Source organism: Diadema setosum, chromosome 1 (genome assembly GCF_964275005.1).
Source record: "Diadema setosum chromosome 1, eeDiaSeto1, whole genome shotgun sequence".
Lineage (NCBI taxonomy): Eukaryota > Metazoa > Echinodermata > Echinoidea > Diadematoida > Diadematidae > Diadema > Diadema setosum.
In genome coordinates, this window is record NC_092685.1 from 11,275,073 (window position 1) to 11,529,412 (window position 254,340).

Here is a 254,340-nt window from a genome sequence, read left to right on the forward strand (position 1 = left end):
TGCGAGTTTAAGGCTGGAAAAACTATAAAGACAGCAACATTCAAACTGTCAGGACTTCCCATTCAAGACACTGACCCTGGTGATTAACGAGAAGGTGGTACAAACTTTACCGATATCTTTTACTCATTTCGCAAACTATGAAGAAAAAATAAAACACAGACATCGATTCCCCCTAGTGGATAACAATCAAACAACTCGCTACAAATATTGACAAAGCATCCAGACCGCAATATCATAAAACATTGTAAACAACTGAGTTTGTTTCATTGTTGCTCGATACGCGGTGAGACCGGACGAGCACTCCTGGATTTGAGTAAAACAACTTTACCATAAGATAAGGTACAAATTACAGCGGGTCCGGATTGTTCAACCAACATTGGACAACACACTGTCTGCAACGCATAACGTCAGTAATTGCTGTTTGCGCCTTTACATTGTGATATCAAGCCAATGTAGACAATAGAACACAAATCTTTAATGTTTCGCATCCTTAAATTGATAACAAGGCGCTTCTTGAATGTTGATGTTGTTTTGTTTTTTTAATCAAACAGATGTTTAAAAACCGAAATGACAAGGCACATGACTAATGACCTTAAAACCTTCTAAGAGAAAAGCAAATCTGTTTAACAACCACCAACTTGTTCAAACAACTGGCTACTAAACGCACATTGAGCAGCCTTTAGTCGTAACTCAGTCGCCTTCTGTTGAGCAACTATTGTGAATCATACACGTCTGTAACACTCATTGAATTTGCATGTACAAATATCAACCAGAAGTAGATGTTTTGAAATTCATCTTCTCTTTTTCTTCAAATACTAATCAGCACTTTTTAAATAGAGATTTAGGTTGGAAAATTTATATTTCATTTTATATAGCCGCTATCGTTGCAAAATACATTGTAAACACGGTACAGTTACAAAAATACAATTTTACATTCTACGCTTCTCAAAATATGCTGAAGGCATTCCATCCATGGAAAAGCAAAGGCAGAGAGAAATGGTGTCAATTATGCGAACGAGTGAAGTAAAAATAGATTGTCTTGCAGAGTAATCATATATCACACAGTGTGCCTTTTGGAAATATCAGAAATTTGTGAGCATATTACACCAGAGACAGAGAATTTTGTGAAAACTGAATGGTTTTGCACAAAAGAAGGCTGAAATTATCAACTATGTCTAATTATACTGGCCAAACCTCGTGGCTAAAATAGGCACGGTGAATGCATAAGGACTTATATCAGGAGTGTATCGACTACACTATAGACACGAGTGTTTTGGTGCGAAATCGATACAACCGAGATAGTCGCAATTTGCGGTTAATCCCAAGGCTACGGTGGCTTTAAAGAATAAACTAATAACGACAAGAGAACAACTCGAATAGTCTTAAATGGAATGTAAACACTTAATACTGACAATAAGTTACTCTGCAGTGCATTGAATATACATAGTGAGAGACATTAAGAACGAAGTTGAACACTGAAGTCACAGAGAATGACTGATTAACATGAGATAGTAAATCAAACACGCCGTGAGAAGACAACCTCTCTCCACAACTGAACATGTCCATGTGACCTATTTTCGGCTCAAAACAAAACTATCTCCATCCTACACCGCTTTCGAAATAAATAATTCGCACATGATCAGCTAGTCCTTCATAGAAAATGACAAGCAAATTGCATTAAGTTGCACTATTTGACATTCACATTGCATGTGGAAAAGATGACAAATTAAGCCAAATGTTATTAATCAGAAGGAAGCAAAGAAAAACAAGAAAGATTCCAGACGGGAAAGAGAGGGATGAAGAAAAACGATCTCGGAAAAGGATAAAGACGGAAGACAGTGAAGACAGAAAGGTTGTTTGTATGACTGTGAGCCAAGGAAAGAGAAAGAGAAGATGATGGAATAAAAGGAGGAATACCTGTGCCGAATGGGATGTGTTTTAGTTCGCCATAACAATAAGACACAAATATTACAAATTATCACACCAGTCTCTTCACTGTAACAAAGGCAATTTTTGGCGGACCAAACTGACTGTCCTAGTCAACCCCATCTCGGAGAGGCGCGCACTCTCTCCGCCTAATCCAACGGTCTCTTTGTTTGCGTCAGCTCGCGTTCCCGTTAACAAGCCAATGTACCAGCAGCTTTCGCTCTCTCCCAATTTTTGTGTCCGGTAGAGCTGGCGGCGGTGAAAGCTGGCCAGACAAAGGAGGCATACCTACGCATTTTTTTTTTTTCTTCCCTGCAGTCGAAACTCGAGTGTCGAGGCATTTTTTTTTCCTACACTTCCCGGGAGGCGTAAATATAAGCTTGACCATTTGATTAAGAAAAGCTTCGTTTTGTTTCTCTTTGTTCTGTTTCGTTTTGCTCTCTTTTTCTTTCAGGGTTGGGTGAGAATAATTGGCAAGGTTTGCAGCCGTTTGAAATGTCTCTGTTGGACACGTTTAGATTCGGATACTAATTCACATTCAATATCATTGCACGTAAGAATGATCACTGAACAAGGTGACTCAGCGTTCATGCACGTCTACGCATGGACAAGAAAGGTATATACTTCACGTTTTATACTATTAAACGGAACTTAATACACTGATCGTCAATTTGTTAATAATCATAGGTAATAATGATTGCACTGCGATTACACATTCAAGAAAATAAATATACGCAAACACGTTACCTGTTACAGATCATACACAGTTATAATCTAGCCATTGCGCCGCTCCAGTCATAGATTTGATACAGTATAATGATGGCAGTTTTATAATAGATGCCTGTCATTTCCAGTCACGCGTTAGCATTTATACTTTTTGATAATAATGGTTAAAGATAGTGGCAGGTATTTAATAATATTTGGGAGTAAACATTGCATGAGACTCTATATTGTCACTTGGAGAATGAGCCCTGTTCGACAAAATAGTTTAATGGTCATTGGCCATAATTTGTGTACGTTAGTATTAATGAAGAGAAGAGTCAGCTAACAAGAGATGCAGCCGTCCACACAACGAGCGCATTTTCCAGCAAAAAAAAAAAAAAAAAAAAAAAATTAAGCACAAAGTAAATCAGAAATACAAAGAACTGCCTCCGGCAGTATGGAATGTCAAAAATTATATTGGCAAGACGCAGTACATCCGTGAAACATGAATGTAGTCAGCAAATAAATACATATATATTAACAATCTAATACCTTTGAACAAAGTACATTACAGTTATGTCTTCGAAATGAGAAATTATTCAAGTCGACATAATGATAATCAAGAAAATAATGTCATCAGTCATCGCTAAACGGCAGACACCTTTCTGTTTTTAGATAAGTATAAACATTGAATCATATGACATTATTCGACATAATATTTATTATATACGAGAATAGTTCGGTCATTACTGACACTGACTGAAGAAGTAATTATCGAAGCATTTAACGCACGTCGAGCTTGTTAACAATAACCAAAGGGACCTTCGATTCCGTTTTTAACGAATGTAACACAGTCTAACTGGCCAAGATAACACAATACCTATGTTAAGTGAAAGTCCCATGTCGGTGTGCCGTCTACTAGCGAGAGATGACACAGAGAAGCTATAGGCAGGACAGTGAATGTACATGAGACGAAGGCATCATAGGCACTATTTAGGAAGATGCAGAGTCCCAACTATGCATCGTCCTTGTTATTGACTCTTTTTCAAAATGAGCCGCCTATAGTCACAGTGTGGATGCACCCCTCCTCTCTTTCTTGCTTACTCTCATTTAATAGACAATCTTAGCTATTGTGGTATGCGGGTGTTTATACTTTATATTCAGACTCCAAGGAATCTTATCAACAACAGCTGAGTCCCTTCCCTGATGAAGATTTTTTTAGCAACTCTGAAAACTGGCAAAGTCACTGGCCATAGAAAACAAACCTTAGGTACGAATTGGGGGCATCTGGAGCAAGATTACCTGCCTGTTTTCCGACGGGTGTCTCTTGTTGATGTGGCGGGTAAGACCAGGAGATGTTGGGAAGATGCTGGAGCAGTATTTGCAGTGATACATCTCACCTGGATTGCTGTGCTGCAACTTCTCATGCCGCTCCAGGGCCACCCGGCTGTGGAAGTTGCCACCACATATGCCACAGGAGTAGTCTCTATTTGCCTCGGGATCCATGTTGTCGGTGCCGACGGCGTGAGTGAGGACGTGTGTAGCCCTGCTGGTGAGGCTACTGAACACCTGGCCGCAATACTGGCATGGGAACGTCTCCTCTGTCTCGCTGTGTTGCTGCATGTGGCGGCGGAGGTTGGCCGGTCGCCGGAACTTGCGGCCACACTGGTCACAATTGTAGAGCATGTCCTCCTTGCTTGTCTTGTTGACATCGATGTTGTTATTTTGAGGGTAGCTCGGGCTGGGTGTACTGCGGGGTGTGTCCATGGGCGTGGGCAACAGGTGGTGGAGGGGGCTCGGTGTGCTTCCTCTGCTGATACTCCCCTCACTTCCACTGTCTACCTTCCTGGTAGCGTCCGGAATGTTGAGCACTGTTGTCGGGTTAAACTGCTTCAGAGCGTCTTTAGCTGCTCCAGCAGGGAGGATGCGGGGAGAGTTTGTGGAGGGAGTGCGATTGCTCGAACTGTTGTTGTTATTGTTAGTATTATTATTGTTGTTGTTGTTTGGCTTTGGTTTGTGCCAACGGCGATGAGATGCGAGATTGGCGGGACAGTTGAAAACTTTATCGCACTCGGGGCAACGATACTCGACGTGCACGATGCAAGAGCACTTGTGTTGCGCGAGTGAAAGGGGGTCGGGATAGCTTTCCTTACACAGCTTGCACATGAAGTCTCCACCAAGTTTGCTCCCATTGGGGTCACCCATTTTATGCGAGCCGTTCATTTTGCTGGCTGCATCGACATCCTCTCTGATGATGGTGCCGTGAACCGGGGAACGATTATCTTCTTCAAATGTGAGTTTCCTGGCTGCTTTGGGCTTTTTCGCTCGATGCGACTTGTGGTGGTCCGAGTCCGCATTTGGCCGTTTGGTGCCGAGGGCAGGCGGGGCGCTCAATGTAAGCTTCGTGTTCGGTGTCACGGGAGACTTCGTGATCGAGGTGAAATCACTAGTGAAGCAAGGTGTAAGAGTTTGATGAGGTACGGGGCCACATGCCTGCAGGTGGTTCGGGGAGCCGACCATCACATCGCGGTCGAAATGGAATGCAAACGAAGACTCCTTGTGGTTCACAGGGGCGACGGGGCTCTGACTGTACCCCGAGTCGGGTGAGTTAAACGGCCTGATGTACGAGTCAGTCAAATCACCGTCAACGAAACCGAGATCGTCAAATTCGTCATCGGAATTTCGCTGCCTGTACGTCACGCTGCATGTCCTTTTCGTCCTTTTCACGAGAAAATTACGAGGCATATTGCCAGGGAAGCAGTCGGAGTAAAACAAAACAAAAATGAATAAATAGAATAAAGTAATAAAACAAAAAGCGGGAAAAGGACAGATGCCTTTCTCACCAACAATGCACAGGAATATGTCAATTTCTCAAGCACACAATGAAGAAGCAAATGTTTTCCTTTGCTGGATCAACGGCAGGAGAGATGGATGGAAAATTATTTTTCAGTGGAGCAACAGTGATTGTCTTGTGCCGAGAAGATGATGGAAAGAGAATGGATCATGCGAGCGCTCTCCGATTCCCGTGAAGCCAGTGAGGAAAGTGAGAAGAGATAAGATGTATCGCTGTTAAATATCCGCTTGATGAGTGAACACAGCGCGAGACCGGGCATTGTGATCGAGTATTCTGATTGGTCGAACAAAGTTCGGGCGCTCGGTATTCATGATTCGGTCGTGTGTCTGGCGCGAGAGACTTCGGGCTGCTGCTGGGAGACTGCGTCTGTGTGCCTCGCGTAGGTTCACTCGAGTCAACAGGCTATAACGCAGGTTGTTGCAACAACAAAGCTCTCGAATTAGAAGTCCTCCTTGACCAGTTCTGTCAATGGCAGTGCATGTCCAGCTGCGCGTGCGCCTCTCAGCGAGTTTACTCTGACTTTGGCACATTACATGTTTAACAAAGACATTATATCATCAGTGGTTTCATGAGATTGTCCTGCTCTTCCTTAGTATTTACCTTCGCTCGTCGCTACGCATTTCTCAGTGTTCTTTTTTTTTTTCTCCGCGTTCCCCAGAGTGGCCCACAAGAAACAAGCGAATGAGATGAATATTCATGAGGGCTGAGTGTTGCTTGTCGGAGTCCATTCTGTGGCACCGATCTAACAATGCGACTTTATTACCTAGCCGGCACGTGCCCTTCATTGTTTTCTTCTCCCCGACTCGGATTGTTTCGTCATCAGCTGCCTCAGCTCTCGGCGAATGAGCGACGAAAACTAATTACCTCGTTCCAGTGGTTGTAATGGCATTCACTCACTTAAATCCCCTCCGTCCCCCTCCATCTTTCTTCGTGTCTCTCCTTATCTCATCACTTCTCTCAGTCGGGTCGGCGGGGGATGATGCGGCTTTGTTGTTGTGCGATCACAGTCGGCACTTTAGCCCGTCTGCTTTATAGCTTTACCCTGCTCAACTCTTGCGGCCCACATTGCAGCAGGCCAAGAAAGCAAAGGGCGTGATTAGTTTCTCAGCAGTGGATGCTGAGTGATTTCATCGGCGTTTCAGCGATTTGAATCCAGAAAGCAACATTCACAAAACAGAGAGAGAGAGAGGGGGATGGAGGGAGGGGAAGGATGCATGAAAGGCATATGTTACTTTATTTCTATTTTGCTGTAAATTGATTTCCTATGATTTTAATATAAAATCTTTTCACAACTCCCCTCGTGTTTTTTTTTCTTTCCCTCACTCTACACGCACACCATCATCTCTCCTACGCACATTCTTTGAGCTTCATCGGGCTTCTTCCCCCTTTCTATATCATTTGAATCTTTGTTTTCACCATTAGTGTGTTGTGCTCATTTTGTTGGAGCCCCGCTCTCTGCGACAAAGCCAAACTTGTCGCGTGGCACGCACACAGTGCCGGGTGAGTCAGTGGAAATCAGTGGGGGCAGTGATTGGCTCTTTGTTGTGCGTCTCACCTTGCTAGCGGGGTAAGCCCCGCCACTGGAATGTCTGTCGGATTCGGGCTTAGCGCACCGGTTCTCAATGCTTGGCCGCACATCAGATATTGAGCCCCGCACGCGACCGGCACGCGCAGCCCTTCTTGGCTTCTACCGGGGCCAAATAGCACCAAAACAGAGTCGCGATCTCGACGCTGCAGCAAATCCGGTCTCGACGCCGGCAAAACGTGTCCGCCCTTCTAAACAATGTCCGTCAGTGAAAGTGCGGGGGAAAATGAACAAAACAACAGAACTAATGCATGTTTTCTGAAATATTTAAATCTACATCGGAATCGCGTTTGTGCAATGCGTGTCCTCGAACAATCTAATTGGGTGTGAATATCTCATACCTCAACAGAAAAAAATATATAAATGCATGTCTTGAGCTCATCTCATTGAGTGAACAAAGAGTTAGGGAAGCAGTGATGAGCATCATAAGCCAAGAATAGATACAGATAGTTTAGATAGATTATGAATGATCGAATAATTTGATAGTTCCAGCTCATGTTTCAAGGTATATAGCAAAATTCTCCTCGCGATGGTATCAAATCGAAACTGATTGCTCCTCCAACACAACACCTGGCATGTAAGAGGACAGCGATATCAGCTATGGTATGTAGAAATATTACGCAATGTGGAGCTGTGCAATAGAGTGATGACTTAGGACGTTCTTATTAATTCTGAAAGGTCAATCATAAATATTGACTACGGCTGCAACTTTTGCTTCGCAACTACTTTGTACAACCTGATAACACCAGCTAAATTTTGACTTTAGCAAAGAAGCACTCACCAAGGATGTATACTAAGGGGGTTCGTCTACTCTCACTTCCCTGCATGCTCAAGCTGCAGAACTGCATGCTATGAAACGAAAGTCAATGGACAGTCAATATTTTGGGCAGACATAATTCCCGTCTGCAATAACCACTAAGCTTGACAATCTGATGAATATACGCGCAAACCGCTGAAACATTCCGATTTTTTTTCTTCTTCCCCTCTCACACTCCCTCACTCCCCCTTTCTCCCTTTCTCGTCTCTTCTCTGTCTTCCTCCTCCCCCCTCTCTCCTCCCCTCTCCCCCCTCTCTGATCTGCCTCCTTTCTCTTCAACTTCTCCCTCTCTCTCTTTTTTCTCGGTTACCACTACCGAGCCACCCACACACCACCCTATTCACAGGCTCGCGAAACAACGAGCTTCGGCTGAGCTTTCGCAGATCCCTGGCCCTCGAGGGTTGGCAGCTGCAGTCGACATTATCCCTGGTACAGCTTGTCAAGGTCCTAGCCGAGGATTCATTATTCCGTTATGTCTTCTCATTATGGTTATTTTCTCTCCTATATCTAGTAATATGGTTCGCCACCTTGTTTTGTGGGGGGAAAAGACCTTTCCCCGGTTTTGGCAAATGAGAGATGGATTACCTATCAATAACTCTCCCCCTTTTTTAGTGAATACCTCGGGCAAAGAAAAATATGTAAAATGTTAAGTCTCCTTTTCATCTCTCCCATATTTCTTAGAAAGAGATGTATAGATACCTACATGGATAGATAAATATATAGATAGATAAATAGGTAGGTAGATAGATAAATAGATAGATAGATAGATAGATAGTAGATAGACAGATAGATAGACAGATAGATAGACAGGCAGATAGATTAATAGATAGATAAATAGATAGATAGTAGATAGATAGATAGATAATAGATAGATAAATAGACAGATATATAGATAGATAAATAGATAGATAGATAGATAGATAGTAGATAGATAGATAGAAAGATAGACAGATAGACAGATAAATAGATAGATAGATGAATAGATAGATAGATGAATAGATAGTTGGATAGATAAATAGATAGATAGATAGATAGATAGATAGATAGATAGATAGTTAGATAGATAGATAGATAGATAGATAGATAATATATATAGAGGTGTGGAGGGAAGGAGATAGAAAAGAATAGGTAATAAAAAAAGTCTCGACCAGGCCTGATTTTAAATACATCGCTAAAAGTCATATCCTGTATACATATGATTTTGATGGTTGTATTTGAGGAATTTATGGATTGCACTGATCGTTCCATGCGTATTTTATCAAGGGGGAAGAATGACCACATTGATTTGTCTCATTTTAACTTTGTCATCTTTATAGAGGAGCAGGTGTATGGGGCGCCATCATAGATCAGCATAATATTTTCCCTTCGGCATTGTTCGATGAAGGCATCGAAATATTTTTTAGATCGCACATTATTTGTTTGTTTTCCGACTAATGAAAGATAACCATACCGTTTACAAAACTCCAACTGAAGATGAACATTAACGATAATGATAATGGTAATATTGTGCTGTGATTAAATAACGACTTGTTTCAATGTCTACAAAGTATGAAGAAATTCTCTGCTAATCCCATTCAAAAGAATCAGTGGAAGTCTTCATATCTTACCCCATTTCTTAAATAAATTCTCTTGAGTTGTGTTTGTCAAGGAAGATTATGAATAATTGCCCTTTGTCAAACAAAGGAAGCTGCCTTTAATTAGTAAGACTATAATTGCACTTATGCAGATCGGTAAACAAGTTGCGCTATACTACCTTACACAATCATAGGTAAAAGGTCAGGGGTCATGGCTTAATGTGCTTAGACATATCCCTATAGCTATTATCTGTCCTGTAATTTGGTCAAGCCAGAGACGACACGCAGTCCGCCTTCTCATATTTCTTTTGCGATTTCTAGCTTCAACGTTCTATATTTTGTTTTGTCAAAATGTAAACTTTTCATCAAGAGATTTATGTGACCTTAAGGTCGACATACATGTAAAATCACGTCATTACGAAGAATTGGACTAGTATGACAAAAAAACAAACAAACAAACAAAAATGATTCGTCAACCTCGTGTACACCCAAATGAAATCCTAATTCTTTGTGTCTCCATTTTGATCCAAAACTGTTCAGCTGTGCTGAATACACTTTGGCGAAATGCGTGGTATCAATTTGTAAGATAACATGAATATAATCACTCAAATAATTTTCATCAATTAGAAAAATTAGTTCTATGACGAACTCTTAGCAAAGAACATTAGGTCAGACGGCAGGGGACTTGAAGATGAATGGAGTTGTAATCTTGAGATATTTCGGGTAGCATTTTTTTATAACATGTGGCCGTTCGACTGGTGCAAAGTGTGCCTCCGTGTTGAAATTAAACAATTGAAAAATTGGATAGTTATGATAAAATAATGCTTCATCATTGCATCACAAACAGACGTTGCCTATAGCAGTGAAGTGAGCTCGTAAATATCCTCCGTCTATTAACAGTCAAATTTTGGCACTGGAATGCCAGAATGCGATTAGTAGGACTGCGTACAGCACTCAGTTCTGTACAAAACATAGATATCTCTGCAGAGTATCTGCGAAATAAAAATGAACATTTTGATTCAATGCGTTATGCACATCCTCCATAATAGTTTATAAGAGTTCGTCTTAAGTAAATACATCTGCACACACACACACACACACACACACACACACACACACTCACACACACACACACACACACACTCAACACATACACACACAGACAGAGAAATACACACTTTGTGCTTTATAGGATTTGGCAAAGACATTCACCTTTTGAGGTCAGGTCAAACAATTTGCAATATAATATGAGTATTTTTTTCAATCCGCAAATTCTAAGGACAAATTTCAGTACTTGCCATGTCTTCGTCATGCGTGGCGTACTTAGCGCTCCCCCGGTAGACACCCAACCGAACCCTATAAAACCCCTTCCCTAATTAAAGCCGTAAATTAAGTACGGCTCTTGTGCCTTCTTGCCATTACTAATTTATGGTGGTACCGGGATTACATTTCGGCAATCATTACAAAAGGCGCGTGTTGATGACTTTCGGCATGTCGGCCAGGCGCTGCTCCATGTCGCTCCAACAGCGGAATGCCATGCTTACCGCCAACTCTGGCCAAAATTTATACAGCAGATTGCCACACTTGAAAGGTTGAGTTACACTCAAGTAATCTTCGTTCAAGATGCAGTTTTCCTCGAATTTCACTTTGATTAATCGCAAGGGAGGCATAGGGAAGTAATCGTTATTTTGCATGCACTATGACGCCACTTGAAGCATGAGCTCAGAGGAAAATTGCTCCACGGATATAAAGCCATTTTCAAACAGGCGGTGATGATAACGGAGCACCTTTATGGTGAGACAGAAGATCGGAAAAAATGGGTAAATTTGGACAACTGTTGAAACTGTATTGATCATCTTATCATTAATATGTCATCCAACCTGGTGACTGACGTGCATGTAAATAATTGTAGTAAAGTCACCTGATTCGAACGTCATCTGTGCTGGATTTCTTATTCACTTCTGGAAGAACGGACCATAACTTCATGACTCACTTGGAAAAAAAATATTTTCTCCGTGGCTGCTACGCTCAAAATAATGGCTTTATACTCCCATGAAGAAAGAAACAAGTTAGTTTCTTTTCGCCTTTTACATAATACGTGTGATATACGATATGAATTTGAACTGCTGTAGAGTAGATGAACATTTCAAGAGGACAAACATTCCCGTTGATTCTTTAACAAAACTTCGATACATAAAGACGTTATAACAACTAATATATAGAGTAATTTGTGAATAGAACCGGTTCTTAAACTGTGTCATGCTAAAGATTAGGAGCTATTTACGACGAGCGACTGTTGAGGAAACTTTATTGTTTGAGAGATACTTCGAAGAGAGAAGTCGAAACAGCACGTTTAAAAGCTTCCATGAGTGTGGACGTAAAGATGCTGTGACTCTTTGTGTGTGTGTGTGTGTGTGTGTGTGTGTGTGTGTGTGTGTGTGAGAGAAAGAGAGAGGGAGAGTATGCGTGTGTAAGTGTGCGTATTTTTCTTCCTTTGTAATCGATTTTTTTTTCAATCTCTCTGACTTTCTCTTCCTTTACCACTCTATCTCTTTCTCTGTTTCTTTGTTTCTTTGTTCAAAAAATGTACAAAGGATTGATGCCACGCCAATTCCTTTACACAGTAAATGCCTCCCCCCCCCCCCCATCCGTTCGTTTCTTCCTGATATCAAGGTTTTCTAGGATAAACATGCCATTATGAGGATATTGATTGGGTCAAGACCACAGAGTCGGCAATATTTGGGGGGTTTTGTGTGTGTTGTTGTTTTGTTTTTGCTTTGTTTTGTTTTTTGTTTTTGTTTGTTTGTTTGTTTGTTTGTTTGTTTGTTTGTTTGTTTTTGTTTTGTTTTGTTTTGTTTTTGTTTTGTTTTTGTTTGTTTTGTTTTGTTTTGTGTGTTTTTTTTTTTTTTTGGAGGGGGGGGTAAAAGCCGGACGAAGGCTTACCTACCAAGTATATATCATTAGCCGGGTTCACACGTACATCAATTAGCGGGATACAAATCTCGAGATTTGCATCGCGATCGTCATCCCGAGTTTTTTGCACGTGTGGACAGAAAAAACCCGAAAATTAGCGGGATAAGCATCGCGATGCTAATCCCAAGAAATCTTGCGCTGGTTCGCCAATTAGCGGGATAATTGGCCCCGCGCTGGTACGTGTGAACGGTCGGGATTAGAATCTCGAGTTTTTACATCCCATCATGCAATGCGCACATCACAACAGCGAGGCCTCTGCGAGGAGGTCCTTCACCTCTTTGGAGAACAATAACAACAGCGCGCGAACCACACCAATGACGCGTAAAAGACAATGGACAAAGGTGTAAGTGCGCATAGGTGGTGATAGAGAAGGGCGCTGTGTGACCCAGTTTGCAGGCTTTGCTGTGAGCTCTATCGGCAATTAGCGGGATAATTCGGTACGTGTGGACGCTCGCCAAATTAGCGGGATACCGATCGCGATCGCTATCCCGCTAATTTGGTACGTGTGGACGCTCGCAAAAAAACTCGGGATGAGCATCGCGATCGTCATCCCGCTAATTTGTACGTGTGAACCCGGCTATTGTTACAGCCTGAGGCATAGACTCCCGACTCTCGATCGGAGGACCCGAGTTCGATTCCCGCCCGGTGCTTACGTCCTTGGATAAGATGTTTTTATCCACCATATCCCTCTCGACCAATGGGTACCTGGCAACGCTCGGGTAATAATAATGGCAGGACCCCTGGTTAATAGCGCAGTGGCAATACTGAAGAGGCTACCCTGTGTAAATAAGACCTTATTATAACCACTTCGTTGGACAAGATAAAAAAAGGTAATAGTGTTCAATACACAACACTGTGACCCTTTTGTTTCATTGAGCCCTGCCTCCAAATAATACCGTTCTTCGTTCAAAGATTCGTTGGACAATTGGATGTAGCCGAGCAGTCACACAAGACCTTTACTGACCATTTCATATGTCAAGAAAAAGTAAATTTGAATTAAGGTAACTTAATGAGTGCATTCTGAGTGTAATTCCACTGGGATAATCAACGATATTCTCTTCATGCTTATAACTATTCATGAGTCCCCTGTTTTCCTTGTTATTGTTGTTGACGATGTTGATCTTCCTCTCCTTCCATTTTTTTTCTGTCTATCTCTCCCTTTCTCTCTCTCTCTCTTCCTCCCTTTCGTTTTTCTTTTTTTTTATTCATACTGTAGATATGAAAACAATAACCATGCAAATGATGACACATAAAAAGATATTAATAGGCCTATTTATACAATTTATAATATTCCTAGATTGCACTCAAAATGGGTTCGTCGTCTGGAGTAGATGTGGACTAAATGCACAGATTGATCGATTAGATTTGATTTGATATGATTATATTAGATTTGGTTTGATTTAATTAGATTTCTGCATTCCTTTCTGCATCAACAGGATACAAGATGCAGGGAGAACCGGATGGGGTACCGTACATGGGCGGAAATTTTAATCAGAATGAAGTAATAAGCCAGAAGACACAGCAAAGGCGATAGAAGCATCATTCGATCAGCTCAGGGCAAGGAAACTGCGGAGGGATAAATATGTATCAAAGCGCCGCCATATCTTTTTGTTCTGTAGAGTTGGATGGTAATCAGAATGGCGGTGAAAAAATAATGCATGGTTCAAAGACCGAGAAGTAGTATAGAATGCGCACGTGTAATCTGAAAATTGCTGATGGAGTTAGCAAAAATTTCTATGTCATCGTGATTTATGGTGTCTCGAAGCTAACCACTTGCACTGGCAATCTTGTCATTACTTTGCGTTTAGTTAGGGAAAGAGAGAGAGCATGAATATTTCATTGTTTTAATTTTCGCCTTTCGGTTACATCTTTACCGCCAGAATGATTGATAGGTTATGAGGTCTCAAAGGCAGGATGTGGTATCCGTCAATTCCTTTACACTCTGAAGAGGTGATTCCGGACTGGAATTCATTGGTCACCTCGCATTTTTTTTGTCCTTTTCTTGTGATAAAATGTGAGTAAACGATAACACGCTTCGTCTTTGTCGGTAAACTAAAGTTTGATACTCAGACTGCTTCCCAGAATAATGCAAATTTCCTGTCACTAAAATCGAGGCAACTACTCAAATGGTAAATCCTTGCAATGTGTACTGGGGTGCCTCGTTAAGATAAAGCTGAAAGGGGAACGCTGGGACAATAGACCGGATCGCGGGCGTTAAATTGTTCTACAGTTGGCCCCTCGCATCTTGAGCTGATGTAGAACGGGACGCGGTGGAGCTATAGGGGATGGTATCTTCTATTGAAGCTGTCCCTTCAATAATTATATCTTCCAAGGCGACATGTTTTGAATTCTAAACTTAAATACGTAACTGCTTAAATCATTTTTTTTTGACCATCTAATAACCAGGAAAATGATGCAATTCCAGCAATTCAAAAAAAAAAAATATTGCGACTTTCCCCATGACGTCACTTCGGTTAATTCCCGATTAGCTCTTTCGTTCCAAATTACGAAATAACTGACGAATCCAAGTAACTCATGTAGAAAGTTATCTCTCAGCGCCCTTTGGTATTTTGCAGAATACTTGAATTGCGAAGGTGTGAGGATCTTGTGAAATAAAAGAGCAACATTTGTACCTAACATTGATGAATCAAACAGTCGAGGCTTTACACTCCAGGCGACAATCGCTAATGCTGATCGATAATATTCATGTGAGCACTTTGGAGAGAAAATGAATAAACCGAATAAATCGAATAAACATGAAACAGGATAAAACGAGAAGAATACCGATAAAGTCGTGCGTGTGTGTTTGTGTGTTTTTGTGCGTGATTCTGTGTGTGTGCGCGCGCGTGCATACTTCTGTAAATTTGACTTAATCTTTGTACAACGTTTGTGCATATAATGTTGTTTGTCTTTGTATAATTTTTTTGTGTGTGTGAATGTGAATTCTGTGTGACACTTAACGAAATTCTAATAAAGAATTTAAAAAAAAAGTGCTTGCATGTTTGTGTGTGTGTGTGTTTGTATGTGTGTATGTAATCTTTAAGTGGGGAGTGAATCTATCAAGAGAAAAAGACGTCCAAGAAAGTCGATGGAGAACGAGACACGATGCAGGAGTATAGCAACCATGTCTCTCCGAGAAGACCGAGGTAGACAAAAGGATAGACGAACGAGGACTACTATCACCAGTTTCCCACGATGTTTGAAAGATGAGCATAGTCTTTGGGGGAATGTTAAACAGAAATGTGGCTGAGGAACATTGTCCGTTCTTGCCTTGGGCAAAGAGGCCTCCTTGTGTTGTCTTGTGCGGAACAAAAGACCAAGCACTGGCACGCGCCCGGTCCGATAATCCGACCGCTCTCCGAGGGATTTCTTCCCCGGACAATCGGAGCAGCTGCGGAGAGGAAGACGCATGGCAAACAATCCGCGAGCCAGGGAGATTTGAAGTTCAAAATAATTGGTCCCGGATAGAGTCGGTTAATTCAGATGAATGTACCAAAGATTTTCGATCCAATTAGCGCTCTCTCAGGAGGTACATGTCTTCATAAATCATTCACACGAGACAGAGTAGGGCCTATTGTCTTGTTTTATCTATATTCAAAGCATATAGATATACGTGAGGGAATCTTTAGACCAGCATACAATGCAATAGGCTAGGCTATTCGGACGAAACAATATCAACAGATTGGTGAAAATTTGAACAAATTTGGAAATTAAAAAAAAAAAAATACCGGACCAGTTGAATGTCAGCAAGCCATCTGTGCGATGGCATACTCATAGGGAACTCGATGATATACTCGAGAAATTGATCATTCCATCAGTGAGCCACCACTCCTTGTCTGGTATATTGATTTGTTCTGAGATAGACTATACATTTAATAAGTTTTCCCTCACATGAACAGTACAGACTCTCCGTCGCTCTGTTCAAGATAAAAACAAGGACGTCGTGTCCATTATGCATCCTTCAAGATAAGTTTTGTAATAGTTCATTATTATATTTCATATTTTGTATGCATTTGATGAACAAAAACGAAATGGTAAAACCATGTATACAAGTGTCGTTACAGTTATGAACAATGATGTATAGAATAGTATGACCCATGATTTATATACTATTTGTTGAGCCTTCTCTTACTTGTCTTATACAAACTCCAATGTTCACAGAGTTTCTTTTTTTTTTAAGCAATATTGTCTTCATTTTAAGTTAAGCCAAACCAGAAGCCCAGCTCGTACGACAAAGACATGCTTGTATTTAGAGTGGGAATGTTGAAGTTCAAAACAAATGAAAACAGGTGTAAGAAAAGCAGAGAAAACCAATAACAGGAGTATGGGTATATATATATATATATATATATATATATATATATATATATATATATATATATATATATATATATATTCCAACAAAGACGTACAGCTGCGATGTTGAGTTGCAATCCCTTTTATTAAGATTTTTGGCTAATTGCCCTTCGTCAGAATCTATAAGACGATGTGTAACAACAACATTCGGTGTAAAATCAAACTGAACTCAGCTCACCTTATTAAATTACACAAATTCTATGAATTCAAAAATATACTTAAACATAACAACAACTTCAGAAACATATACAGTAATATCATACAACATAATATGTTTGACAGATACGAAATAGCAAACATAATATTACTAAATACAATTACAAGACGGAACTTACTCTGTTGCTGGTGAGTGCGATCGTATGTGCTGTCCATGTAAGAATTATAACCGGTAATAACCTTTTTTTTTTTTTTCTTAATGACGCAAAAAAAAATTTCTTTAAATTAATTTTGAGAGAACTTAGAATTAAACTTATACAAAAACATAGGGTGTTTTGTAGTAGTTTTATCATTTTTCAGCATCAAACCAATGTATCAGGTTGTAGTACGCAGACACAACTGAAAACTCAATCTGATATACATTGCAGTTATCAAAGGCAAGTTTTTCAGACAATCAACACACACGAATTATGGCTTCATCGCTATGGTTATGCAATGACCAAATTACTTGAAAATATATGAAGCATGCGCTGCATCAAAATATTGGCGTTTTACGTCATTAAGAAAACAAAAAGGAAAAAGCTGCTGCGATTAATCGATGAAGTTATTCTTTCCATATTTCCACAAACGTTTTTTTTTGTCTTGTAAGCACTTACGATTGACTCGCTCCTCTGTTAAGAAGAGTAGCTGCTATATATAGGCAATCTACGTGCTTGAGGTAAACCCATAAAAATGTTAATCACCATCACGGCAAACTGAGCTGTTCAAGAACCATCCGGAAAGATATCAATTTGATGAATACTGATGTCTGCGAAACTTTAATTGTAACCAACTTCGTGTTAAGGAAACAACAACAACAACAATAACAAACAGTGCTTACTGACAGAACTGCAAGTTAAAGGGATGATATAGTTTTGCTTGAGGTGGGGATTTAGGTTTTACCTTTTTGCGAGATAATTAAAAACCACTTATATGAAAATATCAAAGATCATACACGTCTAAGAGGGATTAAAAATTTATTTGATGAAAACTGGTTTTGAAATGGCTGAGTTATCCAAAAGCAATTGGATATCTCGGTCATTTCAAAACCGATTTTCATCAAATACACTTTTGATGGATATCTCAGCCATTTCAAACCAATTTTCATCATATAAAACTTTGAATCCCTCTTAGAATTGTATGGCCTTTAATATTTCTTGCAAGTGGTTTCTAATTATCTCGCAAAAGGGTCAAACCTGAATCGCCATCTTAACCAAAACTATAGCATCCCTTTAATGAGATCAAAGTTGAGAGCCATCCGTGAGATTCAATGTCAAATGGTAGCAAACATCCTCACGTTAATGATTATTGTCTAATCAAATTTCAAGTCGAATTGTCAAGTCTCGCTGCACCTATGATGTATACTCGGGCGAGATTGCTATGCACAAAATAACAGCAAGTACCTATGAGACTGTTGTGAGAAAATGTCGGCTAAGTTTTTGCCTGAGACGGCCATCATTGAGAAGCAATTATCAATCCAGCCTGTTGATTGTGGAGTCACGCAGAGATGACAGTCATGCAGACACCACTATTGCTGTAAGAGGTATGGAATCCGGGAAAATTCACCTGGAGTTGATAGCCATCGATTGCCTGTCCTCATCCATTGTTCTAGGGTTGGTTCCTCGTGCCGGACCTTGTGAGGCTTCGCTCCGACCAGGGAGGTGAGACAAAACCTCGCAGCACTGTGTGCATTGACTGATTCGTGTGCTCCACAACAAACCGAGCAGCTCGGCCGTTTGGCATCTACAAAATAGCCTAGCAAACTTGCCCCCCCCCCCCCCCTCCAAAGAAATAAAAATGATTGATACTAGCCGAGAAATAGTGATGATTTTGAGTATTTACTATGATAACAGCTGGGCAGATATTCCGTATAGTGAAGATGAAAAGGGAAAGATTATTAAGGTTAAAAAACCTAAAAGAAAAAAAGCCGGAACAGAAAATGTGAGAAAACAGAAATAAATTTTCAAGGGGGTGATATGGATATAAATTAATGACATTTCTTTGTACAGCTTGCAGATCACATAAAGAAGAACAATAATAACGATGACAAATACAGCACAATATAACATAAAAAGGATTTGATATGACATAGATTACCATAATATAATATAACATGATATAATGTGATACGATATGATATGATATAATATAATATAATATAATATAATATAATATAATGTAATGTAATGTAATGTCATATACTATACTATACTATACTATAATATAATATGATATAATATAATATAATATAATATAATATAATATAATATAATATAATATAATATAATATAATATAATATAATATAATATAATATAATATAATACAATACAATATAATATAATATAATGTAATATAATATAATATAAATCATTTTATTACTCATAACACACTTAGTATAATAAATGGCCTTCCAAACTCTTCTTTGTCACAAGGATCTAGGTGCTTAATGGAATTCGAACTCGGGACCTCAGATTGAGTGTCACACAATTCTCTCATATCCACTATGCCACAGTGCCGCCACCAGCAGTGAAACTCTGTAAACATGGTAGAGCTGTACAAGGAAAAGATATTGTGTGTTGTAAAAGGTTTCCTCGAGTCAATCAGAAATATAGCCGACAATCAAAGCGAGATCAAATCGATGTAGAAATGCTACATAATGTCAAAAGTGTAATGACGTTATGATGTCAGCGCCGTTTTATCCTTTAATTGCGTTGCGTCTGCTCCGAAGACGGGTTATAGTCAGTTCATTGGGGATGACTTTAAAGAATAGATTATTGGATACAAACTCTCCACAGAGTTCGTGCACAGATGAGAAGCTCGTCTCTGAGAAAGAAGCATTGAACGGGCTCCAGTCATTCCTCTCCTAACAAGAACTCTTAATCACTCCCCAAGAGAGAGCGGGAGAGAGCGGGAGGATATGAAAGTGAGAAAGAGAGGAAGTTAGTGTGTATGTGTATGTGTGTATTCGTGTGTGTGGATGCGTAGTGAGGAGGGGGAGGGGGAAAAAAGAGAGGAGCACGGGGAGACCATTTGATTTATGTTACATAATCACGATTCAGGAATTATCGAGGGTTTGATGCTCATTAACGCAGTAATACAAAGGCATTCATATTCAAATTTACACCAATAATCGTCAGAAGAACCCTCAACGATTATGCAACTGGTGCCTGGGTTCATCGATATTGAAGTCAGTTTCAAGACCCGTCGTTACCATGGCTACAGGATCGTTAGTGATACCTCGATGATTAGCCTGCATCTGTTTGAGGGTATGCATCTTGGCTCCAGTGGCTTTGCTTGCCTCCATAATGAGTTTTGAAGGATACAGAAATTGGTTAACACAAGATCTTAGTACTATGAGAGGTTGAATAGTACATTCTAGGAAAATTCACCTGGGTCCAGCTAATGCCAGATAATTATCAAAATAACACATTCCACCATTCCTGCTGGGATCTACCAATAGTACATGTACCTTTTTTTAACTTGTTTAATATCTGAGTGTGTAGAGTATTGCAATTATATTTCTCTATGCAAAGATCAAGAATGATGGAGAAATAAAGCGAATCTATACGAAGAAATAGAGAACCAGAGATTAGTGTATGAAACTTTCATCTCACACACACTTAAAATTTCTGACACACACACCACGCACACACACGCAAACACATACAAATGTACTTTTATACAAGCTGGATTTCATCTTTTTGATTGTATTCTTGATCAGGATGTCATTTAATAATACTTTTATTATTATGGTATCACAATTAGAAAAAAAAAAAGCTAGAACCTAGGCTTGTTAACCATGACTCATTATCGTAGTAATCATAACTGTGTCTGTTTGAAGTTCATCTTATGGCGAATACAAGCTAAAGCTGTTCAGTTCAGTTCACAGTTTTACACACCATCATTTCAGCAGTATACAGTAAAAAGACACAAAAAGATACACAATTTATCATAATACAAAGTAAACTTCAAGCAAAATAAAAACCATTGAACTTGATGGTGGGAACCCCAGGAGAAGCAGTGTCTATGGATAGGGGCCCAAAAAACTTTGATATTGATATAATATGATATACACGTAAAAGAAAAAGAAAAAAATCAATACACATTTTGTCTGGACGCAGGTTAGGTGGGAAAGAAAACAATATATATATATATATATATATATATATATATATATATATATATATATATATATATATATATATATATATATATATGTATACATATATATATATATATATATATATATATATATATATATATATATATATATATATGTATATATATATATATATATATATATATATATATATATATATATATATATATATATATATATATATATGTATACAACAGTTTACAGGAAATCCGGGAGAGATGAGAGGAGAATAGAAAACAGGGTGAGTAAGAAAATGCGAGAGTATACGCTAGAGTTGGACTTGAGACAGCCTGTATCCTGCTCGCAAGCAATTATGATATTCATTCTGTTAGAGAAGGCTACATCAGTTCTATTGCAGAGAATATCCCTAGAAATATAGATCTATATAATACGCACAGTTAATGGCTATTAACAGCTATTATGTATTGTGTATTGTTCCGAAATGAAAAACAAAGGGGCAAAATAAACTGTTGCGACCAGGCAGTAATACCTTAAGCAGAGTGCATATCTGTCATCTTGCTCCGTGCGTTTAGAACGTCATTTTATCGGTCTGCTTTGATATACTGTGTATGACATCCAATTTGATTTGATATCACATTGTACGCGTTTTGAAGCAGGAACATCTGCCGTTTATCTCTCGAACGGACATTTACCCGTATGCCCTTGTTCTTTTAATGAAGGGTAAACCCAGGAGATTAAAAGTTAGTAGCTTTTTTTTTTTTTTTTCATTGAGGCACGTTCTGAGAGCTTTGCAATTGTTGCGTTGTCCTTTCGGCCAGCTGACAAAGATTTTCGCCATTCAGCATGCCAGTCACATATCAACTGTCAGTGTACTTTCTATAGCCTAATGGGCTTCATGCTCAATTGTCAATGATAAATGTCTCTGTTCTCAGCTCATGCGTGAAATTTGCTCCGCCATTCTTGTTGCGAGCGAACAACACGGCCGAGTTGCTGCTACTTGCATGGTTGCTCACGTAGATATTATTGCCGCAATTGTGTGCGTAATTTTTCACATCGGGGGTTTCGAACAATCAAATCTGTAACCTCACACATGCTCAAGCTCGCTAAGCCGATCTTCCATACCCATGTCCAAGTTCGTGAGGGAGAGAGAGAGAGGAAGAGAGGAGGGGACGGAGCGAGAGAGCGAGATAACAAGATTTTCGCATCATTTTTTTTTTTCATTCCAGGTTACGAAAATACAACTGAAAAATTAAGGTATACTACGGCAACTTCATGGTGATCAGAATATCGTTTGAAAAGGTGAGATATTGAGAAACTGATGAGGGAAAACACGACTGTCGGACGACTTATCCATTTCCTTTCTTAGATCGTGGAGCTGCAACACAGCTCTATATTTAGATGTTGATTCAATCATTTCTCTTTTTACTCTCAAGTAATTTGCTTGCAATGTGCCAATGGCATTTGTTTTGTTTGTTTGTTTGTTTGTGTGTGTGTTTTTTTTTTGTTTGTTTGTTTGTTTGTTTGTTTGTTTGTTTGGTGTATTACGTGGATTGATTCTGATTTGATCCTGATTCTGAAGTGACTGCGATTTTCTTGTCGGGCCGGAGGGTTGGATTGATTATAAGAAACTGTCATGACATTACCGGAATAAAAGGTTCTTTCATTTAGGCAACAGGTATATACAACTTCTTACTTTGGTATTTTTTTTTCTTCTAATTTTAAGATCTGTATATCTGCAGATTTGGTTCGTGTACTACATAGCTCTTCTTTATCGTAAAGTGTGAAAATGTCAGGGGTCAAAATGCCACAGGTAAAGAAGGTGAGAATTAATGACGCCGGAGGTGAAAAGTCAGATGTACTAAAATGTAGAGCTAAAACTTAGTGCATGCAGGGGAATGAAAATGTACGATAATTCATCGTGACATTCAGCGAGAATATTTGAACTGTTATTGCGTTGTTTCTCTTTTTTTTTTTTTACCGCTAACATTTTTACATCTGAGATTTGGGATACCTCTGGCATTTTTACCTCTGACATTTCTATCCGGCAACTTTGATTTCTGTTCAACCAAGAAGGAATAATGTTAAGTGATAGCACATAACACGGCTTGTCCCAAATTGATGTACTTGAGGTTAATAGTGTTTTGTTGTTGCTGTTGCGGTTGTTGTTGTTGTTGTTGTGGTGGTGGTGGTGGTGGTGGTGGCGGTGGTGGTGCTGAAAATCATATGGGTTACAGGTATTCAGGATCTTCGTTCAAGTATATCTATGTATGTTGAGCAATGTATTAAAATGATATTGATGCCTCACAAGGGGATATTATTTTGCTCAAGCCGGATGTTAAGAGATGGATAGCGGAGACTGGCATTCTGTGTACAGTAACTATACGATATAATTAATGAGTGAGCAGTGAATAGTCAATTTGACTCTGAAAAAGAGTCGCCGGACATCTTTCAAAACAGGACGCGTCGTCACGAGAGAACGACGGTATAATAAATGGAATGGAATTATATTGACTAAAACAAAAAGAAATGAATGAATATAGATAGAATGTGAAAGTGATGAAAAAGAAAACCCGAAAAAGATAGTAAATGAGATCAGGAAATCAACATAAAGATTAACAATAAAAGCTCTGATGATTGTCAGATGTTATACACAATATTGACACATAATTTAGAAACTCCAGTAATAGACATTTTGCTGATCCATTCTATTTACTTTTCTTCTTTACCTATGTTTGCTTTTAATAATCCTGTCTATTTAAGGCCTCTCTCCCCCCCCCCTCTCTCTCTCTCTCTCACTCTCTCTGTCTGTTTCTGTCCGTTTGTCGTTTATGTGTGTGTGTGTGTGTGTGTGTGTGTGTGTGCGTGTGTGTGTGTGTGTGTGTGTGTGTGTGTGTGTGTGTGTGTGTGTGTGTGTGTCTCCCCTGCCCCTCTTTCTCTCTCCCTTTCTGTTTCCGGATAGCAATCTTTCATTTATATATATAAAAAAAGGTAAAATAAAAGAGTTAATGAAAATTCTTTGAGCTGATTAATGAAGGCAGACCGATCATTGTTCTGGACCAAACACGCCACTGGGATGTCAGTTGCGGAATCCTCGGCCGATGCGCCCCGGGCCTTCGAAGCGCTCCAGCTCGCTTCTAGTCGGAAAAAAAAAAAATTCTTTCTTGCTCACTTAGGGCTCAGCTGTCGAAATGGCAAGATCGCAATTTCCCCCTCCCTCTCTCTTTTCCCAGATAATATTCGGGGCTTTTAAGGAATTTATTTCCCGTTGCCCCCACCTTTGTGCATCCAATATATTGTGATGTATTAATAATTGACATTCCTGCTAAAGCACTCGAATGACAAGAGAACATGTCGATGTTCTCATTCTGAACGAAGCGGGGATCGGTGCGGCAGAGCAAACAAAGAAAAGTGTATACCAACGCACCATTAATTTTCATGCAATTAGAATACAACGACAAATTCCTATGTTTCACATCAAAATGACGAGAAAGTGTATCTATAAAAGCATTTTTTTTTTTGCTTTTGCTTTTGAATATTTTGACCTAATGTGTATAATGTAAACGCGTTTGTGTGTTGATGGAGCTGTGTGTGCACTTATAGAATGTGCATGAGGGTGTGTGCGTTTTGCAGGGGATGTGGGTAAATATGCACCCAGTTCTACCATGGCGTTCCCTATGGGCAACAAAGGACATGAACTGATTTTTCCATGCGTCTCTTCCAACATTAGGAGGCAAAGTCCGGCTTTGTCCCGGGCTCATGAACACATCGAGACATCCGCCACTTGAGTCATCTGCAGCTCTGTTGTTTGCGGTGAAGGTCAAAGTACTGTTTGCATTTCGGTGAAGATTATTTTGCTATACCTTGTCCTCCCGCCCTTCTCCCAATATCCAATTTCTTCCTGTCGTCCACTTTTCCTCCAGTTTTGTCCTTCCTTCACATATTTCTCTTTGCATATCATTTGACGCACTTAATAATTCTCATCTTCTTTTCCCTTTTGTTTTCTCTTATGCTAAACCGATGATCACATTAATGTTTTCAATTTACCGTAATTTTTATTATCAATGTATAACTTATAATTATTGTTATAAGATGATTATGTATCACAATGTTTTTCGTTGTCACTTTTTTTTTATTTCGATTATTATTTCTCTTTCGTTATCTTTCCATTTTCGTCTTATTTTTTTGTTAGTTTTTCTTTGTTCTTCTGTATTTGTTTCTTTGTTCTTTGGCAGAACATCTGAGTAATTTCATAGAAGGATGGCGCTCATTTTTTCTTTTTTCTTCTTAATTGCTATTGCGATAAAAAAAAATGCTGAATTTGTTTGTTTGATGTTTACAAACAGAGCGCACAAGAGTTTCTAAATAGGATCTCCATGTCATCTTCTTTCATTGGTCGGAGAAATTTGTTCAATGTTTTTTGTTTTTGTTTCAAAGGGAGCACTTATTCTGTAATATCTATCATTTTTCTTTCTAAATCTGCATTATTCAATAGTGGTTTGATAACGAAATATGCAATTAATGCACACACTCAATATGTTCCTTACCAACAACAACGAAAAAATCATAAAGAATAACAATTTGCATTAAAAAAATATGTAAGATATTACACTTTTTATGACTCTCAGGGGGAATATACTTAATGACGCGTTAAACCCAACCTAAAGGATGACCTGACTCTCATTAGCATATTACTTGTAGTTTGTCATCACTGTATAATGCTTAATGTCTCCCAAGACACACTTTAACCATTAACGTTTTAATCCGGCGTACATAGGCGGCACCGACATAACAGAGCGACGCCAATGATGAGAGAGAGAGAGAGGAAGAGATGGAAGGGGAAAAAAGTCTGCGTGCGAACAGGCTGAATGGGCGTGTGCTAGGACACGGGTGTGATACGGGCTACACGGACAGCTTCGGTCCCTAGAAGGAGATGCGGTATACACGCCTTACTCACTTTTTCCACTCATCAGCGTATTATTTTAGTTACTCTGAGGGAAGCTGTGGCTCATTTGCATACAGCTGTTTTAGGGAATTTTACGCCAGTGTGTAACGCGATGGGATCCGGGTGCAACTAGTGGCAGCAGCTAGGATTCACAAATTCACAGATTCGAGAGTTTGACTTTCTGCAGTCTATGATACAATGGCAAAAGGTGGAGGAGTAGACATTGTTGAAACAAAACAGATGATAAAACACAAAAACGCAAAAACACGGATGCGATCGAATTACCAGAATATAAAACTTATATCTAAAGAAGGCCATGGCAAGTAAAAAGAGAAAGTGGAACGTAACCTAACATAATATATAACCTCCCAAAAATACCTGAACATAACTGATAAGAAACATAAACAAATGAGTAAAACAGATGTACGAAGAAGACAATGACTATGACTATGACTTAATTGTTCTGGAACCGGAAAGGCGAACAGAACGTTATATTAGTGAATATCACCATTAACTAACTAACTAACTAACTTGAGGAGGAAGAAGTATTTTCAACACAACGTTTTACTGGAAACCAATTTCGTTCATCTCTTCATGATGTATAGACAAAAGGTTGAGACAGCGTTCATTTTGTGTTTTAATATCATAAATTATATGAGTGATCCGCCCGCAGTTCTCACCAGTTGAAGAATGGCAGAGTAATCAGAATTCACATTCTCAGAAACTATTGTATGACCACATTAAGTTTATCCATTGATATCTTGTCTTTGTTAATAGCTTAATAGTGCATCTTGCATACAGTGAGTTATACTATGATGAGGTTGCTTCTTGTTTCTTACGTGCAAAGAGCGACAGCAGAACGATGTGTTATCCTAATCGCATAAGATTTATTTCCTGGCTTTTGCGGCGCAGAAACATCCAGAACAAAGTAAACTACGCAGAGAAACAAACTGCATAAACGGCCACCATGAAATCAGCTCAATCCAATATGGACTCAGGTGACTTCGCATTCAATTAGACTTCATTCATTGCATTAGTTTGTTGTGCTATGTCTGCTAGGGGTAAAACTCTCGAAGCACCGCGGGCGCACGTGTCGCTATTATGGTTCCTGGCACCAGACTCTGCCAACGAATTGCTGTTTGCTCCGCGTAAACGAGCACACACGCGCACGCCCCGTTTCTGATGGAGATTTTCCACGATTTTAACCGCCGGTTTGGTGCTCAAGCGTGGGAGACCGTGGGAATAATCATAGTCCTCTCAAAAGAGAGTTGTAAATATGCATTTTCCTCTGTCATCTGAAAGAAAGAATAAAAAGAGCACAAAAAGGAGAAGAGTTGGGAAAAGGCAGAGAAACAGTGAGAGAACGTTCTTTTGTTGACTGAATGACGTTACAAAGACGAGTGATCATTGTTAGAGAGATTTCTCACGATCAAACGCATTGGTTTGTTACAATTTCTGGTCATCAGCTGCTCTTTGATTTAAAAAAAAATCAAAGCCATTGTTTCGTGTGTTTGGTTTTTTTTTTTGTTCAATTGTAGGAATATATTCTTGATTAGAAACAAACACTAGAGGAATTTCGGGATGTCGGCAAGCTAGATAGTGTCGACTTAATGTATCGGCGCAGTAGCGTGCAGTTGCCTTTATGGCTGCTCGCTGAATGGAAACACATAGGAAGCTCGTTCAATAGAAAAGAGTTACTGTACAAATTCACACATCGTGTCGTCCTCCGAAGCAAAACACTTAGATCAGCTGTTATCTTTTCATCGGCACGAATTAGATTTACTTTGTGTGCATACAGCAGTAACACTGAAATAAAGCGTAATGTCTATGATGACCTGGTCCAGTATACTGCAGTATCCAGGTCCAGTCAACATTTCGTGTTCTGCTCTTCGGACAAGCGCAGCAATTAAAAATGTTGGGTGTGGAGCGTGGCTGATTCAAGAGCAATAACTGCCCCTTCAAATCATGAGATTAACCTCGAAGCATCATCAAGTTACACTAGACGTCTGCCCATCCTCAATGTTTCTCATATTAATTCCCCCCCCCCCCTTTTGGCGCTCTCGAGGGGAAATGCAATCACCACTACCAATACATGAAACATTATGAACATAATAATATGCTCCATTGCTCGTTTGAGAGTCTCACTAATTAAAAATGTCGTCAATAAAGGGTTTTGTTTTCCCCTCACAAAATGTTGTGATGCATTGAGTCAGACGATCCGTATGGTTTCAAAGAGCCTTCCGGCGCGTAAAATTATTAAAGATGCGAGTGAATTTGGAGGGGACAAGATTTTAACATGTTTAAGTTGTACATCCTAGAGGTATATATTCATTCAGTCATCCAAACTGTACATTTTACACTTCGTTCATTTATTCATCTTTACCAATTGAAATGCTTAATAAACATTGGTTTTCTCACACTGCATCAATCTGTGCTCAATGTGTTACTTGAAGGCCAGAGATGAAAGAGAGAAAGAGAAAGGGGAGTGGTGTCAATGGAGAGGGGCGGCGGAAGGGAGAGAGAGGAAGATTGAGGAAGAAGTACACTGTCTATAAGTGTGCGCGGAAGTATATGCATAGTGTGTGTGTGTGTGTGTGTGTGTGTGTGTGTGTGTGTGTGTGTGTGTGTGTGTGTGTGTGTGTGTGTGTGTGTGCGTGTGTGTGTGCGTGTGTGTGTATGTGTGTGTGTGTGTGTGTGTGCTGCAAGGGACCTGCAAACTGACTGAATGTAAGAAAAGAATTGTGACTTGATGACTTATCATTCCAATGAATAACAAAACAGGTTAAGAGGCGCTATGCCTTTGTGTTTATTTCGAGCGGCAATAGATGGCAGGTGAAAAAAAATCATTTATCGAGTAAAAGGGAAAAATGCCTACATATAAGTTCTGACAGAGATCATAACTGAATGTTAAAGGGACTGTACAGTACTGGTTGAGGTGAGGAATCAGCTTGTAACGTTTTACGTTTTTTGCAAAGATAGAACAATGTTAAGGAGCATATACAATACTAAGGGGAATCAAAAGTTTATTTTTATGAAAATTGGTTTTGAAATGACTGAGATATCCAAAAAAAAGTAAAACAAAGAGATCCTAATAAAAGTCGGGGCCTGTCAATTTTATTAGGATCGCTTTTTTTTTATATCTCAGCCATTTCAAGACCAATTTTTATCAAATAAACGTTCAATCCTTCTTGGAATTACATATTACACTCTTTCATTCTTCATAAGAGGTTTCTCATTATCTCACACACACACACACACACACACACACACGCACACACACACAAAAAATGTTATAAACCTGATGTTAGGTCTCAACCCAAACTATACGATCCCTCTAAACTTTGATAATGGAGGCAGGAATTATGTACATTAACCACCTTTTTCATAGTTTTTCAACATCCTCAGGTCGAGAAATCACGTCAGGGATACAGCAATTCCATCATACAGATAACGAATATCACTCTTTAACTGTGGTCAAAATTCTTACAGAGAATAGTCAAACAAAAAAGTCTTAACCCGTTGAGGACGAAGTGATTTTGCACACACTTCCATAGACACCTGCTCGAGTATTCTCAAGACTCGTCCTTAATGGATGAGAATCTGTGAGAATTAAGCCATATGATCTACTCTATTGTGTGAAGAGTTCTATACTCACACGAAGAACAAATATTAGTTAAAGGGGAGAGTGGAAATTTGATTGATCAAAATCAGATTAAAGGTAAAGAAGTTATGAAAACTCAAAGATTCTCGAATCGATGTGAATGATAATGTAGATGAGTGAGCTGATGATGTCATCACCTCACAATTGGCCATTGATCGTGTACAAAAAAAAAAGGGGGGGGGAAGAAATTTCAACTTTCTGGTCTAAATGTATAAAATGTCATGTTATTTCTGGTTGAATAACTTCAAAATAATGATTACTCAGATACATCAGGATTTGATTCTGGGGCGTAATTGCGTTTGATCAACAAACTGGAAATTGAATGATTTTTTTAATAAATTATGTACACACTGTATGGAAAATTGCGAGGGGGTGACATTATCGATTCACTATTAATTTGCATATTTATATTGACTTTACAAAAACTGTTTCTTGGAAATTAGTGAAACTTCACAATTTCATAGCTTCCTTACTAAGTTCATCCGATTGTGTTCACACTTTCACTGCTGTGCTTGGTAAGACTTTACTCGTTCGTTTTAGATTAACTTTATTTGTCTTGGATTTCCCATTTTCTAAGCAAAGTCATAGAACTCGAGACTGAACTACGTGATTGTACAGTAAAAGTTAAAAAGTAAGTGTTTAGAGAGTAATGCTTTTTTAAAAATTTCCCTAGATAGTGTGTACTTCGCAGCAGACTCAACATGTAAGTTTTGTTCTATCTCTACAACAGCAGTCCGTGCAGGGCTAGGTACATTGTTCACAATGTGATCTTCATTCCTTTCATTCGATGGCATGACACGTGCTGGAAATCGTTTGCTCTGTGACTGAGAGGGTCAGGGCAAGTGTCGCTAGAAAATACACAGCGTCAATATCATCGCCTCCGCCTGGGGTTACATAAATTCCAGTCATCTTGATACACCTCCAGCAATTTGCTGAATAAATAGTAATTATCTTGGTCCTTGATCTTGCCATAGTTCCTCCTTGTTTTCGTGGGTTCACAAGACACGCGCCTTCGAACACCGTCGAAACAGTATCGATCGGCTTTTCACACCACGATCACACTGCAAAACAAGTCAACATCGTGATTCGATGTAACGTGGATATGGCTTATAACTCCTCTGTGGACCAACTCAACATGTCTCGTTCCGCTCAATACTATGACTTCACCTTTACGGTGGCTGTGCATCTTTATTTCTAAGCCTGATTTATCTCCACCTTTTTTTATACTCTATACACTGTCTCGTTCTCTCTTTTGTGTCTCTCATAACTGATTGCTCATCAGGACATTCCTCTTTTTCTTCTCTCACCCCATCTCTTGCACGGTATCTCCACCCACTGTAATCTATATCTACTTCTATCTATCTATCTATCTATCTATCTATCTATCTATCTATCTATCTATCTATCTATCTATATATATATATATATATATATCGATCGATCTATCTATCTATCTATCTATCTATATCTATTTATATGTTCATCTATATCTATCTATCTATCTATCTATCTATCTATCTATCTATCTATCTATCCATCTATCTATCCATCTATCTACCAATATATCTAGTCTTTTTCATCACTGCCAGAGCATCTAGAAATAAAGGCAGAATAAAGGAAAGAATAATGGTGTCGTTGCCCTGTTCCTGGCCTCACATAGCTACACCTTTGATTAAATGTCTTTCTTCTTTCAGTCCCCTTGTACTTTCTTGCGCTGGGTATGATTTTATTCACAATCATAATTGATACGCCTTTCATTTTAACTGTCATTGTCTTTGTCAGTATATCAAACAATATTCCCATCTCTGTCTCCGTCTCTCTCTCTCTATGTCTGTATGTCTTTTTCTCTCTGTCCATGTATATATCTATCTATCTCTATCTCTCACTTTCTCTCTCCTTCTCTTTCTGTCCATATCTCCCTCTTCCGAGATACCCCTCTAGCCTTTTCTTCTTATTTTGTTCGCGCTTCATCTTTTTGGTTTTTTTATTACTCCGGCATGGCGGAGAAAACATTAAGAGCCCAAATCGCCTTCTAGAGTTGCAGAATGCGAAATTCTAGCCGGAATAATACAACGCCTGTGAGATTCCTCGGGAAAACATTTTAAATCATGCATACAAATGTTAAATGTCCATGGTCACTCGATCCGGGGTTTGTTTGTTATCATAAGGCTGTGTTGCTATTTCACTTCTTCAGAGTTCCCTTTGCCAGTTAATAAGCATGCATCATTCGATACCATCTCCATTTTCTCCGCTCCTTCCTGCTATTCACCTCGAGCGAGATTTTTTTTCCCACCTCGTCTCCCCTCACCACGCAGAACGCATGAGATCGCCTGGCGAGCAACTCTTTGACTCGACTTCTCCAGTTGACAGACGGTTCTATAAGCAATGCCCGCGAGGAGTTTTTAGTTACATAATCATCCCATCTTTAAAGAAAATGAAATTCGAGATTATTATCCGAGCTTGACTCGTCGTGAAAAGCAAGGGGGAAAACGCTAAGGAATAACTAATGATCTTGTCAATCAGCCGTAAAGGATCGTGATTGAAAAGATTTAGTGGTTGCCATGGAAACCATGCAGCTTCTGCACGCTTGATAAGAAATAAATGAGAGAGGTAGGCATCCATCATGTTGCCAAAGAAAACGATAGCGAGGTCGTGTGAAGTGTGAAGTCAAAAGATCCTTAAGAGCCCGTAAGGGCCGCGGATGGCATGCATATACTGATGGTAGTCGATTCTTTTGACGCGCTTGACATCCTTGTGATTTCGCTTAGCAGATCACAACTTGATTTGAATCAGGTTATTTTCTTCGACTCGCCAATATATTCTTTGTGTACTAGGGAAATGAACTTTAAGGCAAACGAAGTCAAAAGATACAGAAAGGAGCAGTACTCACAATATCTGGCCTTTGACCTCAAACAGGGAACTGTCCCGTGTCTGTTGAATCATTTGCCTTTGTTTCTCTCATCCAGGTCAGAGGAAGATGAGTATGAAGCGACGTGAATAGAAAAAAAAAAAAAAGAAAACAGAGAAAGAGGAGTAAGACAGGCAGAAAGAAAGAGAAGAGGCATTCTTCTTCCCACTTTCCCGAGATGCCTTCTCGGATTACCATTTTCAATTTCCGCGCTCTGTGCGATTAGCTAGTATTATCTCCTCTGTATAGTGGAACAGACTGACTGTAGTGACGCCTTGGTCACCGCCCCGGATAGGGGTTAGCTTCACGTTACAGTATCATGAGAGATAGCAGCACGGCTATGGACCCGATGCCAAACTAAGCGAGACACAAGAGGATATAAGGTGGGACAGGGAACCGTGTCGCTTACAAGACAAGACATCACATCTTGGGCATGCGGAGAAATGTAAAAAAGGAGTAGAGAGAGATAGAGATAGATAGATAGAGAAAGAAAAAAAGCAACTCACATAGACTTAGGTGTGGTGAGAAGGGAGTAAGGAATATAATAAGGGGGGAGTATAGCTTCTGAATCATTTCAGATTGACCGGGAACGGATGGATGAGTTTATTGTGGCATGTTATGTTGCACCGTGTCCAGTGAACTTCCCAATGTAATGTGACTTTGATGCTTTATACGCTTAAAAAGTGATTTCGATGACTAAACCTGTGTAAACAAGATAATTTCCTGTTTGTTTGTTTATTTGATTGATTTATAAATCCGCTTGCTTTCCAGAGCAAGTGTTGAATCTAATGTTTTGTCCACGTATTTAAAGTTTATTTGCTCCTGTGTCAGTTGATGATATATCGTAATGATACAGAAGCAATTTAAAGTTTTATATAACTTGGCAATGTAATCTCTATACTCCTTTCGGGAAAGGTATCCATATCTTTGGCTCACGACATAATTTGTATAAACCTCTGTGAATGATCGCAAGTTGCAATATTGCTACTTTTATGGCAGCAACCAATCTGATGACAATGTTGGAGTCATTACCATGGTAACTGCAATTACAGCAACTTTCAATCATAACAATTTGAAATTTACGTTGTAAGTAGAACAAAGGGCCATCATTGAGTTTTTTGAGAAAAATCGTATGTCTTTTTTTTTTTTGGATAGTTTATTTTGTCGATGTTTGGTCAAGTTTCTACTCTATGCATTTCCACATGATAATTTTAATACCATTATAAAATGCAATTCGGTTCTCCAACAAATCATTCTCGATAGTTCCAACGCAACCCGACTCGAGTTTTATCAAATTGTCAAAGTCTCGAAGAGAAATTACTTTGTTAGCTTGCATATACAAAAGGCCCTCTTGCAACAATCAAAACGTTATATGATTTTGCAGTAAAATGTGTTTTCTGTGACAACATGTTAACATGATGGAGTGACAGGAGGAACAGTAAGACCATCGAGAAACGAAGACAAAGAATGTTGGAACGTGTACGTGTTCATTTTGCCCCCAAACATATGGACAGAAATTAGACATATTCCACTCAAAATACAGACCGAAGAAGACACAAATGGTAATAACACCCAGCCAAATGTAAGGTTGTATTGAAGACACATCATAATTATAACATATATTACCTTGTTGTTGTGTTACAGTGTATGTATATGAATAGAATAAGAATTGTCAACTTTTATCGAACAGCAATAAATCATGTCCTGACTTCAAATCGATGACTTTTAACCTTGATGTTTCGAACGAGAATATAGTAGTAAGTGAATGTAATTAGTACTTTTCCCATGTTCTGCTCCTCATCGAAACCTGCTCACCACTCTGCTCTTTGTCCTCCGTTAGTAAGGAAGCCATCAGGGTCGTTCGGCAGGGATTCGGGGGGAGAGGAACAATGGGAGATGCGCACTCCCCTCTCGTCTCGATCATGGAATGCGGGAACCCTTTGTTTGCCGTCTCTCCGGGAAAGTGCTTACTCTTTGGAGGAACCAGTGGTGGTAGTTCCTCCCCCCCCCCCCCCCCTCCTCCTCCTCCATCTCTGAGAACAGACAGTAGTCATAGCAGTTTCCACTGCAGATGACGCTGTTCTGTGCTTTCTATCACTGTCTCTCCCTCCCTCACTCCCTCTTACACATACACACACACACACACACACACACACACACACACACACACACACACACACACACCCACACACACACACACACACACACACACAGTATTGACAGGAAGACTGTCAATATGCTTTCAAGCGACAATCTATGTCACCGACATAATTTCCCGTGGATTACATTCGTCCGAGACAGACAGAACCTGGTATGCAAACATGAAAACCCGCTCCCTTATAAACCCAGTCCTCACTCACTCCGGCAGGGCATAGGTAACAATTCAATATTACGCCCCCCCCCCCCCCACCCCCCACCCCCCCAAAAAAAAAAGAAAAAAAGAAAAAAAAAGTATGTGATGCATTTAATAAGCAGCTGCAAATAGACCAACTACCGTGATTGCAATGCTATTATGAACAATAAGTTCTAGCATTGGTATGAAGTCATCCTTACTTTATATTAAACACATCATAGCAAGCAGTCATGAACGCGTGTGTATGTATGTCTGTCTTTCACCATTATACATCCCACCCATCTTGCATACCTGAGCGTTCGTTGTCTGTAGTTCAGTACAGCTGATGTTTCTCTATTTTTCTCTACGCTCTCTCCTTTGTTTGGAATTACTCTCGGTTTGTCACTTGCAAATGAACGCGAGATGGCGCACTACATTGAAATCCCACCGGGTATCACTGGTAATTATTGGACATGAGTATTCATCGTTGAGCACATGATAACTAATTTAATTTCAAGAGAAACTGCACATCATTGTAAGTAGCGTCCGAAGTCTATAACAGCCTCCCAATCAATCTCAGATGTGAAACCCGGTTAAATCGATTTTTGTCTTCCAAACTTCCAAACTTCCAAAATCTTCCAAACTCCGTTTTAATCAAGGGATTTCAGATCTGAAGGCCCTTTAATCTAAATAATTATCATAATGATTCTTTTAATTGTCTAGATTTTTTCTTGTTCCGGTTTTTCCGGTGTTCACTATGATTAAACGTGAAATGATTTATGATATTGTGAATCACTATATATATAATATTTTTTTTCTATCTCTATGACTTTTCAACTTTATTCAGCCTCTGTTGTTGATGTTGCTGTTGGTTTTGTTTTGTTTTGCCAACAAGAGTGTCTTTCTTGTGGTGCGAATGTTATCTTCTGTTCTGCGTCACATTATGTGGTTTAATATGCTGTAAAGTCATATCTACTGACTCATATATACTAAAAACAGCCCTGAGGCTGATAGTAGGTTTTCACAAATCGTATTGAAATAAATAAATGAAACAAACAAACTATTTCTATCTTAATAAAATGTTATAACACACAGCTGATCCTGTCTGAGAGACACGTATTATTAACATGTTGCTGGTTGCTACATACTTGAATGATCGCATCGTTGAATCAAATGCAAATCTGATGAAATTATTTTTCATGACTTCTTGGATTTTAAACTATACCTTTTATTTATTCTAATTGAAAATATTTCGGGGAAAACCTAAAAGATTTCCAATTTTAGTGCCTATTTTGGATTTTCCCCCGAATTGAGACCAGAAAATATAATATAGTACCCCTTTCCCCTAAAATAGGGAAAGTGCATGCAGTACAGATGACCAACGTGAGCTGAGTGGAAGGGGGTGGGGGGGGGGGGAGGACTTCACCCTTCTACTTTGTTTCGCTGACTGATGTATTTTGTTGGATTATGACAAGGTGTGGTATAGTATGTTGGTAGTCTGAATAATTTTACAGAAATATGTTCTTTTTATTTAATGTTATAAACAATTTGTTGGCCTATCTCTATTTTTATCTCTCTCTCTCTTTTATTCTCTCTTTTTACTAGCGACTAATTTTATTGCTCGTGATATTTACAATTTTAGCAGACCAATACTGCACAATTAATATTCCTCGAACATGATCAGGCTAAAGCCCTGATCTTTGGATACTCTTCCAGAAGATAGGTCTCTTTCCAATATCCCTGTCTAAAGCATGAAAACAAAATAATTCTATGAATGTTTAAAAACAAACAAACTTTATTTGGCACCAATTCTAGTGAATTTCGTGAAAATAATATGCAAAGAATTGTGTTTTTGTGTCCTTTTTCCTCTCTCTCAATCTTCTTCATTGACCTATTTGACGGATGATCCTTTACGATCCCTGTCAAATGTACAATCGATAGGGAGTATCTGCACAAACAGTCTTTAATACCAGACTTTTAGAGGTATTGCAGACATTGCGTGATGTGCTGCGACCACAGAACTGTGTGTAAGAGTTCTGTGGCTGCGACACGCTGCTGGTTAAACTCAGTCTGAAGGCCAAAGCCTAACTAACTATCGTTCGTAAAGAGAAGAAGCGCTCTGCACCCCACCATAGTACCATTGCATGAAGATGCACTGCACTGTGATCGATGCACCTGTAACCAATCTATAGTTACTGTGCGCCTTAATAGACATTGCATTGTGACATACAGTAAACTTACAGTAATAACCGTGTTAGATCTACATCTTCTAGTTCCGATTCTACGTGTATTCAGATTTTAATTAAAAAAAATTATACACAACTTGAGCTCCGTCGGGGTAGCTCGTAGATATCGTCAGCGACACAAGTGCGGAGGTAGGTTTGGACATTTCATAATCACGTTATTTTCTACAGGCCTTGCGTGGCTTGGCCCTTGCAACCTGTTTAGTGTAACGTCTATGATGCCAATAAATGGTAGGGCCTGGTAGGCCTAGGGCCTAGTTTAGATCGAGACTGTGCTGTATACCCGTAGGCCTATGTATTTTTTTTTTGTTTTTGTATGGGGCAGAGAGTCGTACAGCCTGCAGGTAGGCTAGATGTTTTCTACTACTACCTGTAGGCCTACCATTGATAGCACGCGCCCCCGTGACTCACAGTCAATACTAGGGCCTTTTCTAGGGGCTTTTTAGTACTGCAGTAGAATTACCAATTATATATTGACACCACCAGTTTGCACCACTGTGATGACCACGGCACTGGTATGGTTTAAAAATACACTGCCATTTGTACCAATCCTTACTGCATAGGCAGTGATAGGCCCCTTTCCCTTTTGGATTTAGGCCTAACATTATCGTGTTAGGCCCATAAAGTCTACTGTATAAAGATCACTAAATAAATGTAATTTATGAAATTAACTGTTCGTGTGTGTGTGATCGAGGTGATGCCTGACGACAGTGACACGAATCGCACAATTTAACTAAGGGAGTACCATATAGTATATACAGGACGTTAAGATATTGTTTTGCCTGTAACGTTAGACCTCAACTAATTAACGAGTACCGGTACCGTATTAATTTCCCCTACTCAGATTCAGGAAACAAGGATATGCAGTCCGCTTCTCTCTTAGTTGAACAAGCCCAGTATGAAGCAGCCTGGCCATGACTGTCACATGGAACACCGTCACTGGTGTCTGGGGTATAGTGTTAGTGTTGATGGCTGTGTCAGTAGTCGTAATGCCTCCGGCCAGAGGACATCACTGTATCTATGATGATGTGCAGAGGGAGCAACGTGTACACAGGACAACGGTGAACTATCAACAAGGTGATGAAACAGTACTATAAAGCAAGAAATATTCAATGACAAAGTTTTCACGCATTGGTGCCGACAGCCTTTTTCGCAGCATGAAAGTTTTAATGAATTGTCACTTGCATCCGAGGGGCAATGCCTCATAGTGTAGTTGGTAGACAAAAAAAAAAAAAAAAAAAAACACTTATGCATGCATTTGAATGTTGCAAATCTTGGTTCTTTAGTTTAAATACCTCAGAATGGCTGATGTGATGCCACATTAAATGTTGGGTTATTTTTAGGGTAACACAGTCAATGCCTGCTTTTATCAAGCGTTTATACTCACTTCTGTAGATGAAAGAAAAGGTTTTATGCCATCGTGGTTCAGGTCCAGAGCACTGGCGAAGCAAAATAAAAACTGAATTGTCCACTCCCATATATTGTGAAATTGCACAGCAGATTTAATTGACCATTTTTTACAGGTCTGTCATTTTCAGGATGAGCACTCAGCATAACATTTAGCTGTTTTTCACAACATTAGAGAAGCAGCTTACCATTAATGGATTTACGATTTTTTTTTGTGTGCAGATGAAGTGACAAGAGCAAGGCGAAGCACGGTGGACCCTTACCAACCAATCAGAATCACAACAATAGTGCAAGATGAGGAGCAAATTGTGGACAGTGTTCAGGTGGAGAGGCTGGAAACAATCATGGGAAGTGCAGTATCTGTCATAAGAAAATTCCTTGCAGGTATGTAACTCCCCCCCCCCCCCCCCTCCTCCCCATTTTTATGATTTATAATACAGTGCACTCCCAGTATAACAAAGTTGTTGGTACCGGTGGTTTTCTTTCGTCATATCGAACTTCCAGTTGTACCGAACAGTAAAATATCTGGAAAGATATGTATACTGCATAGAGAGAATCTTTGTTTGTGTAATGTGTATGCCCTGCTTACAAATAACTGTGTATTAGCTTGCATTATATGCAAATGTTTTACCACCTTACAAAATATATCATGATGGTGTTGTGTGTCAAATGAAAAAATAAATGTGCATTATACTTCCTCATCAATGAAAACAAGATTAAAGGGAAAATTCTTTTCTGTGTACAGCATTGGAAAAAAAAATTGAACATTATGAAATGATTTTATATCCATGGTATTTGAAATGTGCAGTGGGTGTTAATGGTGTGTTACATTATCTGATTCATATTTCAGTTTATCCAGTCACAGATGCCTTAATTTTAGAAAGATCCAATACAGCCTGCCGCAGTGTCCATAGTACTGGCCCCAATGCAGGAAAGTAAGTGTGAATGAAAACTCAGTTTCACATAAATACAATATTGTAAGCATGGGTATGGATACTTGTATATTTAAGTCTTTTATTAGTTTTTATTCACCTCCTTTTGACTCTAGCATGCTGACCAGTAACAACTCTGTGTCATTTGTGACGAGCCAATATCTCAGCTAACTACTGTTAGTTCTTCCAACTCCTAGGCTAAATGCTGGTTTCCATACACTTTTGTGTGAGTGTAAAGCCCATTTTAGTTCTCAACCTTTCATTTGCCCATATACATTGACCTTTGAACTAAGCTCTTCGTTAACAATCAGATAATTTCTAAAAAAAGAAAAAAAAAGACTTTGCTGTCAATAGTGTAATGAGAGTTCAACAATTCCTTTTGAAGGCTATTGCAGTACAATAGAGATTTAGCATATGACCATGTAATTGATCCTTTTTCAAGTCATTTTGGTTAGTTTTATTACATCTGCCTATTTGTGAACAAAGCAAGGGATGGGATGTGTAGGCTCGTAAATGAGAATATGTATGACTTATGCATGTATTTAATGAAACTGATGTCGTATTGTGCAGAGCCAAATTGAATGATAATGAGTGCTAAAATGTAAAAATGAAGTGACGTCCAACATTTAGGAACACAGAAAAAAAAATAGCAAACTGTCAACATACTGGAATGCAGAAATGATGTAAATGCTTTTTTTTTTTTTTTTTTAAATGTCACTGCATTTTTTAATATATTAGTCCTTTTGTTTGCTCTCCTTTATTGTAGATGTGGATCAATTTTACCAACATACCAAGAAGAATGTTTGGACAACTTTGTGGTAAGCATTTTGAATTCCCAAATGTCTCAGATACTATGCAAGCAATGTTTATGCATTAGGGTAATTTCCAGTCTTTACAATTTCAGTGAAGGGAAAACCAAGGATTAAAATGTAACGTTTTACAGAATATGTAGAGTGCAATGTACTTGGAATGCAAATACTGTATACGCTATATATTTCGCGAGTCTAAAATTTCGCGAATCGGGAACTCCTGACAATTTCGCGAGTGGTTAAATTCGCGATCGTGGAGTCCTGCACTGGAACAGAGAAGTGAACACGTGTACGTTACATTCACATCGGGATCAGAGTCAATATTTTCGCGTGTCTTTAATTTTGCGAATAGCACCTAACTCGCGAAATTCGCAAAAATAAAAACCTCGCGAGATATTTGGGGTATACAGTATATAATTTGGTGCAAGTCTTTTGTCTTTTAAAAAGGTTTTAATGATATACTTTACATTCAGTGCTTATTGCTTCTAAATTATTGGGTCAACTGTATCAATTATTTTAAAGCCAGCAGCCAAATGCATGTATGCATGTGTAGTAGGTATAGACTAGTTATATTATCATGCGTGCATGCATGCACAGTTTTTGCAATGGGGGGCGTGCAGAGGCCGACAATATATCACTCTACGTTACATTGATTACATAGAGCGGTGTATGGTTACAGAGCATCAACATGGCAAAAGATGCAGAAATATTGTCCTTGTCAGGAGTTTGTAGGAATTTTGGGGATGAAAATACCATAGATGTGAGATATGTTCTTGAGTGGTGTATCTGTCATATAGAAAAAATAAAGTCCTTGCCCAGTTGTACTGTTCAACTGAACGTAACTTTTGAATCATTAGCCTTGGTAGAGACCATCAGCTTGATTATAAAAACAACAACAAACAAGCAAATATGAAAATAAAAATAAAGTAACAATTGTAAGGTATTAGGGGAAAAATATATGGTTTGAACGGCATGCATTACATTAAAGGATGTTGATATTCTTTGATTTTCCGTCATTTGTTACAGATCCCAGACGACCATCTCGGTGGCCTTTGGACGTGGGATGCAGTCAACCCAGACCCAATCACTCACTTTCCTGTTGGAAATGGCCTTGCTAACACAGACACAGTACTGTATGTCAAGGCTGAACACACCAGCAGATGTGACTCAGGGGTGAGAGCGCTGTGAACAGGAGGCAGTGTTGCAGTCTCTGTGACGATCACTGTCTAAAAATGACTTGCATGCCTTCTGTACTTGGCTTTTAAGTGACACTGCAGATGAAAGAAGGAGTACCAGTGTATACTATTTTAATCTGATTATTGTGTAACCTCCTCTGTGAAATCAGGTAGAACTTACCTGACAAATTGAGTATTCTGTGACTATCAAATCTCTATCAATTTAGCTGATTTTTGTGACGTTGTTTCTTTGCAGTTCTTTGAATAGTGATGTCAGAAATCTTACAATCCCTCTGTAGAGCAGACCATCACTGGCTATTAAACTTCTCAAAGTTTTGCCAAAGATCTTTGAATTGGGATACACTGGACTCCATTATAACGAAGTCCTCAAGACTGGCATTTTTCTCCCGTTGTATATCGAAATTTCGTTATACCAAAAAAATAAAAAACAATGCCGATAATTTTGTGACCAGGAGTTTTGTTTTGTTGTGACCAGGAGTTTTGTTTTGTTGTGACCAGGAGTTTTGTTTTGTTGTAACCAGAATTTTGTTATAACCGTGTTTGTTATAACTGGAGTGCACTGTATTGCAAATTTATGAAGAATATGTTTTCCAGAGTATACCTTTTGAGAGTTTTCTGTATCGTATGCTTCTCTTACCAGGGAGTCTATGCTTATGCCTCGTACTGCAAACTGGACCAGTTCAACCGACCCATTGCTGGCGTTATCAACTTTTGCCCCGATCCTCTCTTAAGTGATGAATATGATGAGGACAGGTTTATCCTGGTGAGATTTTTGTTCTGATATATCATGCATTATCTGTTGTATATAGGTATGTAGCCGTATGATTGCAGAGTGCCTCAATTTGAAATTGCTAATTCTGTCGACAGTGAGGGTACACGAACTGAGGGTCACATTCAAACAATTTTGAAAATGAAACTTGGCAATATCGTTAGATACGGGTTTATAACGTGATGTCATGCATATGGAGTTATCTCATCTGAATACTCCATTTCGCAAGCCCTCTAAAATTCATATCAGCCAATATCTTCTTTCCTCCTCTTCCTTTTGACTTTGCAGCTGGCTTTGCATGAAATCTTCCATGTTCTTGGCTTCTCCAGTAGCCTGTTTGAAAAGTTCCAGATTTGCAACATTTGTGGTAAGATTTACAGCCACAAAAGCTGAATTTTGTGAATTTCTGCACTTAGAAAATGTGGTAATATGTATTAATGCAGTAGCCTTAAAAAAAAAAAAAAAAAAAAAATAGGTAAGTGGGCTCTAACGCTTGATTAGACCAGAAGATGCCAGGTGCACTCATGGGAATTGAAAGATGATTCGAGGGATGATGTTAATTGACAAATAATTAAGCCGTGTTATTGTAATCTATGTTCTGATTCTCATATAGGGTGCTCTAATGTCAAGAGCCACCTTTAGAAGAGTAATGAATATTTGGTGTGCTTGCAGAGAGCACTCATAAAAGAAAGCATGAACCAAATGAAAAAACAAACAAACAAATAAAAAATAGAAAGAACAAATGGATAGAAGGCTTGTTGTATACAGTCACAACTGTTTTATTTTGGACTCGGATAGATTGTAGCTCTGCGTTAACAAGACAATGTCACAGCAACATTTCAAAGGTGCATTACATTTGCTCTTAGACAAGAAAAGATAGTGTGAAATGCATCATATCTTCATCAGGTATTCATAGAAAATGGAAACTTTAAATAAAAGTAGGTTTCTAAGAAAAAAACAAAGAAAAAGAAGATTAATAGATGTATGAGAAAACATCACCATTGGTTCAAAAGACCCTTTTTTACCAGTATTGAGAATTTTGTTTGAACAGTTGCTCAGGATTTATTAAGAATGTTTTATATACATGCAACTCAATTTGTGACCATTTTTATAGGCACAGTTGCTTGATGAGGACAGTATGTCCTACTCATGAGCTGTCCTGATTAAGTAGCAGCAACTGTAATTGTACGTGAGGTGATAGTTGTTTCCTCAAACGCGAGATTAATAAGCATTGCATGTGTCCCTCACTGTTCGCTCCCTTTCCATTTATCCCAGCTGATGGTCTCCAGTGTGAACAGAGAGAGGACGTGATCTCCACCTCTAATGAACAGACCAGACTTAAGTCCCCGGCAGTTTTGTATGCTGCTCAGACACATTTTGGTTGCTATGAGGAAGACTGGGGAGCACCTCTGGAGGATTATGTGAGTATCTGTAAATATAGTCAAGTAATAATAGCTCTGTCTCATTCAAAGGCTATAGTAGTCTGTATACACAGTTCCTTTTATTAGATTTAAGAGAATTTCTTCTATCAAACCTGCTTGTGTAATAAATTCACTCGGTATCTTCAAAGCTACAGATACGTCTGAAATGTTTGTGAGTTTGTTTGGGGAAAGGGAAGTGATGGAGAAGCGATGCAGCAGTTTATGTCAGTATTTTGAAGTAGTTGTGCTCAGATATTATAAATTATGATAATAATTTATATTATAAATTATAATATCTCCTATATTTCCTTGTATTTGGTTTGTGTTGTGTTTTCCAGGCCGGGTCGTCGTCTCACTGGGAAATGAGGCACATGTTTGGATCTTTGATGGCGCCTACCATTCAGGAGGTAATCATGGCAGTGTATGACTTAGTTGAGCTTTTCTTCTTACTTCTTTTGTTTAAAAAAAAAAATGAAGGCATGTCATGAAGAACAGTTCTGAGGTAAAGTTGTATTTATAACAAAGGTTCAGTCCAACAGGGACAAACAGATGCCGGTTTGTCCACAGGCCCTTTACCCTCACAGACAATGTGCTAAATAGTTCTGTAGTATAACAGTAAGCAACACTATGTCAATATGCAGTACTGGAACTGGACACCACTGTCTGCCACTGTAATTTTGCAGAGCTGCACCGGTTGATGTGAATTTGATGAAGATCTTTTGAGTTGTGTCAATCTGTTTTCAACATTTTGCAGCCCCACTCGACCTTCATAGACAACATGACCCTGGCCGTCATGGAGGACTCGGGTTGGTACCGAGTCAACTATGATTACGTGGGGGACTTCCTCTGGGGCAAGGGGGAGGGGTGTGACTTTGGCTCAGCCTTGTCCTGCGCCGCAAACTTCTCCAACTTTTTCTGTAATGGCAGGTGAGCATGAACTGTCTTTGTGTGATAAAAAAAAAAAAAAAATCAGTATCAAATGTGTATACATATTTCAGATTCTCTTGATTATTGACATGCATATGATGATGAGCTTTAAGTACATGTACTGTAAAAGGTATTGGCTCATATAATATCCATGCATTGTGGAAAGCAGCGGGATGTGGAAATGTCTGTAATTATGTACCCTTCAGTGTGCCCAGTTATTACTGTGTTATATGGATTTTTTTTCTTTTTTTTTTAACAGGCAGGAACAGACTCTAAGAGTGACCAGAGTATAAGGAGACAAATAAAAAAAAATAAAAAATAAAAATAAAAATATATATATATATTTAAGGAAAAAAAATATGTATATTTTTTTTTCTTTCTTTTTTTCAATTCTTGAACCCAGTTTGCATACATTAGTTGTTAATATGGTGGGCAAACCTCAGGGAAGCTTTCAGGTTGTCAAGAACCATTGTAAGAAATGTCTGCATAAAATTTGAATATGCTAGTAAACTTGTATATTGTGCGACATATAAATTATGAATATTCATTAGGTATGATTATTAGTATTTCTTATTATATCTAAGTTGTATCATGTTGTTCAAGTAATGTAAATTTAGATTCTCCAGAACATCATCCAAACATAGGTAGCATACAGAACTTCTCTTGAAGCTATTCAAGCTATCCTTGAAAATGGGGGGAAATGAATATGAATGAGCTCATTTGCATAATTTATGCATGAAAAGGAAATAGTGTATATTTTTAAAATGGGATTGCACAAAGATCTGCAACAAGTAATGAGTTTTTCAGAATTGTGATATTTATACTGTGGATAGCTATTTCCAAGGTCTGCAGTGCTGATATAGTTATATTTCAACATTTTGACTTTTCTAACCATGTATAAAAGCTGTCATGAATGGCAGTGATATAAAAATGAAATAAGTATATAGATTGGGACTCAGAAGACTTGTTATCCAAGCTACAAACAGAGAATTCTATTTCTCCTGCCTCTTGCTTGGGGGAAAGTCCCTGGACCCTGGGTAGAGAGTGCCATGTCTACTGATTGGAGACATCTGCTCAGTTTAGTTCTCCTCATACACACTGGCTAAGAGGCCATGCTAAGTGGCTGAGCCTGAGGAGATACTGGGTTCTTGTCGAAGCACAGGAATGCAAGTCTCATTACTTGTCAATGTGAACACAATAGGGCTCACTCTCTGAGTATGCATTTTTGCATCCATTGTATGATGTAAGTCCATCACTGCCAGAGATTATATTATTCTCTTTGTGCTCTCTGTTCTCATGTATAAAAAACCCCTCAAAAACACCTAGTTGCCTGCATCTATCTTTCGGTGATAGCGCCCTCTCTTGTTCGATCTTGAGAGAAGTTTGATTCTTGAGGGCCTGCTTGTGTGCTCTGTACTAGCCACATGCTGTGATGGATTTTGTCCAAGTTTTTTACAGAGGCGTATTATAGTCAAGTCTTAATCCATATAACTTTGGTAATGCTGCCCTCAATGTTCCGCCTTTTACAGGGTCAAAGACAGCCACCATCTACATATCTGTATATATATATATATATATACATATATATATATATATATATATATATATATATATATATTTTTTTTTTTTTTTTATTTTTTTTTTTTTTTGGTGGGGGCTCTATCATGCACAGCTTTAGGTCATATTTTGGCTTGTGTCTTTTGTGTTGCCTATGGCCTGCATTTCTTGACAGATTTGATTAAAATTTGATATAGATCTAGCCGCCTGTAACTTTTGGTGACTTGTAGGCACTGGCCACACTTTTTTTTTCTTTGGTCAATCATGGTGTACTCTTGACCCCTGTGTAGTTAAACAACCGCAGTTATATGCTGCTGTTGCGTTGCAATGGATATTTTATGTCTAGTTATTGCATGAAATTCTAGAAAACGTGCTGTGTAATACTTATTACATGATAACCTAACAAGTTTGATTTGCACTAGATCTGCCAAAAGTCATATTCTTAAATGTCCTTATTACATGGAAGAAATTTCCACTGGAATGAACCAAATTTGATATGAGCATTAACTGTGACAGAGTTATTGGAGTGTTACATGTTGGGAGTCAGATTTCAAAGGGCAGGGTCACATTTGAGGCACACAGAGGTTGGTAGGCAGTAGCCCATAGGGAGAGAACTCCCAATGCAGATCCATGTAATCCATTTCAAATTGGTGACTGATCAAATCTCATTTGGAGAGGTTCCACTTGATATGGCTGCATTAGTGTTGAGAGTCATAGAAAAAGATGAACATTGTGATCTAGCTGTAAACTAGGGGAAGTTAGATGCAAATTACAGGCCACAAACAGGGCCAGCACAACCAGACAACCAGGGAGGGGGCTGGCTCCCCCTCCTCTCCCCCCCCCCCCCCCCACACACACACACACTCTTTTTTTTTTGGGGGGGGGGGGGAGGGCAGCCAAATGTTGGGTTTTTTTGCTTGTCAGGCGATTTTGGTAGAAAAGTAGTAGCGAAATGTCCCCTCCCACTTCCATCCTGAAAACAAATCGACATCCCTGTTCCCATAATGTCAGCCCCCTCATGTAGCGCCGCCCCTGACAAAGTAGTGCACTGAAACAGAAGAGTGTAGGATGTTGGCATGTTGTGCTGATTACATGAAGTATCAGAACAAATGAATGATCCCCTGAAATGTACTCTGGTCATCTTTGTCCAGTGCTGCCGGATGTGACTATCTGGGACTGAACAAGGCTACGTGTACAACCAATGACTACCTGGATGGCTGCAGAGTATATTGGCCAGACTCGCAGGCTCTGTGCACCGCACTCCATGGTGTTAATAACATCAGTGGAGAGACTCCTGGCTTTGACAGTAGATGCTTCAGATCGAATGCTCTGAAAGCGGTGAGGCCATGCATGCTGATATTCATCTTAGCTGTAGATGAGTTTATCAAGATGTTTCAAATGATCTCGTGTTGTAAGCATGATTATTAGTACACATTATTGGGGGGGGGGTTGGTGCAGGGGATGAGCTATGGAAGGGCAAAGTAACAATAATGACTGGGTTTCCCTTTTGAAAGTGGCTTGACTGTTGCGAGTGTCATTGGAAGAAAATTTATTTTAGATCGATAAATTTATGCTCCACCTAATCTTGCTGAAGGCGGGTTCATTGTTGCAGTTCAGTTTATCCTATTGAGGTTTTGGATGATATTCTTTCAGCCAGACAAGCAAGTGAAATGTTTAAGGTTTGCATGATATATTCACTTTAACCTTTTCTTTCTGGAAGTATTGTGTTTGAATATATCTTAAGAGTTTAATCGGACAGGGAAACAGTGGGGGTCATACTGCCTGGTCATGCTACCCTGTAGGGTATTGATTGATGTAATCACCTCACATCAAGCCTGGTAGTCCTCATGTACCAGCTAGGAACTATGGTTTTACCTCTTCCAGCTTCATTGACATAATTGAAACAATGTCCACTCTAAAATTCTTTGTTTGTATTTGTAAGCCAAAAGGAATTACATGTAGGTAAACTTGTGAACTTTATTCATATGCATTTGTATTTGTAATATTTGTTTTGTTTCGTATTATAGGTTGATCTCATTGTGCAATGGTTAAGATAAATGAAATTGACCTTTTGTTGTTCTATGCATTTTTTTTTCATTGCTACACTGTAATTTGTTAGTATTTTTAATGTATTCATGGCCCTTTGTTAACAATGTCTGTAATTCAGCCTCCAGGCTGTGATAGATATTGATGAATAAAACACCTTTTCAATTCAATTCAATTCAATTCAATTAATGCATGCTGGCAATGTTTACCATCTCCCATAGGGGACATGTGAGCCAGGAGCAGCGGAGGGAAGGTGCTATGCAACCAGGTGCAGTGGCTTATCAGAACCTGTACAAATTCAACTCTTTGATGCTGAGTGGGTCCCATGTCCAGAAGGAGCTGTGATTCAGGTATTGATAAATGTCATTCTTAGTATTTGTTCTTTCTTTAAAGAAACAAAAAAACAAAAACAAAACAAAAAACAATAATTGTGTGTGCATCATGTATAGCTCTATGACAATAAGTCATTTAGCAGCCTCGTTATGCTTTTAAATGTCCGATTTTATTATCTGTAATAAGGTCTGTTCCTGTGTGAATATTGCCATGTAATATGTCATACTAGATGCGTTGTACAGAATTCAATATTTGCTTGTTTTGCACATATATTTTTAAAAGTATTCTTTGTCTGAATATGTCACTGTGTCTATAGTCTGTAGCTTCCTGTTATGTCTGTCTCTAACAAAATGCAATCAAAAAGAAATCAAAATTGAATTGCATCTAATACTGTAATCCCATTATTCCAGGAAAAGCTCTGGTATAGAGAGCTGCATCAATGATCCACCAGTCTACTATTACACTGCTTTTCTATAGTGCTATTTCACCAGGTTTTGGTACTCAAAGCACTTTACAACTACAATTACTAGTGAGACACTTCACAACATTGGAGGATACTGTACAGTGAGGCTTGACATTAAACATTGCCCAATGGCCCGGGGCCACCAGAAATAGATGTCGGGCCGCCACTTTTCAAGAATAGATATGTTTTGGGGGCACCATTGGGCAACCAAATTTCATTGCCAGGCCACCAAAAGGAAAGGTTAGTGTCGAGCCTTGCATACAGATTAAATGGAACAGACTCCTTTTCAAAGAAGGTATCAGCTCCTCCATGCCTGTGGTTTTCCTCGAGGTAATACAAAGTACATCTTCCGTACAAACTTTGTTGACTTGACCAAATTTGCCACAAAGCCCTGCCAAAAGTTGGGGCTGAAGTTAGATAGAAGTGTTCCAATGTTTTATTGTGCTATAGTTGCAACTCAACCCCCCCTCCAAAAAACAAACAAAACAAACAAAACACACACACAAACCCAAAAGGAATTATCGTTACAAAAGAGAAGATCAGTCTTTGAACGGTACTCTAGTGTCATGATCTTTGAACCATGGTTTTGAAGTAATTGTGAAGGAATGACACCAGGCTAATTTTGTGTAATTTTTTTTTTTTTTTTTTTTTTTTAATTTGGTGATTTTTTGACAATGCATCCACAGTGAGTTCAAGCAAGGTAAGTCTGTGTTTGAGAATGTGTGGCACTGGCTGCAGCGTTTTGATAACCATTCACTGACTTTTTATATCTATTTGCTATGCACATGGTATGTAATATGTAGTTGAAGTATTTTTCATCTATTTTGCAATTTGTATGAACATGATTTATGGCAGGGTGAAGGGTGTAATTTCAAAACCGTTTTTGTGAGTGCTAATATTGCTTTAATGCTGTTTGAGGTGCATGAGCTTCCCCACATTGGAAATTGGTTATTTGCATATTTTTATCTGTTCAAGTTGCACTTGTGTACTGCACTGTGGTATGAAATTGAGAAATTTCTGTGTTTGTTGTGCATGTGGAATGAAAGGAACTTTTTGTACCATTGCAATTGCTTTTGTGCACCGTACAACTTCTTTAGATTGCAGATTGGTTTGTTTGCTTTTTGTTTATTTTATTTAGATATGGCATACTGTCATTGTGATCCTTGTAGAAAGTTTTTTTTTTCTTTATTCCTCGAGACACATATAAAACTTTGTGATGAAGAACACTGAAAACTTTTTTGAAACTCAAGTCATATTGCATGTAGACTCATACAGATCTTTAACTGTTTGCCCTTTCAGTTTCTGTTTGACGATAACTTATGAGGTTATGTTGCATTCACTCAAAGTTGAATGCCATTTGTGTATTCAATTTGTTTTGAATGGCATGCAGAAGAGAGTATCAGTGTCACCTGTCGTATTCAAAGATCGTCAATCATACAGGACAGGGCAGGGGATTAATCATTGTTGACAAGGCAGATTTTCAAATGGTAGTGTTGGAATGCGCCCGAAATTTAATCCTTACACAAGCACACGCACTCACACACAGACACACAGACATACTGCCATGCCCTTGATGAGGTGTTTGCAAACTCTCTGATAGTCAACAAACCTTGGCAACTGAATTGTGTTTGTACTGGATTCACTCAGGTCCCAGGGTATGATGGAGAGGTCCACTGTCCTCCAGCCGCCACTGTCTGCACCAACGGCTCCTCCCTGCTCGGTCTTGTCGAGATGCCTTGCCTTACCTGCTCCTCCTCCACTGCTTCCCCATCACCTCAGAGTAAGTCATCTCCATGATGCTAGGCAATAGTGATAATAATATCAATAAGTTCTGTCCAGGGTAGCCTCTTGAGTGTTGCCTTTGCTCTACCAGAGGGCCATGCTATCATTATTGCCCTAGCATTGCCAGGTACCCATTTATACACCTGAGTCAAGAGGGACATGGTGATAAAAACATCTTGTCCAAGGATGTAAGCACAGGGAAGGGATCGAACTCTGGTCCGCCAATTTAGAGTCAGGAATCTTATCCACTATGCAACAGCGCCCACAATGCTGGACATGAAATGGCCTTTTATGATATATGTTGCTCTTAAAGCTACAAATGGCATGATGGGCCAAAATTCTGATGTTGTCAAAATTGTCAACATGCACAACACCACATTGGGTTCATTTGAAGTAGTTTAATATGCATGCTTAGTGTATTCCTTAAAAGAAAAGCTGATACCGAGAAGTGTAACTGACTGTGGCCACGTGTGAGAGATGTATCATTCTTCAGATTTATGTATTACAAACAGTAACAGCACTCAAAGTGATCAAAGACAGAAGGCTGACACAAAGATCATGAGGAGTTTATGTAGTATAACTTGACCCTTTCTTGGCAGCATCTTCCAAGATGTCCACACCCGCTGAGGTGAGTCTGTCTCTGGAAATCAGTGACCTTGATTACTCCGAGGTGGACGAAGAGACAGAGGTCAATGCCTTCAGCAGCACCGTTAAGAATGACATTGCAGCGGTCACTCAAGTCCAGCTGTAAGTATCCTGCTCAAGTTATTCTGCTTTGAGAGAGTTGTTTTCCTTGTAGTTTAAAGACAATTCATGCTGCCATGCAGGTTTTAGCATGCTGTTATAGTAGAATCAGTGTAATATTGAGTTAATAATTATGTTGGACATGTTTCCATTCTGATATGAGCGGTGATGTCTGGCATTGAGCCTGAAATGCTGTCATGAAAAAAAAAAGAAAGTTGGCTGAATGACTGTGACATGCGTTTCTTCTAAGGCTACAAAATGAAGTTTTTGAAGTATGTGGTATGTACCTGACTACTCATGCTTCTGCTCTCCGAACTTTCACACATTACTGATCATGATTTTGATCAAGCTGAGCCAGAATTGATCACCCATGATGCCTTTTTTTTTTACCACTACATTTCTGTCTTGTCCTTTTCATTCCCCAGGGATCGTATCGAAATCTTGCAAGTGGTGAAAGGAAGTGTGATCGTGACAGTATGTATCATGGAGCGAGTTTCAGACTCTGAAGGTACGTAAGGAGCTTCAGTCCTCTCAACAGAAATACAGTTCACGCCCTTGAAAAGTAAATCAAGTCGCTGTCTCCTCCATCTCTCTAGTTTTGTTATTATCATTATTATTATTTTCCCCAGTAAATATGACAGTTATTTTCTGGATCCAGTCATTGAATAGGCAAGGCTGGGCATTATTGGTGACCTGGTGGCTGCCACCAGAAATAGATGTCGCACCACCACTTTTTGAGAAAAGATATGTTTTCATGTGAAGACAAATTTCATTGTCGGGCCACCAAAAGAAAAAGTTAAGTGTTGAGCTTTGGTATAGGTATTTTTTGGTAAACGTGATATTAATATCCACTTTCATCTTTGATTTAGGAAAGCAATTCTAACTGTGTTTTTCATAAACAATATAGGTGATGTTACCATCTTGTTCAAAGTTACCACACTCAAATGATGATACAAACTTTTCTGGTACATTTGATTAAAGAAAACATATGCAGAACCCCCAAATATTAACAGGATCATGTTTTGCATAATTGAGTATTAACTGGAACTACTCTCCCCATGATAATTTAATGTGAAGGGGGGGGGGGGGGAGAAGAACTCATTCATTCTTTATTTCATGTCAATTCAAAATGATGAAGTAATGAAGTTTTGTGTGTAGATCACGAGGAGAATTGTGAGGTAATGACATCACCTCTTCTAATTAGCATATGTGGTTTTAACCAAAATCACTTCATCACGACAGAAATTGAAACTTTGAATGCCAAGTACTTTCTAATCATATGTCCAGTTTTAACAAAACTTCTACCATTGTGTGTGTTTGTTGTAGTCTATCAAAGTGGTCTTGTCAATGGAATGGAATTGCACTTTTGTAAAATTCCCCTCTGTGGCTTTATTTTTCTTCAGTTTCAGCTCAGGAGGCGTACAATAGTCTTCACGCAGCTGTTTCCATGGGGGAATTCTCTATTAGCTACAATCAGGCCAGTTACAATGTTGTATCAATCAGGTAGGAATACATTCATATTGATCTTACATGGGTAATGGCATCTAAGAATACTTCATTTTGGTAGGGATATTGCCTCCTTAAGACAAAAAAAAAAGAAAAAAAAAGAAAAGAAAAAGATTTAACATTGTTTGACATTTGGAAAAAAGGAGAAATATATATTTAGGTAAGTGCATATTTATCAGTATTGGACAGATACCGGTCTATCCACAACTGCATTATTGTATCTATGAGTAGCACGTAATAAAGCAGAGGAACCTTAAGTGTCTTTGATTTCTGCCAATATCTCTGTGAAGATTTGATGATGCAGGACCCAACCACACAGTGGAGCTATCAGCTTTTATGAGATGGGTTCAAGAATGTAGCCAATCACAAGTGCTGAAATAAGTCATGCTCTTTATTTTTGTACTAACATGCATGGGTGTTCAGAAAGTGCGCAGCAAAAAAGCATAACTGCATGTTTACTGACGTCACACTGTATATTCTTTAAAATCAGTTATATCAGTTACAAGTGCGCTATCAACCACTTATTTTCTGTAAACAACCTCTAAGCTCGTATTCGGTGTTTAGAACAAAATCTTGACTTTTGAGCAAGTTCTACATGTAGGTGACTGGTATTCTCTCATAAAGGTACATGAATAATAGTTCATAGACCCATTTTATAAATCAAATAGTGCACAGGTTTAAGTTTATGACGTTAGTGGAGATGCAACTCAGTTTCGGGTATTCACAATTTTGTTCATGTTTCGCCATAGTGAATACCCTGAAGTGCACTGCATCTTCACTAACACAATTTTGCCTGTGCGTTCGTTGTATTATTTATTATTAAATTGAATGTAAGATAGACCATGCTGTCTGTGTTCCACAGCCTCGTAGACGTCAGCACCCTGCCCCCTGACCTGTCAACGTCCACCACCTCACCCAGCCCAAGCCCACCCCAGAGTGGTCCCACGATCTTCACCCCGCTCACCATCGTCGTGCTGTCCGTGATGACGGTACTCCTGGCTGTGATTGTCATCGCCGTCTGCGTGTGCAAGAAGAAGAATATGGAGGCCAGGGTTGCCCCTGCCCCACCGGCCAACCGGGTGACGGCGCAGCCAGGAGAGGCCTACGTGCTGAAGAAGGCCGAGTACAACAAGACTTGGAAGACATCCAGAGACAGATAGAGCAGGCATGTGAACTATGTCGACTCAGAGCTAGAAAGACCTTATGAGAGGATGATGTGATAGTACTTTGTTGCAGTGAAAGAGTTCTTTGCTGCCAGGGAATAACACATGTTCTTGCACTGTCCATATCAGTGAATACAGGTGCCTAATTCACAGTGCTTCACTTCCTACCTTATTTCAGTACGTCTCCATGTTCATTTCTGTTTTTTGAAGTGATGTTCTGGTACTGAACAAAAGTAAGTATATCAGTAAGCTGTACCCCCTTCTGTGAGAGACAACTTCTCTAATAGGAACTGTCAGTGCTCATCATATTATCATGATGTTAAAGGCATAATTTACCATTTGCAGATGAAACAAAAACCCAATTTTAGTGCTTCAAAATTAGTTAGTAATAGAAACGACCAATGTAAAAATTTTTATTGTATAATCAATGTTAATTATTGTTAAATATTGAGAATTTGAACACTAGTTATAATAAAATTGTTTCTAGAATAAATTGTCTACAGTTATGGTTTATTGGGAAAAATAGTGATATGTCCTTTTATTTTAGGCTTTATTGCAAATTTTTTATAATGTACGATGTTTTGTAATACAACTGACCTACACACTACTATGCATCAAATGTGATGACTCAAACATTTTATAAATCACTGCTCCCAATGGTAAACAGTGGCTTTAACCTGTTGAGGACGAGTCCCGAGTATTCTCGGGCAAGTGTCTACGGGAAATGCGTGTTGTAGCAAAATCAGTCTGTCTTCAACGCGTTAAGATGTGCTCCCATGGACGTGGGCACAGTGCATGTCCTTTGTCCAGTCTTGAAAGATTGTGGTAGGAGGTAAAGTATTAAACAGAGTGTGCAAAATTAATGGTGCTACACTATGATCATCAGATGTGATAGCATTGAGGAGCGAAAGATGTCCAAGTCTGATCGATGGAATGTACAGTACTGGAGACTTGCGAATTTTTGCAAGTTGGCATACATTTCAAATCACTCCTCCTGAGCAATATCATAACGAGGAAACGGCATATCCGTAATCTTATGAAATTATGGAGTATCATTTTTGTAAGAATCATTTGGTCATGTTTATGAAACACGATGCATGTCTTCTGTGTCAACAAATTGGTTCGATGATGAAGATGATCTTTCAGTGTGAATACAATATGTATGCCCAAATTAATGGTGATTTTGAATCTGCCTAATTTTCTAGGCAAGCAAGTAGTGTAGATGTGACAAATTGTGTGTTGGTATATTCCTTCTTGAAGGACTTAAGTCATATTTGACTTCATGTAAAAATACATCATGTTGTATGTTAGGACAGAATGATGTATACCTATGGCGATATGGACATGTACAATGTGTAACTCAGTATTCCAACACTGCCTGCCTGTCTGATTGTTCAAGCCTTTTTTAGTACTCGTGACAGTTGAGGCCACAATGCAAGTAATATACTGAATTGATCAGTATTGCTGCTTTACACAGTTTTATGTTTTCATGTTGTATGTATTTTGTGGCCAGTTTATCGTAAGGTTATGTGATATTGCAAGTACTATTTTCCTTTTTTTTTTAATGATGTCAGGTGCCTTGAACAAACAGGTGTCAAACATGTGTGTGAGTGTGCAGTGCGGTGACATACACTGTGGTTGTCATCAGTGGCTAATAGGATGTATGCAGTTTTATCGTCACATCGCTGCTTGTTGCTTTATTCGTCTTGGTTTTTTTGTTTTATCGAAAGCCAAGTTTTAAGCTGGGGAAAATTCATCTTTCATGGGAGTATGTGCCGTTTAAGTGGAGAAATTCAAACACAAAAAAGAGGGAGAACAGGGGATTTTTAAAAAATCACTTTTTGGCAGGAGAGCCTTTGCGTACAAATACAGTATGTTGTGTTCTCATGTATATTGGTATACTGTATGTACATAATCAGTCAGTTATTTATGTCACCGTGATTCTATGGAAGTGTGTATTCCATTGGAAAATATGTTTTACAACTTTCTATGTAAGGAATGTGTGAGTGCAAATATTTGTGTGTGTGTTTTTTTATAACATCTAACAGATGTACATACATATGTTCCCAGTGAAAAGGTCTATGTGCTATATTCAGAGCCATATGTGTTTTTTTTAAAGCACAAGGAAACTGGATATTGCAAATCTGTATTGCTTGTCTGATTATGTAAAAGAAGATGTCATTTAACACGTGTGCTGACAAAAGTTTTGAAGCGGACTTTTCTTTTAAAACAAATACGAAGAAAAACCTGGATACTAAAAATGACTCCTTTTAAAGTAATTTTGGAACTAATGCATAGTCAACCTAATGAAGGATGTCAGTAGTATGTAAGCTTTATGTAATATGATATGCCATCATTACAGTGTGCTGAGTCTGTAATTTGTTTTATCATCTTACCTTGGCAGTTTCAAAATCACCTTGATTGTAAAGTTCCTTGCAAAAGTTGGCTATTGCACTTGATGTGAGTTATTGGCATTTCCAGAATTCAGTGCCTGTATATTTTCTGTTTTTTTAAATGCTGTATTTCTAAGCAGGTATTATGAACAAACCAGTAGGCCTAATTACTGCAGAATTGAGCACATTCTTAGAATCTATTGGCTGAATACTATTGGCTGAGAAAGCAAATTCCAAGTGGTTCCAAGTGGTATGTTTATTAGTCAATGGAAGCACATTTTTTATATGGATTTTTTTTTTTTTTTTTTTTTTTTTTTTTTTTTTTAGCATGTGTGATGTATCAATGCATTCAGTTATTCAGTATTCAGTTGTTGCTGTTGTTGTTTCTTCTTAAAATCTGGCTAGATTTTCTAGATATCAGCTCCTCTGTGTTGGCATGCAAAATGACCACTTACTGATGCATATGCCAGTACTGTATTTACCACATCTTCTTGTACCTTGATGTTGATGGCAGTCATACCTTGAACTTGAAAAGTTTTTAGCTGGTGCACACTGGATAGAGAATTTTATATTTTGCTGAACAAAATGTTCATGATACTAGTTGAGAGATACTGTGTTGGCCTTGGACTAAATTTCAGATCTTGCAACAAATTTTGCACTTGGTTGACACAAATATTGCAGAGTGCCTCTTTTTAGGGTTAAAATGCTCTACTTAGTATTGGAAGGATGACAAAAATACTGCATTTTTGCACTTTCAATCTTCTTCTCATATTTCAAATTTTTGGTAAATTTACACTCCTGGATACTGTATATCATAGCTGGATTTCCAAAATACAATTAATATTTATAAAGCCTGAAGAAGTCTAACCCATCAAAATGATGTCTATGATTAGGAGAATGTGATCGGGATTTCTTCTTCACACTCACTTATGAGAGATTTTTACTTTTTAAAATGAAATATCATGTATGAATTGCCTTTAGATGCCTCCTATTTTTATTGTACAGAAATATGTATTTTTCTATTAATGTACATATAAGCCAACTGGTATTTATTTTTGTATTGTGTGAATCTTAATACCGTGTTACTGTGAGTGCCTATTAATTAACACTGATAGACGTTAGTGTATCATATGTGTGTGTATTTGATATGTGTTATACATTTATATCTAATGTTCATGAAATTAAATCATGGAAAATAATGAACTGTTGAAAGAGAGGTTTCAAATTACATGTATGTGAAGATGTGAAAAAAGACTTAATGGTAATAATCATTAAAAGAAAAAAAACAACCCTCAATAATGCAATTGCGGGTGATGAAAGTTCTCTTTGTTGTGTCAATTGAGATAAAAGCCACAATAAGATGTGCCTGCTTGTTTATACACGTACTGCTACACAATTAGTGTCACTTTGCATGACCATACATTCCTCTCTGAAAGACCAGGGCCCCATTATCATAAAAAGTTGATATGACAGCAACTCTTGCTGGGATGGCAGTGGTCATTGTAATGACAAGAAAACAGCTTCCTGATTGGCTGTTGCTATGGGAAGTTGTCATTCCAGCAAGAGTTGCTATCCGAACATTTTCCCCTTTATGTGTGTGTGTGTGTATATGTGGGTGCGTGCATGCGTATGTGCGTGTGTGTGTGTGTGTGTGTGTAAAACCAAAAATTTGCGCAATGATACTTGCAAATTTCAAATGGTGCCCAGATTGGTGAAACCACCACCAGTTATTTATCAGTTGCAATCTGGGACAATCAAACAACATGAAACCATGGAGCTTGTAGCTCCATGATGAAACACAATCATTCCAATTGTACTGTCTAATTTATTTCATCCTCCTAGACAGAAATATACTATTGACAAAAGCAACATTTACTTATCACATGTACACATTCGTCCTCAAATTTCTATGATACACTTTACACTGTCACTAAGTGAGTTTTGATTCTGCAAGTTAGGCAATCTATTATCCCACAGTTCTTTCATCTATGCATTGTATCCACTACATGTATTTCAAACAAACAGGCTAGCTCGTTGTGGACCTACAAGAATTGTTCAAGAATACATGTTTAAAGCTATCAACATTTGTTAATACTCAAACCAAAGTAATACCTCTTGCACCATTATAAGAGTGCCAAGCCACTACAGATGCATACTTTCACAGGCTAGCATGTTACAGGTTCATTCCCTACGCACAATGTCCAAGTAACGGATATTGGCTTGATGCAATACAGAGAAGACGTTCCACATTCAAACGCACTGACATGTACACTACTATGCATTCACTAAAACAGTTTTATAGAACATTGGTAATGGCAACCCGTGTGTAGGGACCTTACCCAAGTCAAAGATATTTTTATACGCAAGATGAAAAAAAAAAAAACCCAAAAGAACACTAAATATTACTTAACCATTCAAAATCATCTTGAAAAGTACATGTGATACAAATGAAATCACAGCTGTAAGAACATAGATTTAGGAATATTCTGTACACTAAAATTAACTTGACATTTTCAGTAAATGCTGAAAATCAAAAGTTGGCAGATTCATAAAGTAATATAATGTTACAAATCAGTCTAATGATGATATGTACTGGGACCTTAGTAAACAATTATATTGACAGAACAAGGTATTTGCATCAATAACTGCATTACATCTTATTGATATTTTCAACAGGAGAACATAGCACATTTCTAGGGAACTTCTAGAGGCAGGATTCAAAAATAATCAGAATACATTATAGCAAAATCACACCATCGTGGATGTTCATGATGCAGTTTCCAAGTCAAGTGATGACATACCAGCCACTCATTATAAAATACTAACTGACTGCATTCATGAAGTTCTGATTTGAAGTAGGATGCGAAGATCATGAACTCCACCCCCTCCAAGTCTGTGTGCTGAATTTGGTTTTTTTAGGCCCCACAGGCCAACAGATTCTTGACCTTTGTAGAATAATTGAAATCACACAGAAAGGATCAAGCGGTCCAATTTCTCCATCACTTTCTTGGCTAAGTTGTCATATTTTTACAGATTCTTGACCTTTGTCAAAAATAGAAATCACACAGAAACAATCATGAGGTCTGATTTTTCCATCACTTTCTTGTAAGTTGTCATAATTTTTGTCTATACAAAATGTGCATAACCAATATGCTCATGAAGTCTGGTTAGATATGGATATTCCTCTTATCGCAGGCTACAAATACTGTACAGTAGGAAAAAACAAGAAGAAAATACTTCACATATGAAGTGGGGGCACAGTATGGTGGAAATGAGAAGCACAAAAGATACAGAAGGTTGCTCAAGAAAATCAGCGCTGGTTTAAACAGGGTACATCTTTGTCAGAACCAGACTGTGACGAATGAAATCTTAGAAGATTCTTCCAAAACAAATACATCGTGAGCTATTACTATATCAGCCTGTAGAGGAGTAGTATACATTTCGTAAGTACTGTAGAACAAATACTGAACAAATAAACACATATCTAGCATCTTATTTCACCAATATCTCTCTCTCTCCACATTTCTCTAGTTTGAAGATATTCTATGATGTATTACACATAATTTGGCATACTTCGGTACCATCCATCATATTGAAACTGGGCCCAATAGATGCTCTGACAACATACTCCAATCAGTCAGATGACATCATCAAATGACAATGACAGTCCTAGATGTATCCACTGCCTCAATTATCTACAAGATACATTATTGCAAACCACACTTCTACACCCTAAACATTAATGTTAGTTAGTGCACACATGATTTCAGACGAGAGAGAGAGAAAATTAATCCTCTTCATAAATTGTGTTCATCTAGGGTAGCACATAATTTCTTGAGTCCTGAGTACTCTTGTATACACAGACCTACACATTCATATGTATCAAACCCTTGTCCATGAGCTCTCGAACCTTTCTGTTGAAGTACGCTTGGTGAGTATCAATCACTGCTGTGTCTAATTCGGATTACAACACAAGTATTTTGTAACATTGCATGCTGAACAATTTGTCACAGGTCTGCAGCAGTCAGGAATGAGGACAAAGTTTACATAAGCGCATTAGATTTTTTTTTTTTTTCTCACACATCTTAATCCATGTGTCATAGGAATTGTAAACTACTTTACAACCAATCTCACATTTTTTATTACTCCTTGCCGTAATCACCATTACATCTCATCAGAAACTTTTGAATTTGTGATTTCTTGTTTGGGAATAGTATCACAATTTCTGAAATGCTTCTAGAGCGAAAATACAGATTTGCGTGAATAATACAATTACATACAAGTATATCTAAGGAAAAGACAGCTCTTATCCTACTCAAGATGGTACTTTAACAAATCTTAAAAAAAAAAAAAAAAAAACACCTCTCCCAACTGTCAACATCTGACTACATTCAAAATTCCTTTCTTTCTTTCTTTTTGAAGTTTCAAGCCTAGCCTCCAAATTCATTTTAGATATTGTATCAGCTGTTAACATACACTGCAACTTCACATTCTTCCAACAGAGAATGAACAATCTCTTCTTATTTTCTAAGAGGAGAACCCAGTTATATTTTATTCAAAATTATTTTGCACTGTTCAAATGTGCGAGGCTGTCAATATTCCAACATCAAGATCATGGAGCTTCCGAAGTGCATACAGGGAGAGATAAGCAGACAACATATATTTCCACTGGCAAAGCTCCTTCAAAAAATTCTACAATGAGGGACACTTATGTTTTTCTGTCAGGACATGCAGAAACATTGTAGTTTTCAGGGAGCCTCTGGCACAAGCACAAAGATTTGACAGCCCTGGAGGTAGTAGCATTTACTATGAAGAAAAGAAAAAATGATTACACTGGGAAAATGAAATGTTTGCCAAACAAAAAAGGTTATAAATGTCAACTTCCAATTGTTTGAAACACATGACTGTATGATGTCTATTATTTTCATCACAGCAGCACTTTATAAAAGAGGCTCCATACTATAAACTGGTGCCACTCAATTGAAAATTAATATCCCCCGTAAACTCACGGTTAAGAGTGTACTGAGCAACTAATAATCGATTGCAACTCCTTTCAACACTAGATGTGGTACTTAGAGGTGAATGCCTCAGTCATAAGTAGGTTTCTGCATTGAGCATTATTAATTTCTATCCCTGAAAATCACTTTACTGTCTTCAGTGTTTCACAATAATGTTCCATATGATGTATGACATCATCCAAATTCGGCACATGAATTAGAAATAAATATTAACAGCCTCCTCCAAAAGGTTCCGTGATAAAATATTTTTCACATTAAAAAAAAAGGGGGGGGGGGAAGGAGAATGGAACATTGTCAGCAATAAGACAAGTATATCCTGATGTATTTACAGGAGCATGATTGTCTAGTAACTGGCACTGTACGGAAGTAACTTACTCTAACTTATAAAAGCTTCAACGCAACAAATTCATGATGTGTGTGACATGATTACATGAAATTGTTCACCTTTGTGGCAAACAACATCACAAACAATAAACTCAAGAACTGCTTAAACCTATAAATTCCTGAAGGAACTACGTTTCCTCATAAATTACATGTACCATCATGTGCATACTTGCGCACATCCACGCAATCATACACCGTTCATCCTAACATAAAATGAATCAAATAGCACAGGAAGTGTACACATTTCTCACAAATAAAGGCAAGGTTTACATAAGACCTGGATGTTAATTCCAGTCATTTAGGAGACAGAAAGAGAGGACCACCACCAATGAAATACTATGTGAATATCCCACGTGCCAATCAATTTCACTTCATGCCTAAAAATCTTGACTGGTACACTGGAGTGCATATAACTACTACAAGTCAATCTTGCTTGTAATGCTGGTGCAATGCTTTTAATGCACAGCGCACTGGATTCCTGCATTCAGTCTGATGAACGGAGAAGAGCAGGATCCACAGGGGCACCCCCTGCAGTCCTTAGCACAATGCAGGAGGAGATCCATTTGTACACTTGCTGAAGAAACCACAAACAGGGATCTGTTCAGTCATTCCCGGTTGTCCCCAGACACATGCTGGTCTTCCGTTATCCACTTTCTTCACACAAGTATCGTCAGCGGCTGCGTATACCACAGTCCATAACCGTCATCTACATCCGTGCAAAATCAGTACAAGGCCACAAAAATAGCTCCAAGATTTGTTTGAACTTGTCAAAGATGAATTCCCTCACCACGAATCTGAGTCACTGAGTGAGTCCACAGAGACACTGGCTCCAATGAACGCATCGTAAGTCACTGGCATTCTACTTGAAGGTGGACTATATATTTGGCAGACGGTCTCGTTTGGAGATCTTCTCATCAACCTTCTTGTGGCCCTGAATACTGTGTCCCTTGGTCAGTCCATCTTGAATACCCTGGGAGTTTAGCTGAGGTAAGTGGCTGTTGTCCTTTCGAGCCATCTAGTGTTGATGGGAAGATTTAAAGAAAAGGAGAGTACAGCAACATGATACTTTCTGTTGTTTTAAGCATGGCAAACTCTTTTGTCCATGTCTTTTCAAGCATAGAAATGTGACCTGCCAAAACAAAACAGGCACTGTATACATTTTGGAATTATTCTAATGCTCAATGATCTCCTGGACTCTCTAGGTACTGCAGCATTTCAAGCCTGCCAATGTCAGCACTTGATCAACAGTGACAAAATGGCACATTGTTATGAAATCATTTGGAAAATATTGATATTTTTCCCCTTTCCAAATGACACTCCTTTTGCTTCAGTTTCTGCTTGTAGAATAGGTAATGGTAAAGGGGACTTACTTTTGATCTGTATCTCCGAACGGTTGACTCAACATGTCTGTCCTCAACTCCCCTGTGTCTGTCAAAGAAGGGCATCTCCATGAGGTCTTGGCAGCTGAGTCTGTCTGCTGGGTCCATCTGAAGGCAAGCCTGCAGGAGGAAAAATCTCCAGGAATTAACTGCGAGGTCTCACTGGCCTTTGGCATAGAAAACTTAAGTTCATCTTTCTCTCACTTCCCTTGGAAGCATACTTTGTAAAACCTCGCGTCAAAAAGATATCACACCGATGAAATAAAAAATCTCTTCCTTCTTTTCTTGACTTTGACTAGATTATGACCACAAATCACCTGCTGTGATATTATCAGTTCAACACAGACTTGAACATAAAGACTTCATACCATGAAACAATGTCAACAATTCATCACATTCCACACTGTCCAGCATTTCTTTTTTAATGATATACTGTAAAACATGATATAATCGCGGCATGATTTTGTGTGGTTCACTTCATCCCCCTATAATGCTACTCTGCAATTTAATCTTCAATAGTAGTGCAAAACTGCTTACTTTAGTGAGTAGAGGTTGATACTGTAGGAAACCCTTTGGTGCTGATGGGTTTAATGCACTCAAAAGAAGAATTAAAAAAAAGAAAAGACTTCTTACCTCTAAAAATGTCAGTGCTGTGGGATTCAGGTTCCTGACCTTATCTTTCAAAGGTATCTGCAGAAAATAAAGAGATAAGACAATACTTTGAGATTATTAATTTTTCTATGCCTTTATATACCGCTAAATGCAAGCTGTGAGAACCTTATCTGTATTACAGAATGAAGGCATACCATAGGCATGTAAATGGCATTTAATTCAGTGTGTACACATATTGAAAGTAAAAACAAACAAACAAACAAAATTTGCAAAATAATATCTAACCAAATTCCATGTACACCTGCAGAGCTTGGCCCATAAGTTTTGGATCTCTGGAAGACTTTTGTAAGCATGCCATTTGCTTCTCTCTGCCACTTGGCTCCATATTTGTGTGTGTATGTGTGTGTGTGTGTGTGTGTGGGGCGGAGGGTGAGACCTCAAACAAATGCACCTTGGGGTGTTTCATAAAGAGGTTCTTAAAGTTACGAATAACTTACGAGAGACTGGTGATCAGTTCTTGTGCTGAATTGTTTAAATTCTGGTAAGTACAGCACATCACAACTGATCACCAGTCGCTCGTAAGTTGTTCTGAACTTTAAGAACAGCTTTATGAAACACCCCCTGTATATTGTGTACATTACAACAAAAGCATGCTATTTGCAGAATCCTGAGCTTGGATTTTCATAACATGATGACGAAATAACGTGCTATTTGATGTGAATTCAAATAAGCGCGCTAATTCAAAAGCCAAGCTCGAGAAAATTTCTCAACCCAAACTGCTGAAATTTCTGAGATAGTGGGATGATTTGCGACCTACATTTGTAGCACGCTATTTGATAATGCGAATTCAACTCCAGAAATTAGCATGATGCATCCCATAATGCCTTGTGTGCATTGCCTGATCAATTGAGGCAATCTGCAGACAAATCACAGGTAATTTTTTTAAAGGCACGTGCTCTACCAACACTGTTTGCGCAGGCTCATCTTTTGAATTAGCTCAAAAAATTTCAGACTAATTTGCTTTCGGCTGATGTGAATAGGAAATGAAATAATTTGTGATCATGAAAAAAATCTTGAGGTTGGATTTTCATAGGGCTGATGTGAAAACAGCTATTGTATCGTTTGCATCAATTGCTTGAAAGCTATTCCTTATATGCCCTTCCAATTCCTGAAGGACACAATTGTCCCTATAGATGTACAGTTGGAGTCACATAACATATTTACCCTTCTCTCTGGCTCTGGAATGCTCATTCCTTTGAAGAAATGATTTGTACTGAAGATCTTCAGATGCCTGTCAATTAGGTCACCTGTGGAACAAAAAAAGTATAACATACTTATTGAATTACTGGGAAATGCACTTCATGACAGTTCAAACTCACACACACACCATCATACATATCACATGTTGCTACATGTAGATAATTACTTGGATAATGCATTCTGTAATTAATCTCTGGCAATTGAAAAAAATATATGTGACCGAGTCAATTAAATTGTTCAATTTCTCATGGAAAAGAGAGGCATATAAATGTACACATGATCAAAATGAAATCCAAGGCATACATGTAGCTTCTTACCTAGTGTTTGTTTGATGAGATAGAGCTGGTCAACATCTGACCTCCCAGGCCACAGGGCCTCCCCTGCTATGAGTTCGGCTGTTACACATCCAATGGCCCAGACATCTACAGGGGGACCGTACACCATGTCACCAACAAGCAGCTCTGGGGCTCTATACCATCGAGTGGCCACATAGTCTGTGTACTCATCATCAGGTCCCGCTACAGGAAGACAAGAGGGTTGTATTAATCATCATGACTTTACACTGCAGCATCAAAAGCAAACAGACAGATGAATTCAAAACGCACTCACAGAGACTCCAACCCCAAGTACCTTCTGATCTGGAGATTCTCCCGCCCGAAACCCCTAGCAAACGGGAGACTCCAAGTTGATGTGTGCGAAGCGCGAAGTTCCTAAGGTTCTAGATGTTCTCTTGTGCTATCTAAGGCTTATTTTTTCAACATATATACATAGCAATAAGTAAGAAATCCTTTCCACCGGGACTCGGCGGGAGACACAGAGCCAGGACAGGAGAAATCAAATCTGAAACGGGAGAACGGGAGATTTTGCAAAAATGGGCTTTCGGCGGGAGATCTCCCGTCGAAAACGGGAGAGTTGGAGTCTCTGCACTCAGACACTTCGAAGACAAAGAAAATTGATGAACAGCTGTATGAGGTGATTGAGTTTCATATGAAAATGCGTAAGTATGCTCAGGAGTGACTTACTGTATCAAAATAATGCAGTACCATAGAATTCTAATACATTTTACACTTCTTTCTTTGATATTTGTTTTTATTTCCAGTATAAAGAATATACCAAATAATACACAATGACATTAAAACAAAGTAAAGAAAATATGCAATAAAATATATACAAATTTGAAGACAAAAATAAAATTACACACTTGACAATGTTAAAAACAAAATCCATGCAGATATAAACAGAGACATGGAAAAGTAGGAAAAATAATATGGAAAGACAAGATGGCTAGATAACCCATATTCGGTTGCACTATTAGAGTGCAGCTGGTCTTCAATAGGAACCACTTAGACAGGAGGGGAACAAATTGTGCTTTTTCAAAAAAAGAAAGAATATCTACAAGTGTATATAAACAAAATGGAAATATTTGGACTGGACCAAAGATTGATAGAGAACACATACATCACTACATCACCATGAGCTACACTAATATCACAAGAGAATAGATCCCCATCAAAGGAATATCATGCATTCTCATTCTTCACTCACTAAACAACATGTTGACTGCGTTTATTAAAATTTGTTTTACAACTTTGGAAATGTGTAGTAGTAATTGAAACTTGCATTGCCAAAATAGGGTTGGCTGAATTACAGTTCAACTTTTATGCAAATAGTGAATGGTCATGAGTGAGATGGTACAAGATTTCACACGAGGTGAAAGATAGAGGCACTCTATTAAACGAGGCGAAGCCAAGTTGAATAGTGCGCCTCATCTTTCACCGAGACGCACATTCCTTGTTTTACAGTAGCTAGTGATTGTGAGTGGATAAAGTTTGCATCATTGCATGTTTCTTGAAGATTTACTTCTGAAACACTGCCTGGTATGACAGGTAATTGGCCTTTGACACACTGCCTCTGAAGGACTGAATAGTATTGCTGTCAGTTTCATAAATGTACAAAATTCCACAATTGGCAAATGACGACAACTTCATTGTACAAAATATGTACGTTGTATAACCTTGAATGGGGCAGTAACTATGACAATGACAGCATATAAAATAGATCAAACTCAATGTAGGCAATCAGTTTAGTGTTGACATATTGCACAGAATATCTGTCAGTATGCTCACATACATAAAAAAAAAAAAAAAAAAAAAAACTGAATACAATTCTGCACTCCCAGCTGTGCATTAACTTAATTGGTAGCGTTAATTGTCCAGGCTGATCAATATTTCCCATGAGTTGCACTCTTATCTCTTCCTCTTGTACCACTCTTCAATCCCTTGACTCCTCCATCGGCACTAATGAGGCATTTGCGTTGCCATGAGGACAGAGTACACAATAGGTACACACACCGCTCATAGAAATGAATGTTTACATCTCCTGCTACTGGTGCTCTCTCTCTCTCTCTTGCTCTTTCCTTCTGTTTGGAAATGCAGTATCTAGCACAGCATTAGCATTTTGGTAAACCAAAACATGTACTACATGTAGCCTAGTGGCATCAATCACTTCTGCTCATCTTGAATCCATAATGACCTTCTCCTCTTCAGCTAAATGTTACGAAAATGCTTAAAATTAAATCATATAGAATGACCACAGAGGTGCTTTGACTTTTGTCTGAAAAGACAAATCAATATGTTCATAATGACATGTGGCTAAAATTCATATTTATAAATAAAATAATGATAAAACATATAACTACTTCACTTTGCACAGCCTAATCTCTGCTTCTTCCATTTTATCTGCACTGACCTTGTTCTAAAAGACTGTTAAACATCAACTACAAAGTATATCATGGCAGATTGTACACCAGATCTTTTGCGAGTATATTATTTTTGTAAATTGGGACTTGTACATTGTAAGAAGATTTGGCAAGAAGTTAATTTGCCAATCAAGAGTCACACTGATGAAACGAGAAAGAAATATCACCACTTTTTAAGCAAAGTATTAGTTATTTCTCACCTTGAAGGTCATATTCAATGCTTTTGAGGTAGTTTATGTGACGCAATATTTATTTTCTTGAGTATAAGCTGACTCGCGAAATTCTCAAAAAATTATAAGAACCTTGCAAAATATACTGCGTATACAGTATGTTACAACTGCTATGCATACATGTAGGTGTCTCTTTGTATTATCACCAAGGATGCCAACCTTGTGAACAGCACTGCAGTATTCTGAGGGCTGAAAGGTATATTTTGAGAAGAAAAACAGTATTTATATATTTCCTGTGATAGATACAGTATATGAAGTAACACGATATGAGAAAAGCAGCATTTTCCATGAACCAAGCTCCTGCGATAGATATATGAAGTTATATGATATGAGAAAAGCAGTATTTTCGATGAAACTTGCAGTATTTTTGGCAAACAGCAGTACAAAATATTGCAAAGAGGTACAGTGTAACAGTTGGCATAGACCACATCACAGACATATATGTGATTATTTCTGTCATAAGAGTTTAGCAGAGAATTATTTGTGGTGTTTGTAAACTTAATATTATAGAAGTTAGTGGGAGGAAAAAATTAATAGATTTTCATGGTTGTTAACTGTTGAAAAGTAGAAACCAAATTATTCAATTTCAGGGGTTAATTTGTGGTCTTCTTGGTAATCATAGAACATGTGCAAATTTGGCATCATCCCCTTCCCATTCCCCCCTGCCCATCTCTCCTGCCTAATAACACCAGTGATTTGAATCTCATCACATTTCTTTTTTTAAGTTTTAGTATGAAACCCTCATTCACGCATTCATTAGCAGTAGGCTTGATTATTGTATTGGATTATTGTTTCGCACGCTAGATTCACAGATAACTGGTTTAGCGTATTCAGAATGCATGTGCGAGACTTGTGTGTCCAGTTCATCAAAATTTTCACGTATTACACCTGTTTTGATAAATTACATTGGTTGCCAGTTAGGCAGAGAATTGCATTCAGTTTTTGTTACTTACGTGTACTTACAAAGTACTGAATGGCCAAGCTTCTGGTTTAATCCTTATCAGAATATCAATAAAATCATATTACACAATTTACGAAGTACACACGATGAGTTGCTTATAAAGCAATCTAAAAACAAAAGTAACTTAGGGGGACTGTGCCTTACCTTTTTCAGAAGCCTTTGATTAATTTGTTATTTATCATTTTTTGTGTGTGCCTAATTAGTAGCAATGTTAGCTCTGTTACATCACAGCACAGAAGAGTATATTCATACAATGTGTATGTACACGTAGTGGCTGCGCTATACAAAATATGTCTAATTATCATGGTAAATTCACATAAATATCTTGCTCAAGGATAGATACACATAGTCATAAGAATTATGGACATCATTATTTGATATTACTGAGAAATACAGTTACCGGTACGTAGCTACTCTTTTTTCTAACCTTTAGTTTTGGGCATGTAGGTTCTCTATGAGCAAGTAAATTTATGTAAAGTAAGAAATTAACTTGCTCGAAGGGCAAATTTAAAAAAATATAGTATGGAGCCCTGCATAATATCGATCAACAAGATGACTGCTGCAAATAATAGATTGCCAACTAAATACACCATATCATTAGTAATTTCCAATCCATTTATGCAGCTGCTGCCATGGTGCTAGAGTGTACATGGCAACGGTGTTATCCAAATATTACAGGCTGTACTTCAGAGTGGGGTTCACATGGCAACAGTTGCACAAATCTTTTGACTGCAATCCACCTTTCCCTGCTAAAACGCTGTGCATGTGTGTATGTGTGTGTGTGTGTACATGTGTGTGAATTCATTGTACATACTGTCAGTTGCTAGGCACAAACTAAATATTAATTGCAAATTCTGTCCCATCTGTCATATGTACTTAAGAAGCCAGACAACGGCTCAGCACTTCCACTTGCCATCTGGACACTTATCTAAATCACTCTATTTATGCACAAGTATGCATTCTACGAGTACACAAACGTATACACTGTATCATCAAATCCTGTACTCCACTTTCTCATCTACAGTGCTTTTACAGTGTAATTGTTTTTCAACAAAGCATGATTTACTGCCTTTACATATTGATACTGATACAAATGTACAACAATTTCATAAGCTGTGCTTTGCCACATGGCATATTGTTACAGATTTGCATAGATCATGCTTCATCACCTCCATACATATTATATGTGTCTCCACTGATACAATGAATGTTGGATAAAGGATTGTCATGCAATGCTCTGCAATATTCTGGCACATACATTATGTATATTTACTGATTGCCAGTAGCCAAAATTGTCAATGCTCAGACAGAATTGTATGACTGTAGAAAAGGCACACACAAAATGTATTGACTTCTGTGTGCACTTCATACTTACAAGCCATAACTCTAATACTGAATAAGCCATATATTTAGCGAGTCTAATTTCGCAAATCGGGACTTCCTAACAATTTAGCGAGTGGTTAAATTCGTAATTGTAGAGTACTGTACTGAACAGAGAAATGTATACATGTGCATCACATTCATATCGGGATTAGAGTCATTATTTTTGCGTGTCTTTAATTTTGCAAAATAGCAACTGACTTGCGAAATTTTTCAAAATAAAAACCTCACGAAATATTGGCCATATATACATTATGTAGTGTATGACCTAAGGCTTTACACACCCTATATCAGACTAGATATCACATGCCACATTTCACCTCATAAAAGTTGTAATACTGCAGACACTGCACTTTTCTTGAACTATAATTGATATACCTATGACATTCCAAGAAAATTAACTCAGCTTAGTTTAAGGTAAAGTTGTTCTCTTTGAAAGATGTGAATTTCAAAAGCAAACTTGACCTGTGAAAATTCACAATATGAGTAGAACACTGCTGTTTGATAGGCCCCCAGAACATCATTGCAGTCAAATGATACAGACACTACTTGCACAATAGTCATTTGCTTGGAGTGTGATATTGTGCTAAACCATTATTTAAAGGGGAATACGAATGAAACTCAATATACATAACATGTGAATTGAGTGAATGCAGCAATATTAGTTAAACACATTAGTGAAAGTTTGAGGAAAATCAGAAAACCCCTTCAAAGGTTACAGATTTTCAGGTTTTGGTGCAGCCATCTCTAGATGAGAAGGCTGCTACAGTTTGTGACATCACATACAAAGAATGGTGAAAAGAAAATATATAGAAAATTCAACAAAATCTATATTTTTTTCAATGTAAAGTACACATCCTCTCAACTTGTTACTGACATACAAGTTGTACATTATGGGTAATATTATTCAAACTACTTTCTGAAAGACGTTAGTCACATGCTCTTTCATTATGCACTTGTCAATTGTAGTCCCGACCTCTGGGTACCCAGGGATGGCCGGGACTTGCAACCAAGTTGGGCGCGGATTTCAGCATTTTTTTTCGCCCGGGTGGGTCGGGAATAGACCGGGCTTTGTCGGGGGAAATTCACTTAATTTGCCCCGGTGGGTCGGGTATATACCGGAGTGTTGTCGGGGGAAATTCAATTATTTTGTCCCGGTGGGTCGGGAATGGATTTTGGTGTAACATCCTAAAATTGCAAGTGGGATGCAAGTCCCGGCCATCCCTGGGTACCCAGGGGTCGGGACTACAATTGAGTATACAATTGTAACGAACGACCCAAGTCCATGGAAGACCATTTCGAGTAAACTTAAAAAAATTTCATATCTTATTTATTTGTCCAATAAAATATTCTATTCAACTGTGATGGGAAGGCAAACATGGTCTTTACACATTAGAACATATATTATTATGACAATTAACATTTACATTAATTGTGGAGAGGCCATTTTGTGTGATGGACTTGGGTCGTTCTTTGAATCATATGGACTTGGGTAGTTCTTTGAATCATATGGACTTGGGTCGTTCTTTGAATCATATACATGATATTCTGCTATAGAGATGAGAGAAGGATGAGAGAGGGTGCTATAATATGAATGTAAGAATGACCCAAGTCCTTCATTTTTACATTCATATAAGATCTATAGCTCATTAATTTCAGGCACTTCCGGGGGTAATTAGGATTTATCATTTATACACAAGATGAGCCTATGCATAAGCTACAATTTTCCATGTCAAACTGAATTTGGCCAAAAATTGGACTTGGGTCGTTCTTATATTCAGGTCTTCAATTGACAAGTGCATTATGCTAAAAAGTGACAATATGTTAAATTGTCTTTGTATTTTATCATTATTATTTTTTTTTTTTTACCAGCTCATTCTTTTAATAGCTGATGTCACAAATTGTAGTAGTGTTCTCACCAAGCAATGACAGGACCCAAACTTTAAAAATTCATAACTTTTAAACGGATTGTATGATTTTCCTCAAACTTTTATTGGTATGTTCTACTACAGTACATGTACAACATATGTAATATTGCTGCATTCACTCAATCGATACAACTGGGCTTCATTCCTCTTTAACATTTTCTCATGAGACATACAGTGCCCATTACAATGTATCACATGTCTCTTCATTTAAAGGGTGTGTACAGTTCTGGTCGAGGTGAGGATTTAGCTTTTAACATTTTACGAGATATTCAGAAACCACTCTATGAGATGTCAAAGAGCATGCAATTCTAAGGGGTATCAAAAGTTTATTTGATGAAAGTCAGTTTTGAAGTGGCCGAGATATCCAAAAACAAGGTGAAACAAAGCGATCCTAATAAAGTTGTGGCATGTAGTCTTTTATTATTATCTCTTTTTTGGATATCTCAGCCATTTGAAAATCAATTTTCATCAAATAAATGTTGAATCCTTCTTAAAATTACATGCTCTTTCATATTTCATAAAAGGTTTCCTATCATCTCACTTAGGAATGTAAAAAACATGAATCCCCACCTCAACCAGTACTGTACAGCCCCTTTAAGCTTTATTCAAAATATATCAAGAATGCCATATTACACATGTTCTAAGACAGAGGACACTGGTTCTTCTAAAAAAAAATGAAAGGAATATTATTTTTTGGGCATAAGATTTCTGAAGGCACATTAAATGCCTCCCTTACAGTTGTATGTCTCATTTCATCAAAATGAAATGTTTGCTCATTACTTGGCTGAAAATATAAGGATATTGCGTTCTTGGAAATTCTAAACAAGGTAAATCGTATCATTAAAAGAATCATATTGAATGTCCGTTCAAATTCAATTGAAAACAAGTGACACCACTAATGTCTCACAAAAAATATACATTGAGGTGGGTATATGATGCCATCCTTATCACTTTAATAACAGCAAACACACACACATAAACAAGCAAAACTTTACCTCTCTATCACACTGTACACAGATTTCATATGACATAATGATAAATCATTTACTAAGCTCAGAAATATTTATATATTCTAATGTGTTGCAAGAGATCCATAATGCTATTTTGCTGAACTGTTCTACATAATTCAAAAACTATTAAATCTCTGTACTAATCTACTCAACAGAACAGATATAAATTTGAAAGTGGTCTGAAATATGAAAACAGACTGAACAAAAAGACATATTCTCTGATCTTAATACCTATAGACCATGTATCTACTTATTAGCCTCTTTGCACAAAGGAAATAATGTCTAGCACTCTACTTTCTTCTTCAAAACAAAACTCTTACTGCTCATGCCTCTAGGCATCTGATTTTATATCTGAATCATTTCATCTGAATTCATTTTCCATTTATTTCTATTTTTCCCCCTACCAAATCATGACTACTGGACACCCTTAGCTAAAGGTTGGGCTGAAAATGATCTCTAGCCAGAGTATAGTATCCTTTGACCTTTCATAGGACTATCATTTCACAAAGTTACTTGTTTTTCAAATCTATCCTCCCCACAACTCCACTATAAAGCATTTGGACATAGCCTGGCTGCACTTCAATTCTTCATTAGGGCAAAATTTGGGGACTTGGTTGTTTCATGTTTAGTATTATTTCATTATCTACAGTGACACTCACTGATTAACATGAAATGAACTATACAAGCAATATGCACAGAAACATTACTTTGCCTCTCACAAAAGATGTTATCAATTTCATGGACAAAATATCAATGCAAATCTACAAAGTGGTCACACTTACTTAATATTCTTGCAAATCCAAAGTCGCACAGTTTTATTCTTCCATCTTTGGTGATCAAGATATTTTCAGGCTTGACATCTCTGTGAATACACTGAAAGAGAAATGTAACGATTGTCAAATATTGCAGTCATCCTTTTTTCTTATGTCTACCACATGAAACAAAGGAACAGACAAATAAAAATGATACAAGTCAGCAATGCAATACCAAAATCTTATCAACTCATAAACTTGGTACTATATGTTGCATGCTGACCTCAACTTATTTTGATCATCCCTCTGGGTGTTGAAGGTTGCCCTGCAGTACTCTACCCTTTGAACAAGTTCTCTGACAGCACTGATACTGTGTGCATACATTGTATCTATGATGACATGTTGATCTATATATCTTCAGTTCTTGCACTTGACAATAAAACTTTCTATTCTGACCATGACCCTAGGTAAAATCCTCATGTCAAACAGTCCAGAGCTGAGTAAAATATGATAAAGAAATACTGTGTTTTGAGATTTTGGAGTCTACTGAAAGAACATTAAGAATTTCTTTAATGCTAGCTTAACAGAATTATTAGTGACAGACAAATAACAAACTCCCTCTGAAATAAAAAAAATCCAAAAGTGTTATCAACTATGTTTGTGTCACACTATCTCCATGCACAAGATATGATTTCATTACGAATGCCAGCAGCTGTTCTTGTAAAAATGGTGTTCATCAATTAATACAGTTGCTCTTCACAAAGTAATACCAAGGGAGTAAAACAATTAAGTTCAGAATTTTCAATAATCTACTCAGAATGAGTTTCTTCTCAGCTATAGTGTGCATATTCCTACTGCTCTCTTCTTGGGAAAATGTACAGTATGTATATCTACTGCAATTTCCACAATTGCAATATTCAGAAATTTTTGCTTTTGTATTGATGATTTACAATTTGGTTAAGTGACACATCATAGATGTAAATTCAGTATAATAATATAAAGGTACTGTCATGAGTGTACATATCTATTGCATCAACAGTACAGTGCACATTCTGCAGATTAGTTACGAATACTGCACATTATTTACAAGCAGAATTGTGATGATAGCAAAGGTTCTGAAGAAAGTTTGGTTACAAAGCTACAAACACTGAAAACTTACATTATGCTGATGACAAAAGTTGACTGCTTCTAGTGTTTGGTACACAATGTTGATATACTGTGCCTCTGGAACACTAATGTAAAGAAATAGAGCATACAATGTACCAATAAAAGTGTTGTACATCAAACAAGAAAACAGATACACTGTAAATGCATGTACATGGGCATTTTACATTACCAAAAGGAAAACATACAAAGATGTGAGCCATGCTCTGGATAGCGATAGTACATTGTATACTGTAAAAGTGGAAATTTTTGCAGTGTTGAAATTTTTTCGCACATTTTGCGCAACGAGAAAGTAGCGTGAAAATATAGGCACACAAATATTTTTGCTTGCTGTACGATGTATGTTCTGTGTTACGGAGGTTAACTTGGCCTAACGAACCATCATAACCACCACAAATACCCAGACTTTCAAACAAGGTGTTTGGTCGATCTCGGTCATCTTGTCCTACTCTTTATTTACATATTCTTCCGCAGAACAATAAAGTGCCCAGAAATGATAGTACAATGCACATATGTATCTATAACATCTGGTTGATGTCTTGATACCATGGAATTAAAAACATGCGAAACTCATCTTATCTGGACAAGTTTACTTACGCAAAAAGGTCAACTTTCACAGTAACTTCAACTTAAATATAATTTTGTTGTTGATTGTTAAAGCCATGTCATACTTCATTTGCATCTGTGTCTTACAATCAACTTCTAGCTGAATGCTTTAATCCCCTGTTCAGCTTGATATTGCGATGAGGCTGACTGCTGAGTGCAGAATGTTATATAATTCAACATGCACATTACTACAGTATTATCAACTATATTGGGATGATAACACTGCCAAACTCTCCTGAGTTACTGTACAACACATGTCTTTAGAACCTGCAAACACACTGCAATTAACTCTTTCTCAACATTACCAATAAATTCTACAAATTTTGTTACATTACACCTACAGTTTTAGATGGACGAAGAATTACAAACGTAATATCACAGACGAGACAGAGACTGTACATCTATACAATAAATTGAGGCTCATAAAGAGCACACTTGATGAGTCATTCACATCTGATCTATTTTTCTTGAACTTCTAAACTTGAAAACACTGCATGTCAAAATGCATCACTGTAAGAACAACAGAAAGGTTATGCGGATGAACCTAGCATTTTCTACAAGCAATCATCACTCACAAATCTGTAAATTTGAAATCACGATGAAATGTTTTCCTTACCCATTGGGATTGGCCTCCAACGTGTTCAGAACTGTGTAATCACAATACTCAAAGACAAGATGGAGTTTCTTTTTTCTCCTGAACACTTCCTTCAGATTAACCAGATTCTCATGTTTCAGTTGCTGTAAAAGAAAGTATGAAAATAGAGGGCCTTAACTAAAGTTGCTGCAACACCAAACATATTGGTAATCTCAAAAAACAACAAAGCAGAGCATGTTTCTAAGACATTCACTTAAAGATTTCAGGTACCATCATCACATACTGTACAATATGCCTTCCAACTTTCATTTTCCAACAAAGAACTTTACCCTACAATTTGTACATCTATGCACTATGGCATTTGCAGCTGGAATTTATTTTTACAAAATTCTCCCTGTTAGTGTTATGAATTCTCCCAAGGTGCTGGAACTTAAATTTAGTGCATAGATTATGCAAATATCAATTGCAGTACGTGTAGTATGCACAACATACAGTATCATCCATGCCCAAAAACATCCAGAAGAGAGTGGGCACAGACATGCACATGTGCAAGGTACGAGTACATTGTACATGTACAATGTATGCCTACAGTGTATAAGTATTTTGTGCTTGTTTTAGTCCATAACCTAATACAAATCATGGATTGATTCAAACCACCATCCATACTTGTAAAAGATGTGAAATGTTTAAGACACGGGGATGTGCGAATAGAAATTGGGCAAAAAAATGATAAAATAAAAATGAAAGTTACTCGACTGGGCATGTCCAGGCACTAATTTGATATATCTATTCATAAAGAATTTTATACCTGAAGATTATTCCATATCAGTTTTATTTGTATGAATTATGTGGAAGAGTGATTAAACTGGCTTTCTAGGAGGGTACAGTTATTTTAAACACTTTCACATGATACAGTTCTGATTTACACTTTTCCATATATCTCTAGACAGGAATGACTTCTGTTTCATATGCTTCATCATTAGATGAGATTTTATTTTAATAAATGAACAATCAAAATATAGCCAACATTATGTCAACGCTCAAAATGAATCCTCAGATTGCTCAGCAAGATGGCAGCATCGAACATCAATCACTAATGGTACAAATGAACCTGTGGAGTTCTTTTGTACATTGCAAGGAAAAAACTGACAACCGTTTGAATTACAGCCAGTTGGAACCACCTTAATATACAGTGTACACGTGGATTGAGTGAATGCAGCAAATAAGAACACTTGTAAGTGAAAGTTCGGGGAAATCGGACCATCCGATCAAAAGTTATGAATTTCTAAAATATTCGCGCAGTCACTGCTGGATGAGAAGACTAAACAATGTATGAAGTCACATGCATAGAATGATATTAAGGAAATATAATGAGAATACATGTATCACAAAATCTTTTTTTCTTTTTTTTAAAGTGCACATTCCCTTGAGCGACTTGTCACTAATGCATGTTAAGGGTAATATTATTCCCCTCCGACTGAAAGAGGCAAGTCAAGTGTTGGCTTATTATGCGAGAAAAGTGAAAATATGTTGAATTTTCTTTGTATTGTCATCATTGTACACATGTGAATACACAAGCTGTAATAGTCTTCTCATCCAGCAGTAACTGAGCAGAAACTTCAAAAATTCATAACTTTTGAACGGATTGTCCGATTCTCCTCAGTTACTGATGTGGTTTTGTGACATTGCTGCATTTTCTCAATCCATATGTCTATGAAGGTGGACTTGTCCTTTAAACTTCTTGATCATACATAAAAGTATGATGTTTTAAGAAAAACACCCACATACACTGTATACTGCAGGACCTGAATACCTGAAACTGGAAAACTACAGTGTATACTCAACATATCTTTGTACCTTTGCAACTGATTGACAAATTGCCCTACATCGACGTATTTACGTCGATGTAGGGCAATTTGTCAATCAGTTGCAATGAAAACATCTCGACGGAAAAAAAAAAAAAAAAAAAAAATCATGAATTTGAATATCTTTGTACCATATTCAATATCTCATGTGTACACACAATATTCATAGAATTATACTATAAAGTACTTAAGGTATTAAAAAGTAAATGGTGTTATTCATGTAATGAAACATTGTGTAGTACTGAGCCTTACAGGTCCTCAAACATTAACACCACTGAAATGTAGGGGGTCACTGGACCCAAGCCAGACCCATGCCCTTACAGGGGAATGAAATCCCAAATTAACATTTGGATTGAACGAATGCAGCAATATTAGAAGAAAGCATCAGTGAAGTTTAAGGAAACTTAGAAAATCTGTTGAAAAGTTGTGAAGTTTAAAGTCTCGGTGCAGCCATTGCCGGATTAGATTTCTGTATGTACAATGATACGGAGAAAATATAAAGAGAATTCCACAAAATTTCTATATAGGGTTCTGTTCTATCAGTGTTGCATTTCCTCAATTCATATTGGGTTTTTTTTTTGCTTGCCACCCTACACGCGTTGACACTGACAGTGCCTGGACCAAACAGATAATTCATCAATGTGGACTTACCTTCAACATTCTAATCTCCCTCAAGGCAATCTTCTTAATGAGGGGATCATCTTCTGACTCCACAAATCTTTTGATAGCGACTATAGTCCCTGTGTCCTTATGTCTGCATTTGAATACCACTCCATAGGACCCTTCACCTATCTTCCCCAGTCTCTCGTACTTGTCCATGATTTTCAATAACTCTCCTTGTTTTCGTTAAATATGACAGAATGTTCCAGTATCAGCAACATATGCTGACAGACCGCCACTCTTGCTTCTGGCTGAAAACAGGGTCATAAGGAATAATGCATCTGCCACAGGCTCAACAGGGGCTCATGACGAAGCAGCGTTCTTTCAATGGGGACTGATCAATCTCCATAGGCATGCTGATTGCTTCACTGTGGGAAAAACAACATAAGGAAAGAATAGATAGAATTTAACAATGTTTCTAACTGAGTTCAAGTAATATTGCTCAACTTGGAGAACACTGGAATGAAGTGTCCGCCCTAGGACCAAAAAGAACATTCCAAAAACAAGTGCAATATGGTCATTATATGGGCAATACTCAACAATTGATTGAAATTACAAATCTTCATAGCAGAACTGGGTGTGAAAACCTTAATAACAAAAAGAGTTCCTTTTGGGCCAGCCACAATTATACTACTCGATCTACACAACCCTACTTTTTGTAAGCTCACGCACGGATGCATGCACACACGCATATTTGGCAAGTGGTGGGATGTTCAGTTTTGGGTGGCTGTCCCAAGAGGAGCTCTTGCCCTTAATAACTCCCAACCCACCAATTAAGGGGAGGGGGTAAACTGTCACAATTATCCCACAGTTTAGGACAGTTGTGTTTAATAGTGAGAGTTAGCATTCAAAGCCACCAAAGCACCATAACCTGATCATTCATCACAGTTGTTGGCTACTTTTAGTAGAATGCTCACAAGGAGCAGCAGGTGAGCACTGAACTGGCAAAATGAAGATTCTACTTTTTTTTTTTTTTTTTTTTTTTTTTTTGTATGCATATGGCAAATATCTTTGGCCCAAACTGAAATTAATGGCCAACATTGGATTGCAATGACATTGTGGAAAACTAACGTCACCTAAGTTGCCATTACCATGAAGACGCCCCTTGCTTATGTGACTGTCACTATTTGTCCCTCTTGTGCTTTATTATTGCATGTGTAACTGTTAGTGTTAGTGTTAGAATTCTACGACGCTTGTTTACGTCGAGTGAAAAGTAAAAAAAAAAAAAAAAAAAAAAAAAAAAAATGTCCTTCTGCCAAAGTGAAAAATGTATGTGTTGGTAGGAAGAGATTTAGGTACAAATGTGTTTGAATTCAGTACTACGTGAGACACACGTACACTATAATTTATAAACGAGTAGAGTGTGCACATTCGACAGCTCGGGCACCGTTCACTTTTTCAAAGGGGGAAGGCAATATAGTCTAAGAAGGTAAGTTAGTTAAATCATCACACATCCATTTTGAACTCGGGCATGTGCAGCATTGGGCAGAATCATTTAACGGGTGTGCTTTGAAAATTACAGAAAATAAGGGTGGTACATTGTAGCTCAACAGTGGCAACATGACTGTCTGATGCAATGGCGACCCGAGGCCGATGAGAGGACGTTAGGACTGGCGTATGGTAAATTGCATTGTTGTGTCTGCATGACAGCTGGATTGAGAACGTTTAGCCCAAGGCATCATAAACATATGGTTTTCCCCATGAATTTATGAGTTGTTTCCATCACACAGAGAAAGGCGAGAATCGTAATTTTCACATGAAAGGATGAATTATCAGTTTTACCTGTCATATTTTAATGATCTTTGTAAAAAGTGGCGACTTCACCTGTTCACGGTAAACGTAAACGTAAACGTTACAGACAGTGACGGTAAACATTGCATTGCAATTCATCACATTGCAATTTGTAATTTTTGCATGCACTCAGCAATGTTTATTTACTGAATTAGGCCTATAAATATATATCTTTTATCATATTTTGACATTATCGGCCCTCCTGAGGGGATTCCGTGAAGCCAGACGCAGTCTCCGAGCTCCGCGGATCCCCGACGACCAGATACAGACCTTTCGGTCAACGTATGTCTACCATCACCAATTTATCACAAAAACGTCAAACAACATCGGGCATGATACTTCAACTTTCAAGGCTACCTCCCTACACTACAGCGATAAAGTGAGACATTTACTATCTAGCTTAAAAAACTGATTTTATAATATTCAGAGAATAGCTTCACTTAACTCATGAACAAGGCAAATTTTAAGAAGGTGTAATTTTCCTGCTTACCGTAGTGTCATCCATACACGTTTTCGCCACTAAATGCTGTCGTGTTGTTTCGATAGCACGTAGGACTATGTGTTTACGTATGTTTCCGTACATTTCCCGTACATGTACCTGCCTGCTGGGCTCGGTACCTAGCATCCCATCCTCTCGCCGATCCCGCATCGATAGCGCCCCCGATCAAAGCCGACCAAAATCCGCACAACCATAGTACGTGTACGGAACTATTTGAAGAGCAGGGAGACTAGCTTGTCATGTATGGGGTTCATCGTCAACAATTACTCTTTTTTACATGTCACTGAATTTACTTCAAATTTGCATCCCTGCTAGATATTAGCACATTAAGCAAAATAGGAGAAACAAAATGGACATCATCAATCTTTAATCAGCCAGCGTCGCGATGGACTCTCGGATCTACGCTACAAGGCGCAATGTTCGGAAGACCTTACATAGTAAAGCGGTTCTGCTACGATCATTCCGCAAAACTTATTCATATTATAATTACGGTCGTCATGGACACGGCTTTGTGTCTCCTAAACATCAATAAAAGGGCATTCATATTGGGAGAAAGGGTATGGTTAGCCCGCTGAAAGAGTAACGCCCCGTTCTGACCTCACTGTAGTCGACTTTCCATTGAATAATTAGCACATTGTTTTTCCTGTTCATATGTGAAGACTCGAAAAGGTAAATCACGAACTACCGAGACCAAAGCGCCACGGGAAGACTCTCAGTGACCATACAAGTGGTGTACTTAGTAACCAGGGTATTGCCTAATGCCTTATACTGGAATGTATTTGATGAATACTAGTACATGTATACGCAATTGTGGCTTTCTGAGTCGCCTAATGTAATTCCATACAACCATCATAATTGTGATCATGGCTCAAGGTCGTTGGGGACCTAGTGGAATGCTGCAATCGAACACTATGTAACAAAAGAGTTTACCACAGCATGGTTTCTTCTCAGAAGTATATGCACAATAGAACGTTGAGGATAATAACTTGGCAATGTAGGTGCTGCTATAAGTAGTAAGGTATACTAGTAGTATCATCGACCGCGGCATCTCGCCACTGCTCGCTATGTAGGATTGGTCCTCTCATTCTCTTTGAGATGGTGAAAATGTCCTCATACATCGTACTGTCCAGAAACTAACGTACAAAAAAGTGACAAGCGAAAAACAATATATCTTGCCCTGTCCAGTCTAGAGTACTTTAGTTCTCAATAAAAAAAAAAAGAAAGTAGGATCCATGTGTATTCGCCTACATGTAAGTTCGGTTGATAGGCCTACTGTGTTAAAATAATTCGTACGATTTGAAATGGCCGCATATTGTATTTTGCTGATCATCTATACGTCCGGAGTTAGCTCATGTGCACAGTATATACAACCCTTACCTTCCTTTTCTCCCTCTCTCTCTTCTTCTTCTTCTTCTTCTGGTTCAGTCTGCCTCCTTCACACTTGAAGATTCTTGCAAACTTTGGATGTGTATGAGTGTGTGTGTGTGTGAAACGCAGTTGGTTAGGCACTTACTTATTTCCAAACTTTGGCATAATACGCAGGCTTGCCAGACATATCAATTTGTGGAATTTATCAGCCATGCTAAACCAAAGAATGAACTTGCGTAGACCAGGTGAGAATTTGGTCCGTCACTTTTGAGAAGCATCCGTTTCATTATTTTGCATCGAATGGCTTCTTTTTTTTTAATTTTTTTATTGATATTGCCAAATACCATTTTTGTCGTCAAGGTGGATGTGATGCATGCTATGGCAAGCACCATTTACAAGTATGGTTCCTATATACATGAATAATCATTATATCGCAGTTGCTTACCTACACCCTCAGTGAATGATAATAATTAAAAAAAAAAAAAAACATCGGGCTTGTTGCGACTGCAAATGACCTATTTCTTCTCATGTGCAACTAGTGGAACTCCAAACTGGCTTAATATTGTGGAAGAATGTGGAAGCGGGCAGAAAGGTGAGACGAACCGCGGCTCACCTCTCTGAAGCGAGCTATGTCGGAGAATGATATATTATGTGGTATATCACGCGTATATACACGTCTGTTTGTATGTTTGTTTGTATTTTGAGACTAATCAAGCAGCCTGTATATAAGACAGGTTGATCACTTCCTTTAGGCATATAAATCCTATTAGGGTATTTAATTGTCGGCGTGATGTGAAACAACTTGACATATTGGCCTAATATAAAGGGGAAAAAAAAACGATTTAAGAGAAAAGTCTTTTTAATGTTATATATATATATATATATATATATATATATATATATATATATAGTCCTAAATTAATAAATCAATTTTTCTTTCTTTTATTAGACAGACGCACCAAAATATAGGCCCTATATATTTTTCATCCGAAATACATAACCACGGATCAATAGAAAGGATAGATTTACACGCGCATCCTATCATAAAACCTGATTTTACGCAAGTGTAACTAAACTAGACAATGCCAAAGCTGAAGCATTTAGACGGCAGTGTAGGTCAACCATGTACACGGATTGTGGAACTCAAACAAATGAAGCAGAAATGTACCGCGGAGTGTATACACGATGCTAAAAGTTGCGCAGCAATTATAAATTCAATTCTCATGCACTATGGCAAGGCTCAACAATAGCGCCGGTCCCGATCGGCCAGCTAAAATTTGAAATGAATTTTTTGTATTTCCTTTTATTTCGGACAAGCACCACATTCCTTTTCGGGCCACCAAAATTTCTAATTCATGTAGATTTTAGTGCATGGCCCGAACGGACCACCAGTGCAATGAGAGAGAGAATTTCCCCAAAGTTAGTGTCGAGTCGTGCAATACAAAATAATCTAAACTGCGCCTTGGGTTTCCTTGGAGATAAATATGAAGAAGGGGGGCTTGCGATGTTGTGGAGGTACATGTATAACCACACACGATGTCACATCATACAGATGATGACTGGTGGGGGAGGGAACATACCGAATGTTCCACCCGAAGGGTTTGAAATGCTATTGAGGGAGGTTATAAGTCCCGAGACGAAGTCGAGGGACTTGTAGCCTCCCGAAATAGCATTTCAAACCCCGAGGGTGGAACGTTTGGTACTTTTTCCCGACAACAATAGTCATCATCTGTTATATCATATGGGTTAGTCAAAATTTTCACATTGTGTGGAATAGGCAAATTTATCCTATCGATTGCTTGAAAAATATAATCGTTCAATCGTTTCGTATCGTTTGTCATTTGTTACGTGAAAATGTTTTCCCATGAGAGAACATTACAAAAATGTTCTGCCCATGGGCGAACATAGCCAATGTGCCTCCATCACGTGACTGTGTTTAGCCAATCACTAACCGGTATTTGACTATTAAACCCATTGCTTTGTTAGTTTTACAAAGTGACTGTACGAAGCAGTCACATTTGCTTTGTGATGTAACAATCGCATTGTGACATTTTTTCAACAATACAGTCCGTGGCCGACATTAGAATTTGTTTTTGATGTACATGTAATTTCTATTGTTCCCCACCCCCATGCCTATTAGGCCTGTTGGTATCGTTATAGGTATAATGAGATTATTCAGTTCTGTATCAGGCAAGTAGCAAATAAGCCAACTTTTCCACGGCAGCCATTTTAGTTGTCTTGGACATCACCCGCCAAGACAAAAATGATAAAAGGTATACGGTAATGATGAATAATGATGATGATGATGATGATGGTGACGATAATAATGATAGTAATGATAATAATAATAATAATAATAATAATAATAATAATAATAATAACAATAATAATAATAATAATAATAATAATAATAATAATAATAATAATAATAATAATAACAATAATAATAATAATAATAATAATAATAATAATAACAACAAAGGCGCTTTATAATGGTGTTTCAGAAAGCGCACAAAAAGACTAAAAAACAAAATAACATGAGGACAATGCAAAACCAAAATTACAATAACAAAAGAAAAAAAAAACGAAAAGGAAAAAGGCAAAAAAACCCCGAACGTACATGTAAAAAAGGAGATGGTTTCCACTTTCCAATGGTGTAAGTGTATCATAGGCTTCTTCTGCTTTTCTAATATCAACTGGACTTGTCATCTGGTTACTCCCTATAGGGTAGCAATATTTTTTTCCCCAGGATGGGAAAGTCACTAGTGTGTGTAAAGTCTACGGCAGTCTACTGACAAAAAAACGTCTGCCTCCCGATCCAGTGCTCCGGGCAAAAGTGGGGAAAGTAAAGTAGCCATAGAGCCTTCCATTACAAATGGCTTTGATAGTATAGCGATAATAGTGCGCCCCCTTCGTTGACGGGTAAGTAAGTTAGTAACGTGGAAGTGGGATCCTCTGATCATCCGAGACGTTGGAGGTGGAAGAGAATGATGCCTGGCGTATAACAATTACCACCCCCCCCCCCCCGTGGGGGGGGGGGGGGGTAAATACCGGTTAGTGATAAGATTATAGAGTAAGGATCAGGGTTTACGTTAGAATTGGGTTAGGGTTAGGATTAGGTTCAGGATCGAGGATTAGGATTTAGGGTTAGGGTCAGGGAAGTTCTGGGATATTGTCAAGTAGGTACACCTGTCATAGAATCATACCTGGACGTGCCATAAAAATCCCAAGGACAACAGCTAAGCTTCCGCATATAGACAAACTGAACTGGTGAGTAGTTTTTTGTATAATGTTTTTTCACAACAAAATTGTGACTATTCCTAATGTAATTAAAAAAAAACAAAATACTTTTTGACATTAAGAGGAGTCGAATGAAATGTTAGCCGAGAAAGACCTGGGAAAAAAAAAGCGTGGTAAGACCGTGAAAACGGTATCAGGTTAATATGATTTTGCCATTGACTTTAACAGAGTAAAGAACTCTGTTGAAAGGTAACCTAGGTTTTCTGAGGTGAAAAAGATTTATGCAACCCTGGACTGCAGCCTTCTTTTGAATTTCAGCAGTTTTGGGCATCTGGGAATCGAATTGAAATTGATCCCAACTTATAACCCATAATACATAAGATTGGGTACTGGTATATATGAATTTCTTGTCTCCTTCAACCGATTATGTGCAATACAATTCACTTGTCTGGATTCTAAACACTGAAATGTATTTAGAGGGACATGTGAATTATATGGTTACAGCTCGTTATTCCGAAGGTTCGTTATTCCGAAGGCTCTTCAGTCCGAAGATTCCTTATTCCGAAGGTTCGTTTTTCAGAATTTCATTTTCGGATGAACAAATCTTCGGAATAACGAACCTTCGGAATACGCCACAAATGTTCGGATTAACGAATCCTTTTTCATTTTCGGATTAACGAACCTCTAGGTATAGGGAATTTGCGTGTTTCGGATTAACGACCCTTCGGAATATCGAACCTTCGGAATAACGAACAGCACCCGAATTTTATATAGGTCCTGAAGGAAAACATCAGCATATAAATTCAAATACAAAGGCTAAATCAAAGGGGAAAGTACTCTCGATGGAAAAGAGGGTTTTGGAAGGAAATGATTTTACCCAAGAGTTGATTAATAATGAGAGCATAATATGCGTGTTAGGGAATACTCCCTTGACAATGGCGCATGAACGAAAATGTGTAATTCTCTACGGTTTACTTTTCAAACTTCTCCCCTCCCCCTCCCACACACACACAGTGCACATAATCATTACAAAAAGACCCCCCCCCCCAAAAAAAAAAAAAATCCAAAACCTGAGCAACATTCTATTTTCAATTACACAATGTCATGTCTTTATGTATGCCACTAAAAGACCCAAGCTGTAGAAACTGCAGGAATATCATTCCCACGTCTCTATGGCCACAATTTTGTATTTTTGTTGATACGGACAAAGGGGAAGGGACATGTTTCACAGTAGGACTAGTCAATGCTTCTGTCTTTACAAACTTTGCTATGTAGTTTCGTTTTCGTGAAATTTTTGTTGTTGATTAATATTCTTCTGTGAATACTGTTTATTGAATATGATTGTAATTTTATGACAAGTTGTGTTCCAGTTTGAATGTGTCCCAGTTTGAATGTGTCCTTCCTTTTTGTTTCATTAGCGTTCCCCTGTTATAACATTGTAATCAGGATGACACTTCCACATTCACAAATCCATATCTTAACAATCCAATGCAGTAGCAATAAAAGAGCTTAGTATCATTTCCTATCAGTGTTTAAAAATTGGTGCCTTATAATAGGCAAAGCCATGCAGGCCATCCTCTTTCCCACAACAAAATTGTTATCTATATTATGAAAATTTCCTCGTTGTACTGAACTTTTGGTGGAAAATCAATTTAAAGAGCAGCATTTTCACAGGGATGATGGCAAATTACTGCAGGTATCTTATTGCATTAGTTGAAAGTTAGTAACTAAATTACTTATGTTACAAACTTTCAACTCTTTGGAACACTCTCAACATTAAGATTGTCCTGCCAATGGCTCATCAGAAATTTATGCAGACATGAATGATTCCAGTATGTTTTCTATCTGTTCAATGTGTTAATCAAACACATGCAATGGAAATTTATTATAATATGTACATGTACAATGTGTATCCACACACACACACACACACACACACACACACACACATATATATATATATATATATATATATATATATATATATGGGTAATTCCATAAAATAGGGACCCACTTTGTGACATGCCTATTTTGCCAATAAAATCAGAAAATCAGATTTTTGTTCAACATACATGTAACTTTAAAAAACATTCATATTGAGTAAGTCCCTTGAAAACTGACTGAAAATTAACATTCTAATACTGAAATTGAAGGAAGTCAGCATACCAAATTGCAGTGTATGGGGAAAAACTGGTTCACCAAGTAAAGAAGTAAAGGGGACACCATTGGTGTCCCCCTTACACGGTGAACCATCCATTTTGGCATCTTACCACACAAAAAATTAGCTATCACTGTGCCCCGGCGTAATATTTAGGGGGACGCCAAAGCCACGTGTGTGAAAATTATAATTTGGTCTTTTTTTCAAATTTATTTATTTTACCCCAATTTTCTCTTGAAATTGCTACCAAAATAACAACAAACAGTTCAACACTGGTCCTTAATATGGATTCCACACTCATAAATTAAGGTTTCTCGTGTAAGCAATTATGGGGACACCAAAACTTACACGTGAAACATCTTTCTTGGGATTTACGTGCGCAAATGTGTATCAATTGATGCATGAATTATATCTATAGTGTTCAAAATTTGCTCGTCTTTTATCATTTTTTACCCCTTAAAATCGAGTTTAATCCACAAACAAGCTGTAAATCTAACTGGTGTTACAGTAAAATGTCACACAATTTTGCCCCCCAAATTGTGATTTTGCACTTTTTGTCAAAATTCATGTGGAACTTTGAAGAAGCAATTTCTATATTTTACTTTGAAAAGGAAGATACTTACCTGAATAAGAGTATTCAGAAGTAAAATTGATTTAGGGTATGTAATTTTTAAGCAATGACAATATGAGGCAAATAGAAGGGGCATTTAACTAGTGGGACCCTTTTTAATGGAATTACCCATATACATATATACATACATATATACATACATATATATATATATATATATATATATATATATATATATATATATATATATACATATAATCATATATCATCTTAAAATACTGTTTATACACTGCTCAAACTGTAACATTATACACTTGACTCCTCTACCTTTGCTACCACTTATTGCAGCTTCTGGCTGATAAATCTTTCTTTGGACTGTTAAGTGAAAAGTAAGGTTAATGAATATCTTAGACTAAATCTTACTTAAATTTTTGATAATGCACTTTGAACAAACAGACATACTGACAGTAAAACATACACTAAAGCATAAATTGATCATGTGATTACTTAGCACAAACTTTGCAGTGTTTCAGAACATGATGTGCACGTTACACGTACATGGTGTACATATACATGTAAACTGTGTATAGGACACATGCACTAAGGTTAATAAATACACTGTATACTGTTTCACATGCCATACAGTAGTACAGGACCCTAGAACTACAGCTGAGAAAAATACAGTATAGGAGCCTACAAGTACAGCTGGGAAAAATACAATATATGATATAGATACAATACAGATTTTTATCATATATTCGACAGTTAAAAAAAACAAGAGACCCACAGGTCTAGTGCTCACCTGAGTATCGCAAGTTCACCTTTCACGCAGTCACTAATCTAAATTATTCACAGTTCTACCAAAATTTGACCAGGCATTCTTATACAAGATGAAAATGTACAATAAGGGCCCAAATTTTTGAAGATTCCTTAATTTTGAGGGGATTGGGGGCCGCCTGGGGCCCTCTGGGTGGGGCATGGTGCCCATGTTGATAAATTAAGATCCTAACCCCCTAAGGATACTACCTGCCAAGTTTGATAAAAACCCATCATGAGGTTTTCAGGAAGAAGATGAAAATGTACAATTTAGGCCCCCAAGAGGGGCACCCCTGGATCTGCTATGAACAAACTTGATACTACAGTCATAAATAGTGTTAAGGTCAGTAACTTGTCCTGTATACTGGTTACACTTCTTAGTCAGGGTCAATGTCCTAATTCTTATCAGTATTCTCCCACACATATATCTTGTACAGATTGAATATCCTTTGTCCTAAAGTCATAAACTGGAAAGCTTAGTTAGCCCCTAGGTGTTAATTGAACCAAGACACACAAGTATAAGCTTAGTGTTGGTGCCTAGAATAAAGCAGTAATTGTATAGCCCTTTCCTCATCTACTATACTGACTATGCAATTTCCTATCCTTTTGTCCTCCCCTAGTAGCTAAAACGTTTGATGTCACCCCTTTTGTAATAGTCTCAACGTAATGTCTCTTTGTCCTATTGTTGTAGCCATGCCTCCCTCCAATTACCACCCTATTGCCCGATTGCACCTGTATTAGTTTCTCACTTAATCCCAAGCTTCTATGATGGAAGTAGCCAACTGGTTAATTGTTTGTATACTTGGCTGGGAATGATGCCAAGCTAAAACTCCTGTTTGGGAGTCAGTCTGGATTTGGTCCTCCTGAAGTCAAGACGCCAATAAATGTTCTCTCCATAAATGCAATGATTTTATGTTGGTGTGACTGATTCATTGACTCTTGTTTGAAACTCAACAATAGTATTAACTTTAACAGCTCTATCCTCCTGATTCTAGAGAAGATTTTTAAAGATTCCTTCATTTTGGGAGGTTTGGGCCCCTTGGCGCCCTCCAGGTGGGATACGATGCCCATTTGAACAGATTGATATCCTATGCCCGTAAAGATACTACCTGCCAAGTTTGGTGAAAATCGGTAAAAGGGTTCTCAAAGAAGGAGATGAAAATGTACAATTTAGGCCCCATTAGGACCCCTCCCCACCCCCCTCCCCTGGGTCCCAAGGGGGGCACCACTGATTCTGCCATGAACAAACTTGAAACTACAGTCATCAATATACTAACTCATAGTATTAACTTAGCTCTATCACTTCTACATCTAGAGAAGATTTTTAAAGATTCCTTCATTTTGGGAGGTTTGGGCCCCCTGGGGCCCCCTGGGTGGGGCATGGTGCCCATTTTGTCAAATTGAGTTCCTAACCCCCTACGGTTGCTACCTGCCAAGTTTGGTGAAAATCGGTCAAAGGGTTCTCAAGAAGGAGATGAAAATGTACAATTTAGGCCCCATTAGGACCCCTCCCCACCCCCCTCCCCTGGGTCCCAAGGGGAGCACCCCTTATTCCGCCATGAACAAACTTGAAACTACAGTCATCAATGTACTAGCTCATAGTATTAACTTAGCTCTATCACCTCTGGTTCTAGAGAAGAAGATTTTTTAAAGATTCCTTCATTTTTTTTTTTTTTTTTTGGGGGGGGGTTGGGCCCCCTGGGGCCTCCTGTGTGGGGCATGGTGCCCATTTTGTCAAATTGAGTTCCTAACCCCTAGGGATGCTACCTGCCAAGTTTAGGGAAAATCGGTCTTGGGGTTCTCAAGAAGAAGATGAAAATGTACTATTTAGGCCCCATTAGGACCCCTCCCCACCCCCCTCCCCTGGGTCCAAAGGGGGGCACCCCTGATTCTGCCATGAACAAACTTGAAACTACAGACATCAATGTACTAGCTCAAAGTATTAACTTAGCTCTATCACTTCTGGTTCTAGAGAAGAAGATTTTTAAAGATTCCTTCATTTTGGGGGGTTTGGGCCCCCTGGGGGCCCCTGGGTTGGGCATGGTGCCCATTTTAACAAATTGAGTTCCTAACCCCCTTGGGATGCTACCTGCCAAGTTTGGTGAAAATCAGTCTTGGGGTTTTTGAGAAGAAGATGAATATGTAAAAAGTTTACGCACGACGGACGTCGGACAAAGGGCGATCACAATACAGTGCACTCCCGTTACAACGAACACGGTTATAACGAACTTTCGTTATATCGAAGGAAATCTTCTGGTCCTAAAATTATCACCATTAAAGTCTATGGTACAAAATTCGCTTATAACGAACACGGTTATAGCGAAATTTCCGTTATAACGAAGTCTTTTCCGAGCGCCACAGACAAAGAAAAACAAGAGAAATGTGCTCCGTTATAACGAAATGCGAATTGCTTTCGAAAATACGTAGCGGAACAAGCATTTTATAGCGTCTCTGCATGGGTGAACGCTTCACACCACTGTGTATTCGCTCCTTGTGTCACACACAGTTTCTGAGGGGAACTTGCGTTTATTATTGTAATACAGTTATCCCATCACATTTCACATAGCTTTGCAGTGCATGATGAGTATTCAGCAAACATAATATGATATACATATGTGGTTCCTTGTTTTCGTTATATATTGTATTTGTTCGGTTATAACGAATTTCGTTATAACGAAAGAAAACTGCCGGTCCCGAGCATTTCGTTATAACGGGAGTCCACTGTAGCTCACTTGAGCCTTTGGCTCAGGTGAGCTAAAAAAGAGGGGGCAGAGTGTCGATTAGAAGAAAAAAAAAATGTGCAGCTGAGGTTTGGAATACTGTATATCCACATGTGTGAGTTCTCCAGCTGAGGAGTACAGTAATTAACAAGATTAGTAATTCTAAATTTTTTTTAAATAAGAAAGCCATCAACTATATGATAGCATTCAATTAAATTGGACCACAGAATTACTTCACAAAATCATGTGCTAAGTCTGAGCTTTTAAAATGAGTATATTTTATTCATTGTTATCTCATTAAAAAAAAAAATCAAGACATACAATGTGCATTGTCAAAAGGAACAAAGTGCGAAGTACTTGTACAACCATGGAGCTACATGGAGTTTGCTGCAAATGTTCTTAAATAATCTATACAACCACGAGCATGTGCATAATATAGACCGAGACCACTACAATTATAAAATACAATGTATGATGAAACTCTGCGGAAATATTCCATTAAGTTTGCTATATCTACATGTGTAATCAAAATACCTATCTAGAATTGAGCAGTACGGACATTATAATTCAATACGAATTCCACATCTAAAATATTAAAACTGGACCAACGGGCCACAGTTTGGTCTTGAAGAAACCTGATAGTGTATCGAAATAAATTTTGAAGTATCAAAACAACCATACTACGCTTTCCATGTGGCTGTCACACATTTTTTCTTTTTTTTTTCCATAGAACTATTTTTAGACACAATCTTGGGCCTGGCTGCATTCTTATAAATTTGTAATATTGTACAGTTGTGTACTGTATTATGACATTGTGAAACATATTTTATGTTGTACATGTGAAACTGTTAAAATGCAGACATGTACATTTCTAAAAATTTAACTTGGTAACAAATGAGAATAAGTTCCTGCGATGTGTTATATCTTGTTTGGAATTCTAGGAAAGACAAAGGAAGATGCCACCCCAATGAGAATACAATAAATTCCTCAGGTCCAAGAGAAGTACATCAACATGTATATTCTTTACACTTACATACATTTGCAATGAGCATGAAGTCAGCGAAGGAGAAGTAAAATGCCTGTAACTGTGACTATTATGACTTACTTTCTTCAACAATGTAATCTTTGGTGTTCACCCATGGGAAATCCCAGGTAGAGCCGTCTGAGCTTCTAGTCTGGATCATCACATCACAATGAGTCACAGAATGAAAATGGACTGTAGAGGCCAAACATTTAGGGAGTCTTTTTTTTTTTCCTTTGCTTACATTTTTTTTTAGTGGTTAAATTTGTGATCGTGAAGTATAGCAACGGATGGAGAATTGTACACATTGCATTCATGTAAGAATCTGAGTTACCGGTAATATCATCATGCATTGTTAAATTGGCAATAGCACTGGACTCATAAACTTTGAGAAAAATAAACACCCCACAAAATATATGGCATATACAGTATGTGTTTGTCATGTGACTGAGTTGAGTCTTGCACAGTGGTGCATAAATACATTTATCTAATAAGTGAAATCCTGTATCTTTTGTGAGAAACACTTGTGTACCCTTTTTAGGAGTGGAAGGGGTAGCAAAGGGCATGTGCCTCCCCCCTTTATTTTATTTTTGAATAAAAGAAAAAATATGAAAGAGGGTGCGTGCACACCTTTACTTTTTTAAAAGAAACTACAAATGTGTATATTTGTGTGCAGATTGTAGTGGCACAAGAAAATTACTCTGATATGAAGGCTTTTTTTTTTTTTTTTTTTTGCTTGTCAGCTGATCAAACCCAGAAGTCGCACAATATCTTATTTTTTTTCGCTCCCCTTCACAGAATTCCTGGATCCGCCCCTATTGCTTGCATTGTCTTAGTACTTCTGTGCAGAGAGGGAACTTTCACTTCTCTGAATAACAAGAGGGAATCTTGAGGGATTAAGAACATTAAAAGGAATATATGGAACATGGCATTTCTGTCAAGAAGCTTTATAGTTGATGGCAGCTGCATTTTTTCAAGCAAAGGCAAACCTACATCCACAGGATGTTTGTGCTAAACTATCTTCTTTTATCTATTCATCTATTTATTCAATTTTTTATTTTTTTTTTTGGGGGGGGGGAGGGGAGGGGAGGTGGATCAAAGCTGTCTATGAAAGATGCTACTACACCAAGTCACATTTGCATGTTTATCACAGCTAGACAGGCATATTGGGCTCTTCCCTCCTTCCACTGATCACGATGACAGTCTGTGATGCACTGAATGGTCTTCATCACATTTTACAGGTAACTGTCACACCAGTCTTTCAAGCAATGGAAGCAGTCCGAGGCTTGTTTCTTGTTTGCTCCTCCCTCTTCCTTCAACCAGTCTAGGAACATGTCCTCATCCTTTTTCAGCACCAGGAACTGACCCAGCAAAACATAGGCCTATGAAAAACAGCAGCAGGCATCAAGTAAAATGTGTTAATGCAACAATTTTTGTCATTCAAGATATCTAAACAAAAGGTCAAAGCAACGGTGTCAAAATGCTTTACTAAGGGGAATTCATCCCAAATATATGTGTACCGGTACTCAGCAAACACAAAAACATTACAAGTAGTAGAATGCATCAGTGGAGTTTGAGGAAAATTGCATAATCCATTCAAAGTATATGTACATGTAATGAACTTTAAAAAGTTTGGGTATAAATTCATGTGGCAACAATATTGTATGAAAGAAGGCTACATCAGTTCATGATGTTAATTATCTAAGGACATGACTTTTTGTAACAACAGTTTCGTTATAACCATGTTCAGTACGCACTGTATCCAAAGCCCTATTACTGTTAAATGCATAAATAATCCCCAAAATGGCAACACATCTTAAAAGATGAAAGTTAACATTTTATTCTCAAACTTTTGAAGAAAAGGTTGTTGCAGAGGTAGGCTTTTGGGAGAATACTGGCACAAATTACTGGTAAAAGAACCATGTACCCAATAGTACCAGCCCTGTCACTATTTGACGATTCAGAGGGTTTCAAAGCATTATATCGATTTACTGGTATATGTCTATGTTTCATATTACAAAATGTACAAATCTTTTCCTGATCAGCTGTTGCTATGCAAACAATATGATCTTGATGTTGCTTTTCTTGCAGGGGCACATTGAATGCTAAGCCTGACAAAAATTTCAATGAAACTACTGTACTTGTTTATCCCTGGCAAGTTTGCTAAGCAGATCAGAGGCACTGTGTAACATTGGATGTCCTGTTGTTATTCTGCTTGATAAATATTGAAATAATTTCTGTTCCATGTGTAACTACATAACAGTCAAACCACAAACAAGCTAGGCTGAGACACACACACACGATGAAACTAAAAGTGTCCAAAAGTTCTTGGAGCCTCTTCCCTAAAGATACAGAAAATGGATATTTGGTCAAGTTTTTGAATACATGGAATATTCAAATAATAAACGTAATACATAATGTAACTAGAAATGTCGCTTTGGCGACTGGTATGCCTCCGCCATAATGCATGATTTTCCCAATAGGTCTAGATAGTACATGTGGACAATGTGTGATTACATTTTCACAAAATTGGCAAAATATTGAAATGACAAGTTTGTCACAAATGTGTTGAATGTTCACCTTCCTTGACCTAGGTTTAATTGGATGAATAGGAGAGCATGTATCTCTGTAGAGGGATTTACAGGACAAGTTCACCTTCATAAACATAAGGATTGAGAGAATGCAACAATATTAGTAGAACACATCAGTGAAAGTTTGAGGAAAATTGGACAATCGATGCAAAAGTTGTGAATTTTAAAAATTTTTGTGTTGGAACCACTGCATGAGGAGACTACTACAGCTTGTGAGTCATATGCGTACAACAGTATAAAGAAAATGTAAAGAAAATTCAACATATTTTCACTTTTTTCGCATATCAAAAGAGCACTTGACTTGCCTCTTTCTAAAGGCAGGGGGAATAATATTACCCATAACATTTGTCGGTAACGAGTCGGGGGAATGTGTACTTTTTTCATAAGATGAAATTTTGTGAAATTCTCTTTATATTTTCCTTATATTATTGTACGCATGTGACATCTAAGTTATTCACACACTGCAGTAGTCTTCTCATCCAGCGGTTACTGCACAAAAACTTCAAAAATTCATAACTTTTGAACGAATTGTCCGATTTTCCTCAAACTTTCAATGATGTGTTCTACTAATATTGCTACATTCTCTCAATCCTTATGTTTATGAAGGTGAACTTGTCCTTTAAGGACTTTAACTTGACTTTGACCCATTCATACATTTAGGCATTGAGTAATTTTCAAGGTACAGGTGTGGAGAAAAAGTGCAATTTCTGAATTGAATAGTAAATTGTTACCATTTTCATCTGGCCCTTGACCCTAAAATTCATACTAAGATAATTACTTTCAGGTAGAACATGCATAATATGTACTAAGTTTCAAGATAACTTGAGCCACTTCCGAGATATGGAGGAAAAAGTTAGTTCAGCACTTTCACTTGATCTTTGACCTTTTGACCTTTGAGGCAAAAAAAGAAGAAAAAAAAAACTTTCCAGAGAATTTCTATTAGGTTATACACGCATACACCAAGTGTAAAAAAAAAATAACCCTGCTGGCATTGCATAAATATGAGGGTAATAGTAAAATTTTGAAGTCTTGCACTTGACCTTTGACCCCTGACCTTTGACCCCATGAACCCTACATTCTCTAGATAATCACTTCCAAGTTCCAGTCAGTACATGCATATGTTCCATGAAGATACCTTGAACAATTTTCCAAGGTACTGAGAAAAAAAAGAAGTTTTAATATTTTTCTTGACCTTTTGACCTTTGACCTCATGACCAAAACTTTCACCAGAGAATCTTAATTGGGTAATACATGTATACACTAAGTTTCAAGAAAATATCTTTTGACATTCAATAGATACGGTGGAAATAGTGAAATTTTATGTATTTGACCCTGACCTTTTGACCTTTGACCTCATGACCCAAACTTTCACCAGAGAATCTTAATTGGGTAATACATGTATACACTAAGTTTCAAGAAAATCTCTTCAGGCATTCAATAGATATGGTGGAAATAGTGAAATTTTATGTATTTGACCTTGACCTTTTGACCTTTGACCTTGAGCATGTGCACCCAAAAGTTGATAGGCACAACTTCACCCCCTAATACACATACATGCCAAGTTTCATTAGGATACCTCAACAGGTTTCGATAGTTACCTTGTCCACAAAATTCATTACGGACGGACGGACGGACGGACAACCCGAAAACATAATGCCTCCGGCACCACTTCGTGGCGGAGGCATGACAACAATGCATGTACATATTCCCTTCAAAATTTTTTTTTAAACAAGTAATTACAATTAATAAATACTCACTTTGTCAAAGCCTTTGTCTGTCAGGCGACCACCAATGACAACCCCTATCCCTGCCAAGTCTGTCACTGGCTTTTCCCCCATGGGTTCTGACACGAAGTCTCTATGCTTCTGTGAAGTCGTCTGTGCCATTGCGATGAGTGTGTTGTTTGCTAGACAGTTACAAGGAAAGCGATGAAATATAAAAGAAAAAAGTAAAATTGGCTTAGAGAACAGAGTCATATACAATGTATCACCTGCAAGAAACCTTTGTGGCTGGAGAGGGCTCAATTCCATTTAGACCTTAATCAGAAGTGAGGGTATAGTTGGTCAATCATGAAGACTGTCAGCACAGCCGCCTTAGTTGACGAAGTGGAACCTGCTAATTGTCGCAACATGAAAACATGAAGACTATGCTTAACTTTTACTACTACTGTACTAAAATGCCTATACTAGCAAAAATTTGATCCAAAAAGGAGAAGGGGGGGGGGGGGGAGGGGAGGAGGGGTATTTCTGTAAGCTGTAAGACCGAAACAAGACTCTACAGAATTTTACCAAGATCATTCATGTCAAGTACAATGTATATACTGCACAGGGAACAATACAATTCCACACAAAGCTTTAGTAGAGTATGACCAGACAAACAGAATAATAAACATGGTTGCCGTTTCAGTATGAACATTATGTCTTTCTTGGACAAAACTCTATGGGCTTATAGGGCAATTACAGACCAGTTTACAAAAGTTTGTCTGAATGAAAGAGTGAAATTTCACAAGCATAACAGTGACAATTTGATCAAGTAATGAAATTCTCAAACAGTTAAAAAATATACAAATCACCGCACAATTTGTCACTGAGCTCGTAAAAAGATATGACCAAATAAAGCAAATTCCTGCCATAAAAATTAACAAGGGAAAGTAGAAATTACGCGGTGCGTAATATATGTCCCCGCCGGAAGTAGCATTTTGTAGCAAAATGTGCAATATAGGTAAAAAATCAAGGTCAAAGGTCAAAATTCTGTGTAAAGTTTTGAAGCCCTCACCTAGTGCCATCACATAAAGCAAACGGAATCGAAATCGGGTTAGAAATGGTGAAGGAGTAGCATTTTGTAGCCAATGTACAATACAGGTCAAAAATAAAGGTCAAAGGTCAAAGAAGGCAAAGGTCAAACTTCTGTGTAGAAGTTTTGAAGCCCTCACCTAGTGCCATCACATAAAGCAAACGGAATCGAAATCGGGTTAGAAATGGCGAAGAAGTAGCATTTTGTAGCAAAATGTACAATATAGGTCAAAAATCAAGGTCAAAGGTCAAAGAAGGCAAAGGTTAAAATTCTGTGTAGAAGTTTTGAAGCCCTCACCTAGTGCCATCACATAAAGCAAACAGAATCGAAATCGGGTTAGAAATGGCGAAGGAGTAGCATTTTGTAGCAAAATGTACAATATAGGTCAAAAATCAAGGTCAAAGGTCAAAGTCAAAGGTCAAAATTCTGTGTAGAAGTTTTGAAGCCCTCACCTAGTGCCATCACATAAAGTAAACGGAATCGAAATCGGGTTAGAAATGGCGAAGGAGTAGCATTTTGTAGCAAAATGTACAATATAGGTCAAAGGTCAAGGTCAAAGGTCACAACTGAAATTCTGTGTAGAAGTTTCAAAGCTCCCATGTAGTGCTATCATATAAAGCAAACAGAATCAAAATTGGCTCATAAATGACAGAGAAGTAGCAAATTTAACATTTTGATCACACACGGACGGACGCACGGACGCACGGACGGACGGACAGACGGACGGACGGACGCACAGACACACACACGTACGGAGCCCGTTTCATAGTCCCCTGCTCGAACTCGTTCGGCGGGGACAAAAAAGTGAATCTAATGGAGCTATTACTTCAGAATAATGATCAGACAAAGGATCAGAATTTGAGACTATGGCATAATTGCACTAAAAAAACAAACAAACAAAAAGCTGGAAATGAAAGATTTTATGTACAAACTACAAGTTGTGAGGACCAGGTGATGACATCATCACTTATTTGCATATATTGACTGTTCAAGAATTGTTTTGTATTACTGATACTTCACAAATTCATCTTATAATATATTTAAATTTCAGTGAAATACAAGCTGTATATCTATTTCAACAAAATATTTTAAATGAAATGCTAGAATTTTATATTCAGAATAGTTAAGGAAATAATTTGAAGTTGTAAACATGTATTTCTATTCTCATTGAACAATAGTGCACATATCAAAATTAATTCAAAGTTAGGTCCTCTCAAAAACTCATTATTTTTCCATGATGAACACATGACATACCACACATTATTTTCCTCATTTTAATCTGTGTGATATATATGATATAATGCACTCTGCTAAAGTTAGACCAATAAATCTACCTCTTTACAGTAGCCTTTTGTTAACTGTGCAGTCAGAAATACTGTCAGCTGACCATACTGACCGGGCTCACCGTCAATCTGTGCAGTTACCCGACTTGGGGCCCAAAAAACGTCCGAAGGTAGGGAGCGCATGATCCGACACTAGTAATACTAGTCTACTAGTAATAGTATAAACAAGAGGCCACCGAACAAGAGGTAGATTTGTGAAATTATCGGTCTATGCTAAAATGTTTCTAGAATGTTTATATAAGTTTTGCTGTTCTATTTCAAGTGTAGTAAATCTTGCAGGGAGCTGGTGGAAAGAGTTCCTTTTCATCTTCCTGTAATTTGCAATGTTAATTGTACCCCACATTTTGATTTGCTACTCCAACTCACAGCACACACTAAACCCCGGGGCACTCCTTGTACCACAGTTCGGTCTGGTCGCATTGTTGCCACATAGCTACCACTTACATCACATGTACATTGTACCACCAACACATTGAAAGAGAGAACTGCAGTGAGGGATGTGACAGTGTCTTTTCTGCTGTGCACTGTCTGTCAGAGCTCCAGCGGACAACATTGCCCTGATTTTTGAATGTTTCTTTTGAGTTTTGCCAAACTTTTAATAGTTTGCACCTGATGGGTACCACATATCAAACTTCTTCTATAAACATTCTAGCATCATCTAACAGTAGTTAACTTTAGTTATACATCTCCCTGATCTGATATGATAAGTATCTATTAGGAAACCTATAACATTTTGATCTAACGTTAAATAATTCGAACTTGGATGTGTCTCCAAACAACCATAGGCCTGGCCCTAGGTCTACCGCCATATGCAATGACGGCATTGACGTTGAAGAGTAGCGTCTGCGGTTTTTCGTAATTTCCCTGAACTTCTGAAGTGAGTTTTTTTTTTTTCTAGACCTAATGTTAGAGTTAGACAGTGAAGGGATATTTCAACATGACCGATGACCATCACTCATCAGATTCAAGCAGAACTCCGGAAACGGTCAAATACTAATTAATAGACCTTGCCCAATACTTACTCTCGAGACAGATGATACAATACCGATTGCTAGCCGCGCCAAAACGTTGAAAACGTTTGTGTTTTGTGTACAGCTGGTTGATAACAGATGCGAGACTCGAATATTAGTACACGGCATGCACAGTATTCGTGTAGTGAGTGTATATGCTACGCTACAACAAACCGTGTAACCATACCTATCCTGTGCTGGTAATTCCCCCCATGCAGGAAATCCCCGCCACTGTGACGGAAACAAAAAGCGCGCTTACCACTGATCTGGTAGGGAATGCAGCTAATGTGGTGCGCCGCGCGTGCGCACCACCGAACTAACGGTGGTGCGCACTGAGTCGATGTTTATGGAACGCCTAGAGTACCAGAAGTCAATACAGTACAATGTACCAAGACAAATCCCTCCTCCCCTCTCACAGGTGGCCATTCTCTCAGGAGCGTTCCCGATTTGAAAAAGGATATTTTCGGGGCTCAATTCGTGGAGAGATCATCCCGAAAAATCGTTGAAATAGGGGGTCTTACAGGATTTTCCTCTGCAATCAAGAGTGGTTTTCAATGTTTGTCTTTCCCCAACAACCCTAAAATAGGGTTCCGAACAGGGTTTGTTTCACCCCCCCCCCTGAAAAATGTTTTTGCAAAATAGGAGTATGGTGCGGATTCTTTGTTGTTGGCGGGAGCAAAACGTTGGGTTGGAATATCTGTGTTAAAGGACAAGTTCACCTCCATTAACATAAGGATTGAGAGAATGTAGCAATATTTGTAGAACACATCATTGAAAGTTTGAGGAAAATCGGACAATCCGTTCAAAAGTTATGAATTTTTGAAGTTTTTGTGCAGTCACCGCTGGATGAGAAGACTACTGCAGTGTATGATGTCACATGCGTACAACAATATAAGGAAAATATAAAGAGAATTTCACAAAATGTCATCTTTTTAAAAAAGTACACATTCCCTTGACTCGTTACTGACATATGTAATGGGTAATATTATTCCCATTGCCTTTAGAAAGAGGCAAGTCAAGTGCTCTTTTATTATGCGAAAAACGTGAAAATATGTTGAATTTTCTTTACATTTTCTTTATACTGTTGTACTCATATGACATCACGAGCCTTGGTAGTCTCCTCATCCGGTGGTTCCAACACAAAAATTGTAAACATTCATAACTTTTGCATTGATTGTCCAATTTTCCTCAAACTTTCACTGATGTGTTCTACTGATATTGCTGCTTTCTCTCAATCCTTATGTTTATGAAGGTGAACTTGTCCTTTAAGGTTGCGGAGCCATAATTTTGCATTTTCAGACCTGAAATTCAGCGATCTGGTGCATACTTTTGGTGAATTCTTTTGGATTTAAAAAAAAGGACAAAATTAGATATTCACAGAAACTGAATGAAAATCGCTATATCTCAGCTCTTACCGCAGTGTGCGACATTCCTGTGTAGGCCTATCATACCTATATGGAAGTTGACAGGGGGATGTGGGAGGGGGTAGCCCCTTCCCACACGACAAAGCGTTTGCATTTTTTGGATAGAATCAAAATAGAGCGAACGATCCGATGCACACAAGGGAGATTTTGCATTTTTGGATTTGAAATTAAACAATCTGTTGCACTGTTATACTCCATAGGTGAATTTCGATAGTTTTCCATTAAAAAAAAAAAAAAGCAAGAAATTTTCCTCATTTCGGGAATTATTTGGGAGACAAAATTGCATGTTTGCAACCTTGTCCTCCGGGATTGATGCCCCTCAGTGCATACGAAGGCGATTTTGCATTTTACAATGCAAATGAAGTATCTCGTAATCACATTTTTGATCGTACAGTGTATATTTTTTCGAGAAGCTGTCAATCCCCAAGTGTATAAAAAAGGTAAGCTATTTAAATGAAAGGAGATAGGGCCTATATCCTTCCACCCGAAGGATTTTTTTTTTCCTTGAAGTGAAGTGACAGCTCTGGTGCACACTTTTTGGTGAAACGTTGGAAAGACTGCTATTCAAAAAGATGTTTATGAGAAAATGAATGAACGAGAGAGGGCTGATGTGGGAGGGGGTGTTCCCCTCCCATCTCAGGAATTATGGGGGCCGAGGGACAAAATGATATGTTTGCCCCGGCCCCCCCCCCCCTCTCCTTAACTCCCCCATTATTTTCATGGGAGCCTGGAGGGGGGGGGGGGAACTGCCTCCTTGCTAATTTTGCCTCCTAATAAGGTTTATTTTGATGGCTTCCCTAAAAGCCCTTTGGTTAAGGGAATCACAATCCTGACTCATTTCCATTACTAAAGAGGAGGCCTATCTCTGAATCTGGACCAAAGCATATTGTATTCTGTATGTTTGACCGCCGGGGGGGGGGGGGATGGACAATAAACAAACACAATAAAGGTACTCGTACTTATGGACATCAACAACACACTCAAATCAAATTCACAGCTGGGATCTAAAATGGAAAACAATTGAAAAAAATGAATGGAAAACAAACCGTGGACGAGATTTTTGTGTAAGCCAAGAACAGCCTTATTAACTCATTAGGCTCGTAAGTGGTAGGGAGCCCGTTTGCCGGCAGCAAAAAAAAAAAACAAAACAAAAAAACAAAAAAAACAAAAAAAAACCCTGAAAAACAACAAAAACAACAAAAAAAATCAGCAACAACCAAACAAACAAAAAACAAACAAACAAAATCAAAGCAAACTTTAATTTTTCTATTTTTTCTCGTATAGCATTAGAGATGTTTCATGTGATAACAAGCTATAGCCTATAAATGTTGGTAATTATTATTGTTATTATTATTATTATTATTATTATTATTGTTATCATTATTATTATCTTTATCATTATCATTATCATCATCAGTATTATTATTATTATTATTATTATTATTATTATTATTATCATCTTTATCATTATCATTATCATCACCAGTATTATTATTATTATTATTATTATTATTATTATCATTATTATCATTATCATTATTATTATCATCATCATCAAACCATCTTTGTGAGGCGATTGTACTGGCACCAGAAAAATGCACTGAAGCCTTGTCTTGCTTGTCAAGCGATGAAACCCCGAAGTAGAAACGGGAAGATGCATAGGGAGTTTGTTGTTGTTGTTGTTGTTGTTGTTGTTGTTGTTTTGCTTGTTAGCTGATTAAAGCCAGAGGTGGCACCAGAAATGTTTTTGCGCCCCACTGTGTAAAATAATGGAACTGAACATTAACTTGTGAACTGAAAGTCCACTTTTTTTTTTTCAAGTTCTGAACTCCTCCCCCTTGCTCCCCCCCATAAAAATCCTAGTTACGGGCCTACACCCACATAAAGATCCAAACATAACCACGGGGGTGTTTCAAGGAGAATCGACATGCTAGCTGGTTTCTCTTTCCAGTTTGATCTGCTTTCAGAATCTACTTCAAATGATTGTTATCAAAATTTTCAGGAAAACCCCTTGTCCCTTACTTTATTATAGTCTCTTAATTAATGCCTGCATGAAACAGCCTCCAAATCGTCATTCCTACATGAAAGTTAGACTATTGAAGTAACACACAGCCTACCATAATTTTAAGTTGAACTTCAAATTAAGTATTCTTCGTGAAACACAGTGCGTCGGAATGTCATGAGGTCGAGTTGTCACCACCCTGCGTCGAAATGTCTTGAGGTCGAAAACTACTAGCCTTGCGCCGCGCGCGCCGACGACCCGAGCTGATATACATTATGATGCATGCTTGATGCACGCCGCAGGTACGCACTAGGCGCTGGCGGCATATGCATGCGGTGATGCGAAAAAAATCGCATGCATAATTATGCAGGACACAACAATAATTTCTCGTCGTCGCTCGCGCGCTGAATGGAGGGAAATGAAGAACACGGGCGGCAAATTTCGAATCAGGGTAACTGATGACCAAAGAGCTGTATACTTGGGTGACCCGCACCTCGTCATAGTTAATGTTTGCGCATATTTGAATCACATTTTGCCACTGAAATTCTTTGAAACCCAACTCACATACAGGAAAAATACTGAAAATTCCAATGGAATCACAAGTTCACTGATCGATATCGAAAATTTGCTGCTATCGTCGCCAAACGCGAACGATGCGAAAAAGTTGCGCGCTAAGGAAGGGGCCCGCAACTCGTCACCCGCGCTCCCATAGACAAAGCACGTAAAAGACGTGTGCGATTGACCGTGATGCTCCCATAGACATGCACGTAAAAGATGCGTGCGGGGACAGTGGTGATACTTATAACACGTATTCCGATTAAATTTCAGCTTTTCGCGAAAAACTGTTCGGTTTTCACCACAGTTTGCTTGGTTTTGGTAGCCCTGCCAAGTTTCAAGCGTACTGAACACAGTCCCGAGCATAAATTTTTGTTTAGTGCGCTTAAAACAATTTTAAGCGGGGTGACGGTATTCGGGCCCCTGACGAGGTGCGGGCACCTCGCTATACGCTCTTTGCTGATGTCCAGTGATGACCGATGACTAACGTTACTTTCGTTAGACTTGTTAAAGCTAGCTCTGTTGTGTACACTATGAATGATTTACCATCAGGCAAAGAAACTTGTTGCTGATGAAAATGCCATGAGTGACACCCAGGGATCCGTGCAGAGCTGGAGAGGGGGAGCGGGAGGCAGCGGTTCGAGCTGGAGGGGACAGGGCAGTGGCGGAGGAGGCTCTAGCTGGCGAGGTGGAGGCTCTAGCTGGCGAGGTGGAAGAGAAGGAGGAGGAGGAGGTGCTGGTGGCCCAGGATGGAGGGGACGAAACCATACTAACGTTAGAGGGAACTACTTCACAACTTATCAGAGCAGGGGAGGAGGAGGAGGAGGATATGGGGGTGGTGGTGGAAGAGGAGGCTGGAGAGGAGGAGGAGGAGGAGGCAATCAAGGCCGAGGCGGTGGAGGCTGGAGGGGTGGTAGAGGAGGAGGCGGAGGATGGAACTCTTGGAACAGGAGGGGCAGAGGTATAGGCCTACTGGTGTGGCTGTGACCGTGACTTGTCCTGACTGATTTTGTTCCATGCGTAATACAGTATTCTGTTTGTTTGTTTGTTGTTGTTTCTCGTGTGGCTATTAAAAGTGTCAATGTTGGGATTAGAAAATAAATAAATCTCAAAACAATTTATATTTTGTATACTTTGTGGCATCCCAAAATTACATTTTGTGACAATGATTGATAGAACCTGAGCTTATTAGTCTCTTTAACCTTTTTTTTTTTTTTTTTTCATTGATGAAATGACTTAGGCGGCATGGAGGGCAATGACATTTTCATTGATATGTCCGTAATGACCTTTTCATTTATGATGACTTGGGCCCTGGGACCTGGAACCTGGGACAACTGCAGCTACAAAGCAGTGTTGAAGTGTATCAGATGATGAGAACAGTTTGAAAAGTTTGAATCTGCATCATATTTATCATAAATGATGCTGTACTTGAAATGGATGAATATTTACCACAAAATGAAAACTTTATAAGGTAAACTTTTTTGACAATATCAGAAAGAATGAGACTGCAAGCAATTGCAAAAATGTGGAGATAATGTAGGGTAAGGGCACCAGTATTCGGTCATCAGGTACCGGTATTCGGTCACTTATCACTTGTCCCAACTGTCACAACACACGCAAATCACATCAATTCACATACTTGCACACTCATTCACAACAGGAAACTCCCTTAGCCCCCTCCAAAAATCCATCCAAAATCCCAAATTTTACCATCCAAAGTGCAGAATTGGCACTACTTTCCAAAAGCGCGTGGCTACCTGGATTGAGCCCAGTATTAAGAGTACGAGTCGCCGAAAAAGCGTTGAAAATTGAAAAATACGCCGTTCTCTCGCGGGATTTTTTGCTTATCGCAAGCTTGGAGTGTGATGGTATCCTCAAAAACTCAAAAGAAAAACAAAATTTCTGTACGTGCCGATACAGTGTCTCAATTAATGTACAAGGGTTGAATGCAAGTGCCGATTCCCCAGTATTCGGTCACCAACAGGTGCCGCAACATCGCCAATGCAATTTTGCGGCAACAAGGTAGCGCGCGGCGCATTTTTTAGCTGCCTTGAACACGCATTAACTTTGAATGCGCATATCGCGTGACCGAATACTGGTTGCGGTGACCGTATTCTGGGGTATTTTCAAGGTGATATATTTTGGGATTTTGTGACATTCTGTGTGATATTCAACAAAATGAAAATTGAGATTAAAGAAATTTGATATATTTCGCATACATTGCTGTAGATATGATGTATGTATATATTATTTTAGTTTGAAAAATGTTAAAAAGGCTTAAGTGACCGAATACTGGGGGTGTTACCCTACCTGATAGTGCCATATCATAATGACAAAATCGGGTTTGTACATACCCACAAATACCCTTTCCCAGTAAATATGCAACCTTTCAACATTTCACTCTGACTTTGTGTTCAATGTTCGTAACCATGTAACAATGTCAAATATTTAAAGTGTTCATTGTGAAAAATATATTTTCCCTTGACATTAATATTTTGTATGCTGATAGCATAAAGATTCTTTTTTCTTTCTGTAATTGCAGAGCATGTACCATTACCACTGACGAATTCACTGTCAATCTATTGATAGATGAAGGAATTAGGAATTACTGATTTCCAATTCCACATCACATTTCCATGTGTCTGTCTTTTATAGGAGGCGGTTATGGAAGCAGTAACTCCAACAGTTCTGTACCAGTCTCCAGTACACGCCATGCTGAAATGGAGGCGCTCGCCAGCAGTCTTGTCCCCTACAAAGGCTGGAGATTCTACTTTACAGACGAAGGTATAGTATGCAGATGAAGACTCAATACACAGGCAATGCATTACTCCTAGCATTACAAAGATAAAGGGACCGTACACCAAGGTGAAAGCCTTAGATCAAGGTATAGCACATATGTAGATGAAGGCATTTTATATAGATGAAGACCTGGGCCCAATTTCATAAGTTGATATATGATCCAATAGCAACCTTGCTTGCATGGCAATTGTCATGGTAATGACTAGCCCGACCAGACGCTGTGCAAAGCAACAGCGTCTGACAGTCAAGGCATGCACCTTCAAAGTGGGGAACCACAACACAACTACAAAACTTATGAAAATTTATACGTTTCTTGTAAAAAATGTATGCGTTACTCACATTAAGTGCATGCTTGTATTACAGAAGGTTCGTAAGTCCATAGAGAGCCCTCGCGATAAATCCATGGAACAAAAAAAAAGACACTTTCTGGAGCAATCCCTGACCATCGGGGGCGTTGCAGAATTCAAAATGGCGCATTGACCACTCAGCAAATTATGCGTACGCGTGCGTGGCTAGAAGTGCAGCAATCTATTGCGTGCGTGCGCTCTTTGATAGCAGCATGCACGGTCGACAGCATGACCTTTAAAAGTGCATTCAGATCGCGTGAACTGCCGATTGTCAGATGTACTGTTCGCACATGCTGCATAAATCTTCATTTTCGGTAAGTTGTGAAATGTGTATGTCAATATCGATAACATGTAGTGTCATTAATGAAAATTACATTTAATGAGTTTGAGGTGACAAAAAATAATGTTAAGTATCAAAACTCAAAAATTGCGAGCGCTGAGTTCTCTTTGTGTTGTGGGTCATGACGGTACAGCCCTGTCGCTATTTATACAGCGACTGGGCTGTGTATAGTTGGGTAATGAGAAGATTCCAGCTTCCTAATAGATGGAGAAATAGTACTCAAATGACAGAATAGCATGCAAATAAATGTATGGACAATCTGGGTACTACACAGTATGAATTGCAGCATACAGATGGGAGGTATGATGAATAGATGCAGTAGACAAATGAAGGTGTTAATTGTAGCTATGATGCTGTTTCACAATGATACTATAGATTGTGTTGGCTAAAACAGCTAAAACATCTGACAATCTGTTCTACATCTGCACAAATTGTAATGTCTAACTCACATAATAAGTGTTAATTTGCATAGGGGGCCTTTTCAGTGATGTTAAAACCTGTCTCATACCAACAAATCCCTGCACAATGTGCTTGTTTCACCTATTCCCCTATCTCAGGTCGACTGGATCACTGCCATAAGTTCAAAATATTACCAATTTTCTCTCATTTCTTTTCATAGCTTACAGCTCAGAATCCTCAACAGTGACTAAGATTGAGACTTTTGAGATGTTCTTCAGACCAAAACTTGCCAAGTATGACAAGGTACAGTCCCATATGTCCCGCGATGCCTGACATAACTGCACACTGGTACTGGTACAGCGAAGTGGGTCCTCCTTTTTGCGAATTGTGACTTACTGACATTTTTGCAAATGTTTAAATTAGTACAGTAATGGTTTAGAAATCTGCACATCACATTGACATTCATGTCGGGATCAGACTTCATACTTTCATGTGTATTGTAAAAATTCATGAATAGCACCTGACTTGCAACTTTAGTGAAAATAAACACTCTGTGAAATGTATGGCGTTTACAGTATCTTGTAGATAAAGCATAAAGTTTCTATTTAGTCTCAACAAAAGGGAAAGGATCTTCATTCTTGTCATTTTGAGTACAGTTGAACCTCTCATATCCGGACAAGTCGGGACCGGGGCTCATCCGGATAAGGGATTTGGCCGGATACGGGAGACTCAATGCTTAATTATGTACATATACATACACATGTACTGATGTAGCCCATTGTAGTACCACATGTAGTAATGTGTATACTGCAACCTTTTCATTGTTACATTTGGGGATGTTTCGGGATGTTGAAATGTCTGAAGGTAAGCAATTTGGAAGGAAATTTGATGCAATGTATGTTAATCATATTGGAAGTAATATGTAATTCATGTGTGTTTGGGTAGGAGTTCTCAAGGAGTTGGGAATCCCCCTTTCTTCCCATAATTATTGTAAAAAAAAATCACGGCGAGATTGCGTCCGGATAATAGAGAGATCCGGATAAAGGGAGGCCGGATAATAGAGGTTCAATTGTATTTGGTGTTCAGAACAAAGTACAGTATGTGATAAACAAACAGTAGTAATGGTTAACAGATGTTGCATGGCAGTATGATTGAGCAGGGTTCATGTTTTGTACTGGGATGGTCCTGTAAAAAGAGTGAGATATATACAGCATATGCAGCCATGTTTAGTTTAACTTGTCCGTATAAATACATGCATGTGTGTGTAGGTTTGTTTCTCAGCCTGTTGAGAGTGTGTAGATTTAAAAAGTTTTCTCTCTTAGTGTCTCGGCTAACTTCAATGAGTTTTGTTTTAGTGCAGAAAGAAAATAACCTTCCATTTAGCATTCAGATCCTGAGTTAACCAATTCCTTCAAACTAGTGAAAATGCTTCAAACCATTCTAGTCAATGTGTAATATTGGCCATCATGAGATTTTGTGTGTTTGTGTGTACAGTTGAACCTCTATTATCCGGTCTCCCTTTATCCGGATCTCTCTATTATCCGGACGCAATCTCGCCGTGATTTTTTTAATCTTTTTTTAATAATTACGGGAGGAAAGGGGGATTCCCAACGGATACATTTCTTAATAATTATTTAGGTAAATCATCCCAAGAATTTATAAAAGAAAATGATTTCATTCTTGCAAACACGAACCTCTATTTTGGGGTCTGTTACTGTGTGTAACAATGAAAAGGTTGCAATATACACATTACTACATGTGGTACTACAATGGGCTACATCAGTACATGTGTATGTATATGTAGACTCTACATGTATAAAGCATTGAGTCTCCCGTATCCGGCCAAATCCCTTATCCGGACGAGCCCCGGTCCCGACTTGTCCGGATACGAGAGGTTCAACTGTATGTGTGTGTGTGGGGGGGTGGGGGGATGGGGGAGGGGGCATTGGAAAATGCAGATTAGAAGGTCTTTACATATTCTCCTTCATGTGCTCATTCTCTCTGAACAGGCTGAAATTGACCAGCGGGGCAGCATCTTGGTGGATTTTAAGGAACTGCTTAGTGACCCCTCTGTGAGCAACACTCTGCCCTCCCTCAAGGCAGACCTCAAGGAAATGCCTCAACGCATCATAAACTGTCTTGGTGTGGCGTTTCATCAGGTATTTCCGAGTAAAGGAAATGAAAGAGAGAGAAAGTTAACATTGACATGTTTAAAAGTCTGAATTTCACAGTTGTTTACCACCCTGTCTTGCTTTGCTGCAGAAGGCTTCGCTTCAAGATCCTTGCAGATCACATGTTAATAGTAAGGAATATTTCAGATCAAAAGCATGGTGTATTATTTTTCTATGGTGCATGGAATAGAGTGTATTACCTACTAAGCAAGACCTGAAGCCAACTAGACACAGTGGGACAGGCTTGATACTGTTACATGCTGTTCAATGGTGAAGTCAGGTGACAGCTAGAGCCACCTGTACCAATTCTGCTCCAATCCCTAGGTCTGGACCAAGGACTTGGAACGGCAAGCAGCAGTCCTACAGAGGCAGGAGAACTCGGAAAGTCAGTCCCAGGACTCCGTTGACATACCCCCCATGCTGGTCCAGGTTCCACTCATCCACGCCAGGTCAGTATCAATACCTCATACAAGCGGGTCCACCGGTGAGGACTTACTAATGCTTAATGATGTGAGAGTTTAGCCAGTGCGTTGGTCCATTTCTGTTCCCCACCAGAGCAGGGGAGGAATTGGCAAAGTTTGTGCAGTTTAACAAATCATTTGTAGTTGAATGATGGATGCCTATAAAACAGCAGCAAAAGACATCTTTACACAAGTATTATTGAATGTATGGGGATGTTGGGTGTTTGGAAAAGAGATTGGATCTATGGGATTTATCAGGGAATCCAGGATAGGGTATTTATTATGCAAATGAGTGATAGTGCTTGCAAGTGGGTGGGTAGTGCAGTTCAGTGCCCTGAGAGTATTGACTTAAGGATACACCAATTAAAAAGCATTAAGATGATAGGACTGGTTTCAATGTCAATATTTGTCCACATAATCCTACCAGTGTACGACCATCACGTGGGACATTTTACATACATCTGTGTATAGTCATGAATATTTTTGATGTCACAAAAGAAGAATTATATTTGAGTAGAATTCGGATTCAGAGCTGAATTATTAAGTTTGAGGTCTACTGGTATGTCAAAAATGCTCTATTCAAATTCACGTGTAAATCGTTTGCTTTGACATTTTCTCTCCACGCCCGCCACATTTTAGTCATTTTGTATGTTATTGAAAGTAATGATCATAATTGTTTCAATTGTGTAAATGCTTGCAATTTTTTCAGAATTTTGAACTACGAACCCATCACAGCATTCAAGAACCTGAAAGCCAATTGCTATGGTGAGTACAAACGATGACTTGCTCTTGCATAGTTACATGTCATGATTTGTACATTCTTGCATTTTCTGTGCATTGTAATTCTTACCTTTTCATAATCGTGTGTAATCTTTTCATGAAAATGTCAGTGATGGGGGATATCTATGAAGAGGAAGAATAGTATGATATCTATGTAGCAAAGATGTTTATCTCACAGTTTTATAATGAACAACTTCTGTGTGATTTATACACTGTATGCATCATTCATGTGCATGCATTAGTCATGAACAAAATCTCTGAATGAAACTGTTTCAGTGTGGGGTCTACCAATTACCTAAATGTATGTTTCCCCCACCATTTTTTTTTTGGTATTTTGACCCAGTGCTGTTTGAAAAGGGAAGGACGATTTGATGCTCGTCTGTCCATAAGATTTTGACCGTTTGATGTCATATTTGGGAGATACATCTTTTAATGCTTAGTCTTTACAGTTACAGGGACACTTTGCTTACATTTTATATGTACCCTGCTAGGATTTTAGACAAATACCAAAAGGAACCTGGTGAAAAGTCTTTAAAGATTAAGACTTTTGTAGGGAATGGGGTTATAGAGTATTTTACATAACAACAACAGTAGTGTAATCCATTTAGCCCCCATTCCCATACACATATTTGTTTCTTTTGACTCTTTGCAACAGGAAAGTTTGTGTCGGTGAAGGGGACAGTCGTTAGAGTGAGCAACATCAAACCCCTCTGCACAAAGATGGCATTCCTGTGTAATACATGTGGGGACATTCAGGTGATGCTCATTTACACTTTGTAAATACAATTATATTGTCTGTTCTTTCTCCAGACCTCAAGTCCTCTTTCTCAGCAATAATCATTCTATCCATTCTTGTGGTATTACATTATTTGACATTCTATCTCATACATGCATTGTGGCTGTGCTGCAATCTATACATGTTTTTTGATAGTCATTTCTGGGGTTTTTTTTATGATCTTTATAAAAGCAAAAACTTTAAATAATAGATTTATATATAATATATATATATTTTTTTTCTTTTCTTTTCTTTATGGGGGGATTCCTTGAATCATGTTTTGCTAATTGCATTTTAGTTGTAGTATAACAACCTGCTACTCTCCTAAATCTATCAAAACACTGATGATAAAAAGAGAACTGAGATTATCAGTCAGTTTAATCTTGTTCTAAAATTTGCAGCTCCTGAGGTTCACCCCATGAGGAGCAGCACATAAAGAAGTTTTGCTTTTTTTTTTTTATTCTTTCTTCAGATTGTCAATTTGCCTGAGGGGAAGTATGTCTTGCCAACAAAGGTTTGTCAAAGTCTACCGATATCTTGTTTCACATCTGTATCAAGTGTGTTTCTAACAATTATCCTCCAGTTAATGAAAGGAAAGAAACATATTTTAAATGAAAGCAAGAGATTATTAAGCAGAAGGATGAAGATATGGGGTATGGGTTTTCTTCATTTTGTCTCCCTTGAAATTTGTAAGATTGCCATTGCTGATCAACATTTTTAACAAGCATGTCGGAAAAAAAGGAACCAGCAGGAATCAAACCTGTCATCTACTGCTTTCCAGGCAGCAACACTACCACGAGGCTTTCCCTGGTTGCTGGTAATGACATGATGAACTTGGAACAAATACTCAAGCTCCAATATTCTGACATTGTTCTATGATCTATAAATAGGCAAGCATTTTTTCAAAATTATTGTTCATCTGACATCCAGTAAGTCAGACAGTGGCCATGTTGGAGCTCATTTTCCATTAGCAGTGCGATCTTTCAACGTTCATTTGTACAGAGGGAGACAAGTTTGAAGAAAACTCATACCCCAGAAACATATCTATTTATTTCTATTTTTAGCTCACCTGAGCCAAAGGCTCAAGTGAGCTATTGCGATCGCCCTTCGTCCGGCGTCCGTCGTCCGTCGTGCATAAACTTTTTACATTTTCATCTTCTTCTTGAAAACCCCAAGACCGATTTTCATCAAACTTGGCAGGTAGCATCCCTAGGGGATTAGGAACTCAATTTGTTAAAATGGGCACCATGCCCCACCCAGGGGGCCCCCAAGGGGGCCCAAACCCCCCAAAATTAAGGAATCTGTAAAAATCTTCTTCTCTAGAACCAGAAGTGATAGAGCTAAGTTAATACTATGAGTTAGTACATTGATGACTATAGTTTCAAGTTTGTTCATGGCAGAATCAGGAGTGCCCCCCTTGGGACCCAGGGGAGGGGGGTGGGGAGGGGTCCTAATATGGCCTAAATTGTACATTTTCATCTTCTTCTTGAGAACCCCATGACCCATTTTCACCAAACTTGGCAGGTAGCATCCCTAGGGGGTTAGGATCTCATTTTGTTAAAATGGGCACCATGCCCCACCCAGTCAAACTTGGCAGGTAGCATCCCTAGGGGGTGAGGATCTCAATTTATCAAAGTGGGCACCATGCCCCACCCAGTGGGTCCCAGGGGGCCCCAATGCCCCCAAATTAAGGAATCTTTAAAAATTTTGGCCCTTATTGTACATTTTCATGTTCTACTTGAGAATGCCTGGTCAAATTTTAGTAAAGCTGTGAATATTTAGATTAGTGACTGCGTGAAAGGTGAACTTGCGATACTCAGGTGAGCGCTAGACCCGCGGGTCTCTTGTTTTTTAAATTCTCTGCCATCAGTGTGGGGCTTACATAGACTGTAAGAGTAGACATTTTTGCAGTGTCAAAAATTTTCACACATTTTGTGCTACATGGAACTAATGTGTACCCCTACTCCAGTGTGTGTTGCCAAAGTCTTTAGCTGCTGTGGTTTTGATTAGCTGTTTGAAGTGCCCCTCTATTGTCATTACTATCTGTGAAATCAAAATCATGAAATTTGTCTTTCCTGGTTGAGTGTGAAATACTTACCTGCACAAAAATGTCCACTTTCACAGCGCTTGTTCTGTGTGGCATTAATTTTTCAAGATTGGTGGAAGAATGCTTCTATTGTATATTCATTGTATATACTACTTTAGCGCTGTCCTACAATACATGTGAAAATATACATTCACTTGGTAATTCAGGAAAATTGACAGCAAGCTTGATGATGTACAGCCCTGATACAGAGCTGTTTACTTGCTTAGATGTGCTCTTGGTAAAACATCACTTGCACACACAGCATGATTTATCTGTACCAACTTGAAAACATAAATTTTACCAGAGCAAACGGTACCATCTTGAAAGCATGTGTTACTGTAAAGATCTTCACGTAATTGATTCAAAGCTAAGATTCACTCTTTTCTTAGAATTAGTTTTCTAGAATGATTAATGTGTTGTACAAGCAGTTTGTTGTAACGGGAGCCCCCTGTATTTCAGAATGAATGTTCCTCTTTTGTGTGTGTGCCATAGTGTCTGGCTCCAGAGTGTAGGGGGCGGTCCTTCGTCCCTCAGCAGAGCTCTGCCCTGACAGAGACCGCTGACTGGCAGACCATTAAACTCCAGGAGATTGTTATGGATGAGCAACGGGAGGCCGGTCGGATCCCGCGAACTGTAGAGTGCGAACTCATGCACGACCTTGGTCAGTGAAACTGCCTTCTTTTTGCATTCCATTGCATTGCTCTCTATCTATAAATAGGCATTGAAGTTACTGTTCAGTTGCCATCTGGGAAGTCAGATAGTGGCCATGTTGGAATTAATTCTCCAGTAGAAGGAGATTGGACTTGAAATGCAGATTTGACTGTTTGATACTTGTAATACTTGTACAGGAAATTATGTGACAAATTTTTTTCATTAACTTGACATTCCATGGGTAGTATTCCCAAGATCCATGGATGATGTCCCTCCAGCGCCTCCTGTTCTCCATTTTCCAAGTCTTTCTCTAGATGACTATTTTGGGGATATCAAAAAGAAGCATATTTACAATAATTTTCAGAAGATGAAAGTCTTGCATGTCTTGTAACACAGGAAACCTCACACTTATTTGTCTTTTAGATCACAAATTTTTTGTGCAAGTCCCCGAGATTGACGTAGTTATCAGTTGTTCGTAACTTACATGTCCTATCAACATTTATTATCATGAAGACTTTATAAACATGTGTAATATCATGCACATTATTATTGAATTCCCGCAACATGCATTCCCTCTGAAGGACTATGGATTTTTATTTTTATTTTCAGTGGATACCTGTGTGCCAGGGGACACTGTCACAGTCAGTGGCATCGTCAAGGTGGCAAATGTGGATGAAGGTGACTTTATACAGAAAGTTGTCATTCGACGTGGTAACACATCGAAAGGGTCATGTCTGTGTTAGCTGATTCCAGATTTTTCCAAGTCCTTTTTATTTTTTGTGTTATCACAAATGGAGGAACAATCAAAACAAAGGCTTTCAGCACATTTATAGAGCACTGTCAGACCTGTAAAGACCCGGTAGGATGGGGATTCATGAATGGCCTGATTCAGTCGCTGCCCACCAGGATACATTTGAAAACCACAAGTAGCATTTGTCAGCGAATACCGGTATGTGCATCAAAGCATCCGCTGATCGGCAACAGCCAAGTCCAGTCAAGATGCTTCAGCTGTGTATGTACTTGCACAGAGATCACTGATAAAGCTACATTATACAATTCTTTATGGGGATTCTGGTATATATCCGAGGTGGGCCAGCCTTCCCACTTCATGGTCTCCCCACGCTACTGAGTCTGTAAACTCCTCGAGACTTAAATCTAGATGAGCATCAGGATATTTAGCCAATGGCCTTGAACTTTAGCTTGAGGTTACATGGCTGACATCAAGATATGTCTTTTCATTTGCTGACATATTTTTCCCTTTGCTTTAATGACCCAGTTTAACAATATTTGATCAGGAGATAATTATCATTCATTGAAATAAGAAAACATTACAAAGTATCGCCCAGAGTAGTAACATTGTTTTATATATATATATAATGCAATTCCTGAACTGTCAATCCCAATATCTTCAGGTAAAAGTCGTAACAAGGACAAGTGCATGTTCCTCCTGTACATCCGGGCCAACTCCGTGTCCAACCTGAAGCAGGGCAAGAAGACTAGTGAGGAGGGTGGCAGTGCTGGGACGTCAGGAGCAGCTGTTGACTTCACCATCAAGGAACTCTATGCCATACAGGAGATTCAGAGCCAGGAGAATCTTTTCAGGCTCATCGTTGGGTAAGTTCCTTCTTTCAAACTTTAATAAGACCATGCTACGGAAACAATAAATGTTGAAATACTAGCAGCAGTAGTAGTGGTGGTGGTGGTAGTAGCAGTAGTAGTAATACTACAGTCGTAGTAGTAGTAGTAGTAGTAGTAGTAGTAGTAGTAGTAGAAGCAGCAGCAGCAGTAGTAGTAGTAGTAGTAGTAGTAGTAGTAGCAGTAGTAGTAGCAGTAGCAGTAGTAGTAGTAGTAGCAGTAGTAGTAGCAGTAGTAGTAGTAGTAGCAGTAGTAGTAGCAGTAGTAGTAGCAGTAGTAGTAGTAGTAGTAGTAGTAGTAGCAGTAGTAGTAGCAGTAGCAGTAGCAGCAGCAGCAGCAGCAGCAGTAGAGACAAAGATTATGTATATGTTGACACACCAGCTGATTTTCTTGGTCATGAGATCAAATGGCTTTTCTAAAAAGTACTTTGAATGCTTGATTTTGTTTTTGCTTTTGTTTTTGTTTGTTTCTATCAACCTCACGCAGTGTGAGCAGCCTACAAGCCCACAACATAAAAATGCGTGTATGCAGTTGAAAGCTTTTTTACAGAGTGCTATTAGGATTGCTATCCTTTTGTTATTCTTATGTCATTTTACTATGTATACACAATTATCGCACTCCAGCTACTCAGCTGCGAAGATGAGTGAATAAACCATGAATTGAACTGAATTAAATTGAATTCTTGAAACCAGCTCTTCAATTCCTGTACATTTGTATCTTCTTTGTTTTCTCAGGTCTCTCTGTCCAACTATTTATGGACATGAGCTGGTCAAGGCAGGCCTCATTCTTGGACTCTTTGGTGGAACACACAAGTATACCAATGACAAGGTATATATGAGAATATTGTGGTGCCAATTCATGGTTTATTGTAAACATAACACATGTGTACATTCAAGAAAAAGTGAAGATATACATGTATATCCTATCACAATAAGCTTGTAATGTAAATGTTTGGTCATTAGTGTATATCAAAGACAAAAAGGGTACCATACAGAAGGGATGTACATTAAAAAAAAAAAATCTTGATAATGATCTTTGAGTGTAGATAATGCTTTCTAGATCCCTGCCAACCAATTCATGTAGTGCTGATGAGTTAAAGTTGCAGTACTACTGTTGCAATGACAAAAATCATTACAGGCTCAAAGATTGAAAGAAATTATTAGCTTTTGGATAAAATATCTTCAGAGCCAGTTAAATTTGATTTTGTGAAATAATTATTCATCTTAATCATCAGAATAATTGCTGATGTGTTTCTCATTGTGTAACAATTACTCAAATAATCAATATTGCAGAATCGTATTCCAGTGCGCGGAGATCCCCACATATTGGTCGTAGGTGATCCAGGACTGGGGAAGAGTCAGGTAATATCTTCCCTTTGCTTGTCCTTTTTCAATCAGTCACTCTTTATGTTTTCCTGTTGTGAATGCTAAGTACACTGTCCATGCCTTATGTTTTCACTGCGCATGTGTTGTGTGTGTGTGTGTGTGTGTGTGTGTGTGTGTGTGTGAATTTTGAAACTTGACTGATATCCTCAAACTCAACAAGCTAAAACATTGCCATGATACAAATTAAATACATTTCTACAATATGGGAAATTACTGAGTTATATCTTAATTTGTCCCTTTAAAAAAAAAAATCCAGAATGTAACTGCTTGTGAATTATTCCACCACTCTCATTTTGCAAATTATATGGTGTGCACATTTATTTATGATAGACATTGTTGTGTGGACTTTCAATTACCAAACAGTAATTACAGTAAAATTTCCACAACTTTTTATCAGGAATTCTTGCAAAGGTTAATGTAGATAATGAGGTGAGAATGATTACATTGACTGGATTCCCAAGTACAATAATAAAACCACTCTGTGGTAAAATTATCTCAAGAACAAGTGTTGATTTCATTTCTCTTTGGGTTGATGTGTGATTGCTTGATAAATTTGGTATTTGCTTCGTTGGTAGGAAACTACAAATTTAAAGGAGAGAAAATAGCTACTTACTGTGAGTGATTGCCCCCAGCCACTCATCATCAGCAATCAATCTGCATCTATGTGAGCACAGCATATGCTCATCATTTTTGAAATATCATCCCTGTAGATGCTGCAGGCAGCATCCAACGTTGCCCCCAGGGGTGTCTACGTCTGTGGCAACACGACCACGACGTCAGGCCTGACAGTGACCCTAACCAAGGACGGGTCTTCGGGTGACTACTCCCTGGAGGCGGGAGCCTTAGTCTTGGGGGATCAGGGTGAGTGACCTACATGTGATGAAGTGGTTAGGGCTCTGGACTCTGGACCAGAGGTCCTCAGTTCAAATCCCACATGATGCCAATCCTTTGTGAAAAGACATTTTATCCATCATTTATGTTCCTTGACCTGTAAAATGGGTACCTGGCAATGCTAAGCAAATTAAAATGGCAGGGCCCTCTAGAAAAGCAGTGTTGACACTGATCAGAGGCTACCATTAGTGAATGTGACATTGTCATTCCACATTTACATCTTTTCCTGTTGTAACATGAATGTATTAGTTCAGGTTTGTGAGAAAAAAGTTTGTGCAGTATCACTTGTTCTGAATATTATAGCTTTAAGCTACGGAACTGTAAGCATTATAAAATATTCCTGGCTGATCTGTTCTGATACACAAAATAAAACACAAAGCTGGATTTCATGTCTTGGGTAAGGCAGAGCTGCCAAGTCACCTTGATTCTGCAAGAGGCTTCCTCAATCTCTTTGTGTCCTGGCCGAGGAATATAAAATTCTCCTTGATTTAGGAATTACTGTTGCCTATTAAGGTGGGTATAACAGGCAGGTATCACCCTGATTGCTCTTTAGAACCTGAGCCATGATTTTGGTGGGTGAATGTTGGCAGCCCTGGTATGGAACAAGTGGTGTAAAATTATGTTTGTTGGTTTTGTAGTGGAAAAATGAGAATAGATCACAGAATGTTTTGCAGCATTTTAATGTATTTTTATCATTTTCTACTGACATAGATTCACTGGCAAAACAAACACAATATGAAACACTATCCATGCAACAAAATTTTGTGCATAATGTCATTCAATATCACTCTTCATGTGGTTGGACTAATCCTTCTGTTTTGAGGTGTGTGAAATACTGACCTTTTCAATCATTTGCTCTATTGAGACTGATCTGCCAGTCACTCTGTGGTAACTTATCCATGTATGGTACTTGCAGATTGATGCAAGATAGTTGAACATGGCAGTGTAAACTTGATGGTTCATGACTCCTGGCCCTAATAAACCAACTTCAACAAGCTTGTCAGAGTGAATCAGTATTATAACCATATATTCAAATCGAAGTATGGCATGAAAATACATATATAATTATTGGTATATAAATAACACTTGCAAGAGGTGATTCTGAAAGTCCTTTTACCATCTTTCCATATTCTCATAGGATGTTGCTGTATAGATGAGTTTGACAAGATGGGATCACAGCACCAAGCCCTGCTGGAAGCCATGGTGAGTTATTTTCACTGCAGTCAGAGGAAATAACTAAATTAGCAACAGCCACATGTATAAGAAGGTCTCCAGGTCTTACGTTAGCAGATATTACACTTGGTTCGTCATCACTTCTGTCATGGAATGTCAAGATCCTGACAGTGACCTATATGATTGATATTATCTTTAATGTCTCAATGTCAGAAAGCTATTGGACTCTATTAAATTTAAGGCACTATCTGCATCACAAAAACTATAATAAATATAGTGATATTAGCATGAAAAATCAGTTAAAATTGTTTAATATCTCTCAATTACTTAGGTCATCATTTAAACATGTACAACTCTTTAACTTTGACGCAAGCAAGAATTAAGCTGTAGTAATATATATATATATTTGTTATGGTAAGGTTGTTTTAATTTCTAAACATTCGACTGGGGATCAGTGTTGTGAAATATTTGATTTGGTGCATACTACAACACAGGAGCAGCAGAGTATCAGTATAGCCAAGGCTGGCGTGGTGTGTAGTCTTCCTGCCAGGACCTCAATCCTGGCCGCTGCCAACCCTGTGGGTGGCCACTACAATAAGGCCAAGACTGTCTCGGAAAACCTCAGGTACGTTCTGGAATGAGCATAGAAATTATTTAACAGGAAACAAAATGTCATTTGGGATGAAAAGAGACTATTATAAAGAGAAAAGTTCTTTATTCAACCTCTGATGCATTTACTGTATATGCCAAATATTTTGTGAGGTATTTATTTTCACGAATTTTGTGAGTCTGGTGCTATTCACAAATTGTAAAAACATATGAAAAAATTAACTCTGATCCAACATGAATGTGTGACACGCACGCGTACATTTCTCCTTTCAGTATTGTACTTCACAATCGCAAATTTACCCACTCGCATATTTGTCTGGAAGTCCCGATTCACAGAAAATTAGACTCGCTAAATGTATGGCGTATACAGTGTTTTTGCCTAAACTTTGGTAATTTCTGTATCTTCTCCCAAATCCCTCCCCTAAAAATCAAAGCAGGGGAAAAAGAATATGACATAAAGAGAAATGCCACTGTAAATCAAGTAAAAAGTCTCTTTTGGCAGGATGAGCGGTCCTCTCCTGTCCAGATTTGATTTGGTCTTCATCCTGCTTGACCAACCGGATGAAGAGATGGACTCAATGCTGTCTGAGCACGTGATGGCCCTTCATGCTGGGAAACACAGGTGACACATCTGTCTGGCATGCAGAGTCAGTGTGTCATTGCTCTCTCTGATCAAGTTTATTTTATGCCGTCAAGTCAAATGAACCGTATGATATCCGTAAGAGCAAAAGTAGATGTGAAATGAGTTTTCACAAAACAGTGACATCAGTGGCATCCACATATGCAAAGTAGGTAAGACAATGATGTCATGGTTTCACAATCTTCCATTTTGCTACGTACACTTTTTCACTAATTCTTATGTTTTTTACTTTAAGTGAGAAAGAGAAAATGGTACCACGATATCCTTGGCATTATCACATTTTTGTAGGGGTACAGTGTGCTGTAATTGCAATTTATAGACAAAAAAAAAAACGTCAATTTATTATACATTAGTGCAGGGAAACTTTCCATGTCCTCACCCCTGCCTTTGACAGAAGAAATATGTAGCTGCAGTATATATCTCTAATGTATTGAATGGTGTAAATATTTGCTACTTTCAATTTATTAATTGTTTGTGATATCTTCCTATGAAATTGTATAATTGTAATAGCCATTTTATTTATGAGGATGCACACAAAACTGTGTGAGTAATGTTAGGAGTTTTAGTCGATAGTTATTGTCAAAGTAACACTCCAAATTATATTTGATTTTCCTGTGTCATAATAGGGCCATGGGTGGGGTGCGTGTGACCAGATGTCCCTCAGGATCTGTCACTACAGCTGATGATGAGGAGGCCCATCGCCTCTGGCAGTCAGACAAACCCCTCTCCGAGAGACTCAAGGTTGGGCGGGGCGAGGATTTCGACCCCATCCCACCCCAGCTACTCAGGAAGTACATTGCCTATGCAAGGAAGTATGCGCACCCCAAGCTGATTCCAGAGGCTGCTAGTGTTCTTCAGGTAGGTGGGCTTGTCACAACAGCTGTATGGCATTTGTTTGAGTTGCTCTTATCTACAAACGTAGATAAATGACTTTCTTAGTTTTGTAATGTCTTTACCTTGACATTGGCTTGTATACCCAATACAATACAACTTGCCAGAAAGTGCTGTGCTGTACATCTTATCCTTCCATATTTCTTATCTGGATGGCAGCTGGTCCTTGCATAGCCTGATAACTGAGGTTGGATTGTTTATAACTCCTTGGCATAACATGATCTGTAATACGGTGTCAATGATGATGTGAGTTACAATATTTCACAGTCCAAGTTTTGATCCCCTCCTTTCTTTCTCCTTCCACTTCCCCTCCTCATCTCCCCCCCCCCCCCGACCACGCCTTCGTAGAATTTCTACCTGGAGCTGCGTCGCCAGCACCAAGGCATGGACAGCACACCTATCACCACCAGGCAGCTGGAGTCCATGATCCGGCTGACGGAGGCCAGGGCCAGACTGGAACTCAGGGAGCAGGCCTCCCAGGCTGATGCAGAGGATGTGGTGGAACTCATGAAGTACAGGTGAGGATGTGCTGCAGTTCATTGATTTCATGATCCTTGTATCAAAGTAAAGGGCCAAACATGCATAATCATGTCCATCATCCATTTCAATATAGGCAGACATACATTAGGATTTTATGCCAAGTTACATTTGCATTCAAAATACCTTGAATTGACATGCAGATGTACGTGTGACAATCAAAGATATAAGTTGTAGGAAGTCAGTTACTGGTTAAGTGAGTATCGTGCATTGATAGCCAGAAAAAAATAAAGAATAAAGAGAGATGAACCAAAATATTTCCTTTATTACCATTAGACTGCCCCTTTCACGAGAAGAACATAATGGCAGAAATGACTACAAGGTCCATTTGGCAGTGATAATGTAGGAGACAGGCATAAACTCCTTTGAATTCATACATTTGTTTGAACATCCTACTACCACTTGCCTGACTTCATGGTAGCAGAGCGAAGAAATACAGTTTACTCTAGTCTTACCCCAGCACTGAGCAGGCATTTTTCTGATCATCCATCAGTGAAAGGAAAGACGACTTGTTCTACAAAGTTTTTGACATTTCCACTATGATGTGAACAGTTGGATTTTTTGTTGTTGATACAAATGAAAGGCACAGAGCTTCACTTGCTATTGCACAATTTGCCCCTTGCAGTATGATTGACACCTACTCAGACCAGTTTGGTTTTCTGGACTTTCAGCGGTCGCAGCATGGCTCAGGAATGAGCAGCAAGTCTCAGGTATGAATAAATGTTTTGTAAAATGCTTCTTTTATTTTCATTTATTCTTCATATAGTGGTAATTGACAATGGCATGAAACCTCCTTCATTGCTTTGCTATATGAAGGAAATGAAAGTTGCAATTAAAGTCGGATATGATCAATAGCGTAGCCAGGATTTAATCTTAGGGGGGCGGTAATATGTGAAAGGGTGAAGCAACAGAGCCCGAGCAAGCTGAGTGAGGGCAGGGGTGGGGGTTGTTGTCCCTCCCACAGTGAGAACTTTCTGCATTTTGATGTTGTTAATGGTCCAATTTTGGTTTATGTTTTGTTCTGGTTTGAATATGGTAGCAGTAGTTTGATGTAGATATTTTTAACAAACAAGGATATCATTTAAATAGATTTCTAGTATTGATTCGTATAATACCATGAATACCATAATGTTAAGCAACCCAGCAGAAATGGCATGAAGATGACTGTTTTAACAGTCAAAAGAGTGAAACACTCGCTATTCTCACTAAGAATAATCAATTGTGTGTTGATTGCCAGTTGTGTCAATGCCTGGTCGCGTGTTCATTCAAACACATTGCATAGGGTGCAAGGTACCGAATACCCCAAACCACACATGCAATACTTTCATCCAGAATTGAATTGATTATTAACTATATATACATCTGTGAAAAACTTTCTTTATTTTAACACCTTATTTAAATAAGGGAGACAAGCCGAACTGAACTGAATCACAGTAGTACAATTTAGTTTGTCTTGATTTCATTGAGGCATTTTTTTTTGGTAACATCTGAAGAAGGTAGCTCTGTCCTGTGCATCTGAAGGAGGATCAGTGCTTCAAGCCATTCCATGCCCATGGAGGCTCACGTGGCAGATGCAGTTCTTTCAACTTTAGAGAAACTTTATTCTGCTTGTGCTGTGAATACCAAGAGTGTTTCCAAAATTCACAGCGCTAGATTGATGTTTGGAAGAGTTGTTTGTGGGCAATACTCCAGTGCTTTCAGTGCAGTGTTAACTTGCTTCGTCTGGGTGATGCATACATCACTTTGTTTCCAACGTTGATGCCAAATGTCCATCTCAGAATGGAATTCGTTATTAATTATATACATCTAAGAATACTTTCTCTATTCGAAAACCTCACTTATGTAAGGGAGACCAGCCAAACTCAGCTGATTTGCAGTAGTACAATTCAGTTTGTGTTGATTTTAGTTGGGCAAATTTTTTTATAATATCATCTAGAGAAGGTAGCTCCACCCTGTGTGTCTGAAGGAGGACCAAGGCTTCAAGCCGTTCCTCACTCATTGAGGCTCTTGCAGCAGATGCAGTTCTTTCAACTTGAGAGAAAGTATATTCTGCTTGTGCTGTGGTTACGAGGAGTGTTGCTGAAATTCGCAGCAGTAAATTCATATTTGGGAGAGTTGTTTGTGGGCAATACTCAGTACTTTGAGTGCGGTGAATACTTTGCTTTCTCTGGATGACGCTCTGTATACATCACTTTGTTTCCAACGTTGACACCAAATGTCCATCTCACCTTCAAGCAGGCTTGTGTTGACAAGGTCTTGATACACTTCTGCCACGGAGAAGACCTCCTCATTGTTGTCTAAGTAAGCTGGTACAATTCGGATTAGATGCATTATTCTCCTCTGTGTTACATTGAATCTGTCTCTCAAGTGAGTTGATATGCTGTCTATGAGAGGCAGAAACACATGCATATACGTAACTTTATTTTCCCTCATGTTTGCCTTCTAAATCTTAGGGGGTTGACCACCCCCATCACCCCTCCCTGGCTACGCCATTGAATATGATGCCACTATTCAAAATGTTAATAATATTATACACATTAGTGTAAAGTCATCTCTATTTAACAGTGTACCTTATAATTATTTCAATGCACAATGATCCTCTATATTTACTCAGTTCTGTTCATTGGCATTAAAAAAAAAATAAGCAGTTTATTTAATAAAGACACACATGAAAAGGCAGCCTTTAATACTATATTTAATGATATCATATTAAATGTAACATCGAATATCTTAACTATTATCTCAATAAACTGTGCTGTTATGAATGATACACTCCTGTAGTATATTGTTTTCACATTTTTGTGTTGGTGTCTGCTGCAACTGTTTATCATGAAATTTCTCAAATGTTGTTGTATATCTGTTTTTCTTTAGGATGGAATGTTTTAAAATGAGTATCAAAAATGGAATAAAATTCAATTCCTTAATCAAATTGTTAACAAGACTGTTTGTGTAACTTTCATTTTAGGCAAAGAAATTTGTGGCGATATTGAATCGAGTGGCAGAAAGAACTTACAACAATATCTTCACTGTCCAACAGATGAGAGAATTAGCCAAGGTAATGCTCAGTAATATGATGGAAGGATTGTTCTCTTCCTTTCCTTGATTTGATTATGACACTGTGAGTTGATGATACAGATAACATAATAAACACTCCAAAATTCTCTTCCGGAGGTAGAAATTTAAGCAATTTTTTCTTTAATGTTTCATATCATAAATATTTGAAGTACTTTCTTTTATGTCATAATGGCAAGGAACATTAGGTGCAGATTGCAGTGTTACCATGATTCCCTGGCTTAATTAATATGGCTTTAGATTTGATGAGCCTTCCAAAACTTAATCACAGTATGCAATAGCCACAGGTTTAAGGAAACAATGAGTTATATAGATGAGTAAGTGATTATGATATGATATCAATCATAAGTCAATGCCTAAATAATCTCATTCTAAACAACTTCTTATCAAACTGATTGATCATGTTTAGCTCTATTGTGTTCCTGTAGAATGGTGAATTACTTGGTAACCCAACTGCAGCGTAGGTTGACATAGTTCTAATTAGATTTTTGCTGTTGCATTGCATTTGCAGGAAGTTCACATACAGGTGTCAGACTTTGAGGGGTTTGTGTCATCCCTGAACAATCAGAACTACCTCCTCAAGAAGGGCCCCAGAGTCTACCAACTCCAGACAACATCATTCTGAAGATGCGAGGTGATGCAACACGTGTGCGATGCTTCTTACAGGACACCCTGAATCCACCTTGTTTATTTCATCACAAACAGTACTATGTCAATTGTTGGGTTCATTGCAGCAGGAAATTTATCCTGATGAAAAGTGCTGAAACTAAGGATAGCCAGAATCCCCCCCCCCCCCCCCCATATGCTTAGGCATGGGGGTCATCGAAAGAAGAAAAGAGGTGAAGAGCCCTTTTGTTCTTTTGGATATGAAATTTTCAGCCATATTTGGATACCCCTAGGTATACTTCCAAGTAGGTATATTCTATTTTTGTAACATGAACACATAAAGCAGGCAGATTTAAATGTGGTAAAAGATAGCCGCAGAGATCAAACTCTTTGGTTTAGAATTATTGAATTGTTTGCATAAAACATCACATATGCAAGTTGCAAATGGTTATATATACTGTATGATCTTATACCATGTATGTAAGCAATGAAGTTTTCTGTCAAACATTCCTTGTAATGTTCTTGATGACAGCAAGTGTGCGTCAAATCTTTTTCCATCTTCTTTACTCACAACTATGTCCCACACATTGTAAGTGTTGTTGGCCATGTTTACCACAGAGACTGTAAAGTTTCCTTAACTTGTGGCTGCAGGAGAAACAGCTCATGGTATGAAATACAGCGTAAATGATACATTTTGCTAGACAAACAATATTTGTGAAATTAACAACTCCCAAAAATATTGTCATCCATAAAACAAATGCACTGTATGTCATGTCCAAGGCGGGAAATCACTAAAATTTATGCTGAAAAGGGATAGGTCTCATTTTCATTTTATCACTTTAGTTCTCAATCATAATTCAACCACTTGCAAAATTGTCCATATTTGCAAAACATCAGACCGTTGATGTTTTTGATGATGTCCTTGAAGTTCCGTCTCCACATTTTTCCGTGTGTGGAAGGGTATTCTTCTGTGTTTCTGTTGTTTGACTTGCACAGATTCATCAATATACAGTTTGATCTTTCTTTGTTTCACCTTTTTGATACCCTCAAACTTGCCTGAGTATCGTGATTGAATGTCTTCAGTCATCATGTGGTGATCAGAAACTTTTGAATTTTGATCCTGTTTAGCTTGTTTGCCGTTGCATAGCTCAGAAGATTTCCCGTGGCTTGGACTACATGGAAATCTGCATAGCATACTGCATTTTCAGAGTGGAGTTGTACAGGAATCACACCTTTCACTGGCAGTGATGTATGTGAGCCGTATCGGTATGCATATACACGTACATGTAGCTGTGATTTAGGTCTGGACATAGGCAGGGACAGCTTTCCTCATGTTGACCGTCATGCCAGAATCTATTCCAGCCTTGATTTGATTGGACCGGTGAATACGTACCTCTGTCATGGGTGGGTGATTCAAGTGGTATTAAAGCTACCATCTGTTTGTCTTCTACCGTTGATGTGTACTGGTCTTCTGAAGAGTCTGTTTTGGCTATCTCATCTACCCTCTTGTGGTTGTTCAACTTCTTGTTTCCATATTTTCTCTTTGAGTTGTCCTATTTTTATTTGAGTTGCAGACTCGCTCCAAATGAACAACCTTGTGACATGATCCGCATTCTTGCCCTTTGGCCGGACAAGCGTCCTTGTGTAGGTATGGGTCTCCACAAAAAATAGCAGGTTGAATGTGAGTCATGACTTATGGATTGACTTAACCTCTCAAATGCAATCTCTGCCCCTTCTTGAGTCTGAAGTTTGAACAGACAGCATTCTTATCTTCTGCCTAGGCACCTGCTCTTTCCTGTTGGGGACTGGCACCTTGCCACAGGAACCTGTGTACCTGTTGGTCTCTCTCTGGGATGAGCACCCGATGATACATTTTGGAGATGTCTGCACAGACAGCAACCTCGTTTTCTCTGAACCTCAGTAGGACTCCAAACAAACTATTTAGGAGATCTGGGCCTTTCATCCAGTAGCTGTTCAAACAGTGGCCGTGGTATGAAGATGATGAGTTAAATACTATCCTGATAGGCATGCTCTTCTTTTCTGGTCTCACCACTCCATGGTGCGAGATGTAGTGAACCGGTCCTTCATACTCTTTCATTGTCTGAACAGAAAGTTTCTTACAAAATCCCATCTGCTCCATCTCTTTTATCTGCTTATCATAAACTTCTGCATGCTCTGGGTTTCTTTCAAGTCTTTTCTCAGTAGACTGGAGAACTTTCTCTGCTTGGATCTTGTTGTCTGGCAGTAGTTTGGGGTCCTTATTCCATGGGTACGTAATCTCCCACTGCTTCCTGACTTTGTGAGCAGACAATCTGATCAGCTGCTGCTGAAGTAAAGCACTAGTTGAGCTCACTGATGCTACTCCAACTCTGTTGTCATTGGTATTGCCTTGATTACCTGTAGCCTCATCTTCTGTGTGCAGGAGCGGATGATGGTAGAATTTGCATCTCTCCCCATTCTTGACTTCAGGACATTGTTTTCTGTGTTTACAAGTAGACACATTGTGGTCTTTACTTGCCCTTTTCAAACAGCTGAAGCAAGCATGGTTATCTTTCATGTACTTCCATCGTTCTCGTGGCGTCTTCTCCAACAATTTCCTGCATTGGTCAACCCAGTGAGTTGAAGTCTTGCAGATCCAACATCTGTGAGACTTCAACTCACAAGTGTACTGTTTTGCCCAAAATTGCATTGGGTTTTATGGAAAATACTTAAACCCCAATTTGTGTCACAATGCTACACATGTCTATTGCATGCATATGTAGTTACTTTTTTAGTCTTTAATATAGCAGAATATGGTATAAAGATGAATTATTGTACGAAGAATGTGTGAACAGATTTAATATACCACACTTAACCCTATTCTAACTGGGCTATTTGAGACCAAGTTTTTACTGAGGGGGGGTCAATTTGATCCCCCCTTCAGATCTCGGCCGCCGATCATGCGATCGCCGCGAAATTTTGCCTGAAGATAGAGCTGGATGTAAACTACAAGATAACATGGTCATACAATAGAAGAATATTGCCTTTCTATTTTTAATAAATTAATTATGCAAATTTGTGCATGAAATCATATTTTCACCTATAACTCCATTAAAAAGACTGCAGGATTGCTAAATTTTTGTGTCAGAATTCCTCAAGACACATCAAACAATTTTCTTGAAAAAAATTAGCACAATCGAAATCAATTTCTTTTGTTTTTTATTGTTTTGTTAATTTCTTATGTATTTTTTTGTTTTTTCGACCTTTTGTTTTCTATTGTTCTTTTGCCAAAATTTGTTGCAGGCACTTTTTCAGGCTTATCTACACTAGAATTGATTAATTTCAATGGTTAAAAGTTGAAATAATCTAATTTATATCAATTTAACCAAAAAACACAATTTGCATTGGATTTGCACACGATATCATGAATTTGAGCTGTTTTTTGGTTGACATGCATATGCAAAACATTACGTAACTTCAAAACGGTGTACCCGGACGTCGCAAATTTGGTCTCAAAATATGCGGGAGACTTCAATGAAAAAAGTCGTGAAACGACGCGGCAAAATGTTTGCGCGTTGCGAAATCGCGGCGCGAAACGTCGAGGGGGGGGGTCAAATTGACCCCCCCCCTCCCCCCAGTTAGAATAGGGTTAAAGATATAAGAAAAGATGACTCAATCTACCATAGCGTGGTAGGGTTTTAACAGCATTGTTGCTGTATTTATTCATTCGTGCAGAAAATACTGTAATAACATATAAACATGTCGAACAAGGTTAAAGTGACAAAGTCATGGTTATAGGTGCAAGCATGCACTATGTGCATTGAGTACAGGCTCCCTATGAAGTATGTATTAAGATACACATGCAGTATACTATATGTGTATGTAATATGGTTGCAGTTACATTAATTTGTGATCTGAGTGATGAATTGCATTACTAAGGATGCTTTCATTTATATTTTCCAGCTTGAATAAACAATGATGAGAGGGGTAATTATCCAGTTCAAACTGCTCAATTGTACTCATTCTTGCTGACTGAACCCTCATGCTGTGAAAAGCTTGCCATGCATACTTTTACAGTGAGATATGTGTAGGGTTCAAACAAATGGTTCACTCAGTTTTGTCTTTGTCTGCTGCTATGACAATTTGTTAGATTAAGGTAATGTCCACTGTCCTTGTTGTTCCAAACATACATACAGTACACCTGTTTATGAATTTGAATCCACTACAGTAACCAAAAATCTATCTGTGACCAATGTCACCCAACCCTTGGAAATATGTAATTCAACAGACATTATACATAATCATATCAATATTATAGATAATCAGGAGATGATTATGTTATATGTGACAGATAATGGTTTCATTTTGATATAAACTAGGAATGGTATCTGTTGGACATTTTGCAATTAGCGTATTATTCGCAAGGCAGGAGAGATTTTGGAGAAAGTGTATGCAGTCACTTAAAACTAATGTTCATGTACAATATATCCTGTTTCTAAGGAAGTGTATATTTTGTGGACAATATGTTTATTGAAGATGATCAGCATTAAATCAATGTATATGAATTAATAAAAAAGATGGATACATGTGGAACAAGGCAATACACGCGTTATATGTACAAACAGAGCATCTTGATTCAAAGAGATATTGCTTCTTTGCATGTAGTACCATACATGTCTTGTTATTATGTCTTTGTATCTGTTATGAATGCGTTATGTATGCATTATTTATGCATTATGCCCTCGTTGAAAGACAATCATCCCCAACAAGGCTTGCATGATGTTCACCTTTGATGAATAATCATCAAATAAAAGCAATGTAAACAACATACACCCTTTAAATGTACATTGTCCAGACAACAATATTGACCATATCTGATCACAAGCAAATGCTTCAAACATTGATTTATCACGTAACTTCAACAAAACTACTCATCTCTCAGAGTCTACAATTCATCTGCATGTCCTTTATTTAACTTGTACTTGTACATCGATTCATAATTATTTCCCAGCAGTTCACGCTCTGTAGTCTTCCACTCAACTTCTGCCTGTATTATACATACATACATCAACGCCGACTCGTACACTCTGCATTTACAGGTGTATAGTAGCTTGTGTTTTGCACATACTCGACCATCAACGTCTTTTAGTCATAAGGCTATTCAATTTGACAGTGCTTACTCTATTGTCCAGACGTCAGATTTGTTTCCGACTATGTTGTTAACACTTAAAAACTCTTGTATTAAAAGCACTTTTCAACTTTGGAAGGCGACAGACACAAATACACACAGGCTTACTTCTCACCAGACTGAAAGAAAACAAGACCATTGCCAGCATACGGAAGTGTGAAGGTGAATTCTGGACTAGTGAAAATTAATCTAATAAGGAAGGCTATATGAGCACAACTGTGAAACTTTGAAACTTTGATTCCAGGTCGATAAGATTGAAGAAAGTCGTGAATTGTAAAGCTTTGCTAGCATTTTTTGAACAGTCAATAATAGCAAATGATAAGTCAGTTGATAATGTCATTGCATTTTTACTTCATTGCCTCATAGTTTCTAGACAAAATTGTGAAATTTGCTTTTTTTTTCTTGTTCAAACACATTTATGCCAAAGTCTCAAAACATGATATATTTAACTGTTCATTATTTTGAAGTTATTCAGCCAAGAGTACTAGAAAGTTTTATACACTTTGATAACCTAGAATCACCACAATCTTCATATTATGTAATATGATTTTTGTTTGTATTATGTTGAATTGCTAAATAAATAGATAAATAATGATAATGATAATGATAATAATTATAATACTAATAATAGAAAAAGAGTTTGATCTAAGGGTCAATAGCCTCTCCTCCCCCCCCCCCCCCTTTCATCTCCAAGTAGAACCCTAGGAAAGTGATTTAAAAAAAAAAAAATCTTTATGTGTATATTTTTTAAAATAATTTTTGCAATTCTTTGGTTGTTCTGCATTTATCTTCGAAAGCCAAAGAAATGTGTGTGTGTGCTTGTGCGTGCGTGTGTGTGCGTGCGTGTGTGCGTGTGCACTTGCGTAAGGAGGTGCAGAACCCATAGCATTCATTTTTTTTTTAACTCTTGATTTTGTTTGGAAAGGAAAAGATCATATAAACATATGAAGAGAGTTATAATGTATCAGGATTACAAAGATGGTGGATTGACGATGGTAAATCTTGAATTGTTTGTAAAAACACAGAGGGTCATTAGACTCCTGTAAGTAGGAGAACAAAATATTTTGATCATAGGTTTAGGTTGGTAGGGGGTAGAAGAATCTTTTTTTTTCAAATATATATGTATATAATATATATATATATATATATATATATATATATATATATATATATATATATATATATATATATATACATATATAATGGTATTATTATCCGCGTGTTGAAATAAGAGCATGAAGACGATGAAGACAAACAAGTTGACATAATGCATTAGAATCCAACTTCATTTATTTGTAAACCAAATTTTCGACTCTTGCACGGATCTTCCCTGTTACCCCGAGGAAGATCCGTGCAAGGGTCGAAAATTTGGTTTACAAATAAATGAAGTTGGATTCTAATGCATTATGTCAACTTGTTTGTCTTCATCGTCTATATACATATATATATATATACATACATACATATATATATATATATATATATATACATTATATATGTGAGATATAAAAAAGGAAGGAGAAATCGGTGCGTAGCTTTGACATCATTATTCCTCTTACTGTTCCTCCTTTTCGGAAAAGCGCAAGAGTTGAAAAATTGGTCTCCGCCGGGAATTGAACCCGGGTCTTTGGCATGGAACGCCAACGCCTTAACTGTTCGACCACGGAGACGTCATAGCGATTCAGGCAGACCCAAGCTCGAATACCCGACGGACCAACCTTTCAACTCTTTATGCGCATGTTCCTTTTTGGGGCAGAGAGTTATGAATAACAACCAGCCGCATGCCTCAGCTGGATCTGCAATGAGATTCACGTAGCAGTGAATTGGGATAATGTCACCCCTACCTACAACAGCCTTTTGGCTTCTCCTGAATAATTTTGCATATTGATGTGAGATATATGAGAAAGGAAGGAGAAATCGGTGCATAGCTTTGACATCATTATTCCTCTTACTGTTCCTTCTTTTCGGAATCGAACCCGGGTTCGATTCCCGGCGGAGACCAATTTTTCAACTCTTGCGCTTTTCCGAAAAGGAGGAACAGTAAGAGGAATACACACACACACACACACACACACACACACACATATATATATATATATATATATATATATATATATATATATATATATATATATTTATATATGTATATATATATAAATTAAGGCATCTTTGCTTATCTAGAAAATGTTACAGGCCTGGCAAGATTTACACACCTGCAGAAATTTTGAATAGGGAAAAAATAACCCAGTCACATTCAAAAATAAAGATATTTTTGTTTAAAAGGATCAATCACTTATTTTCAAAGAACAGGTTTAACCAGTAAAAATATCACATAACACACTGGAGCCTCTAGGACTATATGTTTTATTCATTCACATCTATTTTGGAATTGCGCCAAAATCATGGAATTTTGTATTTTGAGGTAATAGGATTAAGGAAATAAAGCAGATTGGCAAGATATACACATCTGGGGAATAGATGGAACTTCTATGGAATCAAATGGTGTTTGTTTGTTTGTTCATTTCCATATCTGAGAAGATGGCTGGATAGCCCATATTCAGCTACATTAAGCTGGTCTTCCATGGGGTCCAGTTGGATGTGAGGTGGGACCACTTCACCGGGTTAAACACCCTGCTCTTTGCGATGAATGAATGAAGCGGGATCTTTTACGTGCATGAGTTGTTACTCTCTCATACACGGGACCTCCATTTTATGTCCTATCCGAGGGACAGAGTGTTTTGCCTCTTGCTAGAGGGGACGGTATGTTTACACACAACATTGCTCAGTCCAGACTCCGGTCTGGACATCATCATCCCTGATACGGTCATTCTTATAATTTAATTTATGATATACTACATGTATAGTATATTTGCAGAATTAGAGAAAACATTAGTTACATATTGTGGGGGAAAAAAAAAGAGAAGAAAATTGATTAAAAGCCTATCAGGGCAATTACCCCTGAGGGCAATTAACCCTGGCTAAATACTGCTTAGTAATAAGATTAGAGTAAAGATTAGGGTTTGGATTAGGTTTGGGATTAGGATAAGGGTTAGGGTCAAGGAAACAGGGAGAGATGAATATGGAAGGTATTTGATTGCTTGGATGATTGCAAAGGTATATTGTTAGGAATGGTAGTTAGGGAGAATTGGTTCAGGGATGAGTCTTATTTGAGATAGGACAAAAGTTCCGTCTTTCATTTTTTTTTTTCTCTCTCTTTTTTTAAACGGTTGGTGCATGCAATTGATGTAAATGGAAAATGAGAAGTGTGTCGCATTATTGTGACCTTTGTTAATTTCTGTTTCTAAGAGCGGAAATGTTCTAGGCCCTATCCGTTATGTTGAGCAGTTCTATCAAATTGTATTGTTGTTTTTTGGTATTATTACTATGAATAGAAGTGAATGAACTGTAACACAGAAAAAAAGAAGAAATCACGTTTCCGCCAAATTAATGTAAGAGATCAGTAATTGCCGTCAGGAATAGTGACGACTTCAGACAGGAGTCTGCCTCATAACGCCAAGAAAAGTAGCTTTATTCGCGTGAACATGTCGATTTCGAGTCATAAATCGTTCCCATTACAAAAAGTATTCAATGACCCTTAGGCTTATATCCCTGCCGATCTGATTCTCGAAGTTTGCATCTTTAAAAAACGCCCTCTATCGATTACTAATACACACACTGTGCATGCGATCCATCCATGCAATGCATGCTGCTTTTGGGATGCATAATTTGCGAAAGCTAAAAAGCTAGCGTCCTGTACTGTGCATGCATGCTGCGTGCGTGTTGTGTTTGTGACAAATTCACTTCTACGTGCTGCTGCAGCTGGGAAAAGCTTCAATCGTCCTCTGTCCAAAATTGAGAATCAGATTCTGTCGATTTTAAATCACAGGGCTCTCAGCAAAAATGGGAGTTCCAGCATTTTTCCGATGGCTCAGCAAGAAGTACCCGTCGATCATAGTTCACTGTGTGGAAGAAAAGGTAATTGTGTCGAGTTTTTAAGGCCCAGTCCCATTCATTTAGTTTTGTGCTTTTGGAAGTTAGTTTTTCAGTAGGAGAGTTGATCGTATCACATCTGACATGATCACCAGACGCTTTTTTTCCTTTCTTTTTTGTGGCTCTGAATTACGTACTTAGAGGATGAAATTTCGGTAAAAATAGCACCAGTTATTCACAAAGTCCTGAAAATTACGAATTCGGCAAAATTATTCACTCCGATTTTTGGAAAATAGACTTCAAATACTTCTAGAATTACATTAACCCTGTTAGAGTGTTAAAACCACCAGTTTTCGGACACTTAACTAAGCTTTTCTGCAAATTTATTCACCTCAAATATTGTTCTACTTACAGAATTATATCTACAACATTGCATGTTAAAATTAAAGTCCCGGTTTGCGGCCGCATAAAGGTTTTTCTACTGTGAAACGCAAACTTGCAAATTGCTTTTAACCCAGGTTTATAGAGGCCTAACGGCGTTAGAGACATCTACCTAGATATCTAGTGTCTACAGGCGTGTTAACCTGGAAACATTAAACTGCACATTACTTGAATATGACACCATTCTGAAGCAAATAATTTTCACACATTATGTAGGACCTACTCGTAAAAGAATCCCACAAGGACTGGAACAATCATCCCCCAGCATTCCCACTGGCACTGATTCCCACTGATCAGTTACTAGTCATCCCCTTTAAGAAGTGCCGAAAATGAATTTTTTGATGCGAGATGTCATCATTTAAGTGAGAAAATTTCAGTTTTGTTGGAGATTTTTTCCACATCATCGGTTGATTTTTGTAGATTGGCAGTGTGTTAGTGAACGTGTGGTATACGTGTATAAAGTGTGTCGCTGTGTTCAGCGTTATATTACCAAGTATATGCTGTAGTGGCCACGAACCGGTGCTTGGCGAGTCGGCACTTGTATTCAACTCCTGTACTGGGAACATTTAGTCACTGCATTGGCACTTACAGAGATTTTATTTTCTTTTGTTTTTGAGGATACCATCACACTCTGAGCTTGCAATGAGTGCAAAATCCCCCAACAGATCGGCGTACTCCATTTAATATGTACATGCATTACCCAATAGAAATTCTCTGGGAAGTTTCTTGCGGAAAGGTCAAAGGTCAAAAGGTCACATGAAAGTGCTAAATTCCACTTCTTCTTCCATATCTCGAAAGTGACCCAAGGTATCATCATGAAACTTAATACATAACATATTGTATTTATGCATGTTCTACCTGTCAGTGATTCTCTTGGGAATTTTGTGGTCGTAGGGTTAGAGTCCAGGCTACAATGCTAAAATTTTACTATTTGATACTGAAATTATACTTTTTCTCCATACCGGTCCTTGAAAATTACTCAATGCGTAAACTTATGAAAAGGTTAAAAAAAGCTGCACTGTAATAAAGTCTACAATGTACAGATGTAGTTCCGATCGCATGAACTCCTGTTTATTCAAAATGGGCATTAGTGAAAGACGCTGTACTGTTTGCACATGCTGCATATACGAATCTTCGTTTTGGGTAAGTTGTGAATTGTGTATGTCAGTATCGATAACATAGAAATGAAGTCTAATTAATGAAGATTGTCTTTACTGCGTTTGAGGTGACAAAAATGATGTTCGCTTTGTGTTCGCTTTGTTGTTGTGCACCATACTGGTACAGCCCTACAGCGACTGGGATGTGGATAGTTAAGAAGAACCATGCATTATGGAGGAGGCATGCCAGTCGCCATAGTGACATTTCTAGTTTTTTTTATGCTTTACTTGCCAGTGATGGTGTGACTTTCGGCACAAATGATATGTGTATGTTTTCTTCAGACTGCTTGGAACAGCTTGCGCAGGAACTCTAATCTGAGCTTCCTCTGGTCTTTCAGTGATGATTGTAATGGATATTAAAGAGGATTAGACAGCGACAATGGTCTGGCCAGTCCCAGAGTTTCTTGTTGATTCATGTACTCATCTACATTGAGAAAGCTTTGAGCAAGCTTTGAGCTTCTTCTTTCTTTCTTTTTTTTTTTTATCCTTTGTGCCCACTTTTGTGTATGTATTGTAGGGTCTCAAACAAAGCTATATTGCTGTCACATGTAAATCATCCAAGCAGTCCAGAGATTTCACACTTAACTACCCATCACTAAAATTTACAATTGAGAGGACCAGCAATTGTTAACCAGTCGAAACCCATCATATCCAGGAAATTTTGCCTAAAAAATGATCATCCTATCATTATAAAACTGGCACCTCTGCCCTTCAAAGTTGTAGGGGAGTGGACACATGGATTTGCAGCACAATGATTGTGTGTAAGGAATTTAAAAAAAAAAAAATCTGCGTGTTTGACAAGTGTCAGACTCAACTCTTGATTCAGTAAGCTTCATTTAAAATATACACATCAGACTCATCCATGTAATTCAATGTTTGACTTTATCCTATCATCAAACATCAAATAAAAAATATGATATCACATTATCACACACTGTAGTCATATTCTTACATTGTAAGTACCAGTCCATAAACCTACAGTTTGTCTTTACTAACTGTTACTAGTGTTGGTTGTCTTTAAAAAGCAAGGGTTAGCATTTTTGTTTCCGTCATGTCCTAGAAATCAAGTATCATGCTGTAATTGTTTCTCTGTTCACTCTGTACATCAAGGTCAAGGAGGTTGATGGAGTCAGGATTCCACCCGACACGACCAAGCCCAATCCCAACGATGTTGAATTTGACAACCTCTACCTTGACATGAATGGTATCATTCATCCCTGTTGTCACCCTGAAAACAAGTCAGTATTTCTATCAAGTACCGTATTGTAATACCAGTAACCCTTGTAACCCACTATCTTCTATCCCTAGCATGGATTAAGTAATAAAATGCAATCAGGAGAGAGCTTTTGATATTTGCTTTCCATCAGGTATCTCCAGTTATATGATTTTTACCTCATTTATCGTAAAATCTCTGTGTTAGATTTGTCCTACATTAGGGGTAGATATTATTGTTTTGTTTGTATTGAGGCCCCACCTCTCTCCCAGGGGCACTGGTGGCAATCCATTTGTCAGTAAGCAACATGTCTTTGTTTTGTATCTTTTTTTATTTATTTTTATTTTTTTCACTCTCAGTACTCTGCACACCTGGGACACTTCAAGTATCTATAATGTTTACACACTAGGCCAAGCATGATGGGGAGTAATTTTACTCAGACGTCTTGTCTCATCTTGAGGGATATTATATGCAGAAGCAAGCAGTTCCTTGGGTTCATTCTTCTTGCTGCTAACTACCTCTAGATGCTGTTGAATGAAATTCCTCACAACCACATCTGTTTGTATATTTGCTTATTTTTTTCCTGTGGTATATGCAATGACTGTCACTTGATTTCATAGATGAGCCCAGGTTGTGTAGTGATGTTACACTGTCATGTCTAATGCCCTTTTTTATTTGCTATTTTGTTTTTTTGAGCAACAGGTATGTTATTTTGAGCACTTTAAATGATACTCCACCAGTTTTATAAGATTGATTCAGGAGATCTGCTTTTGTGCAAACAATTTCCATCATATATATATTCATATTTTTTCCCATACTCTTACTCATGCACTAATTGTTCCCAATCACCTTTATTCTACATGAGAGGACTCTTTTTGTTTTTGTTTTTTTATTTATTTTTTTTTTGCAACAGGCCAGCTCCGAAGAATGAGGATGAAATGATGGTCGCTATTTTTGAGTACATCGATCGCCTGTTCAGTATTGTGCGCCCGCGTCGCCTCCTGTACATGGCAATTGATGGAGTTGCACCTCGGGCGAAGATGAATCAGCAGCGGTCGCGACGTTTTCGGGCGTCGAAAGAGAGCAGGTGCATTGTGCAAAAATACCACATAAACTAAGATTTTTTAACCCATTGAGGATGAGTCCTGAGTTTACACGGGCAGGTGTCTATGAGAAATGCGTGTTGTAACAACATCAAACTGTCCTCAGTGGGTTAATGCAACACACAGCTAGGAGTACAGTCAGCCTTGCCTATGTCGACCTCACACAAGTCAAAAAATTGCCTTGAGAAGTTGAAGGAAAATTCTAAACTGGATTGATCATATACATGTGTTAATTCTATGTGTAAGTTGACATTCATGTAAGTGGAAGGATTCATTATTGTCCCTTTGGCTTTGACTTAGGCAAGGTTGACTGTCTCGGATTCATTTATATGAAATTTTGTGAAGCTCACCATGGTCGTGTCTGTGGAACAGAATATGAATGAGATGCGAGATATGTGTTTTACACATACTTTGTGTATTTTGCAGTAAATGGGTGATGTCATGACTGATGTCATATGAAGTGTAATTGCTTGCTTGTTAGAACTTGGCAAAGTGCCTCTAGCAAGAAAATTATTTTGCTTGGTCACTCTTCATTTTAGAGCATTTTAGATCAAACCAGGACCAATTGCAGGATTGCACTTTGAGTTGTCAGAGATATGCATGCATTAGTGACAAGGGTCAATTAATCAAAGAAAAGAAAGACTAAGGAAATCACATGAAGAGTTTTAACCAGTGCCGTGACTCCAAGGAAACAATTAACACAACGAGAGCAACAACTGTGAGGACAACTGAAATATATGCTGCATTTTGTGTAACAAATGATGTATTTGATACGAAAATGTTACCAATTTGTTGAACAATCAATCTACTTTAGTGCATCTTGTTGAACTCGGTGTTGCTTGACCAAGCCGTAACATAGTCATTGCTGTGAAACAGATGTGCAAACATGAATTTCTGTAGTAATTACAAGCACTGTCTAATTTTGTTCTCCCTCCATATTCAATTATCGACAGAGACAAAAGAGAAGATGAGGCGAGGATTCGTGCAGAGATTGCTGATCGTGGTGGCTATCTGCCTCCCCCCAAACCTAAGGAAAGCCACTTTGATAGCAATTGCATCACACCGGTGAGTGATACATGATATCAAGATTGTTTGAGTATCAAAATTTGGTAGACATATTGACATCTCTGACAGTTTCCATATTTATTTCATCTTCTTTCAAGCAAGCTCTAGAGGATGTTCTGCATGCAAGAAACCATAACGCCCATTCTGTGGCTTGCAGGGGGTTTCCATGCTCTTCTGAAGATATATTCTGTAATTCTTCCACTAGCATCATGATTATTTGTCATTATTCATTGCCATGATTGTATCAGACACCCTGTTTGGATCATTCATAATGCTACATTAGAGAACTGTTGCAAGCGAGGGGAACAATCTATTGAGAAGCATGACAGTCACTAAAAACAAAGACATGAGAGTAGAAGAAATTCAATCGCTTTCAATTTTCATCATCAGTTTGTCCACCTTATTTGTGCTTCTTTTCTTGTTGTTTTCCTGTGTTCTTCCAATATGTGCTTCCTTGAAAGTCCATTTCCTGTAATTTCATACTCACAGGGGACAGAGTTTATGTTCCGCCTCGCTGACTGCCTTAGGTATTACGTCACAGACAGGCTGAACAATGATCCGGGATGGAGGAATATCCAGGTATATTCATCACAAGAACTAATATTCATGTTGCATCACACAACACTGTGTAATAGCTTCATAAAATATGGAAGAGCACACGATGGTTCTGTCATGTCATAAAAAAAGAAAGTCATATAGGATGTTTTTATTGTTATTAATGAAAATTGCTCAGCATTTTATTTTTGAGGTCACTTGTTGGTGTTTGCATAGCTTGATAAGAACAAAAAACAACAACAAAAAACAACAAAAAAGAGCTGAGTGAGCTTTGATTTTTCTAATGGAGGAAAAAAAAGCAACAACACTCAAGCAGAAAAGATTTGAAAATTACACTGTTACTGTAAAATGTCTATGGACAGATAATTATTCTAGTAGCTCATTTCTGGATGGGTTATTCTGAGACTCGGGTCTATGGGAAAAATTGGTGACGGTAAATATGGTCACCATGAGATTTTTACATTTGGAGGCACTGTGTTGGTCACTGACTGCTTTTTTTTTTTCTGGCTTTATTTTTACTCAATATCAGAGAAACTTGTAGCATGCAGCACCATATAGCTCAAACATTGTTCAGCAATTTTTTTAGTCCTGATCTCTTGGTGGAGACTAGGCTAACATAGGCTTCTCATGATTCTTTTAAAAAATGTATTCAACCACAGGTCATCTTGTCAGATGCCAACACACCGGGCGAAGGTGAACACAAGATCATGGACTACATTCGTCGACAGCGAGGTGGGTAATTTTTGTTGCTTTTTTTCCGGCTTTCCATTGGTATATTGTCATTTTTTTTTATTCGCAACAGAATTGATTTACTATGTTTGCTGCATTGCCCTAGAGTTCCTTGTGCTATCTGTGTAGGCCACTCTTATTTCTAATCAATAATTTGTATTTTTCAAATTCTTTGTGAGGGTATCTCCATTTGCAAACTTTAATTACTTTGATGTTGTCCTCCAGTCTAACCTCACTCACCGAAAAGGCTTTTAATGGTAGATGTCATGCCTGATAAAATTTGTTAGAAAATTTATACAGTGACGTAACTTTTGATGATGTGAGGTCCTCTACCGTGAGGGAGATATTCTTCTTCCAGTGGGAGAGGACAGTGCTGATTGCAATGTCGTAAACTGACGATAGTTTGTCTTCCATCTTACAGCAAATCCTGACCACGACCCGAACACACACCACTGCCTCTGTGGCGCAGATGGTAAGTACGATCAGATATTCAAATTTAATTTTGCTTTTACAGTACGACCCTGTCAACTGTATGCTTGTGTTTCAAAAATTACAGAAGGTATTTGTTCTCCAGAGAAAGTTCGTAAGAAGGAAGGTGAGGTGAAAGTGAAATGTAGCCCAAAGTCCTCTCTCTTCAGACTAATTTCTCCTGTAGATGAGTATAATGATTGCCTGACTGGCAGAAGGGACCTAGCATGAAATTTCGCCCCCAAAATCAAAGGTTGGTTTCTGACATAATTCAACAGAGTTTTGAAAGCTCTTTCATGGAATGGAACTATCTTTACTTTTTGATTTTTAGAGAGTGCAAGCCTTGAGGCCCGTCTGTCGGGCAGACAGTGACACACAGACACAAATTATACAAAGATGATTTCATACTCCCTTCTTGTAATGCAACATTTTTGTTTCAAATGGGCCATTAAAAAAAAGAAAAAAAAAGAAAAAAAATCTTCATTTCAGTCATTTTCCTGAACAGCAATTTGTTTATAGCATATTTTAACATATTTTGAAACTGTAATTGTGTAGGTCATTATCAATGTTGTGTTTGAAAGTCTTTTACGTAATGGTTGAATAGCAGTGACAGATATGACAAAGTTTGTACCAGAGGTGTGCACATTTCTTGTGTGTAGCACATTACTGTATAAAAGAATATGTGGACCAAAATTTCCTGAACTGATAAGTGCAGTACCACAAACAATGATGCTTTTAAGGCATTGATATGCCTCAACCTTAGGAAATACCCAGTCTCAATTGCCTTTCATTTTCACATCTTTACATCCCAATGAGGATATTTCTCACCTTTTTATGCCTCCGCCACGAAGTGGTGCCGGAGGCATTATGTTTTCAGGTTGTCCGTCCGTCCGTACGTCCGTCCGCATTCGTTTACGCGATGACTGGAATTTTACCAAACTTGGTCCAAGTATAAAGTATGATGGGGCAATTACTTGATTAGATTTTGGGTGAAATCGGCCGAAGGTCAAAGGTCAAAGGTCAAGGTCAAATCATGAAATTGTATCCGTTTACGCGATAACTCAAGACTGGATTGAGCAAATTTCACCAAACTTTGTCTGAGGATGATGTATGATGGGGCAATTACATGTTAGTTTTTTTAGTGAAATTGGACAGAGGTCAAAGGTCAAAGATCAAGGTCAAATCCTAAAATTTATCTGTTTACGTGATAACTCAAAACTGGATGAAGTAGCTTTCACCAAACTTGGTCCAAGGATGATGTATGATGGGGCAATTAGTTGAGGAGATTTTAGTGACATTGGCAAGAGGTCAAAGGTCAAAAGGTCAAGGTCAAATGCTAAAAATGTTGCTATTTCCCCCATATCTATGCAATGCCCGAAGGTATTTTATTGAAACTTAGTGTAGACATGAACTACTGCGTAAAGATTCTCCAGAGAGATTTTCATGTCATAAGGTCATAGGTCAAAAGGTCAAAGGTTAGGTGAAAATGTTGCAATTTCACTTTTCTCGCAAATGGTTTAATGTATCTTCATAGAACTTGGTACATATGCATGTACTGACTGGCAGGGATTATCTAGGGAATTTAGGGGTCATGGGTCAGTATGTAGTCAGGGGTGAAAGGTCAAGGTCAACTCCTCAAAATTTTACTCTTTCCCTCATATACTAGTGTATATTCAATGCTTGCATTATTAGTTTTAAAACTTAATATATACATGTTGTATTACCTAATGGAGATTCTCCGGGAAATTTCCAGAGGTCAAAGGTTAAGGATCAAAGGTTAGGTTTAAATGAAAAAAAAAAAATCTATTTTGTACTGTAATTACACTCTTTCTTCATACCTTGAAAAGTACTCAATGCATAAACTTATAACAGGGTCGGTCAGAAGTCAAGTAAAAATCCTCAATCCCCCAAATATGTTTACCTGCACTCTTAGACAATTATAGCAAACCCAGTTTGAGGAAAGTGAACGTTCATTCAATACATTTCTGACAAACCTGTCATATCAGTATTTTGCCAGTTATGTGAAACTGTCATCACACATTGTGAAGACATTGTACTATACACCTATTGGGAGAATCATGCATTATGGTGGAGGTATCAGTCGCCATAGTGACATTTCTAGTTTAAAATGTGATTTTCAGGGTATTGGTACACTTTAACATAAATGCACAGGAAGGATAGTACACTGTTAGCACAATTCCCGCCATGGTGTCAATCTTATGGTAGTGCTCTGATCCAGCACCTTACAATGTAGCACATCATTATGAAGGTCTTGGTTTCACTTTATTCTGACTTTGGGAATTTGTGATGATGTGTGCAAAGGAAACAAGCCAAATAGCTCTAAAACACACACACACACACACACACACACACACACACACACACACACACAAATCCAACTCAGTAAATTGTTGATGGTTTTGCAAGCTCTGTTTGATAGCCAACTGTATGTTTTCCATCTGAAGAGGGCTGCATACCTCTACAGAGTTCATAATAACAAGCAATGAGTCATTGAACTGTACATGTCTTTCAAGTATTGTTCAATGGTGTGATCTTTCTCCATTGGCTGGTTCAATCAAGTAGCATACTGTACACATGAATGTATGTCATTTATACATGCATAAAATTTGCTATGTACATATATGAATGACCGCAGATCTGACACCGTAACAGAATGCCTGATCACAATTATATATTCATATATAATAATATATATATTCACATACATTGTATATATTCATATATTCATATAATCATATATTCATATATTCATATATTCATATATTCATATATTCATATATTCATATATTCATATATTCATATAGTCCTATATGTAGTATGGACCTGTTGATCATTTGTGATTATTTGTAATTATTTGTAATTATACAGTTACAGACAAGCCTGATTTCACATAGACCATGTACAAAATACAGCCGGGCCAAAGGCGGGGCCTAAGGCCGGACCCAAGGCCACGGGCCTTAGCCCGGAACCAGGGGCCCAGAGCCCAAGTGGGCCCAGGCCCAGGGGCCCATAGCCCAAGTGGGCCCAGGCCCAATGGCCCAGGGGCCCACGGGGCCCAAGGCCGGGCCGAGGCCAGGAGCCTAAGTGCTGGCCCAAGGCAGGGGGCCCAGCCAGGGGCCACCAGACTGAGACCACTAAGAGTACCAGTCATGACTTGCTGTGATAATGATGTGACAGGCCTGTGCATACACATATTATGTAAATACACTGTACAGGGCTGTGCATATTATGTAAATACACTGTGCACTAACTATACACAGTCATGACTTGCTGTGATAATGATGTGACAGGCCTGTGCATACACATATTATGTAAATACACTGTACAGGGCTTTGCATATTATGTAAATACACTGTACGCTAACTATACACAGTCCAGTCGCTGTATAAAGCGCGACAGGGCTGCACCTGAGCAGCCCACAACACAGAGCAAACACAAAGCAAATTTTATGATTGCATTTAGTTTTGATACTTGACATCATTTTTTGTCACCTCAAATGCATCAAAGACAATCTTTATTAATGAGACTTCATACCGTACCTGTTTTCCTGGGGTTATTTGTGGGAATTCTCCGATCTGGGTACTATTCGCAAATCTAACAACATGTGAAAATATCAACTCCTGATCATGTAACGTGCATGTGTACATTTCTGTGTTCACTGCTGTATTCCATGAACATGAATTCAACAACTACTGTTATATCCTGTAATATGAGCTGCCAGGACAAAACTCACATACGCTCTGATTCTGTGTAGCAATCACTTTCAAAGCAATGTATTGATACATTTCTGCCAGCTAAAAATTCTTAAATGTCGGTTCACCCATGTGAACGGGTACAGAAACTGAAGCCTAGGTGGTGGGTTAAGCAGAATTGCTGCTGTCCTTACAGTCCCACTCATATGTTTTCATGTTAGTCTAATGCTAGTTTGTGGCAATAAGAGAGTGTGCCAAGCAGTTTGCCAAGCAGGGATTCAGCTGGATGTCGAAAGTGATTAGCCATTCTGATACTTGAATTTAACAATACCATTTAACAATTCCATACCACCTAAAACCCCAACCCTATCAAATTCTTTAGAATTTCTGCTATCAAAACAATGATAGGATAATCTGCAGATAAAGTAGATTTTTTCTGTCACAAATCTGCTGTTACTGTGTTATTACCTCCGCCCAGGGGGAAGGTTATGTTTTCGTTACCGTTGGTTGGTTTGTTTGTTAGTTAGTTTGTCTGTGTGCAAAATAACTCAAAAAGTAGGTAACGAATTTGGATGAAACTTGCAGGAAAGGTTTAGATTGATACAAGTAACAGATGATCAAATTTTGTTAGTGATCTGAGAATTTTGGAGGAATTTATGAAGGATTTTTGATATTTTGGCAGGTAGGGTCAATGAACTTGGGAGTTCAGGCTGCGCGTATTTGAGGTTTGCATGCGCGCACTAGTGCGTGCTCTAGTTTCTGCTAGGGCGAGGCGCGCCCTGCAGCTGAGGGTTTATGACGTAACAAAGGCTTCTATATTGGGAAATTGGGCGACTTTCAGCACACAATGCTATAAGTGTGTTTGGGTGGAAATCACTTCTATGGAAGAACAAGATCAGTGGTGGAAATGAGCTGCATGCTTGGTGGAGGTCTGCGCTCTCAGAGTGCTTCTGTAGTTTTGAATGTCTTCCTCTGTGAAAAATGTGAAATCAATGAAAGGAAAAAATATGGTACCTGGTAAATATTAATAGCTGTGCACATTATTCACACATGTACTACAATGTATACAATGTATGACAGTAGCATCGTATTCACTCACAAAAAACACTGATACATGTAAAGGAGTTAAAGAATCAGCAGACATAGTTTCACAAGATGTATTGCAGAGTTCAATTAGTATTAGTATTAGTATTATTATTATTATTATTATTATTATTAGTAGTAGTAGTAGTAGTAGTAGTAGTAATAGTAGAAGTAGCAATGATAATAATAATGATAATAGTGGCTACTTGTATAGTGCACAGGTCCGCTTTTTAGTGCTCATGGCGCTTCATAAATGAAAAGATAGATATAACACATGTTCAAGCATGACAACAGAGAAGAAAATGGCAAACAACAACAAACACATACCAGATAAAGAATACAATTGTTCCGAACATTATAGACTGCAATTATAGTCCTCAGTGTGAGAGGAATAGGTAACGTTTTGAAGTTTGGATTTGAATGTTTCTGTAGATGACAATTATAGCTGTACACACAGAGAAAATGTTCCAGTTAAAGAGGAACGTAGTCATACAAAGTGTATGTATTTCACATTTTTCAGTATTTTCAATCTTTCATATCCATATGCAATGGGCATAATGGACTCATTTGCATATCATTTGCATAGTATGCTATCATGGGGTGTGAAAGTATGCTGAGTGTTGACATATAGGTCATCCACTCATTGTATCCCCCGAACAGAGTTCGGAGGATACTATGGATTTGGCCTCGTTGCACCGCGTCCGCCGCAGAGATTTTCTTGTGAGCACTCTACTGGCTGCAGTTCTTCTTAGATCATCTTCAAATTTGGCATGAAGGTGTGTTATGGTAAAACGAAGATGCCTATTGTTTTTGGTGATGGTGCCCTCGCTTCTTCCGTCTTTATACATGGAAAAAGTAAATTTAACAGGGTCTGTTTGTGTGTGCGACGCTGGCCTTGCTTCGTGACCAATTTTTTTTTATGCCTCCGCCAACGGAGTGGCCGGAGGCATTATGTTTTCGGGTCGTCCGTCCGTACGTACGTACATCCCATTTTGTTTTTGTTGATATCTCAAGAACCGTGTGGTGGTTTTACATCAAACTTGGTATGAGGGTATATCCTGGGGGGATAATACTTTGTTTGGATTTTAGGGTCACGGGGTCGAAGGTCAAAGGTCACAGGTTATTTTGTGAAAAAAAAAGTTGAAAATTCATGTTTTTCTCCATATCTCGCAAATGGTTCAAGGTATCTTCATGGAACTTAGTATATATGCTTGTTCCAATGGGCAGTGATTATCTAGGGAAGTTGGGGGTCATGGTTCAAAGGTCAGGGGTCAAAGGTCAAGGTCAACTCCTCAAAATATCACTACTTTCCTTATGGTTATGCAATGCCTGAAGGTTTTTTTTTAAAAACTTAATGTATGCATGTATTACCTGATATATATTCTGTGGGAAGTTTCTTGCCAAAAGGTCAAAGGTCAAAAGGTCAAAGGTCAAGTGAAAGTGTTGAATTGCACTTTTTCCTCCATATCTCAAAAGTAACTCAAGGTATCATCATGAAACTTACATATTTATGCATGTTCAACCTAACAGTGATTCTCTTTGGAACTGTGAGGTCAAAGGTCAAAGGCCAGGTTTAGATAATGCTATTTTCCCATTTGATACTGAAATTATACTTTTTCTCAATACCTTGAAAATTACTCAATGCATAAACTTATAAAAGGGTCAAAAGTCAAGTAAAAATCATTAGTTCCCCAATTACCTGCACTCTGACATTTCTAATCATTCATCCAATTGAACCTAGTTCTAGGAAAGTGAACATTCAGCACATTTGTGGCAAACCTGTCATTTTAATATTTTGCCAATTGTGTGAAACTGTCATCACACATTGTCAAGACATTGTACTATAGACCTATTAGGAGAACCATGCATTATGGCAGAGGCATATCAGTCGCCGTAGCGATATATCTAGTTTTTTTTTTTTTAATTTAACGCCAGGTGATTATATGTATAGTATGTTTCTGGTCACAATATATGACAAGGGATTGAAAAATGAAGATTATGGATAAGTGCATGAGTTAGGTAATGATTAATTGCGATTTTAATTTTTTCAAATCAACAGCTGATCTGATTATGTTGGGTGAGTACCATCAAACTTTTCATATTCTTCTCTAGTTTATCATATGTTCCTTTATCATGTTGTTTGTTGTGATTTTAAGCCTTGCAGGAGTATTACAGTACATACAACTGTGTATGGAAATAAACAACAGTTGCAAAGGGGTATATCCCAAACTGCTTCATGCTTTTTCTCAGATACCTTTCACTATATGTAAGCAAAGTCACAATGATGTCATGGGGGCTACCAAGTTCTTCAGGGCTGAAAGTTGTGCCTGCTCTTTGCATTTTATAGTGTATGTGCTTCTTGTATACCAATGGAAATTGCATGTGACTACTTTAATGCAATATGCATCGGTCTCCATGGAGATAGGTAATACATTATCATTCTCACAAAGAAATGTGAAGAGAACGGTTTGGTTAAGACTGCTTGCAGAAAAACAAACTGCTTCAATTTTGCCTTGTCCTTAATTTAGTCCACAGCTCGCTAGACGTTATATTGTATATGGCTTCTGTCTGCCATCATTGAATAAAGTTTGTACACATGAGTGTATTCACATACATCGGCATACAGACTTTGAAGAAAGATGTTTAAGTTGTCTGAATCATTGATGATTTTTGGTTTACTTTAAAGCAAGGAATGTGTCTTAGATATTCAACATGCACCCATTAGATTTACAGTTGTTTTTGGTTGTTTGTTTTTTTTTTTCACACTGGGAAAACAATGTTCTACATACTAAATCAGTGAAGACATTTTACCATGTGTCTTGTGTGATAGTTAGGAAAACAAAAATCTCTTCTGATCGTGTATGTAGGTCTGGCAACTCACGAGGTGAACTTCACCATCATTCGGGAGGAGTTCAAGCCAAACCAGAGGAGACCCTGTGAGCTGTGCAATCAGGAAGGTAAAAACGGTTACACTAACCTCACAATTCATATATATATTTTCTAGTAGTGGAATTTTTATCATTATTACCTCCACCAAAAATGTTATGTTTTTGTTGTCTGTGTGCCTGTTTGCAAGGTAACTCAAAAAGTTGGGGAATGGATTTCGATGAAATGTGCAGAAAATTTTGATCATGACACAGGGAATAGATGAGTAAAATCTGGTAGTGATCTGGGAATTCTTATGAATTTTTGAGAGACTTTTTTTAATATTTTGGCAAATAGGGTCATTGAACTCGGGAGTTCAACTGCGCGTATATGTGGTTTGCGTACGCCCACTGAAGCGCGTGGTTACTGGTCTGCTGCTTCAGGCGCTGTGCAGCGGGAAGCTGACATGATGAGGTAAACAGAAGGCTTCTTTATCATTTGGAAATTGGACGATTTTCATCATGCGTGTATTGACCGATTCTGTGACACGCTATGTGTATTTTTGGCATGGGCAGCGCCATTACTGCGGTGTATCAGCCGACCCCCCCTTCCCACTCCTCACCCCTCTCCCTACATTAGCACGCGCGCAGAATGAAAAACTGCTTTAGCCAATGGGCGTCTCGTACTGAGTGCGCGAATGCTTGCTTAGTGCGCGAACCTTTGTTACAAGTGCGCGATGAACATGTTGCCCGGGGGGTGGGGGAGAGCAGGGGGGGTCGGCTGAGACACCGCAATTTGAGCTCATGGCTGCGCCCAGTGCCATAAAATGTCTGCTGCCCTCAACGAACCCGAATCGGTCAATAGGTGGTAATGAGCTTGCTCTGGTGGAGGTTGGGTTGAAGGATTGGCCGAGGAGGCAAAAAAAAAACCAAAAACAAAACAAAGCAATACTAGAAAAGTACTCTCCAAGTGATGTGCTTTTGTAGTTATTTTTTTTAATTTTTATTCATTTATTTTTTATTTTTTACTGAACTAGTGTAATCACTTTTTACATATATTTGATGTCCAATTTTGTACTGTATTTTCATTAAGTGATAAAAGCAGCGTGTGTAACCCAATTTACTGTGTGTGTAAATCTGTTGTTGTTTTTCTTTATCTACTGCTGTCATCAGCCTCACCCGTCGTGATGTGTTATATAATTCTGTAATTTTTTACTTTTATTTCTCTCTGTGCAGGTCATGAAATGAAGGAATGCCAGGGTCTGCCAAAGGAGAGGGCAAATGAGGTGAGAAATTGACTGTAATCAATGTGAGTCCAAGTTTAAAGCTGAAATTGAAGCAGAACAACCATTTCTTGAATTTCCATGAGGACCTCATTTTTAAATGTTTTTTCGTTGTAAGGCATCAGCCATAGAACAACAAAATTCAGCAATTTTTTTTTAAAGTATAGTCACTGACAAGTGTCCTATCAGAGAATGAGCATTTTTCATATGTAGTCTTTTTGTTTGCTATGTGTATTCTGATCTTGCTCTTTAACTCTGGAAAGAAAATGTATTACATTCTGGTAATAGCTGAAATGGTATATTATGTCTTCTTCACCTCTCAGCTGGATACGGTGCCAGTCGCCATGGGAGCCGAAACAGAATTCATATTCCTGAGACTCAACGTTCTCAAAGAGGCAAGTAGATATTTTTTTTAAAAAGTGATTTTCATGCCATTTTTGATAAAACTGTCAACAAGGAGAAATGTTGGAGAAGCATATCCTGACCAGGTTTGGTATTGCAGGGTTTCTTTCTCGTAAAGTCAAAGTGAACTTTCATTCATTGTGTCCTAATTTGAAGCAGATGTCTACCAAGTTCTTCTTGAATCTCATAAAGTTTCATCTGTGGAGAGTGGCAGACATCAATGCGGTATATTCAGCCTTTTTTTTTTCTCTCAAATCCAATATCAATTAGACTATGCTAACCAAACCCCTGATAAGCTGTTCACTTTCATGTCAAATTTACCTTTCCTCTGTCATCTATGAGGTTGACATATGTTGGCAAATGTCATACTGGTGTGTCTTATGTGAACTTCATGTTATGACCATGAATTGACTGTTGCATTGTAATTTTCTGACATGTTATGGATGGATTGCATTTTGTACATAAATAGAATTTGAAATACTGTAAAAGTGGATATTTTGGCAGAACTAATTTAGTGCTTGGCCGAGTAAGAAGAGTTTCGTGTGTTTTTAATTCCGTGGAGTCAAGACATGAGCTACTGGAACTTATGGCAAGCAAAGATATTCGCGAGCTTTTATTTTTGTGCTAGTTTCTAGTTGTGTGAAATGCACAAAATTTTCACTTTTACAGTATTATGTGAACCTCCGTATGTTTACAAACTTGTGATGTATTGTGTATAAGTGCTCTCTCTAATTGTCAAGCTTGCTCAATATCTTTTTGATAAAACCATTTCTCTTCAGAAGACTAGTTCTCATCATGCAAATTGTAACTCATCTAGGTCATTGCTCTGAAATTCTCTTCTACCACAGTACCTGGAGAAGGAGCTATGGATGACTGGACTGCCCTTTCCATTTGATCTGGAGGTAAAATATAGGGAATCCCCCTTGAGGCTTTGTCTTGTGCAAATAACGATGTGACTTCATGTATATTTCTTACACATGACATTTTCGTATCATTGAGCTGATGACATATTGAATGTGTGGTAATGTTGGTGTGAGCAGATCATGAATGTCCTCTGTTGTTGTGGTAACAATAATTTGCATTTTGAAAAAAAGAAAATTACTGAATTTTATTCTCAGTCGTTGATATTTAAGTATTCAAACTAATGTGGATGAGCAAGATCGGAAGGAAATCATTTCTTTCTAGGAATATACATGTGCAAGCTGGAAATGAATCTTTGTGGGTTTGATGTGTTGGACTTGTACAATAAGATTCCACTTACTGAAGATATTGTGTCAGAAATATTATTGTTACGATCATTGTTATGGAACTTGTTGCTTTGTACTTTTTGCCTTTTAGTTTATGCTAGTACCTCAACAATAAAGCTTCTTCATGACATAATATCATTTGAAGCTTTTTTTTTTTTTATGCGTGGACCATCATTGGCAATCATTTCTTTCACGACAGAGGGCCATAGATGACTGGGTCTTCATGTGTTTCTTTGTCGGCAACGACTTTCTGCCACACTTGCCATCTTTGGAGATCAGGTAATCTATTTAAAGTCTCATTACCTACTCTTCACTTGGGGATGCTTTCTTGATGTGATATGAAATGTAGCTGCCCAATCTTTAGTGTAGAAAATATCAAGTTCTATTTTCTTGTATGTTTTCTTCAGACCAACATTTAATTCTTTCATTATTTTCCTAACATGATGATGCAAGTCTGGGCATATTTGACTTTCATGTAGTGTGTGGTGGAATAATATCTGAATCTGTGTTGAGTTCATGCGGTGTTGATATTTTATATATAATATATCTATCCTTGTTACAGGCTGATGTATGATTTTCAAGGAGCAAGTAGAAATGGTATTTAACAGGACATTCCCCACTGTTTAAATTTACAATTACAAAAGTATTTTGAATAAGGAAGGAGTACTTTTGTGGAGTGAGTGTGCAGCTATGAATAGATGCTATGCTGTAGCTCTATGTAATATTAAAAGTTACTGTCGACCATGTGAAAAGTGGCTAATTTTTTTGTTTTTTTGTTTTTTTTTGTGTCTTTCACTTGGAATATTTCAATACAGAGCTGCAGGAATTGTGCGTATTCTTGATAACATTTGCCATGATTTAATATCTACAAGTCACAGAAAATCAGTTCGGGGAGTATTTGCACTGAGTGTTCCAACTTGCATGTTTGTTTGTTTTTTCTTTACTTTTCTGATGCCTGAAGGGAGGGAGCAATTGACCGTTTGATACGCCTGTACAAGAAAGCTGTTTACAAAACCAAGGTAAGTGGATTTGAGGCTACTTGCCCAAGGCTGCCACCATTATACCAGTTGCTCTCAATTGACACAGAACTCTCCCTGAGACATAGATATGCCATTTTTGGTTAAAATTCTAGGGATTCATTCATTCATATCTGTGTGCACTTATTCTCCAACTTATTCTCAACACGGGCAAAACATTGCAAGTTCTCCTCCATTCTTTACTTGACCCGGTCTGGGAACAGATTGATGTTTATTACCCTTTCATATGTATACATGTAGCCTTGACAGACAAAGCCTAAAATATTTAAATTTTCCCTAAAGCAATTCAACTTTCATGCCATGTGTATTTCATATCCCCATAGCTACTGAATCACCTTTTATATTGGCAAGATGCAAATGTCATTTACTTGGCATTTAATGAATTTAGTTCAAACTGCCAAGTGCCTTGTCTATCCGTATTTTCATGTTCATTTATCATGTAACATGCATGTGATAACAGAATTTAGAATATGCCAGAAGATGATTGTAGCATTCCTTGAATAGATGGACTAGCTTGCCCGTACACGTGTAGTTATGGCTCCACTTTGTCTGAACTTGGCCAGCATTTTCTACAGAAACTGGTGGTTGATGCAAGTTGTCACTATGTTGTTGCCAGGGTTACCTGACAGAAAATGGAGTTGTCAACCTCAGCCGTGTCCAGCTCATGATGACTGACCTCGGAGAAGCGGAGGATGAAATCTTCAAGAAGCGACGAGTCACTGAACTGGGGTTCAGGCAGAGGAACAAAGAAAAGAAGAGGCGGATGCAGCAGGTAGTAATGATGATGATGATGATGAGTTGATGGTGGTAATGAAGGTGATGATGATAATGGTGATGATGATGGTGGTGACATTGATGCTGACGATGATGGCAATGATAGCAATGATGGTGATGATGATGATGACTGATGGGTCTCAATTAGTAATATTGGTTTAGACTATAGTTGACTTGAAATCAATATAAGTTGAGTGAGATGATAGAGTATGTTGGAGATGCACATTATAAGTCCACATCATATCCATTATGGTTTCTTTTTAGGATATCAAACGAAGGAATTTTTCGAAACTTTTTTGTATTGAACAAATGTTAAACAAAGATTTATGACATACATTTAAAAAAAAATTCATGCTTTGTGATTACTAATCCTCTCAGTTTGGCTCAAAATTCATGCTTTGAGATCAAATGTTAGAAGGCCAAAAGTTGTAATTGAACATTTATGAGGGAATGTACTCCATGTGAAGCATCATATGAAATTTGTGTTCTTGTTCCTTAGCAATGAATTTAGTAATGCTGCTCATACTGTAGTATTAATGCACATGTTGTCATCGTCTTTTCACTTGCCACGTGTTTTGCTGTGAGCATGACCTTCTGTTTCCTCATATCTGCTTGTCCACAAATTTTACAGTCTGCTCCAGCTTTCGTTCCTGGTGGTGTACTGGCCCCAACAGTGAGTACAATGTCTCTCCACCTTACCCAATAATCTACTAGTAGTAGTGCAGTGATGTACTTCACATCAGCAGTGCTTCTTGGAGACTACCTTTCTTAACTTCACAGAGTTGTGAATGAAAGGAAGTAAAATTGGGTACAGGATAACTTTCAGGATAACTTCAAATTCATTTGACATTTCTGTCCCATTATTACCATTATTATTATTCTGTGGTAATCTCCTAGTCTGCCGAGGCAGCGAAAAGTCAAGTCAGTGGCTGTAAGCCCAAAGGTCTTGACACCAAAGTATATCAGCTGAATTTTGTGTATTTTACCACTTTACTGGAATATCTCCTTTCTCACGGCACGGCCACGACAGCTCCAACAGTCATGTGGTATTGTCATATTTTCCCATCCCTCTCCTCTTCACCTCTTTCCCGCTGCAGGCTGCAGGTGCCGCGCCTACATCTGGCTCAGCGCAACAGATCCTGGACCAGCGCAAGGAAGCCAGAATGTCATGGAGGGACAGGGCAAACCAGGTAAGATTTGAAAAAAAAAAAATCTGCAATGTTACTCTCTCTCTCTCTCACACACACACACACACACAACACACACACACTCACACACACATCTCTTTTTTTTTTCTCTCTCTCTCTCTGTCAACACATAGACACACCCATGCACATTCATAGCTATACATCCTACAGACCAACATAGATATTGCATCCTTACGTATCACACGTATGCACGTACAGCATGCATACATACATTCTTTTTATATTCTCAAAATTATTTTCTTTCTTTTTTAATGAGGTTAAAGAGAATTCATGTTTTCTTCTTTTTGATGGTTATTAATCAATCAAATGCACTGTTTTCTGCACAATAACAACGGATACAGGATGATGTCACTGATTTATGAAGGATTTCAGTATTAATGATCAAGCAAACACTGCTGATGAAAATAGATACCTAACCATGGTACTGAGAACTCTGCCTTGAATGTGTGTACAAAGTGGTGACAGTAGAAGGAATGAGTTTCTGTAGCCAAAGGGGATTAGCAAAGTGGCCAAATCTGCCTAATTCTGCCAGAAATTAATACTGTATACGCCATATATTTCGCGAGTCTAAATTTTCGCGAATCGAGACTTCCCGATGATTTCATGAGTGATTAAATTCGCGACCATGGAGTCCTTTACTGAACGCAGAAATGTGTACGCGTACATCCCATTCATATCAGGATCAGAGTCAATATTTTCGCGTGTCTTTAATTTCGCGAATTACAGCTGACTCGCGAAATTCGCGAAAATAAAAACCTCGCGAAATATTCGGCGTATACAGTATGTTGAGAACAGATTGATTTTGCTATAACAAACACTTCCCATAGACACCTGCCTGAGTATGCTTTGGACTAGTCTTCAGTGAGTTAATCATTCCCTCATGTCTTGACAGTTGTCCAAATCCTGCCTAATTTTGGAATTAATTTTGCCCATTTAAGTCCATATGGCGCACAAGCGAACAAAGCTACTTGGATAGCTATGTGGATGTGTAGATGTTGGCAATGCTGGTGTAGTCTGGTGGTCTTGGCCAATCCTTCCGCACAGTCTTTAGAGAAGAGAAAGAAAAGTTTTCTGTTTTTTGAGACTCACGACGTTTCCCTCCCCTAGGATGCTGCCAGTGAGCTGAGGGCGTCGTTGACTGGAGGCGGCAACGAGCCGAGGGGAGCCAAGCGAACACACAGTCAGGCAGAAGAGGAGGATGAGGATAAGGATGATACAGTGAGGTAAGTTTGTGTGTGTGTGTGTGTGTGTGTGTGTGTGTGTGTGTGTGTGTGTGTGTGTGTGTATGTATGTATGGGGGGGGGAGGTGATTAAGTTGTGGTACCTATTAGCTGTAGAATATAGTGGCACTCCATATTTAGGTTGAATGTATAAATAACTAAGTAAGCCCCCCCCCCCATCAAAACATAACTTTTTCTGAAACAATATTTTAGCAAAATGATATGTGGGGAGGGGGATATACCTACAATAATTGATTGACTTCTGTGTGAAAGTGAGAATGATCTGTAGAGTCTTGCATGAGGGAGCACACATTCAAGACACAAGTGTAACTTTTTAAAAGACACAAGAGTTATTTTTGGTGTTCCGTGAAATGTGATTCAGACAAAGTCTGCTTCTCATGAATGTTTAAGAGCTGCTGGTGTTGTTAAGGGATTGTTTCATTTCCATCTGTGAAGATGACTGAATAGCCCATATTCAGCTGCAATAGCTGGTCTTCCATGGGGTCCAGTTGGATTTAAAGCGGGACCACTTCACCTGCTTAAACAACCTGCTCTTTGCGATGAATAAATGAAGCAGGCTCCTTTACATGCATGAGTCGTGACTCTCTCACACATGGGGTCTACACTTAATGTCCTATTCGAGGGACAGACTGTTTTACCTTTTACTAGAGTGGGTGGTATGATTACACACAAGATTGCTCAGCTAGACTTAGGAATCAAACTGGGGTCCTTTGGATTGTGAGGCAGACATGCTACCGACTGAGCTAACTCACCAGGAGGGCTGAATCAAAATAAGAAAAAGGGCTCAGGCTGACTAGCATAACCCTATTCTAACTGGAGGGGGGGGGGGTCAAATTGACCCCCCCTCGACGTTTCGCGCCACGATTTCGCAACGCGCAAAGATTTTGCCGCGTCGTTTCGCGACTTTTTCATTGAAGTCTCCCGCATATTTTGAGACCAAATTTGCGACATCTGGGTACACCGTTTTGAAGTTACACAATGTTTTGCATATGCATGTCAACCAAAAAACAGCTCAAATTCATGATAACGTGTGCAAATCCAATGCAAATAGTGTTTTTTGGTTAAATTGATATAAATTAGATTATTTCAACTTTTAACCATTGAAATCAATCAATTCTAGTGTAGATAAGCCTGAAAAAGTGCCTGCAACAAATTTTGGCAAAAAAACAATAGAAAACAAAAGGTCGAAAAAACAATAAAATACATAAGAAATTAACAAAACAATAAAAAACAAAAGAAATTGATTTCGATTGTGCTATTTTTTTACACTAAAATTGTTTGATGTGTCTTGAGGAATTCTGACACAAAAATTTAGCAATCCTACAGTCTTTTTAATGGAGTTATAGGTGAAAATATGATTTCATGCGCAAATTTGCATAATTAATTTATTAAAAAGAGAAAGGCAATATTTTTCTATTGTATGACCATGTAATCTTGTAGTTGACATCCAGCTCTATCTTCTGGCAAAATTTCGCGGCGATCGCGCGATCAGCGGCCGAGATCTAAAGGGGGGGTCAAATTGACCCCCCCCCCCCTCAGTAAAAACTTGGTCTCAAATAGCCCAGTTAGAATAGGGTTAAACTGACAGTTCATGCATTAGATGTACACCATCTTATGACAAGATAACCACACCTTGTTTTGATATAATTGCTGCAAGTTACTGTATACGCCGTTATTTTCGCGTACAGATATTTTCACGAATGACGAGGTCATAGACATTTTCGCGAGATGTTGTTTTCACGAATCGACGCCGACGCTTACGTTAATGCTCTATTAACAAAGCGCATGGAGACAATTTCGCGTGTTGTTAAATTCGCGATCCAACTGCAGTTCGCGAAATTCGCGAAAATAACGGCGTATACAGTACAACAGCCCTGCCATCTGCAGATTTTGTCCCATAATAAAGTCATATCATGACAGTGGTAATGCCTACTTCATGTCTGATCTGTTTCAACCATCGTATCTGTGACTTTGTGTTTGGAAAATGCCTCATGCAAGTGTTTTATTATTATTACCATTTTTTTAGTTTGTTTTTCTCAGTAGTCTAATCCCAGTGTCTTTCATGCACCCCAGCACACCAGTATGCACACACAGCCATTCATTGAATTCCAACATACATATGCACAACATATCATGTCAGAGATAATTATATGTATCTGTGAAGTATGTACCAAATGAAAGTCTTATGAAATGCCATATCAGGGTCATGTATGCTGGAATTTGCATGGAATCAACACAAGATAGTTTGATGGACATTCTCTTTTAACCCATTGAGGACGGGCTGATTTTGCTACAACACGCATTTTCCATAGACACCTGCCCGAGTAAGTCTTCAATGGGTTAACATGTGACAAGTTACATGTATCTTCTTTTGTCATTCAATTCCTGTAGGCTTTGGGAAGATGGATGGAAAGAGCGCTACTACCAGAACAAATTTGATGTGCCATCAACTGACATAGAGTTTCGCTCTAAAGTGGTGAGTTTTTAGCTGGCTGTAATTAGGGTGAATTGTTATATCGTCTAATGTTTGCAGTGATCTTGTGTTCTGATGAATCATGTGACGCCGTGTCATGTGACACCGTATCATGTGACACCATATCTTGAGGTCAAGACTTTAAATCCCCCCCCCCCCCCCCCCCCCGACTGGCATGTTTCCAATGCAGTAAGGCTGTGACTCTAGCAGCAAACATCAATCCATAGTCCCATTAATTAAACAGAAGCAACTCGGGACCCATTTGGAGGCAGCTTGATCCATGTTGACTAGTCTGTGCTTATTGTCGGCTGCCAGGAAATCAGGGCCAAGTGGGAGGTAACGTTGTAGATTGTCTCCCCCTCTTCGTGCAAGCTTCCCAAAGTGCCACAGAACGTGAAGATTGCATGAGCACTAGCGGTGTAAATGTAAATGCAAACCCTTCCAAGTATCGTCAACAAAGGTAAGGGTTTATCCCTCCCTTTTTTCTTTTACCATCAGGTGCGGTGCTATGTAGAAGGACTGTGCTGGGTACTCCGGTACTATTACCAAGGATGTGCCTCGTGGAAGTGGTACTTCCCCTACCACTACGCACCCTTTGCCTCCGACTTCCTGGATGTTGGTCGTCTTCCCAATGACTTTGAGAAGGGCACCAAGCCGGTAAGAAAGCACAAATTTCTTTTTGTCAGACATTTTATATGTTGGGCTCTTATATCCTATAAAAAACTTCATTCGTGTGTGCTACCTATGAATCACTATGAAAACACTCTACAGCTAAGCACATAATATGATGTGTACGGTTTAAACATACACACAGTAACACATCTCAGGGATATCTTGAATAGAGAACAGAGGCTTCATATTCAAACACAATTGTTTGAGTCATTTGTAGAAGGCAGTACTCCAACAGTTACTGCAAATATATGACAGCAATACCACATCCTACTTCTGGAAAAAGTGTCAATTTACATTTGCCTTGAACTACAACTGTGATCATAATTTTGATGTTTTCTTTTTTAAGACTTCTTTGTTTACAACATAGACGTTGTGCAGAACCTCACAGACATAACCTGACGTATTGAAGCAGCATTTTAGTATTCATAGATTCTCCCTCAAAATAGTGAGAAAAGAGTATTTTGCAAGTTACTGGTATATCAGAGTTACACACACTCTGTAGTCGTTCATGATGTATAACACTGAATTCATGATTTGCTCACATTTCCCCGACTCTAGTTCAAACCACTGGAACAGCTGATGAGTGTGTTTCCAGCAGCGAGTGGCAACTTCCTCCCGCCCACATGGAGAAAACTCATGATGGACATTGTGAGTGACTGAAGGGGGATTGCATTTCCTTATCATAGCAGTTTGGCTGGCAACTAGCTCAACAGTTACAACATAAATGGACACACTTTGCCTTCTGTTATGATTCCAACTTTATATTGCATACATTTTTTTGTTATTTTATTTATTTGATAGGAACATACTGTTGGATATTTTCCATGCACCAAATTTAAAGATCCTGTTTACCTTTGGGAACAGTGATTTAAATAACTTTCAAGATATGACATTTAACGCATATGTGTAGGTTTGTTGCACCACAAAACATCCTTTCATATAGGATTTTCACGATAAAGCCTAAAATATAAGGAGATATCTGTATTTTTCTCAATAAAACGTAACTGTAGACGGTTTAGTCTGGAAAAATTTTTATTATAACTATTGTTCACATTTTATATATTTAACAATACTTAGCATCGATTTTACTGATTCAAATTTTTACAGTTTTTATTTTAGAACAATTATAAAGCACTTATGCTGGGTTTTTGTTTCATCTGCAAATGGTAAATTATACCTTTAAGTTCTTTTCCCTATGGTATTATAAAATAATTGCGTAGGGGCATATAACTTGATCTGTAGTCATTTAAAGTGCCTGGGACTATATCTTTTACATATCATTGAATTAAGTATTCTATAATGCTTAATTTCATCAAGAATGCTCTGTGAATATTCACAGTAATACGTGCACATGGTGTTGTATCTGCTGCAAGTGGATGAGGAAGGCAACAAGTTCAAAGATCCTTTCCAACAGATTTTTAGATTTATAAGATAGTACCTAATGGAAATGTAAAGCTTTGGTGCCTTTGATTTGATTAGTTTAGATAAGTCTGATTTTATATCTGATTTGATGCACATAAAAAAAAGAAGACCTCTTTGAATACACTAGTATATCTATGACAAAGCTTTGCTTATATTCTACCCCTGCTATTATGATATACCATCTGCAGGGAATTTTATAAACTTTGCAATATTTTTGGAAGAAAAGTGGTGTTTGCCATGTGAATTGGTGCCATTTTTATTGGACTGGCTCTCTTTCCCTTTGTCCAGGATTCCCCAATCATTGACTTCTATCCTGATGACTTCCAAATAGATCTCAATGGCAAGAAGTATGCATGGCAAGGTGAGTTTTTTTGGTGCATCTTATGCTGATTCCGACATATCAGTGATTTATTGTGTTGGTGAAGAAGCAGCCAAAATTTTCCAATATTGATATGAAAATGAGTCATGTAGGATTAGCATGACTGTGTTGAAGAAGTGAAATTTGAAGAACTTGTTTATGTAGATGTTCATCTTTAGTACCATGTTGAAGACATATTATATATTGCACATGTTAGCTTTTTGATATTATGTAGTTGGTGCAAATGAGATCACAATATTTTTTCCATTGATATTATTGATGCCAATATCATCATTGTTATATGCATTTTCTAATACCATTGATAGTATTATGTTTACCTATCGCGGTATGTGAATTGTACTTGAGAATTTCAGTATTTAAAAGGTTTTTGTTTCACAGTGTTTTCTGGTTTGAAAAATTGGAGCAAATTAGTCCTTTCTGCTACTTATGTATGTGATATATTGTTTAAAAAAAAAACAACAACACTTAAAATGCATTTCATTTTATTTGTGTGATAATACCGTAAAAGTGTAAAGTCTTGTGCAAATATCATGTGCCAAGAAAGTTTTGTGAAAATAAAGTGGGCAAATTTTTTGCTTGGTATATGTAACACTATATTGTATTTGATTCCACGGAATTAAAAATATGCAGAATTCACCTTTCTTGGCCAAGCGCAAAAAGTTACTTGCATGAAAATTTTTGTTGTTTTGCAGTATTTGTCTGTAGTTTATATCTTTGTAGTGACAACATTCAAACTCTGTGTATATTTGATTTTTTTTTTTCATCCATCAATACACAGCATAGTGATAAGAAAAAGAAATATAAAGAAAGAAATTGAGACACCACGATGGTAATTATTGTCTTGCTTAAGCTGTGTAAATGAAAGGGAATGATATGGTGAAGTGGAAATGACTTGTAATTGATGCTGACTATCAGATCTGTTAGCCATCTGTAAGATTTCAGAAGAGACCCCTCACATGTACAATATATTAGGACATTTGAGAGCTATCCCTAATCGTCAGTACCTGGGTCCTTCCTTTTCTTCGCCCTGTGTTCAGGTGTTGCTCTTCTACCGTTCGTGGATGAGAGAAGACTTCTAACAACGCTTGGGAAGGTCTATGACAATCTCACGCCTGTTGAGAGTGCGTATTACATTTAAATTTTTTTTTTTTTTTTTTTTTTTAATAGCATAGGTGTATTAGGGGCAGTTTTGTGTGTAAGCCAATAATAAGTCATTTGTTCAGAAAGCATGTTGTCATTTCTGAAATCTGCAAGTTTCTGATAAATTGTGTCGTACAGTGTTCCTTAAAGGACAAGTTCACCTTCATAAAGTTTTTGAGATACAACAAACCTACACATAAGCATCAAATGTGATATCTTGAAAAATGTTTAAATCACTGCTTCCAAAGGTAAACAGGACCTTTAATGCGTCATATTTTGGCATCCAAGGTACATTAAGAAATGTTTATGCATTTTTCCTTTTTTTTTTTTTTTTTTTTTAACTTGGAACAAATTGATGCTCTATTTGGTGTATCTGCATGCAATGGATCTGGGCCACATTTCATAAAAAGTTCATATGATAGCAAATCTTGCCTGAATGGCAATTGTCATGGTAACGACAAGTATCCAGCTTCCTGATTGGCTGTTGCTGTGGGAAGTTGCTATTCCTGACATTTTTGCGAAATGGGGCCCTGATACGTAATCATGTTGATCCATGTATGAGAAAACCTACACTCTTTCAAGTTCAAAGAGGTCATAGGAGCCATAGCAGCTAGCACGTCAAAAAGAACCTTTTCCGGCCTAAGCAACATCTTAGCAATAAAAATTGAATTTAGGATAATGGTCAGCACAATTTTAATAGAATTGATATTCATTCTAGGTTTGCTTATTAATCCTATCCCTTGGTTACAATTAAACTTTACCTTTTTTTAGTAAAAAAGAAAACGGAGAAAATATGGCCCCCACAAGATTTCATAGTTATTCAAAGTCCTCAACATTCGTTTTGGAGGTTACTGTCACATCACTGAGCCCTTCTATCCTGCATTGATTGATGATATCCTTTGCTTGTGACAGGGAAGAGGAACAGTAACGGTCCAGACAGACTCTTCGTTGGCCAGCACCATCCCCTCTTCAACTTCTTGCGTGAGCTTTACCTGACAGACGCTCTCAAAGAGGTACTGTAAACCAGAATGTTTGCGTCCATTTTAATTTCGTGAATTTTGCAAGAGCTAGGATTTGCGAAATTGAAATGCACACTGTAGTTCTTATCTACGCTATATGCATTGAATGCCAGTGGCAATTTGCGAGAATTTCATGCCACGAAAGAAGGTTTAATTTGACCCCCCCCCCCCCCCCCCCGGTTGTAATGTTTGTCAAGCCCACTGGAGGTGCGGGGAGACTAAGGGATCGCCTGCGGCATCTGTCCATTCGTCGTCCATCCGTAACGCTACAAAAACTTGAATAACTCTCTACTGAGGACTTTAGTTTCAATCAAACTTGGAGGGAAGAGCAGTTATACAAAGTTACACATTTTACCGAACAGAAAGGTCACCTCAGGGCCAAAGGTCACAGGCAGGGGTCAATGAACTTTAGGGCCCAATGTTAAGTTTTTACAGAGCGTTTCAATTATGGCTCATAACTTTTGATGTATATGTCGGTTTGTTACCAAACTTGGATGGTAGATGTCTCTTAGGGAGTTGAAGGTCACCACAAGGTCAAAGGTCACAGACAGGGGTCAACAAACTTTAAGGGCCCAATGTTAAGTTTTTATGGCGCATTTTGATTATGGCTCATAACATTTGATCCCTTTGTCCATTTATGACCAAACTTAAATGGTAGATGTTCCTTGGGGAGTTAAAGGTCATCACAAGATCAAAGTTCACAGACAGGGGTCAACAAATTTTTAGGGCCCAATGTTAAGTTTTTGCGGCACATTTCAATTATGGCTCATAACTTTTGATCCATATGTCCGTTCGTGACCATACTTGGCTGGTAAATGTCCCTTGAGGAGTTGAAGGTCACCACAAGGTCAAAGGTCATAGGCGGGGTCAATGAACTTCCGGGATTTAGGAAAACATTAATTTCTTCTACGCGAATGGGCGAGACACATTTTGGCACTTGCCTTGTGCAAATTTTCAGTAAACACAGCAGATATGATGTTATCCTATCATGACCTTTTTCTTTGCGCAACTTCTGCTACTGGATGGAGCATTAGAAGGTAACATGGCAATTAAGGGTCAAAGGTCATCCAAAAATGATGACTTTGCCATCCATGTGTGTAATATGGAATGGACGTGTAATGAAATTTGTGAAAAACAATCCATTTCCCCCTTACGATAGTATATTTGCATCGTCTTTGTGGTTGTCATTTCCAATATCATTGTCAAAATATTACAGATTAAAAAGAATTTTAAGATAGAATACAAAAGAAGTTTAAACAGAATAATACAAGAGAAACTGAAACACGATCCTGAAAATACTATTTCTACTTTATGATTACTGTTAATATTTTCTCTGTTACTTTATATATCACTCCATTCTTGTGAAGATGTTTACCATCGCAGTGGGTTCTGTTACGATAGAGTACAGTAAATTGTTTGTCTCGCGTTTGTCTCGCGTACGATATTCTTCACAAGACAAACGATTATTTGTACCCCTATCGTCATATCACTCCATGTTGAGAAGGGTAGTCTATGATTCATTTTGAGTCATTATAAAACTTTTTACTTAGGTGTTTATTTGAAAAATTAAAAAAAGAGCAAAAATTACCATAATTCAGTAATTAATAGTTCCCCATCTGTCCCCATCTTTTGAATGGGGACAGAACTCATTCTCATTCTGTTCCTTGATCATGCATTCAACTGCTTGCAAACTCGTCTTACAAGTTAAGCCTAGATTCATGAAAATATCCTTGTGAAGTGCATGGCATGTGCATTACTAAGTGTACATTGCTCTGAATTAAAAAAAAACAGAAGAAATGATTCCGTTGCGCTCAGGATGATTGCACAGTTTAAAGGGACTGTACAGTACTGTATGAGGTGGGGATTCATGTTTTGAACATTCTTAAGTGAGATAATGAGAAACCTCTTGTGAAATATGAAAGAGCATGTAATTTTAAGAAGGATTCAACGTTTATTTGATGAAAATTGGTTTTCAAATGGCTGAGATATCAAAAAAGTGATAATAATAAAAGGCGACAGGCCACAACTTTATTAGGATCTCTTTGCTTCACCTTGTTTTTGGATATCTCAGCCATTTCAAAACTGATTTTCATCAAATAAACTTTTGATACCCCTTAGAATTGCATGCTCTTTGCCATCTCATAGAGTGGTTTCTGAATATCTCGCAAAACGTTAAAAGCTAGATCCTCACCTCAACCAGAACTGTACACACCCTTTAACACGCCTACATGATGATGTATGCAATGCTGTTAAATTTAGCCTTGTTGTGTATATGCAGATGAGAATGTGATTGTTACAAGAATAATTCTGTGTGTATTTTGCCAACAGGTGGAGCCGCACGTTGACCTCTGCCCTTCCTTGTCCCACGGTGTGAGAGGGAGGGTAGGCAGCGATGAGTATGTCACAATGCCTGGAAAGTGAGTAAACCCCCCTCCGTAGATAATACATAAGCCAGATATGAATTCAGTTTTTCCACATTTGATGCATCACGCGTTACCCCGGGGTACCGTAGTACCCCGGGTAACCGCGTTGTGTAGCGCCACCTCACGTCCACTCGAGGACAGCCAGAGAAAAATGCATGCACTGTGTGTGCGTGTACATAGCATTCCCATGCCACTGCATGTTATACTATGCGTGCATGGAAGCTGCGATACCACTAGCGTGTGCTTTAGTGCAGTGCAGTGCAGTGGCTAGCGCACGCTAGCTCCAGCACCAAAATAATTTCCTCTTTTTGGCACCCAGGGTACAACCTTTTTAAAAAAAAATGAATAATTCAACAAAATGGCTGATTTTTATTTGGTACCCCGGGATACCATTTATGTCATCATTTTACGGTCAGGGTCGGAGTGAGGGACAGATACGTACTGTGAATACTGTAGTCATTGAAAAAAAAAAAAATTCAATGTCTTCTAATGCCAGTGGAAAAGCTCCTGATGTATCCCTGTTTGGGCAACAAAACCTCGTATCTAAGAAATGTCAAACGTTCAGAATAGCAAAAAAAAAAAAAAAACCATGGCAGCCAAAGCACTATATCAAATGGAATCACCTTTCCTTTGACCTGCCTTGGTGACTTCATTTTTGGGATGGCTTCTCATATTTGGGGCAAGACAGCTAGGATTTGGACAGGGCATCACTCAACTAATTATCTGACCATTACTCCAAAGAAGTGATTTTCACCAAAGTTTGAGATTCAGTCTTGTCACCCCAGCCATGATAAGCCTCATGGCCTATCGATGGCTTGTTCTGTAGCAGGCTGACATCAGTTTTGAGACAGACAGATGCCATGAGAACAATGGTTGATGATGGCAGCTTGGCATACACCATTTTGGCATGGGGTGGTCAGTGGAACACATGTACATTGGGACTACACACACTGCTGAGTGTGTACCGGTAATTGTCCAGAATGTGCTGAAAACAAAATGTCTTAGTGTCAGTCTTTGCAGCCAACAATTAAATTATGGACTTTCTGTATCATCTCTGCTGGCAAAAGGGTTTTTGAAATTCCCCAAGTTGTTTTCTCCCAGTTTTGTGGCATTGCCCATCCTCTAGTGTCTTGTATGTGAAAGTAGGATGTGCTTGTGCATAAATCAATCATCCCATATCGCATAGCCACTCACTCTCCTGACTGTGACTGCTACTTGACAAGATAAGGAAGTCCATAAAATGTTAGTATGCCAAAGGTACATTGTAGCCCGTTAAAGTAATGATGCACAGAATCACAGTGATAAAGGTGCCCTTAGATATTCAATGCATACAAGATTTGTGGGGAAGGAGGATTTTTTTTTTTTTTTGGGGGGGGGGACTCCCCACTCCCCACTCCCCATGTCAAGCCATAGTTGGTAATTATATAAGTAGAGATTCACAAAGCTCATGGGGAATTCTGGCAGTAGGGGATACCCGAGGGAAATTGCATGGTCAGTGTGGTTTATTGGCATCTCCTCATTGACATAAGTCTCCTTGAGGCACAGGAAAGTTTTCAGTGGAGCAGAAACTATTTAATAGCAACTAATGTATGTTTAATGGCATGTGCTTGAAAGGGATTAAGTTTAGTTTTACATGAGGCTTGAAGAACAGCCTTTCATAGTTCTGGGTTGGGTGCTCTGTATGGCAGAAATAATGAAAGTAGCATATTCTAAGAAGTGTGATGGTTCTCAGATCTGAATGAGAACCAATGTGTCATCTGTTGACAGGGAATTGACTATGCCTCTCGTGCTGATGTCCAGTTGCAATTTGTTCGCTCAGTTTTGTCGTTTTAAAGGGATGATATAGCTTCCGTTGAGATGGGGCTTCAGGTTTCCAACGTTTTTGATGATGATTTTTTTGAGATAAAGTGTAAGCTCTTATGAAGTATGAAAGAGCATATAATTGTACGAGGAATTCAAAGTTTATTTGACCAAAATTGGTTTTGAAATGACTGAGATAACCAATATAGAGCAATCCTAATAAAAGATGGGACCCACCTTTATTAGGATCACATTGTTTTGCTTTGTTTTTGGATATCTCAGCCATTTCAAAACCGATTTTTGCCAAATAGAATTTGGATTCTTCTTACAATTGTATGCTCTTTAACATTTCATAGAGTGGTTTCCAAAAGTATCTTGTAAAAAACTGAAAAGCTGAATCCTCACCTCAACCAATGCTATACCATCCCTTTAACTCCTTGAAATTTTAGGGATAAAAATCTGTTCAAATGGTCATTTAAAGAAATTTGAAAAGTGGTTGTCCTCTGCTTATGAATGAGAGGGACTATTTGTGGGTGTCAGCTTCTAAGCAGAAGTGTGAATTTCTTCTCTCTTCCAGGTTGCATAAATCTCCAGTTCCTCTACTGGAAGACATCCCAGACAGCAATGTGCTCAGGTAATAGCAGTCTTTTAAGAGGAATTCTGATTTTTGAGAGATAATTTTTCAATTTCATTTAACGCCCTCTAAGTTACAGTCATTCCAGCTGTCATAATCTGCCGTTTGTTTTGCCATTGTTGCAAATTCTCTGGTGTTTTTTTTTTTTTTTTATATGTGATTTTTTTTATTGTTTAATTTCCAAGCCGTGAAAAGCAGTAGGTTTTAGGTAGTACCAGAGTGTGTAATGAAGCATGAAAAAGAAAAGGTATTCTCAAGGAGTCAAATGATGGAGTTGTGGTTCACCTGCCAAGGGACATCAAATAGTTACCTATGCTGAGCAGTATGTTCATATGCAACACATACCATTGATGTACACATCCAAGTTAAAAGAATACTAGTGTAAAATTTGCTCTGTTATGGGATAAAACAAAATGCACTGCAGTGGAGCAGTCATTGTGATCAGTTGATGTTATAACAAGAGAACTGCAAATCTTATAAGCAGGGGGTACAAAGTAGTTGAATGGATATGTCCCTCTATCCTTGTATGTACATAGATACCATGCAGGTAGGTAGGTAGGTAGGTAGGTAGGTAGGTAGGTAGGTAGGTAGGTAGATAGATAGGTAGATAGATAGATAGATAGATAGATAGATAGATAGATAGATAGATAGATAGATAGAGGGAGAGAGAGAGTGAGTGAGAATAAAAAGAAGATTATGTTTGTATCTTTCAAACATGCCACCTATTATCATCCGTGAAATAATGTTCAATCCTGTGATCCTCCGCTGTTTTCCAGAGCAGGAGAAACAATTTTGCTGATGTTGTTGTGTTTATTTGTCTTGTTCATCACTGCAGTGTGACATTCCGGGATCCAACCTATCCGGACGGATTTCTGTTTGAGGCCAAGCGGTTGCCAAATGCCAAGTTCGTTTATTACCTCTTTGTTTGTTAAAGCCTGTAGACTGTTTCCAAGAGTGTAGTGATAGTTTCATACTGACCTTGCAACTTTGCTGAACATTGTAAATTGAAATAATGTAAGATGATTTGATATGCTGTCCTGCTGTTGAGGAGAACTAATTGAGGAATTAGTTTTTCCAGTGTGGTTTGGTGAACACTTGAGCCAAGCGAAGAGCTGAATTAATCACATGCCCTTGAGGAAACTTCGGGCCTTGGGACATATTAATTCTGAATCCTAACAATCCTTTTGATGTGTTGAGAGGTACATTGAATCATGTGATGTGAATGAAATTGAGTTATCAAAGACAAAGTCAAGTGTTGGCAAACCAAAATTGCAGTCCTGAATATTCCCATGAGATTATCAATGTTACGGCAAATGAAATCTGGTAAAAAGGCAGTGCAAAAAGATTCAGTTCTTAGAACCATTCCATTACAGAGCATTCAACAAAAGACTCAAGCAGAGGAAAGAGTAGGTCCTCTGCTTAATTCCCACAAAGCAAAATTTAAAGTATGACACGGTTCTCAAGTTGATTCTTCTGCGTGAATTGCATTCAAATTTCAAGAACCTTTACATGACTCATCTCAGTCCAGTATTTATTATCTTTTTCTCTTCTTGTTTTTGTTCTTCACCGTCTTCTCTTTCCCATTGTAATTATTATCATAGTTATTATTATTATCATTATCATAATTGTTTTTATTGTCGTTGTTGTCCTCAACTTTGTTGTGTTAATTAGTACTGTATACGCTATATATTTCGCGTGGGTTTTATTTTCGCGAATTTCGCGAGTCGGGAGCTATTCGCGAAATTAACAACACGCGAAAATATTACCTTCCAAAATGAATCCCTTGCCTTGACGATACGAACATTTTACGGCTTACCGAACAGACCATACTGGCTAAGCTTGTTTACGTACATACACGTCCTCGTCTAACTACTAGTATTAGTATACACAGCCCAGTCGCTGTGGTAGCATTCGTTGCTAGTAAGTTGAAAATTCACACTTTCTTTGCCACTTCATATTTTCTCTGGTTCCCCAATCGCGAATTTAACCACTCGCGAAAATGTGTGACATCGGCAATTCGCGAAAATTTATGTACGCGAAAATTATAGCGTATACAGTAATTTACAATCTTCTTATTGATCATCATTATCATCCACAGGGTGCCAGACAAGGTGCTGAAGCCAGAGGATTTCATGAATGCCAATGGCTACCCGGGAGGGCGTGGCAGGGGACGAGGAGGCCGGGGCGGCTGGAACAGAGGAGATGGCTATCGCCCCCAGCTCGGCTTCCAGAGGGACAGTGGTTATCGCGGCGGACTGAACACCGGTGCCGCTCAGAGAATGATCAGGTACGTCCGACATGAGAAGTGTCTCTGAAGTGTAGATTCACTGCAAGTTTCATGAGACGAACGTGATGCCTGCTCATGTTTGACTGATGCCTTCAGCTGTGTTTGCCTTTTTTCAGGAGTTTTCTGACTTTTGTTCCATTGATTAGCATTTATCATGTTTCAACTTTTGACTCTTAACACCATGTTCTCATTTGTGTGGATTGAAAGCATGATGACACTTTATGTGCGGATGATAATATGTTGAAAACTTGTATACTTGTGTGTTTTAACATTATCCCTACATTCAACAGTATCTGGAAAAGTTTGATATTTTGTCTCCAACAGTGTGAGCTTGTGGTAACCAGTTTATCTCAATGTAATTTTTGTATTGGTGGAAAGCATCAACCACTGAAAAGTTAGTAGCCGTCTCAAAATTGTGTGAGTTTTTGCTTACCCATTAGTGAGAGTATTGTCACGTGCTGCTCCTGAATTTTTCATGCTTTTTTTTTTTTTTTTTTTGCTCTAGTGTGATTTCATTGCTTCATGATAACCCACTGTTCAGCTATCCAGATTAACCACAATTTTGTGGCATCTTCCAACGTTCTGTTCAAGTATCTATGGACTGCAAATAACACCATAGATTGCTAATGCTTCATGGCTTGATTTTCTGCAGCTGAAAGTTTAGAAATGCTTGTTTGATTATTGACATTTTTTTGTTAATCTGTTAGAAATTGCATTTTTGGTACTCACCTTAGTTGTTTGCATTTTGATTGAATGTGACTTGAGATAAAGAGACAACATGAAAATATCAGTACTTACATCAGCTGTTTATGTGTGTTTTACTAATGGCAAGTGCATATATTGTGCAACTGTTACAAGAACTTGATTTTTATTGCCTACCATGCAATCTTTGAAGTTTATCAGTGTTGTTTAACTGACAATGAGTTTCAAAGTTGAATGGTGGTATGCATGTTATGCATAAAATCAGCAAATAGGATTATGGTTAGGGTCAAGGATAATTGCCCAGGGCGTAATTGCCCGAGACCCGCTAGTGAGACATGAGACTAACAATGCTCAGTGCATAGTTCAAGTGATGATAGTAATGATGATGGTTGTCCTGATGATGGTTGAGGAAGAATTGGTGAAGTGGAATCCAGCTAACTCGTTACCAAAGGACGTAGCAAGGACCAGGAATGGCATCAAGAGGACAGATGCTCTTAACCCTAAAACTGCTGGGGGAAGGGGGAGGGGTTGACTCATCCCCCCCCTCGACATTTTCCAGGACCATTTCCGCCACACAAAATTTTTTGACAACGGCACGCACTGACGTTTTACTTTCAAGTGTTGCACATCTTATGACATAATTTTTGTGAAAATCGGGCATACCGTTACAATGCTGCACGACCTTTTATACATGCTTGTCAGTCCGAAAATGGCTCAAAGATGTGATTTTTGTGTACAAAGTCAATACAAACAGAGTTTTCTCACCTTATTCAAAAAGATATTATTTTCACTTTCATTTGCTGAAATCAATTTATTTTAATATAATTATGCTTGAATTTTACGGAAAAAATAACAAAAACAAAAGATCGAAAAACAAAAAAATACATAATAAATTCATAAAACAATAGATTTCATAAGAAATTATTTTTGTTGTAAGATTTGTTTTTTCAAGTACATTGTAAGGAATGCTACAAAGAATATTTACACTGAAGATTAGGATTCTAGGAGCTTTATTTTCTGATTTAAAGCAAGATGTATGATTTCATGCATATATTAGCATTATCAAATGAAAGAAAATGTGAAAAATGAAAATTTCAGTTTCTTTTTTTTTCTGGTTGTGCCAATTTTCATGGCGATTGCAAGATTGATGGCCTAGATCTGGTGGGTGGGAAGGTGGTGATTCAACCCTCCTCCGGCCAGGGAACAACCATGAAAGCCCAGCCTTGTTAGGTTAAGGCATTAAAGCTCGAATCTACAGGACGATTCGGTGGGTATCCACAGCAGGAGAGCCGTGTCCTGATCTTTGGAGAACATCCTAGTAACAGGCTTTATGTAGCTTTGTGAGTTCAGATGAGCTTCAATCTGCATATCATGTACCAAGAGTCTGAAGAAGGGGTTGAGTGGCATGAGTAAATTAAGTCAGGATGACATACAACACGGGTTGCCACGACTTCGGGATCTCTAATCGGTCAAGGTCATTATGCTCCACCGTAGAATCCATGCAAATATTAAGTTAATGGCACTTTGTCAGGCTTGTTTTTGGAGGTTGTGCTCAGCTGAAGATAAAAAGATTAGAATAAATGCACCACCACCCCCACACACACACACTCATACATGCAGAGCTTCATACAAGACGTCATTCTTGAGGATGCTGTGTAGGCCATATAATTAGCGAGTCTATTTTTTCTTGAATCGGGACTCCCCGACAATGTCGCGAGTGGTTGAATTTGCAATCATGCAGTACAGTACTGAGTGGAGAAATGTGTGTGTGTTTGTCACAATCATGTCGGGATCAGAGTTAATAGTTTTGTGTGTTTGTAAATGCTCGAATAGCACCCGACTCCTGGGATTTGCAAAAATAAAAACCTCATGAAATATTCGGCATGTACAGGTACAAGGTTGAGTTACAAATTGCATGGGGGAAACACAGGAGACCTGTTTTTGTGATGCAGAGTCACCAAGCATCCCTAGTTGTGCAGAGGGCTTCCTTTTCGGGTTCCAGGACATTTGCTCCTACGACAATGGCTCCCTTGGAATATCTACAGGCTGAGCTACACATAAGCTCTACTCTCAAGCATTACTCTAACCCTAATTCCTAAATCTGACATCAGATGAAACCTAAAACCATATCACAAGCCTAATCCTAACCCTAAATCCTTGGAGAAAATAAGACCAGAGCAGTTGTCGCAGGAGCAAATGTCATGGAACTGGAAAGGAAGCCACCTTTCTGAAAACATACTTCTATGTCTTTATGTCATGGTGAGAGACTATATATACATTCCTGATTGAGGGTCATGTGTGACGCACTGATGACTCTCAGAGCAGCCCTAGTTTTGATGCGCAAATGTCGGCAGCCGGTGCGAAACCTTCAGGGGACACTTGCTCCCGGAATATTCTTTGTGCTGTGTCCTCAGTTCCGTGGTGATCCAAAGCTCAATTCCAACCACCCTTCCCCCCCCCCCCACATTCACACACACACCTACGAAATCACACATGTATGTGAAGTGACTGAAACAAAGGAAATTCTTTTACATTTGTCTTAAAGGGATGGTACAGTATTGGTGGAGATGAAAATTGGGCTTTAACTTTTTTGCGAGCCAAGAAAACACTTATGAAATAGTACGGAGCATACCATCTTAAGAGGAGTTCAAAGTTTATTTGATGTAAATCAGGTTTGAAATAGCTGAAACATACAAAAACAAAGTAAAACAAAGGGATCGTAATAAAATGTGGGTCCCACACTTTATTAGGATCGCTGTGTTTCGGATATCTCAGCCATTTCAAAATCAATTTTCATCAAATAAACGTTGAAATCCTCATGAAATTACATGCTCTTTCATATTTCATAAAAGGTGTCTCACTATCTCACCCAAAAAATGATAAAAACCTGAAGTTAAGTCTCAACCAAAACTATACAATCCCTTTATCGTCAGAACTTGTTTCCTGCAGATATTTTGTTTTGAAAAGTTTCTTGATTCATTAACCTCTATGTGTTTTTTGTTGTTCTTTCAAATGAGGTAAATCCCTCATAATGCTAACATGTTATTTTTGTTTGTTTGTTGCTAGGTTGCCATTACCATAATTGTACGATGTTTTGTGCAGCCCTGATTAGAGGTGTACTGTATCTTTGTGGTAACGTCACGTTTTGAAGAATCCACCTTTCAGAGTCATTTGTCTGCATGTTCTAACTGCTTGTACTTTTGCATTCTTTTCTTTCCTTGCTTTACCCTTTATCTGTGTTTTTGTTCCTTTGATGCTGATTTGTTTTCAGGTGTTGCAGGCTTTTCCAGATTCATGATGTCCTCTGTGCATATCATCTCAAATCTCTCAGCCTTGTTTCAAATGTAATTAAATTCTGATCTGTGCTGACCATGCCATGTTGAAGCCATGTTAGTCAAGAGTAAAAACATAACTTACAAAACATGACTCTTGCATCACAATATTATGAAAGTAAAGTGCTGTCAGCAGCTGAGTTGAGTATGATGATGTTTGTAAGACTTTCACAAGTGAAGTCTTCTCTAGCACACTAATATGAAAGGATTAATCTTTTTGTCAGCACACCCAGTATAGTTTTTAGATGCTGCTTCTGCTTTATGTATGTATCCGAGGGATATTGCTCAGAATGTCACTTGAATAGGTAACACATAATTCAGCAAAATAAGGGGAATTTACTGTAATTATTAACTCTGAAATTTGTACTTTTTTATATGGAAATCTGTTTCAGTGGAAAAAGCAAAATTGATGAGAGCATGAAAACAATCAAATAATTGCAATTTTTGTAATATACTAAGTACTTTCTTAGCATGTGGAATAGAATTAAGGGAGGTGATACTTGACATGCTGGAGATGATTTGTAGATGTGCATGGTGCTTGTATGTATAACTGTACGTTGCATTTTCCCCACCTAGAGACAGAGATGTTGCAGATTACTCTGGTGCCAACCACCTCTTCAATCAGTGGAAGAACCAACTGAACTGCGCCCCTGCCAAGTGGGGCGGTGATTGTTTGAACCACCCAGACATGCATTCCGCTCCCGCTGCGGGAGGATGCCCAGTGCCCTTTCCTTATGCAGTGTTTCCCCATGACCAGGGCGTGTGGGGGAATTCAGTAGGGCATGCAGCGCCCCCCTACAGTTCCCTACCACCTTATGGCGTCAAAGCCATGGCAGAGCAGTCAAGGTAGATAGTGTCAGATAGTTTGAGGGAAAGGTAAAAAAGTCAAAGCCTTGCCTCTAAAGGTCAGTTAATGTAGGGCTTCAGTACTACACAGTGTGTGTTTTTAGAAACAAACTTGATGTCTCGGTGACTGCAAAAATCATGCTTAGTATTGCATGTGAATGTTGCCAAGAGACTTAAAGAATACGTAAGTGCATCTGTACAGGAAGAAGTCGTGGCACCTTTCTTGAAAGATTGCTGTAAGGGAATTGTTGAAAAAGAACCATAGAAAATAATGTACATGGAGATAGCAAGAATCATGGGAGACTGATTACTGTCAAAGTGGTTTCTTTCGCGTACAGATACTTCCACGGTTTCCATCAGTGCCGACTTTTTCGCATGTGTTTAAATTCGCGGTCGGCAAAATCTGTGAATTCACAGTCAGCAAACACTGTTTTATTTTGCACATGAAAACCCAAACTATAATCCAATTATTCTTTTATTTATTAGATAGAAATTAAACTTAAATGCAGGCTTACCTGAAATCCCATCTCTCGAGTACTTTATAACATGCTTGTACCTACATTGCACGGTATTGCTGTGTGTGTGTTGACCATCAATACGCTCAATGCCGGAATCTTCGTGTGTGCATGTGCGCAATAGCGTTGTAACAAGCGTTGAGTTCAAAACATTTCCGTGCGTGGTTAATTTCGCGCGACTTTTCAAAACATTTTCGCGTGATGTTAAATTTGCGGTTCAACCTCAAAGCGCGAAAATAAAACCACCGCAAAAGAAACGACTTTTACATTACATGACAACATTAAGGACTATTTGAGATTGCGCAGAAGATTAATTTTCTGATGTGAAAGTGGGGTGGGATCAAGTGGCAGACTTGGAGGAGATGCTCTCTGCCAAGGAAGATTGCTGGAATATCTAGAGGGTATGAGGGGAGGGAGGTGAAAAACAAGAATAAATGCAGCCTCTTGATATCTCAACAACAAGATTCCTTGTTGATTCTTCTATTCATGACAATAAAAACCCACTGTATAGAAATTTTGCAGTGTTCTAAACAAACTGTCTCTAAACATACTAGTGGATAGTTTGTATTGAGTGTGCCTGGGTTAGAGTTGTGATAGGGTTTTAGGTGCAGTTTGATGTGAAGATTAGGATTAGGATTAGGATTAGAGTTGTATTTGTGGGAAGATTTTATGTTTGGCTTCACGTGCAGATATTTTGTGGGAGCAATATTGTCGCGGGAGCAAATGTCATGGATCCTTACGGAACATATGACGTGGTGTGTCCATAGTGATAAATCCGTTTATGTGGTATGTAGGTGAGTTTGCAAGGCTAATATGGGTAGTGTCCATTGGGGAGGGAAACATAGAATATCATTTTGATGTGTGGCTTGAATATAATCACACGTACTCGCCAAGCCATGCAGTGCTTTTAATTTTCCACAATATATGTTGACGCATGTGCCTGCATGTTCGTTCATTTGTATGTCAATAGTAATGTCTTCTCAGGAGGAGCCATAAACCCCTCTTTAAAAAGACCAGAAGTACCTAAGAGCATGATGTAATTTGTCACGTCTGTACACTCTCTCAGCTTCTGGATTCTATGACCATGATTCCTCAACAGTTCGTTCAAGTTTATGCTCACTCTCTTAAATCTATTATCAAGTTGTTTTTTCCTCTTGCAGGTTGACTTACCTTTTTCTCTTGTAGGGGTGGAATCGGCAATGTTTTCTTTTATCATGCGATCAATTCTATTCACATTTCTTTTTACGCTGCTGAGGAACTGATGTAGATAACGGGATGTTCCTTTTTTTCCCCTCTTCACTTGCTGGAATTTGTGCACATTTAGTGTTTGGGGGCCCATACTGTGTAGGCAGCATAATTTGTCTTATGTGTGTGTGTGTCTGTGTGTGTGTGTGTGTGTGTGTGTGAAATGTTGCCTCACATAACATATAAGCATTGTATATCTTCTAAGGTGGAAAATTGCTGATCATTTCCTCTTGAAAAAAGATATATTACTTTTTCCATGTGATGGAGGGAGGCTCTACTACTACTCCAATGTCATATCTCTCTGTTTGGCATCAAGCCGTTAGCGTGACAGTTGACAGCATGAAACACAATATTGTCTTTACCCATGTGGAATTTATACACATGTATTATGTATATCTGTCTATTTCTATGTAAATATCTGAACGTCAGCCAATGTTTGAGACCCCCTAGGCATTTTTTTTTTTTTTTTGAACAGGCACTTCTCATTTTATTTCCTGTGGAGAGGTATCCGGTATTAGTACTCGAGGGACGTGTGTAATGCTTCTGCCAACACTGTGGCATTGCCATCATTCTTTCTTTCTTTTTTTTTTTACAGGAAGTGCAGGGTTACATTCACATTGTGTTGAGTCTGAGCAAATTTGTGTGTGTGTGTGGAATGCGGTGTGATCCAGTGATGTCGCCATGGCTGTTATTCGGGAAAACTCTGTGTATTTTATGAAATATTTCTGTAATTTTTTATCCAGTAGATTCAGAAAGTGTCTCTTATAATTTCTATTTTCTTTTTTAAAGAAAAAGTAGCTGTGTATGGATGATCTCCTTGGTAGCTGTGTATGGATGATCTCCAATTGAAATGAAGCAGTGTCATCGATCAGAGGAGCATTTTTATATCATATCACTGCCAGGGTGTTCTCATCACTTCATGATGACGTGTTGACAGATGAAAGCCCCGTTCCTTTTCAACCAATTATAGCACATCCCAAAGCAGTTACAAGACCGTGCATCATGTACTTTGCTTGGACTCCATTTTAATTGCCCATAAAAAGATATTTTAGTGTTGAGAAAGGGCTTTAAACAATTAGTGTGCCATAAGACATGATTGAATGGAGGAGCATTAAATATATGAAATGTCAGCTTCTGGTACTCCTTCCTTATTGTGAACTTCCATGTATTGAAGATTCAATGAACATGTGTGTGTGTGTGTGTGTGTGTGTGTGTGTGTAATTTATTATGATGAATGCAGGGCACACATGAAATAAAATGACTACTGAACACCTCACAAGAAATGTGTTGCATACTCCTCATTTACATATTTAGGTTGCAGAATTTCTAAGCCCCCTTTCTCTTCAAATGCCAGTAGTACTAGGATACTCTCTGTCCATTTAGATTGTTGCTTCTACTGGGACGATCATAGTATGACATCTTTTGATGGGTATTTCAGTGGCAAAAGAGAATGAAATAGTGTCAGGAGTACCGTTGTATCTTTTATATTCATGTGATTTAGAATGTAAAATCTCTTGGTAGCTGTGTATGGTAAATATTTTGCATACGTGTACATACATACATACAGTGGACCTACTCAGATTTAGCAGTATTGGGCTCTAAGTGAAGGAAAACAATTAACCAGGAATCCATGTGAAAGTCAATGCAGTGTACATCAAAGCCCATCTTTGCTATTGTAAGGCGGTCAGTAGCAATTCAGTAGCTCAAGCGAAATATCTGCCTCCTTGGAACTCTTTTCTTTGTCTCCATTGCACTCTATTTTCACCTCATCTCCTACCTTCTCCTTCGGCAGGCATCATGGTTCCAACTACGACGGAGGAAGAGGTGGCTCCATCCTCGGTTCCGCCCCCTCCCGCCAGGGTCAGGGCGGCTACGGGGGATACAACCAGCAACAGGGATCATCATACGGCGGAGGAGGTAAGAGCAGCTCTTTTGTTGACCAACGCCAAGAGTAAGATCCTCCTACATCACTCATGCAAAGAATATTGCTGATAATTCAAGGGAACTCCAGGGAGAAAAATCCAGGACATATCTGTATCTGGTGGCCACCTCCTGTTGAACGACTTTAGGAGTCTTTTCTTAAAACCATTCGTCCTGTTTTGCCCTTGCTTCACAGGTAATCGACTTGACCTTAATAGCAAGTGGTATCTGCCTGCAGACATTTTTTGTTGTTTTGTTTTTGTCAAATGGCTACTGTCATTCCATGTTGAGAATTGAAGCAGCTGTGAGTGACCCTAAGTTGGAAATGTTTAATGTGCCATGGTGGATTCTGGTGTGATTGGGATTCATGTGATGTGACACACTCTCCACCCTGGAATGATGTAGGCCTACTGTTAACATTTCAGCTTATTTTTGAATGCACATGGTACTCTTCTCTGATATGTAGTAGGTGGATGATTCACCAAGCGCATTTGTTAGTAATTCCTTTTAAGGAAACTGAAGACCAAATATAAGAGTTGATCAAGTGAAAGAAGCAATATTAGTAGAACACATCAGTGATAGTTTGTGTTGACAAGCAATTAAAAAATTATGAATTTTTGAAGTGTCATTGCCATCATCACTGGTTTAGGAGACTATCATACTTCATGACGTCATTTTAGACAGCCATATAAAGAAAATATAAATAAAATTCAATATAATTTCACTTTTCTAGCATAATGAAAGAGCTCTGAACGTATTTCTTTCAGAAAGCAGGGAGAATAGAGTTTATACTATTACCCTTAACGTAGGTCAGTAACAATTGGAATGTGCACTGTCTATGAAAAATGAAATTTTGTGGAATTCTTGTTATATTTTCTTTCTTCTGTTCTCCAAAATGATGTCATGAAGTCTAGTAGTTTCGTTATACAGTGGTGACGGTATGGAAAATTTATGAATTCATGACTTCTGTATCGGTTGTGCGATTTTTGTCAAACTTTCACTTATGTGTTGTGCTAATATTGCTGCTTTCACTCAATTTCCATTCATATTTGGGCTTTGGTTTCATTTAAAGGAGAAGTCCGGACGATTTTGATTAAATTCCACCATAATCTACATAAATCAAAGACCAAGATGACTAAGTTTCATTAAAAAATACTCTCCCAACTCGTCACAATCGATTTTTTGGCATCACTAATTTTGAATCGTAACTGCTCAATTTCTGTACGCCGGCTAGAAAGATCACGTGACAGCGTGACGTATTAGCCCCACATTGCTCTGTGTTTGGAGCGTCAGCTGGCTCGGGGAGCCCTGCATGAGCAACGGCGATATGGGTCGAGCAAGCGGTAGCATACCGCGTGGTTCCGGTCATGCAGCGAATCCGCGGATGCACGCGGCATGATCTATGTTATTGCTTCACTTCGCACACGAAAATGCCGATGTGTCAAGCGTTTTGCCAGAAGAAGAGTTTCTTTGCCATTCCGAACCCAGAAAATGAGCAGGAAAGGTGCGCCAGATGGCTCTCCAATATTAGAATTGACAAGTTTGACATCAAAACTTACAAATACTACTCGATGCAGCCTCGTCATACTCCCCACCGGCGGCGGTACTATGATAAAGCTGGCGCTGGCATTTCTTCCGCGGTTCAAAGTTATACGGTCGTAATTTACCACTGTCTGACATACTCAACAGTCTCGGACAACAAGAGAGGCAATGATTCTGAAATTGACAGACTGAATTCAGATTGTTCACACTCAGAAGTCAAAAAAAAAAAAAAAAAAGATCACGGATTGTGATAGCATTTGGCAGCAGCAGACGTACTTCAATAATGTATGCCTGATCACACTGATGGCAACAATACATAGCCGAAGAATGTACATGTAAATGATGGGATGGACACAAATAAGTACGGCAATATTACAATATATGTAATATTTCAATGAAATGAAAATGTCATAAAATTGCAACTATTTTACATTGATCTTTGACGGATTTTAAATATAAATATATTGAAGATGATTTGAATAAAGGAATACAGTGTTTGGCAACATTACTCCTAAACGGTGTCCGGACTCCTGCGGTAGTGCCAACTAGGCAGTCCTTGGCAGGCATGCAGATACCGCGCCGCAGTCAGCAGTGCAATTGGAGATCGATACGTAGCTGGGCTGCGCTCGCGGTGGTCTCAGCTGAGGAAACTGAGCCCAATGCATCCTGGGACAGATAGTACTAAGGGCTGCTCGCGACGGATTCGAACACGAAGAATTACCTTATTTTTTCAAAAAATCATAGTAAATGTATCTGATGGTCTTTCTCATCGGGAAAAAGGTAATAGGTTCATGAAATATTGTTCTTTACACGGGAAACGGCTGATAATCGTCTGGACTTCCCCTTTAAGAATGCAGTCCTATGTGATACATGTTGGGATGACTGGTGGTATTGAGCGATGAAAGAGTCAGATTACAGGTGGGAATTCCTCCAGACTCCTGGGGGAAAATGTTTCTCTAAGCGCTCTTGAAGTCGAATTTTGGGACACTTCTTTTTTTTTTCCCTTTTTTTTCTATATATTTTTTTTTCTTGTCATACAGAAATATAGTAAGAATGAAGCACATATTACGTGAAGTGATTCAAAATGTGTAAGACTTGTGCAAGAGTTAACTTTGTTATTTTGCTTTATTTCTGGGATTAAGTGCCACACATAAGAGCACATTGTATTGATCTTGACTTGAGAGTGTATAGCACCCACAAGGGCTTCCGTCCACTTGTGTGGAGTTAGGTTGCTCATAACACGGCTTCTATTGAGGTCCCATGTAATTCAGCTGTGACATATTGATGGGCCATCAAATTGAACAGTGGGTCGTAATCCTAGTTCCGTAAGATCCGAGTTGGCCGCCAAGTATTGCATGGTACAGTTCTGTCAGTTTGTCTGTTATGTTCTGGAGGAAGAGAGAAAGAAAAAAGAGACAGATAACAAAAAAGGGGGGGGGGGGGAGAGGAAGAAAAGTGAGATGCACAAACTCATGTAATTTCTGTATCTCATTTACGAGCATGTAACGAAAGTGAAATCAATTATGTTGTAGGCATTCAATGCAGCTAGAACTCGCTCTGCTGTGTTTTGTTTTGCGTTATGGACCCATGGTACCAATGTCATCATGCAGCTGGAATCTGCTGTAGAATGTTTGTTATAATCTCCACAAAGAGCTTTGCAGTTTTGATTGGATTTCGACAGCTATGATGCATTGAATTGGCATGACAGTGTTGAGTCTAGACAAATAAATCTGTCTCTAGTGTGGGGACCTCTGATCTTGTTAACTGTGTGAACAGTAGTAGGTAATAGGGTTTGCCCCTCACCACAAACAGGTATTTTCCAGTCACTTAGCTATGTGGACTTTTGATAAGAGATCACAAAACTTGACATGCATATGCTTATATACTTGAGGAACAAGCCAAACTCACCTTGTTCATAATTTAATCCTTTTATACCGCACTTTGCGTGCTTTTTCGGGTAAACAGCCTTTAAACTCTTCTTGCGTACAAAATGATTAGAGATCTGTAAGTTAGCCATATCTGCACATGCGCAAACTCTGCAGCTTAAATACAACAGCTGCATTTTGTAGGTAAGAAGAGTTCAGAGATTGTTTTACCCTCATCGACACTAAGTAAGTCCGCACAGCAGAGTGAATGCAAGATATCTGTCTTAAATGAGAGGCTGACCATATTACCTACCGCACAAGAATGTGGGTGTTTTGTTTTTTATACTAGATATACTTGGGCTTGCTCAGAGCACAAAAGTTTGAAAAGAAGTCTCCACTGCAAAATCCTGTGCGTTGCAATACTTTCACAGTTGTTGAGTAATTCTAAGGGGTTTTTTGGTTTTTATTTGCATCATGGCATGAAGATGCAGATGTGCAAAACAATTTTTTGTGTTTGTCAGATGCATGTAGGGCATTGCCATGGTAACTGCATTTTTAACACCAACTCTTGTGGAGTTAACTACACTCGTGCATTAACAAGCTATTGGCCTTCGTAAGGACCTCTAGATGTTTACATTTAAAGAATGCATTTCTTGTGTCTACGAAGTTGTTGCTATGGCAGCTTGCCTGCTGAAGGGCTAGGATGGGAGCATTAATCATACTTTGTGAGAATCGCTGTCAAAACTCTCAGTAATCTCTGTCATTCTTGTGATATCTTATGTTGCATTTTTTTTCCCCCCTGCGAAATGTATGGATTCCCACGTATGGCATCTCATGTTGGCATATCAGCTTTCTGGGGTCAGATACGTGCTCTCATGAATTGAACTATGTTATTGTAGATGCAGAAACTTTCAAGGCACATTAATTTTTGCATGTTCTGTTCTACTTCTGGCTAGCAAGATATATCTTGTCAATAATCTTCACGAAAAATATCATCTCAATTTTCTCTGCATATTGTGAATGGGTTGACATTTGCATACCGCATATTCAACAACCGGGGAATATGTTTTTGAGCCACTCAGTGTGAAAAATTAATCACACGAAAATATCAACGTTTGCAGTATCACACATTGTACAAACCTATATGAAGCTAACGAGCGTTTGGTTATGTGGCGAGCAAATCTGTCGTAATGATGTCCTGTGAAAGTGACAGAACCTGGAGCATGTGTGGAAAAATCCAGTAGCAGTTGCAGCAATACCTCCATCCTGGGCCCTGTTTCATAAAGCTGTTTATAAAGTTATGCATTACTTTACATACGACTGGAATATGAAGTGCCAATATGTGTGCCCATTTTTTTTCCTTACATTTTAACAAAGTACGACTGTATATCAATATTTCATCTATATTGGAGCAAAAATACACTTCCAACTAAAAACGTGTGTTAACATGTAAGGATGATAATCGTTATCATCTGCAAATTTCAACTTCAGCTATTGAAATTAACAGTGATTAGGAAACCCACATGGCTTGCCATATCTAAGTCATTTGTAAAGTCTTGCTTAAAGCCCCAGTCACATATAAGCACGGATCCTCAACGATCTACACAATGATCCGGGGAGTTCTGGGATAGTTTCGCCCTGGATGGAGCGTCGACGAGCGTTGAAGGCTGTACACATGGTACCAATGCGGCAGCTACACAGAAAAGGCCAGAACAGCACGGCATCTACACGGCATCTACACAGCGCTTACACGGACCAACATGGCAGCAACACAGCGGCCACACGGACCGTTCTGGATTGCTCTGCCAACACGGCAGTCCCCGGATGACACCAGATTTTTTTGGGACCTCCAAATGTTGCCATGTTGGCCTCCAGGATGTATACGGATGCCCAAGATGTCAACACGGATCTCTCCCCGGATTGCCGCAGATCAGATCTGGGGTGATCCAGCATGTCTATGTGACTGGGGCTTAACTTTACGGACAGCTTTATGAAACAGGACCCAGAATGTATGGCATCACCATGTATGAAGAGCTTGTGAGCCCTTTCACTGGAGACTATGTACTTGACATTCATCAGACGTATGCATTTCTCAGTACCGAATCTCAGCTGTCGAAAATGTCAAATGTTCATGGTATGACATTTTTAGTCACAAGTTTTGATTTGCCCTTTGACAGTTGGAAGATGAAAATGTTTAAAGAAAATGTATAAGGAGTTCATGCGCCCTTTAATTGGAGACTGCTTGAGATTCACAGACGCATGCATTTCTTAATGACGAATCTCAACTGTCAGAAATGTCAAATATTCATGGTATTCAGTTGATTTCAGTTGGTAATGTATCGAATTCATGTTGACTTCCACTTGTAAAGCAGTTTGAAGATTACATCACAATCCAAGCTCAAGCTGAGAAGCTAGTTGGAATAGTACTTTGGTCCACACATATTGGGGACCCTGCGTATTCCCCGTTTAAGTGCTGCCTTCGCACATCCTGAGCACAACTTTCCCACTGGTTTGTTTTCAGCGATATTACACAAATCATGTTTTTGGCCAGTGATATAGCAACTACAAACTCTGAGTCCTACCAACACAACTTCCATTTCATGTGAAGGATAAAACTTTGGTTTTTTTTAAGATTTCATTCCAAAATAAGTAACATCAGTGAAGATTAGAGTCCCGGTTAGTGGGAGGCTATTGAGGCAATGGGCAAATTGCCCCATATAATTTGCATTTCTAGTTTGCCTATTGTTTCTGGGGTAACAAGATGTCATATATCTCGAAATCATGAACTTTTAGATGATGGATTTTTTTCTCACTTTTGCAACATTTTACAAAATGACAGTAGTGTTGATGTCAAATATTGTAGAGATTTTTTTTTAAATCACATTAATAAATGTTCTATTTTAAAACTCAAATCAGTATGTTTGATATACAAAATAATGTCAAACTTGGGACAATATGTGATGATGACTTACACTACCATTTGATGAATGCAGCAAGCTTTAAAATTCCATGACCTTCTTATCAGTGTTTGATTGTGAGGAAACAGTAAGTTCAAGTTTGTGTCACATCCTTTAAAGAATACAACAACAACAGCAATACAACATCTATCAATATTTAGATCTCAAAGGAATACAAAATTTCTTATAACTTGTATCATGGTAAAATCATAAATAGATTTTTAGTATGCAATTCAAAATACAACAGATAGAAACAAGGTCTGGTGACATCATATCATCGGACACAAGAAAGAGCAGCAGATGTGGTGGATTAGCAAAAGCCATTGACCTCTCAGAGCTAATCCTTTTTTTATACTATTTCAATCACTACAAACACAAACAAAACCGAAGAAACAAAGAGCTACCACGAAAAACAATGTTGTCAATACTGTCTTTGAGAAAGTGCGTCTTTGAAAAAGAATATTATTATTCTATTATTAAAACATTCTTTTTTTTTTACAGATAAAATCTAGTTTTATACGTGCTCACATAATAATTAGAAATAAAATGTTCTTTAAGAATATCAGGCAATAATTCTTTGTGAAAGAATACATGTAGCAAATTTATCTATGCTATGTATACAACGTGTACATGTATGTCTAATACACTAAGCTTTGAATACAATTCTGTAGTACAAGGTATATGCCAAATAATATGACCTAGATCTTGTAAGTATTGCCATTTTTGAAGTGTAAAAAGTCTGCACAAATGGATTGCTCGATTGTTCCATACAATATTATAAAAAATAAATGTGATAATGTCATACTACTATAGAAATTTACTGAAATGTTCAATGGTGATATATATTTCTGATTATTCAATACTCCCATTGTTCTTGATATTTTGTAAGTATTATGATTAATACAGTATTGCGTGATCTTTCAAAGTTAAACATTCATCAGTATGTACATCAAAAAATTGATGGTTTTATCTCATTCAACTTTAATATCATTAATTATATCATGTATATAATTTGCATCAATATTTATATTATGAGACCTAAAGATCATATAATTTGTCTTTGTGTAATTAGTTTGTAGTTTATTCACTAAAAACCATGATTGCACTTTTCATATTTCAGTATTGACAAGTCAATTAATCATTGCAACATCTTTTCCTGGTTAAAAAGGGGGGGGGGGGGGCCGGTGTCATCAGCAAATAGAATTACAGATAAAATACCACTGATGGTCTTCTAGTGTAGTTATGCAAAATGTCCCTTGTGTTTGTATCAGACAATGCATTGCCATGGTAACCACACTTTTTACCCAAACCTTGTGGAACTCTGTGTCAACTCTGTAATTGTACAGTAAACTAAAATTATTCTGGCTCCAATTCGACAAGTGCACAAACTTGGTATTAACGTCATTGCCCTCATGACATCACATACTATAAAGCGACACTAGGGGCGGGGGTATTAATCACCTTCAGTGATAATTCTAGTTTATTCAACATCACACTGTTTCCTCATTTATTCAATATCACACTGTTTCTTCGTGCCAAATCGAACACGGTATGAAATCACTTTTGTAGACTGTTTCAGTCTTGTGTCTTTCAGTCTTTTTTGTCTTTTTTTTTTTAGCGTTAGTTTGGGACTCCCCCAAGTTGCTAGCAGCCTGTGTTTTGTAGGCCATTAGCAAAATGAAGCACACAGAAAGATTTTCAAATGGGATTAGATGAAAGTGTTTTTTCTTGCACTGAAAGCTGTTTTTTTGTTACTTTTGAAGGAAAAAAGCAAAGTTGAATTGGTAGGCGGAGACATCGGGGCTCCAGTCATGTGAAAAACAAAAAGCAGAAATTAGAATCGTCTTTGTGTCGGGAAGGTTGTGTCCGGTTCGTGGAGAATACTGCTGTATCTTTCACTCAATTGTCTTCCTTCAAAAGAGACTGACGTCCTGTGAGGCATAACATTTTACAATGGATACACAGCTACAGCTTTCTGCTGTTTGTTTTGGTGTTGTTACTGCGGGCCGAAGTAAAACCTTCCTGTCTATAGCTTATTTAAACTGTGTCTCGGGCATCTATTAGTGAACGCTTGCTCTTTTTTGTCACCTCCGTTTTCCTTCTTTTTTTTGGGGGGGGGGGGGGGAGGGGAGGGGGAATTTCAATGAGGACACAGTGATGTTTTGCCACCAAGTTGAAGCGCAGCGTGGTATTCTACCGGACACACACACACGGTAGTTGAGGATCCTGTCAGTCTTTCGTGCGATTGTCTCCTCCCTTTTATTCCACAGATTAAGCCTGTCCAGTAGCAGGCCTATATCTCCTTGTGCAGCCATTCACCCTTGTGTTATGCGTGTGTACATTGGTCTGAAGGAATTTATGCATGATCCAGTCAGAGGCTGGTATTGTGAAAGAGGAGAAGACGGTAATGGCAGTTATTAAAAGGGAGCTCTTGAGATGGATGACCGTTGTGGCGGCCATTGTCCGAGAGTGTAAACATGGAGGAGAGGAGAGAGTACCAGGGCTATTGTCCGGTTCCAAGCTCTGGACATACCGGAGGCCTTCTTGGTTTCAATTGTTACAGTGAAGATGTCCACAAACACAGGGCCAGACCCTACATGGCATTCTGAGACAGTGCTTCCACAGTATGAGTTTTATAAGTTTTTGGCCTTATTCCTACTCACTACCCCCCTTCTTTCCTCGTCCCTTTTTTTAATTTCCCCCCACCCCCCTCCCCCCCCCCCCCCCGCCCCTTTTGGGGGATCTTCCAAACCAAGTCACGAGGTCCAGTGTGAATTGGAGGAGGGGGTTAGAGATGCCTTCCTCCCCAGAGTTTAACTGGTCAGCTAGACACCAGATGATTACTTTGAGGGACAGTAAGGGACTGCAAGGGGGTTGGAGGTTTACCCAAGAGATTGGAAGAAGCTTGTCAATCACCCCAAAGAGCCTCTTCAGTCGCCACTTCTCCCTGCGCTGGAATGCCGACATGCATGTGCAAAAAACAGTCGATAGTGCAACGACCCAGCCAGCCTCTCCGTATCGGTGCTGTACTTTCACTGCGGGGTCACTCGCAGAAATGTCCGAATTGGCTCCAGTGGTGGGTTAAAATCTCGGGTGCATCAGTTATGTATGGAAGGAGTACTAGGCATCTGTTCAAGGTTGAATGCAATATTAGTCAATCCTCTCATGCGGCCTTAAAGTAGCTTTCACCCATCTTCAACCTGGTACTTGGAACTGTCTTCTTTTTTGTTTTCTCTTTTCCTTTTTTGGAAGTATGAAATGTAAGCCCTCTTTGCCACGATATCCTTGGAAATGAATAAAGCAATGGCCAGCTAATCTTGCCGTATCGAAATTTCACACCTGCCCCCCCCCCCCCCCAGTACTCAGTCCTATTCATTTGATATAATGTAGGCAAAATGAATTAAGGTGAATGCCAGTATTGTTGGGTAAACGTTTTTCAAATTGACAGTGCTATTTAGAGAAAGAGAAAAACCCTGGTAGGTGCAAAAGCCCTGGTAGGTGCAAATTCCAAGGTGTTTTTTTTTTTTTTTTATTGGATGTTCAGTTGCTTCTAAAACCTTTCAAATTTGTATGCATGTATTGCCAAGCCTCATTCCAGAATTCATCCTCTGAATGACTTTGTTCTTGACTGAGTTACAAGTATTTCATCAGAGGCAACATCTTTGAGGTTTATGTGGTGTTGTTTTGTGTGCTTTTTCTCTGGTATGTTCAAGCAGTAACTTCACTGGAAGGTCTAGTCTCTTTTCCATGTGATTTCACAATTATTAAGAGAATTATGTATAACATAGTAATGTAAGTTTGGATAAAAACTTTCTACTGTGTCTGAGGATATTTCTTTCTCATGAAAACTATTCTCATTCATAACATTAGGTCCAACCTGAACATAACCGTGTTCATATTTCATTTCTGATTGCATTTTTTTTTTTAAACAAGCAGAATGTGTGTGTGTGTGTGTGTGTGTGTGTGTGTGTGTGTTTGTATTGGAACTATGAACTTAAAGGCATTATTTACCATTTGCAGATGAAACAAAAACCTAGCTTTAGTGCTTCAAAATAAATCTAAAATGTGAGTTAGGCATATAAACAACCACCGTGAAAATTTTAATCAGGATAATCAATGTTAAGTATTGTTAAATATACAAAATGTGAACAATAGCTGTAATAAAATTGTTTTTAGACTAAACCATCTACAGTTATGGTTTATTAAGAAAAACAGTGATATCTTTCTATATTTTAGGTTTTATTGCAAAATGTTTTAAATATGATAGGATGTTTTGTGATACAACTGACCTACACATATGCATCAAATGTGATAACTCGAAATTTTTTTAAATCACTGCTCCCAAAGGTATAAACTGTATCTTTAACATGGCTGACCTCATCATGCAGTATTATCTAAAATTGCCTTGGCTGGATGATGTTACAGGTGCAAGCAAGAATGAAAGGCATGTGTGTGGAATAGGTTTCTCAAAAAAAGAACAACATACTCTTTTTAGTTGTTGGATTTTGGTGGAGGAGAATCAACTTTCTTCTTTTGTTGATTGCTTGTTCCAGTTTTGCCGTGTCCAACTCTCTGAACAAGGAAATTTTACTGACCTTATTTATACCCCCTTGAGTATGGATGTGATTTCTTAGCTCCGACTGATGGCATTGAGAAAATGGTGCAAAATCAGTGGCTAAAATGAAGCTAATAAATAAAACAGATACTTGTCACTATGTATATTTGTCATATGTACCTATCTTAGGCCTATCATCTGAAATATGCATTTGTATTCTTATCACTTTAGATGGATTAATGATGGTAGATTTGCACATTATCATGACCAGTAGTCATCCATCCATATCATTGTGCTAGCACGCAAGCCTTTGTTGTAAAACCGGCGCTACTGGAAGGCAGTGAAGGTGGATTTGGTTTCGGCCCCCGATTGTAGGCAATAATATGACCGATATTGATACCTCCAACAGCTACCACACTTTACTGATTAATCATTTGCTGCCACTCTCGTATTTTGTGCGGGAATGCTGGACGAGGTAGTCTCACATGACAGACGAGTCGTGATAAATATCGCGTCCAGAGCAATTTATCTCGGGGAATGGGTCACCCGAATGACGGAGTGTGCACCATATAACCCCAGCAATGAAATGTCCGAACTAGAGGGTTATCATTGTGAGCAGTGACATGAAGCAAAACCAATACGACCGCAAATATTGTGTCATTGAAAGTAGAAAGAGCGAGAGAGAGAGTAAGGGAGACACGAAGTGAGAGGAGAGAAAGATGGCAATTACACTTTCAATAATTACTGCGATGACTTTGATTGCTACAATCTATCTCGCTTTTGTTATGATAAAATGCACAAGGCACATTCATATATGACAAGGATCAACAGTGTGAGTTTGTAGAAACTTTCAGGATGCTAGAGTCTTTGATTTGGGCAAAGCATTAACGTCTAATAAACATATTTGATATTTTTTTTCCTTCCTCAGCAAGCTGGATCATTCACTTGAAAGGGGTGCTATCACCAGGTTCTTTTGAAGAGAGCCACACTCTCAAATAGGAAGTAGGGTAGATCTCAGTCACGTGAGAGACAACAAGCTTGGATATGACGGGTTCTGATGAGATTTAGAGGAATACACACATACTTGGTGCAACATCAACAGGTGTATTCTAAGCTTGTGTCTTGAATACGGAAAAGATGGAAAATAAAGAATATTAACTCGTTGAGTGTGTCTTGAATACGGAATGTAAAGAATCATATTAACCCGTTGAGGATGAGTCCCGAGTATGGTCGGGCAGGTGTCTATGGGAAATGTGTGTTGTAGCAAAATCAGCCCGTCCTCAACGGGTTAATTGGCCAAACTAGGAAATGTTTGCAACACCACTTCTTCTGTTACTCGTTCACTAGTTGGAGCGAAAGAAGGTCTAGATGCTTTCTTGAGACTGCGAAATGCATGAATGTCCACATTCTCTTTTGTTGCAGACAATCTGCACTCTTTGTTCAGTAAATCCATTAACTCTCAATCCCTACGCACCGGACAATGAGGGGGTTCCTTGTGGCCCGTTTGCAGGTGTTAAGTCCCTTTATTGTTTCCACATTAGCCCCTCATTGCCTACATGACACCACTGGAATTGGGGTACTTGAGCCCCTCTAGCTAGCGTCCCAAACGCCTCTGCCAATCGCAATTCTTTGCCCTTCGGCTGAAGAGGATCATTCCAACAGCCAGAAAACACCCTGCAAGACGGCCCATGAATGGGGAGGGACCGAGAAAAAACTGCTTGACACATTATATTGTTATCATCCGTTTGTTTCTCCGAGCATTTACTCCATTCATACTCTCTCTCTCTTTTACTTTTCATCCTTTCCCATCTCTCTTTCTATCATTTCTTATGTTTCTCTCCTTCCTCCTTGTATTTTTCTGTCGTGTTCCTTCATTACAGCCCGAGACTAGTCTTGGTTTCAGATTGTCATGATGCTGATAACTAAGCTTGGTAATTTAAGTAGTCACTGGAAGCCTGAGATAAGCAGCAGGTTCCTTGTCAGTGTTTTGCTTCTGTGTCCATCAAACATGTATGGCACAGGCTGATGCCTCATGACTGCATGTCTGCTTTCATTTCATGTTTGTCTCTTGATTTATGATTTGCCGTAACTTGACCCATTCTCTGCCGGGACTTTGAACAGCGTCCACACGCTGCTGTGGGGTTTTCCGTGCCAATCAGCACTTGAAGCAGCACACAAAGAGTTAACCTGTCGAGGTCGGGCTGATTTTTGCTGCAGCGCGCATTTCCCATAGGCACTTGCCCGAGTATACTCGGGACTGGTCTTCAACGGGTTTAAAGAACCCAGTGCCGAACAAGCCGTTGCATTTCACCACTCATTCAAATTCAACCCCCTCTTTCCCCCTCTCTCCCCCTCTCTCCTGCTCTCTCCATCTCTCTCCATCTCTCTCCCTCTCTCTCCTTCTCTCTCCCTCTCTCTCCTTCTCTCTCCATCTCTCTATCTGTCTCTGTCTTGGTCTGTGTTCCCGTGTATCTTTGCGTCCAGTATAACTCCCCCACTCTTGACTGGCACAAACAGCATAATCATGCACTTGTCTGCACCATCAGCATTCATCTGGAGGCCCACTCTTGGAAACACTAGAGTCCAGATTGTTGAGACCTCTCAACCGGGAGTGGCCCTTCTGGTAACTTTTCAAGATATGTCTCGCATGTCAAGCAAACAATTGTCTTTTCGCCCTTCTCAAAGGGTCTCTCCCCACCCCCACCCCCAACTCCTCAATACTATTAATCTGCGAGGACACTGTACAAAAGTCTCACCGTTCGACGCTCCACATCTGCAACGCTCGCCCCTGCTGGAAGAGTTCCAGCACCTATTTCCTCTTCAGTTTCTCTTCTGTGATTTATGTGATTTATGCGCAAGTTATATTTATGGTCCTTTCCATGTGTTCGCCATTTGTCTCTGCCACTCCTTACCCATTCTGGGAGCCAAACAACTATCAATTAATTACCGAAGCATACCTAACAGAAATTGCTTTTGTCATTAAAAAGCTTGTTTGCCAATTGCTCTGTTCTTACTTCCTTTGCTAAACTTTTAATAGTGGTGGATCCAGAGGGGGGGGGGGGGACGCACTGGGCGTGCACCCCCCCCCCCTTTAATTTTGTAAGGGCGCCTCCCCTTTAAGGAATTCCAGGATCCGTCCTTGATTAATGTTTATTTATATAAACTATCATTCATATTTATGGATTTGTTCATTTGTATTACTAATCATGATTATGTTTTTCTGGGTATAAATGAATGTGTATCTCAAAAATTTACCAGTACTTATCTATTAAATCGAGCTTAATGTCTGTCACTTTGCCAACAAACTTTTTAGAGTTAGGCAAAAAACCCACCTCAATTTGCAATGTATTATGATAAAAATATAAATATACAAGTGAATGTGTATGTCATAAATCTATTCCTCTAATTCTTGAGATCAAAGTCTCTTACTGAATGCCTTTAAATAGTCCATGTTCCAACAAGCTCCTTAGAGTTAGGCAGAAAACCCCTCAATTGGAAATGTATACCAAACTGGTATTTCATCTACTGGAGACACCTGACTAGTAGCATAGTTAGGCAAATTTTGCCAGTACACATTGTACATGTAAATTTTGAAGCTAAGTTGATTTTATGCCAAACATTTAAAGCAAACTCTTTGGATATTTCCCAAAGCAAGATAACAGTGTATTGAGAAGTGAATATATTTCATTGTCATGAAATGTGTGTGTTGTCCAGAAACATCTGGTTTGAAGAGCATTTAATGTAAAAGTTTTATTGTCAGGTTGAACTCCATACTGAAACTTGGTGATCAGAATTGGGTTTTTCATGGTGTTTGGCAAGAGGGTGAAAGAGATTTGGGTTGTTAACAGCAAATTTAAAGGGGATGGACAGCTATTATATACATTGTACTGTGAACCGCTCTAAAGCACTTTATAAAGTGTTTACATTCCCTATGTCAGAATGTACTGTGTATGCTGGCACTTCTCTGCCTTTTTCAACCTGATGTCCACTTTGGACCTTACATTCTTTTTTTTTTTTTAAAATAAAAAACCTGAAAGATCGAATGCAGATCTTTTTTTCTTTCATTTGTAGCTTACATCATCACCCACTTTAAAAAACTTTTGTGGCCCACCACTGGGCTGTGGCCCACTGGTTGAGAAGTGCATTATGCCATGCGTTTAGCAAGTCCAATATTTTGCACATTGGGATTGCCTGACGATTCGCGAATAGATAAATTTTCAATCATAGAGAACAGCAATGGACAGAGAAATTGGGAAGTGCGCGCATTTACACAGTGGGCACGCCAAAACTTGGGCCGACTAGACAGCATTATCACGCACCTAGTTCATTTACTGTGTACAGTCAGTACATACAGTATATGTTAGCATGTTTTTGCATTAGATTCTCAAATAGCTCCCGACTCCAGAAATTTGCAAATGATGACCCCTCAAATATGTACTCATAAGGTGCGGTCACATCAGATGAAGCTGCGCGTAGTTTCACTACTCCGTATTTTGCTTTGCGTACTTTGGCAGTGTGAGCGCAACCTTCTTGAGGTGTTACGAGTGAAACTTCCCGCGAACCTTCCTGCTTGCACTTGGGAAATTTCTCACCTGTGCAATTCTCACCTGACTGCAGTATATTGTAACTCAACTGGTTTTTATATTACCTGATTCTCTTCTTTCTGTAGATTGTTATTCAAGTTGTAAATTAGGTACCAGTCCCTGCAAATGATGATTGCACAAATACACTCTTAAAGGGACTGTACAGTACTGGTTGAGGTGGGGATTCATGTTTTGAACATTCCTAAGTGAGATAATGAAAAGCCTCTTATGAAATATGAAAGAGCATGTAATTTTAAGAAGGATTCAACGTTTATTTGATGAAAATTGGTTTTCAAATGGCTGAGATATTAAAAAAAGTGCTAATAATAAAAGGCGACATGCCACAACTTTATTAGGATCTTTTTGTTTCACCATGTTTTTGGATATCTCAGTCATTTCAAAACCGATTTTCATCGAATAAACTTTTGATACCCCTTAGAACTGCATGCTCTTTGACATCTCATAGAGTGGTTTCTGAATATCTCGCAAAACGTTAAAAGCTAAATCCTCACCTCGACCAGAACTGTACGCACCCTTTAAAGACAAAGAAAAAAAATCTTATGATGCAACTATATACGAGGTTGTCCTGTTTATCAGATTCTGTATCATTATAGCCCCAGCTCCTCCCTTGCCCACAGTCCTTCAGCTTTGGAAGCATCGTATAGTTATGCTCAAGTGCCGCAGAGAGCAGATGCAAACCAGAGTATTTCTGCAAAACTCATTTCACCGTCATTAGAAGAGAAATATGCTATTAGTTTGCAAGTACCCCTTGTACATTTGTACAATATTCAAATACTTTGTTGGCGAGTAGTTATAGTTTTCCACTCGAAACTCGGTTACAAACGGGACTAATTTTCCTCGCGAGGGTCCAGGGATGCTCTCGAGCCTCCCCCTTCAATCACATCGTCGTTCTCGTCTGCATCGCTACGGGCAACTTGTTGGAGGAGTAATTAGTCTTTGATAACACACTATTATTGTAGGCTAGCCATCAGCTTCCCTCCTCCCAAGTGGTGTAGTGAAATGGATTCCATTCTTCCCGCCGAACGCCCAAAGTCTCCGTCTTGATGACACGGACTTCAGAGCTTCAAGGAGCCTCTTCATCAACGAGCCATCTTTTGTTGTCGGGCAGAAAAACATTTACACTCAAGAATGTCTCATCGCAAGGGATTCGAGATTTGTATCCTTGGGCCCCCCAGAAAAGTTCAGCATTAGATGAACCATGAAATATTGCTCAGATGTGGATATGATTCTGGAAGTTATTTTTCCTACTTTGCTGATAACTACAGATTTGGTAATATGGCTGCAGAGTGTTATAGTTTTCTCTGTTCTTTCAAAAGAAATGAATATCCTTGAGATCTGTTGAACTAGTTAGTTTGTGATGTAAGGAAATTGATTGCTCTATTCGAATTATTCTCTTTCTTTTGCATTTCACAATACAGACTTATGTTGTTGTTATATGGCCACTGGATATTAGTCACAGAACACAACAGATAAAAAAAAAAAAAAATGGAACAACGGGAATAACTGGAAAGCTAGAAAAAAAAAGTACATGTGCATCAATAACAGCTAAGAAAGCTTGTGATCAACCTAGCAGCGTGCATTCATACTAAGTGATTAACAAGTATGGGAAACAGAAATCAAATAGACCAATGAAATGATTCTTGCACATCACGAAGCTAGTGGGTGAGAAATGTCTGAAAGAACGAGATGACATAATATAGAAACCAACCTGTTGGTGGTGCTCTTTGATACTTGTTCATATTAAAATGTTTTGTGGTAGTACATTCATAGCCAATGTGTAGATGAGGTGAAATGTTATTCAAGGATTCAAACCATCACATCTGGGAAATTGCAGTTTTGTCTTTTTTTTTTGGCACCTGAATTTCACTGGCCGTCTCATTGAGGGGAGATACTTGATAGAGGTGGTTAAATCTGTATAATCTGCCTAAAATCAGAAAGAAATAAAAAAATTGATAATCAAAAAATGTAAATAAAAACCAAACCCCATGCCTGTTTGTGAGAGAAAAAGTAACTAATCTTTTTGAATATATTTCCATTTTAAGAATCAGATATCAGTTTGTTTGTTTGTTTGTTTGTTTGTTCATTTTCCATCTGAGAAGATGGCTGGATAGCCCATATTCAGCTATGTTAAGCTGGTCTTCCATGGGGTCCAGTCAATTGTGTTCTTGAGACTTTTCACATTTCTTTAAACAAACTGTTCTATGATGAAACTCAAAGGGCTCATGTGGAAAAATTAAAACTGTGCTGCCTTATGGATTGCTGAGTAGTAAAACTTGTAAAATAGAAAGAAAGAGACCATAAAAGTGTGGTTGAGGAGAAAATTTCCTCATTCATGTAAAGGAAACGCATTACCCTGTAAATTGTGTAGATATCACGTATTGTGTGCCTGAGTGACCTTTGTGGGTTTTTTCTGTGTTTTATTTTGTTTTAAGTGCTCTGTGTTTCTCTGAAACCTTGTTAATTGATGAAGCCATCATGTTTTGTACATATTTTTTATTTATTTTTGTTTGTTTATTTATTTATTTTTTTTTGGGGGGGGGGAAGGGGATAGATCTAAAATTGTATTAGCATACCAAAATGGGCTCTCATTGTCAAGGCTCAGTTTGGAGCATGACGCTTAGAAAATGTTGTAATGGATATAGTCCAGATAATTACTGGAAAGAGAAAGAAATATTTGTCTGTCAGTAGAAACAATGTTCTGACATTACATTTTATGCAATTTGTTGAAAAGATACATTCCAGGAATTGTAGTAATTCTCTCTTTTTTAACTCTCAGCTTGCTTAGCCTTTTTCCTGAGAAAAACAAAAACTTATGAAACTTTCTGTCATTGAAACTTCTGAGAAAGACCCTGAAACTGCAAAACAAAACAAAAAAACCCCCAAAGATTAAAGAGAAATAAGATTAAAAATCAGTTTAAAAATCAATGCAACTTCAAAAGAGGAACATCAGAGCTAAATGGTATACACATATCAATATATTTTATTATCACCTAAAGATTGATTAGGAATGCACCAGTGCTGGTGACAATAGTTTTAAGTGGTCAGACATGTTCTGCATACAAATTGATACCAGATTAGTAACTATTCTATTTTACGGGGTTTGAGTGTTTGTACAGCTGTAGTGTCCTTGGCTTAGCACTCGCCTTAATTAGTTTTTTATGCATATTTCTACTGTGATTTTTGTTAAGTGGGTTATGTGATGAGATATGAACTCTTACTGGCGACGGTAATGTGGTAGTGAAGTTATATTACCTGCCACAACAATGTGTGATACGCTCATCGATAGCTATAAGATTTATAACTAGGAGTACTCAAGAGGTGTTGTGATATAAATGCAAGGTGCTCTCTAAGTACCATGTCATCTTCTCGACAAAAGATTCTGTAGATCGTGAGAGGATTTGGAATGAGTGACGTCCGTCGTGGAGTTGTATTTTTCTCTTCTTGATGCAAATTGTAAGGGAATCATGGTCATTTTGCCAAGGTAAAACAATCCCATTTGCGAGTATTCATAGCTCCACAGCTCCCCCGCAGGGAGAGTGTTAGTCAAAAAGAAGGAGCAGAAAACAGCATAATGCAAACTGAACGGACAGGCCAGGTGTCAATCTTTTTGATTGGCATGGCTGAGTGTTTGTTCCCGCCCATACAGCCATGAATAGGCTGATCCCGGCAAACCTCTGCTCTTCAATGGCTCAACGGGGACTGGACCAGCCCTCGTAATTAGTAACCTTTGTCTCCCGCTGTTGAGGGGGGTAAACAAGGGGATGCGCCCTGGGAGAAAGGGGGCTGAGGTTTTTTTCTGGTGCGGTGTGTGGGGGCTACGGCTTGGCAAACTTTGTTCTGCCGATTAGTGGCTGTTACCATTAGTATAATCCCCACATTGCCCTACTCTCTGGGCCTTATCCTTTCTACATCCACTTTCGTCTTTGGCAACTCTCTCCTCAACATGCACAATGATGCGTTTGATTCTTGATGCTTCTCTCAGAAGAAGTAGTGTAATTGCGAGGGATGAGATGAAAGCGATGTCCCTATGTGTCTTGAGCATACACACAGATTTTAAGATCACGTTTGATAGGGTCCAAGGGAAAGATGTTTCACAGTGTGGTGTTTTGATTTTTTTTTCTGTGTTTCATTATTTCATTATTTATTATGTTTTTGAAAGCCAGGTATTTGATGAAGTCAAATGAAATAAATAAATGCATCTTCAGAAGTAGGGTATTTACTGTGGCGTTAGTTTACAATGTTTAAAGGGAACGCAAACCCAAAGAGCAATGTGGATTGAGTGGAAGCAGCAACATTAGTAGAACACAGCAGTGAAACTTTGAAGAAAATCGGACGATCGATGCAAAAGTTATGAATTTTTAAAGTTTTGGTGTTGGAACCGCTGGATGAGGAGACTACTAGAGGTTATGACCTATGAGTGGACAACAATATAAAGAAAATATAAAGAAAATTCTACAAAAATTCATTTTTCATGAAAATGACAAATTCCATCAACTTTATACTGACATATGTTAAGGGTAGCAATTATTCCCCCTGCTCTCTGAAAGCGGTTAGCCAAGTACTCTTTGTTCTACTAATGTTGCTGCTTTCACTCAATCCACATTGCTGTTTGGGTTTCCGTTCCCTTTAAGATTTGGAATTCCATCCTACACACTGTTTTTAGTAAGGGTTTCCCGAAGTTGCTTGATTTACAGATTCATTTGTCACTGGGCAGGTCTACACTCTGCAGTAACTGCACTTCTACTGACAGGAAATGTGTGTGGCTGTTGGATACTCAGGCATGAAATCACTTTGTTTCATTCACTCCAGATCATAATCAGCTGATAAATCTTGAAGAATGTGCCCATATCTCTTGCACTTAGGACAGGCAGTGCAGTCATTAAATCATATTTGACTGTGAATTTGAGCCGTTTGAGATGTCAGTCAAGGGTGAAACATTTTTTTTTTGCTCTTTATTTTCACTGAAATAAAAAAGAAAAGTCTTTGATTTTATCCACCTATCTTGAAGGGTTCCTGGGTGTATTGCGTATTGTGAATTTCATGGCACCAGAAATCTCATAATTGTGTCAGTCACTTTACCTGCAATCTTAAGCGTGAGTTTCATCGTCAAAGCAGATGATTCTCAAAATGAAATGAAATGCACAATAATGCTTTGATTACTTCATTGAAATGGTAACTGAAATGTTCCAGCTCAGCTTACTACTCACAGTAACCACAACACTGAACAATTTTGACTTCTTATATTGATTAGGTGCACACTGGTTTTGATTTTCAGTACTTATCGCATTTATACACTGTATCTATTTTTTTTTTTTTTGTATTTGTATTTTGGTATTTTTGTATTATTTTGGTCTAAATATTAATTGTCCGGTAAACTGTGCGCTTAGAAACATCTGTATTAAGCGCCTTATAAATGTATTGTATTATTATTATTATTATTGTTATTATTATTATTATTATTATTATTATTATTATCATTATTAGTATTATTATTATTATTATTATTATTATTATTATTATTATTATCATTATTATTATTATTATTATTATTATTATTATCATTATTATTATTATTATTATTATTATTATTATTATTATTATTATTATTATCATTATTATTATTATTATTATTATTATTATTATCATTGTTATTATTCAGTTTGTTAATATCATCTTTCCATTCCCCCCCCCCCCCACACACACACACACACACACACACAACCAGCAACCTACAGGATGCTGCATATTTTTTGATTTTTTGATTTTTGATTTTTTTAAACTTGCCTGGTCAGGCAAGCAGACTTTAAATTGTTACATGATACTTCCCAAACATGAAATTTACTCGCCCAAAAAGAAAGTCCAAAAGATAAGAGACTTGTATGGAAAATCACCTGTAAGTCAAGTGCTTAATCGCACACAATCATCTGAATTGGGGCTTCTTCACATAAGTGTTGGAAAGTTGCTGAAATGAAATTGAAAGTACATTGCATTACTAATCGGGCCTATCTGTGTTCATTTTGTGGGTTTGTAAAGGGGGAAAAGTGAAAAAAGGATGGCTCTAAAACTCTTTGCTTGCCAAAGCACTTGCTCGACTTTGGTTTTCACGTGCCCCAGACAGTTGGGCAAGCGGTTATGTAGTTCTTTGAATCATGGAATCGGATGCTGTGGATCAATTCGCCAAGACCTGTTTCATCATCACAAGGCTCATCACCAGTACTGCAGAAGAAAAGATATAAAGCCAGAGTGAGAAAGATCCTTTTCGTCCCGATGGTGCTTTGGTAACTATGCCAGGAGAAGATTAATGATCCGCAGGATTATCCCAGAGATGTATGAGGCCCTAAGGTGACCGCGGCTAAGCTGAGGAAGAATGAGTGACAGTCCGTGACACTGTGTTAGCGGTGGTCAGTAATGACCGCCCACCCCCCTACTATACTGCCCCCCTTTCTCTCCGAGATGCCCGCTGTCTGGCTTTTGTTGTGGTCTGGACACTGTCCGGTAACGGATTGTGAGGTGTTGGCCTGTTGGTCAACCAAACCTCAACCTCAAGTGGACACCCACTTTGTAAGGAGGGATGCTGGCAAGGTGATGGTCAAAGAGTCTCCCTCATTTCTTCCATCTCTTTAATAGCACTCCAACTCAATCCAAACACTCTTTTCTTCTGGCAGCTCTCTTACATGCATTTTTATCATATGTATATTAGTATAAAACAAGAATTAGGGGCATTATAATTATTTTCTTATTAATCTTTTATGTGTTTTTTTTTTTTTGGGGTGGGGGGGGGGGGGAGGCATTTTCATTGGTAAATAGGCCTGCATCAAATTTAGTGAAAGTACATACCCATTTGATTCAACAAGTTTAAAAAGTAATAAAACATACTGGTCAAGGAAGTAATGGTGACCCAGTAAATTACTCACCACACATTTTTCATTTATACTTTGTTCAAACTTTGCATAGTTTGAATGCTCTGGGCTCTGTTTTATGAAGAGTTATCATTAGTTGATTTAATAACTAATAAATAGTTATACCCCCGCCAAACGAAGTTTGAAAGGGGTATATAGGAATCAGCGGACGGTCAGGCGGTCGGGCGGTCGGTCGGGCGGTCGGTCGGGCGGTCGGTCGGGCGGTCGGGCGGTCGGTCCGTTGCAAATCTTGCGTCGCGAACTACTTCCTCAGTTTTCAACCGATTCCCATAAAACTTGGCACAGATGTGTGCCTTGGGTTGTAGATGTGCAAGACGTATTTTTTGACAGTACCCAAAAGTACGTTGCCATGGTAATGGCATATTATGGGCAAAAATGGGTACAAATCTTGCGTCGCAAACTCCTCCCACAGTTTTTGACCAATTTTTATGAAATTAGGTACAGATGTTCATCTGAATATGTTAATGTGCAAGACACATATTTCCGCAGTGGCAAAAAGTGCATTGCCATGGTAACGGCATGTTATTGGTAAAATATAGGGCAAAATGCTTCATGGCAAAACTGCTTCATCAGTGTTCTTCCAATTCTCATGGAATTCATATTGAATGTTTGTCTTAGGATATAGGTCAGCATGACACATTTCTTGACAGTGACAAAAAGTATGTTGCCATGGTAACACGCTCACATATTATGAACCAAAATGATGGAAAATTTTGTATTGCAAACTACTTCCTCAGTTTTTGCCCAATTTCCATGAAACTTGGTACAGATGTGTGCCTTTGTTGTAGATGTGCAAGACGCATTTTTTGACAGTACCCGAAAGTACGTTGCCATGGTAACGGCATATTAATGGCAGAAGATCAAGGAAAGATCTTGCGGATTTAACTACTTCCTCAGTTTTTTGACCAAAGCTTATGAAATGTGGCACACACCTTGATCTTGGTGGGAAGATGTGGAAGACATATTTTTCGGACGTGTTGGAAGCTGCGTTGCCATGGTAATGGCATATAAATGGCAGAAGATCGAGGAAAGATCTTGCGGATTGAACTACTTCCTCTGTATTCGACTGAAGCTCATGAAATGTGGCACACACATTGGTCTTGGTGGGAAGATGTGCAAGACATATTTTTTGGACATGTCGGAAGCTGCGTTGCCATGGTAACGGCATATTAATGGTGGAAGATCAAGGAAAGATCTTGTGGATTGAACTACTTCCTCAGTTTTTGACAAAAGCTTATGAAATGTGGCACACACAATAGTCTTGGTGGGAAGATGTGCAAGACATATTTTTCGGACGTGTCGGAAGCTGCGTTGCCATGGTAACGGCATTTAAATGGCAGAAGATCAAGGAAAGATCATTCCTTGGATAAGACTGTCGTCACGGGGCGGGGGTATTAATCACCTTAAGTGATATTTCTAGTTAATTTCTGTGGTAAGTCTATATCAGCCTGTGTGGGAAGGAAATTTATAATCAATTATATCTTTTGAAAAAAACGGGGCCCTGGTGTTATAAAGTTGATTTGACTGTGAATCCTGGAAGCTTTCTTCTTTCTCAAATTTATAGTTTTCCGGTTCTTAACCCCTAGTAATTGTTTGCCGTAAGAGAGTGTATGCATCCTAAGGGCAATCTAGCAAGTGACTGTGTTGTTGTGCTGTTCTGAATTATGTGGCAGCAACTATGGTCTGTCATGTTATGACTGCATTTTCTCATACGCAGATTGGAATGATGATTGTTATTCACATCAGTCAATACATGAATAATGCAATTTCCTGAAATTTGGTCATTCGGATGTACGGTCAGCTAGACATATCTAACATGAAAGAGTGACTTCTGTGTTTGCTTGTTTTTTCATTTGTTTGTTTTGTAAAATCATTTTTTTAACGTGTCATATTCATAGATTTAGATTCAAGATTAGGCGGAAGCTGAAGGCACTGGACTATAGTGTATGTATGTACATGTGTGTGTGCGTATTACATATGTGTGTATGTTTGTACTGATTGATCTTATAAATGAGACGTGTGCTCTTGTGGAAAATTACTTTTTTAGAAATCAGAAAAACAAAAGTAATATCAGTAAGAATTTTAATACAACACAATAGCAGTGAGACAAATAGTTGAGATATTTCACTTCGAAATGTTATCAGCTGGTTTGAGGTGAGTTATTGACACATCAGAAATGCCATCTTGGCCCCTTGACTGTATCGTCACTGGCATACAACTTTTGCTGGGCTTTCTGCACTATTGGAAGTAGTTGCTCTTCAGTTATTTTAAACTTTCTCTAAAGAGATTTGTCAGAACTTCACGACCATGCCATGTCATGTACAGAGTCATTAATATTTCCTGGTCCAAGAAACAAAGATTCAAGTGTGACATTTGTCATTCAAGGCTGATTAACAGATACGAAGAACAATACTTCAGTCACGTGATCAAAAGTGACTCGCTCACGATGGCTGAGGGTAGCTGCGTAGAATTCAAAGATGGATATGTATCTTCATAGTATCCGTCCAAGATCCAATCATTTTTTGTGGTTGGTTTGCTGTATGCTTCTCTACTGTCAGTCACAATTGTGTAAAACCCAAATTTTTCACATGCATGAAACTTTCATGAATTTCTCTAGGAACCAACATTTGGGAGAATAAATTGAGCATGAAATTTCTCGCCTGCACAAGTCATTGGATGCCAGGGGCCATTCGTGAAAGTTTCATGCTGTGTAAAAAGGCCACCAGCTTCAATTTGAAAAAAAGTTTCATACCGCTAATGTTTCTGGTTTTATAGTAATTCTCTTTTTTATGCACAGTACTCTGTGTATTGGAGAAAAAAAATAATGAACCACAGGATTGATTTCTGTTGTAGCCCACAGTGGCTAACCATGCACTGCTCAGACTTTCAATGACTGCAACTTTCTGGAATAACATAGAAAACATGAAAATCGAAGAAAAGCTCAGTCCTTTCATTGACCATGCTATGCATGATGAAGAGAAAAGTGGAAGTACAGCCAAATCTATCCAAGTCGAATCTGTTTGCAGAGAAGAACATGCTTTTTCATTGTGTTTTGGTCTGAGAATTTACTTCAACCTAGGCAGATACTGCCTTCTGCAACTGCAGTCTATGCAGACTTGACTATTGCTGGAACTTAGAAGTTATAATCTTACTTTTTTCTTCTGTACTTCAGTATAGGTTGCATCCTTGCTTCTTTTTAACTTTCATAGGCGGGGCAAGACTATTGCCTTATCCAAGATAGTAAACCAGTGGTGATGGTCCATGATTTTATTTTGTACTCTGACATGCGGACTTTCCCCGTGCAATTTTGGTCTACATAACATATTTCGATAGAAGTACATATCGTCAGAATTGTCCAACACACAAGCAGTACGAACAGAGCTAGGAGAAAATTTTAAAAACAAAAAGGGAAGATAAACTTGCAGAAATCGAATGCCATAGAGGGATAGCTGGTATTTATAAACAAATAAAAAGGAACATAAACTTGCCGAACACTGGTTCAGTGTACTGATAGAGGAATAGCTGACCATTGTGGTGAAAGGTTGCATTGTAAGATAAGATAAAATTGTAATACAGTTGCAATTGATATGAATTCATGTAGATTTATTAGAGTGATATTATACAATTGGAAGTTTGTGACAGTGATAGGAATCAGTGTGATAGAAAATCCTTTTGTTTTTCCCCATCTTGATCAGGACTTTTTAATGTTCTAAATCCCATACATGTTTTATGTGTCCCTAATTATCATGTGATATCATGCAACGAGAAAATAAACTCAACCAATGTTCCATTATAAATTTTTTACCCAGTGTTATATAAAACTTCAGCACCCATGTCATTTTCTGTATTTAAGTGCTTTAAAATAAAAGCTAAAATTTGAATATTTGGAAAATTGTGTATATGGAGTATGCATGAATATTGATGAGGAGAGAGAGAGACAGACAGACAGATAGACAGAAAAGAGTGACAAAGAAGAGAAAATGGGTGTTTTTTCTACCTGATTGTGCCTATGAAATATTGCTTGCCTTATGTATGAACAGACAGTATGCCAACAGATGATTAATCACCAATTTTGTTTTTTTGTTGTCGTTTCTGCAGGTCGCTACAACACAGGCTACAACAGGTGAGATTGTGTTTTATTCTTCTTCACAAACTGTATCTTACTGATCTACACATGTTGTGAGGGCATATTGGAGAAAACAACAACAGCAACAGCAAATAATGAACATTAAAAAATCCTGAATTTATTATAGTATATCACTTGTAACAATGAATTTGTGTTGTTACAAGTGATATACTGTAGTGAATATTTTTCCTCTTCATAAATACTTGACTGCCATGGATAGGTGTTTCTGTACTGGTGTATCTTTACAGATATACAATATGCAGTTTACTTCAGTGAATTCAATACATGGATGTCTGAATAAATGTAAAAAGACACGGCTGTTGCTCATTGCATTTCTCCAGTCATAATTAGATGGTCAGTATTCCCTTGCATATTTGGAGGTCACATAGCATTTTCTTTCTTACTGAAAATTGTTTTTGCACTTCTTTTTCATCAGTAATTTTGAATGTGTGTTTATAATTGCATAGAAAATATTCTTTTATTAGAGATCTTAGCCATATTTTGTGTCTGTCTTTTTTTTTTTTTTACACAACAAAAGAGAGTATTTTGTTATGGAAATTTAAAACAGAGTTACAGCTGTGGATTCTCTTCTGCCTGACAAAGTGTGCACTCCAACACAGTAGCGCAAAAAAAAAAAAAAAAGTTCTAACATCTTCAGCTGTTTTGCACCCAGAACTATCCTTTCTGACTGCTATGGAAGACAATTGATCTTTCTATTGTTCTGCATGCATCAAGTGGATGTGAAATTTGCATTTGATTTTTGTTTGTACGGTCAAGAGAACAAAGAGCAGAATTTTCATGCTTTCAATTCAGAATGTCGTTTGAAATAAAAAGGCATGGCAATGCTGGAAAGTTTGGGCCGTAAGAGAAAAGTATCAGACAGACACATTGTCCTGTTTGTGCTGCATCGGTAAGCGAGAAGACCGTGGGCCGGTTGTTAGCAACTTCAGTGACCAACTCAAGGCCAACTCATACCTTTACCTTTTCTGCTCTGCCCTGCTGTGAAGTGTTGGTCAAGTGCCCTCGGGTGTGGGCCACCAAACATACATGTCTGCTGGTAGTAGCAGCATCGTCGGCTAATGAGAAAAGAGCACCAACCCACCCATTGAGGCCGCAATTCACTGGGAACGACAAAAGTGCGCCGATTGGATTTGAAAGACGAGGGGCGACCCTTATCATTTGTTAATGCTCTGAGCCTTTCAATGGGCATCACATGAACATCTGTTTGGAAGAACAGCAACGTTGAGATTGCAGTTGAGGATTACCTTGGATGTTGAACAACCACACCTCTCTTCCATATTTCTCTTTTTCTCTTCCCCCTTTCATTCTCCCTCCCCACACTTTTCCTTAAAGGGATGGCTTAGTTTTAGTTTAGATGGGGGATTCATCCAGAGTTGAACATTTAGAAACCACTTCTAAAATATCAAATAACATAAGATTCTAGGGGGAATTCACAGCGATAGTATTTGATGAAAATTGGTTTTGAAATGGTTGAGATATCCTAAAACATTGAAGTAAAACAAAGTGGTCTTAATGAAAGATGGGTTCCACCTTTCATTAGGACCTTTGTTTCTTGATATATCAGCCGTTTTAGAACCAACTTTAATCAAATAGAATTTGAATTCCTCTTAGAATGGTTTGCTCTTTCATATTTCAAAAAGCAATTGGGAACCTGAAGTCCCATCTTAACTAAAACTATACAGTTCGTTTAACCCCTCCTTTCTCATTTCTATTTTTTTTTCTCTCTCTCTTTGTACTTTTCTGTTTGTTTTGCTCTCATTTCTCATTCAGAATTGTTCATGCCACTCTAGCAAACCATATTGCAGTTTCACCTCAACGATTACGCTTGCATGCTACGTGCGGGCACTCCATCGACGTTGAGTGTGATTTATGAATCATGGCATGTCACTGGTGATACTCCACGAAGAGCAATTACAGACGGGGAGCATTCAATCTATCTCTCTGGAAATATAGAGACAAATTGATCATGTGTTGCTGTTTTCATGTGCAACACTTCCTTAAATTTCATATATATATTTTTCCCCCCGCGCAGAGTTATTCTGAAGATACATGTAAACATACCAGGTTGTGTGTTGGCACAATGCCATGTACGCTGTCATCGCTTATCTTGTCAGTGACAGGCCCCTCCCCCTCCCCCCTAAGAAGAAGAAAAAAGCTGGCCTGGAATTGATCCCAAGCGGAAGAGGGATGCAGTATCTATAGCTATCTCAATGAGATGATGATACTTGTGTACTGATATGACCCTTATGCAGCTAGGTGCTCTTCTCTAGAGGAGCAAAGACAGAGGTACAGACATACAGACAGACTGACGGATGGACAGAGAGGATATGTTACAGATAAAGCACCAATGTATATCTATCTACAAGTATCTATGTGTCTATCTATCTATCTATCTATCTATCTATATATATATATATATATATATATATATATATATATATATATATATATATCAGTCTATCTATCCTATACATATATTTGATTCAATGAGCAAAAACAGACAGACAGACATAAAGAAAGAAAGAAAGAGAGGGGGATAAGAGCTATGATAGCATTGGGGGTGGGGGTGGGATAAAGGGCTGGACTGAAGTGAGAGAAAAATGAGTGAAAAGTCCTGAAATGCCAGCAGCCCGCCCGGGGCCAAGCCCTGAAGTGGGCATCCTACAGCCGAAGTACGTATGTCTGGTCTGCTTGCAGGGACAGCGGTCTCTTAAATAGTCTCCCTCACTGCAGAGAGCCGATCAAGGGGCTATGTAGGACCCTCATCTAGCTGGGAGAAGAGGGGTTGGGAGGAGCAGGGGGGGGGGGGGGTGGTGAGTTACAGGGCTTGTATCGCCCAGGTTATGAACCAACTCAACAGTGAAGTGCATGTACAGTCATGGCAGTGGTGGAGTGGTCGTCTGGATGGGGTACTTTGGTTTGTGTTGAAAAACACGCTAGTGGCAAGATTGTGAGAAACATCTGAAGGATGATCAAAATGGCGGAGATGGTAGGAGATAGAAGGGGGAGAGAAGGAGAGATGGTCTTGAGAGTTAAAATTGGAGTTAGAGACCAGGGACATGTATAGTGTCATTGTGCCGGCATGGAGAACTCCTTCACGCGGGGGACGGAGGGCCGTTGTTGGGGGTGAGAGCGAGAGAGCGCGAGAGGGAGTGACAGAAAGTAAAGAGTTTTGAGATAAAATGAATATGAGGAGGATGGTTATTGAGCCAGGGTGAAGTATGACTGGTATGAAAAAGGCACCGGAGAGCCTGAGTAGGCATGACACAAGAGTGGCCGGTGCATTTTGGAGGGCTCTATAGGCTGGGGTGAGAGGGCGGGCGGGCGGGGAAGGAGGGAGACAAGACCGAGAGAAGAGGTGTTGAAAAGCTTATGCTAGGTCTCTTTTTTTTTTCTCCCTCTATCTCTCTCTCTTTCCTCATCTTGTATGTGTAAGTGTGTGCGTGTGTGAGTGTGTGTGTGTGTGCGTGTGATGGTAGAGTAGGATGTGATATAAATGGCGATAGCATAAGACACCACACCTGCAGACACATTGGGAGTTGCTTACTGAGTTGTGATGCGTATTAACGGCAGCCATTACAGAGAGTTCTGGACAAAGAAAGCATGGGATTCTATGCTGGATATATAAAAATGCCAAGGATAATTCAAAGAGACCAGACCAGGACCTAGAACTGTGTAGCAGCCATGAAGCGCAGGTATGGTGCGAGTCAGCCATTGGTGTCCGTGTATTGTAGGAGGTTTGAATCATGAGGGTGCTGTTGGTACAGCAACCAAACTTAGGTCTGGTCTCAGCGGAGTGTAGGACCGAACAGAGGACTAAAGCGGAGTGTGGAACTTAACGGTATTTCTGGCCTAAGCGGTAGTGTAGGGAGGGAGCTGGGTATTGATGTATATACAGTCTGAATATCGTATGTGATCCTTAGTCCCCCGGCACAGTGCCCTTCTAGGGACTGAGTTGTACAGCCCTCATACAGTGTTGGACTAAACATGCACTTTTTTGGGGAAAAAAGAGAAAGCATTTGGAAAGGGAGTAACATTCGTTGCAGAGAAATTCTGAGAAAAGGGCTACACGTAGTTAGTGATCTGTATCCTTACTGGTATGAAAGTGAGCATGGAGGAACCATCTTTATACCAGTTTTGCAGCTTCGGGGGGTGGGGGGATACCCATAGGCTGACAGCATTCTCAGAAATCGTTCTATTGTTATCAACATTGTCAATACTTCAGTGTGTGTGTGTGTGTGTGTGCGTATGTCTTTCTGTGTGTGTGCATTTGTGTAGGCATATGTGAACTGAGGAGCAGTTGGTTGTGGCAAAAGCACATTACTACACGTGTGATGTAAATGGAGAGGAAACAAAGGCAGGTCGATGTGGATGGTACATCACGTAGCACACTCCGTCTGTCCGTCCATATGTCTCTGTGATCCCAAGGACCTTTCCCTGGATCATCTCTCATATATTACCAATTGGCTATCATATGATCACCATGACAACAGCAGGTCACAGCCAATCAGCTGCTGAGATGAGAGATGTTACTAATGGTGGTGCTGCATTTTTTTTTTCTTTTCTTTTCAAACCTTGTGGGCCTGATTGATGCATAGTTATGTTGCCAAAAATAATCCAGAATTAAATACAGTTAAACTCGCCTAAGTCGACATCGCATATGTCGAATAATCGCGCAAGTCGATGATTTTAAAAAGTCCCGATTTTTCCCCATTGACTTACGTGTAATAATTCACTCACAAGTCGAATTTTGTAAGTCGAATACTCGCCTAAGTCGATGAAATTCCAAGAACACTTTCACGGAAAAACCATTAAATTCACTGTGCCTAAGTCGAATAAGATTTTATTGTGCAATAAATCACTGTCAAAATCACGAGACGCCAGTTTTTGTTTACACAAGAACTAGCCCGACCAGACAGGTGACAAAAAATGATCTAAAGTATCAAAATTCAAAGCGATCGCATGCGATTGTTGAACTCTCTTCGTGTTTGGAGGTCCGCTTGCTGGTAGCGGGTACAGCCCTGTCGCGCTAGCGCTACGTACGTACGCACAGCGCGACTGGGCTGTGTATAGTCTGTGTATGTTTGCAGTCTGCGCTGTGCAGTGGATGGATGAAGCTGCTGAGTTTTCAAAGCGGAAAGTAGGGGGAAAGTTACGGGCACAGGTAAATCAGAAGTACACCTCTACACGCATTTCAAGCCACGGTATGGGAAACTGGAATCAATCACTGCTCAAATATCGTTCATATTCACTTCCCCAAGGTTTAACGAGGGTGTAAAGTAATCCGACCTGTGCCAATGCTAATGCACTGTCCATGCAAAGTAAGCCGTTGCCCTGCCGGGCGACCCGTGCTGTGGCACACCTCTCCAGCTCTCGGCTCCAGAGTAGACAACATACATGTACATTATACATAATGTACGTGTGGTGCGACTGTTGTTAAGTCGATTTTTTTCGACTTACGCACAAGTCGAAACTCGCCTAAGTCGATGTGTTTTGCTCAGTCCCGAGAAGATCGACTTATGCGAGTTTAACTGTATCTGAGATGGCTGAGTAGAGATACTGTAATACATAAAAGCAGCCTTCAAAAACCCACCCAACCATCTTTTATGTTTGGGGGTTGGGATGATGTAAACTTCAAAAATTGGTGTCTCTTTTAAATAATTGGAAGAGTTGCACAGTTTGTTGGGTGGTTTTTTTTTGTGTGTGTGTGTTGTGCTTTTGCAAAGACTGACAAGTCATATTAGCACATAAATGCAGAACTTTTCTCTGAAATGGACTAGAAATTGAGGTAGTCATAGACTTTCAACAAATCTTTGTTGAAGTGTGCCATTTGAAGGAGGATATTATGTTTAACACTGTCCTGTTGAGGATTGCCAATTTCCCTGCTTTGATAAAATAATTATTTTTTTCCTAGTTGGAAAAAAACAAAACAAAACAAAACCTCAAAAGAACATGTGTTCTCAACCAAAACAGATTTTGTGTGGAGAGTATGGATGTGTGAGAAATATGCTATAAACACATTAGTGGCAATTCTGTGCTTGAGCGTCAAAAGAAGACCCTTCTTCTGTGGAGAAAAATAAAGAAAGAAAGGAAAACAGAAATGGAGGAAATGTTAACCTTACAGAATGGCAGTCCTGTATTAAGCATTAAAAAAATACACCAGTGACAGAGCACATGAAACATAGTTCATACAATATTTGTGTGTTTCTTCTTACTTATTCATAGTATGTTATTGTGTTCAGCTTTTGTTCACTTACATACACACACACTCACATGCACACACATACACAAACACATGCAGGCACACAAACACATGCACACACATGTACACATATGCACACTTACTATTGCATTTTCACCGGGTACACGCCCCCTCTTTAATTTTTTTTTTTTTTTTAAGACAAAAGAAATAAAAAGAAAAAAATGGGGGCGCATGCGCCCCCTTTAATTTTGTAAAGGCACCCCCTCATGGAATTCCTGTATCTCCCCCTGATGTATGTATGTATTAATATTCTTGTGTAGATAGATCAAACAGTATATATTATACGTATATATAACAATTTGTGATGAAGAATATTAACATGCTATAGGATGATGTGGCATTCAAACTCTTGGTAAATGTAAGAATGCCTGTACATGCTTACCACAGTTTCTTATCATAAAATAAGTAAAATGCAATCATATATTGGCCTGAGGAAATGAAAATTGTGTAGCTATTTAGCATCATGTGCTTATTTTTCTTCAGAAAATACCTCCCCAAATATGAAATTTTGTTACAAGTTGACATTGTTTATATCTTACAATGTACCTCCAGCAGAATGTACTCAAGACTTGCCCTAACAGGACCCTGACAGGGCTGAAATAAACTGAAGTCTTGTTCCTATGAAATCAAGATAGGCTGTGTTATTTACTTGCTGTGTAGATCAGAGGAGCAGGGCTGAATTTGTAGTCTTAATTTTATCTATCAGTGGCCAGTGGCAGTGACTATTAAATGACTATCATAAGACAACGGAAACAAATCACGAGCTTGACATTTCATGATATAAGTGTCATGTTACAGCTAATCCCATCCAGTGTTTGGGTTATTTTGATTCAGAAATGATCATCTTTTTCTTGTTAAATTGGCAACTCCAAATTTTACTGTGTAGCCAGCATCAAAGTAAGACTAGTTGAACTGATTGAAATCATGACACTTGCACAAAATTATAAAAAAAAAGAACAACAAACATTTGCCACCTTGAGGGCAAATTATTAACTTTTAGCTTCTGTAATATGTTGCCAATTTTACGATAATTTATAAATGTAGTGATTTACAGGGTTTTGATCAGTTTGCAGTTGAGAAATAGCCAAAGGTAGAATTAACAAAGTGGAACTCAAATTGAAGTTTTTATTTTTGGAAGTACCATCAATACCTGGTGAAAATTGTTATAAAAAGGTATGGTACCATATCACAGAACTGTGGTGTCTGAAGCCTAGCGAGATTTTACTCGACAATTGGGCAAGTACATTGTAAGTTCTGATGGTAATATGAGGGGAAACAGAAAAAAAATCTTTTCAGAAGAAAGCCATTTCTGTGTAGAATTTGTTTGCATTGAAAAGTTGTTGTTATCTGTGAAGGCGAACTTGGCATGATTGCTAACAAGTCCAGAAAGCAACCAACACACCACATATGTAACTATTGTATGGGCAAGGAGCCGATACAGTGCTGGGCTGTTGATGGCTTGGAGCAGCATTAGATACCGGCCGTTCTGATGCCAGAGCCAGCCCACAAGTAGCTAACTGAGCTAGGAGAACATGTGTACTCGAAATCAACACATTATGGCAATGCAATAGAGGGGGGACATGTTGTGTATGCAGCGCAATCCCGTTGTGACTCGACTCAGATTAAAAACGCACAAACGATCAGGTGATCAGGAGAAAAAAAAATAGTGACAGGAAAAAATGACATTGATTATCATGGCTGTTGACTGTTGACATGTTGTGAAATTTGAACCAAATCATTGAGTCACATGCATCAATTGTTGTCTGTCTGTGGATAACACAGAGAGTCTGCATATTTATCATCTTCCCCCTCCCCTCTACCTCTCTCCCCTCCCCTCCCTCCCCCCTCCCCTCCCCCTTCATGGCGCCATTGATGTGAATCTCTTCATAGTCTTTGAGATACACAGTCAAGCCTGTCTGTAGTGGCCATCCAAGGGAGATAAAAGTAGTGGCCATTTAAGACAGGCGGTTGCTGTGGACAGGTTCTCCGAAATTTCATGTGTATCCCATATGTGCGCGTGTAGAGGCTCATTCGGTCAAATTTATTTACTGAATTTAATCATTTTGTTTATTATACAAATTTTCTGTGTTTGGTTTTGGAGCGTGGGTGTAAAATAATCTACTCTGTGTCTATACCTGACTACAATGTATGTGCAGCATACTGCATACCATCACATATCAAGTGGCATGGATTGTGGCTTGTGCAGAATTGTGATGAAAATTTATGACTATTTAGATTCATAGTAAATCACAGCTGGTGCAAACCCCAGAGTACCAGATGGGAAAAAAAAAACCAAAAAACTTCAACTGCCTTAGAAAGGGCAAGTGAAAAAAAAAAAAAGTTAGCGTGGAGCCCTGTCATAAGCCTCAAGTTGTGCTATTTCAACTGCTGTGGATATCAACAATGTACAGCAGAATAAGACATGCCAAGCTGTTTATATTTTCATTCTAGATGCTAGTTTGGAAAAGGGATTTTGAATTTCAGTACAGGTTACAAGTGAATTGGAAGTGAAATCATGTTATGATTTTCCTGTGCTGTGATATGACAACAAAATGAGTGAGAATGTTGATGACAGTGCATACTGTAAAACAAGGAATGTTTGTGTGCATTAATTTTGCAAATTTCGCAAGAGCCAAGATTCGTGAAATTAATATGCACACGGAAGTCCTTGTCTACACTATTTGCATTGAATGCCAGTGGCAATTAGCAAAAATTCCATGCCGCGAAAAAGGCCATCGGCTCCAATTCGTGAAAATTTCATGCCGCGAATATATCATGTTTTACAGTAGTTTTTTTTTTTTTTTTTTTTTTTGTGAGAATTTTACATCATCTCTCAATATTGGAATGTGTCTAATGAGCTACTCTCTCTGTTTTCCTCTATCTTTGCTACCATTTCCCTTGTCTCAGGGGTGCGCAATCCAACCAAGGATGGGGGCGCAACACGCAATCTCAGGGACACGCCTACCAGCAGAACCAGCAGCGCAACTACTCCCAGGGCTACGGGGGCCGTAGCGGGGGTGGTGGCGGTGGACAGTACGGTGGCTACAGGCAGCAGCAGGGAGGCTACGGGGGCGGTGGAGGAGGAGGAGGTGGCTATAACTCGCAGCACTCCCAGCAGTACGGCAGCGGGTATGGCAACCAACAAGGGGGCAACTATCAGGGAGGCGGCAGGTACTCCGGCTGGCCGGTAAGAGTCCTCATGTGCTCTGAATCAAAAAAAAAAAAATCATTAAAAAAATCATTAAATAATGTTGCATTACATTCCATTTCCTGTATGAATGCATGGATAGTAGTTGAAGTTGGATATGTGATGTACCTCAAAGTTCTGGTACAAACAACCTGTGATGTGAGTTCTTGTGATGCTGATGTTTTCTGCCATTTCTGTTTCCAAGAATATGTCTGTCTGTCTTTGTGTGTGTGTGTGTGTGTGTGAGTGTGTGTTTGTTTTTGTGATTGTTTTTATGAGTTTGTTTATGTCCTTTATTTAGAAGGCATGTGTTGTCGAGTCATACATTTATTTCCCCATGAATATTTCTTACTGAATGAACAGATATTGATTGTACATTCACATCCATATTTTTTTTTCTCATTTTTTTGTATTATGTTCCATCTGTCATTCATAAAACAATAACATATAATATTACTCATGGCAACAAAATTGTAGAATTTCATCATTAACATAATGCAGCAATATTTTTTTTTTCTCATATATACGATTTTGCACATTTTTATCAATGAAATAAAAAGGAAAGTTTTCTCATTCTTTCGTTAATTGTGCTCTCTTAACTACCCATGACCACCCTTCCCAGAAATTTAATATTACATTTGTAGTACGTGCCCGGCGATCCGGTCCATAGGTTGGGATACTTCCCGCCACTTGCTTTTATTATAGAACTTGAGTTTCGAGGGGTTATTTGCACCCGTAGAAGTCCATCAGTTGTCTTGTTGTCCCTCACCCCCCCCCCCACACACACACACACATTTCCACCCCCGCAGAGTAAAAAAAACTAAAACGAATATTCAGGGAAAATTACGCTTATGAGATTCCCCGAAAGTTCTGCCCACAGATTCTTCCCGTCGAAACGGGGAGTAAATTTGACACTATGACTTTGATATTAATTACCCACTGCTCTTGCATCCATGCAGGCACCCGAAGGAATCCATGGCTAGTCTCAAGGCCTCGCTTTTTCTTTTTTTTTTTCATTCCTATTTCTTTTCCCACGTTACTGTACGAGCTGAAATTTTCGCGCTGGTTTTATTTTCGCGAATTTCGCGAATTGCCTTTGAACCGCGAAAATAACAACACGCGAAAATAACATCGCGCGAATAACTAAGTTTAGGTAGACCCACGCAACCGGGAAACTAACAACACGCGAAAATGTCCGCCAAGTAGCAATTCGCGAAAATATCTGTACGCGAAAATTTCAGCTCGTACAGTATGAGAGAAAAATGAAATATTTTCGTCTTCATTTGCTCCCTCCTTTTTGTTTTTAATCACCAAAACTTGGTTTGATAGATCATCCGTTTATCTGCTTCAGACTATACATCATCATTGTCATTATCATATTATTATTCTTATTGTTATTATTGTTATCATTATTATTATTGTTGTTATTTGGGGAGGGGATCATAGTCATTAGGTTTTATAAGTGTTAGGCACCCGTGGGAACCCGCGGGTCTCAGGGCTTCGTATTTTTTCTTTAATATTTCTTCAACCACATTATGAGAGAAGAAATACACAAAAAATATTTTCGTCTTCATTTGCTCCCTCATTTCTGTTTTCATCATCAAAACTTGGTTTGATGGATCTAGAACCACCCGTTTATCTCATTGATACTGTTAATTGCTTTTATTCATACTATCATTATCATTATTATTGTTATTATTATTGTTGCTATGATTTTGTGGGAGGGGAGGTCATATTCATTAGGTTTTATTATCATTTTATATAATTAATCGACATGGGGATGAATCAAGGGAATAAGGAAAAAAGTGTATGGGTCAAGGAGAGTGAATATCTTTTTTTCCATCATGTCAAGGTTACTCTACGACTGATAGGCAGTTAAAATAACTTCATTATCGTTGATATTTCATTTTGAACATTGAAACAGTCCAGCACCTGTTTGTGTCTCTTCCGCCCACTCTTAGTTATGGATCATAGCACCCCCTCCCCATTCATTTGCATTGGCCCATTGTATTATTATCATTATTTCAGTGTATCATTGTTATTGTTGTTATTGTTATTACTAACATTATTATTATTAATTATTATTATTATTTAGGGGAGAGGAGAGAGCAGAGTCATAATATAGGGATGATCAACCAAAGGAGGCAGAAATGTTAATTTGTTAAGAATTTAGAAATCTGTTTCCACCATTTTTCTGCTCTTGATAAAAAAGCTATTCTGAAGACAATCCTGCGAAAACTGTCCAAACCTGCTTCGCTGCACTAACATACGTAATCTTGTGCTGAGCAGGACTACTTCATATATCGATAGACCCCTAGTGTTTTTGTTGCTATTGTGCTGAGAGAAATAAAATATTTTTGTCTTCATTTGCTCTCTTCTTTTTCTTTTTATCACCAAACCTTGGTTTGATAGATCATAGAACTACCCGTTTATCTGCTTCAGACTGTACATTATCATCATTATTATCATCATTATTGTTATTATTATTATTGTAACTATCGCCATCATCATTATGATTATTATTTTATTTTTATTATTGTTATTATTATTATTATTATTATTATTATTATTATTATTATTAGTATTATTATTATTATTATTATTATTATTATTATTATTATTATTATTATTATTATTATTATATTATATTATCATTGTAATCATCATTATTATTTGGGGAGGGGGAGATCATAGTCATTAGGTTTAATAAGTAGGCACCCGTGGGAATCCAAGGGTCTTAGGACCTTGTATTTTTTCTTTACTATTTCTTTTCCCACGTTATTGGAAAAAGAAGAATATTTTTGCCTTCATTAGCTCCCTCTTTTTTATTTTTATCAACAAAACTTGCTTTGATGGACCATAGAACCACCCATTTTATTTCCACTTGTAACTTAAAAAATAGGCGGTCGGCAAAGCGAGGTTTTCCCCCACGTCCGCTCATCTTATGAATATTTATGATCATCGGCAAGGTCGATCGGCAAGGACAAAGTTTGAGTGGATATAAAGCCGTCCAAAACAGCATGGGTACAATGATACCTGACTTGAGAGTAAGCTCAATGACGTACCTGAGCTGCATAGTATCCTGCAGTTGTGCAAAATACAATAAAATAACAGCATTCGTTGTTTTCAATTGTTCACGCCAATGGCGAACTGTACGTAAATGCCCTGTACGACCGCGCTGTGTATTACCATATTATGAGAGTCCATATCACACGCACGCAGATAGTGTTTCGTGAAAACGTCTTCAATACATACACAGGCACAAGCCACACACTGGCATACCCGTACCGTGAGTACATTGTGTGCATGCGTGCGTGTCCGCCGGAAGATGACAGAGATTTTGCCGCACCCTATCATCTTTAGTATCCCCCACTGTCTCTGCAAGCTAAAAGATGGACGATCAAGAAAGCAGGAGTCCAGCGCAGAATTTGGTGAATATTAAAACGCTCGGCTCTTTCGTCACGCACAAAAATGCATCATGCATCTATCTAATTAATTTTTCTTTTTCGTCCTCGACGTCGACAAGGAGAAGGAGCGCAGATGAAACCCGCGCCGTTTGATACAGGATAGTCTCCCGCGGCCGACGGCACCAGTCGCAGCGACCCGAAGCCGCCGGAGATAGAAAAACCAGCAATGCTGGAATAAAACAGGAAATACATAAGGCCGCGACAACAACAACAACTTTGCCTTTACATACACCAGAATTATGAAAAGGAAAGTAAAGATATTAGGAAGCCCATACCTCCTCCACCATCCCCCCATGGTAAGTTCCTCTACCCCTATTGAACATAAGGCAACCTTAAAACCCACAAAGCTAAATGTACGTCCACCTTCCCACCCTATTAATGTCCTATTTACCCCTACCTCCCTTCTTACTAGCATGCTGTGACATGATGGATAAGACTCCAGACTCCCAATTGGAGGACCCCGAGTTTGATTCCCATCCAGTGCTTACTTCCTTGGACAAGATGTTTTTACCCACCATGTCCCTCTCGACCCAGGTATATGAATGGGTACCTGGCAATGCTAGGGTAATAATAATTGAAGAGCCCTCTGGTAGAGCAGTGGCAACACTGAAGAGGCTACCCTGGATAAAGAAGAGTAGACCATGTTATTATTATCTGCCGCAATCCTGTAAGAATGATATGGGCTAACTCACCTTGAAACATCAAATCATCATCTGCTTATCACAAAGATACCGTCTGGGATGGGGAGAGGAATAGAGAAGATTATAGAAGAAATTTACAGCAAAGTCTTTTTTGTTTTGTTTAGTTAATATATATTCCCACTTTGGTACAAACGTATAGGTGAATTCCTAATATACATGTAACTTGTTCAATTGCTTTTTTCTTTTGCTCCTCAATTGATTCCAAAACAAATTACTTTATTTTAGTTTTGGTTGGTTAGGTACTGTGATTTCTAAATCTGTAAATTATATATTTCAAAAAGTAATAATCATATTAAACAAACTTAATTCTGCCTGAATTTCCTTTCACAACCTGAAATATAACACTCCAATGTAATTCCTTGATTTCTTGCAGATTAAAGAGTGAAGTTACAGCCTGCCAGAGTTGTTTAACTTTTGGGCAGTTCAGAAAAACATGCACATACGACTCTTCTGTCTGATTACAAGAGGAGCATAAATTGATTTGCGTCAAATCTGAATTAAAAAACAAACAAACAGCTACTTATATGTGTATATTACCATGTGAGAGTACATGTATTCAGAATCACACACACACACACATGATGCACAAAAGATCATCAGGGGATGAAGATGCTATGCAAAAGCTGATTTAAAATGAACATATTCTTTTTAATAGATTTTTTTCTTGTTGATGTAGTGACAAACTTTGACCACAAACCAAGATCATATTCAAAGAACTGGGAAGCATCATATTTTTTGATCATGATAGTTTTTCATTGAGGGGAAGTGCTAGTAGCCTTTTATTCTTTTATCCCCCTCCCATTTTTTTCCCCTCTAATTTCGCCCAAAGGTATCATTTCCTACTTGGACAACCCTCATCAAATTTCAGTTCACACCACTCATGCGCCAAGGTACCGGGGCACTTTTGAATTTCCCGAGCAACACCCAAGGCAAATCTTTTGTAGTTGCTTGTAAATGGGAGCGACTGTGGTGTGAAAATTGTTTAATTGAGTACTGTGATGTACAGGAGTCCCGTACACTGTCCTCCAAAGTGCTATAAATATCAGTCCTGATCAAGAACTCTCTCTCTCTCGCTCTTCTGTGTGGCATTTGGAAAATTTACCTTGTCATGGGGTAACTCTGGTAAACTGGCAGTGGTTGAAGCAAAGAAAAGTGCAAATTGATATCATTTGGCTAAAAGGAATGCACAATGCATAATTGTTTTGAAAGTTATGATGCTTTGACTTGACATTAATTAATGTGCACAAATGTTTAATTCTTCTATATGCTCCAACATCCTAAACTTCAAACAAAGCCAATATGTCAAACCTGTGTTAGTCTCATATTGTGCTTTACCACTTTTTTGGATGACAGTTATAAGCTTGGAGGTGCAGGACTTAACTAGGTTTTCTCTAATGATGGGTCGCACATAATGCTTTTTACCCCTTCATCTTCTAATTTTATCTTTTCACCCTCCCGACACCTGCTTTACAAAATCATGACAAGTAGATGGGCTCGGGAAGTGTAGAAAACGGACTAAACTAGGAAACACAATGCAACAGTTAACAAAGAAAACAAAAAAGCATACTGTAAAACCAAAAATGTTTGTGTGCATTTTAATTTTGCAAATTTCACAAGAGCCAAGATTCACAAAATTAAAATGCATGTAAAAGTTCTTGTCTGCACTGTAATGCATTGGATGCCACTGGCAATTTGCAAAAATTTCATGCGCAAAAAAGGCTGTCGGCTCCAATTTGTGAAAATGTCATACCACGAATATATCTGGCTTCACAGTGAACAGGGAAGCCATCTGTTTTGGGTTTTTTTTAGCATTATTTAATACACTTTTTTTTCTCCAAATACTGCAGGTTTTATTGAAAATATTGTTGTGTGGTGTTGTTGTTTTTTTCAAAATTGTAGTTATACACATGTTTATTACAGGAAAAGTAAAAATACAGTGTTTTTTCTCCAAAAATACACCTTTCAGCCCTTGAAATACTGCAGTGGTGTTTTCTAGGTTTGCATCCCTGCACAAATGTTGCCACATTGACTTACACACTCAGCCCTCACAAAACCAGAGGCAGACTAATGCTGTCTGACTTGACCTTTCCCCATGAAACAATTAGAGAAATCTGTGGCCACACAGTGCATGGGTTTACTACCTGTGAAAACAGAAGTGGATCTCTAATTTCTCATCTCACCCTTTCGTGTGGCGATGTTAAGTGGTGCGACAAATCAATTTCCTTTTGCAAGCTGGTGAAATCAAAACTTCTCCTTGAAAATGGCTGGGCTGGGATTTTTCTATTTCAAGGCTGCCCTCAACTCCCCCCCCCCCCCCCCACACCCACCCAACCACCCACCTAACTGGTGTAAAGTGATAGCCCTTATAATTCCTCTGTAAAATTCAAGAACATTGCATATAAACTTGTTTTCTTTCATGTATTCTTATCTCTGGAAAGTGTGTCTGCATGCCCGGTGTGCGGGTACTCATGATACATTAATTTGGGTCAGATGAATAGAATGTGATATTTGCTCGATTCCACGCCTGTGATGTCTGCTCCTGTCCTCACACAACAAGAGATGCATTTTCATCCGATGGTAGTTGCTACATAGCGTAACATTACATTGTGTAACATTTAGGCATCTTTGAAGGAAAAGCCAGTGTTCATAAACTACAGTCCTTCTTTCAGTGTGGTATCTGCATGTAGATTAGTTTTATGAATGTGCATGGATGGTTGTGCTGAATAACTCCTCCCTCATCGCACCAATGAGAGGAAATTGTTCAATGAATGAAAGGTAGATATGAACAATGGAAGAGAATTGTCATACAAATAAAAGACTTTAAAAGAGCAAAAAAAAAAAAAAAACCTTTCAAAGTTTAGGATACAGAATCTAGACAAAATTCACAGATTAAATTGAAAATATAGTTCTGGTAAGGGTTTGAGAACCTGACTTGCACATTTCATATTTGCTTGCAATATATCGAAAGAGTCTACCAAGAAACTTCAAGTCTGGCTGATTCTATTTGCTGGGATGATGAGTTGTTTTGGAGTATTCTATTATTGTTAATTATCATTATTATTGTGATTATTATTATTAGTTTTACGATTATCATTATTATTATTATTATTATTGTTATTATTATTATTATTATTATTATGTTGTTGTTATTATTGTTATTATTATTATATTATTATTATTATTATTATTATTATTATTATGTTGTTATTATTATTATTATTATTATTATTATTATTATTATTATTATTATTATTATTATTATTATCATCATCATCATTATTATTATTATCATTATTATCATCATCATTATCATTATTATAAAAAATATTTCCAGTCCTTCATCAGTCTACCCTGTATACTCTCAAGTGATTTGTATGTGTGTGTGTGTGTGTGTGTGTGTGTGTGATATTTCTGCAGTTATTGAATTGATCAATTATCATTACACTTTACATAACTAGCTCTAAAAGATAATACAGGAATATTTATTTTTTTTTTTTTAGAGATATGCATAGAAACACTTCTACCAGCTAAGAATAAATAAAAACAGCAAGCAATATTTACTGAAATTGGTCCAGTTTGAAAAATTAATTCTGTGAATGTTTCTACTCTGAGAGCATTGCATCATTATCATAATCATAATCATAATAATCATTATTATCGTCATCATCATCAATATCATTATAATCGTGTTTATAATTCTCAGTATTATTCTGTTCAGTAAAAAGATTATCTGCAGTACACAACAATATACTGTCATAGTGTTAATATGTATATGGATGGTAAATGTAATCAAATGAATACTATTGCAAAAACAAAACAAAACAAAAGAACCTTTTTAGACTTGCAATTTAACTTCATCCAACAAGTCTTTCTTCCCAACCTGTGGAGGATTCTTTGGAATACAAAAATCAGAAAGGAAGAAAAGGAAGAATTAAAAAAAAAAAAAAGAGACTAGTTTGTGGTGCACTTACATGGTGTACACTGTACAGTACTACTCAAGTTAAACTCATGGATAATCTAAGTTTTCTTTGCAGCATTCGTGGAGTTTGAAGAAAGTAATAGAGTTTTTTTTTAAAAATGCTGCTTTACCCCTCCCCCTATTTGAATTTGGAAGAAAAGCCATGATGTACCAGTTACTGTGGATAAAGTTAGATTGTAGATGGTAGTCATAAAAAGATACTAAAAAAAATCCCTGTGACTTCATCTGTCAAATAACCAAAACAAATACATGTACATATACTACTCGCTGTGCTTTGTTCAGTAAATGCCTAATCAGGTGACTATCAGATTACTTGATTGTCAACTTTTGAAATTTCTCCTTTTAAAATGTACATCAGAATTTTTTGACTGTATTTGCTAGTAATCAAAACAAATTTGAGTCTTCTCCCCCTAGTGATTGTGTCAAAAAAAGCTCTCTCCTCTGTCTATACTGTTTGAAAAGCAACAAACGTATGTTGGGGATATCCTTATCAAAATGCAATTTCACACCAAGTTTAAGTTGATTTTCATGGAGTATAGAACTGAGTAAGAGCAAATTTATATATAAAGATACTGAAGGTGTGGCATTACATTTTATATATATTGTCACAAAACTGGGTGATATTAGTAGCAACCACATAATTCAAAATGATATGGAAATTGATATTTGGCATCAGATGTCATAACATCTTCAGTCTCCCATCGTCCATCCTACACTATTTTTGAAAATTTTTATTAGATTTATGTCTTTTGACCAGATATCAAACACAAAAAATTTGTGTTTCCTGCCCATCAAAAATTTTGCTGCATTGGAAGAACCAGGCTTGACACTTAGGGCAGAGAGTAGTCATTGCTAAATCATTCACAAGTGTGTTTACGATGAATTTGTGCAGGAATAAGTTGGAGGGTGGCGATTTGAGGACATCATCACTGCAGCTGATTAACGCATGTAGTTTCAATCTATTGTCACTGTACGCAGAAAACATGTAAATCTTTAAGATTCCATAACTTTCCTAGTTCAAAAATCATGTTGGTGAAACTTCAACCCTTCTATTTGTCTTATTTTACTCTATGAAAATTAATTTTGACATGATGTGAAATTGCACTTTGAGTGGAGCACACCTTTGTAACTGTCGGATGCTGTTAGGACATCCACCTAGGCTTGAGGGACAGTATTTTCTTTTCTTTTTTTAGGAATTGAATGCAGTTTTATTAATGTAAAGTTTGAAAACACAAAGGAAACTGCAAGTAAACTCCTCCATTGGTGCATCACATCGAGGTTATACTGTAATAGTTATTCACTTCAGGAGCCATTTCAATTCAATTTAGTTCATTTTCATATTAAAAGAAGATGAATTAGAGAATCACATGAGAGAATTACAAAGGATCTTGAGTTCAAGCCATTTCAATTCAGTTCAGTTCATTTTCATTTTTCAAAAAAAAAAAAATACATGATTGAATGACAAATGATCTTGAGTACACATTTATTGGCTGCAAAGTAACAATCAGAAAGGATACAGAAATAGAGAGCATGTAAACATAGTTTCAAACCAGTTTCCATTACCACGGATAAGAGGTAAAGTCCAGAAAATCTATTCCTTTTTTGTCGTGCCCACCAGAGGTGCGGGGAGACTAAGGGATTACCTGCGGCGTCTGTCCGTCCGTCGTCCATCCGTAGCGCTACAAAAACTTGAATAACTCTCTACTGAGGACTTCAATTTCAATCAAACATGGAGGGAAGAGTGGTCATGCAAAGTTACACATTTTACCAAACATGAAGTACACCTCAAGGTCAAAGGTCACAGGAAGGGGTCAATGAACTTCCGGGAGTTAGAAAATATATTAATTTCTTCTACATGAATGGGCGAGACACGTTTTGGCACTTGCCTTGTTCTGTCACGAGCATTGAAACGCTGCATGTATAGAATTCTTGGATAACTGGAACCAGCATAGACTGATGCTATGCAGCAACTTCTAGTACTATTCGTGTTATTTTTTTTTTCTTAATCTGTTGATGAGGCACACATCTAAATTCCATCTGAACAGGTAATTTATTTCATTTCTTTAGCACAAAAAGTGAGGTAATTACAAATGCTGCTGAATATAGCAGCATTTTTAGAAAATCAAGCAATTCCAAGGTTCATTTTGTAGTGCAATTTCTATCCACCATGTGAAATTGAACTTAATCTTTTACTTTCTGAGCAAGTTAATCTTTATAATTCAACTGTTTTGAGCTTCATGGTATCTATTGCAAGTTTGAAATAGTGTTCAAGTTCTTGTAAATATCACTCTCATGAACAATTTTGGATGGAGAAGTATCTGTTTGAATGCACCAGCTTGTTTAATCATTCCATTGTCCTCCCCCCTTTCTTTTAAAGAATCACAAAGAAATGTACGATTAACAATCAAAGTCCCCTCTAATTTCCTCATAGGGCATGACAAAGGTGGATGAAATTGAAACAGTTGGTTAGTAAAACAGCTGTTACAGTAGTGGCAAAAGGGACAGTGACTTCACACATGCTGGTGGGTGTACTCTGGTCTCCATCACTTCTTATAAGCTGACCTATGCAGGAGTCTGATGGACCAGCAACTTTTCGTCATTGTCGCGAATATACGGCGTGTTCTCGTCATACTCGTGCGGGAGCGGACGGTTGTGGGTGGTATCTGTTTCTGAATTTTTTGAGGGTAAGGGCTGAGATTTCAGGAGTATCATGTTGTGCGCACCTCAGGGTCACCATTGATTTGACAAAAACAGTCACTATCTTTGCGCAGGCAGTGGTTCCAGCTACCCGTAAAACAAGAAAGAAGAAGATACTCTCCCTGTGCTACTCATGCCTATCTCTTCGAGGTGATGTGCATGGTTGAGTATTCCTGAGGAAATCAAATTAATGTGATCCTCATTAAATTTGTGGTTAAAGCACGCAGACTAAAGTATCAGCCATCCCCAGTCCTTAAACAGTACAAGTACATCACTGGGTCACATACATGACTGACATATAGATAAATAAATGTTCTTTTTTTTTCTTCTTTTTTGAAAAGGGTAATTTGTAATGATAAAAACATCACAAATATTGATGAGTTTTTTTTAATCAAAACATAAGGTGGATTCTCTTGGACATCACAATTTGGTTCATGTACGGTGTCAGTATGACCAAGGAGGTCGTAGCCTAGTACCTCCTTGGTATGACCTGGATGTACATAAAGGAAAGGCATTCAAATGATTTTAGGGGGTTGATGATATTATCGTTTTAAAAGATATGAAATTAATGGCTTTTCTATGCCGGTGATGTATACATGTATAATATGTAAATAGTACATTGTGCAGTGTGCAGATTTTCAGGACTTTAAACTCAGTGAAACTTACGCCGAAGTACCAACGTACGAACATTTTCTTTAGGTAAAAGGTATGGATTACCGCTGTCCACAAAATTATTAACAAGTGAAGTTTACCGATATTGATCCAGCATGAAAAAGGAGTGCTGTATACCTGATATGTTTTGCGATGTGTATGTTCTTTTTTTTTTTTGCACATTCCTCAAGTGAATTGATATTTCTAAAATTAACAACTTGTGATAATATTGCCTCCTGTAACACTGTGGACTATAGATAATGAGTGGGAAATTTGTAAATCATTTAGTAGTGCAGTTAAAGGGGATATTTTTGTTGCTGTTGTTGAGATGTACTCTTTTTTTGTAATTAAAAAAAAAAGAAAGATAACACTTTTTTTGTACACTGGATTATTATCTTTTATGGGGGGGGGGGTGGAATTAATACCCATTCGCCATAATGATAATTCTAGTTTGTACAATAATCCACCTGGTTTACACGCTCAATTTGAAATTGTATTATTTGTTTTCTTTTATGTTCAACTACTCCCTGATGTGCTTCCTTAAGTTGGTTGGAGAGGCCCAAGGGTCATAGTGATTTTGATTGCTTTTTTCCAACCCGGCTCCTTCGGGGAGCTCAACAGGGAAAGCCTGACACTTTGTTTTCTTGTGTTTTGCTTGTTTTATTTGTTTCTCTGTTGTCACTTGTATTGTTTTGCAATTGCCGAATAAATAATAATAATAATAATAATAATAATAATAATAATAATAATAATAATAATAATAATAATAATAATAATAATAATAATAATAATAATAATAATAATAATAATAATAATAATAACAACTTATATTTCCCTGAAAAGGATATACTCAATTATCATTTGGTCATTTTGGGTCTCAAACACTCATTAAATATATTTGCATATACAGTACCTATAAAACCAGAAACTTTCACTAATTGTAGCTGACAGCCTTTTGTTTTGCTGTATGAATCCTTCACAAATCGCAGACCATGAAAAAAATAAATGAATATACTACATGTATTGGATTGTGTAGACAAAAAATTCATGTGCATTTTACTTTCATGAATAGTCGCTCCTCTCAGAATTCGCTCAAGGTTCATGCACACAAAAATTTCTGGCTTTATAGTAATCGCATTTAACTTTCCAATTTTATTGTACCAGGTGCACCAAGTCAAGATTGAGCAAATAAATGATGGATAAAAAAAAATACCCTTTGCACTTTCGCTATAAGCAGAATTAGCATTCAGAAAGATAGTAATACATGATTTCAAGCCTGTCTAATATCCCATCAGTTTTATGTAGAGATCTGTAGCATTAAATGTTGGAGCACCACTTCTACAAAATGAGTTTCACCTGCCTCATTTTTTTTTTCACGTATGGGAAATGAAAGTATTCTTTCAAAGTTCTCCTAGGATATCAGTTTCTGTTAGATTTGTTGTAGTCTCTTTGTATCTTCAGTTAATTTCATTTTTTTTTTCTGTTACTCCAAGTTTAAAGGGTGTGTACAGTTCTGGTCGAGGTGAGGATTTAGCTTTTTACATTTTGCGAGACATTCAGAAACCACTCTATGAGATGTCAAAAACATGCAATTCTAAGGGGTATCAAAAGTTTGTTTGATGAAAATCGGTTTTGAAATGGCTGAGATATCCAAAAACAAGGTGAAACAAAGAGGTCCTAATAAAAGACGTGGCCTGTCGCCTTTTATTATTATCACTTTTTTGGATATCTCAGCCATTTGAAAATCAATTTTCATCAGATAAACGTTGAATCCTTCTTAAAATTACATGCTCTTTCATATTTCATAAGAGGTTTCTCATCATTTCACCTAGGAATGTTCAAAACATGAATCCCCACCTCAACCACTACTGTACAGTCCCTTCAAAGGGCCTCAATTGCAAATGCTTATTAGAGGTGTTTTTGTTTTTGTTTTTGTCAGTGGATGTTTTATTTTTAATATGAAATACATTTGAATGTGTAAGTGCCCCAAATTAAAAATTATCAATGAGTCCAAGTATCAGAATTAAAACATTGTGATGACTGTAATTTGTTTATGTGAGTCCTTAACTTTTTTGTTTTGCTTGCATGTCCTTGAAAATTGTAAGGAAAGGTTTGAAATAGTAAGATCAAACCTGCAGAGACACAGACAATACAAGTGAAAAAAATATGTGAATTAATCTAGCAAGAAGGGAGATGAATAAAAAAATTGTACCCTTTACAGAGAACATTTACAAGTGCACTGTATCGTAGTATGCCATGTACTGGTACAGTTGTGCCGGGACAAAAAAAAAAAAAAAAAAATGTCTCCCTTTTGTTTCTGATGAACGCACCATATGTACCATGGTCATTATTCATCATTGGTATGAAGCAATGTTAATAGCTCACATTCCATCCCATTCCAATGTTCATTGGAGAGTGTAGAATGAAGGCGGTTTATCTAGTGTGTGCACACAAGAGATGGGCTCGTGCAATGCAGCGATAAAAGATGCCTCACTGGATGGAGACAACAGGCAAAATAGTATGCGTTTGAGCGGATGGGCCGAATTTGAATTGAGAACACGTTTATTATTTATTAATCTTGTAGTAGGCAGTTGCGCCGCTTTTGGGGGCAATCAGTGTGTTGCGCCGGGTCTCAGGCATGCCCGGGCGCGGCAGTTTGAAGGGCCAATGAAATCGCGTTTCTCCCCAACCAGGAAGCGCACAAGTAGGTACTTCTCGCTGTGTATGCCATTAGCTACGCATCCCCACAAGTCCTTGAGACTCAAGAGCGAGCACTGGAGCGCTTTTATGCCCGTAAACCTACACCGGCAAATTGCTGTAATTACACTCCTGATTTCTCTCTACCATGACTACAGGTAATGTATCTCGAAAGGAAACCCCCCCCCCCCCCTTCCGATTTTCTTTCTTTTTTTGTGTGCCCTCCCTTCTCTGCTTGCTTCTACACTTGTGAGAAATCTGCCCCACCCCTTTAGTACACCCAACAGGTATTCCGAGCAGTGGAACGAAAATTACTTTTTCCCTTTTTGCAGATACTTGCATCGAAAACATACGATCTCTTCTCCGGTGGTGAATTGGGGAAAATAGAAGTTTAGATGGAGTGTTGTACGGCCGTGAGCAAAAGTTCCCGTAAAGCATGATTTTTTTTTTTTTTTTGTAAGGGGGGAAAATCTTTAATGAGACCGATTATAAACCCTGCCCCTCCACCTCTTATCGAGCTGCCTTCCGTCTGATTACTGGTATCTTGTCTTTGGTGAAAGGCGATAGGCTCTAATCCGAACTGGTTTCCTGCCAAACCGTCAGAGTCACCACTGCCTTCGTGCAGCCGGGACTCCGTGCATGTGCGTCGCCCCGCACGATCAGCATGTGCATATTCATGTCTTTTTTGGGGGGAGGCAAGCCAATTTGCTGTCACATCAGGCGTGAAAACGTCAGCGTGACTGGCTGTGTGAATTTGCAGTTGGAAAGAGAAAAAAAAAAGCCTTGCCAACAACAAAAACTCAAAACCGATAGAGAAAGACAGAATGAAAAAAAGAAAAGAAGGAAAATTGGGTGAACAAGGAGTGAATCTAGTGTAATCAATCACCTGACTTGTTCTGCCCTGTTACTCGCTCGTTGAGATGGATAAATCAATGAATTAGAAAGTATCTTTACACGTGGCCATGATCTGCTTCTTTGTCCGCATGCTTGAAATCTGAAATGGGATGTTCACTTTGCTCAAAGTGAGTACATATGAAAAAAAAAAAGAAACATTGCATAAATATGCATTATGAAAAACTAGATAACAGACTCACATTCATAAACACACGTATTTGCCTGTGATTGCATGCTTTTGCAAATGCTGGAAGAGTACATGAAGTATAAAATCAGGTGGTATCATGTGATTCGTTAAGCCGCTGCCTTTCATGTAAAACCGAACTATTACCTCAGATCAACACTTGGTCTCTCTGTAAAGGGGAGGATTCTAGATATTGAGATATCAATCTCCAATGTTACCCCTTCCTCCAGCTCCTGAGTCCTCCATCACAAACCCCTCCCTGCCATCCCCCCGCATCCCCATTGCCGTACTGCGTGTGTCCCCCTCTTCACGATGGGGCTACCTGGTATCGGATGTCGCGGCCCGGCAGCACGGAACCGCGACCAAAGCCGGGGCCTATTGTTGACGGCGACTGGTACAAAGACGATTTGCAAACATTGGGACTGGAGGCCGGCGGGTGCACTGATTCTCCGGGGAGGCCTTGTAATGGAATCCCACTTCCATGATATCAAATTTGCGGCTCACCCCACGTGGGCAGTCAGTAGATCAGTCCTGGCCCCTTCTTATCCCGCTCTGATGTTCTTGTCTTTTACACTCTTCCACTTTGCTTTTCATGTAAATATCGTGCACGTGGGCTGGTTTTTTTTTTTTTTTTTTGTCTTCTAAGTTGAGGAGGAATCGCATCCCAGCGTTTGATCGGGGGCAGGATTGTATTTTAAGCGCCTTTTCGGCGAGGGTGAAAAAAAAAGCAAAATAAAACCTAAGATGCTAGCATGCCCCAAGCCTCTCTCTTGGCCTCTTAAAATTGTTCAATATTTATGACCCTGCTGAATCATGTTGTTTGGGCAATCATAAATATTGAGCAAGTAGACGGTAGGAGAAGCAGCTAACTTCAGTCAAAAGTTTGAGGTTATTCCTTGTTTTTTTTTCGTGAGAATACGAATCTCTTGTCATGTTATGTTCTGGTGCTGCATTTTGGAAAATAGATTCCAAGAGATGCCAACTATAATGTTTGGCTCTATCTTGCATAAATGCATTTCCACTTGATAACAAGGTAAGAAAAATGTGGTTTTCAAATTAGAAATTTGCTTTTCTGACATTTTATTAAAGGGATGGTGTAGTATTGGTCAAGATGAGGATTCAGCTTTTAGCTTTTTGTGAGATACAATTGTACTTAAAAACCACTTGATGAAATGTTACAGAGCACACTATTCGAATAGGAATTCATAGTTTATTTGAGGAGAATCAGTTTTGAAATGACCTGTTTTCTATATTTGCTTTCCCAGTCTAGTAACCAAAATCTTTTTCTTTGGTTTGTTTTTTTTTGTTTTTGTTTTTTTTTTTAACTCTATGATATATTTCTAATTTTGCACTAGTGATTTTTATGATTGGCACAGAGCAGCAGCCATGGATACCTTGAGCATGTTTATTATGGAATACGGATCATGTGACTAAAAAGATTTACTTAATATTCAGGCTATTAAAGGACTTAGAAAGGGTAACTGATCTTCCCATCCTAAAGTGTCAATGTGTGAGAGCAGAGTGTGATAAGTATATCTGTATATTAACAAACTCCAGCTGTTCTCTCATTGTGGGTTTTTGCCGGGCCATTGAAGTGCAGAGCATGAGTGAGACATTCGTGGGAGAACTCGGGAGTAAGGTCCTTACTGATGTCACACTGCATATTTAAACCGCCTCGTCGGTAATCCAATCAGAAGTGTACCGTTAACTCTGCCAGTCCATTGTGTCAGTTAAAGCATGGGTAGGTCCATGGTTAAAGCAATTGGCATGGGGCAGGTGTGAATCGATGCTCACATCCTTAAAGGACAAGTCCACCATCATAAACATGTGGATTGAGTGAATGCAGCAATATTAGTAGAACACATCAGTGAAAGATTGAGGAAAATCAGACAATCCGTTCAAAATTGATGAATTTTTGAAGTTTCAGCACAGTCACTCCTAGAGGAGAAGACTACTACAGTTTGTGATGTCACATGTGTATGATGATATAAAGAAAATAAAAAAGAAAATTCTACCTATTTTCACTTTTCTCGCTTAACGAAAGAATGCTTGACTTGTCTCTTTCAGAAGGCAGGAGGAATAATATTACCCTTAACATATGTAACTGACAAGTAAAGAAATTTTGTACTTTTTTCATATACTTGAATTTTGTGAAATTCTCTTGATATTTTCCTTATTATATCGTTCTATGCATGTGACGTCATACACTGTAGCAGTCTTCTCATCCAGCAGTGACTGCACAGATACTTTAAAAGTTCATAACTTTTGAACGGATTGTCCGAGTTTCCCCAAACTTTCACTGATGTGCTCTACTAATATTGCTACATTCACTCAATGTATATGAAGGAGGACTTGTCCTTTAATTAGATTGATACACCCATTCCACTTTCACTTTTGTGGTTATTCATCTTTGGAGGGGAGTATTCTGTGTATTTTCTATCACTACTTTTTATCTTCAAAAAATATACATATAAGATACACTTTTGAGAACAAAGGTACTCAAGAAATGGTGGGGGGGAGGGGAAATTTTCAAATATTTTTTCTTGACTGAAATGTTATCTATCCCCATCAAATTTAAAAAGAAAAAAAAAAGAGATCCTCCAACTTCAATCTTTGTTATAAATCATTAAGGCTGAAAGAGCAGCCATACCTTCTGAAGATGAAATGTGTTCATGCTCCATCAAACTCAAGAACTTTTGATCTAGGAGCAGTCTCAAATTGATTATACACTGTATCTTCTACTTGTTTTTTTTTGTTTGTTTTTTTTTTTTGGGGGGGGGGTTGTTTTGTTTTGTTTTGTTTGTTTGTTTGTTGTTGTTGTTCTTTTTTGCTCAACAGCCTTCTATTCCCTTTCAGAGTGACCATTTTCCTGTTCTGGGTGTAACTTTGAATTGTAAAGTCCTGCAGCATTTTGAGCACATTTGTGGATACAGAATGAATGGGGCAGAAGGTTTTGCTCAGCTTTATCAACTAAGATGCTTTTACCGATATAGGACGTCAGTTCAAGTTTGAAACACTTGGATGTGCTAAATTGAAACCCAAGCCCTTTATCTGTCAACGGTTGAACAAAGACACTTATCAGTGAGTGATTTACGGTGATGAAATAATGATAAAAGTTTGACATGTTGCACCATCAGATAAATCACATAGTTACAGCACTCGTGGGGAAAAAAAAAAATCAGATAAAATACAACAGATGTAAAACCCTATTACTTTACAAACCAGAATGGTACTCTAAGTGATATTATATGCTTACACAGGTAATTATTAAGCTCCTAAAACTTGGGAATGACTTGTTTAATGATGTCAGATGAACTGGCACACTTTGTCTCTGGGGCTACACTTTGAGAGGCTTGTGCCATCTTGTCATTTTTGTATTTAATTAGCTGGTAATGTGGAGGTGGTAATATTTGGTCATGAATAATTTTCTGCGCTGTGGCGCATGCTGGCGAAGATCATAAAGCTGTCGTGCGATGGCACAGCAACCACAGAGCTTCAAGATCTTTTTAAGACCGCATCCTACAAAAGAGAAACATTGTGCACGAGCTAGGGGGTGCTTTGGCGGAAGTAACTATAAAGGGGAAAGGAGGCGAAGATAAGTGGGAACTTGGGTCCAGATTCTTCCACATGCTCTCGAGTGAATTATACGGGTCATTTAGCCAACGACTTATTGACATAGCTGCCCCGCGCCGCAAAATTTTGAAGATTTAATTATTATGTGTACTCACCTGTCCCACCCCACGAACATGAACGGGTGTGACATTCATTCGGTCACATGTGGACAAAATTAGCGATAAGCTTATCAGAGTTATACATGATAAATGTGTATAGATTGCCTCCCCGGCCCCAATAAATCTGTCACATCATATCATATCCTCAGAACAGATCAGTGGCATGTCAGTTCTTAGTGCTGTCAAGAATATCATGTCCTCATTAAATACTGATGCCGATTTTCTATTCTTTTTTTTCCGTTTTAGCGCTAATTTTTTCCTTCGTTCGCAATTTTCATTTTTCGTAGCCACCACAGCTGTGTCATTTTACAGTGTTCATTTCCCAATGATAGGTTGCAACAATAAGCCACATACCAAAGACTGAAATATACTACAGGCCAGTTCAGCAGCTGGGCCTGTGCTGAGTTTTCTGTGCTTGCCCATTGGGGTTGGTGCTAAAATCTAGTCATTCACCACAACATACATCAATTCAAGAAGTGTGAACGATGTTGTGTGTGTGTGTGTGTGTGTGTGTACGGGAGATGTTTATCTTTGCATTGAATTGGTTATTATTACAGAGACGCATTTACAACACCTGTGTATTTATCTATTTATCTATCTATCTATTTTATTTATTTATTTATCTATTTATTTGTTTGTTTATTTATTTATTTATTTATTTATTTATTCATTCATTCATTCATTCATTCATTCATTCATTCATTCATTCATTCATCCATTTATCCATTCATCCATCCATCCATCCATCCATCCATCCATTCATTTATTCATTCATTTTATTATTATTATTATTATGTAGCTTATTTGTTAGCGTCCAAATTGTGGAGTGCCCAGCTAAGAAGCGTAAGCACCTCTCATTCTTTGTGATAGAACGAAAATAAGAAAGTTTCTGCTGACATTTAGCCAGCTAGGTGTCTTGTGCTTCAAAATAAAACCTTGCTCAGGAAGATAATCATGTCATGTTATATTGTGTGAAAGGTTAAGGTCAGAGATCAAAGGTTGATAATGAACAGGCAGAAGATGAAGTACTTGATATCATCTCTAACCAATTGCATCCTATTTCATCATTCTCCCATCTGCCACTGCAGGGAGGAAACCAGAGCAGGGGTCAGAGTGGATACTCGGGTTCCCAGGGATACAACCAGCAGAGGAGATACTGAGAAGTTAGCGGTTGCCATGACTACCGCATCAAGACTCTGTGACACAGAGTCCATTGTGCTCTGCACCTCATTTCGAGTTCGAAACATCGTGTGTGCGGGAGTGACCTGACGCAGCAAGCAAGTGGACATCATTGTAAATCAGTAAAGCCTGGAAACTGTAGCCCACCTGAAGTCTTGTAAGTCAGATTTTTAATCCAGCAGTAATCATGTTCCATATTTATTTAGGTTTTTTTTTTTTTTTTTTTTTTTTTTTTTTTTTTTTTTTTTAGTGTTCGAGTTGGAATATTCTCAGTAGGCTTTAAAGGTATGACAACTGATGGCTGCTTATGCATTTTTTCTGCTGGACATTTCCCCCAGGAATAGAGCATAATCATTACTGAGAAATGAACTGATATACGTTTGAACCTCATAATCTTAAACTATCGGTGTGCAAAAATTTTATACAAATCACCAGGTAACTGAGTCTGTCAAAAGAATTTAAATCAATCCAAATCTGTCCTTGCACCTGCAGTGCCCATCTTCTAGTAGAACAACAAAAGTACAGTAGATAAAAACAGTAATTAGAGCATATGCATGGATATAGTAACAATAATGTGCAAAAGTCCTGGCTATTGAAAATGGATACTGACTGCCAGTGTGGGCTCTGTTTAGACTTAATGAAATCTACTTTCTGTGGTAGTTGTGAAATGTTATCAAGCTCATATGAATATCGTACTCTGTTTTAGGACAACTTTTGCTACTTTTCTCCAACCCCCATAGCCAGCTCTGTATCAAATCCTAGATACATATGATTATTTTCTCTCAGAAATGTGACCAGCCCCCCCCCCCCCCCCCAATCAGTGGCAATGCAAAACACATTGATGGCAGCTGTCACCGTGGGACAGGTTTTCATACAAGACCACTTCACCACTTTCTGGTGTGAGAAGTTACTAGATTGTCAGCCATGTTGCATTTTTGTCGGGAGAGGGAGGAGTTGTCATAGGGTTTTTTTACACGCAAAGTTCATCACTGATGTGAGCAAGTGTACTTTGATGTAGGGAGATACATTACTTGGTTGCCTGTAATTGCTTTTATTTAGCTGATTCTTCTGAGCTGCTAATGTCTTTGAAAGAAATGGTTCTCATGTTGATTTCTGAGGGGTCTTTTTGTGGTGGGGATGGGGGAGAAAGGGCTTCACCGATTCCAAAAATATAAGAGAAGAAAGTTGTAATAGGCACAGCGTATCATACATTTTAGGTTAGTAAGGACGTGTGATGCATCAACTCAACTGCATAGTTGTTGATGCCTGTGCATAATTGCCACAAGGGGAAGTAGTTAATTCAATGCATTGTCCGGTGTTATGATGATTGGTGCTGTTTCACTAGCAAGCCAGTCTTGAACATCAAGTATTCAAATTTTATTTAATTCTTTTTTTTTTCCATTATGACAAATGTTGATGATAATTTATTGTTGACTCAAGTCATTAGCATTTGGAATCTGTTTATTTCCATATACCTCTCTCTGACTAGAAGAATATTTTCAGTATGTGGAACCAGTAATGTGTGAATTTTTTATGTTTTTCTGTACATAGTATATGTATGGAGAAAATGAATAAGAGATAGAACAACAGAAAATAATTGCACTGTGTATTGTATAGTTGTGGTTGCTTTTTTTAAAATGATTTCAACATCTGTGAAATCCATGTTTGGTTATTACAAGAGGATATTTTAATCAATATTGTGACTTTTCATCAGATCATTGTAACTTTTTTTTTAATATATGAAATATTCTCATTGATGGACCATAGTTGCATTGTAAAGCACAGAAAGTGGGCTTAGTCTGGCGTCCAGACTTTTTATTGATGTGTCTGAGTCATGGTGCATTTTCCCACAATGAGCACCTCAACCTGATAAACATGAATGACCCTGTATATTTTCATACAAGCACTATTTTGTGACTCATATGATGTTCTTTAATTTGCTGTGAATGGAGTAATTAACTTTGTGACCTAACTGACTTGTGCATTTTACGTTTGCCCTACATTTGTATTTTGATCCCCCTCTCCTCCAGTGAGTCAATTGTAGTGAAAGTGCACTCCATTTATATCATTTTAGTAAATGTGACTGTCTAGAACATACTTTTATTTTGGAAGTCCTTCTTTTACTATATTCTTTTCATATTGTTGTGAGGGGGTTTAGCACTAGAGAGAAATTTTGAACAGAAGTTAACAAATTGTTGGAAATTGTGACTCATGTAGTAAACCTATCTCAACATTCCATTCAGCGCTGGAATGTGGAATTTTGAAATATAGAATGCTTTGTTTGTAAAAAACAAGTTGGTGATGGCACAAGCCATGGGAGAAAATGACAAGATTATGGGGAATTTTTTCTGCTGAATCTCCAAATGATAATTCTTTGGCAACCCATCTGCAATTTGAGCTAAGATTCTATCGCTGTACAGAATGCCATGTTCAGATGTTACATTCATGAATATTCATCAGGCTTGTGAAGAAAGTGTCAACACATCCAATATTTTGTATTTGTTTGAGGATACAGGAATGTGTGCTCAAGGAACATTTTTTTTAGGTTTCATTTTTTTATCTGTCAGAAATTTGATCTATGACATTGTCTCCTTTTTTTTTTATTGCTCATATGGCACATAAATGTATTTGATCAAAGAATTGTTCTCACCAAGTAATGGGTGTTTTTATTGTTCCTGTTCTTTTAATTGCAGTTTCAATACAATTGTACATTTAATATGCAAGTACAATAGTGTCATATTACAATGGAATGGAAGTGCAATTTTACATTTTCTGGGGTTTTTGTCATGGATTTTTTTTTTTAATTTGCAAAGAGTCTGTATCAACATATCAAAGAGGAGCATATTATTCCCTTATTTAAAATTGTAGGCAAGTGATTTAAATTTAACATCTTGTAAAGTCATACCTCTTCCCTACAAAATGAACTTGAAAGAATGCATTGACACAATCATACAAGCAGCCATCTTTGCCATAATAAGCAGGAGAAGTGGAGGGATTTAAAAACTTGCAGCACAGATGTGCGCACCCAATGAGCTCTGATGATGTGATTGCTGTGTTGTCAATGTAGGACAGGTAGATGGGTGTGATGAAAAATGTTAGCCAAGGAAATCAATCCTTTGCGTACATCTAGCAGCCTCTGAAAGCTTTTCTAAATGCTCTGATCAAAATGCACTCAGAACAATACACACTGAGACATCACAAACCATTGCCTATTTGCTTAGATTAGATATCCCCCCCCCTTTTTCCCCCCAAAACAACAACAACAACTGTTTTTGAGCAGCATTATAACTTTTTACAAGTGCCCTGATTACATTTAGAATAACCCATGCACAAGTCTAGATTTATACGAGTGAATGTGCGTAGTTTACATGTTTCTCGTTCATACATTTTAGCATGTGATTACAGTCAGAGTCATCACTTGATCCATAGATTTTTCTGCAACACTTCAGGGGCATTCTGATGGAATCATCACCCTTTGTTTTTATTTTTGTTTATACTGCTGTGACCATGTGGATCTGAGAGTTGTAGGCCTTATGTTTGTTCGCTTGCTTTAAATTTGCTTCATTAGTAAATACCGAGTGACAAAGAAGATTCAAGATACGTATAAAATCCAGTGAAAGCAGTGTAAGAATAGAGTCAGATGTTGGTGCCCTATACAGATCAGGGTTCAAGGGTCACTGTCAATATCTCCAAATTTAATCAATAATTATAATGATAATTAACAGTGCTTATATAGCGTGTAACACATAGTGCATATGTCCCTATGCGCGCAAAAATGGAAAGATTATATAAAAACATACAATTCCAATCAATAAGATTATTCCTGCAAAAAAAGAGGGTGAGAGAGAAAAGTGTGCAGATTTTAAACTCTGTTTCTAAATGGTTAGCCCAGGTCTCGGCTTAATTTGCACAACAATATATTATGATATACAACCAATGTCAATAAATTTCTGTGTGTTTTCTCCTTATTTTCCGTCTGTAAGCTAAATTCGTCTTGCAAAACGTCTTTTCCGTCTTGTTTACATGCATTTTGATTACTTGTTGTTCACTCTATGAGCCTTACTTGTCGATGAATATTTTGTTTCCCTGTCAAATCTAATGAAGTTGCATTTGGAACCACTTCAATTGTTCGAGAGTACTACACTCTCTATGAAAGTGGAGGAAAAAAGTGCTATTGTCCACACACTTTTTTTCCCCCATAATATTATCGGAATTCTGTTCAGGTACTGCATAAATCTGTAACCAGCAGAAACCAATAAAATGGAGTGAGTTTTTGACATGATACCCTCGAGCAAGAGCGATTTTTTTTTCGTACTTGTACATTGATATGTATTCAACTCCGAATTTGGGGGGTTTGTGTTTGTGTTGTTGGTTTGTTGGTAAGTCAAAAGAGAAAGGAGTCGGGAGACGTATTTTTCACGCGATGTAGCGGGTGCGTCTCTTCAACTGTGCGGAGGTGGGTGATGGCGTGAGCCGCCTCTAGCCGCTCAGGAGTCGACCTCTGGTTGTCTCATTGGTTCTCACGTTCCCATGGCCGTATTACAGTATATGAAAAGCGAGTTGAGAGGCAACTACAAATGTATTTCTTTCTGTATGTAGGCTGTTTGGGATTTACAATTGTGAACTCTAAACGAATTCATTCCTTTTTTATTCTTTGTTTTTGTTTTTATAACGCTGATTTCAAAAACTAACAAAACTGTGATCATTTTTAAACAAGCCTATCATGAAGTAACGATGGATATGATCTTTGACTGAAAAGTGCAGGATGTTGTTGGTTCGATAGCGTCTTGACAGCGAAGGTCATTCACCAGCAGGTTGTTTTCTGTTTACATAAAAGTAAGGGAAACAAAAGAACTAAAAAGAAAGTTTGACTGACATGTTATAGTCAGTAGCAAACACTCTATTCTAAAGCAATGTATTGACGTTTGTCCGCATTGAGTTTGTGTGTTATGTTTGTTTGTTTGCGCGTGTTGAGTGAGCGATGCCCATGTAAGCCGCTATTTTCTCGTTAACGTCACCTCGTGTAGATAGATAGTTATATCAAATCAGTTTTCCCCCCGCACTATCCCGCTAGCGTACCCAGCACGTAGACAGCGCCATATTTAAAGAGCATGATTGATTCTCTTTTCCCGCCCTGTAATTCGCGAATCCTATTGTTAACAAATTGCCGCTGACAAGAAGCACGGCAGCCACTTCCCCCCCCCCCCCCCCCCCCGAGATGATGAATGGGCGGCGTACCCCGATGGTACATGCCGATCCCCGAGATGCGGGTTTGCCAAGTGCTCGCGTGCCGAAGCTCTACCAACGCGTGATTGATTTTTACCGATGATAATATTACACAGATGTAGGGCAGGCGATTTGTACCTTACTATCACAACGTTTTCATTTCCCCCTTCAAGGTGTTCGATCGGAGGCGTGTTTGCCTCCCCCCCCCCCCCTTTACACATTCAGACATCCACATGCCTACGCACATGTCACATTGCTGTGGATGTTTTGAGGGGGGAAAAATTGAAAGAAAATTGCACTTTCAAGCCAATCTTAAAAAAATAATAATAATAATAAAAAACACTCCCCAAAACTAAAAAACATAATTCATATTTTCACGGAAAAGTATGTTGCCGTCTAAGACATTCTGACGGGAATTGCTTTGGTTTAGTTGTCCATTATGCATTTATTATCATGCATTTGACTTCAGATACCATTGTTACTGATTTGAAGGTTACTCTGCTTTCCATATCTTGCTACCCTTGTCCGCTCACGTCAAGTAAAATGTTATTGAAATGTCCCTCTGTCAAACCACATGCCCACAATATCGAATGTTCCTGATGACATGTGAGGTTTTTCGTTTGTTTGTTTATTTGCTTGATTGTTTGTCGGATTTGTTTTTCTATATGCAGTTGACCTTCATGAATATACACATAATGACTGTATAAAGGGGCCCTTCAAAATGTTATGTAGGCCTAAATATAGAATGTGGATTTGTAAGGTTGTCCAGAGACTCCTGTTTCAGATGAAGATTAAAATTACTATTCATTATTGCGGTTGAATATGATTGTATATAGAGTGAAATGTTTGTAACATCTGAACTTAACATTCGATTTTGTGTAGATAGCCGAAGATTTTACGATATTCTCGCAGACTTTGTGCCGAAGGGTATAGCATAAGTTAGACGTGAATTCAAATCCTTCAATGTCGATTTTGTGCGTGTGCGACGTCCTATAATTCACTGCACTCTTCACCACTTGCACAGCTGTAATAAGCAAACCTCGATTCTGAGTCATTTTAAAGTTGAATGTGGTATGTGTAGCATACGCCAATTTTTTATTGTCTAGCCGCACAAGGATTATTTTCATGAGAAATGAGGTGCTTCTTTCATGTCCGTCTGATCTGTAATAAAACTTTCAGCACATCGAACTGGGTCTGACAATGTAGTGGATAAATAATTGTCCCCCATGATTTCGAAGAGTATACGAGATGATGCTCAGGGTGTATATTTCTTGAGTAAACTGTCGTCTAATAATGTCCAGGAACCAATGTTTACCTGTAATTACCTATTAGCGGAGAAGCATGCAATTAAAACACAAGTGCTACTACTGTCTATTGAAGAGGGTGTTTCTTTTGTGATGTAATCTTGTAGTCTCTTTGTGCGTGAGAAAGAAAAGTACAATTGCGAAGCGAGATTTGTAAAATGCATTTCGGTGTGTGACGAATAATATTATATACGCTGGTGTGAGGATTTGACTTTGAAAGTTTCAAAGCCGTGATTAAGGCTGAGATGGATGGTACAGCAGTTATGATGTGGAGGATTATAGCGGAGATGAAAAAGATAGACATAAAGATGATGGGGTTATAATCGTGGTTAGCCAATGTCTGATGTTATTTTCGAACATCAAATTGGATAGTAAACAATAAACGCGGTTTATTAATGATACGAGAATGGACTGAAATTGGTAGTGATAAGATGACGTGAAATGATCGGCTGTATACTGCTACTCACTACGTTAATGCGCATGACGACGATAATGATAAGGGTTGATATGGTTATGGTGTTCATGAAACTGGTGATGACGATATGATGATGTCATAATAAAATAATGGTGATGATGGCGGTGAGTTGATTAGATAGTATTGATGATTATGGCTTTGATGGTTTTGATTCTTACAATGATGGTAGTGGCAATGATGATTTGTGTGTGTGTGTGTGTGCGTGTGTGTGTGGGTGTGTGTGTGTGTGTGCTTTTCAGGGGGTTGGTTTGCAGGAAAACAAAAAATGGGAAAAACCTAGAACAACAAAGGTAAAATTCGGGCCAATGATAAGATCACGGTGCAATAGAATCACATTAAAGAAACAATATGAAAAGCGTGATCGTAACAAAAAAAAAAAAAAAGAAAGAAAGTTAACTCATTTTTGTTACTCTGAGTTATTTGCGACTGGCAAAAACAATTAGAAAATATGAGGTTTTTAATCGTGACTTCAAGAATATTCGTTTTATGTAACATGTCGGGTCTCACCGGAAAGGTTTTATTTTGGTGTATCTGATCATGGACAATACTTTGAAATGTTTAAAAATGGCGCTTAGACAGATTTGCGATCAGACTCTTTATTATAATCCATACATCCTATCATGCTGTTCAGGATGACCAGTTTGATGTTGCTTACTGATATTAATAATTAATCAAAAGTCGTGAGCTACAGTGACTCGTTCATGGTGATATCATTCATCCGAGACCTTTGAAAGTACACTGTGCCGTTAATGAAAAGAGAATGAATCGTGTAAAGAAGGAATGTAGGGGAAAGGAGAGAGTGCTGGGAAGTATAACAAGGAGGGAAAGCTAAGCGCCTGCGCGCGTTCGCCCCGCATTCGCGAAAAGAATTGCAAACTTCGGCGCGTGCACACCGGAAGTCGACGGCGGACGTTCTCAAATTTGCATGGGAAAGTTGACACGGAACAAAGACGGTTGAACGTTCAACAAAACCACCAGTTGTGCGCCCACTTAGAAAGTGTGTTTTGTCTTCAGAATGTATGCCTAAGCGTGTTACATTCAGCACGTCAACCTTCACTCGAAAAACCGTTACAGTGCCGTCCCTTGTGGAGTTAATGGTTTTGAAAATGGAATTTTTATTTCAAGAAATTGATTAACTAACAATGGGATTTTGGCCTGTGTCAACGTACAAAATGATACAACCAATCGTGTTTTCTTATCACAGTTATTACCCATTTCAGAGATAACGACTGCTTTAGACTGTAACCCTCTTTGTTGGACAGGTTTTTTCTTCTCTCATCGTAGAACTGCAAATTTTGTGTAAAGATAATGAATAGTAAAATAAAAGCTCCAAGAATATTCCTATATCAAATAGAAATTTGTCGGAACAGCCTAAAGCATTATACTAATAAACATGATTACCATAATAATCATGGAGAATAGTAAGTGATTTACCTATTTAGTGTTTGCCTTTAGGTGACTCGTCAGCCTGCGCTCCATTTTTCCAAAGCAAGCACTTCACGTATGAATAGATGGTTTGCTAAGTTTGGTTTTCATAATTTTGATACGTACATGTAGTTGCAAATCTCGCTTTTCCATACACAAGTTATTTCTCCACTGTCACTCTATTAGGCAAAGCCTCATCATTTTGTCCGAGATTTTTACTAATCATTACTAAATGTTTGATATATTACTTGGATTGGTTTCTGTTTTTGCGTGATCACAATCATCAAAGGCATGATTATGCATAGTGCCTAAACAGCCTGAAATAACACCCGACTAAGCTTTAGTTACATTGTGTTCTTTAACCATGGCACTGAATAAAATTATCTAATGATATCATAAGTGCGCAATATGTTTCTGTTTGGTATGTTTAAACTTTATCGGTAACACTTCCACAGGAAAGGTGATATAGTTCAGCTAACCAAGCTGAAACAAACTTTAACTTTCAGGGGCAAAATACGCTTAAACTGATGCTCTGATATCCTCCAAACATTATCATTTACTCCATCGAAGTTACATAACCAGGGCTAAGAAATGTGTTGGATTAAGCAGGGAAAATGCTCTCAAAGTAATTCGTTCAACCGAATGAATTAGAGGGATTACTATTGATACATGAGGGTTTGTTTTCTCGCTTTTTATTTTTTCCAATTTCCAATGCAATTTTTCCAGAACCAAAACTTAAACCCATATGATTTAGATCATTTACATAATAATAATGCTTACATCAAGAAGATGAAGAGCTGATGTATTCTTTTTAAAATGTTTTCCATAACAACCACGTTCTGTTAAGGAAGAAAGAAAGACAGTGATGAAAACTTTTGACCAAAACAAACACCGAATATCATCCGTAGTCTAAAATTCATCGCTAAGAAGAGAACATATATTAGATCTTGTATTTTTATCACAATACTTTCGCTGTTTTTGTTGTTCATGTTGTTATCTTTCTCTTCGTATAGTGTTGTTTGTTTATGAGGGCGTTCTTCTAGGTGTCTCTGAGGCTCATCAGCCCTGGCTTCCTGACTCTGCCACGGTTAGACTCAGCGATGCCCCGAGGTTGCTAGACCGCTGCGATCCCCTTCCAAATATTCTTACAAGGAGCATAATACATGTCAAATTGGTACCCGGCGGCGAGATCTCACGGTGGAAAAAAAAATATACGTGTGAGAACTTCACACAAGTTCCCATTATCATATATTTAATTCCCGTTCTATGTCATCTCCTTTTGTACTATACACTTCTTCTTTATGGCCGTCTTCTGTTCCTCCGTGTCCCGCTCCTTTTCTTTTCTAGTTTACATCTTCACTATTCGTCTCTCCTTGATTCTACTGTTTTTCTCGGCTTCCTGTCTTTTTTCTCAGCTCAAATATTATTCCGCTCAGAATACCCGCCATGATTTGCATTCAATCAGAAATACGGTGCTTAGTGTCAATTACACGGGGGAGTCGCCGGTCGCCGCCGGCGTAGAGCGTGGCGGTCGTGGCTCGCACCCGCCGCCACCGGCTGGGTCACGTGGCCCCGTCCGTCGAGTTTCTTCCATGACATGACTGCAAGAAGTGTGACTTTTTGGAGCAACTTTTTTTTTTTTGGTGTCGACCACATGAATAAAAAGAAAAAGAAAAGAAAGCTAAAGAGGTGCTAGAGTAGCTATAGGATTGCCAGATTATATTATTTATCCAGAATAAGAGCAACAGAGATAGAGAGATGAGAAGATAATAGTAAAGCGGATAAAACTGACTGGAAAAGGGACAACAAAAATCTCTTATGTAATACATCCATTTTTTTTTCTCTGTTTGAAAATGTACATTGATGTGAAAGCCTTGAAATACATACTGCTAGAAGCGCTTTCGAATCATTGGTTTGTTTGTTTGTTTGTTTGTTTGTTTGTTTTTTTTTTTTAATGATGACCATTACGTTTTACGCTGCTGCATGTAGTTGTTGGTGTGCTACCCTCAGAACCGGCTGATCATGATTCGCTCGTAATAAAAAAAAATATATAGTTAAAAGCTGAAGCTTCGTCAATGTAGACACGTATATTTTCTTGTCAAAACATGCATTTTCGGCGGCGAAGATTCATCATTTACTTCAGTTAAGGGAGGAAAAGAAGAACTGTAAACACATTGCCCTGAGACTTGGAGTGTTTCCACGACTGCATTACGTTGCTAGGATACAGTCATCATTATTGCCGGGAAGGATGTACGATTTTAGGAAGAACCAAAACTTGAAGATAATGTGATAATAGTATGTGGCCTAATTACCATAACGCACCCTGCAGCCGCGCTGTCTTCAGGAGGTAGATATAGAATCTCGTCGACAATGTCAGCGTAAATCTAAAACATTTATCATTTCTGCATGAGATGAAATTTGAATATCATCGGTAATTCGAGTTGAAATCAAAGATTTATGAACGTTATTTTGTGATCCCATCGTTGAAGTTTTGACTGAAAGTATATATGCAGTGCACTGCCTGACGCTGCTACGTTTCTTGAACCATCCTTATCTCTATACTACGTGTATTAGTAGATGTGAAGAATAAATTTGCGCACTTGTCATATATTTTGTAGCGTCTCTATAGTCTTCTGATTTGGTTTGGTAAGAAGGGAGTGAAGAGAGCAGTATTGATAAAAGAAAAGAAAGAATGACAGGATTGATTGCGATGATTATTCACAGCTCATGACATGTTGACACACATACGATAACGACCATGTGGATGATGAAAAAGGGGTTTTAATGTGTTTTTTTTTCTCTCTCTCTTCCTTTGTTTTTTATTTCCCTCCCCCAGTCGTAATATTAATGATTATCCAAAAGAGAACAGCCTTGGAATAAAAAAAAAAAATAGCAAAAAGTTTTCAAGACGGACGAGAAACCTTGTAAAATTTCGTTATCGCATGCCGGTGTCGAAAGAAGGCTCTCCCTGCGGGAACGTTATATGTTCAAACTTCTACGTTCTGCTTTCCGTGCGGCGCCTTGTCATCTACGTTTGATCTATGCGATCAAAAGGCGCCACCATGCATAGTATCATGTTATAATGCTACTCTACCATGCTGTAGCAAACACAAGACGCAACCCTAAACATTACTATTGCGATCGCTAGAGCAGGTAGTCTAAGTTCATAACTTATCATGACAATCAATCCATCAGTTTTGCAACTGAGAAAAAGTAAACGAAAATGTCCTCAAAATATACTGTCCACACACGTTAGGCATACTACATGAAAAATGCGGCGGAAAGAGATTCATGCTACATAAGTCACAATCTTTCAAGCTGATGCTAACACGATTACTTTGATAGACACGAACATGATGTTTGTGTCCTAATAGCAGTATTGTATGACAAAAGCATACACCGTCAGTCGACACACACAGACAACACGAAACAAAACAACAACTAAAATGACAATAGAACGACTGCTGTCTGCATAACAAGACTAGTAGCTTTGGGCGGCTTCTGCGGTTGGTAGGACAACGTCTCCTTACGAGTGTGATTGAACATACCACTGATTACACCCATCGAGAGGGGGAGAAAATAGTCGGAAGTGTGGTCTTGATTGTTCAGCCTGGACCCTTCAAGTATCATTACAGGCCACTCCAGAGGGGAACGGAGTCAGCACAGTGGCAGCAGACTGGGCGGGCACGGACGGGGAAAGGAGACCGCCTTGACAGGTCTGGTCGCATGGATACAGTGCAGGATGAATGATCTAGAGGATTTTCCCTCTCGAGTGTATCTTTTTGGTGGCTGATGAGACATTGATATAGCTGCTCGCAAAGGGCCTACTTGTTGAGGTGCTCTACAGACGAGCGTACTCCTCGTGTGACGAGCACGAGGTAGGGACACTATAGACATCTCACTATCAGGAATCGTGTTTTCACTTCTGCTATCTGCCCCACCCCTTATGCCACGTGCTACTGTTATACACAGAAAACTAAAATTTTGTTGTTGTTTTTTATCAATATCATCATAACAATATCTGACTATACATTATTTGCGGATTATGGCCGTTGGTGGCGGACTTCGGTACAGGCCTTGACGATAACAGCCTGACGGTCTAGATCTCACCGACAACATCCACTCCCGACCCCCACTCCCCCCCCCCCCCATAAAAAAAAGAAGAAAGAAAGAAAGAAACAAACAAACGTTATAAACATTGTCCTTCTCTTGTAAAACTCAATGTGATTTGACGAAGTGAAGTCGCATCAAAGATCAATAAAATTGTAATCTTGTGTTACGATTGTCAGTTGATTTGTGGTCCATTTGCTCATATTCTCCTCAGAGAAACTGTTTCGACCATTTCCATAAGTATATACCTAACTCATAAAGTTGTAAGGAGAGCTGTAATCGATAGGTCATCAACCCGAAAGGACGACCGAGAGAGTAATCCCAGACTGCCTAACCATGCCATCACGTTGCAAATCCAATAGCTAATGGAAGGACTTGACAAACACTATGGGATTTGGAGACTCAAAATGACCCTGGGGTTTCATTTTATACGGGCAATGTATCATTATTTGTTGTTATTTTAAAGAAGGGAGAGAGAAAAAAATGGGCCCTAGTATCATTATTATTATGGTGCACATCGATATGCGCTATCCGCACATTGGCTATATCGCACTCTTTCGCGAACTATACAGGCGATGTAAGCCACCCTTTCTAGTGTTTGTTTGTCAATATTTCACATTCTTATTGTTCCTTTGTTTTAATTTACTTAAAGGGGATGGCTAGTAACTGATAAGTGGGAATCAGTAGGAATGCTTGGGGATGACTGTTCCAATCCTTGTGGGATTCATTTAAGAGTACATTATATATCTATTGTTGTGTGAAATTTATTTGCTTCAGAACGGTCTCATATTCAAGTAATGAGCAGTTGAATACCTCGTCACTGCACAGACATGCTAACCTGGAAACATTAAACTGCACATTACTTGAATATGAGACCATTCTGAAGCAAATAATTTTCACACAACAATAGACATACTATGTGTGAATCCCACAAGGATTGGGATTGGGAACAATCATCCCCCAGCATTCCCACTGATCAGTTACTAGCCATCCCCTTTAAAATTTCATTTCGATGATATAGTAAATTTCATGAAAAGACTGATGTTGCAACTGATTGACAAATTGCCCTACATCGACGTAAATAAGCACTGAATTGATCAGTGTTTTAGTAGTAGCCATGATAAAAAATCATGGGCGTACATACTCGAGCAGGATTCGAACCTACGACCTCCTGATCACCGGACAGGCGTCATCTCCACTAGACCACCGAGCTTTCGCCCGACAGCAAGTGTTGGTTCTAATCCTTATAGCATGCAGCGGGTACTGCTTTGTTATTTAAATTCATGAAATTCTTCCGTCGAGATGTTTTCATTGCAACTGATTGACAAATTGCCCTACATCGACGTAAATAAGCACTGAATTGATCAGTGTTTTAGTAGTAGCCATGATAAAAAATCATGGGCGTACATACTCGAGCAGGATTCGAACCTACGACCTCCTGATCACCGGACAGGCGTCATCTCCACTAGACCACCGAGCTTTCGCCCGACAGCAAGTGTTGGTTCTAATCCTTATAGCATGCAGCGGGTACTGCTTTGTTATTTAAATTCATGAAATTCTTCCGTCGAGATGTTTTCATTGCAACTGATTGACAAATTGCCCTACATCGACGTAAATAAGCACTGAATTGATCAGTGTTTTAGTAGTAGCCATGATAAAAAAAAAATCATGGGCGTACATACTCGAGCAGGATTCGAACCTACGACCTCCTGATCACCGGACAGGCGTCATCTCCACTAGACCACCGAGCTTTCGCCCGACAGCAAGTGTTGGTTCTAATCCTTATAGCATGCAGCGGGTACTGCTTTGTTATTTAAATTCATGAAATTCTTCCGTCGAGATGTTTTCATTGCAACTGATTGACAAATTGCCCTACATCGACGTAAATAAGCACTGAATTGATCAGTGTTTTAGTAGTAGCCATGATAAAAAATCATGGGCGTACATACTCGAGCAGGATTCGAACCTACGACCTCCTGATCACCGGACAGGCGTCATCTCCACTAGACCACCGAGCTTTCGCCCGACAGCAAGTGTTGGTTCTAATCCTTATAGCATGCAGCGGGTACTGCCTAAATTCATGAAATTCTTCCGTCGAGATGTTTTCATTGCAACTGATTGACAAATTGCCCTACATCGACGTAAATAAGCACTGAATTGATCAGTGTTTTAGTAGTAGCCATGATAAAAAATCATGGGCGTACATACTCGAGCAGGATTCGAACCTACGACCTCCTGATCACCGGACAGGCGTATGTACGCCTGAGTATGTACGCCCATGATTTTTTATCATGGCTACTACTAAAACACTGATCAATTCAGTGCTTATTTACGTCGATGTAGGGCAATTTGTCAATCAGTTGCAATGAAAACATCTCGACGGAAGAATTTCATGAATTTAAATAACAAAGCAGTACCCGCTGCATGCTATAAGGATTAGAACCAACACTTGCTGTCGGGCGAAAGCTCGGTGGTCTAGTGGAGATGACGCCTGTCCGGTGATCAGGAGGTCGTAGGTTCGAATCCTGCTCGAGTATGTACGCCCATGATTTTTTATCATGGCTACTACTAAAACACTGATCAATTCAGTGCTTATTTACGTCGATGTAGGGCAATTTGTCAATCAGTTGCAATGAAAACATCTCGACGGAAGAATTTCATGAATTTAAATAACAAAGCAGTACCCGCTGCATGCTATAAGGATTAGAATCAACACTTGCTGTCGGGCGAAAGCTCGGTGGTCTAGTGGAGATGACGCCTGTCCGGTGATCAGGAGGTCGTAGGTTCGAATCCTGCTCGAGTATGTACGCCCATGATTTTTTTTTTTTATCATGGCTACTACTAAAACACTGATCAATTCAGTGCTTATTTACGTCGATGTAGGGCAATTTGTCAATCAGTTGCAATGAAAACATCTCGACGGAAGAATTTCATGAATTTAAATAACAAAGCAGTACCCGCTGCATGCTATAAGGATTAGAACCAACACTTGCTGTCGGGCGAAAGCTCGGTGGTCTAGTGGAGATGACGCCTGTCCGGTGATCAGGAGGTCGTAGGTTCGAATCCTGCTCGAGTATGTACGCCCATGATTTTTTATCATGGCTACTACTAAAACACTGATCAATTCAGTGCTTATTTACGTCGATGTAGGGCAATTTGTCAATCAGTTGCAATGAAAACATCTCGACGGAAGAATTTCATGAATTTAAATAACAAAGCAGTACCCGCTGCATGCTATAAGGATTAGAACCAACACTTGCTGTCGGGCGAAAGCTCGGTGGTCTAGTGGAGATGACGCCTGTCCGGTGATCAGGAGGTCGTAGGTTCGAATCCTGCTCGAGTATGTACGCCCATGATTTTTTATCATGGCTACTACTAAAACACTGATCAATTCAGTGCTTATTTACGTCGATGTAGGGCAATTTGTCAATCAGTTGCAATGAAAACATCTCGACGGAAGAATTTCATGAATTTAAAAAAAAAAGACTGATGTTGTTCTATCATTATCTGACCTAGAATAAGAAAACCATTGAATACTAAAGTTCCACATGTTTCACAACAGGCAGACAGAGTAAAATATTCGTCAAAACTACTTGTGTGCAAACGGGAAGAAGTGGCAATATCATCATCTCACAAGTTTGTTTGATGACACTCCGCTTGAAATGGTTTCATTCACTAAATTCCCCAGTGCTCATGCAGACAGGGCCTAGTAAACTTTGATGAAAGTATCATATAAATTATACTTCTAGAATCATACCGCGAAATATTGACAACAATGATAAATTGGACAATTTTTCTCCCACGTATACTTTACTTATACCATATCATAACAGTCTTATGTTCCCATATCTAAATTACGATATTCTTCTATACTATGATCATATTTATGTATATTGTTTTTATTACAAAAAAGGCTCTTAGAAATTTATAACATTTACAGCCATGCGATCATACTGATGAAATATTTCTTAATAACAAACTAGCAAGGTTAGAGACTTAAACTTTTATCATCCAGGACAACTTATGTTTAATCATAAGAAAAGTGAGCAACTCCAAAGTATCAATGATGATAATTATATTTTGTAGAAAAACCAATGCTCTTAAATTGATTATTTCATTGATTATTTACCTTATTACACGATCTAACGAGTTTCATTTACCTTTTTTCTGCACTATTCTCACACAGAAAGCATTTGTTTATACGCGACCAACTTAATGGATTACGTGATGATCTAAAAAATGCACTTTATTGGCAGTATCTTTCACATCTTTTTATTGTAGTCTCGTTATAAGCTAGCAACGTTGTATTTTAGGGGGAAGGGGTTTTTATATCAAGTTGTTAAGTACATCTGTGAAAACATGAGTTTTTGGAAATACTGTCGTCTTAATACTATTTTCATTTCATTTATTTCCAAATTCTCATTAAAATACATGTGACAAAGAACAAGGAGAAGATAATAACATTACATTCGGTAACAGTATACATGTACAAAAAAAAAAAAACAAGCACAATGAAGAGAAAAAAAAAAGAGATTTAGAAAAACAAAGAGGAAATTCTAAGAGAGAAAATGGAGGAGCCAGCAGAGGCCATTGGCCTTTCTATATAAGGCTGGAAACTATGGTTTTACTGTTATGACCAGTTGAAGAACCGCACTTCACTGAGTACGTGTTAACCGATGGGCGAACGTTGGCGTCTCCGTCTCTTCTATAATGCGCACGTGTAAGAGAGAAAAGGAGATTAGT

The 254,340-nt window shown here is 38.4% G+C and overlaps 6 protein-coding genes across 6 annotated transcripts; 3 read left to right on the top strand and 3 right to left on the bottom strand.

The window, feature by feature from the left end:
* Window positions 1-3,894: 3,894 nt before the first annotated feature.
* On the bottom strand, window positions 3,895-5,373 carry LOC140226838 (insulinoma-associated protein 1a-like). Its single transcript, XM_072307268.1, has one exon. It carries the CDS (start codon window positions 5,371-5,373, stop codon window positions 3,895-3,897), a length of 1,479 nt encoding a protein of 492 aa, XP_072163369.1.
* A 32,669-nt stretch (window positions 5,374-38,042) lies between these two features.
* Window positions 38,043-54,597, top strand: LOC140226848 (ciliated left-right organizer metallopeptidase-like). The gene is made up of 17 exons (XM_072307280.1): window positions 38,043-38,266; window positions 38,819-38,980; window positions 39,447-39,531; window positions 40,295-40,346; window positions 41,364-41,510; window positions 42,174-42,296; window positions 42,591-42,669; window positions 43,578-43,723; window positions 44,062-44,130; window positions 44,478-44,650; window positions 47,359-47,545; window positions 48,475-48,603; window positions 50,697-50,829; window positions 51,431-51,578; window positions 52,001-52,083; window positions 52,979-53,078; window positions 53,944-54,597. The coding sequence occupies exons 1-17, from the start codon at window positions 38,104-38,106 to the stop codon at window positions 54,239-54,241; spliced, it is 2,277 nt and encodes a 758-aa protein (XP_072163381.1). The 5' UTR covers window positions 38,043-38,103; the 3' UTR covers window positions 54,242-54,597.
* Window positions 54,598-58,442: 3,845 nt separating this feature from the next.
* On the bottom strand, window positions 58,443-81,504 carry LOC140234133 (cyclin-dependent kinase-like 1). Its single transcript, XM_072314209.1, has 10 exons — window positions 81,481-81,504; window positions 79,191-79,567; window positions 76,696-76,817; window positions 75,469-75,541; window positions 74,340-74,430; window positions 65,608-65,808; window positions 65,255-65,337; window positions 64,052-64,108; window positions 63,410-63,538; window positions 58,443-63,054 (listed from the first exon to the last, which is right to left on the bottom strand). The coding sequence occupies exons 2-10, from the start codon at window positions 79,356-79,358 to the stop codon at window positions 62,914-62,916; spliced, it is 1,065 nt and encodes a 354-aa protein (XP_072170310.1). The 5' UTR covers window positions 79,359-79,567; window positions 81,481-81,504; the 3' UTR covers window positions 58,443-62,913.
* Window positions 81,505-92,618: 11,114 nt separating this feature from the next.
* Window positions 92,619-101,356, bottom strand: LOC140226858 (barrier-to-autointegration factor-like). Its single transcript, XM_072307291.1, has 3 exons — window positions 101,133-101,356; window positions 97,732-97,880; window positions 92,619-94,765 (listed from the first exon to the last, which is right to left on the bottom strand). Exons 2-3 carry the CDS (start codon window positions 97,858-97,860, stop codon window positions 94,619-94,621), a joined length of 276 nt encoding a protein of 91 aa, XP_072163392.1. The 5' UTR covers window positions 97,861-97,880; window positions 101,133-101,356; the 3' UTR covers window positions 92,619-94,618.
* A 4,242-nt stretch (window positions 101,357-105,598) lies between these two features.
* Window positions 105,599-128,621, top strand: LOC140226869 (DNA helicase MCM8-like). The gene is made up of 21 exons (XM_072307302.1): window positions 105,599-106,062; window positions 107,757-107,885; window positions 109,207-109,289; window positions 110,996-111,145; window positions 111,482-111,606; window positions 112,328-112,383; window positions 113,054-113,154; window positions 115,752-115,920; window positions 116,520-116,588; window positions 117,323-117,524; window positions 118,280-118,373; window positions 118,838-118,906; window positions 119,641-119,791; window positions 120,960-121,024; window positions 121,489-121,619; window positions 122,106-122,225; window positions 122,870-123,101; window positions 123,483-123,652; window positions 124,297-124,381; window positions 126,637-126,726; window positions 127,255-128,621. Exons 1-21 carry the CDS (start codon window positions 105,639-105,641, stop codon window positions 127,366-127,368), a joined length of 2,829 nt encoding a protein of 942 aa, XP_072163403.1. The 5' UTR covers window positions 105,599-105,638; the 3' UTR covers window positions 127,369-128,621.
* Window positions 128,622-136,337: 7,716 nt separating this feature from the next.
* Window positions 136,338-237,147, top strand: LOC140236839 (5'-3' exoribonuclease 2-like). The gene is made up of 34 exons (XM_072316779.1): window positions 136,338-136,491; window positions 139,155-139,282; window positions 140,171-140,344; window positions 141,314-141,425; window positions 141,915-142,004; window positions 142,640-142,712; window positions 143,131-143,181; window positions 150,033-150,050; window positions 150,841-150,930; window positions 152,074-152,123; window positions 152,444-152,515; window positions 153,371-153,424; window positions 153,969-154,048; window positions 154,731-154,788; window positions 155,423-155,578; window positions 156,212-156,253; window positions 156,678-156,770; window positions 157,896-158,011; window positions 160,421-160,505; window positions 161,001-161,159; window positions 161,733-161,822; window positions 162,885-162,957; window positions 164,013-164,096; window positions 165,028-165,128; window positions 167,463-167,551; window positions 169,935-169,991; window positions 170,827-170,895; window positions 172,090-172,278; window positions 176,889-177,158; window positions 180,711-180,835; window positions 207,380-207,404; window positions 216,598-216,877; window positions 232,378-232,541; window positions 236,967-237,147. Exons 1-34 carry the CDS (start codon window positions 136,417-136,419, stop codon window positions 237,145-237,147), a joined length of 3,573 nt encoding a protein of 1,190 aa, XP_072172880.1. The 5' UTR covers window positions 136,338-136,416.
* Window positions 237,148-254,340: the final 17,193 nt, after the last annotated feature.

Bases quoted from the DNA above. Each gene is read 5' to 3' on its own strand.
- LOC140226838 (XM_072307268.1), bottom strand. From the start codon at position 5,373: ATGCCTCGTAATTTTCTCGTGAAAAGGACGAAAAGGACATGCAGCGTG.
- LOC140226848 (XM_072307280.1), top strand. From the start codon at position 38,104: ATGACTGTCACATGGAACACCGTCACTGGTGTCTGGGGTATAGTGTTA. The intron at 41,511-42,173 runs GTGAGAGCGCTG...TTCTCTTACCAG, and splicing joins CCAGCAGATGTGACTCAGGG to GGAGTCTATGCTTATGCCTC. The intron at 48,604-50,696 runs GTATTGATAAAT...GGATTCACTCAG, and splicing joins CAGAAGGAGCTGTGATTCAG to GTCCCAGGGTATGATGGAGA.
- LOC140234133 (XM_072314209.1), bottom strand. From the start codon at position 79,358: ATGGACAAGTACGAGAGACTGGGGAAGATAGGTGAAGGGTCCTATGGA. The intron at 75,542-76,695 runs GTAAGGAAAACA...TCTTTACATTAG, and splicing joins TTGGAGGCCAATCCCAATGG to TGTTCCAGAGGCACAGTATA. The intron at 65,809-74,339 runs GTAAGTGTGACC...GTCTTCCTGTAG, and splicing joins TGGATTTGCAAGAATATTAA to CGGGACCTGATGATGAGTAC.
- LOC140226858 (XM_072307291.1), bottom strand. From the start codon at position 97,860: ATGGCACAGACGACTTCACAGAAGCATAGAGACTTCGTGTCAGAACCC. The intron at 94,766-97,731 runs GTGAGTATTTAT...TGTTTTTCATAG, and splicing joins CAGACAAAGGCTTTGACAAA to GCCTATGTTTTGCTGGGTCA.
- LOC140226869 (XM_072307302.1), top strand. From the start codon at position 105,639: ATGATTTACCATCAGGCAAAGAAACTTGTTGCTGATGAAAATGCCATG. The intron at 111,146-111,481 runs GTATTTCCGAGT...TCCAATCCCTAG, and splicing joins TTGGTGTGGCGTTTCATCAG to GTCTGGACCAAGGACTTGGA. The intron at 121,620-122,105 runs GTACGTTCTGGA...CTCTTTTGGCAG, and splicing joins ACTGTCTCGGAAAACCTCAG to GATGAGCGGTCCTCTCCTGT.
- LOC140236839 (XM_072316779.1), top strand. From the start codon at position 136,417: ATGGGAGTTCCAGCATTTTTCCGATGGCTCAGCAAGAAGTACCCGTCG. The intron at 150,931-152,073 runs GTAAAAACGGTT...CTCTCTGTGCAG, and splicing joins TGAGCTGTGCAATCAGGAAG to GTCATGAAATGAAGGAATGC. The intron at 207,405-216,597 runs GTGAGATTGTGT...CCCTTGTCTCAG, and splicing joins TACAACACAGGCTACAACAG to GGGTGCGCAATCCAACCAAG.